Below are 260,559 nucleotides of genomic sequence, written 5' to 3'. Positions count from 1 at the left end.
CGCAAGGGCTTGTCAATCTGTTATAATTAGATAAAAACATTGGCTACGTATAAATGTCGTTTATATGTTAAAGGAATCATAGCAATATTAAATTATTAACAGATGTCAAATTCTTTTCGTATACCGTTAGAATATTCCTCGGAGGTCCATTTTTGTAACTCGCTTTGACTAAGGTACCTTTTTCGATGATTTAACAAAATTGCATAAATTTAATTTCCAAGTCAATTTAAGAGGGCTCTTTGGGCTATTTATAACTTAGGTTCTAATCAATAATTAAGAGAATACTTTAAAGAATTTTTTAAGAAAAAAACATTTTGTCTAGTGCATCTCAATATATTTTCTATAATGTTATGTTTATATGTATAGGATTCTTAGGGAATTTTCTACAAACTTACTCTAATAGTTATAATATCAATTGTTACTTTTTTAATATTATTTACAATATAAAGAATCCATTTGAAAGCTCATAATGCGGAAAGAATGTTTACCCTTCGTGTATGCTTTAACATTAATACACAAAACAAATAATGAATCCATAAAAGTAATTGACTCCTAGTCTATAATGTAGACACACATAAATCGGTATCATGTTAATAATGTATAGTCGGGATGTCGGCATAGATGAGGAATGACCATGTGTCAGTTAAATATTGATGAATTTAAACTGTCAATACTTTTTGGGAATCGCGATCAAATGCTTTTTGTTGAAATTGAATGTTTACTGCGTATATCTTATATCTTTAAACGAGCAATTCTTGTATATATATATATATATATATATATATATATATATATATAATCTGAATCTCGGAAACGGCTCCAACGATTTTCATAAAATTAAGTATGCAGGGGATTTTGGGGGTGATAAATCGATCTAGCTAGGTTTCAATTTAAAAAAAAATGGTTTTATCCTTGTTTGAATGAGAAACAGCTACAATAACATTAGAATACAAAGGTAAATTTCGCCACTATATACAAGACTATTATAGCTCAGATGGGACATTGGGCGATCCGGAAAGCAGAAGACCCCGGTTCGAATCCAGATGTTCTATTAGTTTTTTTTTTGTTCAAGTTTTGTACATTCTTAAAAATCCGAGCAAGGCTCGGTCGTCCGGATATTAAAATGTAATATTTAGTATTTTGGTGCATATTATGTTCTACGAAAATAAACATCACGAATGTAGTATTGTGAAATGTTTCTTTAGTTGGAATTTTGCTATATGTAACGACATAATCTAGTACAAATCACGACTCCATTATATTTTTTAATTAATATCCATTAAAACACAGAACAATAACTATAAAAACACTAATATTAAAATGCGATCGAATTTGACAGGAGACTAATGGGCACTAAATTGTTTCAAAACCTCAGCGGGTTTTTTTTTATAAAAATATGGATTACAATGTAATATCGTACAATAAACATTTATAATTAAAGAGCCTGAAGGTGTCCGCTTCATTTCCAGTCATTTAGAAAATCAATTATGTTATAATAACCTTTCTCACACAAATGTTTTTTTAACAATTCTTTTAAATTTTGCAACACATTTGTTTTGTACTTTTTCTGGGATCATATTGTAAAAGCATATAAATCGCCCAATAACAGACTTACTAACTCTACGAAACCGAGAAGTAGGCATAACAAATTTATGTGTATTCCTCGTGTTAACATTATGATTGTCCAAGTTTTTAGCAAATAATATTGATGTTACTACAGCAATTAAGAATTTTCATTCATTCATTCTTTATAATTTTGATCGCATTGCAATACTTAAAAAACTACTAACTACTTAATAAAACTAAATGGTTTTAATATTTATAATTTAAATTAATTAAGGTGTAATGAAAATTAAAAATCTACGTTAATATTCAGTCATATATAGCGTTATACTCCCTTAAAAAGGTCATAAAACATTTTTTCTATTAAAATGTGTGAAATTGATCAGAAAATATTAAGTATATTTTACAAAGAGCTCTGTAATAGATTTTCCGCTTGCTTATGTTTACCACCGATCTCAATCTGGCTTTAATTATAATAATGAGAAACGTCAATGAAGAAACGAACTATTCAATAGGTATTTTAATACCTAAAACTTCTTTCACAGACGCTTCGGAAAGTGGGTGGTACTCTAATAGCCTAAGCACTAAGGTTTTCAAGGAGCTTTCTTCCACGTACTACAAAGCTGTGGAATGAGCTTCCTTGTGCGGTGTTTCCGGGACGATACGATATGGGTACCTTCAAAATAAGCGCGTACACCTTCCTTAAAGGCCGGCAACGCTTCTGTGATTCCTCTGGTGTTGCAAGAGATTGTGGGCGGCGGTGATCACTTAACAACAGGTGACCCGTATGCTCGTTTGTCCTCCTATTCCATAAAAAAAAGCACATGATCGGATTTGGTACGGTCCAACCATCGGACGCGGTCTGGTACCGGACCATATTCGATGGAATGTCGCATTATTACTACTGTCCTACAACATTATTATTATTACTGTCTGGACCGAGACGAGTACGACGCTGTACCATTTTTTCGGTCGTTTCGCGCTGCCTCGCTTCTGTAGTGCATCTGACATATACACGCAAGGGCAAGTCGATGGTTTCCATGACATCATCCGACAGGAATCTCAGGATCTGTAGAGCGCAGGCAAGCTAGGAGCTCTATCCTGAAAACTATAGCAGGGAGGTACGATTCTTTCATTATGATTTTTTTTATTCAAAGATGTCTGTCAAAGAACTTGTCTATTAATACTAGGATTTACTAACATACATTTGAAGATCTTTATTTCTACTTACATACGCTGGATGATACGGTCTGCTCATCTAAAATAAACTTTTTTTTATTTAGTTACTATAACGGTGTTATTAAGAAAAATTTAAAACATGGCTTAGACACGTGTTTTGGTAGACAGTGATCTAACTATAACAACGTCAATGACCTAACAATAACGACGTGTAAAATGGAGTTTATCTTTATCTATTAGAAAACAGTGTTTAGCTTGTGTTTAACTAAAAAGTCGTTAAGCACAACATAAACTGAGGTGTACACGAATAATTAAAGGAACGGAACTCAATTTTTGACAGCTGTCATAATATACTTCTCATCATATAATCTTAATCTTCCTTAAAAATCTGTTCTATCAGTTAGACACACCTTAGATAAGTTGGATAATGGACTCGTGTCCCTTAAATATAAGGAATGTCTAATGAATGTTGAACGCTAAACAACGGAAAGACACAGATTTGTATTAGAACTTTTTTAAAACAAGTGTTCAACACATGTTTAGCATCGCGGGCCTTCAGCGTGGAGACCGAAGCAAGAAATTCCGTAACGAAAATAACCTAACACTTTTAACTAGATCTATATAGATATTTCGCAACGCTCATTACAGTTGCGGTGGAACGTGTGCAGAAGGTCCCAGGTTCGTCTTGATTTTTTATTTAATTTTTTTATTTTTTTATCACTTTTTTTTAATTTTTATTATTATGACAAGCATTTTTATTTAGTTTCACCTGTCCCGTTGTCTGTCTGTAATCAAATCTTGCAAGTTAAATTTTACTCACTACCCGTTTTCTTTTTTTTTTTTATTAATTTTATCAAAACAAAAATACTGCATAAATAAAATAAATAAGTAATTATAATTGCATAAGTTGTTAAAAAATGCTATGCAATAGCTTTACCGCGGCAGTCCCCGAGTGCCACACGTCTTTTTGTAATAACACAGATAGTGTTTTGACCTTATCTTAATTCTAAATTCATTATAATCTATTTTGTATAGTTCTCTATTTAATCGTCACACTGAAACTTCATGCGTAATTAATGAAAGTTACATAAACGGTTCACAAGGTTTTTAATTAGCGCGCGCCGCTCTCAGCTGGTCGTCATTAGAAGCTGATGCTTCACGATTAAGTTAGACTCGACCCCCTCAATATGGTTTAAAACGCGTTAAAAGTTAACAGAGATGGAATTAGCTTCGTCTTATTATTTTTATAAATGTTTATTCTATTCTATTCTTCCTGTGGCTTCTGTGGAAGACACACCACAAGAGAAGCTTTGAGTATGTGTCTTCTAAGTTTAACGGTAACGATCGGTTGATAGTAATATGCCATAATTGCCCATTTCATGTCGGGAAATCATCTAATGTCAAATGATATTTATTTATTTTTCTGGTTGCAATAATAGACATTTGCATTAGACATTGCTGCGAAACATAGTAGTTAGTAGTGTATATTACTAGCTGACCCGACAGACGTTGTTCTGTAGATAATTAAATAAAATCTGTTAAATTTATAGAAATTTGCCAATAATATTTCAAAACATAAAGAATTATTTCGTAAGAAATGCTCCCTGTTGTTACAATGAAATTGTTTCACAGCAGAACTGTCAAACCGTGCGTCACTAAATTCTCTCACAGAGAATATGAACATACAAAACAAATATTGGAAATAAAAATAATTATGGGTCCCAAATAGAAATAAATAGTATCCTATCTCTCAAGTTGGACTAATTTGCACTTAATGAAGTAATCCCCATTTAAATCCGTTCATTAGTTTAGGAGTCCATCGCGGACAAACAACGTGTCACGTAATTTATATATATTAGATAAGCATTAACTCTAAATTTGAGTCCGATCTAAAAACCAAAAATAAAACTAATGGCTTGATATTTCTTTTTTCTTTTTTTCTTTCTGCCTATTCTGTACTACATCGAGAAGAAAGTTTTAATTTCTAAAAATGTTTAATTAAGCTATGTAATCATGTGAATTAACCCGCGTTATCCTGTTTATATAAAAAAAACGGTATAACACGAATCAAAATTGGATAATGCTTACTTATGACGGTATTTACAAAAAAATATTTATGAAAAGGCTTGACTTTAGGATACTTTTAAAATGAAAATGCCACATTAAATACTGGTATTTTTTATTTATATTTTAGAAGTGTTCACAAGAGTACGGCCCTGTACTTGCGAATGTCACGGTCAACATGGAACGAGTTAAAAGTTCTCGCTTTGAAATGAACACCAAAATGAGTTTTAATTACTACAAGTATTGTATTACATCATTACTGTTGTTATAAGTTTGGGTCCAAAATTCGATGTTCGGGGGACTTTGCAGAGATTAAACACAATTAGGAAGTTAGTATGATCAACTTTATAATTAAATATAATGGGCTCGGTGGTAAAGTGGTACAGACTTCTATGGAGCTATCATACAAGATGTCTTCGATGGTATAGCTACCGTCCTGGGCATGGGAATGCATTTATTTTCCGGTGATAAAATCAATATCAAAGTAATTAGCTTAAGTTCTAATTGAAATAGGTTTATTAAAAAAAAAATTCAAATTATTTTTTTATCATTACCCATTCTTCTTCTTCCTCTTGTATCTCTCCACTACTGGAGGTTGGCCGTCAGCTCAACGAAATTTTCGCGGTCTTGCACCAAGCGAAATAGTATTTCTACGCTGGCGATCTTCGTCTATTCCCGGATGTTACGCCACCAGGACTTTTTTCTTCTTCCAGAATTACCGATTCGGAGGACGTCAAATATTAATGCTGGAAATGCTGTAGTTAATTTTTTAATTAAATTCTACAAGTTGGGCGATTATTTTGACAGGTTATTGATTACAAACTATAGGATTTTTATTATGGAAAGTAACGAGATGAATGTCAGGTGAACGTCTTGTTAACCTGATGCCGAAAGTCTTCTTAAAAGTACGAAAATATTGAGTGGCATCCCAACGGTGTCTGTCATATGTATAGTCTCAATGGCCCAGTAATCTCACTAGCTACCTTGGAAACCAAAATACTAGAATGGTGTCACATTATATATTTACGATAAAATGCTTTTACAAGATGATCCCAGAAAATATACAAAATATTGTGTTACGAAGTTCAAAAGAATCGACTAACTAATCGAATAACAAAAATGACTTTCTTAATGATACCACAGATTGGAAATGGAGCGACCGCCCTAAGGCTATGAAATAATACATTTTATTATACGATAACAATATTTTATGAAAAAAAAAGGAAGCCCGATAAGTATCTTGCGCCCGTTCTTCTCAGGTCTGGGGAATACTTTAAAGAATGGGTGGTAGTTTTTTGACGTTCAATAATTGATTTTAGGTCCTATTTTGAGTTTTTTTTTTCTATTCCAATAGGAGGACAAACTAGCGTACGGGTCACCTAGTGTTAAGTGATCACCGCCAGCCACATTCTCTTGCAACACCAGAGGAATCACAGGAGCGTTGCCGGACTTTAAGGAAGTTGTACGCACTTTTTTGAAGGTACCCATGTTGTATCGTCCTGGAGACACCGCACAAGGAAGCTCATTTCACAGCTTTGTAGTACGTGGAAGAAAGCTTCTTGAAAACCTTAGTGGCTAGGCTATTAGAGCACCACCCACTTTCCGAAGCGTCTGTGAAAGAAGTTTTAGGTATTAAAATACCTATTAAATAGTTCGTTTCTTCATTGACGTTTCTCATTATTATAATTAAAGCCAGATTGAGAGGACTACCGTACTATGGAGGACCGCCACACATCCAGATAGTGGAGATGATATCCTAACTTGTGGGGTGTCGTGCGAAGGTGGAATTCGGCGGCAGGAATCAGGTTAAACAGCTCTTCGGAACACTCCCCGTGATAAATGCGATAGAAGACACACAATGAAGCGACGTCTCTACGCAACGCCAAGTAATCTAGCCGTTCACAGAGCACTGGGTCACCGACAATTCGAGCTGATCTGCGTTGCGGTTAAATGGATCGAGCTGATACTGGGGTGCGCCAGACCAGAGATGACAGCAATACTCCATGTGTGGCCGGACCGGCGCTTTGTAGAGCGCTAGAATGTGGGCCGGCTTGAAGTATTGCCGTGCTCTATTAATGACGGCCAGATTCTTCGAAGCCTATTTGGCTTTGCCCTCCAGATGGCCACGGAATTGGCAATCGAGACCCAGTATTCCGATACTAGGCGAGGCTTTTAGGGAAGTGTTGTCGAAGAGCGGTGATTCGACAAATGGGGTTTTTATTGGTAAACGCGCAAAACTTGAGTCTTCTGGGGGTTAAATTGGACAAGGTTCAATTTACCCAATTCCGCGACCTTCTCAAGGGAGGACTCGATAGACACAAATTTCTCTCGGCACTGGTCGACGATTTCCCGAGAGAGAGAGCTGCATGCCTCGTGTATACGGCATCGCCAGTGCTGTCGTATGCATAGCAATGTATGTTGGAGGTGTCCAAAATATCAACTTGGTGACTCAACCAATTGGGATAGACCATATGCCAATGCAAAATTATGCACAGATCGCCCTACGTAGTCTGTGGTACGTGACCCAAACCATTCGGCATTTTGCCCGTTGAAATAACCCAAGACTACGATTTTAGCGGAGGGGATCTGTGCAAGCACGTCGGCAATTGCCGCTTGAACGCACCCCATAAGATGATCCGTTTCTGCGTTACCACTATGGGACCTGTAGACACACGCATAGATTCGGACGCGGTCCTCTAAATCTACGCGGAGCCAGAGAGTAGACAGGTCCCTACCCTCAAAATTGCCGAGACGGTCCTGGACACTAACCTATGCGAAACATGGCGGTACTGGGCCACTATTTCACGCCGGTATTCTGTGCGAGTGTGGCAAGTAGCCCGGACGAGTCTGGCCCGATTGTGCTGACGTCATAAGACGGCAGCGTGACTTTCCAAGCCCTTAGTCGCCTCTTACGACACCCTTGGGCCTGGGACTACCATATCTTTTTACACCCCGGGGAAGCACAGGGTAAAAATAAGACGAGTAAAAATATTTCAATTTTGAAAAAGGTGTCGCTTTTTTCACCCACAGCACTCTGAGCAAAAAAGCTTGTGTTAGCCGTTAAAACGGAAAAGGAAAGATTAATTACACGACACTGGAAACGTAGTGAAAAGTTTATTAATAACAAATACCATCTAAGCAAAGGTCAAGGAAGTCGCACTGAACAATCGAAATCCAATAAGAAATAGTCTATTTAAGTGTTAGAACTCCGAGCTGATGCTAACACCACACTGCGAGATTAAATTTCCTGTTTCCAATTTATTAAAAGATTTCTACGTTTTATTTCAATTTAATTATTCTATTTATTTACCCGTATAACCCAAGTGATTATAGCACACACACAAATTAGGCATGTTTTTGTGTGTATTAGGTAGGTAGTTAGGTGTCACATAAAGTAAAAAAAAGAAGAGTTTAAATTTATTTGGTCTTTAAAACATAGATGACGACCGATTCTCAGACCTACCAAATATATCGTACATAGAATGTATCGTACTACACTAATTATTGTATTCGATTGCCATATTGCAACTCTATTGCGGATCTATGGATGGAACAGAATAATATAAAAATCGCGGTACAAAAATAGGTATTGATCGTAGATAGGATAAAATTTTAAGTTGTATGTATTTTTTAATGCTGAATCATAATAAAATAATTATAAAAAAAAATTCAGCCTTATCATTTAGGGGTATGAAAAATAGATATTGGCCGATTCTCAAACCTACCCGATATGAACACAAAATTCCATACAAATTTCCATACAGAGTTTGGTAACAAACGCCGGGACACGATAATTTTATATATTAGATATACATGTTTGTTTTTAATACAATTATAGCACACCTATGTTGAAGTTAGCTTTTTCTAAATTAATTACTAAGGCTAAATAAAAGTACACACGCAAGAAGAATATAAGTAAATTGTTGAGCGTGACAAAAACCGTTTTACTAATGAAAATGTAAGGTGGGGTTTCAGTTTATCCATTATAATTTTCCTCATACTAGATATCTACCACTATCTACACATCTGATAGTAAAGTTAATTAATTAATGGATCAAGAATAAAAAATCAAAAAACAAATATAACCTTTTAATAAAGTGTCGACTTTGAAAATAAAAAGAAAACTACTTTTGGTAGCGGATTATTTTTTCATAAACGAAAGACAACATGAAGATGTTGATTTTGGTTGCTCTTGAGTCTATCTCAGTCACACGTGAGTAAGATCTGTTTAGCGGATTTGAACTCATGCGGTGTGGAGGAGGATGGGTGAAACTAAATATACTACAATGGGGATATCTGTGGTGGGGTACATTGACCGACACGTACATTCCTGGATCTAATCAGGAACGTAAAGAAAATGGGATAGGGTAAAATTACCTAGAATATTACCAAGCATGAAGAATTGTTGAGAATTGAAGAGATGTTGAAGGAGGTTAGAAAATGTCTGATCTGAACAGAAGATACAGATTTAAGATTCTTTATATAATAAGGTGTGCATTGTATCCATGAACCTATCCATATCCATTTATAAAACATGTATAATAATTTAAGTAAAAATTCTTAATATGGCTGGCTGACCATCGTTTTCACCAAATTTTTGTAAATAAGTAGTCGGGAATAGATTAGTCTAAAGCCATCGGAAATTAATGATTTTATAATATGTAGCAATAAACTGATACGGATTTATATAGTATACTTTTTGTGTAAGCATCTTATACATTACCCCTTTATAATTGCAAATTTTTATAGCATTAAAATGGATGTAGTATATTATCATAAGAGATATATGCCATCGCAGATTTTCTGTAGACCTTTATAAGTTACATAATTCCACCATACATTAATTTGTTATATCTCAAAGGGTTTATACTGCGTTTTCGTTGAAAGCCCCCAGACGGCTTATTTTTTTCCGACACCTCCAAAAAAATATCGTTAATGTATTCAAAAATATGTACATAAACTTGACAAATTATAAACATAAACCTGCCCCGAGAACCACGCTATCCAGTGGTGAAATCAGCATGAAAATCGGTGCTGTAGTTTTTGAGTTAATCGCAAACAGACGGACAGACCCGGCGGAGGACTTTGTATTATAACAGGTAGCGAAATATGTAAAGCAACTGTTAACCCCGAAATTTCAAGAGGGGCTGCTGAAAACCAGTAGTGCTGGTGTCTTAAGCACGAACTAAACTAAATACTGAGCCAGCTTCTTTTAGCAATGAATCACTTAATTTTTTTACTTATTTTCAATATAATAGTACAATTTTTTGAACTATTACTCTTTCTTTGTATTTTAAGATGTTTTTTCTATTGATAAAATTATACGGGGTATTATATTATATTGCTAATAAAGTTATTTATATGTTATCAAATTGCGAACGTAGATATGTAATTTTAAAGTTGATACACAATATTTTGTAACCGAGCTATCTCCTAACAGTTACTCATCGATAAAAACTAGATCTTCTACGAACATCAATCACTAGAAGTAAACACAAGAGATTGACAGCATCGCTTTATTCTAAGAGTTACGATGTGCACTGATGATGGATGTAAACAGGATAACGGAAGTATGACGAAAGTATGTCTAAGTAATGACAATGTGTCGTGTTTAATATTAAATTCATATTCATTGCTTTCCTGTTTCATTCGATATTGGACTTCAAAAGATTTAATACAATATTTTATATATCTCATTATTTTTGTATAATATTGCATGCTGAATCTGTGAAACAACTGTTGCAAAAAATGAAAATAATTCAAATTGTGTCACAAATGACGGAATTCTGAGATTAAAATAATCTTAAATAAATACCGATCAAAGACCTTTTTAACAGAGACAGTACTGGCTGTGGCAATTTTTTTATTTTCATGTGTATTTCAAAATGGCGACTCCGTTCAGGTCTCACCGTATCTTCTCTCGTTCCATAGCACGGCAGTTGCCTTTACCGCCGTTGTCTCTCAGTCTCTAGTCATTCTATTCCCGAAAGAAACCATAATAAGTTTGTCGGTTCAGTGAATAAACTCAAATGCCTTTCGATGAGCCTGAGCTAGTCGAATAGTTAATCACCGTAGGGATAAGTTTAAGTAAATTTTCGAACAAGTGTAGAATATAAGCTATTCTAACGAGGGTGTAGTTTGTAAGTACGAGGCGCAACCGAGGGCCTCATTTTAAACGTGTAGTAAATCATTTTTGATAGTTATTTTGTTGACAAACTGAACACAATTAGACTTTTTAATAGACTTTACGAGAGCATTTTTATAAAAAGACTAAAGGCTGGCACATATATTTCAAAAAACAAAAATGAAGGAAGAACACTTTAAAAATAGATTTTTTCTTAAATTTTCCCGCCAGCTACTTAGCTTAGCCCGACAGTAATGGATTTTCATACAGATTTTCTGCCCGCACATTTGTTTGTAATAAATAAGCAGTTTTGGCCCAGTTGTCACATCAATATTACGGCACTTTCCCAGAAGTCTGAAGTATGAAGAAAATGGCCTTTGTTTGAGGCTCAATCAGGCCTAAACCACTCATCGTATCGACGTTAAACTACCACCATTCGATGCGAAATTTATCCTAGATAGTTTATGGCTACCTATTTTTTGAAATTCTTTGTGCGGTGTTTCCGGGACGATACGACATGGGTACCTTCAAAAAAAGCGCGTACACCTTCCGTGCAAGAGATTGTGGGCGGCGGTGATCACTTAACAACAGGTACGCTCGTTTGTCCTCCTATTCCATAAAAAAAAAGAATTCCAACGTTCCTTCATTAATTTATTTCAATTTAAAATTCGCAGCGAAGCGGGCTGGAACGGCTATACTTTTTGGAAAATACATCCTTACACGTCTTTTCATTTCAAAATACTAATTTAGAAACCCTTTCATGTTTATTTTATCAACTTTACATTATGTCAAAATATTAATATACAATACGTTGTGCTCGATGTTTGCTTTAATCCCGTTCCTACATTGGCCTTCAATGCGAGCAAATAACGCCGCTCTCATTTGTATAACCCCGAAGGAAATCAAACAAGCGCACTTTAATTTTATGTGAATATTGGACAGTATCGGTTCTTCTGTCATTACAATGTAATATTTCAAGTGCATGTACAAGTCACATATTCATGTCACTTAAATACATGTTTTAATAAAATTATCAAATCAATGTTCATATATATATATATATATATAAGCATTTATGTATACAAGAGACTGATCCTACAGACAAACTGGTGAAACAGTTTATATAGGACTATATATATTAGTTTAAGATTCTTTTTGTAAATGATTAATAGTATTAATAAATAAAATAATAATTACCTAATCCCTTTTACCTCAATATTAGGCAAAAGACATAGCAAGAGATGACAAGTTTTTTTTATGAAAATAAGGGACGAGACGAGTAGGACGTTCAGCTGATGGTAATTGATGCGCCTTGCCAATTACAAAGCAGTGCCGCTCAGGATTCTTGAAAAACCCCAAAAATTCTGAGCGGCACTACAACTGCGCTCGTCTACTTGAGACATAAGATGTTAAGTCTCATTTTCCCAGTAATTACACTAGCTACGGTGCCCTTCAGACCGAAACACAGTAAGGCTTACATATTACTACTTCACGGCAAAAATAGGCGCCGCTGTGGTACCCATAATCTAGTAGAGTGCTGAAAAGCAACTATCATAACCGCCATTGAACGTTTATTCAGTTTGTGATTAAATAAATCAATTGAGTTATGATATTTTCCAGTACAATATTACAGAATTAGAAAACACACCGTAGTTTTAGCTTCCTAATTACGTTATTTAATTATAGTTGTAGTTACAAAGGTATCGCAAAGGCCTTTTTTGTTGTTTTTTTTTTCTATCAAGTGAATTTATTTTAATCGCTTCGAATCTTAAATATATTCAATTATTATATTATTTTATAATAATAATACATGATAAAGAATTGAGAGCAAAATGGCATTTTCTTTCAATATTAACAAAAATGTAATGTTAAGCAATTTGAAATTTCGAAATATTCTTAAGGGAAATCATTCAAGTTTGCATCACTGACGTGAGGGGAAAAAGGTGAGGTGGATGGTCGGTGGGGCAGAAAAGTCGTCGTAAGTGCGACCATGTACCGGAAGACGCAGTGTTGGCAGGCCCCCCACAAGATGGACCTACGGTCTGGTCAAGATCGCCGGAATACACTGGATTAGAGGAGCGCAGGACCGATCGCCATGGCGATCTTTATGAGAGGCCTTTGTCCAATAGTGGATGTATTTCGGCTGATGATGATGATTATGCAATTGTAATAAAAGTAGACTTTTAGATAAATCGATTTATGCACGTAATATTTTATGCAATTTTTCAATCATTAACAATATTTTTTTGATAATTTCATCGAGAATTATGACCTCAGAATCATCGGTTCGACAAAGAATTCACTGAAACGTTATTGAAATGATGAAAGTTCACAATTCAAATGAATTTTTCGAATCCTCTTATTTCAAATCGATGCTATGAAATTTGCATTCATTTTTTAAGGACTTTTATTCTACGAGTAGTTATAACGACGCGTTTTATCCTTCAAAAAGCATATATATGTATAATAATCTATAAGCCAAAATAGAAAATAATAAGATATATGTCTGCTTATACCAAACAGCCTTCTAAAAATTAAAAATTATTACCTTCAAACGTGAACGAAAACAAATTTACTTAAATTTAATTAAAACTGAAATTGAAAACAAGTCTTATAAAAAATAACTTTCAGTACTGTCTTCTACAGTGTACAATGAGCTAATTCAGCTCTTGTTTGTGTAACAATTTTACAAAAGATATGTGTAATCTTTCATGCATTAGATACTTCCTTTGTACCTACCTACAAATTTGCTGTTCTTATTGTGTACTAGATATTTATCTTAGGTGCTTTATCCCCTGTTGATCACATAATGTTAAGTGATCACTACCGCTCACGTTCTCAAGCAACACAAAAGGTTGTTTTCGACATAAACACATTAATTTAAATCAAATGTCCTCTTTTCTTTGGAAAAGATAACATTTTCTCACTACCAGTTTTGCATTTAGGATATTAGCACAGGTTGTTTACATCCTGTAAGCCCCTGAGAACTGTCCAGGAACAAGGATTGCCAAAGTCAAGGATTCCAATATTAATATTTTGCTTCATTAATTTATTTAATTATTATTGTGCGAAGGGAACGATGGCTGGTCCATGCGTCAACTTGTGAACGGCTGCTGCTTGTGATACCTAGTCGACCTGTTATAATTAATAAATCATTGTATTTGTTGGATGCGATTGCCGATTATGTCAGTAGGTACCACAACCATCATGTTCACAAAGCCTATTTCTGCCGTGAAGCAGTAATGTGTAAACAGGACTGTGTTTCGTTCTAAAGGGCGCCGTAGCTAGTGAAATTACTGGGCAAATGAGACTTAACATCTTATGTCTCAAGGAGACGAGCGCAATCGTAGTGCCGCTCAGAATTTTTGGGTTTTTCAAGAATCCTGAGCGGCGCTGCATTGTAATGGGCAGGGTGTATCAATCACCATCAGCTAAACATCCTGCTCGTCTCGTCCCTTATTTTCATAAAAAAAAACCTTACATGAATGAATTCAAGCTCTAAAGGTTGTTGCATCCAATGTTTAATAATTTATATGAATACAGTTTATTTTTATACTATTTATGAAATATTCAATACTTAAAACTCTTTTAACTTCGAAAAAAATTCATAAATTTGACGCAGGATCTTACAAACTAATTTCTTATGTTATGAAAGCTATTTTAAAATATTCTTATTAATAAAGAGTGACCGTTGAGTTCCTTGTATTTTCTTTTCACGAGCTGTACTTTTCCCGAACATAAAATGGTAGATTCAGTAATTATATAAAATATTTATAGTGACGATTTAAAAGAGCTTAGTTTAAGCCTAATTAAATAAAGTTTATTTGGCTTTGAATAGCTGTTGCAATAAAAGGCATTACAATATCAAGACATGTAAATGTAATAATTAGGTGCCGCGGTTTTCCAGATCCGATACGACTCAGCTTAGAGTTGTCGCGTACCAACGCTTCGACGTATATGATGAGAGTTGTCAAACGTCATATCGTGCAGCAACGTACATAACGAGAGATGTCAAACTTCAAGACATTGATAATTTCAACAGCTCCGTCAGCAATACTCGTAGCTTTAGCGTAAAAGTGTTTACTTTAGACGCTGTAGACCCGGGTTCGATACACCTACCAGTGTTATGGTATTTGTTGGGTTTTGTAAAGTTAATGGAAATTTCTAGTAAGTTTCAGGATCAAATCGAACAGAAAAAAAGGGATGGAAAATGTAATGTGTGTAAGCAAGGATAAAAATAGTTAAAAGAATTTTCTAGTACAATTTAAATTTAATGGTGGAATGGGAGAATCATATTGAAAATAGAACAGATCCGGGGGTATATAAACCGTACTATGCGTGGCCTACGGTAGTTCTAGTTCTGACTCGAAAGTGTAAAGAAGAAGAAGAAGAAAAGAAGAAGTAGTGAAAAGTGGAAGTGTTCCAAGAAAAAGAAGATAGAAGAGACTTGTTCAAAGAGAGAGTGTTCGGTGCGGTGTGACGCGTTGAAGGTACCGCCGCCCACAAGAGGAACAGCGGCAGACTCGTTCATATAAGCGGAGTATTATTTCCAATCCCTGACCCACTCTCGTGTCAGAGTATACTCCCAACTTAAAGACCGCCAACGCGTCTCTTGATCCTGGTTTGGTGGATATTCATGAGAAGTTGCCTCACTACATCCCAGTAAGTCAGCCCGAGTGCCTTCTCTTAAAAAAAGGGTTAAATTGCTAGCTCAAACGGCAGCATTTTACTAATGCTGTAATGGTCGGAGTGACCACCTTTTATCAAGAGTTTCATCAAGGGGTTCACTTGTACTCATCTGGCGATGACTAATAGCAAGCTTTATAATATGTAAATGAATGTTCAACAAGTTGTGTAAATATGTCAAAATAATGCTCATGAATAATTCGATGTGATGGTTAAATCCATAGACTAACATATAGACCCTATTATAAGTCTATGGTTATCTATGGTTAAGTCGTACATTTTGTCAATATGTTTGTTATTTAATACAAAACCAAGCACAGTAGTGGTAATGAGTATTTAAAATATATCGTAAACTTTGCCTTCATTTACAAGTTCAAACAAACATTTCTAAAATGAAATGTTTCTACTTTCAAACATGGAAATAATATTTGTGTAATAACATTATGTTAGTGAAAATATATTCATTAATTTCATATGGGAAGAACCACAAGTTAATTTCATTCAAAGTTTTTAGCTTCAAATGAGCTGACGAATGAGGCACGCTGTTACGTATAATCAAAAGTTAATTCAAATATTCAATTAGTCTTTTGCAATAATTACTTTTTACGGAATCTTACTTTTAATAACATAAGACACATAATAGCTTTATGGGTACACTTATGGGCACACAAATGTATACACTTCTATAATAAAGTCCCAGCCACTGTTCAGGCATTATCTATAAATAAATTTAAATGTTTTATAAAAAAAATGGCTCTGTCGTAAATCCTATTACTCCATAGCTGAATATCTAAATGATCGGACAGCCTGGTATTAGATTGTGATTATTTTATAGCGTTAGAAATGACTGTACAATATTGTATATTTTTATTGAAAAGAGCGCAAAAAAAGAATGCTGAGTTTCTTGTGCCGCTTCTTCGCTCTCAGAGCGCCATTTGTTTCCGAAGCGGTAGTAGTATCTAGTAGTTATTAGAAATGACATCAAAAATAATTTTAAAGGAATTAATTTTGAGAAAATAAATGCCTTTTATGCCTTTTAAGGCTGAGGGCTTTGAGGAATATAGGGAAGCTAGATAACCTCTTTCGTAAAGTTTTAATTCAGAATTAGAAGCAGTTTTAATTTATTACAAATATAATACAATTTTATTTACAAAACTAACAAAACTATGTCACGTTAAATAGTATTGGTGTACAATTAATAAATTTTCGAACAATTTAAATCTGGATTGAATGATTAGCATGACTCCAACTGTGAAAGATACTTTGGTGATTGATTTTCGTAATGAAAAATGAATTTTCTTCTCAAATTCTATAGACACAATATTTTTGTGTATAAATGAAAGCCCTATATAAACCGTTAAGGAATGATTTCAATATAATTTAAGTACTATATAAAATAATAATTTCATATATAGCGATAGCGGCCAAAAGAAAAATCGTACGTGATGTAATTCTATAGTTGAATACTCTTGTAATCATTTGCCAATGCGGCTTTAATTTTGTGTTGTTATAGTAACAATTATAATAAGCACTGTGTCGATTTCAACTGTTGTGCTGTCTTGAACTTTTGTGGTTTATAAGATGTAGACCGCTGAGAAGTAGACGGACTGACGGACAAACGAACAAAGAGAAACAGCGGTGAATCCTAAAAAAAGCAATTTTGTGGTTTTGTGAAACCACGATGCAAGTAAAAGATTATTTCAAAAAATAACATAATTATAGCGAATAAAAAAAAAAGAAATTGATGTAATTATTATGTTATGCCACACTCATTCGAAAATAAAAAATTTAAGTAATAAAAAAGCCTTTCAAGTGTGGGGTTCCAACCCAAGCTCAATAGGTAGATTCAATAAGATTTTTTTTTTTTTGACATTCATAAGTGTCATTTCCGTGACCTACGTGAATCAACTGATTTTGATTTGATTTGATTTGCTCCATATCGGGAAAGAGCTTAATTTGGCCTTAGTTTACTCGGCCAACCTGACTTCAAAGCAGTAGTTGAAATATTGTAATTTGTTCTTAATATGTATATCCGGGTTTTTTTTGTGCATCTTTTAGGGCTCAATATCGGTTCCATCCTATATTTATTCTAATGTTTATTTGTTTATATTAAGGTGTGTACGAGGCTTAATTTTACGTAAATTAGAAAGTACTTCTTCTGCATATTCCAATTCAGTTGCGTTCTTAGGGTTAAATAGGAACTTGACGTAATTAGTAAAATAATTCATCATATCGTCATCTTTGTTTTCCCTGTATTCATGGATAGTCCAACCTGTTCATTTACTAGTTCTTCTATCATATTCTGTAGGGTTTACACGTGAAGATTACAAACGAGTAAATAAAAAATAAATATTTATTTTAGATTAACAGCAGTAGGCAACATGTCCCGTGAAGCGTTATATAATTGCCTGATATTATATTAGGTGTATTTGTTTTATTCTGACTAAAGAGTGAAGGATTTTCAGTTCAGACACTAAAACAATCACTTTTGGCCTCGTGTGAATTAAAATCAAGTATGTTAGCATCAATTTATTAAAGTACATTAAACACCTTCATTTCAATGCTTTATTATGTTAATGTTGAAGGGTTAATGAACATTATACCTTTTATTTAACATGTAATAACTTTGATTTAGCTGGCGTTTTGAAAAGGAGAAAAGTTGGGAATAAGATATTAATTTTTTTTAATGCTGCCTGCGAATCCGCGTGGACGGTTTAAAACAATAAATACTAAACCTGCATGTAGGGTGACTATATTCATGCAAAATTTTAATTAAATCTATAAACTACTTTTTGGCTTCGGTATTGATCCCCCATGTCACGGGCTGTCCTAGTTCCCCCATGTCACGGGCTGTCCTAGTTTGGGGGTCGAGGGTAATTTTAAGCAAAATTGTATTTTTTCTTTGCAACAAATAAAGATTTATTATTATTATTATTATTTCGGCAAAAATATTTAATGTTAATTAGTTACTGTTTATAACAAAGATTCTGATGGTCGAGTAGCTGCAATATTTTTTTAAAATATTTTTCATAAGAAGATGATCTTGGTCGATATCCAGGATACACTCCACATATAAAACCTCTCCATCAGTCAACAATACAGATATGAAATATCTTGTACATTCATCAACCCACGTGAGGTGGGCATCAAACGAAAGGATTTACTGAAAATAACACAAAAAATATTCAATATTTAAAAAATATAAGCTTGTTAATAAATTTTGATTTTTCATAGTCTTATAAATTACCAAAAAGTGTATCTGAATTATCAATAAATAAATTTTAATCTTTTATTATACGTAGACTTATGTCGAAGGCTTATTACAGTATTTTTCAAATTATTACAGTATTGAAGATTACGTAAACGATATTACAATATGGAATTGAATAGTATTATCGTTGTTTTTTTTTTTTTGGATTTTATGGTTCAGCCTTGTCTTGTTTTACTGGATTCCATTATTTTAAAAATATGTTTAAGCTTTTGTGTAATTAACATGTATCTGAATTGTATTTTTAGTGATTGAAGCTGACGAGCAATCTTTTGATTTTATGTCAATAAAATATTATTAACATTGCATTTTTTTTGGTAATATATTTAACAGTCGCGAGATCCCGGGAAAATGTTCCCGAAACACGACGCATTGTTATCTAGCTGGGGTAACGTGCAGTCAAGTGTAGATAACATGATTTAAATACGGGATTGGTGCCAATCATCTTCAGGATAATCTTCATATAATATTTCGCTGGGTGATAGTGGTAATAAACCTCCCAACGGAGATATTATGCTAGGTTTAACAAGTGCTTTAAAGTAGACATTGAAGACTTGGTAGGTACTGATTGAATATATTTTCGTATTCCATCCCCCTACGTAAGAAAAATTTGTGAATACATAAGATAACTTCACTAGATATAAATAAATAAGTTTAGATATAGTTGAGGTACACAATATTTATTTGGTCTCCGCTGCAAATAGATACCTCACTAACTGAGAACAATAGCTTTTTTTATTACGGCAACTATTAGATGCTTGTGGGCGTGGCATCTTGACACTCAGTGGCATCTGTCAAATTGTGTAACATCTGCTTCGTGTTATTTTACATTGAAATTAATAAAATACAAAATACAAGAAAGACCGAGTCTCGCGCCAGATTTTGGCGAGACAACACGTCCTGAGGATGCCTCGTGTAGAGGCGAAACACGTGTCGAATTGTTTTTAAAAACAAATATTGGCGGAATTAACACTAAAGAAAACTTAAATCATTTGTATAACTATGGATTTCCGCAAAGTAACGCTTAATTCAATAAATTTTCAAAATACAAAATACTTACTGATAATATGTGATCCCAATGTCTTTATTATTTCTTGTATTATTATTTTTATATTTTACTACGCAACCCGACATTTAAGTTTCAATTATTAGCAAAATTTAACAGAACATGTGGCACGTCAACGTCACACATCGAGATTAGCTCGAGTACGCCCGCTTGGGCGTAGTATTAGTTGCCGCACTTTGCGAGTACGCCTGCGATTTTTAGTTGGAGCGCAGCGGAGACCAATCCTAAATCTAAAGTTGGCTACTATGCGATTCGATTAATATTTAGGGTGTAATGTTGGGTCTCTAACCGTCCGGTGATACCTACCTGATATTAAATAATAATAACTTTATTTCACCAAAACAGAGGTCAACAATCATTACATATCTATACTAATATTATAAAGCTGCAGTGTTTGTTTGTTTGTTTGAACGCGTTAATCTCTGGTACTACTGGTCCGATTTGAATGATTCTTTCAGTGTTGGGTAGTCCATTTATCGAGGAAGGCTATAGGCTATGTTATTTTTTTTAAATTTAGGGATCCGTAATAAAATTGCTATTTTGTAACACAAGGTGTAAAATCGAAAACCTATTTTTGCGTGCGCTGCAAAAACTATTGACAATAGAACAAAATGATGTACAGGCTATAATATAGGCAATATTTTATTACTTATAAAACTATCGCGTAAATTATACTTTATATGGCAAAACAACGTTTGCCGCGTCAGCTAGTAATTAATATTGTTTCATTGAAAATCTGATAGTCTTGGTTAACTCAAACTTGTGTTATTAAAATGACTAAATTTACTATCTATACCAATTAAAATTTTTACTATTCAATTCATTTTGTACGCGAGTACGTAAGATTAATTAAATATAATTAAATCTATTCAAATTTGCGAAGTTAATGAGCGATATTTTATAATAATATAAGCCTGCGTTTCTGTGAATGTAATTAAATTTATAAACATGAGTTTCCTAGAATAAAGAGATTCAATAATGTAAATTTATTAGACTTTGTGAATGAAATACTCGGAACTGAAATTACTTGAAATTAATATTAGATAGACATGTTATTCATTGTATCATATAAGAAAGAGACACATGATAATTTGTTATGTTTTAAAGTGAATACCCTCACTTCTTTTGGGAGAGCACTCGCATAGAACGCGAGTGGTCATTAAAATTTGTTTTCAAATTTTATTTGGTATACATGATAATGTCTTGGTATTATGAAGTGTTCCCGCTTCACTCGTTAAACATTTACGAAGCAAAGAATGTTTATCCAGAAAAAACTGTAATTTCATTTTGAGTTTAAGAATTAGTTTTACCATCGGGAGGCTCCTTTGCACAGGATGCCGGCTAGATTATGGGTATCACAATGACGCATATTTTTACCGTGAAGCAGTAATGTGTTAGCATTACTGTGTTTCGATCTGAAGGGCGCTGTAGCTAGTGAAATTACTGGGCAAATGAGACTTAACATCTTATGTCTCAAGGTGACGAGCGCAGTTGTAGTGCCGCTCAGAATTTTTGGGTGTTTCAAGAATCCTGAGCACCCTGAGTAATTACCATCAGCTGAACGTTCTGCTCGTCTCGACCCTTTTTGTCATAAAAAAAAAGTTAAGACACCATACTGAGGACGTTTGGGTATGTAGAAAGGTTATGAAAATAGATATGAGATTAATTAATACTATATTGTGGACGAAGAGGATAAACACGTCACCTGGTGTTAAGTCATCACCGCCACCTGCAACACCAGATGAATATTTCAGAAAGAAGAAAATTTACTTAAAGATGCAACAAAACTTTTATATAAAAATACAATAGTGTATAACTATTAATTACAAAGAGAATTCTGAATTCTAGTTCAGTGTTTTTAGTAGTAGTTTTTCTAGTGTCTCAATAAAACTACTGGAAACCTAAGCCAATGGACCAGCAAAACTATCCAACGCAAAAATGCTGCAAGTATTATTGGTAGACTTCCTTGTTTTCACTACTTACAATCATAATATTAAAAAAAATATGATAATTTAAATAAATAATGTAGAAAAGGTGTTGGTAATTTAAATGCACATAATAAAACAGTAATTATATCTGTATTTTATATTTTCCACTTAGAATTATAGTAATCACTGACAATTACTTTACGAAGCAATAGCTTGGAAAGTGTCTGACTATGCATATCATAATGTAATATTGTCAAAGATTTTAACGTCTTTGATAATGAGTTGTGATTGTTGAGTCGTGCTCAACGCAAGTCACTGCACTAAATTATAGAGCAAATGTGGAATATTAATAATTATAATATACCCTGTTAGTTGTTATTTAAAAACTTAAATAAATCTAAAAACGAAGTATATCCTTTTTTATGAAAATAAGGGACGAGCCGAGCAGGATGTTCAGCTGATGGTAATTGATGCGCCCTGCCCATTACAATGCAGTTCCGTTTAAAATTCTCGAAAAATACAAAAATTCTGAGCGGCACTACAATTGCACTCGTCACCTTGAGACAAGATGCTAAGTCTCATTTGCCCAGTAATTTTACTAGCTACGGCACCCTTCAGACCGAAACACAGGAATGCTTACTCATTACTGCTTCACGGCAGAAATATCACTTGGCGTTGCGTAGAAACGTCGCTTCATTGTGTGTCTTCTACCGCATTTATCACGGGGAGTGTTCCGAAGAGCTGTTTAACCTAATTCCTACCGCCGAATTCCACCTTCGCACGACACGCCACAAGTTATATCATCCCCACCATGGATGTGTGGCGGTCCTCCACAGTGCGGTTTTCAAGGAGCTTTCTTCCGCGTACTACAACGCTGTGGAATGAGCTTCCTTGTGCGGTGTTTCCGGGACGATACGACATGGGTACCTTCAAAAAAAGCGCGTACACCTTCCTTAAAGGCCGGCAACGCTCTTGTGATTCCTCTGGTGTTGCAAAGAATGTGGGCGGCGGTGATCACTTAACACCAGGTGACCCGTACGCTCGTTTGTCCTCCTATTCCATAAAATAAAATAAAATAAAAATAGGCGCCGTTGTGGTACCCATAATCTAGCCAGCATCCTGTGCAAAGGAGCCTCCCACTGGTAAATATAGCGACACACAACGGAAAGTGTCTCTATTTTGTACTATGTAGTGATTATGGTTATGTTCAATTATTTACCAAACGTGTTACAAATACATCGACTGACCGTCGGCTGAAACTCTTCTCTTTGTTATTTATGATGAGAGATCATGAATCAAGAAGAAATCAATAAGAGTGGAAGACATTTCATGATGACCTTTGCTAACTACTCTAGGTGATCAAATGTTGCTTTTCATACATTTCAAGTATTTGACATAATAATTATTAAGGCAAAAAGGCTATTTATCAAAGGGGTTATCAAAAAAATCTCAGCTTCGGAAATAAATGGCGCATTGAGAGTGAAGAAACGCCTTAGGAAACCTATCCAGCACTCTTTTTTTTTTTAATAAAAAAAATACCTCTGAATTTTATTATAATAGTTTTCTATTATGTACCTATTGGGACCTTCTATAATTAGTGATAAAAATCTTATTTCTAGTTCTTGCAATATCCTGAAGAAAAATTTCCAGGTTGAAACTCGTATCATTAAACTTTAACTGTTTATTTTACGGCATTTGATTTAAAGGGGGCTTGGGCGGCAATGACCTTCAGATGACCTTGCATTTCATGAACATACAACGGCGTCATCAACATGAACCGTACCCACAACTGAAGTGAGGCAAGCTGGGTGTTACATCTGAATATCTATATATGGGAGTCAAGGTTAGGTACATTGCGCAATACATTATATTGGGCAGTGATCTAGTGATGACGAATAAACAAACAAACCATTATTTAACGATTGTTTCATAATTGTGTTTAGTTGGAAAATATATTGCGATGAAATGATCTGTTACATGTAATCAAAAGTATTCTAATCGACAATCGAATTACGAACAAAATAAATTCTGGTTTCTAGATGATTTGGGCTTTCTTCGACCTGATGCGTAAAAATTCAAAATCAATACATATAATAAAATCGAAACTGGTGGCTGTCTGTACATAGAAGAATAATAAGAAATACGTTTATAGAGGGACTTTGTGAACACAATAGAACCCAAAACAATGATTTTTAGAATTCTTGTTTGTTTGTTTGTACGTTTATGCACGCTAATCTCAATAATAGTTTTAGCGATTTGAATGCAGTTTCACTGATGCATTGCGGTTTGCTCCAGATAAGATTTAGTGTTTGTTTCATTTCAAACTAGTGAAATTACTGGGCAAATGAGACTTAACATCTTATATCTCAAGGTGACGAGTGCAATTGTAGTGCCGTTCAGAATTTTTGGTTTTTCAATAATCCTGAGTGGCACTGCATTGTAATGGGTAGGGTGTATCAATTACCATCAGCTGAATGTCCTGCTCGTCTCGTCTCTTATTTTCATTAAAAAAAATGCTTCACTGCGGAAAAGGGAACAGCTGTTGTACCCACCCGACCTACATGCAAAGAATCCTCCCACTCATAAAACTATACACATGTACCTAAGCATATAAGATATATTACATAAATAAAATATATACTCAAACCTTGATTTTAACCAACGTTTACCTGTTTATTTTCCATGCCGAAGCAATTCTGTATTAGCTCTGTAAGCAATAGCAAACAGTGTGAAAATATTGTCGTACATCGTGTGTATTTCTTGCATTAAACCTATAGACCATTGCTTAATAAATATGTAGACAGAGCGTTGTGAAAACAATATATTATTTAGATTTTTGAAGTTATTCTTAGAAGAACTTCTTTAGGCGCGTTATAAAAAAATGATGAGAGTGAAATTTTAAGATGCGCGCGCATCGCTTTAACACAAAATTAAACAGGTTGCAGTTTGTTCCTAAAATTTTCTGACGTTTGCGTCATTCGTTATTTTGTTGTTTTCATTGTCCATAATTAGGACAGGCAAAGGGTTCAAGTATATTTAATAATTAATTGTCAAAGACATCTTTGCAAGATTTTTACAATATTGTTCTTTCTACAAACGTTGAATAGCAGGAGGAATAAATAATTTTCAGAATTTTTGCTTCGTTACGCCAAAAAAGTATAACTTCTTTCGTGCATACTTAACGTGCGTACACATACACACTTTTTTTTATAATAATATGTTGGAATTACCCCCAAACTACTTACGATTTCTAATTTCATAATTTTTTTGGATTTGTGTGCTAGAATAATATATAATTCCTTTTCTAACCGTCGAAGATAGTCTATGTAAATTAAATTGTAATTATATAATATTTCAATACTATTTCCAAAAATAAATTCAATACGCAATTTATTTTGCGTTTGTATGCGACCATTAATTAATATAATTTATGCACATAACTAAGATAAATAATTTGATTGTTGTTTAGAGCTAGAAAGTCATAAAAGTAGTTTATTTTCTTCTCATGATTGGTTTATTTAAAATTATTTTTGATTTCATTTAAATTACTGTCACAGTTTCGAAAAAGAGTAGAGAGAGAAGAAAAGAGGCGAAAAGCTCTCCGAATTTTCTATTTTGCATTCTTCTAACAGTCAATCTTAAATATTACATTGCGGCTATTGGATTTGTAGCCCGACCTTAACATAAATAAATAAAAAACTGAAAAAATAAATCTATAGCCTATCTTCAAAGATGATATGATGAGAGGTTATTTATTGATATTATTTATTGAATCATTGTTAGGGTGAAGGGTAGAAGTGGGAGAGTCACGCTGCCGTCTTATGACGTCAGCACAATCGGGCCAGACTCGTCCGGGTTAATTACCACACTCGCACAGAACCGGCGTGAAGTAGCGGCCTAGTGCCGCTATGTTTCGCATAGGTTAGTGTCGAGGACCGGAGGCCATCCCTTAACCCCACCCCCTCCCCCCAACAAAATATGAGAGCGGTCCATAAAGAGATATTACCCCAGGAGGGTACCGGCTCTACCAGAGCCGGAGAATCCCTCCCCGAGCACTCTCGCTCGGGCTGCCCTTCGTATTCTGGGGTGGGCACAGAACTGCGCATGACCGAGGACAAACGAGGCAGAAACACTACGGCACCCCGCTCCATGCTCAACGTGGACTTTTGCAATATCAGGGGAATTCACTCCAATTTAAACGCCGTCCACCACCACCTTGAGACGGCGCAGCCGGCCTTGTGTTTCCTTACGGAGACGCAGATATCTCGACCTAGCGATACGTCATATTTAACGTACCCCGGGTACAAAATTGAGCACATTTTTTGCCTCATGCCGGGGTATGTGTGTACGTTAGGGAGGATATCTGCTGTCGCCGCCTCGGCAATTTTGAGGGTAGGGACCTGTCTACTCTCTGGCTCCGCGTAGATTTAGAGGACCGCGTCCGTATCTATGCGTGTGTCTACAGGTCCCATAGTGGTAACGCAGAAACCGATCATCTCATGGGCTGCGTTCAAGCGGCAATTGACGTCGTGCTTGCACAGATCCCCTACGCTGAAATAGTAGTCTTGGGTGATTTCAACGGGCACAATGCCGAATGGCTTGGATCACGTACCACAGACTACGCAGGGCGATCTGTGCATAATTTTGCATTGGCGTATGGTCTGTCCCAATTGGTTGAGTCGCCAACGCGGCTCCCGGATGTGGATAGCCACATGCCGTCCTTATTAGATCTTCTGCTGTCTACACATCCCGATGGTTACCAGGTCTTTGTCGACGTCCCTCTCGGAACGTCCGACCATTGCCTGGTCAGGAGTGTAGTGCCTATCCGACGCCAACGTCGCAGACCACCAGCGACCCACCGCGTTTGGCACTACAAGTCAGCAGATTGGGATAGGATGCGTTCCTTTTTTGCATCCTACCCTTGGGGCAAGGTTTGTTTCCCTTCGGATGATCCTAGTGCCTGCGCCGTTGCAGTAGCCGATGTGATACTGCAGGGCATGGATATTTTTATACCAAGCTCTGTAGTACCGATCGGTGGCAGATCACAGCCCTGGTTCGATGCGTCAGTTAAAGCAGCATCTGACTGCAAAAAAACAGGCGTATCGAACTTGGGTTGCGGCGCTGGGCACAAAGGATCCGAATTGCAAAGTTCTTAAGAGGAAATATAATCGTGCCTCCAGATTTTTTAAGCGGCAAATCGCCCGTGCGAAGTCTAAGCTCGTTGTCAAAATCGGCGAGCAGCTTTCCAGTTACCCGACCGGAACACGCAAGTTCTGGTCGTTGTCGAAAGCTGCTCTTGGTAACTTCAACCAGCCGTCCATGCCGCCGTTGCACATGAGGAATGACACCCTGGCCCATACGGCAAAAGAGAAAGCCGAGCTCCTGTGCGCTCTTTTCGCCTCCAACTCGACTCTTGACGACAACGGAAAAACACCGCCGACCATCCCGCGGTGTCAGAGCTCTATGCCTGAAGTACAGTTCAGACAGAAAACTGTCAGGAGAGCTCTGTTTTCGTTGGACGTCAGGAAGTCGAGCAGGCCGGATGGCATTTCTCCAATTGTGCTTAGAACGTGTGCCCCTAAGTTGACGCCGGTGCTAACGCGTTTATTCCGGCACTCTTATTCCAAAGGCGTAGTCCCTGACTCATGGAAGTCAGCCCTTGTCCATCGGATCCAAAAAAAAGGAGACAGTTCGGATCCGGCGAACTACAGGCCTATTGCTATCACCTCCCTGCTCTCTCATGGAGAGCATAATTAGCCGCCAGCTTTTAGTATACCTAGAGGGTCACCAGTTGATCAACGACCGACAGTACGGCTTTCGCCATGGACGGTCGGCAGGTGATCTTCAGGTATAGCTAACACATAGATGGGCGGCGGCTATTGAAAGCAAAGGGGAAGGCCTGGCAGTTAGCCTGGATATAGCGAAGGCCTTTGATCGTGTATGGCACAAGGCACTCCTCTCAAAACTTCCATCATTTGGGCTTCCCGAGAGTTTGTGCAAGTGGACCTCCAGCTTCCTCACTGGGCGTAGCATACAGGTCGTTGTCGACGGATATTGCTCGAACCCGAAGCCCGTGAATACTGGAGTGCCCCAAGGCTGTGTGCTATCTCCTACGCTGTTTCTTCTACATATCAATAATATGTTGGACACCTCCAACATACATTGCTATGCGGACGACAGCACTGGTGATGCCGTATATACGGGCCATGCAGGTCTCTCTCGGGAAATCGTCGACCAGTGCCGGGAGAAACTTTTGTCTTCTATCGAGTCCTCTCTCGAGAAGGTCGCGGAATGGGGTAAATTGAACCTTGTGCAATTTAACCCCCAGAAGACTCAAGTTTGCGCGTTTACCACTAAAAAAACCCCATTTGTCGTATCACCGCTCTTCGAGAATACTTCTCTTAAAGCCGCGCCAAGTATCGGAATACTGGGTCTCGAAATCTCGAGCGATTGCCAATTCCGTGGCCATCTGGAGGGCATAGCCAAATTGGCTTCGAAGAAGCTGGGCGTCATCAATAGAGCACGGCAATACTTCAAGCCGGCCCACATTGTAGCGCTCTACAAAGCGCAGGTCCGGCCACACATGGAGTATTGCTGTCATCTCTGGTCTGGCGCACCCCAGTATCTGCTCGATCCATTTGACCGCGTGCAACGTAGAGCAGCTCGAATTGTCGGGGACTCAGTGCTCTGTGAACGGCTGGATCTCTTGGCGTTGCGTAGAGACGTCGCTTCATTGTGTGTCTTCTACCGCATTTATCACGAGGAGTGTTCCGAAGAGCTGTTTAACCTGATTCCTGCCGCCGAATTCCACCTTCGCACGACACGCCACAAGTTAGGATTTCATCCCCACCATCTGGATGTGTGGCGGTCCTCCACAGTGCGGTTTTCAAGGAGCTTTCTCCCTCGTACTACAAAGCTATGGAATGAGCTTCCTTGTGCGGTGTTTCCGGGACAATACGACATGGGTACCTTCAAAAAAAGCGCGTACACCTTCCTTAAAGGCCGGCAACGCTCTTGTGATTCCTCTGGTGTTGCAAGAGAAAGTGGGCGGCGGTGATCACTTAACACCAGGTGACCCGTACGCTCGTTAGTCCTCCTATTCCATAAAAAAAAAAAGTGTTCCAAACGAATGTTCCTTAAATCTTAATATTGGGAAATGGATTGGGAATGGAGCGACCGGTAATTTAAAAATACATTTTATCATACGATATTACTACTTGTCAGGTTTAAGGTGCATTTTTCGAATGGGTGATAGTTATTGATGTTGCATGTGTTATTATTTGAATAAAAATATTAGAATTCGAAAAAAAAATATTTTGATACTAAGCAGGAACCCTATTACTGCGTCTGATCAACAGTCCGACTAGTCTAGTCCGTATTACCGGGTTATAAAACCACAATAGTTAAATGGCTGTTATTTTAAGCTAAGCTAGAGATCCTGGGTTCAAATCCCGGTAGGTGCAAGCATAATAATTATATGATGAATATGGATGTTTGTTTCCGAGTCATGGATGTTTATATGTATTTATGTATGTTTAAGTATGTATATTGTATTAAATATATCGTTGTCTTGTACCCATAGTACAGGCTATGCCTAGTTTGGGGCAAGATAATTTGTGTAAAAGTGTGTCAATATTATTATTATTATTATTTTGACACAGCGTGTATTAATATTGCCGCTACAATAGAGATGGCGACGTTCAACTTAGTCAAAATGTTTCTTTTACAAAAGTATTTGAAAAGGACAAAGTGATAGTCTTGTACGTCTGATGTAACAGAAACCGTCGGGTGTGACTCCAGCTCGCTGGTTTGTGAAGTGACCTTTATGGCACGGTGGGCACTTATGGTATTGGAACTTTGCATTGCATGGCTATATGTATGTATGTCTTGCCGTCACGCGTTTGAATGCTTTTAGTGCTTAAGATTTTAGTTTCGACGGGAATTTTAAAATTCAATCAAAACAAATGTTGAATATTTCCAATCAAGTCTAATATCTAAGTATCAGTTTATGTGTTATCAATATGATAACGTGAAAATTATTGTAATTATTTATTTCTTTTTTTGTTCATGTTTAGGAGACAAACAGTATTACGATATTAAATATTAACAGAATTTAAAAATTTATTGTTTGGGGTTATACTGCAATGGATTAAAGCTCTAAAGGTTGATGCATCCGATATACGATAATTTATATTTATAAAGTTAATTCTTTATTACTTTTTATGAAATATTTAACATTATTTAAACACGATTCATATATTGGATGCAGCACCTTACAAACTAATTAGTTTTGTATATTACTGCTATTATAGCCTCTATTTGATTGAAAGTGGCTGTTGAGATTCTTGTATGTACTCCTCACAAGCTTCTTCCGAACATAATAAACATAGCATATTAGATTCATTAATTTAAAAGTGATGAAAATATTTATAGTGATGATTTAACAGAGCTAAGCTTAAGCGTAATTGATTAAATTTTATTTGACTTTGACTTTGACATGTATCGCATAGAACGCGCGCCGTCTATATATTCATAGTCTATTGAACTAGACTATTGTAAAGTTACTAGTTTGCCGCGGAATGCTGATTGAACACATTTATTGCTTTCATTTAATGGTTTCTACCTCCACATTATTTATGCATTTTCTCTTCGCTTGCAAACAATAGTTGGTTAGCTTTTACTCCATTATTTCATCAAAGAGCTGTTTTTCAACGTTATTATTGTTTTAAACTTAATAACAATACATCTTTTGACTCAGGTCGGGGCTTTGAATTGTGATGATGCTCATAGTATCGAGTTTTGAAAGAATCCTTCAAATATAAAGTAATTGGCGGGGCTTATCACTGACCGTCTTGTTAGTCTCGTCCGTGTTAAAGTCGTAGGTACATAATATTCAAATTCGAAGGATTTTTAAAAGATATTGTGAAATACAAAATTATCTAAAAAACCGACTAACTTTCATTTGTGTTCAGACTTTTCGTAGCAATAGATTTAAGATACAACTGTTATTACCAGCAGTAGTTACGCATCTATTTTCGAAAATATTTGATATTTAAAATAAAATTTCGAAAGATGCAGAGAGATCTTTTATTAGAATGGCAACAAATTAGGGAATTACACAATGGAAGTGAAAACCACTACCACTCACTGTGGTGAGTATAATATTATGAGTATGACATAATGCGATATATCGTCGATCATTTTGCAAAACAACAGTAACTCATTCTGCAGATTTGCAAAAATTAAAATATTAATGTTCAACATAGCGATTGTAATCGTTATCCAATCAAAACGCTAAGTTATTTTTACTCACTGCTAAGAACAAACAAAAAAATTTTATATGTTACTTAAAATTGTTCATGTAAAATATTAGGCGAAACTAGTACAATCATACTAATGGATATATTATGATGTCCTTATTAATTTTTATTATTTAACGACACTTTCTACCTAAGATTTGGCATTTATTTATTTTCTGAAAATAGTATCGCGATACTTCTACAACAAGATCATTAAACAGTTATATATAAAAAAAATATTGATATGTTAAATTATATAATACTCATTAAATTATTAGGTTATTTATTATTTAGCTCTCTTTTTGTCATCTGCCATAACTTCAATTGAAAAATATACAACCGCTACTCGATGATAGATGGCAGCACTTATGTAGTTGTTCGACGCAACTACTAGCAGTCTGTACCGTGATTAATAGATGGCGCTGCATAGTAAATTATTTTAACATAATTGTCTACAACATGTCTTGGTGAAATCTAATTTTAATGTTTATGTATTTATACAATAGATGCATTTAGGATTATAAGAATGAATAAAGGTTAAAAAAGAAGGCAGGTATGCAGGAAGAGCTGGAATAGGAATAGTGGAAGTGTGAGTCGCGATGCATATAGGTATATTGGTACTCGGTACCCTAACGCTACAATTTATTTTAATTGAAGGGTGAATTCGTGTAACAAAATAACAAGGGTGTACATTTATCAGGCAATTTGACCCAAGGGTGTTACAATTTGTCGACTCATTTGCAATGAACACATTTTAGCACTGTTTGCATGATCGTAAACGCAGTCACACCCTCACTGGCTACGTTCGTATGGTGCGGCACTGTCCAGCCTGCCGTGAGCTCTCATTTATAGCAATGACGCATTTGTTTGTAAATATCAAGAGTTCTAAGTCGACTGGTTATGTGGAAATTTATCCAACCATTGACAGGTGATCCCATCACGTCATACCTACATTCAATAGAAACAGTGATATTCTGCACTAGTTCTGTGTAGACTACGTTACGTACAACTCGATTTTAAATCTTACAGATGATAAACAAAAATAAAAAATAAATTTATTAAAATATAGCAAGTAATAAATTAAGTGAAGACAACATGTATAATTTGAAACGTAGACGGGAATCTGTTGCAACTGTTTATAAAAAGACAACTAAATTTCTAACATCAAACACAATTAATTTATTGAAAAAAATGCCGAATACTAGAAAATATTGTTTTCTAGCCAAAATCGTTGATGAGTATGAAGGCGAAATTAAGAACAGAAAAAAAGAAGATGATTCGGAAAATGGAGAATCAGACGACGGAGAGAGAGAATTAGATTATTATCTAGGTGTAAGAGCGAAAGAAGTTTACTGGAGAGATCCCGCAAGACAAGAACAGATTAGAAGAGATTATTTAATATATCACTGCGGTGTTTCCGAAGAAGACTATGATAAAATATATAAAAGAACAATCATCAAGCCATCTTACATTGTTCAACCGAGATTTAAGCAAGTACCGTTTAAAATATATAAGAAAAGAGAAAAAAATCTACGTGAAGGTGCTACGGAATCTTGGTGCGAGAAGAAAGGAATATTCAAGTTATTTGGCAACAGAAAAGAGAGTGATACAACGTCTGAGAGTTACAGTGAGTGTGATAATTCAGATGAAGATATCACGGATGCCAGGAAATGTTTCGATCAGATTAAAATATTTGATAGTTCCGATAACATATCTTCAGAGGTATTACTATGTTTTATATCTCACGTATACAATATAATACAACTTAAGTCTACGTACAGGAAGACTCAGTGTTGGTAGCCCCCCACAAGATGGACCGACAATCTGGTCAAGATCGCTGGAAACGTTACGTTACTCGTGAAGATCTTTGGGGGAGGCCTTTGTCCAGCTGTAGACTTCTTCCGGCTGATGATGATATCTCACGTTGAATGACTAGTCAGAGATTGTTGGTGCTACCATTAGATAACTTATGAATGAATAAGATGAATCTGCTGACTATTTGACTCAAAAATTGGATAGGCAACTACCTCATTATGCTGAAATGTAATCCTACAAGTTATTAGAAGTTTTTAATTTTAATTAATGACTTAATATTATATTGTTTCAGGGCGTCAGGATAAAGGAAGTGTCAGAAGGCAGACCGTGCGATAACTGTCCAGAGTTATGTCCCGGCTTCGTCACACACCCTTGGAGGTTAGTACCGTTAACATAAAAGTTTTCTTATTTGTAGAATGAAAAGAATTCAACCTCAAACCGAAAAAAAATTTTATTCATGTAGGACAAGAAAAGATAAATTTATAAATGAGATAGAACATTCAATTGGCTCATAATCATTTTGTTTTGTTAAGTTTTCAACTCGAGCTCTAGCTAAAAAACGAGTATTCCTATTAAGTAAGCAAGACATCAACATTATGATAAGAATAAAAATTAATTTTAAATTCAACAAAAAGAAGTAGAGTTCTCGATAAAAGTATCATCTAGCCACCACAAGTAGCGTCCGTTCAGGAGCATTACGCATATACTAAGCCTTCGCCTCCCACAACCATATTTTAGGTAAAGGAACGACCCACACGGTCATACCAAGCATTTTGCCATGTGTAATCACTATTGTGTTTCGGTCTGAAGGGCGCCTTAGCTAGTGAAATTACTGGGCAAATGTCTGAAGGTGACGAGCGCAATTGTAGTGCCGCTCAGAATTATTGGATTTTTCAAGAATCTCGAGCGGCACTGCATTGTAATGGGCAGGCCGTATCAATTACCATCTGCTGAACTTCCTACTCGTATCTCGTTCCTATTCCGCCATACCTCATATGAACTTAAACTGCGACGCATAATGAGCCAAAAAGTAATTGTTGGAGCTCATTAAAATAATGATATATTTTCGCCGCATAAATCTTAGTTAATTGGCATTTATTTTGTTGTTAAAGCTATTAAAATCACTGTCTCCTCGAAGCTCGATAACAAAGACAAACAAATAAATTATAGCTTTTAAACAATACATTAACTCGATAAGATAATAGCTCTCATTACAAATACGCATACAAATAAGGACAGACTGCCTCTTAATCAATGTTTATCACGCTGTACTACATTGATATTTGATACATTCAGTCATTTCTCACGAGCCACAACACATGAACGTGTCATAAATTATTATCAGAAGGAAAAATTTAAAATTGTAAGCCTTGGTCGGTTGAGGTCGGTAGTTGTCGTCGAATACGTAAGCGATCTTTCAATGTTGATCATTGATCACCGAATGACAATTAACATTATCAACTGAGTCTCTGCGGAGTAAACGCGTGTCATGTGTCTGTCGCTTAAGCAACTGGAGTGGGCGGATATACGGCGCCGGATCATTGGCACCAGGGAAACAGGACCAGATATCCCGGAGAGGAAAATACAAAAGTTTCCATCACGCGAACGCAATTTTGCAGTCCGGAGAAAGAATAACAACAGTATTCGGTCCCATATTAATTGCGAGGCGAGCGCAAGAGTTGCTGACGAACAAAGATGAAGCTTGAAGCGAAAACAGTTACAAGTATGGTTATTGTTGGTGTGGAACTAATGACGGTGATCGGCATAATTGAAGTTGTAGTGAACATTGGAATTGTGCTATAAATAGTATGTTGTTTACATGACAATTACAAAGGTAATTTGTATTTTATGCAGCTATCAATATTAAATTGGACTTACACATGTAAAATGAGTATATTTTTGTGTTTTTTAATTCTTTTATTATACGTTATTATTACTTATTATACAAAACATATAAAAACCTATCAATATGTTACGAAATTATCATAATATATTTGAATTCAATTAACTTTTTCTTAATTAACTCGATCAATGCATGTTAATATGGGGTTGTATTCACTAATAGCATTGTTCTCTATATAAATAAGGGCTATTTGTTTTGAAAAAATAACTTTCTTCATATCTAGCGCTGATTTTATCAAAGCCGCTATTGATATAGTTATGTATAATAAGATAAATCTTTATCTGCATAGATATTCTCATGGGTGAATAGGAACTTTGCTAATCTTACAAACCTTGATTCGAAGGATAGGGAACTATTTATTGATTCGGAGTACGAGCGTAGGTGTCACCTGATGATAAGTGATCACCGCCGCCCATAGTAAAGCTGCACCAGAGGAAAGAAAGAAAAATTGCCGCCACTAAGTACGGCAAGTTTGCAGCATTATTTAAATTCCTCTGTGATTTCTTAGCCTCGGGTGATTAAACAAAATCATTTTAATTGATGATTATAATATCATTTAAGATACAATTTGTTTTTATTTTAACTACTTTATCAATAAAATCGTTTCAAATTATAATAATTCATGAGTTTGTTATTGATTTCATGATATGGTTTGGAAATATCTCCCTTCTGACGAGTAATATAACATATGTTAGTATATTACGCAACTAGGGTGGGAAGGTATGTTATTTCAAAGATGGCCTTTTTACCCTTCCGTGTTGCGAATACGATTTTAAAAACACCTCTGCAGAACGGTAGAAATTTACCTTGTTTATCGGGAGAAAAGTGGCAATTCTCCGCCCTAAGAATATGTTGATATTAATAAAGATTCATTAAATATTGAGATACTGTAATAGAATTTCAAAGCGGATCCTACACATTGATAATGCGTGCTCAATAATTACTATCAGATGACCGCAATAAGTACAAACCATATCCAATATTATCTACATTGTAATTGAGTACCATATTATTTATATAATACATTATGTGTTCATTATTGTCGTCTTATTCGTGCTGTTTATATACATAGTTACATACAGCATATGTTATTACATTAAACCAAATAAATTTATTTCAAAAAAAGGTTTTTTTTTATTTCGATTATTCAATCATATAATTTACAATTACTTGACCTGACTGATTCATGGAGGCATAGCTCCCTCCAGGATGTAAGTGAACACTGAGATATTTTTTTTGGAAATTTGACCCCTGCGGGGTAGATATTTGAGTGTTGGTTCCATTAAAGTCCACAGTAAGAAGCACAAAATTTCATATACTTGTTAATGTAATTTTGCACCTTTTAATGCATAAAAAGTGGTTCATAGAATTAATATATAATTAATTATATTAATATATAAGGTACCCATATATATTATAATTCACTAATTTCGAAGTAGGTAAGTAAGTCTTCCTTTTTTAAGTCGATTGAAAATATATTAATGTATAGTAATTAGTAACCATATGTTTGCATTATTTACTACACAGACGTTGAAGATTGACTTTATGTAATCATTAGTGTGTGTGTGTGTTTGTGTGTGTGTATGGATGTATGCAAACCTCTTATATTTTTTGAACGGCTCGACCGATTTCATCGCAGTCGGTGCCATTCGAATGGGCTTGACCAAACTTAGATTTTGAATTTAGATATTAAGAAATCTCAAAAAACTACGATAAAAAAGTTACTCATATATATTTTTAATGGAATAAGTTATAAACTACTTTACCGATCGATTCCAAAAACACATCAGCTCTAAACAACAAAAAGCCATCGATCGCACCAAGCCGGTCACAATCGGTAGATTCGTTCGTGAGTTCACGAAAGAAAACCAAAAAACCGAAAGACCGGAATAATTTTGAAATTCCGAGTTTGATCGATTGAAGCTCAAATTCTTAATGATTCTCAAACTGTGCCGCCAATTGCGTGAAAATCTGTTCATTCATTCAAAAGTAATTAGTGTTTTATTACACTTTTACCAGACATTTGCGCTCGAAGAGCTCAAAAACATAGAACAGCTATCTCTTTCAGACAACAGAGCTCAAAACAACTCAATTTATATTTTAGAGCTTGAAGAGTTCATAATCGTCATAAGTACAATTTGAAACTTTAAGGTATCTAATTAACGGGAAATTACAGGTATGGGTTTCCTTTAGGGTCAACCGTTTTCTTATATTTTAAAGGCATTTAGAATGATGATTAGCAATATTTTATTTTGTGTATAACAAGTCACAGCCGTTGTATATGAACAGGTTACAAGAACGTTAACAATTGCAAACAAGTGACATTTACAAGGTATCACAGACGTATAGTAACCTAGTGACAATTATTTATACTTATTTACACCGCAAATCTCTAAAAGCTAATCTTTTTCAGCTTTTCAGTAGCAAGAGATGGAGTTCGCCAGTTAGGTTATCTGCTAGATTATGGGTACCACAACGGCGCCTATTTATGCCGTGAAGCAGTTATGTGTAAACATTACTGTGTTTCGGTCTGAAGGGCGCCGTAGCTAGTGAAATTACTGGGCAAACGAGACTTAACATCTTATGTCTCAAGGTGACGAGCGCAATTGTAGTACCGCTCAGAATTTTTGGGTTTTTCAAGAATAATGGGCGGCACTGCATTGTAATGGGTAGGGCGTATCAATTACCCTCAGCTGAACGTCCTGCTCGTCTCGTCCCTTATTTTCATAAAAAAAAGAGAGATGTGAACAATTTTATAAACCAAATAAGTCGAGTGTCATTTGCTTGAAGCTGATTTATACATCACCACTAAAGGATTTAATGGTTTAAAAATTAATGCCCATAAAGTATGATAAAACATTATCAAAATTAAAAGTATTGAATTTTCTTTAGAAAGCCAATATATACACATAAGTCCAATTTGCCACATTTATAATTTGACAAAAGCTGTCAAACATACAAAGATATGTTGAAATCCGCTCACACTACAAAAGCCCAAAAAGATTACCCTGGAAAAGATGTCTGAGTCTCAAAGACAAAATTAGACATATTAAATTTATTTCAAGGAACATAACATTTTGAATAACGAATTATTTTATGTAAATAAAAATATTATATTTTAGTGTTTTTCTCTCTCATTGTAGGTTACCTTAAATTATTAGATCCAAACACATTTAGAGCGTTAAGGAGTAACGAATATACGCACAAACCAATAAATAAACATTGAAACTTTTGCCTTTATAAAATGAGTGATTTTTGATTAAAAACGTAAAAAAACTTACGACTGAACAGATTGTGATCAGAAAATAGGGACAGACTGACAAACATAAAACTTATAGCAAAAAAAAATACATAACTACTCTACTGATGTCTCTGTCCAAATCGGGTTCTAAATTCAAAAAACGCAGCTTAAACTGAAAAAATGTTTACATTGCTGCCTATTGACCAATAACATCTTAAACAACTAGAGTAAACGCAGAAATGTATAGATATGGCAATGGAAGCTTATTATAGTGTCATTTGTGGCATGTGCTTTATTTCGGTTATGTTTTGTATGACGTGAATTGTCCATATGAATTGAACGTCATTGAATATTAATGATAGCATTGTGAAATTTGACATATTTCAGTATAACAGTAGTGCGTTGATATATATACAGACAACTCTATAACATATTTCCAACTTCGCACGACACGCCACAAGTAAGGATATCATCCCCACCATCTGGATGTGTGGCGGTCCTCCACAGTGCGGTTAACAAAGAGCTTTCTTCAACGTACTACTAAGCTGTGGAATGAACTTCCTTGTGCGGTATTTCCGGGACGATACGACATGGGTACCTTCAAAAAAAGCGCGTACACCTTCCTTAAAGGCCGGCAACGCTCCTATGATTCCTCTGGTGTTGCAAGAGATTGTGGGCGGCGGTGATCACTTAACAACAGGTGACCCGTACGCTCGTTTGTCCTACTTTTCCATAAAAAAAAACACACACTTTCTGGAATACGGACTTACTCAGGTCATTAATAATAAAATTTAAGATAATAGGGATTACATATAATTGAAAAATGTTGTTACAAGCTAGAGCTTCATTGTGTAAGTAAATAATATCCGGACGACCGAGCCTTGCTCGGATTTTTAAGAATGTACAAAACATGAACAAAAAAATAAACTAATAGGACATCTGGATTCGAACCGGGGTCTTCTGCTTTCCGGATCACCCAATGTCCCATCTGAGCTATAATAGTCTTGTATATAGTGGCGAAATTTACCTTTGTATTCTAATGTTATTGTTGCTGTTTCTCATTCAAACATGGATAAAACCATTTTTTTTAAATTGAAACCTAGCTAGATCGATTTATCACCCCCGAAATCCCCTGCATACTTAATTTTATGAAAATCGTTGGAGCCGTTTCCGAGATTCAGATTATATATATATATATATATATATATATATATATATATATATATATATATATATATATATATATATATACAAGAATTGCTCGTTTAAAGATATAAGAATTAGTGGGATTCGTAAATAGAATAGTAGTTTTAAACTACATTGAGCCGTCACACAGATTTTATTATGACACACTTGCACATTTCAAGAGAGACTTATACCAAGACGGTTAACCCTTGGAAAGAGTCAAAGATGAGAATCTCAAATATTAAATGTTGCTGTTTTCAATCATTTCAACTCTTCGAATTTTTTACACTACAAAACTATGGAAATATGTTTGTCAGATCTGTGAGTACGATGTTAATATAACTAATCTTTGAGCAAGGAATAACTGATATGTCCTTGGAATTTGATCTAATCAAACATGTCTCGTGCAGCTCATAATATAATACAATTGTATGCGTTTATAACTGCAATATGAATTTGAATTTAGCTTTTGAGTCATACATAGTATAGGGCTATATTTCATTAACGGAGGCTTCCCCCCATTTAACAAGTTTAGAGTGTCTGTCCGCGTGTGTGTCCGATTTTGATGCAGTTTTTTTATGAATTGGATTTTGAAATCGGCGGGTCAACTCCTGGAGATGTCTCGTCATGATGTGAAACACACATTGTTAAAGACAAATTTTAGCGAAATTAACATTTGGCTTATTATAGATCTCCCCGAAATTACGCCTAATTCAATTAATTTTCTGCGGTTTTTGTTTTAAAGCTGAAGAGCAGAAGATGGTTTTGAGCCAGTCAAATCAAATAAAAAAAAATATTTCATAGGTAGATAAATCACATTACACTTTAATATGGAATTTTTTATTATACAGCTCATTCGGATGGTAGATTTCCTTAGATAAGAACGAGCAAGAATCTCTAAGGGTGCTCTATTCAAAACAGATTAGGTATTACAAGTTCTTATTTTTAATGCAATTTACAAATCATTTCAATAACATATATGTAATCATTTCAATTACATATATGTAAATGTGCAAAGTGCTGCAATAAAAATACTGAAACGTCAAATACTTACTTACACGAGTAAGCAAAAAAAAATTAAGCTGTTCTATTACTATACTCTTTATTATAATATTTCCTACATTTGTATATTTAACATATTTAAAAAAAAACACAATATTACAAATATAAATATAAAAAATAGAGTCCCGCCGGCGTTGGTTCACGACAATTCCGCCGGTGGTTAGGGCGACAGACTGAGGAACTTCCGCACGATGCGTGCCGTTCCCAAAACAGCTGCTTTCTGTATCTGACCCTTAATCCAGTTTATTAAGCGGGAGCCTATTGTGATGATGGTCGAGGCTCTTTGCTATAAGACCGTTTACGGAAACGACTTATGAGACAATTATTGTTGAATCAACATCCCACATATAACCTCGTGTGCCAGGTCTAGGTACTTCGACAATTTGTCTATTTCAGCTTTCACAAGGTTATCATTTATTAGTATTATGATAAACATATTATTTCCATTGAAGATCCTGGGATTATTTTAGTGTTTTAAGAAAGTTTTATGCGGCGGTATCAGGTAATGCACCATAATATTATAATATACCGACTCCTAGATTCAATATTGGGTTTCGCGCGCCTCTTCACAGAATATGTTCATCATCGCACTCCTCTACTGCTTCATTTAAGAATAAGTTAAAACAACAATTACTGTCCTTACCTTAAACCTTGTATCTTTATTCATTATTATATCCACTGGTATGTCTGTCTGTGTCTTGATTTATATAATACTGTGTATTCGCCTAAATATTCTATTGTTTACTTATCTTAACTTTCTGTTGTCATGTCTGTATAATTGTATTCTTTTGTGTTCTCAGTGAAACTAAATATCCAATATTGTAATTTTTATATTTTATTTAACTTCATTTTGTACTATAGTGATGTATCTGTTTGTTTCCTTAATAAATAAATAAATCTCATCTGTTATATCTCTTTCAATATGTCTCTGGTTGTAGACGCCATTTGATAACATTATTACATACATGTATATAAAATGTGACCCGAAATGATAAAAACCGGACATTGTTAAAATTTTATCGGACGATAATGTTGACACATTAGTTGATAGACCTTGCAAACATTAATTTATGTTTAAATATAATTGGCATTTGTTTTATATTTTTGAATGATTGATCCACTTTCTATGAGACATAATAAAATTCCTAAAATCAATATGCAATAAATATATGAGTTACTTGTTGGGCCCCAAAACTAATGAATAAATCTGTCAAGTAATGTCTATGAAAGGAAAACGTCATGTCATTACAAAAGTTAAATATTAACTTACTTGAGAAAAAGAAATTAGAGGTTGAAGAAACATAATTATTTCTTCAATATTTAAACTATCGAAGGAAACATAGGTTCTGGATAATAAACCATATTAAACGCTTACACGCATCTCCGATCTTCCGCGCCGCTTGATCAAAATTCTATATAAAGATGAGACATCTCCTCTCCTCTGCTTCAGATCCATTTCCACCGAAGATAAGCGGAGAAGAGATGTGAAAATAACGAAATATGATTGGTTGTCAAAATACATCTCCTCTCCTCTCCTCTTTGGTGGACACCGAGCCATAGAGAAACGAGCATTGAATATTTAATATTTTGATACATTTTTAAGTAATTCATCGCGTTCTCGCAATATTTTACAAAAAACAAATGATTGTAACGTCCAAACACTTTACATAAGATACTACTACACTAGTAAAGTATTTTTTAATTACTTACGTAATATTCGTGAAGTCACATTAACTATAAATGATTGTTTCATAAACAGAACCCCACATAATATAACATGCTTCACAAGTCAACCCACACAAAAGTTTCGTTTTAGAATCATCTCTCTATTTCGATGTATATAAAAAATATAATTTATTTAATAATTATATAAATTGTAATTAATTAAATATAAGAACACTGGACGTGTTGTATTAATTAACTGAACATAAAAGGTATAACTACATGTACATATATAGCCGACGACCTGTATAGCCGAGTGGTTTGCGATCCTACCTACTAAGCTAGAGGTCCCGGGTTCTAATCCCGGTGCAAGCATCTATATGATGAATATAGATGTTTGTTTCCGAGTCATGGATGTTTAAATGTATTTATGTATGTTTATATGAATTTATGTATGTTTAAGTAAGTATATTGTATTAAATATATCATTGTCTTGTAACCCATTACACAGGCTATAGATGCTTAACTTGGGACAAGATAATTTGTGTAAAAAGTGTGTCAATATTATTATTATTATTATATATTTTATTTGACCCTTGAACCCATAGTGATACCTACAATTTAAATTAATTATACATTTATGTGTATAATTTGGTTTATAGGGTAATTTGTATATACAAACTTCAACTTTTTTAATTCTATTGCTGTATTTTACCGAATTATATTCTATAATTTCAATAAGAATTGTTTATATTGGTAACATTAGAAATCGAACATAGTATGTGTGATTGATTACGAGTTTATAGTGTGGTAACGTTTCCATATTATGTTATATAATGGTTACAGTAACAGTACCGGTGATATTGACGAAGCTTGCGTCATTATATTTTAACTGCCAATAAGTAGATGGTTAGCAATGACGTTCTATACTTATAGACAATGCACCTCATACAAAATCAAAGCCGAAATATGGCAGATGCCACAAATGACACCATAATAACCTTCGGCTGCTATGTCTATACATTTCTGCGTTTACTCCAGTTTTAAAAAATTTATTAGTCAATAGGCAGCAATGTAAACACTATTTCGGTTTCAGCTGCGTTTTTTGAATTTAGAACCCGATTTGGACAGTGACAACAGTGGAGTAGCAGTTAGGTATTTTTTTTAAACCAGACGAAAAAGAGGGTTCCTATAAGTTTAACATTCGTCAGTCTGTCCTTTAACACGTCTGCTTGTCACACGCTTCGTTCGTCTATAGGCTAGTGTATTGTATGTCCATGGGTTCGACAACACTAAACACAAATATAAATATAATTAACGACAAGTAACTGGTCCAATGTCAAAATTGTTAGAAATACTGTGACAGTGCTAACTGCGCTGAAGATAATCACCCATATTCATAATGGTCCGCTAACTTTAAACAGCCGCTTAGGAGTGTTTTTTCTCATTGTGACTTAGGTCAATAGAAGAAGACAGAGTGAGAATTAGCAATGCTTTAAGATATCGGACTATTATGAGTAAGGAATATTAAGAATATCTTCAACTGAGCGCTAAATCGAAAAGACGAGCTTGCTTGCTCCATCTCGATTGTTATAAACTTCTGGAAGGAGCTAGGCTGGTTGGATATACTGGCCAATATTGCACGCAAAATGGACGCACTAATAAAATCCAATAGCGGAAATAAGAGCCCCCTACCCCCTGGCCACAAATTGGCCAAATGGCTTACCTTACTTTTTTTTTATCACAACAGAACCAGTAGTGACCCCCTTAAGCCCGCAAATGACTGTATACCTCAAGCCAAAACAATGAGTGTACATAATTATTCAACACATGCCGATTATTTTAGTTACTCATATTATTATTGTTTAATTCTGAAGAAATTTCTCAAAGCTCTTTATCGTTGACACCGTTGGTGAGTAAGTGTCGAACAAAGCGAAGCGTGAATCACAGATAATCGAAACAATGACTGCATATTTTTTTATAAGAATAACTGACAAGACGAAGAAGGCGCCTGTTCTAGCCGGATCCCCGTGCTGAGGTCCCCTTACTGATACCTACTACAATCACAAATATACTACTAAACTATAATAAAAAATAAATTCGAATAATTTCATCCAATAAAAAAACACATCTTTACATTAAATATGGGAATGAGCAGATAGTACTTACTGGAAGCCCAAGCACATTTAGCATTTATTTCAGAGTCGCTATGCCTATTTGATAGTATTTATTATGCTGTTGTAAATACCAAAATTGTTACATTATTCCGTCTAGAATTGAGATTTTTAATGCGACAGAAACTGGGAGAGTACCATTCGACTAAAAAAGTAGGTAGGTGTCGATTCTTATGTGAGCTACTTCTAAAACCAACATGAAATTCACACGGAGTGAAGTCTAATATAAAGAGCTAATATATTATGTAGTGTGAGTTGACATTTACTATTTACAAAAAACGTCTAACGTCAACGTGTGAGCTCTTCTACACATGGGATCGTAGAACAATGAAACGTTATGTTCTTTCTCCTATATTTTATTCAATGATAATTACACAGAATTTCTATTCTATACTGTATTAAATATTAATTTAAGAACTCACCGATCTTACTGCCCTTTTGTTTGCACAGAATAAATTATTAATGGGATAAAACAAAGATTACTTTTATCTTTATTATCGATATAGCGCCACCTGTTGTCGAGTAGAAGAAGTTGCAAGTTGAGAATTGAAACCTATGGTTTCTTGCAATGAAACTTAGTCCCATTATTCAATTAACATTATATTTTATTCGCTCAAAATAATTTTCAGTGATTATACTTTCAAAAAAGTAATTGGTATGCCATATTTAATTCCTTCATTATTTCTTTGCTTAATTAGCGAATCTTAGTTAGTTTGTGTGTGGTACACTAGATGGCGGCTACAGTCTGCTTCTAATCAAGATGATCATTGGTACAATGTAAGCCCAGATGTACTGAAAGCATATTAATTATATATTTAATTTTAGTAGGTCACATTAATTAAAACTATAGTTGTAAGAAAAAATTTTAGTGAAAGGTTAAGGTTTGTATTTTTCAATAAGTTTATTTGCACCATGCAAATGAATTGACTACGCATTGAAAAACTGGTCTCGATCAAAATCTATCAGAAACTTTGCTGGTCCAACTATTGAAATAAATTCTACAATCGACATAATATTAAGTATTAAAAGAGTGAAGCGACTTTCCCCTGTTTCAAGAAACGTTGCTATTTAAAGGACAAACAGTTATGAGGGATTATACCTACAAGTCAACGAAAAATACACAATATGAACTGTTAAATAATCATTTTTATATTTCCGCCACTAATACGATTATTAACATTATATTAGTACCAAAAGTATAGTCTATACTGGGGTCTAAGCTATGCATACATAAGCAGCGTTAACATCCATTGGGTACTTAAAAACAGTAACCCGAATTTTTTTTAATGTAATACGTGATTTCAATTATGTAAAACAAGAAGAAGTTTTGGTTAATACTTGGCATCCCGTTTCCTTTCTTCCTGCCCATAAAAATAACCCTTAAAAATGTTATAATTTCATGTTAGGTGATAATTTTTTATTCTCTGAAACGGTGCATTACCTTGTAATAAGAGCGAGTATTATTATAATCGAGTGCTAAAACTCTATCAACTACAATATGTCTTACCTCCTAATTCGTGCTACGGGAAACTCAGTCCAACACAAAGTTTTAAACATTATTAGTAATTAAACGTAAAACCTTCCGTATATTGGAACGAACAACTCCCTACACGTGGCATCAGCCAACACACTATTGGCCTGTTTTTTTTTTAAATTTTGAAGCCGGCATAAAAGGCTGTTGTCGTTTATTAAATCCAGATATTTTTTTTAATATTTTGCCTGTAACCATTTTGGCATATATGAAGATACCCGCTGACACACAGAAGGACGGTTGAACTAAAAACGTAGTTTTAATAATCGTGAAAATCCCTCCAAATGACCCAAGAGTTTAATTCGTTGGTGAAATTGTATGAGTGACAGAGAAATACCAAACTTATCGAAAGATAACCCCTATTTCTAATAATGCCGATAGCCGATTAGATAACAATAACCTAATTTTCCGGTACATTTTGTTGGTACACTAATAATGGAATAAGAAAATGCATCAACATGACAGAATGTTTATTGAAAATTACAATAAGGCTATTGTAAGTCGGATCTGCAAAGACATGATGAAATGGGCATGAGTCTGTGACGTCGACCATATCTTATATGAACACACAATATTTTATTTTCAAGGGCATATTAATAATAATCCCCCACAAGACGGACCGACGATCTGGTCAAGATCGGCGGAATAGATTGGATGAGGGCAGCACAGGACCCATCGTCAAATCCCTGGCGATCTTGGGGGGAGGCCGTTGTCCAGCTGTGGACGTCTCCCGGGTGATGATGATTAATAATAATAATTTTAACAGTGCAATGTAAATGCAAAATGTTGCAATAATTTTAACAATTATTGCATTTTATGGATCTGCAAAGGAATTTATAGTAATGATAATGATGATTCTCTGTGTTACTAAAAGTAAGAAGCAAGACTCATTTATTGTGTATTCTGATAATAAAAATTCAGAAATCTCTAAAAAAAAATTGTTAAAGTTACTACAACACCAATTTGTGTTCCCCGATTGTATACAATTGAAGCAAATTTAAAAACGTGTTCACGTCAAAAAATAACTGGACAATTGAGTATATTTTGCTATCAATATTATTTAGGCGCTTAAGTCTGGGTTAAAACACTCCAATATTTGTAATAAGTTGAATGAAAAATAAGATTTTTTTGGGAAAAGTAACAAACAGGAACTATCATTGATCATAATCTATTAATATTGCCGCTTTAGCAAAAAGTAATAAAATCCAAGATGGCGAATATTTAAAATGGCCGTCCCTCTAACATTGAAAATCGAATAAAAATACTTTTATTATTATGAGGAGGGGATTTAGATGCACTGAAATCCTACGATCTATTGTGCCGCCTACTTATTAACATGACAGATACTTAATGATACCTAGTTTTTTAGTTTTTAGTATTTATATCTTTTACGATGTTACGAAAACCGTTATACTCATACCTACTCGCGCTTGACTGATTTCTAAGTACATTATCAATTATTTTTTATCATATTCTGTCATAGTATTGGTAACCTCGGTAACTATTAACCAAATAGGTATGTCTCTAGTCTAAAACTTCATTGTTACTCTTATCTCCCTCGAGCTACGTTTATCAATGACAATGTATTCCGAATGACATCATCATAGGTGTTCCAGCCATTATCGTACTTTACTACCGAGCGCAAAAGTAAGTCCAGTACTTGTGACACTTCCAGTTTATTATCTAAATAAGCGGAACGACAACACGGGAGGTCAAGTCTTTTTGGCCACGAATCACGTTGATTCCTTGAACTTGCGCGCGCGAATTCTGTTAGACCGTCTCTGTAGATAGTAGATACTCTATGTCTATACTCTGTAGGTAAACAACGCGTCGCGTCGGCAACCCGTTGACGCGCATTTGTCATTTAGAAGTCGGGAAGTGAACGTGTTTGGCGCGCTAACCGCGCTCGCGGTATATCAAACGATATCACATTCGAAATTCAAACTTTTTTTTTTATGTGTGCCAGTGCTGTGTTGTGTATCTAACGTCCATGAAGGAATTGTAAAATGATCTTAAACAGTATGATTGCTTGGAAAAAATTTAAAACAAATTAGATATTATCATCAACAATTTCAATGAAGTAAGTAAATATAAACAATATTTTTGATTTAATATTGATTATTATTTCAAAATTAATACTTTCAAATAAATGCATACAATATTTTATTGATTATCTTACAAAATACTTAAGTACTTACTTATTATTACAAAACCCAACTAGAATTTATGTAGGTATCTCGGCTGCTAACGTATTTATCGTAGGAACACAATATCTAACAATTACATACAATAATACCATATGATATCGAAATATATTTAATGCTGCAAAAACGGCTTATTACAAAAAAAAATATAAAATTTATTAAAAATATTGCGACAAAACTTTTAACAAAGTTATTCTGCACTTATATGTAGGCTGTGGAACCTTTTGTATTGCAGAGTTAAACCATAACTTAGATTATAGAAATCTTTTTAAGTATTTACTAGGTAATCTTATATTACTTACTTACTCTATTAAATGATTTTTCGGTTAGCTACCTCTTTATATCATTTACCTACTCCAAAAAAATGCGCGCTGAGTGTCTTGCGCCCGCTCTCGTCAGGTCAGCCATCGAGGCATGGAAGAAAAACCCAGGTCCCAGTGGCAATAAGTTTCATGCCACTTCTAATTTTATCGGAGTAGTGGTAAAATGTTACTTTTAAAATTCGTAAGCGTCATTTTTGACCAGTAGTCATACCTAAATATGGTTTGAGTTTGAGATTGACTTTCATTTAGTCATTTAAAAATCTAAATTAAATGAATTTCAAATTCTCTAGCCTTTTTAGTAGGTATAACAGCTGTAGTAGAACATATTGAGATATATTTAATGCTATGTATAGACTATGACAACAATATTGTAACGAGTTGATAGGTAAAGTAGGTATCTATGTTACAATTTAGTAAGTATTTACCTCAACACAAACTTTCCTCAAAACAAATGATCACTAATATTAATTAACAGTTAGGTATTTCCTTTATTATTCCTGTACGAATAACTTATTCGTAATAATTTTGAATTAAATAAATAAATTCTAAGTTACCTACTCCGTGTTCTTGATATTATCATTAGGTATTATCAAGTAGGTACGTACCAACAAGTATACCTTTAAGAACCTACTAACTTGTTATTAGAAAAATCTTGTTTAAATAAAACTGGATTGTATCTATGAAATATATCAAGTAATAGGTAACTACCTATCCTACCGATCCATTTGACCGCGTGCAACGGAGAGCAGCAACGCGAATTGTCGGGGACCCAGTGCTCTGTGAACGGCTGGATCACTTGGCGTTGCGTAGAGACGTCGCTTTATTGTGTGTCTTCTACCGCATTTATCACGGGGAGTGTTCCGAAGAGCTGTTTAACCTATTCCTGCCGCCGAATTCCACCTTCGCACGACACGCCACAAATTAGGACATCATCCCCACCATCTGGATGTGTGGCGCTCCTCCACAGTCCGATTTTCAAGCAGCTTTCTTCCTCGTACTACTAAGCTGTGGAATGATCATTCTTGTGCGGTGTTTCCGGGACGATACGACATGGATACCTTCAAAAAAAGCGCGTACACCTTCCTTAAAGGCCGACAACGGTCTTGTGATTCCTCTAGTGTTGCAAGAGAATGTGAGCGGCGGTGATCACTTAACACCAGGTGACCCGTACGCTCGTTTGTCCTCCTATTCCATAAAAAAAACCTAATTAATATATTTTTTTTAATTATGATGGATATTATAGAAGAACCTTCTCAGTTTGAACCTCAATGTACCGCAAATCTCTAGGTTGGTTCCTACTTTTTACATTACTTGCCTACTCAGTTTTTGCTTTCTTCTCTTTACACCCTAGAACCTCCGTTACTGAAAATGTAAACCCTGTTTAAGTTAAAATACGACCACAATATTCATAAAACTACTTAGGTTATAATTAGGATTTTTGTTGATCAACAGCAGAGAAAATTGACTTCTTTAATCGGAATTACGGAATTGTCTTCAAAGGCGAAAACTTTAATTTGGTAGTTACTCATAAGACGAGTTACACTACATCGCATGTAACAGAAAAATGGACCCTACACCAACTTGTACTATAAATAAATATTCTTCGGTGATGCCGGCGTGTTAAAGACGTAAATATGCAGTGGTGGATGACCTACGTCCAGTGATCCCTGCTAGTTTAGTGATAATAATAATATTAATAATAATAATATTGAAACCCTTTTTACACAAATTATCTTACCCCAAGTTAAGCATATATAGTCTGTGTTATAGGTAACAAGACAATGATATATTTAATACAATATACTTATAAACATACATAAATACATTTAAACATCCATGACTCGGAAACAAACATCTATATTCATCATATAAATGCTTGCACCTACCGGGATTCGAACCCGGGACCTCTAGCTTAGTAGGTAGGATCGCTAACCACTCGGCTATACAGTGACAAATGATCTGCATTTAAAAAATCGAATACTTATGACATTGCACACAGCTTTCTAGTATCCTATTTCCTGCTTCCTTCATATACGATTTAGGCCGGGTCTACATGTACACCTTAGATCATATATACGTCTAGATAGACTATGACAGCTGTGAAAACGTCGATAAAATAGACTTTAGAGCTAACCTCTAATTTGAGCACACTAACACAAGTCATACAAATCGCGAGTGTAACACTTAGCTTGTCACGCACACTAAACTATTATTCCTGGCCTGTTTTTATCGCTTGTCTAACAGCATGAGACTATGTATACGTATAAATTATCTAAGATATACACCGTTATTTTATAATTAGCATAAAATGTCAGCTACCCAATTATAGGTTCTATAAAACGTCATTGCAGCTACCATATACATATTTTATGAGAAAAAAATAAAAACACCCACAAATATACAATTACTTACTTTAAAGTTGGCAATACTGAACACATTTATAAGAAAACAATAAAAAACATCCATCAATATTACTCGAGGTAGGTACACAATTATATTAAAATTACCAGTGGGAGGGGTTTTTCTTTTGATCTTAAGTTTTTTACTCATATTCATAACATTTTTAACTATCAATAGAAATAACAACATATAATCGCAAAATAATTTAGTCAATGACATTTCATCACATATGACAATAATTATTCATCTATACTAATATATAAAGCTGCAGTGTTTGTTTGTTTGTTTGAACGCGCTAATCTCTGGTACTACTGGTCCGATTTGAATGATTCTTTCAGTGTTGGGTAGTCCATTTATCGAGGAAGGCTATAGGCTATGTTTTTTTTTCAAAATTATGGATCCGTAATAAAATTGCTATTTTGTAACACAAGGTGTAAAATCGAAAACCTATTTTTGCGTGCGCTGCAAAAACTATTCACAATAGAACAAAATGATGTACAGGCTATAATATAGGCAATATTTTATTACTTATAAAACTATCGCGTGAATTATACTTTATATGGCAAAACAACGTTTGCCGCGTCAGCTAGTATACAATAAGCGGGCGCGGGGTAGGTACTCGTCATATGGCAAAACAAAGAGTTTGCCTGGCACCAACACTTGCTAATACATAAATTAAAAATATAAAATTTTGTGTGTGTCAGTCATTAACGGCTTCATAAGACATTTCAGCTCATTACATCACAATTTGAAAAGATAGTATAGCATGTGCCACCCGGGGATAGAGTAGCTTCCCAACAGTAAAAGAATTTTTCAAATCGGTTCAGTAGTTTCGGAGCCTATTCAATACAAACAATCAAATCTTTCCACTTTATTATAGTATAAAAGTATTGATCATTTGTGAATTTCTAAAGACCTAATTTCTAATTCGGACGCGCCTTGCGCATCATTATAATTGTTGGGTCGCTGACAACCAATAAATTAAAAGAGCAGTTAAATTCAGGTTGAAAATGATTCAATCAGTAACGGACCAACATTAACATTTCCATGTTGCACCCATTCATCGTTTCTGTATATACAATTTTCATTTTGTTTTGTATTTAACTATAAAGTGACTCCGTTAGAAATAAGTCACTCATTTGACGAAACGTAGACCCCTATGCTGCGCTGGGGAGTTTCACTTGGGTTCGTTGCCCCTTCGGAATTCGTAAAAAGCTGTTCTGTCATGCAGAGCTGTCAACATTGAAATAATATTAAAATAAACAGTCGCGTGTAAAACAATGGTCAGAATCGGGATTGGACCCGCGACTTTGAGCTCTTGCGTCACCAATCAATCTATTGCGCTTATTTTGAAGATACCCATATCGTGTATGTTCACACCGCACAAGGAAGTCATTCCAAAGTTTGGTATCACTTGGTAGAAATTGGAAACTGCCCTTTGGGAAGACAAAATATAATGTAAACCACAGGCCCAATAGGATTGGTAATTTATAATATATGCAATCATTTTAAATAGGTATAGATTAAGTGTTAAATAAAATGTTTAAACTAAGAAATTAACATAAAATATACAAATACACTGGGAGATTTTCGAAAAATATTACTGAGATATTTGAACCAATTTTTTCTAAAACCGTTCAATTTTATCGGTAAAAAAATTGTTTGACTGAGTTGTATACGTAAGTAAGCATTACTTCCGTCAGAAAAAAATATCTGAGTTACCCTCAAGTTGCACCTAAAGAAGTTTTACTTCAAAATATAATCACCTAATTAAATAGAAAGTTTAATAAATCGTTTTCTTATGATAAAAGAATCTGGTAGTACAAAGCCAATTGGCTTATTTGGTTTTTAGGTAGTCTCTAGTAGATATTTATAACGGGGAATTATTTGTTCTGTCTGTTAAATAACATAGATTATAGACATAACATCCGCAAAACCGTGCATTCTGGGTCATATCATCTCTTTGATAACAAAGTACGTCGATTGGAATAGTTCCAAATTAGTAATAATTCTGCCAAAATGTCCCCCATACATTATGATTTACTGAAGCATAATTTTAGTAACGACCATAAATATTTACAGGAGCTAGACGTTGTTCAAAACAATCTAAATATTTATTATATATGTCGCAGGTATATTGTCAAAGCCCTAATATTACAATTTCACTAGTGATATTATGCAATAATGTACTATTAAGGCAATAATATTTTGACAATTTTGACTGTTACTGTTAACTTATTAAAACATATTAAGTATGACTGTTAATCACAACGCACAAGCCGATCGTAGCGTGCCGCGGCAGCCGCCGGCGAGTGTCAAAACCGAATCCGCCCTTGTTCACTTCTATTTCGTCAATCATTTCAGTCGGAAAATTGCATACATGCTCCAAAGTTTACTATCGTTATTTTTCAAGTAAATATATATTTATCGTTATTTTTAAAGTTTATAACAAAAATTGACCAATCAGAACGCTTGACATCTCACACTGCTAACTTTATTTGTAATATACCTAGATTTATTATAATATCACTATAGTGTACTCGTCACATTGCAGTGTCACTAAAACCAGGCCGTTAAATTGTAAGAAATAAAGTAGATTGACAAGCTACCGTTAAATAATAATATCACTAGTCAAATTGTAATATAACGGCTTTGACAATATACCTACGACATATACATAATTAATGGGACGAAGTTGCGAGCTACATTAAGTATAATATATATTATAGTCTAGCCATGAATACTGTAACAATAAAAAATGCGTATGCGACAGGTTTCAACCTATCATTAGTGAGTAAGTACCCTTGCCTTTGACGATGGCTGCATGGATCTGCCTTTGCCTTCGTCATTTAAGAAAAGAATAAATAAGCCATAAATACTGTAAATATAAAAAAATGCGTAAGCGACAGGTTTCAACCTATCATTACTGAGTAAGTACCCTTGCCTTTGACGATGGCTGCATGGATCTGCCTTTGCCTTCGTCATTTAAGAAAGAATAAATAAGCCATAAATACTGTAAATATAAAAAAATGCGTATGCGACAGGTTCCAACCTATCATTAGTGAGTATGTACCCTTGCCTTTGACGATGGCTGCATGGATCTGCCTTTGCCTTCGTCATTTAAGAAAAGAATAAATAAGCCATAAATACTGTAAATATAAAAAAATGCGTATGCGACAGGTTTCAACCTATCATTACTGAGTAAGTACCCTTGCCTTTGACGATGGCTGCATGGATCTGCCTTTGCCTTCGTCATTTAAGAAAGAATAAATAAGCCATAAATACTGTAAATATAAAAAAATGCGTATGCGACAGGTTTCAACCTATCATTACTGAGTAAGTACCCTTGCCTTTGACGATGGCTGCATGGATCTGCCTTTGCCTTCGTCATTTAAGAAAGAATAAATAAGCCATAAATACTGTAAATATAAAAAAATGCGTATGCGACAGGTTTCAACCTATCATTACTGAGTAAGTACCCTTGCCTTTGACGATGGCTGCATGGATCTGCCTTTGCCTTCGTCATTTAAGAAAAGAATAAATAAGCTGATGGTTTTGTTAATAACGATCTAAAACAATTATAACGCTCTTAATAAATAAAATAAGAAGTAGCTTCAGATATACACAGAATCACTGTGGCAGCTACACTATTACTATTTTTGAAATTCTTCAATCGCATCTTTAATTATCAAGGCCCAATGACAATGCCATAATGTTAATAGTCTGCCCAATTATACTTACCAGAATCTTCAGGTTTCGTGTATTTTTTATATCCATTAGTAGTGTCATTCTGACATAGACCACACACCAATAATTCGTTGCTACGAAATTATCATCGTGTTCATCAAAGAGTAAAAAAGCAGAAATATAAACAGTAAGCACCTCACAAAGTATATTGTTTGTTGGAAGATTATGGATGCTTAGTATTCTGAATATACAAGAAAACTATTGAAACCAACTATAAAATGCATCCAATTAATCCAATTAAACAAACCAATTATCTAATAATAGTTTATAATGCGACGTTACCACGTTTGACGGTGCCTTTGTTTCAATATTGAATTTAAAAAGTAAACACGCAGTATGTTTCTTGTTAATTAGCTTCAAATTAATTGTTCTGGGAAGCGATTAAAACATTACTTTTACAATACATTACTGTTGAATAGACATTCGCTATATGTAATGTATTCTACACTATTGATTGGCATGCAAATGTATTTTGTGAGAACCACAGCTGATTAAGAAGTCGTGATTTTCTTGTATCTTCTATAGATCCTTATGTACAGGGCTGCTAAGTTTTAGTGAAAACATTAATACATTCGTCATTTGCTAAATCTTTACATTTGGCTTATCATTTAAGAGAAACTTCTTTGCGCGCAGGAGGTTTGTCCAAGAAAAGGGAGAGAGCGATTGAGACTAATTGAGAGAGAAAGGCGAACGTACCATGAACTACATAGCCATCGAGCGAGAGTAGGGAGTGAGCGAGCAAGTGAGAGAGAGAGAGAGAAATGGAGAACGACAAAATATACACGTTATTGGTTGATGTATTCGTATAGTAGAGATAATGTGTTTTATACGCATATTTTTTTATTTAACTCTTGATTTCATTACCTTTGCATGATCACATTTTCAGGGGGACTGTGGTTGACAGGAGCTAACTTAATTTAAAATTTACACATGTTTCGTTCCTTTAAAAAGTATTTATTTAAATAAATTAAATAATATGTTACACTCGCGTTAATCAAAAAAATATCAAATTGATTATTTATATTTTCTGCTCAAATAATATATAATAATATAAGGCATATCTCTTAAATACAGGACCTGAATTATTTGTTGGTGGTTGATATGGTAGACATGGTTCTGTTCAAGCTCGTATGTGCCTACTTTTTGAAGGAAAAAATATTAACTATGTTGACTATGTCGTGGTCTTCCAACGAATATTTTACTATCTGCAATGAATGTAGGTTTGATAACGGAAGAATATTGATTTAAAATTACGATTACATACCTATTTATATTATAGATAACTATTATTATAAGATGACCTTATAATAGATAGGTACAGTTTTATGTAAAGAAGACAACCCTAACGTCGCCAGAAAAGGTAAGAGTCACGTATAGAAAGAGAGGGAACTTCTAGGTGAACAAAAATGTAGGTTGATAACGCTGTGCGATGTGAAAGACTGAATTGCACCTTATTGTATGGCCGAAAAATGTACCTATTTCTTTAATTGATGACCTGTATAGCGACCCTGACTACTAAGCTAGAGGTCCCGGGTTCGAATCCCGGTAGATGCAATCATTAATATCATGAATATGGATGTTTGTTTCCGAGTCATGGATGTTAATATGTATTTATGTATGTTTAAGTATGTATATTGTATTAAATGTAGCGTTGTCTTGTACCCATAGTACAGGCTATGCCTAGTTTGGGGCAAGATAATTTGTGCAGAAGTGTGTCAATATTAAAAAAAAATATTTTGCGGAGTGAGCCTTCTGTACTTCTTACTATAGCATAAACGATTTTCATAATGACACCACGGACTGGGAATGAAGCGAACACCCTCAGGCTCTTTAATTATAAATGTTTATTGTAGGATATCACATTGTAATCCATATTTTATATTAAATAAAAAAAGCCCGCTGAGTTTCTTGCGCCCATTCTTCTCAGGTCTGAGGCAGTCTCTTTTGAATGGGTGGTAGTTTTTGACGTTCAATAAGTGATTTTAAATCCTAATTTGAATAAAAATATTTGAATTTGTACTGGTACTATGTATAACATATTCTTTGGTAGCAAGGGACTTAGGTTTATCACTAATCAGGTGAATTGTTTTTGAATTGGATACCTTAATAAAGGTATTTAAGCTTGGACGAGCCTAAAATTAGTAGTAGGTACTTACTTCCAGACCTTTATAATACCATGACTTATATCTTTCAGCGGATTACAATTTATTTATTCAACAGCATCCGGGGAAATATTTACGTAATGGTGTAAAGATACGTGTGTCCATTCATACTCCGCGGCCTTGATCGTAACACTGCCGCTACGTTCATTGTTATTTATAATTTAATGAAGATTTTTGTTTTTATGGAATAGGAGGACAAACGAGCGTACGGGTCACCTGATGTTAAGTGATTACCGCCGCTTACATTCTCTTGGAACACCAGAGGAATCACAAGAGCGTTGCCGGCCTTTAAGGAAGGTGTACGCGCTTTTTTTGAAGGTACCCATGTCGGATCGTCCCGGAAACAACGCACAAGGAAGCTCGTTCCACAGCTTTGTAGTACGTGGAAGAAAGCTCATTGAAAAACCTAAACAGATGCTCTAAATGTATAAATAATTATTGATTAAATGTTTTGGAAAGCGTATAAACAGTACCTATGTTTTACTAATTTAAAATGCTAGATAATTAATAGAAATATATACCTAATTGACTCTTTATAATTATTTGTAAAATTCCTCTAGCACAAATGAATTTTGAGTAATTTTGAAAAGCAAAGCAGACAATCTATCTTTGGAATTGTTATTTGTACTTAAACTAATTATACATTTTGCAATTTTTTATGTACAGATTTTAAATTTTTCCACTATTTGAGCTATCAGACGTATTTTAGTAGTTCACAGTAACAAGAATTAACATGGTATTAACTGGTTGACTAGACCACAGAGGGGGCTATTGTTTATGTGCAGGTTTGAAGGTTGAATTTTCTAGATGTCCTAACTAAATACGAGTTCAACTAGCTATCGCAGGTATTTAAATTCGCAGTAACAAGAATTAACACTTTTTTTAATCGACTTCAAAAACGGAGGAGGTTCTCAATTCGTCGGTACGTTTTTTTTTATGTTTGTTACCTCAAAACTTTGGACTGCGTATACCGATTTTGATAATTCTTTTTTTATTTTGAAGCTGGTGCTTTCCGTGTGGTCCCATATATCCCAGTTCAATTTGGTCCAGATCTGACACTGGCAACCATGAGAAAACCATAATAGTCTTTAATTTGCTATAAGAATGTGCGCGACAAATTATTGACAAAGTTTGTAACTACATACATAGTTATAGGTGTGATGTGCTTGAGTCGCACGCGCGAAGTGAGGAGGTGAGAATGGGGCCGCGGCAGGAGGACACCGATCTCAAAAATAACAATAATTGTTACTAGAATTAGATTAATTAATTAGATTCTATAAAAATACGCAATTATTTTCATCGTATTTAGTGCATATTATATCTGTTGTTTTGGAATAGTGTTTTTGAAGTCGATTGTTTTTTTGTTAAAATTTTAACTGGTCGATTAGCGTCTAGACTGTAGAGAGGGTTACTAAATATGAAATTAATAATAATAAATTTAATAAGTAAGAGTGTGTTACTACGGATAACATAATTGGATAGTTCCAATTGAATTTTTATTATTTATTAAATGGTTTATATTTAAAGCTTGTATTAACAGATAAGTACTTAGATAAATATATTTCAAATAATATCGTAATACCTTTGAATACAGTTTTTTAATAAGCAAAGTAACAATCCTTGAAATTCCAAACTTAAGGCGAAGAGTAAGCAGAAAACCCGCAAATATGATGTTTTTAGACAAGTTTTGTGGTGAAAGTATTGCATTTCGAGCTATGAACACTACTTAATCCTGTTACACATATCCTTAAGTCTTATTTGTAGGTTGCTAATGCTTGCTGTTGGTTATAGTTAACACTGCCGAGCCTTTTTGAACTACCACTTTTCTTTGAAGTTAAACAAGTTTTTTGGCATGGCGTAACACATTTTTTTGCTACTTCTCTCAGAAAAGTTATTCTTATATCTTGTACTTTTTTGTGTAGGTTCATTTATTCAGATTAGTAGTGAATAACGATGATTGTAAGAATATAAACTGTTTTCCACGCAAGAATTTTGCTTTGTTACATAGATGGCGGGCCGGCAGCATTGAACTCATATCGCTCAAGGTAGCTGGCATTTAGTGTCGCCTTAAAGTACTCAGCTAATACGAAGAACTAAATAGGAATTTGGGCTTTAAATTTTTTCATACATCATTTTAGATTAGAAAAGTCAGCCTCGACGATATCTGAGAACCGTATATCTATATTTAGTATCTGTTACAGACCATTTGTATAATCCGACATTCTATAAAATACCTAGGTGATGTATGAAATTTATTTTGTTTCTGCTTTATAATTTATTTTTAGGTTTTCAATACAATACCGAATAAGCAGCATTTGTTTGACATCACATGATATTTATTTTAGTGGAAACATTATTGGTGTATGTACTAATCTTTTATGTATATGTTTTAAATACTGTTTGTTTCCCAAAAATAAATGAATTATTATTTTAATATTCCAAAAACTGTAAGCAGAATGAATGTATGTGAACTCATTAATGATTGCTCTCTTTCTCCAAGGCATAAAATTATTTCAGTTACTTGACATTTTATTCCGTTTAAAAAATTATAAAAAATCAAAAACTAAGAGGAATGAGCATTACTTAGCTGTAATGGCACTTTCTTTAAATTAGAGTTAGAGACAGAGAAATATAATTATCTTCTTATCTTTAACGCCGACTAAAGCAACAGTACCTTCTTTTGTCTATTCTAGTTAGTTAAAAATTAAACGATTTCTCTACGCAATATGTTATGTTTTTTTTAAAGTGATAACCCCTCACTTCTAGGATTATTAAATAAATAAAATTTGAAAACAAAATTTTATGAACGATGCAACGATGAGAGTTGAACAAAGCAAACAGAATTTTGTAACGAGGCGGTACTCGAACGGTTAGCTCAGTCGGTTAGAGCACCGGCACGGAACGCCGGAGGTCGTGGGTTCGAATCCCGCATCGTTCATAAATAAAACTTTGTTTTCAAATTTTATTTGTGTGATTTCTCTACGCATTGCCATTGGGCCAGTTGGTAGTCTGTACAGTACTTAAGAATTTTATTCATCACCTAGGTGCCATGCTAAGTACAATAAAGTTTATAATTTTTCATACATTATCCGGGAATTGTATAATATACCGGATTTTTCATATTGCCAGTAACATATATGTATTTAAACATAAACAGTTATCCAAATGATGCTTAGTTTTTTCTTCGACATCGACTCAAAGGCCATGTCAAAACTCGAAACATCTATTGTCCTGTCATGTACTGCAAATAGCATGTTGGTTTAAAGTATTGTTAAAGATACGCACTAACACTAAAACAATGCCCAGTTATTTTTCTAATTATTGCCAATTACTTCGTGAAATCGATTATATATATATTTTTTTTAATGAAAATAAGCGACGAGACGAGCCTGACATTCAGCTGATGGTAATTGATGCGCCCTGCCCATTACGCTCAGGATTTGAATATTTTCTTGAAATACCCAAAAATTCCGAGCGTCACTACAACTGCGCTCGTCACCTTGAGACATAAGTTGTTAAGTCTCATTTGCCCTGTAATTTCTTTAGCTACGGCGCCCTTCAGACCGACACACAATAATGCTGACACATTACTGCTTCACGGCAGAAATAGGCGCCGTTGTGGTACCCATAATCTAGCCGGCACCCTGTGCAAAGGAGCCTCCCACTGGTATTTATACGCTGATGAATAAATCGCTCAATTAGTTATTTGGATGGAATATTATATAGGGACCTTCATGATTAGATCATACTCCCAACTTTAAGGCCGGCAACACACCTCTTAACCCATGGTTTTGTTGATGTCCATGGGCGGTTGACTCACAACTTCCTATCACGTGAGAACTTATCCATTTGCCCCTCTCTTTATATGATTTAAAATGTACTTGGAATAAAATTATATAAATTCTGCAAAGTCAGAAAACAGTCTGCATAGCTTTTTACAATGATTTTTCAACATTTATGCATATACTGAAGTATTTATAAATTATAACACCATTATTTCTTAAGGTAATTTATATAAGCCATTTAACACAAATATATGTCATGATTAAGTTATCATACTTACTTAAATGTGCTTATGTTACCAATTTAGCTGGGAAGACGTACTTCAAAAAGTAACACTTGATTGGCAAAAGTTGTACACAATACCATAGACTATACCTTCGAGATGCCACCTGATCTGTACATGTTCTGAAAGGAAAACCGAAGGAAATCATTTCTATATATTTGTAGTGTAATACATATTGTTTATAATACTCATAACACATAAAATATAGGCCTTGTTAAAATATAGTCGTACAAATGATTTGAGTTTTTTTTAGTGTTAATTCCGGCAATATTTGTCTTTAAAAAATTCGACACGTGCTCGCTAAAATCTGGCACAAGACTCAAGTCGAGTCTCGTGCCAAGTGAGATTTTGGCGAGACAACACGTCCTGAAGATGCCTCGTTTAGAGGCGAAACACGTGTCGAATTGTTTAAAGACAAATATTGGCGGAATTAACACTAAAGAAAACTCAAATCATTTGTATAATTATGGATTTCCGCAAAGTAACGCCTACTTCAATTAAAAAATATCGTCGAACATTTTTAAATAATAAATCAAATAAAAATTCCATCAGGAAAGTAATTGAAATTCAGATTTATAACATAACACGGAAAACGCTTAGCTTAATTAACCACTGACAGGAGACTGTCACGTTATAGTGAACAATTAAATAATAAAGCATACTTCATACAGACCGGAGGCGTGGCGGCAAGCGGCCTTGAGTGCCAACATACTCTGTAAATTATTTATATAATTCAATCATTATCTTTGTGACGATCATATTTATTGAAGATGGTTGAAAACATGTAAAACGAATGTTACAAAATCATAGCAGATATATCATATCGAAAGACAAATTAATTTCGTTATTGTTGTTGATAGTAGCTTATATACAAGATATATACAATATTTATACTTGAAGCTGATAATATATCAATCATATCGGTAGAAGTGCGTTGGAGGGGTGAAGCTCTTGACTAGCAGGGGTGTGCATATAATATAGGCAATTAGGCAGTGCCTACCTCGTTGTAAACCTAAATAAATATAGCACTAGTGTTAAAGTTGATTTAGTTAGATTTGGTTCCGTTATTTTATTACCAAACTTCTATTGAACACCCACTCATTAAATTTTTCCTTACGCTAGATACTAGACACCTACGGTAAGCAATCTTTGCATATTTCAAAGTTCAACTAAGACTAGTTAGTTCCCCGGTGCCTACCTTGCTAGGAAACCAATGCACGCCCCTGTTGACTAGCAGACACTTATGAAACCAAATATTATATACAGCGGCTAAAACATAAACGCGGGTTCTCGTTGCATTCAAAAATCAACATCATCATTATGATTTGTCAAGCATGCAAAGCTATATTATATGAAAGAGTTCCGACAGTTGTCATTATTGGCTCTTGCCTGGCAAAGAAATAAAACTTAAAAATTAAGTATTTCGAAAACTTGTAGGTACTAACTTAGAGATAGCGAATGATTGCCCGACCTCCGATCGTTAAACTCGTAAAATCAATTTACTGTTTCTTTAAATTATAAATAAAACTACTATTATGTTATTGTACCTACGTACTAAAACGTATATTAATGCATATAAACACGTATCACTCGAAAACAGACATTCATATCTCTCAATTAAACATCAATATACTGTTAATAGTTGAACTACCACATATCTTTGAAGTTAAACAAGTTTTTTGGCATGGCGTGACGCATTTTTTTAGTACTTCTCTCAGAAAAGTTATTCTTATAGCTTGTACTTTTTTGTGTAGGTTCATTTATTCAGATTAGTAGTGATAATGAGGATTGTAAGCATATAAACTGTTTTCCACGCAAGATTTTTGAAAATATTGGCTTTGTTACATTGATGGCGGGCCGGCAGCCGTGAACTCATATCGCTCAAGGTCGCTGGCATTTAGTGTCGCCTTAAGTCTTCTAAGTTTTACTCCTTAGGCACTTGGCCCTTATCTATTTATTATATATTAAAAATTAATGCGATATCTTCATTTTATATAAAGTTTTTAAAGTCTTAAGAAACAAACACTACGTACTCAGTCATGTGTCTCCGCGGACGAGGTCGCATGTATGAACAAGTAAATTAATATTAGCGTACCTAATTAATACCTAATTAATTTTTATTTAATGTTCAAATCCGAAAGGTAAACAATAGCATTCAAATTCATATTGATCTCAATATAAATCTTACAAATCATTCTATTAGCTAATTTTAAACAGTTCTATTTGAAAAATACCTGAAATCCCTTTGATAATTTGTAATTTCGTGATTCTAGTTTAAGCCTCGCGTAGTTCGTGTCCTCGTGGTTGATTTTAAGGTTGTTTGCTGTCTGTCTGTTAGTCACGGGATTGTTTTATGTTTGTGTGTTTTATATATATTGAACGTTGCAGTATTGGTATTAGTAAGTAGTTCAGATTACTGGCACTATATTCATTTATAATGTAAATTTCCTTATGTTGTGAATATATCTGAACTAAAACTATTACGGATAAATCATTTATAGTATTTTATGTTTCGAATTACGGTTATTTATTAAATAAATTTATTTTGATAGTGACATTACAACAAACCTCTCACTCATTATTACATTATATCTCACTTTTTATTATATTATTGAAGTTAAATATTCTATAATTCTTGGTAGGAACATGGCTTTATTTCTCATATTTATAATATAACTAGCTGACCTGGCAAACGTTGTTTTGTCATATAAAGTATAATTCACGCGATAGTTTTATAAGTAATAAAATATTGCCTATATTATAGCCTGTACATCATTTTGTTCTATTGTCAATAGTTTTTGCAGCGCACGCAGAAATAGGTTTTCGATTTTACACCTTGTGTTACAAAATAGCAATTTTATTACGGATCCCTAAATTTGAAAAAAAAAACATAGCCTATAGCCTTCCTCGATAAATGGACTACCCAACACTGAAATAATCATTCAAATCGGACTACTGGTCAACCATAGATGACATACCAGAGATTAGCGCGTTCAAACAAACAAACACTGCAGCTTTATAATATTAGTATAGATATCTTATAGTGGGAATTTTCTAAATAATAAAAATTACATAATAATAGGACTTAAGAACGTAAGAAACTTTATTAAACATCCACAATTAACATTATTTTACGCTACATGTTAAAGATAAATGTCAATTTAAATATTTGACCTCCACAACGTGTAAGTTTACATTATTTTGCTACGATGAAGTCAGATTTGAACGGTATATGTTTTATCTCATCTGCAAATAAACCTTGCAAACTAACGCTGTTGTCCATATTTAGTTAGCTGCGTGGTTCGTTCAAAGTCGTCTTATCATCATTTTAAAATTCATCTTTCGTAGTTTAGAATTGTCTTTATAGAAAATGTTAACGTTATAGTTAGGCCAAAACAATTTAGCTGTAGATCATATCATTCATATCATTAAGGAATATTTACAGACGTTATTTTCAAGATACCTGTTATAATTACTTATTGTATCCTGTATTGTATTTAGGGTTGTCTGGAAGAGATCGCTTCAAGCGATAAGACTGCCCATTGCGTCCCAATATACCCGATAAGTCATTGTTATCGCCTTATATTGGAACGCGTGAATTGACATTTCCATACAAACTAACCACCCATTGACAGAAAGCGAGTAGGTACGGACTTATATCGATAAGTTTATTGGGACGGAAAAGTCAACGATAGTTACGATTTTTATCTCAAGTAAGAGATAGACTGAATATTGGAAACGGCCGTAAGGCGATATGAATGACTTATCGGATATATTGGGACAGCTTCAGATTATTGACTGCTAATTACTGACAGTAGAAGGTAGTAATTTATCTGTAGCTGTAGATAGTATATTGGGAACGGCCGTAAGAAAGCCATTCTATTCGGCTTAATTGAAATTAAACAGATATGTGTAGCTTTGCAGGAAATAAACTGATTAAAATATTATTCTTTCGTATTCCATATTCATTACTGAGGACATGTTAATTAATATTTAAATAACGTTCACATGTTTGGCTCTACGTTTTTATTGTATGTACCTATGACTGTAATTAGCTTAAGATCTTTTTTTATTATATAAATTTTCCTGTATGGTATGCAATAAAGTGTCTATCTACCTATCTATCATTCATTTCCGCAAAGTTAGTGGATAAAGAAATATGATTATAACATAAGTATTAAAACGAACTAAGAATAGGCTCATGGTTTTTATTGATAAAATGGCGTTACCACGTGATTACACAAATAAAATTTTATGAACGTTTCGGAACTCGAACCCGCGACCTCTCGCGTTCCGTGCGAGCGCTCTTACCAATTTAGCTAACCGTTCGAGTGACGTATTGTTGATAAATCTTGTATGCTTTGTTCAACTCTCAGGTTGTGGCTTCATCTACAGAATCTACTTTACAGTTATTAACCTGCTCAACCCCAATATTTGCATCGACCGATCGTGGTGGAAATCTTTGGGGGAGGCCTTTGTCCAGTAGTGGACGTCTTCCGGCTGATGATGATGATGAGAGGAAAGGTAAAAATTAATATCGAGCGCTCAAACCAAAATAAAATAATTCAGTATATAAATATATCACTCATATATTTTCAAATTATGTAAAATAATTCATTAAGTACACTAATTTCGATGAATGTACTAGTTTTGAAAGCAAACAGAAATAACCAAACATTATGTTTGAAACACGTCGGATTCGTTTACATTCTCCTCCGATGACTTGAATGATGAGAAATAGTTTATACATTTTCATTCAAGGCTTTAATGATTAACTCGCACCAGCTAACTGCTTTAGTTCTCGACCTAGATGAAACCCCGCATCTAAGACATGCATATAATCCACTTTGCAATGTCTTACGACTAATATATAGCCTCTATTTATTCTCATAAGGGTGACCTGCTTCATAATAATTTATGACTTTCCCAATATTATATCAAAAAAATATCGGGTATTTTATATTAAAGTGAAACTTTTATTACATCGTCTCTAACTTTTTCGTCTGTGGGTTGCATGTCACGTGACGGTCGGGCGGCGCCTATAGTTGTCATATTGGATGCAATTGCGTTCGGGTGGAAGAGTAGGTTCGAACCCCACAAACTTGATAAAGGTTTTTTTATTTTATGAAAATGTAAAACATAATATATACATTTCTTTTTTTTCTACGCTGCTATTAATACCTATGCTATTTTGTGAAAAAAAGTTTCACTTGCATCGTGGTTTCATAAAACCACACAATTGCTTTTTTATTATTCACATCAAAAATGAGACATGCTTAAATATATAGATATACTAGCTGACCCGGCAAACGTTGTTTTGCCATATAAAGTATAATTCACGCGATAGTTTTGTAAGTAATAAAATATTGCCTATATTATAGCCAGTACATCATTTTGTTCTATTGTCAATAGTTTTTGCAGCGCACGCAAAAATAGGTTTTCGATTTTACACCTTGTGTTACAAAATAGCAATTTTATTACGGATCCCTAATTTTGAAAAAAAAATACATAGCCTGCCTCGATAAATGGACTACCCAACACTGAAAGAATCATTGAAATCGGACCAGTAGTACCAGAGATTAGCGCGTTCAAACAAACAAACAAACACTGCAGCTTTATAATATTAGTATAGATTTATTTACCTTTTAATACATTTTTATCAATTATTAACAAAACGAAATGGCTACCAAAATCGTAGAGAGGTAACAGACACGAAACAATTGATAACGTAACAATAAATAAATGCAATAGAGTACAAGTATTAAAAAAAAAATAAGAAAGCCAATTGAAATTAAACAGATATGTGTAGCTTTGCAGGAAATAAACTGATTAAAATATTATTCTTACGTATTCCATATTCATTACTGAGGACATGTAAATTATTATTTTAATAACAATCACATATTTGGCTCTTCGTTTTTATTGTATTGTTATTCATATTGTCATTGTTTGTTTATAAATATATATCACACAAGTATATGTCCACAACTTCGTCTGCGTGGAATTTAAAAGTTAGATTCATCTTCTGGTTTATACCGTATCTCCAGCCTAACGGCCGTTCCCAATATTCAGTCTATCTCTTACTTGAGATCAAAATCGTAACTATCGCTGACTTTTCTGTCCCAATCAATGACGTTCTATATAGAACGTCATTGGTCCCAATAAACTAATCAACGGTAACTCCGTACTCGCTTTCTGTCAATAGGTGGTTAGTTTGTATGGAAATTTAAATTTACGCGTCCTAATATAAGGCGATAAGAATGACTTATCGGGTATATTGGGACAGCTTCAGAATATTGACAGCTAATTACTGACAGTAGAAGGTAGTATTATTATATTTATGTCTATCTGTAGATAGTATATTGGGAACGGCCGTAAGCTGAACACTATTTAAATGAACGTTAATCCCCTTTTAAGCTTACTTAATATGGAGTGACACAATGAGTGTGTGTGGTATAACTTATATATAAAATTATCGTGTCCTGGTGTTTGTTACCGAAGTGCTCCCAAACGGCTAAACCAATTTGTTTGCAAATTTGTTTATACATATATATATATCGGGTAGGTCTGAGAATCGGCCAACATCTTATTCTCATACCCCAATGATACGGGTCACCCACCCCAAATATTTTTTTTGCGTTTTTTTTATTTTATTTTGAATCAGCATTAAATATAGCAGCAAAAATACATACAACTTCAAATTTTCACCTGTCTACGAACAACACCTATTTTTGTATCGCGATTTTAATGTTATTTTATTCCATACACAGAAACGCAATAGGGTTGCAAGATGGCAATTGCATACAATAATTATTGTTTTACGATTAATTTTACGTACCTACGATATATTTGGTATGTCTGGGAATCAGCCATCATTTTTTTTAATATCATCATTTTATTTAATATAAATATATAAAAACAAATAGACCTAGAGTTCCACATTTTGTAACAGAAATTTTAAATTGTGTAGTGCTCAAAAAAAAAAACTAAAATACTTATATTAGACCGATTTACATAAACCGAAAAATGTGCATATCAAGTTTACATAATTTACCGATACAATCGATTAACTTGTGAAGGGTATTATTACACGAAAGGATATATCATCTATTTTTCGTATCCCAAAAATTTTAATTTTTTTTTTATTACTTTATTTGACAATACAACGTTTGCTGGGTCAGCTGGTATATGTATATAATTTCACCAAAGTCAATCAAGCTGTACTGAGTTAAAAAGCTATATTATGCTTGCACACTCACACTCAGAAAAGAAATGGTTAGTAGAATATGTGTCAGTGCGTCGTATACATACATTTATACATGTGTGTACTTCCTACGTAACGTAAGTATATATAAACGGTCGTGACTCACACATGTTTATATTCAATATACAGATGTTTACATCTACAGGTATTTGAAACCGGGCTCCTAGCTATGTAATTATGGTCACTAATGACTAGACTCTGGATAATAATTTACAAGCCGTACTGTAGGCAACGCGCCTTTTAACTCACCGATTACTCATGCTTACATGGTCCATGGAGTATTTGATATTAGTATAAACAATATGTTATCTTATATCTTTAAACGAGCAATTCTTGTATATATATAATCTGAATCTCGGAAACGGCTCCCACGATTTTCATAAAATTAAGTATGCAGGGGATTTCGGGGGTGATAAATCGATCTAGCTAGGTTTCAATTTAAAAAAATGGTTTTATCCATGTTTGAATGAGAAACAGCTACAATAACATTAGAATACAAAGGTAAATTTCGCCACTATATACAAGACTATTATGGCTCAGATGGGACATTGGGTGATCCGGAAAGCAGAAGACCCCGGTTCGAATCCAGATGTCCTATTAGTTTTTTTTTGTTCAAGTTTTGTACATTCTTAAAAATCCGAGCAAGGCTCGGTCGTCCGGATATTGTTTTTAAAGTGACAACCCTCACTTCTAGGATTAATACACAAATAAAATTTGAAAAACATAATTTTATGAACGATGTCACAACCTGAGAGTTGAACAAAGCAAACAGAATTTTGTAGCGAGGCGGTACTCGAACGGTTGGCTCAGTTGGTTAGAGCACCGGCACGGAACGCCAGAGGTCGTGGGTTCGAGTTCATAAAATTTTGTTTTTAAATTTTATTTGTGTGTATTAGTATAAATATTATGAAAATTGACTTATTATTCCTTTATTTTTTTATGACTGTAGGGGCGAGACGAGCTGGACGTTCAGCTGGTATTAATTGATACGCCCTGCCCATTAAAATGCAGTACCGCTCAGGATTCTTGAAAAACCCAATAACTCTGAGTGGCACTATAAATGCACTCGTCACCTGGAGACATGAGATGTTAAGTCTCTTTTGCCCAGTAATTTCACTAGCTACAGCGCCATTCAAACCGAAATACAATAATGCTTACACATTACTGCTTCACGACAGAAATAGGCGCCGTTGTGGTACCAATAATCTAGCCGGCATCCTGTGCAAATGAGCATCCCACTGATACCGTTTGAGATAGTTTCTGTAACTGTAAAACAAATTTTAATGGTTTTCATTCTTTAAAAATTATCAATTTTATCACAATTATCTGTACATTAAGCGTATATTGTTTTATGGTCGCATAATTCATTAATAATATCATTAAAGTCAGTCTCTACCTTACTATATCGATGTTCAGTTATTCATGCGTGTCGTGCGAAGGTGGAATTCGGCGGCAGGAATTAGGTAAAACAGCTCTTCGGAACACTCCCCGAGATAAATGCGGTAGAAGACACACAATGAAGCGACGTCTCTACGCAACGCCAAAAGTGATCCAGCCGATCACAGAGTACTGGGTCGCCGACAATTCGAGCTGCTCTGCGTTGCACGCGGTCAAATGGATCGAGCTGATACTGGGGTGCGCCAGACCAGAGATGACAGCAATACTCCATGTGTGGCCGGACCTGCGCTTTGTACAGCGCTAGAATGTGGGCCGGCTTGAAGTATTGCCGTGCTCTATTAATGACGCCCAGTTTCTTTGAAGCCAATTTGGCTTTGCCCTCCAGATGGCCACGGAATTGGCAATCTCCTCCAACTCCTGTCAACCCTTGTGGTAGCCAGAGATGACGGATCTCATCCCCATCATACCCCTTTTAAAGAAGCCTTTACTGTTATTAAAAAGTTCAGTATTGTTGAATTGCTTATTATAGATTTCATTTTTCATGAATTTTCATAATAATTAGTGTGACTCAGCGGGACTTGGAATAGAGACGTGTGTCTAGTGCGAACTGACGGCACTGGTAATTGTATGAATAGTTCAGTTGGCTCTGTACTGTCGATCCTACCACGAACTATGTTATGAAGGAAAGCGAGATCCAGAATCTTGCAAATAAAAAAAAAACTTCCCTTGATGACAAATGTACTATTATCTATCTATTTGCATGACCGGTGTGGTCATCTCAATCTTTCTTTCAAACTAAATTTACACGACCGATAGTAAGAATGCTAAATTTAACAACGCGACAGTCACGGTCAGATTTACGATTCTAAAAAAGAATGATGACAGTGTCATTTAAATATTGCTTCACATTATTTAAATCTGATGTGATTAAGTGGACGTGACGCGTGAAGCGTCGTGTAATCTGTATGAAGACGCCTTTACTAATGTTTTCCGGTGTGCGATGACAACGTAATTAATAAATTTAGTTTTAATAGGTTTATTGACTTATTATCTTTTATCGATTTAAATTATACGTCTGAGTTACGACTAAATTAAGGCCGGCAAAGCTCCTGTGATTCCTCTTTATTTTCGCTTTGCTTAATCCTTAGTTATTTAGCAATTTGCTCCCTTTTGTTACAAAATTAGTTTATCACCCGGATAAATGTACCAAATTATGAAATATCTTAGTTGTAACGATTTCAATTCGGTGTAGCAATTTCAAAAAAAAGTGAGTGCAAGGTATGCATTTATAGGAACATAGGTTTAAGTATTTCGATATTTTTGTCATGTTCAAAAATTAAAAGAATCTCCAAAAAATAATAAAAAAAATTGTGAATTTCGATAACAGAGAAAGTAAGACTTTATTTAAATCTAAAACACGGAAAGACCCACCAAAACATATAAAATTTAATCAATGCCGTTTAGGAGGAGACATTCGCAAACACGGTTATTACGTAAATAATTTATTTTTATAAATATTCTTATAAACACTTATATTTCTTCTAATTAATAAGAAACTGTTACTGATCCTAGGACACAGACTACAGACTGTTACCAAATAATTTAAAAAATGTCAATTGACCAAAATTCAATAATAAAAACCCCAGATTCTTTTTTTGACAAATTGGTCACATCACTATATATGTATATGTTTCTATTTTTATAACTAACTAGGTGACCCGGCAGACTTCATACTGTCTCAATGCCTCAATAAAAGACCTAAATTTTTGTATAAAATAAACAAACAAAAGGAATCTTTTTTAAGTGATTACCCGTGTTTTAAGGAATTTTATTTTTTACCTCCTCAGAAAGTTATAAAAAATCTAATTAGTTATTCATTTTAAACTATTATTTTTATTTGATTTCTGAACGACGCACGGGGGACACATTAAAGGAAATCAAAATTGTTGTTTTTATTTAATTCTCTCTTCTCTGGACTTCCACAATTAGCCAAATCGGTCCAGCGGTTCTCGAGTTTTAGCGAGACTAACGAACAGCAATTCATTTTTATATATATAAATTATAGACTCAACAGAATACGAATAATTTATTTTATGCTAAGTGTAGATACTCGATTCCACCTAAATCATAATGTTATGTTGCTCAAGTAAGATCCAATTAAATACCTTACACGCATATTAAACACAAGGTCGAGATTCCTTCATCTAGATGCTTTAAATTTGAATTACCATAACGGCTTTTCGAATCTAATTGGCATTTGCAATTGGGTATGGAATCAAGAATTTAACATAATTAAACTTCATTGTGCATAATCGATTAAGAATGCCTTTTATAGAGATTAATACTTAGATGTTTACCAGTGGGAGGCTCCTTTGCACAGGACGCCAGATTATGGCTACCACAATGGCGCTTATTTCTGCAGTGAACCAGTAATTCGTAAAAATTACTGTGTTTCGGTTTGAAGGGCGCCGTAGCTAAAGAAATTACTGGGCAAATGAGACTTAACATCTTATGTCTCTAAGTGACGAGCACAATTGTAGTGCCACTCAGAATTTTTGGGCTTCTCAAGAATCCTGAGCGGCACTGCATTGTAATGGGCAGGGCGTATCAATTACCATCATCTGAACGTCCTGCTCGTCTCGTCCCTTATTTTTATAAAAAAATGCATGGAAAATTGATTGTACTACTCATTTCGCAACTGATGATATATATTGATTAATGTAAGTACCATAATTTAATTTACACAAGACTTAAATAATCCACATTATATTAAATCATCTATTTAATTAGTTAAATTAAATAATAACAAATTCTTTCACTGCTGTTGCAAATTAAAATGCCGAAATCACTTTCTTCCATGTGCAACCAAACTCCTTCGACAGTGTTTGCAAGACGAAATGACAGGTGTAAGGTATCTTCGCAAAGACTAGAACATTCTCCAAGAGGAATTCTATGGTCTCTTACCTGCAATTTGATGGTTATTAAAAAAAAAACAAGTCGCACGTTTGTTTAGATATAGGTAAATTGTTTCTATTCGTTTTTAAATAAGTGACTTAAAATCGTTAATTTACTATCGTTAATTTACGACTATTAGGAGATTATTTTTCTATTTTCAAACATGACTAGTTCTAGAAGCTAAAAAATAATACAAGCACATTAACCTCTTTGCTTAAATGTCTCACTTTCATTACGACCATAGATTAGTTTAGAATTGTTACATTGAAGTCCCTTCAGTAAATTGTTTAAATTAAAACTTCCTTCAACGAGTTCACTTATCTTATTGTACTCAGAGTGTAGTGACACAAATCTCCGTAATATTATAACTGCAACATTTCCTGTACACTTTTGTTATGAATTGTATTATTGTGAAGAGCCTATTAGCAATAAGTTTCGTAGAGCTTCATTGCCAATGCATTAAAACCACACCTTAATAATCTTAAATCTACATCTGTGGTCCTACCGTTCACATAGCAACACAGATGATAGCGATTTTAGCGTATTTGAAAGAAAGACGATGAATCAATCAATTTTTGATCGAAAAGTAGGAAAAACGAGCGTACGGATCTGATGATGAGTGATGCGTATTGTAAAACCAGGGGATTGCTGTACATTGTCCAGAAATTATGATACAAAAAACTTCAGTTCATAGTTTGGTAGGCCGTAGGAGAAATTTCCTTTAAAACCCCACCATAGTGGAGTGCCACACTGCACACATCTACATCCTAAAGATTAGCCATATTTTTTTGTTCGGTAATGCTGCGAAAACTATTGATCCGAAGGGAATAATACCTACAACATAAGATGCAGTGTGTTTCGAAGGTTTTGTTTTCTTAGAAGTGCCTTTAAATATTCACTTATTTTCATAAAAAAAAATTCACATACAAATAATTCAGTCATGCAACTGACATGAGCGGGCGCAGGGTTCTAAATTTATGTGGCAAAACAACGTTGTTAGGTCAGCTAGCATTTTTTATTTTGTCTTTTAGGGAAATACAACATAATTTTAAAATTATATAATTTGGTTTTCCGCACCATTTTCCTTCATGGACGTTCCATAGTAACACTGTGATAAAATACCAAAGAAACTAGTCATATATTAAATGCCTCCAACGGAGACTTACGACGGCATGCTGTGCCTGTCGCGACATGAGAACTGCCCCTGGGAGCAAGCCCTGAAGTCTGCGGATGTGTCATGGACGGGACTGCAGTATACCTGTCTCAAGATTCTGCACCTCTATTGCAAAGTGTTTGACAGGGAAGATGTCCTGGAGATGGTCATAAGGTGAGTTTTATACGTTTTCTTCGTCTTGACGACAACCGTTATAGTGTTTTATTTTTTAATAGCGCATCCATTTCCTTATGTTTCGGTTTCGTTTTGTTTCATGGCATACTATGTATGTATATAAGCTGGAAGATAAAATTTAAATTTTTATAATATATTTACTAAATGTAGCGTCTAACTTTCAAAAATTTGATGATTTGATGGGTTTGATTTTGTAATTACCACTTTCTTTTTTTGCGTTTCTCCATATAAAAACTACCAAATTCAACTATTCACATGTTTTTACTGTTTTACCGTTAATCCGTGGTTTAGTAAACCACAGATTAACAGAAATAGAATTGAATGAATAGTTTAAAATGTAACTAATGAGAATCTTTGTATCTTTCTTTCTCAGGAGATAAAAACCAAACTTAATTTTAGCTACCTATAGTTGGTAGATTAACTACAGTTGTTAACTATGATGGCAAATTAACGTTTGCTGGGTCAGCTAGTCAGAAATAAAAATAAGTACTTAACTCTATTACTTCTTACTTATCCTTATTTCCTGGTATTTTGACAATTTTTATATAAGAGGCAACGTTTTCTTTCCCAGATTCCAGTAATGACACTGATCAAAGTTAACCATACCAATAAAACGATCAGCAACATTTATGGCAGCAATCTGGTGATGGGCTGATGGCGTCTCACGGCCTCTAAATCAAACAGCACGCGCTCATTAGCAGTCATTAACAATGTTACGAGCAAGCGATTCTTTTTAATGTCCACAAAATGATTAGTGCTGCCATTATTGAATCGATAAAGATGAAGGAAAGAATCGTGTTACTTATTTATTATATTATTATGTAACGTATCAGTTACGGTAAGGTAGAGTTAAAACACTTGTTTGAATTTGGATTCGTAATGTTATAGGGAAAATATATTGATTTATTTATAAATGAAAATGGAGCTTACTATTATATTATAAAGGATAAGTACTACGGATTCAACGACTAAATCTTTTTAAAGTACATGATGGTGGTGCGCAGTTTAAAAAATATACCTACCAATTATCCTAATCATCGACCAAAAATCTTATGGTGCTAACCAATGATATTATAGTATTAAAAGAGGTGCTAACTCGATTATAGGGTCGGTAATACGCAGGAATGTATTTTCGGTTGAACTTGCGATTATATTAGTTATGGAACAGCGCTTTGTCTCGATGCGGAAAAAAGCCACTGAGAGTTGCGGCACTTTTCTTCCTACAAGATTTCATCGCACAATGCCTTCGATGATTTTATCATGCTTTTTAAATCTAGAAGAGAGGAGATACACATGTATAAGGCCAACCTACGATTTTATTTATGTGGCAATAAAAACCTGTATAATTTTTACAGAAAAATAGAGTTGAACTGTTGTGTTCTGGTTAGAAACTTCTGGTTGCCGGTGTGATGAGGTAAAGTCCGTCTTAGTTTCGGGGTGACGGAGTAATCAGGGTGCTGTCGTGATGCGAAAAATCAAGTGCAAAAGATCTTTTTGTAGTGCGTTATACTTGTACCGAAATTATTGCTTAAAATGTCTCGGTGGCAATCACTCTTCATGCAAATTTCTCTTCTGTTCAGGTTTTCCGCAAACCATTTTTTCTTCAATAGCCTGTTTAAATGTTTGTCTTAATTTTTCAATCCGTATTTTCAGTATTGTTTTGAGGTTGTTCCAAGTACAATTTACCAAAAAGTTTTGTGATACGCCGTTATTAGTCAATACATTATTACACAAATAAAATTTGAAAATCAAATATTTTATGAACGATACGGGACTCGAACCCACGGTCTCTGGCGTTTTGTACCAGTGCTCTAACCAACTAAGCTAACCGTTCGAGTGACGTATCGTCATAAAATCTTGTATGCTTTGTTCAACTCTCAGGTTGTGGCTTCATGTTTCAAGTTTCAAATTTTATGTGTGAATTAATCCTAGAAGTGAGGGTTATCACTTTAAATACATAACAAATTGTTTACACTCTTCTGTAACTTCAAGCAGGCTGAATGTTTTTCTCGTCTATGTTTTAAATATTTAAGAGCTCAATTTAGTATTATCATTATCTACAGAGACCTTCTAGACAACCGGCCTTTAATTACCCCACATCAATGTGTGTATAAAATCATGAATAATTACCTAAAATCTAGTAAACCATATGTAATTCTTCGAGAATACGGGTGCACTAATAAAAGAGTGGCGTTAAACACGAAAATAATAGAATTAATCACTCGCGCACATTGCTGAGGCTCGGACATTACTCATTTCCCACTATAGATGACCGCACGAAAACAATTGCCAGACATCAAAATTATTTTTTGATAGTATAGTTTGTACTTGCTCAACTTTATCAGCTTTTATAATACTACGTTCAACTCTGGCTTCGGTGGGGATTTATTTGAAAGGCAAAAATTACTGATTATAGATAGGTATATGCAAATCTTCATTTATAGTAAAATTAATCCAACAGTGGCTTCCGATAAGCCAACTATCTGATACCATTATTCATCAATATTGGTATTTTTGTTCAACTCTTCAGTTGTGGCTTTATCTATAGGATTAGTTGTTACAGTAGTAGTCTTAGCAGTATCTTAGTATATACTAGCGTATACGCTAGTTGTAGTTAGTCGTCTATAGACCATCTGACAGCGATGCGTGACCAATTTTTATTTGTCAATTTGTGCGTTAGCTGGTGGTTTAATATTCAAAATACTGATAATGCCAAAATGGCTGATTGTTTACGAACTGTCAATCATGATTGTTTACAGTACCGCTTACCTTTTCTATCTTCTTCTTCTTCGGATTACTGTTGACAGAGCAATCGTGGTCACGTCGAACGACGAACGATTCTACGCCAGTTATTCCTGGCAGTTGCTTCTCTAGCACATGTATTGAGGGGAGTATTGGTTAGGGCTTAGATCTGGTCTGTCCAGCGCATAGGAGAGCGTCCTCTTGACCTACTACTTTCTATTTTAGTGTATCTCTGATTTTTATAGTGATGAATTTGTTGTAATAAAGTATTTATTACCTACGTATTATCAACAAACTGTGTGACAAGACGAGAGTAGAATGTATAAAAATAACCTAAACGTGGAAAATAATGAAACAAAAGGAATATTATGGAATTATGTTTATTAGAATCACAGTCAGGAAAGGAAAACAAAGATATAGACGATGAACAAAAGCTGTTACTATGAAGTAGGATGCTATACGACGGTATTGGATATGATAATATTATTGAAATGTCGACCAACCGCTTGCTCCCGCCGTGATTTAATATTGTTTGCTTTACATGTAATGCGAAGTAAATGGAGTCATGGGCTTGGCCATTCGTTCCATTAGAGAACAGTGCCAAAGGTTAAAGAGTTATAGCTTATGGAATTGACAGGGTTAACCTTTAAACTTCAAGGTTACCGAAGGGAGGGTCTCTATCGAGTTTGTTGTGAGCAAGCGTGCTATTTATTTTACTATCACAGTATGATTGTATTAATAAGTGTTCTATGTTATGCCGATTATGGTCCCTTGGTAAATCGTAACAAAATTATTAAATTTCTACAGTTAATACAGTTTTTTAAACTAACAAAGAGTTTTTATGCGGATTTATAAAAAAAGTACTTATACACATTTTCTTGAAATGAATAATTGTAGGGTTTAGAATTTCTTATGATTTCAATTTTTATGATAATATTTTCATTCACAATCTTGCTTTAAGTTGCATAAACGTATACGCTATTGCGAGAAATGCCTTCTTTCACAAACTTCTGTTATTTTTGTTGCAAGTTGGAATATTTTCAAAAAAAAAAAAATCAACAAGTGTGTTTAAAAATGTATGAAACGTGATAGTCTCGGTTCCTTTTTCGGGTTAATATTGCTATTTGCATAAAAATAAGACATGATACTCATAATATTTACAAAATAACGTGAAACGTTCGGAATTATTTAAAGAATTGTTTTTATTTATTCGTTTTCTATCATCCCATATTTATGACATTTAAAAATTATAACTAATTCATAGATCGCCAATAAAATCCGTTTGGGGGAGGCTTTTGTCCATCAGTAGACGTCTTCTGGCCAATATGATGAATGTAATCCATATGATACATATTGCAAATTTTAACTTCTGCGAATTTTTTAATTAGATATTTACGACGAAACCTTCCTTAAACCGTCGACGTTATACCGGGCATCATCACTTAAGAACATATGAGTCTCTTGACAGTCTGAAGACAGCAAATGTCAATCAGGAAGTGACGGTGCATATTATAATAATATAATCCGCCTGGTATTCTCTTCCCACGATGGCCTAAGACTAATTAACAATATAATATTGTCATACTGACAGCTCGCCATTTCATCAGCTTTAGTCGTGCCGTTATAGGTGTGCTATAGCAAGTCTATAGCGTTCTTTCACTCGAACATAGTTTGAGAACAGACATCGAAACTAATGACGTATTCTTATACAATCACGTGATCCAGCTGTCGCTGAGGAAGAGAATACCAGGTGGAGCATATTATCTAATATATAAAATTCTCGTGTCATGGTGTTAAACTTTGAACTCCTCCGAAACGGCTTGACCGATTCTCATGAAATATTGAGTGCATATTGGGTAGGTCTGAGAATCGGACAACATCTATTTTTCATCCCCCTAAATGTTAAGGGTGGTCCACACGATTTTTTTTTTTTAATTTTTTTGACATTTTTTTTTAATTGTTTGAATTTGAGTCAGCATTAAAAAATACATACAACTTCAAATTTTCACCCATCTACTACGACCTACAGTTACTTTTGTATCACGATTTTAATATCGGCAATACAACGTTTGCTGGGTCAGCTAGTATTATATAATATTATAGCATGTGAAGGTGTAAGTAAAACGAAATGTTCTCGTCAGTGTTTGGTACCAAAGAGGATGTAAATACTTCGTAATTCTTATTAGTGGACTGCCTAAGTAAAAATTGAATGTTAGTTTAGTATGAAACGTACAGCCATTTGATGTAAGTTTGAAATAGCAGTAAGTACAGTATGGCGATTGGCGACGAAATGTAATCCAATCTAAGCTTAGTGGATTTTTGCTATCTCCGATTTTAACAACATTATAGCGGTCATCTATCAATGACTGCACGTTTCATACAGTCGAGTGAATCGCTTTTTTTCTTAGAGAGTTTTGCTAGGCTGTTTGGTACGAGCATTCGACCGTGGTGGCCCAGAACGTACATCTGCCATAATGTGCAGATAATTATTTTCATATTTATAAAATGTCTCATCCAGTAATCTATGCAGCAGTTGGAGTGTTTGTGAGCACCTGCGATATTATTGCTATCGGAAGCTAATGCGTTCGCTTTTAAATAAATTTTCATTCATAACATTCAATTATATTCCCACCTGCTACTTCAATCGTAATGCGTTACCTTCACTGATGTAAAATGTCTGAAATCGTCACTATAAATAGATTCATGGTTTCAAACATAAGCCACACGGAAGTCGTTAGATATCTCTTTTCCAGTTCATGAGGTGGTTTGAAAAACTAGTTTCTCATTCGACTGACTGAAATTCGTATTCTCATATTATAGTAGGTTATTAGTGGGCCCTTTTTGTGAGAGACAATTGATAATTAAAAATTATGTTTAGTTTTTAACCGACTTCAAAAAGGAGGAGGTTATCAATTCGATCGGTATTTTTTTTTTATGTATGTAGACCGATTACTCTGAGATTTATAATCCGATTTACGTAATTCTTCTTTTGTTTGATGTGAAATAGATGCCATTTGGTCCCATTAAACATTTTTACATAGTTTCTCCCAGTAGTTTTCATTTTATGAACATTTATATGAAAATTTTCGTCTACCTGGATGACATAATTGTTTTCTGTGTAAGGCTTTTTTTGGAGTTTTCATTCAGGTTGATTATATATTATTATTAACTGGCACTAAAACGTTAAAAATAAAAAAATAAACTACGTTTAAAAAAACCGACTTCAAAAACTGAAAAGCATCAAATAACTAAAAATTTTATTTAATACACCTCTCATGCAAACCTTTACCTTTAATATTAATAAAATACTATTATTTGTATGTGCTACATATTGATAGCTATGAAGTCGGTGCCAATCCAAATGTAATAAAGGTACCTACACTCGCCACGCGTGACTTTGAGCGGGATAAGTTCGTCTAGAACAGAAAAAGAACCCCCGCGGACAGACACGCGTGGCCAGACAACCTAAATAATTACAGTAAGTAAGCTGTTTATAATATTAAGTTTTATTTTGTTTAGGGCTTGGCACTGACTTATAACCTATCAATAGGTAGCACATATAAATAATAGTACATATTTTATTAATATTAAAGGTGAAGGTTTGCTTAAGAGTGTATTAAATAAATTTTTTAGTTATTTGATACTTTTCAGTTTTTGAAGTCGGTTTTTTTAAACGTAGTTTATTGTTTTCTGTAATGTACTTCACCAAAAGTATACCAGAAGTAAGAGAAATTTTTCCCCAGAGATTAAACCTAGATAGCTTTTTCTCTCCTAAAAACCTCCTTGTCAAAAGTTTGATCCAAATCCTTTGAGCCTTTATTATTTTTATTATTACTAAAGATTTTTTTTCGGGAAAATTAAGAGACCGTGCTTTTGGACCGTACCGTATTTGTTGTCTTGTCAACTTGGAAACGTTTTCTAAATCTCTAGTGATATTTTATTCATATAGGTATATATATACCTGTATAGCCGTGATCCTACCTACTAAGGTAGAGGTCCCGGGTTCGAATCCCGGTTGGTGCGAGCATTTATATGATGAATATGGATGTTTGTTTCCGAGTCATGGATGTTTATATGTATGCTTAAGTAAGTATATAGTATTAAATATATCGTTGTCTTGGACCCATAACACAGGCTATATACGAGTTTGCCTAATTTGGGGCAAGATAATTTGTTTAAAAAAAAACACTGTGTCAATATCCATATATGTATTGTAAGTATAGATGATATATATTCAGTATCATCATTGCTTCCATTTTGTCGTTTCTTAAGATTTCCTTTACAGAAGATATCATCTTCTCTACGTAAAAACACGGGGTTGTTGATGTTGATGTTCAAACTGTCTTCTTTCTATCAGTATTCATAAATCCAAGACCCTAATTTCCAGTAAACCATAGAACAATACAGAACGAAGAAGATATTTTTTTTTATGAGAATAAGGGATGAGACGAGCGGGACGTTCAGCTGATGGTAATTGATACGACGCTCGTGCCGCTCAGGATTCTTGAAAAACCCAAAATTTCTGAGCGGCACTACAATTGCGCTCGTCACCTAGAGACATACGATGTTAAGCCTCATTTGCCTAGTAATTTCACTAGCTACGGCGCCCTTCAGACCGAAACACATTACTGCTTCACGGCAGAAATAGTCGCTGTTGTGGTACCCATAATCTAGCCGGCTTCCTGTGCAAAGGAGCCTCCCACTGGTAAATTATTATTATTTATTAGCTGTATGTGTTATTTTATGTATACAGCTAATCCGCGTCTAGTTTCTGTTACATAAGATGATAGTCTAATAACAGAAGCCACGGGTTTCAGACAATGTTTATTGCAGACATAATGGCGACCTTAGCTGTCAATTTATTTTATCTATTGCCAAAACATAATATTGCGACAGCGAAAATATAAAATATAATAGAATTGAGTTAATTACAAGAATATGTTGTTGGATCGCAGTTACGTTAAACGATGCTGTTAATATACTGGCTTTTTAACCTTTTCTCGTTTTGTCACGAAAGTTATTTTTAGTACTGTTGTTATAAATTATTGCTTCACATAACTTTCAATGTTAAACTCAAGTCAATGATTATCAAATCATTATCGTCAAGTCAAAACATCCAAAATTTACAAACATGTTTCATTGAAACTATTGTTGGTTTTGTTTAATTACAAACAAAGCATCTATGTGAAAACATTCGATTGTGTACTTGCTAACTGAATTTTGTTGGCTATGTATACGTATGACTCAATTCTAAATTTTATAATTATCATAAATACATTAGATTCCATTAATATCAAGAAACGAGAGAGAAACTTGCCGTCACACAGAGATCAATGGAGAGGAGTATGGCCGGTTATAAACTGCAGGATAAGGTAAGAAACACTGACCTAAGGAAAATTACGAAACTTACCGACGTACTCAAACGAATCGACCAACAAAAGTGGAGATGGGCAGGGCACATGATGCGAGAAAAAGTGGGGAAATGGAGCAACTGACTTACCGAATGGTACCGAAGAGATGGCAAAAGAAAACGAGGAAGACAGCCCACAAGGTGGGAAGATGAAATAAAATTGACAGCAGGACGTAGATGGAGAAGAGTTGCCCAAAACAGAAAAGAGTGGAAATCGTTGGAGGAGGCCTTTGCCGAACGGCACGCCGAACTAAGAGAGATTTTATAGTTTATACTTTATAGCTTAAGATTATTGATTATTCAAATGTTAAATGTTTTTTTAGTTCGGAATAAAATGGCTTTATTATTAATATAATATCAAGAAACCATTAATCGGATCCTATTTTTATTGGAATGGAAGTAAGACTCTGTACCTGGTCACATTAAGATTACTCAAGCTTGGCTGGAAGTCATCATTCCGTATTTTTCTTTATAAATATAAAAGCTGCAGACTGAGCCTTGTTTAGTCCAGATCTAAACCTCAAGGACTACAAATTATGCTCTGTTATAGAAAACATGGAATGGCCTATAGGTACGACACGCTGTCATCGAGTTGTTTAGACTTTTTCAACAAGCACTGACTCAAACAATATTATAATCCATAGATTCGTGGTCAGACATATTAAAGGCCTGCGTTAAAGCCAAAGGTATTCATTTAGAATTGATATCATTTTATTTACTGCTGAGACTTCAACAAATAATATTAAAGTTTTTTTATAATTTTACATAACGTCATAAAACGTATGCATTTGTAAGTGTAAAATAACTTTGGATTCAGATTAGGTAGTTAAGATGAACGCATTCAAACCAAATTTTTGTCAGTATTTTTATCGACGAAAAAAGTAGAAGATTCGTAATAAGACTATTTTTGTTTGTTAACTCGAAAATCAAAACAGAGTTTAAATTTTTCTTATCACATATCTTCTTGCATATAGTTACCATTCTAACTGGTTGGGTTATTACAGTACTCTTTCAGCTTGCCTCCTGTATTAAAATGGCATTCTGAAGAAAGAATCTATGAGGAGTTGGAGAAACTTTATAAATAATTTTAGCATTTTCAACATAAATTATGTATGTATTTGAGTTTGAGACCTCATTTTATGTTCTGTTTCTGAAAACAATTTAACTGTGAAGCCTATTGTGGGTTCTGTAAGTCGTACTGTCTTATCTTTATTATCAATACCATCGATAGGCACATCATTGGTTTAATTTGGAGGGTTTTTGAGTTAAATACTCCTCCTCCGTTGATCCTGAACATAAAAAAAATATGCCCAAGAACCTAGTATTTCCCTACTTTCCATTTATTCTTTAAATCTTTTCATTTAAATTCCTTTTTTATATATCGCGCTCTTTAAAACAAAAAAAAAAAACGATAAATTTGCGTACAGTTTTCAAACTTAATATTAGAGTTTTGTAACACCTACCTCCATAAATATATCATACGAATACATTGAACCGCGTACAACATTGTAACTGTCATCAGTGACTTAACAAATGTACTCTTTATTTATACGAGAGCCAAGAATTTTTCTATTTTATTACTGCTCGTTGTCAAATTTACAATATTAAGAACAGCTAATATTAACACAGAAATTCAAAAGTTCACTAATATTTCATGTAATATAGATATCCTCTTCGTTTTATATAGTAATATCACCCTTGTAAAAGTTTAGTTTTAATAATATTTACTACAGCAAGTGATTGTACACGCAATGAGTATTTGTCTATCATTTAAGTTGAGAATTATTTTAAATTATTTGATACAGAATATGATTAGGAAAGAAAGGAAAAGTCCTATGGATTTTAATATTGATTTACAACATGCGTCGGATAAGATTTATCTTCTTACTACTAAACGAACAATTTTTGTAAGTATACTAAATATTTAATATACATCAATAATAGCTCGAATTTGTTACAATTTACATTGGATTGGTGGGGGGGAGTGTAACCCAACTTGTGTCATCACTAGAAAAGAGTTTCCACGCTCATTCTCTTCCAGATATCTCTCCCTCTTTTTGCACATGAAAGTTCATATCTCACTGTTTAGGTACGAAGCAATTCACTATTTAGTAGTACACAAACCTAATTTAAACTGACGTAATATATCTATGGAAATATTCCACCGGTTTTCGTGTAATTTATTAATCTTTGCTCGTAATTATTATCCAGATTAATAGACAGATTATTCATAGCGAACGACCTTAAACCAGACAGTGAGCTGTCAAAGAAGACCTGCTTATCGTCCTGCACGTACCAAGCTATTTTGGGAGAAATTTTGTCATAACAAGAGATTAATTTATAGATCGTATTATTTTCACGATGATCTCTCATGGTGATAGTAACGACTGTTTTATTTGACTGTAATAATGCTGCTTAGCATGTGATTATGATAATATTTAAGCTGAAGTGAAATTGATTGATAATGTATTTTTTAAATATGTGTTACAAGAATCCTTTTTGATATGTCGTTCAGAGCACTTCCTCGCTTCCCTTGATTCAGTTATCAATAAAACAATGGAAAATAAATAAGTCTTTGGTTAGTGGATAGTACATTGTTGATTTTTGTTGCAAAATCTTCTTTAATATAAATACAGTATTGCAGGCTGTGGTAGCTGCTAAAATATTTTTTTCTTAGGCTTTATATAAAAGCTTTACATTAGCTTTACCTTTATCTGTATAATTTACTTGATTTTTTTATTATTTTGGTCTAATATTCTCATCTGGGTAAAAATATCGACAAATTTTAGGTCTAATGATGGAACCGTATTAGAAATTGAGGGAACTCTTCAATTTTACAGACAAACTAAGTGTTTTTTCGACACAAGCATTTGTATACGGAAAGCATCATTTGGTGGAATTGATGATGAAGATCACAATTTCACCGAACATTTTGTAAAGGTCAGTGTTTCACGTGTGCTGACAAGTTAATGACGGGACTAGAACCAAATTCAAAATAAATTAAAATCGAACATACTTCGAACTGATCTGGTGATGAAGGCGGAAGATGGGCATTTAACACCTTTATGAAACCATGTCAACCACAGATGCCTTTGGGTTTATTAGATTTGTCATGACTCCTTCCAATAACTATCCTTTTGTGAATTTTCTCTCTTCAATCTCCCTCTACTTTTTCGAGTTACTTGTAGATACTTGTATACAAATATTTATATTAATATACAAATAATAATACAAAAAAAAATCGGCTTCAAATATGCATATGCTATTAAACAAGCTAACTAAAAATTAAAAAACATTTTGTAGTTTGTGGTAATTACTAATGACTACCTGAAGCCAAATTATTTCGTATTGTCATATTTTAGGTATTATATAATATGAGAATTGACTGTCGTAAATTTAATTTTAACCACAAAATGTTTTTGAGAAAATTAATTTACCTTGTTTATTTTTATTACTTACAAATAGGTAGATACTTTCTTTTTAATAATTTTTTAACTTATATAATATCAGACGCTTGGCTATCTGCAGATAAGATAGCCAAGGTGATAACCTTTTAAAATAGACAATAATAATAAAGCTTATACTTTTCAATCTTCAAATGAATTGTATAATATCCCTCATTTATCTGACAGATAGTGTGTGCTGTGCCTAAATTAATTCATTCCAAGACAAACATCGTAAATCTATTCATAATTCACAATTTTCATTTATTCCGAACGCCGAACGGTTCTGTGAAAATATCTGCGTTTTTGTTTATTTATTTAAATGATCATAGAATTTTTGACAGTTCAATAAAGATGTTATCGGCAGTCTGTATAATTAGTTCTTTTATAGGTTAGATAGAATGAAAAAAAAATATATGTATCGTGTAACTGTAAAGTAGACCTGTAGATGAACCCACAACCTGAGATTTGAACAAACCATACAAGATTTTATGACGATAGGTCACTCGAACGGTTAGCTGAGTTGGCAGAGCCGAGTGCTCTGGAACGCGAGAGGTCGTGGGTTCGAGTCCCGCATCGTTCATTAAATTTTGTTTTCAAATTTTATTTGTGTATTAATCCTAGGAGTGAGGGTTATCACTTTAAAAACAACAAATTATTAAGTTTATATGGAACCTATAAGACATTACACGAAAATACTAAACGCCAGCGCTGGACTCTCGTTAGTCCATTTGGTTTAATATATATAATAATATAATATAAATGAATCTTATGTATAACCAAAGTACATTTAAGTAAGCCTGTTATGGTGTGGTATATATTTATTTCCTCTAAACTTATTATAACCTATCACAACAATTTTGTTTGTAGGTAGAAAGGGGCTTTAGTAAAAGTAGAAAGTAGTAGTCTAAGGGCCAAGTATCTAAGGAATAAAAAAACATTAACTAATAAACAACGGACTTCAAACACACTATTCCAAAATAATAGATAGGTATAATATGCACTAAAAAGTATAAAAATACATGCGTATTTTATACAATCTAATTAATTAATCAAATTCTGACGATTATTGTTATTTTTGGAATTGGTGTCAGCCAAGGTAGGTTTGTCACTACATTCAAAGTTCTTTCACGGAGAGAAACAGCTTTCAAATAAAAAAAGAATTATCAAAATCGGTTCATCCTGTTCTGAGGTAATAAATATAAAAAAAATACTGACGAATTGAGAACCTCCTCCTTTTTTGAAGTCGGTTAAAAACTTAAAAGACTTTGAAATATATCCAGTAGTTTTTCCGTAATGCGAGCACAAATGAAAACCTCTCTCATTTTATTTATTTAGAGATATTCTCCGCCTGATATTGTTTCGGAAACTTAAAAAGTGATTGTATAATAATTATGTAGACTATTTTCGACCCTTTGCCTAAAACTATAATCATTAATGGTCTTAGATAATAAATTTCATGAAATTCGAATGGACCGCTAAGCCTCGAAGCAGTAACAGACAGGCGATACTACTTTGACATGTGTAATAAGGGCTTATTCATAATGTTAAAAAGACACTCACCGAAGTCAATCGTAAGAGCTGTCTCTGATAAGTGGGAGTTCGATCCACTAAGTTGCCATGTTACCAAGCCTTCGCTTCAGTACCATTAATTATCACTTAACAGGTCACACCTCAAGCCGCACATAAAATCAATGTCTTCCATGAACAAACTCCAATCGATATTGCATCACTATATTAAGTAACATTCATGAGAAGGCCTTTACTATACTGAAACCTATACTGACATTAACGTTCCAAAAAGTTTACGTAAACAAATTGTTATTTTTAAAGTGATATTCCTCACTTCACTCTCAAGTTATGAGAGTTGAAGACAACAGATACGAAGATTTACGAACCATACGTCACTCGAACGGATGGCTCAGTTGGCAGAGTGCTCGGGTGGAGCCCCATAGGTCGCGGGTTCGAGGCCCTCATCGTTAAAAAATTTTGGTTACAAATTTAACTTAATTAATCCCAGAAGTGATTGATGTCATTTTAAAAATAACAAACGTATAACTAACGAAATTCTAATCTGTTTCGTGTTATAAATACTCGATTACGAGTCTGTTAGTCGAAAACTTATAATGGGTGAATTTTTACACGAGAACTACATACGGAACCTAAGAAACAAAAGCTACCAGTATATTAACTGTAGTAAATCGTAACGTGCTTTGGACTTACGTTTTATGTTAGTTATATTGGAATATTTTATTACAGCTTTACGATAACTACCATCTCTTTGCCTTGAAACTATGAGTGTTCTTAAACTATGTTTTATGACAATGTCGGCAGCCTTAATATATATAAATTACGTGACACGTTGTTTGTCCGCGATGGACTCCTAAACTAATGAACGGATTTTAATGGGTATTCCTTTACGGAATGCAGTTTGGTCCAACTTGAGAGATAGGATAGTTTTTATTTCGATTTGGGACCCATAATTATTTTTATTTTCAATATGTGTTTTGTATGGACATATTTTCTATGAGAGAATTTTGTGACACACGGTTTGACAGTTCCGCTGTAAAATAATTTCAGTATCAATAGCAGGGAGCATTTTTTACGAAATAATTCTTGATGTTTTGGAATATTATTGGCAAATTCCTGTAAAACAGTATTTTTTTTATTATCTACAGAACAACGTCTGTCGGGTCAGCTAGTTATATGTATATGTCGCAAATATATTGTAAAAGCCGTGATAATATAATTTCACTATTATAATTAACTGGTAAATTGTCAATAGACTTCATTTCTTACAATTTAACGGCCTGGTTTTAGTGACATTATAATTTCACGGGTACACTATAGAGATATTGTAAGACACTAATTTTTATTTTACAATTTTACTGGTCGTCAGTTTATGAATCCGTCTCTGATTGGTCTGTTTCTTGTATTTATTTTATAGTCATTATTTTTTAGTTATGCATTAGTGTAATCAACTAATTGTTATCTAATTGAATCACTTGTTCACTAGTAGGTCCCAAAAACAAATTAATACTGTAAATCACAACGCACGAGCTGAGCGTAGCGTGCCGCGGCAGCGGCCGGCGAATGCTAAAACCGAATCGCCACTTGTTCACTAGTGGGACCCAAATTTACAAAAACAAATTTACACTGTTAATCACAACGAAGAACCCTGACTTAAAATCTACAAATATTAAATATACAAATAATAGTATTTTATAATTATTAAATTTTTTGAAGTTATTTTATACTTTTTAGTTTTTGAAGTCGGTTTTGTAAACTTTTTCATTTCAATACGTGATTGAAATTTACATACTTTAAATTCGTAACTATATCCCGTTCTAATTTGCGCTACAAAGAAAAGCTTGTTTTAAAAAGTTTCCTTATTTTTTTGAGGAAACCTTTTCATTTGATATTTTCATCATTGTTTACTATAATATGTGTAGAATAAATAAATTAACTGCAACAGCAAGCTAAATAAACATTTGTAAAAAGATAAATAGCAAAAACAGAAGTAGTATCGAATACCGGATGACAGAAGTGAAAACTCTACAAAGTGAGGTTATTAATACCAAATACAACTATGCTTAAATGACCCTTAATCGAGTGAGTCTCCCTCCCATAGGCGACTCAAATTGACTACCCGAACGAGCGAAATATAAACGAGACAATTCAGTCTCATTCAATACGCATTCAAAAAAGTGTTCGAAAGAAGTTTACACGTCAAAAATATTTGAATTTAGAATTTAGCGCACTGTGTAAACCATGAATTGCACTTAAGAGAGCCTTCACGGAGCAGTCTCCCTCTCATAGGCGACTCAAGTCGAGCGACTTCCGAACGGGCGAAATATAAGCGCAACGATTCAGTCTCATTCAATACGCATTCAAAAAAGTGTTCGAAAGAAGTTTACACGTCAAAAATATTTGAATTTAGAATTTAGCGCAGTGTGTAAACCATGAATTGCACTTAAGAGAGCCTTCACGGAGCAGTCTCCCTCTCATAGGCGACTCAAGTCGAGCGACTTCCGAACGGGCGAAATATAAGCGCAACGATTCAGTCTCATTCAATACGCATTCAAAAAAGTGTTCGAAAGAAGTTTACACGTCAAAAATATTTGAATTTAGAATTTAGCGCAGTGTGTAAACCGTGAATTGCAAAGCTGATGTTAGAACAAAGCCGACTTAAAATAAATGCACATAAACTGAATAATGAGATGTCAGGAGTGGAGACTGGAGCTAATAACTGGAACGGAATGACTAATGCTCGAAACTGTTCTGTGCGGGTATTGACATAACAATGCATATCCCATCTGCCAATTTATATTCCACGGAACATACGGCAGCACGTGTAGGTTAACAGGAGAAATATAAACTTTTATAAGCTAGCCTTAGATCTTTTTATAAATAACTAGCTGATGTCCGCGACTTCGTCCGCGTAGATAAATGGTTTTTAAAAATGATAAGCAAGTTTGAAATTGAAGATTATCTCATGTCCTATTCTAGCTCCGGTTCCCGTTTCCGCTCCCGTTCCCAACGTATTAAATGAATCTTATTACGAGGAAGATTGCTATAACAAACTAAACCTACTATTAGTATAGTTATAGATCATCGACGTGAATTTCAGTTTTTTACAAATCCCGCAGGAACCATGGATTTTTCCGGGATAAGATGTAGCCTATGCCTTTTCCCAATCTCTAGTCTATCGCTATACCAAATAAACCAAACATTAACAAACAAACTAACATTCACATTTATAATATTAGTAAGGATGTATGTATGTTTGCAAAGTATCGACAATCATAGCGCACAATGTAGGCAAGTGACGGAAGCACATCCCTAGTGCGCTGAGTGAGTGACAATCAAAAAAGTAATTAATCTTGTTGACACATTTCTCCATCACTTATTCCTTATTTTAGTCTTTTGATGTCGAATAACGATATTTATAGCGTCTAAATTGCGTCTGTACAATGTTTTAGCAATTGAAGTAAATTTGCAAGAACGGGAGTTATATTAATTCGCACAACAATAATTGTGATAACAATATTTTATTAAGTATATTTTTTGCAGCTCAATGAAAATAAATTTTGTACGTCTGTCAATCATTTTAGTCTCTATTTATTTATCAGATGTTTGACATGCCTACTATGATATATTTTTAATAACAAAAATAAAATTTGAAAATAAAATTTATGAACGACGCAGGACTCGAACCCGTGACCTCTCGCGTTCCGTGCAAGCGCTCTTCCAACTGAGCCAACCGTTCGAGTGACGTATCGTTAATAAATCTTGTATGTCTTATTGAACTCTCAGGTTGTGGCTTCATCTACAGGATCTACTTTACAGATAACCTAATCAACCCCAATATTTGCATATTAGGAAATTGACTTGATATCTCGCTCTTTCAAATCTAAACAATTTGTTATTTTTTAAAGTGATAACCCTAACTTCTGGGATTAATTACAGTAATTATCTCGACATTCTACGCGAGAGGTCGCGGGTTCGAGCCCCGCATCTTTCATAAATTTTGTTTTCAAATTTTGCTTGTGTATTTAATCCCAGAAGTGAGGGTTATCACTTTAAAACTAAATAACAAGTTGTTTATATTCTTAATATCTTTAAAATATAGAATAACTAGATACGGCCCGCTCGTCTCTCGCGTTTTCAATGTAAAACTATAGGAAAGGTTTTGATCTGGATAGCTTTTGATCCTGACCACCTAGAAATCCAAACGCTACGATTTTAACCTTTTCTTGTCAAAATTGTTCACTTACTACTGATTATAAATCACGCATACCCATTTGCAGAATAGTCCGTTTTTGATAATTATTTTAATCAATAGACACCGATTGTTATGTAGTTTAACTATCAATATGATTATTAATAATTTTACATACTCATTGATAATAAATTTTCTCAAAATTTATAGATTTTTATGTTAAAATTGCTCGTAATCGGAGTGTGTATTCGAATTTGCCGGCACGTACTGGTGGAGCGCGAGCTTTTGAAAATAATCATGTGAAATACATGGGTTAAATACCTGCATTTACAAAATATAAATTTAATATGTATGTTTCTATTCAAACACTGGTAAAAAAATATTAAAGTGAATCGATTTTTTATATTTTTAATATCTATCTTTCAATATATGGCCATATTTTCGTTATTGGGTAGTACACTTTAAGGCTATGTTCCGCCGGACAACCGCATTAAATAAAACATACTTCTGTTTAAAAAACTGTAATTAAAAATTATATTTTTACTCTGTAGTGCACTAAATGATTACTACAACATTCTAAAATCATAATAATTATCGAATAATCTGCTAATATCATTCCGATACAGGAGGTCTACTCGCAAAATTCGGAACGATACGATAATACTCCGAATATATCGCAACTACCCTACTCTAACAAATGTTCGAATTCCTTATCGTTTATCGTTACCATAGACTAATATGTTGATTTTTTTACGATGTTAGTGTGAATGAAATATGTTCAAACCTAAACATTATCTGTGCTATGTCGCTGTGAAGTGTCAAAAGTCAAAACACAGTTTAGGCGCTAAGGACCATGCCAGACATGACAGCCATGTAAATGTTAAAAAAATATGTAATGAATATAATATGACCATTTAAAATTGAATAAATAATACAAAACTCGCGGATAATAAAATGTAAAAAAAAAGTTACTCAACCCTTCTCGTCGACTTCCTATTTCTCAGGCGGCCATTTGCATTATTTCAACGCATAAAAAAATCTTGTTGAATAGTAAATCACATAGAATTATTTCAATAATATTTATTAAGTATGAATATTGTATGGCAAATATATCTATACAACTTGACACGATAATAGCATAGACAGCCTAGAAGGTGTCGTTGAGATTATCGTAAAAGTGACGTTCGATTATTTGTGAAATTCGAATATTCGTCTCTGACATTTTCAACTAAGAGTAGGGTTAGGACCGATAATATCGAATAATGTTTCGTTCGTTCAATCATCGTTTCGACATTGAATACGATGTAACTAAGAGTAGGATTCGACACGACTACTGCCACGATTTATCGAATATCGATTTTAGGAGTAGGCCCCCAGGTCTGGAAAAATTTAAATACAAGAAGATCGTCGCAACACGAATACGCACTCTTAAGACGTGGAGTACATGTTGAATGTAGCATTAGCAAAACCTCGCTTGCAGAGATTAACAGGAGAGATTTGCGATTACATCTCTGAGACTAGAGATTAAAAGACTCGCACAAATAGTATGTAAACAAGTTCGTCCATTAACCCCTGGTCGAGTCGCGACAGAATGGCGCACGCGCTGTCATTTTAATACATTCCATAGCTGTACTTATGACATGGAACAACTGTGATATGTAATGGTCAAATACTTCGCTAATCCTTTGAATACAACCAATAATCCGATTAACTATATGAGACGTCAATATTGTTAAGCTTTCGTGTGCTTAAAACAAAAATAGGACTATTATCCCCTTATTCATAAGTCCGCTAACTTAAAACAGCCGCTAAGGAATGTTTTTTCTCATTCTGACTTAGGTCAATAGAAGAAGACAGAGTGAGAATTAGCAATGCTTTAAGTTAGCAGACTATTATGAATAAAGGGGTAACAAATAACATATCGAAGTTACACTTCTTTAGGTGCGTTATGAAAAAATTATGAGAGTGAAATTTTAAGATGCGCGCGCATCACTGTAACACAAAATTAAATAGGTTGAACTTGAGTCCTAAAATTTTCTGACGTTTGCGTCATTCGTTATTTTTTTTTGGCTTCTTCGTCCATACTTAGGACAGGCAAAGGGTTCAATCCCACACAGCCGTATTCATTATTTAATAATAAATTGTCAAAGCCATCTTTCCAAGGTTTTTACAAAATTGTTCTTTCTGAAAACGTAGAATAGCACGAGGAATAAATCATTTTAATGATTTTTGCTTCGTTAGGCCAAAGAAGTAGGTATAACTTCTTGCGTGTATAATACATAAGTACACACACACTTTTTTTAATATAATAAAGCACACCACATCATATACAAAACAATTTTCTTAATCTTTCTTATGGTACAATTAGTAGTTCTAAAATATAGGACAATTATGGTGAACATAAAAATTACAAAAAATACTCCCTAATTACTTCTGAAAAATAGAACTGATACTATCTCTACAATAAAAACAAAATAAGAAGTAAAAGTACATATTATTATAAATTAAAAATTTTACTTATTAATTGAAATAATGGAGTAGATAAAAAGAAAAACTACTTATTTGACAAATGCGGATTGAGTACCAGCTTTTCACAATACTTTCTTTAAACCTGACTAGTCCACAACGGAATATATTCTGAATTGGTATCGTTTAACTTATTGTGCTCGCGAAGAATTCGAGCGAGAGATGCCTGAACTCCCAGGTTGGTTTTTACAGGAGGAACTTGGAAGATTCTCTTGATTTTGAACCTTGGGAATGAATATGGGACAGCAAGGTTAATATTCTGTAAAAGGTTACTACATAACTAATTGATTCATAAAATACCGTAGCACTAGTGCACCTATTATTGAAAACGTTTAGTGTATTGATACTAATAAGCTCATCCACGCCTTATATACGCCTAGTTACTATTCTACTAACGGCCGCTGTCAATAACGTATCTCTAGTTACGGATACATTGCTGTCACCGTTTAAGGCGACACTAAATGCCGGCGACCTTGAGCGATATTAGTTCACGGCTCCTATGTAACAAAGCCAATATTTTCAATAGTCTTGGGTCGAAAATGTAACATTTTAACAGGCGCAAACTGCTTAATTAACTGAATAAATGTACCTACATAAAAAAGTAAAATCTATAAGAACAACTTTTATGGTAGTAGTATACTAAACAATATGCATGATGCCGAGAAAAAACTTGTTTAACTGCAAAGAAAACTGGTAACAATAAGCATTAGCAACCTACAAGTAAGACTTAAGGGTATGTGTAACAGGATAAAGTAGTTTTCATAGCTCCAAATCCTATATTTTCACCACAAAACTTGTCTTAAAACACCATGTTTGCATGTTTTCTGTTTACCTTTCGCCTTAAGACAAGATCTCATCTATCCATATATATGTCCAGTATAGTCCAATGCTTTAGGTCGTTAGGTTATTGAAATGTAAGTAAGCGTAAAAGGATAGTATTGTCTTACCTCTAGTAAGTTAAACTAAGGATAGATAGGTTTTTGAAAACGGCTGTAAACCGACAAACGAGCCTTACATGAGAGGTTTTTTCGAGACGCTGGAAATCGATGCAATGTTATTATTACAGCCATTGTAAAATACTTATTGATTTAAAAAATTAAAAAATCAGACAATGAATTCAAGCTCTAAAGGTTAATGCATCGAATATAGGATAATATTTTATAAGTATACAGTTCATTCTTTTTATGAAATATTTGGTATTTTAAACGCTTTTAAGTAACAAAATTTGATATATTGGATGCAGCACCTTACAAACTAATTTGTTTTGTATATGACAGCCATTGTAAAATACTCTATTGATTGAAAAGAGTGGCCTTGGAGATCTTGTATGTTCTTCTCATGAGCACCTTCTTCGATCATATTGTAGAATCAGTACATAATTTAAATGAAATATTCATAATAACGTTTATTTGACTTTGATTTGACATGTTTAGCTTTTGTACCTGAATGGTAATCCATGGATAACCTATTAGTATGGGTCTGATGTTGGTCTGTCTGTCCTTCAGTCAGCGGACTGTGTCTCATAAACTGCAATAGCTAGACGATTGAAACTTAAAATGTATTACTATCCCCGCTCAAACATCAAAAGCTAAAGTTTCAAGTCAAAAATGGCAAAAACATGTTTCCTTTAATTTTTTTATGAAAGTAAGGGACGAGACGATCAGGACGTTCAGCTGATGGTAATAGATACGCCCATTACAATGCAGTGCCGCTCAGGATTCTTGTTTTTACAAGAATTTATGGGTTTTCCCATAAATTCTGAGCGGCACTACAATTGCGCTCGTACCTTGAGACACAAGATGTTAAGTCTCATTTGCCCAGTGATTTCACTAGCTACGGCGCCCTTCAGACCGAAACACAGTATAAACTGCCGTGAAGCAGTAATGTGTAAACATTACTGCTTCACCGACAGAAATAGGCGCCGTTGTGGTACCCATAATCTAGCCGGCATCCTGTGCAAAGAGCCTCCCACTGGTTTCATTCATAGTGTATTTGTAAGATTATAAGGAACCGTTCATGTGTGAATATAACTGGGCCAGCTTTAAATAATGAGCTAATAATCTATCAATAGCGGTCGAAGTTGATGATACGTCTATATTAAATAGAAACCACGTAATACCCCGACGTGGCTTACCATTGTCCACAAGGCACATTGAAGGTCAATGGAGATAAAACAGTTTTATGGGATGCTATCACCACTATTACTGTCTTCCAATAATATATTAAAGTAAAAGCTATTTTCGGTGCCAGGGCTCGTATGCAGGGCCGGATTAAGCAATCGCGGGGCCCGTAGCAAATTTTTTCAGAGAGAGAGCCTTTGGTATATATTGGAAATAATCTGTTACCGAGTGTCTGACGTGGATTGTCTAATGGCCGTTCTCAATATTCAGTCTATCTCTTACTTGAGATAAAAATAGTTGACTTTTCTGTCCCAATAAACTTATCTACGGTAACACACCTTATCCGTACACGCTGTCTGTCAATGGGACGACGTATAGCTTACCAGCGATAGAAGTTTGTATGGAAATTGCAATTCGCGCGTCCCAATATAAGGCGATAAGATTATTGGGTATATTGGGACAGCTTTAGATTATTGACAGCTAATTACTGACAGTAGAACGTAGTAATTTATCTCTATCTGTTGATAGTATATTAGATTCATTTTGTGACTTCAAGTAAATTCAATAAACCACATCTTAATAAGTCTCATTCAAAAATTACGCTCAAGCAGAGATGTGTTAGAGAGAGATGGTTTAAATATGCGGGGCCCCCTTTCGCGCGGGGCCCGTAACAATTGCTACTTTGACTACGAGGCTAATCCGGTTCTGCTCGTATGCATGCTATGTATATTATGACCGGTTGAATGCGATCTTGATCTAATTATGCTTTCTTAGCATATGCATAATTAAGTTTTTCTATTCTTCTATTAATTTTATTTATCATTACGAACTCAACTCGTGTTTGCAATCCGGACAATATATTAATGTAAATTAGTAACGTTTTAAATAAATATATTTCAAAAAAATGTATGAAGGTTTCTCCCTGCATTGTATTTAAAAAGTGTATTTCTTTTTTCTGATCTACCCTCTTTTTTTGAAAGTATCACAAATAAAAAATCTATTGATGTCTATGAATCTTATCACTCATCTCCATTTAACTTAATTCAAATCAAATCAAAATCACTTTATTCATGTAGGTCAAGGAAATGATGTCAAAAATGTCATGAATGTCAAAAAAAAAATTTTTTTCTTATTGAATCTACCGCTACTTCGTAAAGGGTTGAGCTAATGAGAAGAAGAAGCAAGAAACTCATTGCCACTCTTTTAAATCCAGATTTACATTTTCATTGATTTACAAATCATTTCAATTACACAATAATATGTAAAGTGATGCAACAAACATACTCAAACGTCAAATAGTCAATGCCTAACACGAGTAAGTCAAAAAAGTAAATGTAAATTAATACAAAACAAAGTTATTGAGTGCAGTAGCTGCATCATCCACACACACCGTAAATAAATAAAGGTATTCTGTGAGCATTTTATAAGGGATTATACATAAAAAAATTATATTATATAATAACTTTTAAGAATCTGAAGCAGAGCCCTCGGCAACAGGATCATCCTGCCACCACAAGCAGCGCCCGTTCACGAGCAGCACGCATGAGCCAGCCATCGCCTCCCTCAAATATATTTTAGAGAAGGGGACGACCCGTCCCATGTCGCCGCCACAAGCAGTGACATTAAAGTCAGCATGACGAAGCAAGTTACGAGAACTCAAGCAAACAACAAAAAAAGAATCTTAATCTACATATCACTAAATCAACAAATACCTCTAATAATGTTGTATATAATTAATATTATATTTTTACAAACAGTTATCAAAAGCTCAATCCTTTAGGATGGAAATGACTTCTTTTTACATCCACCGCCTTTGAGGGTTGAGCTTTAATAAGACAGAGAAGTGGCAAGAAACTTATTGTGACAATCACTCAAACTACAAATACTCAAAAAAGAAATGTAATATAATACGTAAAAACAAGAGTTTATTGAGTACAGTAGAGATGGCCGACCACTACTGTATCAACAATAATAGTAGGCCATGGTACAGTAGCTGCATCAATCCACACACACCAACACACCAATTCTAAACGGTTATTAGATTAATATGCATTTTTCCCTGTATTGTATGTAAATAATTAATAAGTAATATAATATAGAAACATTTGTAACTTGTAATACTATTATTGATTATTGTAATGTTTGGGAAATAAAGTTATTATTATTTGTATCACCCCGTTTGTCGAAAATCGAGTTTTCATCTGATCTCGACGTTTTAAGATCCTAGGAAGCTTCCCTGACTATACCCGCGATGGTCTCCGTACGTCTGTATATATGGTCATGTGTGTGTGTGTGTGTGTGTAAACCTCTTATAAATTTTGAACGGCTCGACCGATTTCATCACGGATGGCGCCATTCGAAAGGGCTTGACCTAACTTAGATTTTGAATACAATTCGTACTCGTTCAGACTGGTAGATTTAAAGAAATCTCTAAACTACGATAAAAAAAAATTAAACTACTTTACCAATCGACTCCAAAAAACTGATCAGGTCTTATCATCGAATGCCGCCAACCGCGTGAAAATCGGTTCATTCATTCAACAGTTATTGATGTTTGAAAATTTATAAAATAATGTTTTATTAAACTTTTACCAGACTTGTGAGCTCGAAGAGCTCAAAAATATTGAACAGCTAACTCTTAACATGATTACGACTTGTTTACTGAAGCTGGTTATAAAATGAATGAAATATGGAAATATTAAGACAAGTACACTCTTAATAAGATTAAGTAGTTTCAACTTTCCAACTGTTTACAATTTACATTAGCCACGGTTTGTTGCGCACTTATGCCTCATCTCCACTATCGGCGATGATCGTTACTTGTATGATCGTCTATCATGGGCAAGTTAATCATTGCTAATCTGGTAAATATCTACACGATCGTCCGTGACTATTTATTGAGCGGCAGTACTTCAAGGTGGACGTGGAGTTTATTGATACCAATCCTTCATTAAACTGAAGCGCCATATAGCAAACTGTTAAGATTCCAAACCATATACCGTAGTTTACCTAGTTTTAATGCTAAATTAAAGAAATTTATTTTTGAGCACCAAAAAAAGAGGAACTGTTAACTATAGACCAGTGCAATCTAGTTTGCTTGTTAAAGTTTTTGTATGTATAATATCTGGAATTATAGTTACATGAGGTAAGGTTAACGAAGAACCTGCTACCTAAGATATAACGTGTAAGAAGTGTAATAAGAAAGGCGTGCGCTACTTATGGCATTCGTGTGTGGCGTCATTTAGAGTTCCCACTGGAAGATCAGCGCTGGTTGCGACAGTAAACAGCATTATGCTGAAGTGTGACCAATTTGTGACAAACACACCAATATCTAATTGGTTTTGTGTAAATGTTTTTCTATTATATTATGTAAATATTGTGTTTGTTACAAATAAATATATTTCTTCTTCTTTCTATATGTACTGATTGTAAAGATCGCCCCAATCCCTATTTTGCTATCACTTCAAATGTTCGTTCAAAAGTACGGTGTTCAATAGGACTGTTGCTCCTTAAAAAATTACTGAGAAGCTCACAGTAAGTTATTTATTGGATATCTAAATTTAAAAATTAATAATTTTGGTAAAATTGGACACATTAGGATTTACGAAATTTATATACAATTATATCAAAATATTAAAATACTTATCACCAAACCTGCGGATAACAATACGAGCGCGCTTGAGAAAGGAATTATGAAATGGTTTGAACACTTGAAGCGAATGTGTGAAGAAATAATGGCGAATCAAACAAATAAGGCAAGTGAGCCTACCCCGACGAGAAACAGGCGTGAGTATATGTGTGTAGAAATATATGATAAAATTGATACGCGACACTAATGCCGCAGGTGTGTACATTTGACATAGCGGCTAAAGACATACATACACAAGGTGCAATTATCACGCATAGATTGCGCAAACACTACTAATGAGATTTTCGGGTATTGCGCAAAATTCTTATTTTTACACTCAAATTATATCCCGGGTCACATACAAAGTTATACTATTTTAAAAGTATAAATAATGTAACTTTCCATCGATAAATTCTAAATAACCAACGAAAAAAATAAAAAATAAACTGATTCTCGTCTAGACGATAGCGCTAAGTCGGACAGAGTAAATAGCTCGCGAACTTAATGAATATAAATAGACAAAAGAAGTTCGACAAAACAAGAAGTGTTGTTACCCTACATGTCGTGTGTAGTCGAGTGAGTCACAATTTGTGACGTTCGCGTTGGGATGTCAGACTTACCGGCCGCACCAGGTATGCTTGGCACTTATGGCCGGCTTACACTTTGTACAACAAATAGACAAGTTCAACATATTCATTTAGACAAGTTTTTCATTTGAGAGGAATATAATGAAAAATAATTATCATTACTTTTACAAAATTATATATATATCAAGTGTTCTTACAAACCTTCAACACCATACAACCTTTGATTGTTAGAGCGTGGGACTGGTCCTGGTCCTGGTCCTCTTTTGTAAGTTATAAGGGCTTGCATAGCTAATACCTACTTTATTATTTTTTTATTTTCCGCTTAACATACCCGCGTGCTTGTTTTGCGTTCTATTCCATAAAAACCCGTGTTCACTTCAAATACTATATGAAATAACGATAGGCAATAAAGTGTTTTTATACGCATTTGTATGTTTGGAACCGACTTCTTTGGGCGCGATTTTGACCCACTTTAAACAGCTAGATTTCTTTAAAACTTTGTATATTTATCGAGGACCGATGACATTACACTAATTTGATAAAGTTATTCAATTTTTCAATTTGCAAAATATGATTTTTGTTCATTTATATAATTTTCATCTATAGTCGATAAGGCAGGAATTGATGTTAATGTACCTACTTAATAGTTTTAAAAATACGCTTTTATAGAAAATTTAACTAAATAATGAAAAATAAATAATAGTTAAAAAAAACTAAAAAGCACGCTTTATATAAAATTCAACTAAAAATAGAAAATAAATTAAATTGCAAATAGTGTAAAAAACATATTTTATTGTAAAAAAAAGCGTGCTTTTTAGTTTTTTTTAACTATTATTTATTTACTTTAAAAAATCTTTGTCTTGCGGTGTGTAACAGCTTTAACAACGTCACTAAACTCGCCCACTGCGCACTATTTTATAATTATAGACACATTTCACACCAAGCTACTTGAATTCTAGTCATTTTAAATATTACAACACTGATTTACTAATTTAGAATAACTTGTAAATCATGTTTGTTTTTAATTATAATAATTGAATCAAGTCGAAATTCAAATTCTGTCTCTACAATAACCTGGAAATTTTCAAAAGCTTTCTATGAGTTCGAAAATTTTTAAAATAGGTCCAGAAATGGCCGAGAAACAATTTAACACAGAAATCAATTATTGGAGTCACCCGGTGGGAGCTCCGCTCAGCTTCGCTCAATTAATACAACATGTGCTTATTTGGTTACATAAATGTCGCAGATTTTTTTAAATTAAATAAGGTTTATTTCAGATAACATTATCATCCATTTAGTAGAAACAAATATTTTATAACAATGTTAGGAGTTAGAGACAAGTTTGTTGCCAGTTATGCACCTTTGAATGATACTATTCATAATCAGAGAATCTGTATATTATAAGAGCTATATCTAGATTCGAATTGCATCCAAGAAGGATATATTTACATACATATTATTTGTAATTCTTCAATTTCTTTCACAAATATTTAGGGTAAATAAAATTTATTTCAATAACAATTATTCCCTATATTTACAATACTACGACTATCATTACGTGGAAGCGTACCAAGAATACTGGCAGCATTACCGCGTTGGATAGCAAGGCTGACCCGTTGACTGAAATAGCTGCCAGCGCTTGGGTTTCCAGTAGCCTTATTGAGGCGCGAAGATAGTATTTTGAATATTCTCCGCGCCTCTGGGCCCCACGGGCCAAGTGTCTCGACACCAAACGGCACAAAGATGTATGACTCACTGAGGCCAACATATTTGCGACGCTTGCTGTCTTCGGCAGTCGAAGCAGCAGCCCCAGCACCAACTGACGTAACTTGGACATGAGAAGGAGCCAAAGTGTCGACGCAAGTAGCGTCCCACACCAGCGCCCTTCCCCGTGCCCAAGCCACCAGTGTCATTCCATCACGACGCTTGCCATCGCGGCGGGTAATACCATTTGGCTCTAAAACAGCTGGTATATTAAGAGCGGCAAGCGCCCTGCGGATGACTTCATTAATGCTGGCGTGACGACTGATACGGCCTGCCGATTTTAGGCAGGATAACCCGTGACATCCAAGAACATCTACCTGAACGCGACATCTACAATGATGTGGTTCATTCAGTTTTATACCTAGCCGGAGTGATACGCATATTGACAAGGTCATATTGTCAAGTAACGTTCCAATCGGCGCAGAAGGCAAGGCTTGTAACCAAAAGCCCGACTCATTTTGTGTCACGGCCAAAAGACGAGCACGAAAAAAAATAATATTTAGGGTCAACTTTCAGGGTGATGCTTATTTTTTCACGAAAATCTAGTTTGCAACGGAATATTTCCAAGTTGCTTTGACATAAATACCTACCTATGCTCTTCTGATTTCTCTGGTGATGCAGGAGAGTTTGGGTTACAGTGATTAATTACCTACTACTGATCTGGCTGTTGCTTTGTCCACTATTTCTTTAAAAATAGTCGTCATTTTGTCATCACAATAGATTCTGGCAGCTCCAATAAGGCGGCCTGCTAGATTACAGAAATAAAACTATAATTTCTATTTGCAACACTAAAATAACAACTTTTTACTATTTGCAACTATTGTTAATATGGTTTTAAACTTAGGTTTTAATGTTTTTGTTTGTCTATTCCGAATACTCTTTAAAACGGCTGCGATAATCACAGATTTGTCTCTCTGTAGGATTTTTGGAGTTGTGTCATATAATATACAAAAAAATATTTTAACAAAAAAACAACCGACTTCAAAAACACTATTCCAAAACAATAGATATAATATGCACTAAAAAGTATAAAAATAATTGCGTATTTTTATACAATATAATTAACTTATATAAATAATCTAATTCTAGTAACGATTATTGTTATTTTTGGAATCGGTATCCTTCCGCCGCGACCCGCTCTCGCCTCTCGCCTCCTCACGACTCAAGCACATCTCACCTATAACTATATAGTTATGTTATATATGATATGTGTCCAAGATAAGTTTGTAACTATTTATGTATGTGTGTAATGACACCGACTCCATAAATTACAATAATCGTTACTAGAATTAGATAACTTATTTAGATTGTATAAAAATTTGCAATTCTTTTTATACTTTTTAGTGCATATTATATCTATTGTTTTGGATTAGTGTTTTTGAAGTCGGTTGTTTTTTTGTTGAAATATTTTTGATTTTTTGATTTTTAGTAAATATTAAGTACACTTACTAACAATTTATCTAAATATGTGTAGATATTTAAAAAAAAATCAATGCAGCAATGAACGTAAGCGCTTTGCAATTTGATTACAGACAGTTAGATATTCTGCCACAGATCGCACCCTTACTGTAAGTCGTTAAGGAGTCCCATTGATCATCATATTCGACTACGACAATTACTTGACCATAAATATGTTATGGTAGATGTCTTAAATATCCGGATAGCATAAAAAGATTCGGCCGAGTATCGTTAATTTGCTCCTAAGAATTGAAGAATTCCGTTACTTTGTCATGGATGCCGTAATCCGAACCTAACCAAACTCTCACCAAACTATCTTCGAAGTATTTCCTTATCCTTTCCAATAAAAAACAATCATCAAAATCGGTTGGCGCGATATTGAGTTATTTGTACATTTATCATCCACTTTGCTCTACGTATGTATTGGAAATTTAAGACTTTTATGGTTTTCTCATGGATGCCATTGTTAGATCTGGACCAAATTACAATGGGACCACACGGGAAGCACCAGCTTTCAAATAAAAAGAATTATCAAAATCGGTTCACCCAGTCGAAAGTATTGAGGTAACAAACATAAAAAAAAACATACCGACGAATTGAGAACCTCCTCCTTTTTTAAAGTCGGTTAAAATAGTTGAAATTAAATAATAATAATAAAAGTAATATTGAGTGTAAAGACGTAACCAGTGATTCACCTTCTAAACCTCCTTTTTTACATTCTCAATTTGCAGTGTTATAAAACTAGCAGCTGACATGTAGATCTTTTTTTTTAATCTTTAGAGCTTAGGTAAGTCGTTGAATACAAAGAAAAGTAATTTAGATTTTCTTGTTTTATTGCATCTTGGTTTAAGCTGGTTAAATAAAAAAAATGTGAGAAAAATGGCGGCATTAACCTATATTTATAAAAATTGTGTTCAAATAATATCTAAAGGGGGTTTTTCTTGTAATTGTCATGATATCAAGTAAAAAAAATCGAGGAAAAAAAAGCCAAGTCTCGCAACTCAGTTCTTCTACCGTGAAAAGTTGTGAGATCCATGTAATGACCAACGCGGTCAATGTTTCAATAGATAAATAGATTCAATAGATTAACTTGGCCATCGTACAAAATAATCTAATTTAATATAATACGTATTACTCGTGAGGTACGTACGTTTTAATAAAATTAAAAAAAATACATTGTGTCATGTTTTTTGATGGCATCAATTTTTTTTTGAAGATAGTCATAATTTTTTCCTTTCCCGTACCTTCTACCGCTTGAATACAAACAACAAATTTTCTGAAAGGTTTTATTATAGTTCTTAATAAAAAAATATCGTTATTCGCTAATGGAAAATTAAATATAAGCCTGTTTTTTTATTAAATAAATCAAAGGGTATTTTATTATTTTGGCGATCTCCAACAACCAAAAATTAAGTACTTAAGGAATATTACATATTATATATTTATATGATGAATATGGATGTTTGTCTCCGAGTCATAGATGTTTATTTGTATTTATGTATGTTTAAGTAATTATATTATATATCATAGTACAGGCTATGCCTAGTTTGGGGCAAGATAATTTGTGTAAAAGTGTGTCAATATTATATTATTACTAAATACTAGCTGACCAGACAGACGTTGTTCTTTACATAATAAATAAAATACTGATTTTGATGAATTTGTCAATAATTTTTCATAACATCAAGAATTATTTCGTAGCACATGGTCCTTGTTGTTATAATGAAATTGTTTCACAGCAGAACTGTCAAACCTTCTCACTGAAAATATGTCCATACAAAACAAATATTGGAAATAAAAATAAAAATGGGTCCCAAATCGAAATAAAAACTATCCTATCTCTCAAGTTGGACTAAACTGCACTCCATGAAGTAATCCCCATTTAAATCCGTTCATTAGCTTAGGATTCCATCGCGGACAAACAACGTGTCACGTAATTTATATATATTAAGATTATTACACCGACATTGTTTGAACAACAAATGTGCCACGACAACACAATCGTCGGTGGCGAGAAAGTTATCACTTATCAATGTTGAAACAACATAGTTTCCTGCGGGTTTTATCAGGGCATTACTCATCTAACTGTAATTATGTTAATGTAAACATCGGACCGAACAAACGAATATGGTTATATACAACTCCTTATCAAACGGAATCGTTTATTTAAATTTTCTTAGTTCACAGTTCCAATACAAATGCATTGGCCAAAATACTTATATAAAAGAACTTTTGAAGTTATACTTCTTTAGGTGCGTTATGAAAAAATGATGAGTGAAATTTTTAGATGCGCGCGCATCACTGTTACACAAAAGTAACAGGGTGAGGTTGGTTCCTAAAATTTTCTGACGTATGCGACATCGTTTTCTTTTTGGTTTCTTCGTCCATTATAAGGACAGGCAAAGGATTCAAGCCCATACAGACGTATTCGCTGTTTAATAATTAATTGTCCAAGCCATCTTTGCAAGATTTTGTTCTTTCGACAAACGTAGAAATTTTTTTTAATGAAAATAAGGGACGAGACGAGTAGGACGTTCAGCTGATGGTAATTGATGCGCCCTGCCCATTACAATGCAGTGCCGCTCGGGATTCTTGATAAACCCCAAAAATTCTGAGTGGCACTACAACTGCGCTCGTCACCTTGAGACATAGGATGTTAAGTCTCATTTACCCAGTAATTTCACTAGCTACGGCGCCCTTCAGACCGAAACACAGTAATGCTTACACTGGTACCCATAATTTAGCCGGGATCCTATGAAAAGGAGGAATAAATAATTTTAAGGATTTGGAAGAAGTATTCCTACAATTGCATTTTCACGCTCTTCAAATTATTTATTTTTTCACTCCTGTGATTCCTCTGTTCAGCGCAATAGAATGTGGGCGGAGGTGATCACTTACCCCTTTAATCCTTTATCCTACTCTTCCATAACCAAATATGAAGTATTTTTTAAGAAATAATATATAAATTTAACAACTAAAGCAGTTATTTATGATAGGTATCGACCAAGAGACCCAGTGACTTACTTGTGAAAAACCTTACATCAAAATTTAATAAGATTATTTTTTTGTCCACAGAAAGACCTGCAAGTCATGTGGGTGTGATCGGCTGAAGCACTCGGTGTACCACGAGGAGCTGGGGTCGGTGAGGGACCGGCTGGGACTGCGAGAGTCGCGACACATCAGCTATGACAATAGTCCGCCCGGACTTACTGCCAAACAGGTCCGTTAGTTCGAAATCCAAAACATTCTAATAGCCTTTACACATTTATTTATTTATTAAGAAGCCAACGTGCATACAACTATCTTAATCTATAGATACATTTGAAAAATTCTTTTATAATGTTGTATACTCCACTTACAGGCTAACTCGACATGCTTAATAGTATAATATACATTCTTTGTTAAACTAAAACTTTTGAAAACAATTTTTGAAAAAAATTAACAAATTAAAGCCACAAGCAAAATGCTGATAAAAAAAATAACTATGTTCTTACTTAATAACCAAGAAAAACTAAAGAATAAAACAATAACTACGAACAATGACTAACCATCTTGCAGTACTTTCATAATTTTTTTGACTTCTTTTTTAAAACATGGGGCAGAGTGCTGAAAAATATCTATACCAGCTCTTTTAACCAAGTTGTTGTAGGTGACAACTATTCTACACATGGGGGTGGATCTGCCTAGATTCGATCTAGTTAATCTAGGCCTGAACGTTAGTTTTTTGATACCATGTGACCTAGCATTACGCTTTGGTACCGCCAGTTGAACCCTACTCAACAGATTTGGGCAATCGACCCCTCCATCTATAATATTTTTTAGGAAAGAGAGATCAATTAAGTCCCTGCGATTGACATGATTGGATTTGGTACCGCTGAACCCTCGAACGCGGTCTGGTAGCCATATTCAATGGTATATCGCATTGTCTATCGCATAAAATTATTATTATTACCATCGGGACCCTACCGAGTACGACTTGGTCCGGACCAATTGGTGCGAGACTACCACCGGACCGTCCGATAGTAAGACTGTCCCAAATCCGACCATGTGTTTAGGCTTTTACTATCGCAATTTCCGCAACCTACGTAAGTATTAAAAAATTATTGCAACACCCTGTATACAAATTATTTACGACGACTTGAAGTGCACTAAGAGCTGCATGATAGGGTGTGCTTCTAGAACGATCCCGAAAAGAATTATAAAAGTTAACTAGCGGACCCGACAGACGTTGTTAATACACACGTGTTAAAATTGCAAAATCTATCCAGATGTTAGGAGGAGATAACTAACATACGGAGAATTATATGTCGACTGTATTGAGTAGTAAACCAATCTCAAATTCACTGGAGAAATCATCAAAATCGGTCCAGCCATTTAGGAGGTATTTCAATTGTTAATATAAACAGAAACGAATCCACTTAACGAACACAGAAAATTTCATTCGAATCGGTCCAGCCGTTTAGGAGGAGTTCACTGTCAACACAACAACAGAAGAATTATATATACAGTATATGGAACTTGCATATATTAAATAAATGTACATACTTGTTAGCATATTTGCTGACAACATACCAAAAATTAACGAAATCCGTGCATTGATTTTGTTTGTCAAAAAATTGGCTTTTCATTTTGAGCAAATTTAAACGTCCTGTAAGATTTGGGTAACTGGGTCAATGATTCAATGAACTTGAATATTTCAATATCATTAAGCGGCGTTGCCGCTTTGCCGTGCAAAAGTTGAATAGCAGCGCTAGAAAAGCTGCCTTTGAATCGCGCCGCCCGCGGCCGTCAACAAGATACCGCCGGCACGTGTATTTTCATTCTTTTTTATTTATGGAAAAGGAGGACAATCGAGCGTACACCTGGTGTTAAGTGATCACCGCCGCCTACATTCTCTTGCAACATCACTGGAATCACAGGAGCGTTATTATTTACCACCACTTCGGAAAAGGTAAAGCTTTAATGAGAAGAAGTGGGAAGAGCTTCATCGTTTTAAAAATTATTGTTATTATGTAAAGTGATGCAAGAATAATACTAAAACGTCAAATAATAAATGCCTTACTACAGTAAGAATCAATCACACACACCGTAAATAAATAAAGGTATATTATGCGAGCATTGTATTACAGAATTACAGATTATAAAAAAATATAATAAATTTAATTTTAGAAACATGAACAAGACCATCCTGCCACAATGACGCATGGATCAGCCATCGCCTCCCTCGACCATATTTTAGGGATAGGAACGACCCGCCCCACGGCACCGCCACAAGCACAAGCAAGGCCCTATTTATCGGCATACTGTATAAAGAAGCTGCTGATTCTATTGTTTTGCGACATTGCATTCGTTCCCAGTAACCAAGTGAACGAAATTCTTTCCATTTATTTATGTATTACTAGCTGACCCGGCAAACGTTGTTTTGCCATATAAAGTATAATTCACGCGATAGTTTTATAAGTAATAAAATATTGCCTATATTATAGCCTGTACATCATTTTCTTCTATTGTCAATAGTTTTTGCAGCGCACGCAAAAATAGGTTTTCGATTTTACACCTTGTGTTACAAAATAGCAATTTTATTACGGATCCCTAATTTTGAAAAAAAAAAATATACATAGCCTATAGCCTTCCTCGATAAATGGACTACCCAACACTAAAAGAATCATTCAAATCGGACCAGTAGTACCAGAGATTAGCGCGTTCAAACAAACAAACAAACACTGCAGCTTTATATATTAGTATAGATTTCATCTACACATAACCGTTACTCACACTGAATGACACATGAACTGCTGAGTGACTTAATTTTTACGTCAACGAATGAGTTTTGTTGTTCTGAATCTTGCGGAAGTTTCAATACACACTTCACTACCCACTAAATTCATAAACGTTAGTTCGTATTCCTAAAATGCCTAAAGTACTTATTTATTTATTACTTCAAAATATAATTCTATCAGATATGAATTAAATTATTACCAACTCCTCAGACGCCGCTCTGAGGGAGCAAAACAGCGAACGAAAACGTCCCAGTATTATTTGCGCATTTTGAAAAATATCATCATATATATTATATATATATATATATATATATATATATATATATATATCGGTATAGCTAGTATATATATATATATATATATATATATATATATATATATATATACTAGCTGACCCGACAGACGTTGTTCTGTACGTAAAGAATAAAATACCGTTTTTTATAAATTTGTCAGTAATATTTCATAACATCAAGAGTTATTTCGTAAAATATGCTCCCTGTTGTTATAATGAAATTGTTTCACAGCAGAACTGTCAAACCGTGCGTCAATAAATTCTCTCATAGAAAATATGTCCATATAAAACAAATATTGTAAATAGAAATATGTAATTATGGGGCCTAAATCGAAATAAAAACTATACTATCTCTCAAGTGGGACTAAACTGCATTCCATGAAGTAATTCCAATTAAAATCCGTTTATTAGTTTAGAAGACACACGTAATTTATATATATTAAGATAAGATATATAATATTTTTCAAAGAACGCAAAATGTACATAAGTAAATGCTAAAGACAAACAGATATGTGATTAAGAAGTTACAAACATATATTACATAACAGATTATTTTTAACATTTCAAGTAGAGTTCCTGTTAAATTCTAAAATCTTCCAAAAAAAATTTTTGTGAAGGAGGAACTTAATCTGTATTAGTTGTTCTAAAGAAAATACAATTCATACGTCTTTCATTTTACAAACTTGTAATTAACTATGAAATTGTATTCTGTCAATTTTTTCTCTAGTGAGTTCTCGTTTTGACGTTTTATATTATTGTCCTTGTAATATCTTAGAATAAAAAGCTATAAGCATCTTTGAATAATTGCGTTAGAAGCTTATTAATGAATTAAAGAAAGAAAAATCATTTATTCACTATTATTAATAATAATAATAATCAGAGACTAACTTTTTGCCAAATACCAAATTATATTTGACAGATTTAAAACCTTAGTAAAATTATCTTATTGCCTCAGTGATAAGATATATGTATACAATCGAACAGCTCCTGAAGGCGCCTCGTGTAGAGGCGAAACACGTGCCGAAGTGATTTGTAAAAAACATAGCGGAAACAACACTGAAACTCGTCATTTATAACATTTTGAATAACAATGTATTCCCGCAAATTATAACTTAATTCTGTTAATTTTTTCAGTTTATTTCTATAAATAAATTAAGTTTAAGTTAAATTACCTACGTTAAATGACTGATTTTATTATTCCAGACCGAATTGTACTGGTCGTCTCTTTCGGAACGTGCGCCATCTATCGGGGGTGCCACGGGAACAGCGGCGTGGCGCGCTTGGCGGACCAGAGCCCTGGCGACCCAGCTGCCGCCACAGGATCTATCTCTGGCGCACTGTAAAAATATTGATGAAGTTCACCGTAAACAGTTCGAGGATTTCATTGCTGCACGAAATGAAATAGCTCTGGATATAGGTACGTGCAGCGCCATCTGTTGTTGAATAGTCCGAAAGTTTACCCGCAATGAAGCATCTAATTACGCAAAATTAGTTACAATAATGACCAAGTGAATAAATTGTAATGAAAACTGGTTTTTGACACGGTATAGTAAAACCCTTGACGTTTATATAAATGAATTTTACCAATATTGTATTTGATGTTTTACCAAAATGGTACTTTTCCAGGTTTCGCTAGTCAGCATCATGGTACACCCATAGAGTGTATGGGATGCTTAAAACCTATACGCAGTGGTAGTATTCTTATTCAAGCACCGAGGATAGGAGAAGAGGTAACTTTTAGATGTAGTACTTGTAGTTTGCATGATTTAGGCTTGTTAAAACTATTAACATAATGATAATCTCAAAGTTATAGTGATAACTATTCAATCAATTAACCACGTAATATTGCTACTCAGTACTAGATGGCGCTGTGGTGTAGTTTTATATTCCTTTTTATGCAATATTTTGTCTCGACTTCTTTTAAAAGCAGACCTTGTGTTTTATATCTTAATACAATGTTAACAGGCCTCATTCCACGCGGCCTGCTTCACCTGCTCGGAATGCGACGAACTGCTGGTAGAGTTGGCGTACTGCTCGCTCGACGGTCGTCTCTTCTGCGTCCGACATTACGACGAGAGGCTCAAGCCGCGGTGTCATGCCTGTGATGAGGTTCGTATCTCATAGTTAAAATTTTAAATTTGTCTGTTAAACAGAAAAAAATTACATTAAAAAATATATAAACCATTTGACCCGCCTATTTGAAAATAATTTATATTGAATAAGTAGGCAGATTGAAACAAAATTATTTTATTATTCAAATATTATAATTTGACAACTCAGAACTGCTTACCTCCTCTGCTCACCCGGCGATCATTACGCGAGTGCGTGCAGTGTAGTCCGCCCCCACCCTGTCCCAATAGTGTCGTCTATGAATCGCGAAGATGAAGGCAAATGAGACTTAACATCTTATGTCTCAAGATGACAAGCGCAATTGTAGTGAAGCTCATCGTGAATTTTTCAAGAATCCTGAGCGGCAGTGTGTTGTAATGAGCAGGGCTTATGCATTACCATAAGCTGAACGTCTTGTTCTTCTCGTCCCTTATTGACATAAAAATGTGTTCAATGAAGTTTTTTGGTATCACCTGCTGAAAGGTAAAATCTACCAAGAAATTCTGCCTTGACAAGAACGGGCGTAAGAAACCCGTTCCACGCCGTGCCAGAAAATGCTTACATCTTACCATGTGCCAGTTCTCCCTTCCAAGATTACCTTTTCTAGTAAATAAATCGATGAATAAAAGCTAATATATTAATTGACCTGAAGGTTTGGCGAGTGTCATTAAAATAAGATTGAGTAATAAAGGCCAGTGCTTGCCAAATTTTAATGAGTAATTTCTATTTATAGTGCTTTATAAATATAGGGAATGTTATCTACTTGCAACGTTTTAAACAATTCAGATCTTGTGTTCTTTGTAAGTACTTAATAATATATTTTGAAAACATTTAATAAAACCGTAATATGGCAATATGTACAAATAGTAATGATTACCTTATTTTGATTACCTTTGAGAGGTAGTGTTTTAAATATTTCATTAGAATGATATATATACCTTCTGGTCGCAAATAACCATTTTTTTTTATTATGAAATGGTTACTGTGTCAACCATAAAAGAGAGAGATACGTTATTGTAGAGATTTCTTTAGGACTTACGACGAACTAAAAGTCTTTAACATCATTTTGGTGTAACTCAGATTGAGCCTACTTCAGCATTAAAAGTTTATTTACTTGGTTGTCAGTCTGATTAAAGTTTTAGTTATTAAATATTCTCCATACTCAAAGTATCAAACCGGGGTTATTTTTAATTTGTTTAAATATAAGTTTTTATATATTATGTGGGCCAATCCCGGCGGCACTGCAATGCCGGGCCGACCCGTGACAGGAGTGGAGCGAGCCCCTAACACCCCGTCATTTTACAAAAATCAGTTTAATATACTGGTCCCGCTATGCGGGAACTTTCAGATATTAAGCTGAAAAGAACAGATACTACACTTTGATCTTAGCCAAAAGGCCGAGAAGCGATAACTGTACAAACGTAAATGTAAAGAGTCACTAGTTTACAATAAATTGTAATAGCACGTCGTAAGATTAAGCTAACAATGGGATACTGCCATCTGTGGGCGTTCATATAAACTAACGAGAAGTCTAACAAGAATCATATAATATGTTGAGGGCTCACATAGTGATTATATTCTCCTTGGGGCTCTTATGACCTATCAACTACCAACCTCTACACTCGTTGAACTTTTGATAAAACAAAAACAAAGATTGTATTTTAATATGCATTATATTTGTTTTTGTAATTGTCTTCATGTGAAAAATGCACTTTGCATTTTAAATAATAAATAAATACATAATAAATAAAATTAAACAGTTAAATTAAAATTTTAAGAAAATTATAGGTAATTTATAATAATAGTGATAGAAAGAAATTGGCACAATGCTGTAATGTCGACATAGCCGGGTGTTTTTTTTTACATAAATCCACCCTTATATATCAAAGTATGCATGTTAAATACAACCTTACTTTTTAATTTATTTAATGTTCAACGAGTGTAGAGCTTGATAGTTGATAGGACATAAGAGCCCTCAACATTAAACTTTAGGTAGGTCAAATGAGTTGGTGAACTCAAGATTCTTATTTATCCTCCATGAATATCTTTCGGGTAGTGCATAGAAAATTTCGCATACACGTTGTCAGAGTACAGGAAATCACATCACAGTACCCCAAATTCACGATATTAAATGAGCACATGTGTAGAGCTACTTAAACGTTATCTAAAATCTAGAAATGGAAGTTAATTATTGAAATTTTGAAACAAAAAAAAAATTATACATTTAGAAAACGAAATTTTAATCATCCTTACGTTGCGTTGGCGCTATTCACCTACGAGTTTCGACGGCTACGGCGCGGCGTGGAAGAAGAATGTGTTAGTGCCTACGCTAGCTCGCGGCTACTAGATTAAGTACAGCATGTTCGGAAATTATGTTATGGAAAATTGGTTAATTTACGTGAATTATGTATTTTTGTTTTAATTTATTTTTTGTGATTAAAGTTAAGTAGCTCTTCCCGTTTGTTCGTTTAATGTCGCTATTGTAGCGCCACGCATCAACATTAATACAATTTTCAACAGTATCGATCGGATATATCTATATGTTTATATAATACCCTACAACAAAAAAATGCGGTGCAAATTCAAGATAAATATGCTCTGTAATAAATTTATATTATGTAGTACCATAGAGTAGGGATGGATACTTATGTATTAAGTTATTCTTATTATTTGTTACTTTCAAGCAGTCCACTAGATGTCGCTTGTAGGAGCGCTAAACAATTACCAATTTGTCATGCCAGGATTAGGAGGCTTGACAGTCTTGTTAGTTTATATGAACGCTCACAGATGGCAGTATTCCATTGTTAGCTTAATCTTACGACGTGCTATTACAATTTATTGTAAACTAGTGACTCTCTACATTTACGTTTGTACGGTTATCGCTTCTCGGCCTTTTGGCTAAGATCAAAGTGTAGTATCTGTTCTTTTCAGCTTAATATCTGAAAGTTCCCGCATAGCGGGACCAGTATATTAAACTGATTTTTGTAAAATGACGGGGTGTTAGGGGCTCGCTCCACTCCTGTCACGGGTCGGCCCGGCATTGCAGTGCCGCCGGGATTGGCCCATATAATTTAATAAAATAATGTAAATATAATTAAGTAGTATGTACTTAATATATTGCCACAGTTTGATAAGTTTGAATGTCTATTATTAACTATAGCTTCAATCTGAGTTACACCAAAATGATGTTATAGAGACTTATAGTTCGTCTAAAACCCTAGAGAACACCCTAAAATAACATACCTCTCTTTTATGGTTGCAACCACTTCCTAATTAAAAAAATGGTTATTTGCGAACAAGAAGGTCATTCTATTGAAATGTTTATAACATGACATCAAAATTAGTAAAATAATAATATTCTGGTGAAGAATGCAAGAGCTGAATTGTTTCAAACGTTGCCAGTAGTTTGTGATTAAATTCACAGTGGCTGCGTCAGAGACGTAGTAAATACGGTTTTATAATACAATAATTAGAAGTATATTGGTATAAAACCGTATTGCACTGGTCTACAAGAAGGTCGCAAAATGCAGTCGGGTTTCTCGAGTCGTGACGGTTTAAAGTAGCTGAAAAGCTGTATCCAGCACGTTCTCTTGAGCGACCAGATGAATACGCGTGTCCAGACGTTTTGGCTCAAAAAAGGCGTATCGACGTCGTCGCACTTCAAGGGGACGAGATAATAACAGAAAGCCAACTACGCGAATCGCGAAGATTTTTTACAGATAAATTTGATACACTTTTTCAAAACTATGTTTGTGAAGTTTTGTTAAGTAAGAAAACTTAATAAATAATTATAAATAATTTACAGTAAATTCTCAACGTTACGGTTTCTTAGATTCTTCACGAAAATTATATAAATAAATGGTGGATGATTGATATGTATCTACACCAAATATATCCTCCATTTTGGTATCATGATATTTCTGAGCTGCCTCCCACTACTGAAGAGAATTTAAATTCGTATTCACGTGAAAATCAAAAATTTGCGCGACAAAGGAGTTATCATATAGCTGATTAATATTATTTATGTTCGCCCGATACCAAAACGATAAATACTTTGTTTGATTACACGTATTACTCTTTCTCTCTCCTGCAGAGGGAGAGATATAACCACTAACGCGTTTTCGTGACGTAGGTACGCTTTTTGTCGTAACGTCCCAAAAGGAACTTTGTTCCAATAAGGCTAAGGGTCTATTTAAATAAATATTTGCAGGCTGAGTCTTAAGAGTCCTGATACAAACTCCTGATACTAAATATGTACAAATGAAGTGAAAACTTGTTTAGTATCCTTGTGATTTAATTGTCGATGAAATGAAAAAGCGACAGTAAAAAGAGACAGACACATAAATTTATAAGATTTAACGTGGCAGAAAATTAGTTAAGAAAGCATTATACAGTGTTTTGGTACCAGGCGATCATAGTTGAAGAAGAGTGTCTTATGTATGACGCGAGTATACCTTAATTAATATATTCTGACGTCATGCGCACGACGTATTACTAATTGGCACCAGGAGAACATATATATGGTAGCGGTGAGAGTAATGTATTTCATAGTGGTTGAAATCATAAGTCGTCCTAGCAACATGTACCAGGACATCATATAAATTATCTTAATAAATTCTTGTCGATTTAACACGCTTGCTATGTCTTTTACCTGGTATTGCAGCATAACGTGGTCAAACTGTTTTTAATGTATGTATAATTTAAAAAACAAAATACTAAACTGCTCAGTGTTAAATCTCATGACTTAGCGTAACTTGTACAAACTAACACTAGTTATAATTAATTTGTGCGGTGAGAACGAAAATAAACTCTTATACACTAACAGTACTGTGCAGAATTGTTCACACCTCATCACAGCCGTTGACTCAGTTGCTGTTAACCCAGCGGGTTATTTGCGCGCCTTTTTTGACCGAACCGCCATTTTGAATTTGGTTGCTTCTTAAGACGCTCTGCTTAGCCACAGTTTTGTGAAAACAGATTATGTGAGTTCATTTAAATTTAACTAAGGCATGTTTTCAAATTACGTTAATACTGGCTCGATTTGAAAAGAAATTTTAATTGTTAGGTACTGAGTGTATACCTTCACCGGCTACTAAATCTTCACCGCTGCTTTAATTACTAATATTTATATTATAAGTACCTATTTTATATACTCATGGAACATTACTATGTTAAAAGTTTAATTGGTTACGGATTCATTATAAAGGCTTTTTAAAAAGCATTGTCAAATAAGTTTTACCGATTAGTAGCTACAGCCCATAAAGCATTCATTTTTTCCCACGGATTGTTTACGAGAGCTTCACAAACTTAGTGTCATATGATGTCAATCATACATTACTTTATCATATTTTAGTAAATTGTAAATACTTTATGATTATCTATAATAACCGCTGAAATCCACCTTCGCACGACACGCCACAAGTTAGGATATCATCCCCACCATCTGGATATGTGGCGGTCTTCCACAGTGCGGTTTTCAAGGAGCTTTCTACCACGTACTACAAAGCTGTGGAATGAACTTCCTTGTGCGGTGTTTCCGGGACGATACGACATTGGTACCTTCAAAAAAAGCGCGTACACCTTCCTTAAAGGCCGGTAACGCTCCTGTGATTCCTCTGGTGTTGCAAGAGATTGTGGCCGGCGGTGATCACTTAACAACAGGTGAAAAAAATCTTTACTAGTAAGAAGCTTACGAGATTAAGGTTTAAATTGACTGAGAATATCGAAAATACAATCTAGTTATAACCGTTTCTATGTAAATTTATAAAACTAACAGTTCTAAAAATTTAAATACAATAGTGTTAGCCTAAGATCCCACCGCTTGATTCTGCAAGTACATATTTTTTTAAAAAACTAATTTTAAATGGACGTTTAGGGAGTATGCAATGTATTAGTAATAGGTGGCCTATCAGTGGGAGGCTCCTTTGCACAGGATGCCGGCTAGATTATGGGTACCACTACGGCGCCTATTTGTGCCGTGAAGCATTACTGTGTTTCAGTCTGAAGGGCGCCGTAGCTAGTGAAATTACTGGGCAAATGAGACTTAACATCTTAAGTCTCAAGGTGACGAGCGCAATTGTGGTGCCGCTCAGAATTTTAGATTTTTCTCAAGAATCCTGAGCGGCACTGCATTGAAATGGGCAGGGCGTATCAATTACTATCAGCTGAACGTCCTGCTCGTCTCGTCCCTTATTATCATCATCAAAAAAAAAGAATTGGCCGCAAGTACCTGCAATTAATTTTCTGATGTAAATTGCACCATTCATTCGTCGTCATTTTAAAGGAAACTAGCTGACTTGACAGACGTTGTTCTGTAGATTGTAAAAAAAAATAGTGTTTTATAGGAATTTGCCAATAATATTTCAAAACATCAAGAATTATTTCGTAAAAAATGCTCCCTGTTGTTATTATAAAATTCTTTCACAGCGGCCAACTGTCAAACCATGCGTCACTAAATTCTCTCATAGAAAAAATGTCCATACAAAACAAATATTGAAAATAAAAATAATTTTGGGTCCCAAATCGAAATAAAAATTATTCTATCTCTCAAGTTGGACCAAACTGCACTCCATGAAGTAATCCCCATTAAAATCCGTTCATTAGTGTAGGAGTCCATCGCGGACAAACAACGTGTCACGTAATTTATATATATATAAAGATTATGTGAAGAATTATTGAAAAAAATATGGTTGCCAGCTCTCGGTCAGCCGCAACTTAAGGGCTGCCAGGTACATTTTTTTTGATAATTTACAGTCATCTGTTTTTTTTTTAATTTCAATACAAAATTGAAATTTTCTATTTACGATGAACCATGGTTGCTAGTTAAATAATAGCCGCAAGCAGAGGTTGCCATGATTTCAATAATCGATTCTCATTCCAGGTAGGTGAAAAAGTGACCCTGTAAAGGTTAAGATAAAAAACGTTGGGTTAAATAAATTTCCATTTTTTCCCAAAAACCTTATGTAAAAATATAGCTACAATAATAAGAAAATAGAAAAACACAATTATGAAGGCAAGTGACAAGAAGAGTAACTCTTGTTACTACGGTATACGGATTGAGACGACTTACGGCCGTTCCCAATATTCAGTCTATCTCTATTTATACTATGAAATTCATAGGCGAGAGCGACATGTTATAATTTAGAGTTAAAATTAAGTTATTTTAATATAAACAAATCAAATACTTAAACAGTTTTGTTTAGTTACATTCTATTTCAGATTCGTAAACAGAATTCCATCTCACAATGATTTAAACTACCAAGAATAATAATTATTAGATCGTTTGTGCTGACCACAGATAATATATAGCTGTAGAGAGAGATGCGGTAGTCGGTAATGCATCTGTAGTGCCTCAGATATAGGCCACTACTTGAGAGTACACATGTAATGAATTTCTATTATTGGCTATGACTAATCATTGTTTAAGATACATTGGTTCTTGGCGACTTAGATTTAATAACTCTGTTTATCTATTCAATATGCGAAAGATTAATATGTATCATTGAATACGTAAGCATCCATCTCTACTCTATGGTATCAGTAATTTAAGTTCTGTTATTGTTCCATAACGGCCGTTCTCAATACACTATCTACAGATAGAGATAAATTACTACCTTCTACTCTCAGTAATTAGCTGTCAATAATCTTAAGCTGTCCCAATATACCCGATAAGTCATTCTTATCGCCATATATTTGGACGCGTGAATTGAAATTTCCATATAAAATTCTAACGCTGGTAAGCTATACGGCGTCCCATTGGCAGACAACGTGTAGGGATAAGGTGAATTACCGTCGGCAAGTTTATTGGGACAAAAAAGTCAACGATAGTTACGATTTTTATCTCAAGTAAGAGATAGACAGAATATAGGGAACGGCCGTTAAAAGATGTGCTGGGATTTTCTTATCAGTTCTTCTCCCCATGTCGAAGCGCCTTTACAAACTGATGTATTACAATATTTTTTTTTAATGAGAATAAGGGACGAGACGAGCAGGACTTTCAGCTGACGGTAGTTCATATGCCCTGCCCATTACAATGCAGTGCCGCCCAGTATTCTTGAAAAAGCCAAAAATTCCGAGCGGTACTACAATTTCGCTCATCACCTTGAGACATAAGATGTTAAGTCTCATTTGCACATTAATCTCACTAGCTACGGCGCCCTTCAGACCGAAACACAATAATGCATATAAATTACAATATGTTATGTGCATAACATTATGTTATTGTCACTCCCTATGGTGAATAAATATATTTATATATCTGAACTTTTACTCTCTATTAAACTGATATGCAAAAGAAGGTTTGTTGTTATGAGACCAGAAACCATTAAAGTCCACAAATGACATACTTAGCATGAGCATTTTTGTGTGCCCCAGCAAGTACCTACTATGTACAGAGAGAGTATTTATTTTTAAAAGGCAGCGTGAGGTTGCAATCTTGGCTCCTATTCATGAAATTTCTCCACTTTCCCCAATATTCAAAATGATTATAGAATCCATTGCCATAATAGACATAATTATTATTTATATCTATTATGCTTATAGATACGAGTCTTACAATTATCACTTGACGACTGATATGAAAAAATAATTCATTTTGGTTTTTATATATGTATTATGACGTCGTTTGAAAGTTACCTCACTTACTGTCATATAAACGCTGTGTAAAGTTACTCCAAGTTTAACTTTTCGCCTTTATCTTACGTTTGTCACTACAGAATTACATGACAGGGAGAATTAAGACAGCTAGAGTTGTTTTAAAATATTATATTGTTTTCAAAAAAAAATCTATAGTGACTTCAGTTCAAATAAATTTTAATATAACAATTATATACTCTGTTCAACAAAACATAATTAATGGAAAGGCCTTCCGCTTTAGCTGGTATGTTTTTATTCGTGGAAAGATTTCGATAAAAGTTAATCGTTGAGTGACATATGCCGTAGCGAGCAAGACAGCGCAGTAAGTCCATCCGAGCATCGATCCTTTAAATAGAGTTCGATCTCTTTGAAGTATGTCGCACTGTTTATAGTCTAGTCCCATGTAATAAATATAATTATACACACGGAACACTTCGTCCGCTAGTTCAATACTCAATCGACGATAAACGAGGACGTACTCGTTGTTACTGGCCGATTTTCGAAAAATTAAGTGATCCTACGAAGTTCCATTTTTGAATTGCGCGGGAAGTGACGTTATTGTTCTTTGGAAATATTATAATTGTAAGTCATTATTATACATTTTTTAAACATACCATACTACATAATATCGATCAAGAGTTACCAAAGTTTTATCACCGTCATAAATTTGCGATTATAAAATTATTTCTCTTAAAAACTTATAGTTTTGCGCTTATTTCGTCTACTCAATACTAGATGGCGCCAGACAAATGGATTTATGAAAAGATTACCAAAATATTTATGATATACATATTTCGAGTTTCGTCGTTCAAATACATTCCTACCAACTTCTAAAAATTATTTTTAAAGGAATAAACATAATTAACAACTTGTACAATTTCCGTTATCGCTTATGTGTTACATAAGGATATCTCTATCACTATGCCCTACTTTTTCTCCTAAACGACTATAACTATTAAATTAAGAATTGATAATATTTGAGTAAAAAATCTGTAAAAATAATTTGATTATTGAAATAAAACTTTATTTTTAATTTCTTTAAAATATGTTTTTTATGTATTTATTATTACATTTTTTTATTTTGTCATTTATTTATTTGCTATTTTTTACATTTTTCAATGCATATTTTTAGGAACAATAATAATTTTATGAAGAACGTATGCCCATGAAATTTTCCATGGAAATACCATGAAAAATTTGGTCACTCCATGTTGCACCTCTAGAGGTTGAAATTTTTTATCACCAAAAAGTTCCATAAATCGATTATGGTAAAGTCAGAAGGAAATGGACTAGAATGTTACCCCTGTCTTCTAGGCAAATTATCCATATATATCCCTAATCCGTCTTACATAAAAGATTTTTTATATGTGCCCAGTGTGAAGACTATCGCCGTAACCCATACTTAATAAGATTCAACGAGTATTATAACAAACTCAATTTATGGCTGCTATCCCAATAAATCGCCAAAATAGCGCATTATTGAAACCATTTCTTGACGGTTTATGTAAAGCTTATATTTTTTATATATATCTACACAATATGGGCCGAAAATTCAATTTTCTTTACATTTCTATTTTTCATTGACAGTACGAAAAATTCACCAAACTACCCCAACCTATACAGTTGCAGCCATGCTTATCATTCAATCTAGATTTAAATTGTAGGAAAATATATTAATTCTTCACCAATAATATTTAACATGACATAGTTTTGTTAGTTTTGTAAAGAAAATTCCAGAATGTTTGTAATAAACTTCTCCGCTCCGCTCGACTGCTGAACCATTGGCTTGTTCCCCAGTCTTAAGTATAGAGATATATTTTTTACCAACACTGTTTCGATCAACATTTGCAGATAGTTTTTTTAATTGTTCATCTGCGAACATAATATTTTATATACCTAAATATTGCACTTTAAACAAACATTTAATAGATTTATGATTTAGATTTTAGATCGTTGTTGCCGGTTAGCAATAATCCTTGCGGATTGCTTACTTGAACGCGTTATTGGCTTCTTTGTTTTAGTTTTTATTAGAATTTTAAAGCTGTGAGTTCTTCTTGACAACATGCCTAGTCTTGCCATAAATACTGAAACAGTGAAAAAATTTCAGTGTGTTACTTTAATACATACATATAAAACAATTTAAACATAAATAGTTTATTCGTAATCGTCTTCATTGGCTGCAATTCAGTCCTTTAAACGTTGAGGCCAGTTATCAATGGAAGTACGCACTCTTTCCATGGGAAAATTCTTCACTGCCAATCGTACGGATTGTTTTAGGTTCTCCAAATTATCATAGCGTTTAGAGAAAGCTGTACTATCTAAAACTGACCAAAAATCATAATCCAGGGGATTAAGATCGGGACTAGACAACGGTCAGTCGTCAGCTCTGATGAAGCCCGAAACGTTTGTTTCCAACCAAAACTGTGTAGACCGAGCTTTATGAACCGGCGCCGAGTCTTGCTGGAAGGACCATTCTTGGTTATTGAACATGGGGTTTCACTACCTTCTCAAGAATGGAACCTTGATACACTTGTGACGATGTTTTGATACTTTCATTCACAAAAGTATAGCTCAGTCACTTCTTCATAGTTAATACCGCACCAAACTATCACTGATGTCGGATAGTGCCCACGTTGAACTCTGAAGAATAACTTACAGCTTTGAAAATAAAATATTAATCTAGGATAGCTTATTTAGGATTGCGATTAAATTTAGAAGTCAGCCCTAAGTCAGTAATTTGCTAGCTATCGGTAGCTATCCGCTTAATTAAATTGAATGATTCAGTATTGTATGGCATTGTTGAGCTAGATATAATGCAAATTTTTTTATCTCGAGAGCTGCGTGTCAGAGACTGGAGGGACTGAAGAGCAACCTTTGCACGGCTTTGATCCGTATGGCAATCACGGAAAGTGATACGAATACTGATGCTCAAGATTTTTCGGTCCAACGTGAAGGCCGTATTGCAGTGTGGGTGTGAGACGTGGAAGGTCACCAAGACCATCTCTCACAAACTTCAGGTTTACGTTAACCGATGCCTTCGCAATATACTCGGTATTCACTGGCCCGTCAAAATTTCCAATGATCATCTTTGGCAACGCTGTCATGAAGTCCCAATCTACCAACAGATTAAATGCCGCAGATGGAGCTGGATAAACCACTCCGGATGGATCCCAACCATATACCGATGCAAGTCCTAGACGTGAACCCTCAAGGAAAATGCAAACGTGGCCGTCCAAAGCAAACCTGGCGGCGCCATAGCGCCAAGCGAAATACATTGGAAAGACCTGGAGTGAAATCAAGAGAGATGCTCAGGGCCGATCGCGATGGAGACGCACTCTGTCCCAACTAGAGGATACAGGAACTAAAATAAAATGAGAGCTAGCTGTAAGAAAACAGACGAAAATAATTTGCAAACAAAATGGAGAATCCATGATCTCATTACTAAGGTAGTAAGGAAACCAGCAGGAATCCTACTACTACGGCACCGCAGTCCGTCGGTCTTGCATAGACCTACAATATATTAGCGTATAGACTAACAAAGTGTGGGAGAGAGAAGAATATCTCTATAAAAAATGAAAGCGAATCCATCGTTACTGTAACCGGTTTTGATTGGCAAGTCGTAAACAGTCAGCCACACTTGACATTAGCTCCTTAGTATTTTGATTACAAATTATGGGGCTGTCCGGTCGTCTACACGCTAGTATATTCTTAGTTACCGGTGGGAGGCTCCATTGCACAGGATGCCGGCTAGATTATGGGTACCACAACGGCGCTTATTTCTGCCGTGAAGCAGTAATGTGTAAACATGACGAGCGCAATTGTATTGACGCTCAGAGTTTTTGGATTTATCAACAATCCTGAAATGAGTCAAGAAAAAAATTTTTTTTCAAAATTATATCATAAGTACTTGTCGGTCGACGGTACAGAACTCGCTTGATAGGTTTTTTTATTATAATACTTAACGGAACGAGCAGATGATCCATCTTATTTTTAGTTATATCTATAATGATAACTGTCTCATATCGTCGATGCATCTCAAAACCGTTAAAACCGTAGCGTATTGCGATACGTCCCAAAATGTAAACCGTAACACAACAGCATTGCTTATCTTTGCAGTGTTCAATTCAAAACTGAATGCAAACGTTTGTTTATAATAAACATAAAATGAGATAAAACCAATCATCGCTTCCGCAAACTATTTAAAAAAAAGTATTCTAAGTTGCCAAAACTCGAACGAAAATATGAATGAAAAATCGTGAATTTCTTGGCAGATACAACCTGAAAGCGTCCGTTTGTCTGTACTCTATAATATCCTTGAAAGCCGCCGTTCAATAACCTTCCGGGCTATTTTCGCGCAACGAATAACGACTAACGAATTCTTGGCCGTTACATTACTCTTCAGCCGTTACTACACACCGTTTATAAACACAATTTGTGAATGAAATACAACTAAACTCTTAGTACCGCCGCTTGACACGAGTAGATATAATAATGGTTTGTTTTAAAATACTTACTGTGGCTTTTTTTATGAAAATAAGGGACGAGACGAGCAGGACGTTCAGCTGATGATAATTGATACGCTCTGCCTATTACAATACAGTGCCGATCAGGATTCTTGAAATACCCAAAAATTCTGAGAGGCACTACAATTGCGCTCGTCTCCTCGAGACATAAGATGTTAAGTCTCATTTGCCCAGTAATTTCACTAGCTACGGCGCCCTTCAGACTGAAACACAGAAATTTTTGCACATTACTGCTTCACGGCAGAAATAGGCACCGTTGTGGTACCCATGATCTATCCGGCATCCTATGCAAAGGAGCCGTGGCTTATTTATTTGAAATAGGCGTATGGCATTTTATCAATCTTGTCAGAGTGGTGGTGGTTGCCAAGATGATGCAATATTAGTCGTCGTTGGTCTCCCCAATTATGGGTCGCACTGCCTCCCTCGCGATGCTCCTCCACTTTAGACGGTTTGCAGCATTGCGGGAGCACTCCACAACCTGTGGGTAAGCGAACTCTCGCTCTTTTCTTCTCTCCAAAATGCCCTGCACTATCAACCGCTCAATCGATCCTTCATTTCTGGAGATGTGACCAAAGAACCTCAGTATTCGTAGTTGCACAGTCGACGATAGCCTTTCTTTTATTTCCAGTTCTTTTAAGATGGAATTATTGGTCCGGAAAGCCGTCCAAGGGATCTTCAGGAGTCGTCTCCAACACCACCTCTCTAAGACATCAATTTTGCGGCGGTCTTGAAGTCTAGGGGGACCAGGTTTCAGCCCCGTAGAGGAATATTGGAAACACAAGGCACCTCATAAGTCGAACCTTGGTGGTTTTGGTGATCCTTCTGTCCTTCCAGATCTTATTAAGCTTCTCTTCCGCAGACCCCGGTATTGGAGATAGTAGAACCAAGATAGCGTATGGCATAGTGGACTTTTATATAGATCTTCTATAGATCAAATTCTTTTTAAACACTGTATTAAGGCATCACCGATAAGCTTCATAAGAAACATAATATCTTTAAGGGTTGTACACACTTTTATAATCAAGTCCCAGCCACTGTTCAGGCATTATTTATAAATAAATTTAGATGATCTGTTAAAAATGGCTCCGTCGTAAATCCAACTACTCCACAGCTGAATATCTAAGTGAACGGACAGCCTGGGACAAGATTATGATTATTTTATTGCAATAACAATGACAGTACAATATTGTATATTTTATTAAAAAGAGCGCAAACAAAAACGCTAGGAGAGTTTCTTGCGCCGCTTCATCTCTCTCAGAGCGCCATTTGTTTCCGAAACGCTAGTAGTGTTAGAATTCACTTCAAAAAGAAATTTAAAGAAGTCAGTTTTGAGAAAATAAATGCCTTTATTGCCAACGCACCCGGAAATGCAATTCGGGAGGGCTTTAATTCACCAAAATCAATATTCCAGCCTGGCTGAAAGGTTAAGCCTCACAATAGCCTAGTTTCTCATGCTCATTAATCCAGCTATCATAGTATATAAAAATTAATTTTTCGACTGGTGGATGTTAATGCGTTCAAACAAACTAAAAAGTGTTTAAAATAGGTAGTATAATCAAAGAGTACAGATAGATAGTTACTTACGTATTCAGTCTGCGTATATTTTTTGTCTCAATACCCGAAAAGTCCAAACGACTTGAAATTTCGACGCGACGCATTCACTTTTTCAAGGTTTTTACCTACCACCACTGCATTCTGTACCGATTAGGGATATATACCCGTTGAGTTTTGCGACCGTTCTTCTCAGGTCTGAGGCATACTTTTTCCTTCCTGTAATTACAATAATCGATCAATGGAACCATTTGATCATATCATTTTTCAACCTCTAGTGGTGCAACACGCAGTGACCAATTTCACGCGGCCCGTAGTCTCTTATAACAACGGAGTAATCAAAAGACCTTATAAAAAGTCGAATAAAGCTATATATTAATTCGAAAACCAAAAACATAAAATACAATGGTACGTGGCGGGCGAGGATCGAACCGGGAATTCCGCGGTGACAGTCAACGGTTCAACCAATTGCGTCATCAATGCTTTTTTAACGCGTGTTTTGTTATTAAGTACTAAAAGGGAAAATATTAGTCGAATTAGTGCGAAGAAGAAATGCTAATCACATATACACATAATTTACCAATAAACTGTAATACTATCTACCTATTGTATTAAATAGATATTTTCAGATATGTTATCTAATATATAAAATTCTCGTGTCATGGTGTTAAACGGCTTGACCGATTCTCATGAAATTTTGAGCGCTAATTGGGTAGGTCTGAGAATCGGACAACATCTATTTTTCATCCCCCTAAATGTTAAAGGTGGTCCGGTCCACACGATTTTTTTTTTTCATTTTTATATTTTTTATTTTTTTTGACATTTTTTTTATATTTGTTTGATTATGAGTCAGCATTAAAAAATACATACAACTTCAAATTTTCACCCATCTACGATCAACAGTTACTTTTGTATCGCGATTTTAATATCGGCAATACAACGTTTGCTGGGTCAGCTAGTTTTTTTATAAAATACTTTGCAATTGCTCAATCTTATAATATTTTTTATTGCTTGGAATTAATAAAGAAATGACAGGCATCACGTGATATCTGTTATAAGTTATACAAACAAAACAAATCTTATTACTACATTTACAATACTATGGTTACATTAAATTAAAACTCTCAGTACGGGGAAGCGATACTGGCAGATTATATAAAAAAAATATTTCAAATTACCTTACTTACATAAAAGAATAAACGTAGGAAGTGTATGGAGGGTAGTGTAAAATATGAGTGTAGCAGAATTCGAAATTCAAACTAATTGTTTTCTGTTATGGAATGATTCAGTGTATTTGCGATCCAGCGTTGCGCACGGCCCGCGCCTGTGACGTCATAGCATATCGTGTTTCGCGCGCCGAACGCCGACCGCCTGATTACTTTCACTGAAAGGCAAGGTCATTTGAAATACTTTTAGACATTTCACTGCGCCGATAAATACGTTTTATAAAGTGGATGTGCAATCTGGTGGTTTTGATAAATTAAAGAAAAATTAACGGCATATTGATAATCTTAATATATATAAATCCAGTGTCCTGATGTTTGTTTCCAGTGAACTCATAAAGTAATGAACGGATTTTAATGGGGAATACTTTCTTGGAGTGTAGTTTAGTCCAATTTGAGAGATAAGATTTTATTTCGATTTACGACCCATAATTATTTTTATTTCCAATATTTGTTGGGTATCGACATATTTTCTATAACTGTATTTATTAACGCACGGTTTGACAGTTCTGCTGTGAAACAATTTCAATATAAAAACAGGGAGCATATTTTGACAACCTGTACAGCCGAGTGGTTAGCGATCCTACCTACTAAGCTAGAGGTCCCGGGTTTGAATCCCGTTAGGTGCAAGCATTTATATGATGAATATAGATGTTTGTTTTCGAGCCATGGATGTTTAAATGTATTTATGTATGTTTATATGAATATATGTATGTTTAAGTAAGTATATTGTATTAAATATATCATTGTCTTGTAACCCATAACACAGGCTATATATGCTTAACTTGGGGCAAGATAATTTGTGTAAAAAGTGTGTCAATATTATATATATTTTACGAAATAATTCTTAACGATATTAAATATTATTGGCAAATTCTTAAAAAAGCTTGATATAATATTATACATTTTTAATATCTAGGATGCACATATTTCTATAGATTCAAACGATTCGGCATTTTATTAGTTCTTCTTCTTCTTCTTCATACGGGCGCTTTCCGCAACTCGACGTCATATGCGCCTATTTTGCGTGCGAGGGTGGTAGAGGCTACTCCAAGCCTCCAGCCAAGCTCCTCCAAGAAGTCCCCCAACTTCTCACCGTCTCGGAAGACTTCCCGAAGAGCGCCTGGTGACCCCAGGTGCTTCGCCCTGTAGTTTGCCACCTCACTGCATTCCAGCAGAACGTGAGCGGCTGTTTCCTCTGCCCCCAGGCAACCTCTGCATAGAGGGCTGTCCGTGACACCTATATTAGTTAAGGCAAATCAAACAGAAACTTTATAACTTCTTCTTTACATACAAAGTCTTAGGGTAGAAATGGCTTCATTACGGATTGTTTAACTGATTCGGGCAGCCGGGGCAAGAAAGATTGGTACTATCTTTATCTTACCTAAGGAAAGAATTATTAACCTGTCCATTTAAATTGAAAGAAAGAAATAATAATGTTTATTTTGAAACGTATAGTAGGTAAATACAAAAGATTTAAAATAAACTTCTGGTAGAGACAAATAATACCAAAACAGTAAACAAAAACTGAAACAGTCTTCCGTTGGGCCATTTTTTTATGATAATAAGGGATGAGACGAGCAGGACGTTCAGCTGATGGTAATTGATACGCCCTGCCCATTGTAATGAAGTGCTGCTTAGGATTCTTGAAAAACCCAAAATTTCTGAGCGGCACTATAATTACGCTCGTCACCGTGAGACATAAGATGTTAAGTCTTATTTGCCCTGTAATTTCACTAGCTACGGCGCCCTTCAGAACGAAACAGTAATGGCATAATAGCCACCGTTGTGGTACCCATAATCTAGCCGGCATCCTGTGCAAAGGAGCCTCCCACTTGTTTGATTTGATGACGTCACGATAAATATGTTATTTTATAAAGCAAAACTTTTTTAAGGTAGCAAACTAATAAGTAGGTAACGTGAAATAAACACTAAATCTTATAAACTTAAGTCTTAACTAATTTAATTTAATTTCTTTAGTGTATCGATGGTCAATGAGTTATAACTGGATAATGTACTGTTATAGGTACTTACTACTTATTAGCGCTGCCAGTTAGCACCTCGCTTGATAAAATTAGATAAGAGAAGAAACTATTTTTTCATTCTGTATGTGTGTTCAATTTCTTTAATATTTTACACAAAGCATAACAGTTTTTGAAGTTATACTTCTTCAGGCGCGTTATGAAAAAATGACAAGAGTGAAATGTTAAGATGCGCGCGCATCACTATAACACAAAAGTAACAGAGTTCCTAAAATTTTCTGACGTTTGCGACATGCGTTTTTTTTTTTTTGGTTACTTCGTCCATTATTAGGCAAAGGGGTTCAAGTCCGTACAGCCGTATTCGTTGTTTAATAATTTATTCTCAAAGCCATCGTTGTAAGATCTTTTACAATATTGTTATTTCTACAAACGTAGAATTAATAATTTTAAGGATTTTTGCTTTGATAGGCCAAAGAAGTATAAATTCTTGCGTGCATATATAAGTACACACACACTTTTTTTTTTATTATAAAGAGTTCTACTGAGGGGTCCTCGCTATGTCAAAGTCTGATATCATCACGAGATGGAAACATAGAAGGGAAGTCACAAAATTGAGTGAATAAGTTTTTATCTTTTCTTAAGACCTAGCTTTCAGTTAGACAACAGTCTTACGTACGAGTAATAGCTAATTTAACATAATAATATAAAAAAAATATTCTAATTTATTATCATTGTCACTTGTCACCTATATATGTATATATATATATATCCATGCGAGCAAACACCGACTTAACCCCTATCAATAGGTAGCACATACAAATAATAGTATTTTAAAATTAATTTTAAAGGTATAAAAAAAATATTAATATAAAAGATTCGCATAAGAGGTGTATTAAACTAAAACTCCAAAGTTATTTTATACTTTTGAGTTTTTGAAGTCGGTTTTTTTAAACGTATTTTTTTTATCTAACTACTCGAGAAACTGTCTTGCGTTCAGATGTCAATTTAAATTAAAAATACTAACAAGTGCTTTCCTGTAAGAACACAATATTCCAAAACGATTCAAAAATTACTAAATTCGGAGGAATTTTTTTATGTTAGATATAACATAAAAAAACTCTCAAATTGAAAACCACCTCCTTAAAAATCGGTTGATTAAATCATTAATAAGAAATCAATATAAAAATGAGTTACTAAAAAGGCATTTATTTTCTCAAAATTGATTCCTTTAGAATTCTTTTTGATGTCATTTCTAATAACTACTAGATACTACTACCGCTTCGGAAACAAATGGCGCTCTGCTCTCAGAAGAAGCGGCGCAAGAAACTCACAGCATTCTTTTTTGCGCTCTTTTCAATAAAAATATACAATATTGTACAGTAATTTCTATAAAATAATCACAATCTAGTCCCAGGCTGTCCGATCATTTAGATATTCAGCAGTGGAGTAATAGGATTCACGACAGAGCCATTTTTTTATAAAACATTTAAATTTATTTGTAGATTATGCCCGAACAGTGGCAGGGACTTTATTATAGAAGTGTATACATTTACCCTTAAAGCTATTATGTATCTTATGAAGCCTACTAGATATAGTTACAAGCAATCCCTTATTTCTAGTGTTATAATAATGAAAATCACTACTAAGAGCAAAAAGGTGACTACATCGGAATACCTGTTTAATACCGAAATTCAATAAAATATTATATATTGTCTAACCATATTTGAACCAAAACTAATAATTAAATCATGCGTTAGCAACAGTTTGATTATCTGGACAATCCCTAATCTTCGCCCACGCCGAGTTCACACGGACCTCTCCTCGTCACTGTGACGTCATAAGCCATGATTAGAACTTCGAAACTGAAATTCAATGCACGTTATTGTGTGTCTATTTATAATGCCTAAACTTACAATTGGCATCATACACAACCGATGAGAACATATCCTGAATGATTATTTGGTATTTGGAAACCACTTGATAAGATAATCAACTAATCACATCGTCATATTGCGGAAAATACTCAAGTATTGGGGAGATTCGCAAACACCAGAGGGAGGCTCCTTTGCACAGGATGCCGGCTAGATTATCGGTACCACAACGGCGCCTATTTCTGCCGTGAAGCAGTAATATGTAAACATTACGGTGTTTCGGTCTGAAAGGCGTCGTAGTTAGTGAAATTACTGGGCAAATGAGACTTAACATCTTATGTCTCAAAGTGACGAGCGCAATTGTAGTGCCGCTCAGATTTTTTTGAATGTAGTGCGCTTTTCAAGAATCCGGAGCGACACTGCATTGTAATGGGCAGGGCGTAACAATTACCATCACCTGAACGTCCTGTTCGTCTCGTCCCGTATTGTTATATAAAAAAAAACACACACAATCTATTCTGAGAGTAAATTTATTATTTATACTCTTAAAAATAACTCTTATGTGGTAATATCGAATATTATTTCCTCATGATACTGCAGATTTAGATAGAAACAATAATTAACAGGGTTATTTTATTGTTTACAACAACTCAAATTTGACCAAAACATAGATTGTCTTTTAAAGTATTTAATTTTTAGATTGACGAAAAATAAATCTAGCTATTATAAAAAATATCAAATTAGCATTTATTTTACAAAAACAGCGACAAACTAGAATATTCTTTGATAGTAAAAACAAGTGTTTGAAAGTAGTTTGTATGTAATATAAATTTTATGACTCTGTTGCTTTTGTCAAAGTCTTTAAAATTCCAACTATCTGTGTATCTATCTATCTTCTATGTCTAATAAATAATAATCTTGAACATAGGCCAAATAAATAAATCCTACTGAAAATATCTGTACAATATCCAGTTCTAGAAAGAGATCGTCAATGTAGTTTGTATTATTTTGATGTGTTTAAATTAAGCTTAATAATTGTGAAAATATTGATCCATCCAAACGCTTGCATTCTTGAATTTGTCCTCCAGAAGGTTAAAGACTCTATGTATTTTCGATTTTCAATCTATTTTCGGTCAAGGCAATTGCTGTGACGACTTGTGCCCGTTCCCAATATACTATCTACAGATAGAGATAAATTACTACTTTCTACTGTCAGTAATTAATTGTCAATAATCTGAAGCTGTCCCAATATACCCGATAAGTCATTCTTATCGCCTTATATTGGGACGCGTGAATTGCAATTTCCATACAAACTTCTATCGCTGGTAAGCTATACGTCCTCCCATTGACAGACAGCGTGTACGGATAAGATGAGTTATCGTCGATAAGTTTATTAGAACAGAAAAGTCAACGATAGTTACGATTTTTATTTCAAGTAGGAGATAAACTAAATATTGGGAACGGCCTTTAGATACGTACACGTAAAATATTTTAAGCATTTATATACCGAATACATAAATTCTTTCAAATAAATCAATTCGACGAAAAATCTGTCTAACACACACAGATGTTTATAATTGTATGGATATGGGATACATAAAAGAACTGAATAAATAAGTTTTATTTTATTCAATGAGTTCATCTGTCACGCAAAACGAATCTAATCAATATCATATGAAGGATTATCACTGCCATGTCTAATAACAATGCCAAGCTCAATTCTAAATGTGGCATCAATATTTGGCAAGTGCTATAATTTAATTTCAGTTGTTCATATCTTGCCCAGGAGTTCACTGCATCTGATTCCTGCCCCATCAAGCCTTCCTCATCATAGCCTAGTGAATCATGGGACTTTTGTTATCAGTTATAATTACTTATGCTGGGGTAAATGATGCTATAGAATGCATTAAACATATTATCAGCGGAATCGTCCCAAATACGGATCCTGATTTTCAAGATTTAGTTGAACATTACGCAAGGCTACTTCGAGGTTCCGTTGAGTTTAATAATGAATGTGGAAATGGCTACCTTGTCGTAGCTAGTGATGAAAATGGAACAATAAAATCAGCTTCAGTAAAATTTTACGGCGGAAACCCACATTCTACTGCTTTATTGTTTTCTACAAAAATATCAAGCTTTGGTGAAGATTCTTTTGAAGATAATTCTCGTGCCAACGGTGACTACAGAATTGAAAGATCTACGAAACCAAAAGCAATAACATCGGAATCTTCTGGATCATTTAGTGTTGGGAAAAATATTTCGAATTCTAACGATTCATACCAGAATGAACAATCTGTCAAAAAAGAGCGTCTCTCGTGGGAATATATTCCAAAAGCTCCTTCCCCACAGCCATTGCCGGAATTTAGTTTTCAATCGTACGAAGATGACAGAATTGGAGATATTGCTTTCAGTGACAAGTTTCTAAGGTTAATATTATATGTTTATTCAGCACGTCTCATTCATCTATCACATAGACTCAATATCGTAAGCTTTACTCAACATTCATATTCATCTCCAATTGTAGAAAAACTCATTAATGTTCACTGTATTATCATTAATGTTAAATCTGTTTAAGATCACTAGACGGGATAAATCGAAATGATCCAAGTTTTAGACGGAAGACATTTCGTAAGCGAAAATCATCATCTTCAAATTCATCCAGAGATTCACGCGCTTCCCGCGAGGAGGAACTTAAGATGTTCACGTCTCTCGAAGAAGCTGAATTCAAAAGCATGAATAATGAGAACAATTACAGTGGTTTTGGGAGCGCTCCTAACTTAGCGGCACGTTCTTATTCCAGAAGTCGATCACGGGAACGCTCTAATGAGAGAAAAAATGTCAGTTTCAATGATCACGCCACAGCGGATGATGAAAGGTTAAATTTAAGACAGAACAGTGTGCCGCGATTGGGATCGTTTGAGGAGAAAGATGAAGCCAAAGAGAATGAGGTAAAACAGACGGAAGATGTTGATTTCTGGTCTAATATTGCAGAATAGTCTCGCTAATGTCACAGCAGCACGAACGCTATCAAGCTTATGGGCATGACTGATTGAAATTAAATTATATGTACAACTTCCAAAGTTTTTGTTTTATAAAACCCTTTGCATTAGTATTAAACATCCCATAAGACGGAGAGTGTTAACAAATATTATAGTCGCGGCTTTAACGATTGGCTTTATACTTTAATTGTTTTCCAAGACTTATAATACATTTTAAAATTAAAAACTGAAGTAATTAATAGTATTAGGTTTGTGACTAAATGAAAATAGTTGCACAATGATCCAAAAATATTCTTGAAATAGTATGGAGGACCTCGACCTACTTATCCAGACGATGTTCTAACCTTCGATGGGACGTTAACACAAGCCCATGCTTCAACGATAATCTTATGTATACATGTCTTAAGCTTAACGAAGCTTAATATGTTACACGTAAATCTCAAAAATTGTGAATTGCTTCATTTCTATGTTAGTGTTTAATTTTGTTGATTTTTTTTTAGTATTTTTCATAATTAGTCAATTTAGTACAAACGTTTTTTTAATAATATTTAAATATTTCTTCGGAACTAAATTCTGAATTAATTGATTATCTTATGACAGTAATATTCATTTGTTATTGGGAAGAGTTGAGGCAAAGGATTCGATATTTAGGTCTTGAATATAATTTTATTCTACTGGTTGGTACGTACGATTAATGATATTATGAATCATAAATACAATAGTAAATTATTGACATTTATTCGTTCATAACTCATGTTTGTTTGCTAGCCAGACGCGGTTAGATTCGTGGTATATTATTGAGTTACTGCGGTTGAAACAAACACTTCAAGAGCAAATTTAATTGTTAAACATAACAATACTGCAGCTCCAATAAAGTTTTACATTACATCATCGCCTGTAAGTTTTGAGACTAAAACATCACCGAACTTTTCACAGTAATGAATTTTTTCAAGTCCTTTGGTATGTCAGCCTTTTGAACGAACATACGGATGTTCCACGCATGCATTTTTTTTATAAAATAAGAGGATCAAGGTCCCTTTAATGATAGGTGTGAACCACTGCTTATTAAGGAATCACAAGAGCATTGCCAGGCTTTGAAGTACACCAGTGGGTGGCTCCTTTACACAGGATACCGGCTAGATTATAGGTACCTCAACGGCGCCGATTGCTGCCGTCAAGCAGTAATGTGTAAGCATTATTCTGTTTCGGTCTGAAGGGCGCCGTAGCTAGTGAAAATACTGGGCAAATAAGATTTAACATCTTATGTCTCAAGGTGACGAGCACAATTGTAGTGTCGCTCAGAATTTTTGCGGTTTTAAAGAATCCGGAGCGGCACTGCATTGTAATGGGCAGGGCTTATCAATTACTATCAGTTGATGTCCTGCTCGTCTTGTCCCGTATTGGCATAAAAAAATGGCATATCCAATTGAAAACAAAAGACAAGTTGCATTCCAGTTGGGTAAACGGGGGATGTTTATCAAGGAATGTGAAGATGTACTCTTGGCTTCGCGCCGTTAATACTATACAAGAATAATGTGGCAGGAATAATTCCAACCAGCTCGTCGGAATCCTGTACAAAATCAATTTACTTGCAATATTCAAATTCCAAAAGTCGATCTGGTCAACATCGCCGGAATACGTTGGATGAGGGCAGCGCTCGTCGTGGAAATCTTTGGGGGAGGCCTTTGTCCAGCAGTGGACGTATTCCGGCTGATGATGATGATGATGAAACAAATTCAAAAATGGTTATTTGCTGTTAAATGGATGGATGACTCTACTATCAATGCGGTTGCTCAGAAATACGTTTAAGGCGCGGTCATAATAGCCACAAGAATTGGTTTCTTAGAGAGTCGATTACAACATAACGTTGAAAATATTCCGACGCGAAAAATACATTACAAAAAGAAGGAATTAAAGAAAAAATTGAACCGAACAGAATATATTTTATATGTATATAATTTGTAATATCCAATAAAAAATTTGGAAGTTGCTTCCCAAAAATAAACTTTTGAGTTATTTTTCTCTGAATTTTCAGCGATAACAACATTTTTTTTTTAAAGAATTTAATAGATTTAGTATTTTTCGAAAACTTAAACTGAACAATTATTCAATTTAATATGTATATTTTGAATAAACAAAAGAAAACCAGTAAAATAACTGCCAATTAGCAGCTTAGCCACATGATCGACATAAATATTGTACTATTGGTGGTAGCGTTTACAATCCTAGCCAGTCCTCGCCTTAAGATAAAACCCGAATTTTGCCACGTGTGATATATTTCATCCAAATATTTCTAGAATTGATCATTTAATAGCAAGTGATTATTAAGATAAGTTGGTTAAGACATGAACAAAACTCAGTCTTAGCGCCTTCACAGTATTGATGGCAAATGCCAAAAAAATATTTTATTTCAGACAGAATAAACCGTCCATAACCAATTTTGTATTTAAGTAGGTATATAGCATTACTTAATTAATTAGATAACATTAATTAAATATTAAAATGTATAAATTCAAAATTGAAAATTAAAAATAACATTATTATATATGCCGTATTAAGGTAATGTTGTACCGTTTTCAATATACAATTAATCTAATATATAAAATTCTCGTGTCACGGTGTGCGGGACCGAACTCCTCCGAAACGGCTTGACCGATTCTCATGAAATTTTGAGTGCATATTAGTAGGTCTGAGAATCGGACAACATCTATTATTCATCCCCCTAAATGTTAAGGATGGTCCACACGATTTTTTTTTTGACATTTTATTTTTTAAATTCGATTATGAGTCAGCATTAAAAAATACATACAACTTCAAATTTTCACCCATATACGATCAACAGTTACTTTTGTATCGCGATTTTAATATCGGCAATACAACGTTTGCTGGGTCAGCTAGTATTATTATATATTCTCGTCAGGAATCCCGCTCTAGCCCTACGCATTACAACATAAAAATCATCAACCCTGTGCATCAGCAAAAATACCCGACGCGCTACTCCTCCATGGCAACCCCAGTAAAGCTCGAAACGCATTGTTATATTCACTCTGAGAGCTTCAAAAGTGGCTTTAGTGTAGTTGTACCAGAGCTGAGAGGTGTAGAGCGCCTGGCAGTAGGCTTTGAACAGGGTGACCTTTACTTGTCGGGAACTTATTACTTTAAGCAGCCAAAGACCGTCTCTGTCTCTTTAGGTCCTCATTATCGTGTCGCTTAATACATGCACTAGATATTTAAATTTAGTAACATATTGCAGTTCTGAGCCACATTGTTTTATAGGCACGGTTAATTACTTTTCTCTATTATGTCGTTTAATTAAATTTCTGTTATTTCTTCAGTTAGAAACCCGTGTGGGTTTTACAAGTGTGACTTTCACTCGCGCGCTGGGAGTCTTTCGTATCCTAAGGATGACAAATAGGAACACTTAAGACCCTTACTTACCTACTGCACCTAGGTCCTAGATGCATACATACCTGTAAAGCTATTATGAATTATTATAAAGTACTTTGTCCGGCAATGATGTTCATCAACCATCAGATGGCAAACTTACTTGTCCCCCAACCATTTCATACAACCAGTAACAATAATTCTTGCCAAGTCAAACATATCACTAAAAAGTTTGTGTATATCGGGTTATTTTAATACAACACTGTACAGAAAGATTTAAAAGTTCATTGGCTCAGGACTAAACCCACTTTCTTGGCTGATTTTCCAAATCACTCGTCGGAGCATCTGAAAATAAATTGCGATTTTAATTTTTACAGCGCAGTTAGAATTCTAAATGTCAGTATTATGTCATTCTTTAGTGGTGTAAACAAACTTCACAGAAATTAAATTTTCTATATATTTAGTAGTTACTAGATAGAATGAGTTTAAACGGATATTCTACAACTTTTTCACCTGAATAACTGTACGAAGGCACTAAGCGAAAGATGAAGTATTAACTTTTTATCTATGACCATTTATACGTCTAGACAGACTGTGACAGCTGTGAAAACGTCAGGTTGACATTTAACCTCTATTTTGAGCAATGCCCGTACACTTACAATGTGACATACAAATCGCTAGTGTAAGACGTAGCTTGTCACACAAAACTTAACACCGGGCCTGTTTTCATCGGTTGTCTAGCAGCAAGAGGCTCTATCTAGATGTATAAATTATCTTTTTTTTTATGGAATAGGAGGACAAACGAACGTACGGGTCACCTTATGTTAAGTTATCACTGCCGCCCAAATTCTCTTGCAACGGAATCACAGGAGCGTTGCCGGTCTTTAAGGACAGTGTACGCACTTTTTTTGAAGATACCAATGTCGTATCATCCCGGAAAAACCGCACAAGGAAGCTCATTCCTCAGCTTTGTAGTACGTGGAAGAAAGCTCCTTGAACACCGCACTGTGGAGGACCGCCACACATCCAGATGGTGGGGATGATATCCTAACTGGTGGCGAAGGTAGAATTCGGCGGCAGGAATCAGGTGAAGCAGCTGTTCGGAACACTCCCCGTGATAAATGCGGTAGAAGCCACACAATGAAGTGACGTCTCTACGCAACGCCAAGTGATCCAGCCATTCACAGAGCACTGGGTCTGGTCTAGTCTGGTCACTGGTCTATCTAAGCTATATATACATATTATAACATGAGAACTGATTAGTTATACGAATCTCAAACTTGATAACAAACGTCTACACGTAAATAATTAAAGTATAAGTAAATCACATCTGTCAGCTGTGATCTAACTGGTGACACCTAAAGGCTTCATTTAATTCATTTGCTTTCTTAGCTGAAGGCCCTTAGAAAGAAGTAGATTAAACCTTATTAGCTTCTGAACAAAATTAATAGATGTAGTTTTTTGTATCCTTGTTTGTGTGAGATAAACTTTAAATTACTTATCAGATTTTCTTCACAGAATCATTTCACTTGTAGCGTAGCTATTATCGGCCAGTAGCGTGTGCTGTATTTTAATTTTTGTTTGGGTTCCGTACGATAATTGCAATTATATCAGATGTAGTATGAAGCAAAGTAAATTGTAGCAGGGTTAAGCACGTATTATATTTCAAAGTGGCGTTTTATGCAAAAACACTTGAGGGCATGCATTTATAATAGATTGAGGCGCTAAAGGCGTGGCTTAGCGGCATGGTAGGGGATGGTGGGGAAGACGGGGACCTTAAGATATTTCCTGAATAAAACCCATGTTTTTAATTGCCCTTACCCCACCTATAGGGTAAGACGGGGTACCCTCTTGGGTAAAATGGGGGTATAGAATATTTAGACGTCGTCATCTTCACAAATTATCTTCCATCCCTGCACAGCCACAATGCGCCCACTTAACGCAAGTTTGGCAAGTGACCCATCCTTCAGTAGAGTTCAGAATAAAGCCATGGCAGAATAGACATTTTGTATCTTCTTCTTCTGATGTCCGAGCTTCACCGTTAGATTTCGTGGTTTTTGAGATCTCTTAATTGTTATTTTCTCTTTGTTTTTTCCATTTGGTTACGGTTTCTTTCTATTTTGTCTTTCCTCTAATTCTGTTTTATATGAAGAAGCAGTGATAATAGCTGCTTTCCTCTTTCTCGAACTTGTCTTGGTCATTTTTCGGCCTTTCGTGGATAAGGCATTAATTTCCCCGTTTTAATTCGCTAAACCGTCTTACCCCACCTTCACCTACCTTTCATTTCAACATCGGGTAAAAGAGATAATTTTTTAAAGGTGTATTAACTTATAAATTTATTGACACTAAATAGTAAACTAAAAATTTTTCCAAATTGAATTTAAATTTCAAAGAATTCGGTGCTGAATATACAGGGTTTAATCGTTAAGTGTGACTAGACGATTAATTAGTTATTACAAATATCAAAAAACTTTTAACCGAGATTGAAATTAAGTTACCTCAACAGTATAATGACATTAATTATCATCATTATGACACACTTCTCATTTGATTTTTAAAAAATTCAGCCAGTTTAAGTTTTTTTGATATCTGTAATGGAACGGAACGAAAAATTAACGATTAGACTCTAGAGCGTATACATACGCTAATAACCGTCTTGAAAAATCACCATTTTGCTGTAAATATTTAGTTTCTGATAAAGTAGCCTTTTCCATGTTTGTTTAGCTTTGGGAAAGTAATTATTTTCGCTAGTGGTTTTTATTTTCATCCTGCATGTAATATATCCAAAAACTCAAAAACTTTTCTTAATTTTTTTTATGAAAGGAATATTTTATATTATATAGTTACGTATAGTGTAAATAAATAAATAGCGTATCTAAAATTATTGTGAATTAAGATAAATTAGTAACTGAACTGAATGTATGCAATAAAACACAGCTAAATCCACTAAAAAGACTACCTACTCCTCAAAATTAAAGCTCTTTATATAATGCAAATATTTTTTTACAATAGAATAAAAAACTCTTAATTATTTTATTATATTAAGTACAACGCCTCCAACATGTTAAGAAAACCTACGCCATCTAACTATAAAAAAAACACAATACTTGAAGTTAAAACGCTATGAATCATCTGAATTTTATACTGTGATCAGTTGAACGCTTGTATTATTTTAACACATTGTCGAAGATTAAAGGTCTCGGCATTCATTAATCACTCGTCATAAACCATTTATATCTGATACTACCGCGAAAAACCGACAACCTTTGATAATTGCCAAAATCAATCAGCAAGTTGAATCCTGACCTCATGTCAATCGGTTTCCCAAACATTTCCTATTGAATGTCAATCGTAAATCATCAATCGTTACAAGTACTGATCAGTATTAGTTGAATGCGCGCCAAACGATAAGCGATTACGATGCAATACGCTTTGAATCATTACGGCCTACATTTGTTGAGTGCGACGGGTCTGCGCGAACAGAGAAATGCTAACTGCCAGTGTTGGCTCTTGAGTCGGTCGATGGGTGGAAACTGATCGCGGCTCTTCTCTAAGGAAACGCGTGATTCCCCGGACGTTCGGAGATCCGCCCGCGCACCTGCCCTCTCCGTCACTCATCCAAAATTAAATCCCAAACTCCCCACCGTCGCGGTCGCTATACATTCTGGAATAATTCCTGCGATTCGGCTACTGGTTCTCGCCATTCGAATTCGGGTCGCGACCGCGTTCAGTGAACATATCCTTCTAGTAAACAGGCAGCGCCGACTTTAACCATGGCTGATGTAGATGTACAAGTCCAGTATACTACTACGGAAAGGAAGACCAGGAAGGTCAAGAAGACCTCGAAGCGTAGGGAGTCGAAGGATGGGGACGTCTCGATCACCGAAGTCGAGCAGACCAACACCACCACCACCAACGACGATGGGTATGTGTAGTGGTGGCCATCGTCTCTGAGCCTCATGCATCAGTGCTAAGTGGTGATAGTGTTCAACAATCCAGTGATAATAATATACTTTATTATACACTTTTGACGAGTGTCATACTTATATTTTTGCGATGGATATTGGATTGTTTATTCCACATCATTACTGGCCACCCTCACATACCCAAACTAATTTAAGGTACATATTATAAAAAGCAAAAACGTGAAATATAAAAAATAACTGTTTGCAATAAATTCATAATGTAAACATGAGCTGGCCCTGATCTTGAATCTGCGTAGATTCTATTTCCGTAGCAGCTTGCGCAGATGCACATAATTACAATAGTTTTATATGTTTTGTTTCTTTTCAGCTGATTTTCAGTGGCGAATATACGAAGGCGATGAACAAGGATTGGCACAGCGGTCACTTCTGCTGCTGGCAGTGCGACGAGTCGCTGACCGGCCAACGCTATGTCCTGAGGGATGAGAACCCTTACTGCATCAAGTGTTACGAGAACGCCTTCGCTAACGGCTGCGAAGAATGCAACAAGACCATTGGCATCGATTCTAAGGTAACAATAAGAAAAACCACTATTTTCACTATTATAAATGTCGTCTCCAACTTTAGGAGAAATGAAGCAATGTAACGGTGCAAAAATTCTGATGAAATTGATTGATTTTGAATGAAGTACTTTTTAGTATTTGACAACTACGTGAATATATGTTCCATTTAAAATGTTATGCAATAAGATATCCACTGCAATGACGCCACTTAAGGTATTAAGACCTGTATACCAAGCGTTCAGAATAGCTTCGAGTTAGTAGCAAGCTTTGTTACACCGATCAAATTTAGTTTTGTCACTCCAGTCGGCCCAGTTTCTTGAGGCGTACCTCTGCACACGGCCCCAGGCGAACCGCTGCCAAGCCGACATAAAGAATACACGGCTACGCCAAACACTGCATCTATATCTGAGCTACAGATGAATGACTTTTACTGTCAGACACTATAGATAAACAAATCTATTGTTATGGATATGTTTGTACATCAAACACAGGGTTCTCTCTGTTTGAAATAGAAAAGTATCAAACTTCAGGCAAGCATACATTTGAATTTATTAGTCTTGCAATTTGTATATTATAATTTTATTGGTAAGTGTTAATAAATATTTACATAAACATTGCCAACAATGTTAGGTATTGCGAAATTAGAAAACATATTCTTGCAGCAACAGTTATTTTTGGGTTGGAAACAAAATAATTCTGGTGTCTTCTCTGTTCAACCTTGAAAAGTAACAGATTCATAAAGCGATTCTTATAGATTTTTACGATTCAATTTAGGCTATTTCGTAACCAGCCAAAATAAACAGCCATATATTATTGGCATTACGACATTTAGTTTTAAATGTGAAGCGAGTCTTGACACTAATAATAGAAACAGTAGGGGGAGTTTATTTTGAAACTGAACTCATAAATGATGTTGTTGTTTGTGTGGATCTGTTCACAGAAATCTAATCTTAATACCAAGCCACATCTGATTCGGAATTATAAGTTTTGTTTTTATTTTTCCAAATTTGATGTGCAACAATAAATATTTTCAGTTCATTTATAACTAGGTGATTTGTTATACAAAATGAATGAAAAGTGCGGCTTTTAATTATTGTTACTTTTTGATATTATCTTATATCTTTAAATGAGCAATTCTTGTATATATATATATATATAATTTAAATGTTGGAACCGACTCCCAACGATTTTCATAAAATTTAGTATTAAGGGGATTTTGGGAGCGATAAATCGATATAGCTAGGTTTCAATTTAAAAAAATGTAGTTTTATCCTTGTTTTAATGAGAAACAGCTACAATAACATTAGAAGACAAAGGTAAATTTCGCCACTAAATATAATACTGTAATGGCTCAGGTGGGACATTGGGTGATCCGGAAAGCAGAAGACCCCGGTTCGAATCAAGATGTCCTATTAGTTTTTTTTTTGGTTAAGTTTTGTAAATTCCTAAAAATCCGAGCAAGGCCGTCTGGATATTTATAATTTAATAATCCTAGCTACTATCACATACCTATAATCAGTGCAAAACTGTCAAATATAGCACAAATTTCGAAAATGATATTGAGGAAAAATGAAAATAGCACAGACAGAGTTGCTTGATCGATCCATCTCGAATTAGCAATTTGTTTAAACGATGATTTAAAGTCTTATCAACTCAAACTTCACGGCAGGATATATCAAGTGTATTTTAAACTTCGTAATAACAATAAAAAATAAAAAAGTCTTTATTTCTGTAAGTAATAATGTTTACAGTTCAATATCTGTAACTAATCGCTAAGGATCGTTGTTCTTGCCTTGTTGAACAGCTTCTCCTTCGACATCACCAGTGGGAGGCTCCTTTGCACAGGATGCCGGCTACATTATGGGTACCACAACGGCGCCTATTTCTGCCGTGAAGCAGTAATGTGAAAGCATTACTGTGTTTCGGTTTGAAGGGCGCCGTAGCTAGTGAGATTACTGGGCAAATGAGACTTAACATCATAATTATGTCTCAAGGTGTCTAGCGCAATTGTGGTGCCGTTCAGAATTTTTGGGTTTTTCAAGAATCCTGAGCGGCACCGCATTGTAATGGGCATGGCGTATCAGTTACCATTAGCTGAACGTCCTGCTCGTCTCATTCCTTATTTTCATAAAAAAAAACATTGGTCTTTTAAATATTTCCATCTTACTCTCTGTATCACAATTCTAACTAAACACAATAAGAAATATACGTTTAAATTTACTGCCAGAATCATTTGGATTGCTTTGTCTGATGTTTTCTTAGTATAATCAAATCGTAGGTGGAAAGCTATTGATGTTAAGAAGGTACTTACTAGACATTATGGTTGTTATTTGTTCGTGATTCGCCCACGGTTGTTTTTGTACTTTTGTGCTACTAACGATGGCTATTTCCATTTATTATATCAATGCCACTGTTCTTCGCGAAAATTTAACGGTCACATACGCTACAATACGGTCTCGCAAAATATTATTGGGATAGACTTTAATATAGGGAATTTGATTTCTTAACAAGGAATTGCCGATTCAAGTTCATTTCTGTATTTATTTTCGTTGATTTAATATTATCATTCATATAAGTGGTTCTGAATCAGTGAGTGAGTATTACTAAAAGAGGTTTCGTTAATCGAAAATATATAAGACGAAAATTGTATAAAATAATATTATTTTGATCTTGCAAGTGATGAGAGGTTTTTCTGTCCAATGTTTTGACAATTTTTTTCTAACCGACTTCAAAAAAGGGATAGGTTAGCAAATCGACAGTCGATTTGCTAACCTATCTATATATATCTTAGTCTTCCGTATTTGATGATGTAATCCATGAGTTAGGTACTTATTTAGTAACAAATATTTGAAATACGGATGTGATGTTTTTTTATTTTTTTCTTCTTTTGACTTAAGTGTGTTGTAACGTTTGAATATTTTATTGCATAGACTGTAATAAAAATAATTTGTAAAATGATAAAGCTATAAATAATAATTTAATGATACTGGGTCAATTGCTACTTCTCAATAAATATCAACTTTTCCGAAGTGGTAATGGTAAAAAATATAACGTGACTTATTTATCGACCAAAGTTGAAAGGGTTGTAATAAAAATAGTACCATCGAACGTATCTGAATATGGACCAGGCATACAAGTTTCTTAATGAAACAATGTGCCCTAGCCAAGTTTTGCTTTATTGTAATTGTTTTCAGACGCACTACCCTTAATGGAAATAAAAATAAGTAAATATTTTAAAGTTAGCCCTTGAAACTTCTAGTGTAGCCAATATCGATGTAAAGAAATGTTGTGGTTGAAAGGATTTGTGATTTTAAAGTGATCTAAAATTTTCACATCCATTTTTTTAAAACTACCAATGCAGAATGAACTACATGCCAATGTGTAAGAAAACCTTTGAACTCCATATATTGGTCCGACAATTTGGCCCAATTTGTGCAACTGGATTTATATAGTTTGTTGTTTCTCCGCCAGGATCTGTCATACAAGGACAAGCATTGGCACGAGGCATGCTTCCTGTGCGCCAAGTGCCGCGTGTCTCTCGTGGACAAGCAGTTCGGCTCCAAACACGACAAGATCTACTGCGGAAACTGCTACGATGCTCAGTTCGCCAGCAGGTGCGATGGCTGCGGCGAGGTCTTCCGTGCTGGTGAGTCAACACTTTATGAATAGCACCAACGAGTGCATAACTTTGAAAGACATTTAAAGAGCATAGATTGACAATACAAACTATGACTTGAAGTTCGCGTCAACCAATTTTGCGGGGGTATGGGCGTGGCGTCCGGGACATATATCGTGTCGTGTTAACTAATCACATCGCCTCCCGCCAAAAGCGGTATGATAAAACTGTTTATTATAAGACTGAGTTCTTTAACATTATTAGAATTATACACAATAAAGTATTACGTCTTAATATTTATATTTATTAAGACTTAAGTAAGACGTGGCACGTTCTGTGTTTGAATGCCGACTGAACGCGATTCAAACGTCTTTTTGTTAGTAGAGGGCATTTGACCGCTGCGTGGTTCAAGGGGTTAGCTTAGCGGACGTTATTGTTGGTCTATTCTCTTTAAATATCTTTTAGTTTGATTATTAAAACCTTCGTTCCAAACTATCCAAGATTAAAAGTAGAAACTGGGGCACTAACTTAACGTGGTATTTGTTTTATTATGTTAGAACCAACATGCGGATGCACTAGTGTTTATTTAAATGCGGTAAAAATCACCCTTCTAGTACACAAAATTGGTTAGATTTCTATATTCGGACTTCATATATAGTAATTTTTTTCACTGTGTTCGAATTGCGGCTTTTTCGACCAAAATATTTTATTAGGTACGAATAATACTTTTGGCATAATTCGTAAACAGTGCGAATTCAAATGAGACTTGTTTTATGTACTTATAGTAACTATAAAACTTGCTCGAAAAATTTTAGTTGCTTGTTTAGATTGCTTTGTCAGCAGAATTGAAGAAGATTGTTTTTGTTTTGCATTAATAAGCTGAAATAATTTTAATTATTTCACATAATATTAACAATTGAGCAAAGTTTAAGTGTTTCTTATGTATTGCTTGGTTTTATGTATCAATGATTAAAATACACAATCTTTTGTATATCCAGCAGGTCTGTAAGGACAAGAGTCGTGATGTATTGAACATATTATATGTTTTCCATAAACTAGGTATAGTATTTCTTTGATTAAGGAGAGTATCACTTGGGCTAAAGTCTCAAATACCATGCAGGCTCAGAAGCGTGCGAATCATTGGAATAACTATTTACGGCCTTGCAAATAAAATTGGCATAAAGTTATACCTGAGAATAAACAAATGAAAGAATATGCTAAATGATTACAAATAGACATTTTGCTTACGATTGGTTTATTCGGACGTATAACGTCTCCCGTGTTTATTTGCAAGACTTGACATTCGGAAAACATCAAAATTACCTAATTAATTTATATTGTTTATTTGATTAAAAAGAGCGCAAAAAAATGCTGGGAGAGTTTCTTGCGCCGCTTCTTCTCTCTCAGAGCGCCATTTGTTTCCGAAGCGGTAGTAGTGTCTAGTATATTAGAAATGACATCAAAAGGAACTCTAAACGAATCAATTTTGAGAAAATAAATGCCTTTTATGCCTCTATGCCTTTTCACAATTGTATTGACGGTCGCGGTGTTATGAGCATTATACTCAATATTTTGCATATTCTTTGTTTATACTCAGGTATAACTCTATGCCAAGCTTATTTCTAAGGCCGAAAATGTTCTACTCTGTAAATAAAATATCCCATAATGACACGTATTTTAATAACAAACTAAATGTAGCTAGTTTTAATCCTTTTACAGATTCCGCATCCAGAGAAATTATGAATTTTAATTTTGCGAAATATTTAATGTAGTATAATTAATTTCGTTACAATTACACACGTTTTTATGGCTTTGTAAATTATCTTACTTACGTTTGATCTTTATACTTAATCGTATTATTTCTTTAATCTACACTAATGCTTTAAATCCTCTATTAAAGATTCTAAAACAGTTAGCTTATTGCAAACATTACAACACCTAATAAACATTACAACACTCGTTAGGATGATCTAACGAGTGTTGTAATGAAATTCAATACAACATTATATCATCCGTTTTCATAATAACACCCCCTTGGGTGATATTATGGTTACTAAGACTGGCTTTTTTAATGTTAGCAGTAAGCTAACTGTTTCAGAATCTTTCATAGAGGATTCATATTATGGGTGTAGATAAAGTCTTTTATGCAACTGCTGATGATTAGATATTAAAACATGAATGTGATAATAGTATCACATGAGTGACACCCTTAAGTTTTTTATGCAACTGTTGTGTAAAAAATACACAACAGTTGCATAAAAAACTATTTCACATTCTCTAAGTATTACAGATACCAAACTTAAAATGAAGCTTTATTGTGCGAGAGCTCTCTAAGGATTAAATTAAAACGTTTGCATTGAGCAGTGAAGTATTTTGCAGAACTGGCTGCACTGTTGCAACTTTCATTAGCTTTCAAATCTCTCCTGGGGAGAGGTACTTCAAACTATTTTGTTCCCGTACTACTATTATGTAGATAGAGCGGTAGTCAGGCACAGTATTAACTAAAAACAATTATTATATAAGAGTTGTGAAGGCTAGTTCACCGTTTTAGCTTCAGCTTGTTGAACTACTCAAGCTTAGTATATTCTTAGTTTTTATACGATTTATTAAAACCTTGACTGTTTAATTAATAAACGCAATGTAAAGTTACTCCAAGTTTAAAATTACTTCTCTCTGTCATTTAATTCTGTAGTGACAAAAGTAAGATAAAGACAATAAGTTATAAATTTACTTCGCGTTAATTAATAATACAGGTTTAAATTTAAGTCGGCCATTACAATAATAATGGTAAAATGTAGTTTTTTTAGTATTAGTTCAGTAGAGAGAGATATTTCTCACCTAACATAGCTTTCATTTACAGTATAACAGGAACACGACTTCATCTTTTGTCCCAGAGTGAAGTCGCAGTGTGTTGAAGAAGTTTGTTTCGCATACGATACCTCTTCGGCAGTATTGTGATGTGTTTACAACTCAGAGCATACTGTACCTTAAGTATCGGGTTGTTCTACTGCTCGTTCCGATAAGCTCTTATACAGAAAGTATGCCAGTCATGGACTGGACTCATGTAGATGATATCCATCTATTGATAATAATAATAACTTCGTGGGAAATTATTAAATCACATTGCACTCACCTGATGATCAAGACTGACCTGACCTTGATCAGTTGGATCAACATTTAGCTCGTCTCGTCTTTTTATCTCATAAAAAAATCTTATAATAATATTCTTAACCTAGCGCTATTCGAAATAACGTGCGCGCCTTCTATATACATTTAGTAGACTTTGTCTAACCTATTCAGCTTAACTTTGAAGAGTCGGCAATTACGTACGCAGTTTCCAACGTGAATTTAATGAAAGCCTACATTGAAATACGGTAACGAATCATTGAAAAAAGAAAAATAGTGTATTTTCATGACGACTAATAGTATGACATAGTCTTGCGATATGAATATGTATGTTGTAGTAAAAATTGTTTTGGGTGTGAAGCAACCATAGAAATCGTAATAAAAAGTTAGTAGGTAAGTGCCAATTCCTTTTTTTATGAAAATAAGGGACGAGACGAGCACGACGTGCAGCTGATGGTAATTGCCCTGCCCATTACAATGCAGTGCCGCTCAGGATTATTGAAAGAACCCAAAAATTCTGAGTGGCACTACAACTGCGCTCGTCACCTTGAGACATATGTTGTCAAGTCACATTTGCCCAGCAATTTTTATTATAATACTTCACGGTTTCCTTGTGGAGCGATTGTCGGCTATGTATACATAACTACATAAGTTGGCTATGATTACAACGTTTCGGATATTGCGAGACTTGCGTAGCAACAGTGTATAAAAATACTGCAATACGATAAAATTAAGAATTTTATAGTGACAGACGATCGCAGTTTAATAACATTTCTATAGAAGCAACTGTATGTTATTCAAATTCAAATGTTTTGATTTAAAATATGTTATGAAGTCACTTATTGGACGTCAAAAAATTAATTCTGCCTTGAATTTATTGGTTCGATTTTGTCTTAACTTTTTGTAAATACGAAAGTCCAAATCAAATATCATCTGTTTAGTTAGTTATAGATTAACAGTAAACCTTTATTATTAAGGTAATATAAAAAAATCTCAATGATAATACTTAAAAAATAAAGGTTTAAGTAACGACATAATAAAGATTACTTAAATCACATCATTAAGAAAAACTGTAACTTGTAAATCACTATTTTTGTATATTTAAAATATACAAAGTACAAATCCAAATAGAACTCAAACAATATATGTATTAATTATAATACATTATGACGAATTTGTAAAAAATATACGATGAGTCATTATAGAAACACATGGTGAGTTATGACCCAACAAAAAAGCTATTAAGGATCTGATATCACAATGATGATATAAGGAAACTAATTACATAGCGACAACTTGAATTTATTGTTATGCTAACTGTACCTACATATAGTTTTATATTTGGATTAGACTTGTCGTCAAACCAGGGCTGCTAAGCACCATTCCATGCGAGCCCGCTTCTGCTCCGCTGTCAGTTTATGAGGGAAAATTTATTGAAGTAGGCGTTACCTTGCGGAAATCCATAATTATACAAATGATTTAAGTTTTCTTTAGTGTTAATTCCGCCAATATTTGTTTTTAAACAATTCGACACGTGTTTCGCCTCTACACGAGGCATCCTCAGGACGTGTTGTCTCGCCAAAATCTGGCGACAACTATTGGCGGAATTAACACGAAAGAAAACTTAAATCATTTGTATAGTTTATGAGGGATCCAACGTCAACTAAATTCCGAACTTTCATTCAATTCTCTATCAATTCTTCGTGTAAAATTTTCTGAATTTGGCTCATACCAATCCCCAATAGTCCTCGAATTGTCTCATAGGTAATCCGCGGGTTTTCTTTAATTAGCCGCTTAACAGTAGGCACATTATTTTCGTTGACGGCAGTTGAAGGCCGCCCTTCACGAAATTCGTCATGTAAAGAAACCCGACCTCACTCAAGTTCAGCAAACCATCGCCTCGCGGTGCTCAAGCAAGGTGCTTTTCTCCCAAAAGCATTTTGAAGATGAGCGGCACAGTCTTGCGGAGAGAGAAAACTTTTAAAATCATAAGAAATCATCGCTCTAAAATCTTTTCGACTGAATTCCATTTTTGTGCGTACTTAGAACTTTGACGTCTGATAAAATACAATTGATAAATGATTTCCCGCCAATTGCTTTTTTTATTACTAAGAAGGTTGCAACGTTTCAAAAAATATAACATTCGAAATTCAAATAGTTTCGATTAGCTAGTAGAAGTGCAAAACTTTTAGTGTGTCCATGTATAATGTATTTATTTATGTTGTGTTAATGAAAAAATATTATTTTAGCATACTCGATTAGTGTTATACAACATACCTGAAAGAGACTATAATACTATATTTAAGAGTATGGTTGACGACTTTAGGTTAAACCCAACCATGCTTTTAATGTTTTACAAGCCAACTTTTCCGTGAAACCTCTAATGTTTTAAAGAGAGAGTAAGTACACCATTACATACATCAGGTAAACATGGACTCTTCTCAAAATAACTCAAAAAATATGACTTAGAATCAGCCTATTAACGATATTTCATCAGCCCTTTTTAGTCAGACGACGAAACGTTGTATTATGCCCAATGAAGCATAAATTGAAATATTGACTCTTCGACATTTAATTTAATGAGTCAACATGACCTCTGTTGTCGTAACATAATTTACAATATCTTTTCAGCAGTCAACAAACCTAGATCCTGTTTTACAAATATAGACTCTATTCTGTATAAATATAGAGTAGGTATATTGTTTAAAACCGAGTCTAGTTGTCCAATCTTCGATGCGGATTCCTGATTGAACAAATTCCATTTAAGGGCGCACATTCACCCTGGCTGGACCGCTTATGGTGTTAAGGTGACTTCATAAAAACTGATTGTCATTGTAGTAGCACTCGGCAGCCTCGCTGCGCATGCGCACTTGTTTCGACATCACCTTATTGCCTACTTCTGGTTTACATTAGCGGTAATTTTGACTTTATTTGTATTAATGCCGTTATCATGTTCATTTAAAATATTATTAGTATTTTTTTCTGTTTTAAATGTCTTGTTTTTTCACCGGGCAAGAGATAGAAAACATGATAATTTGTAGTTCAGAAAATAAATAATATCCCTATCTTTTTGTAATTTTTTTAATAACCAAAGGACTGCGTCAGCCGTTTCGTAAAGAAGCTAGGCTGTTCGTTATAAATACGGCTAATTAGCCGGCTAATGAATTAATCTGATCTTTCGCCGGGCAAGTCAAGGAAAATAAATTATGTCCCGAATAGTTTTTATATTTTATTTAATCAGCCGACTGCGTCAGCCGTTTTGTAAAAAAAGCAAGGCATATATAAATACCGCCCATTAGTCGGCTAGTTAGTTGTGACTTGTGACATGGGTCCACAAATGGATGACTCAAAACCCTCGTCTGTTTCATCGAGTCCTGGCATAACGGAATTTTGATAAACAAATGCAGACACCTGCGAATAAGTGTATCACAATCCTTAGTATCAATAATGGTTCGAACGTGTTTTATTTCTGCAACCGCTGCTATAGAGATGACACAGAAGCGAGATAGAGCACATACAACATACGTCATGTTCTTTTAAACATAACTTATTCTGGAAACTTCTTTAATAATCTTATGCTCTTCGATATATTCTCTTCGTAAACGTGGAGGAGGAGTGATAAAAAATTATATATTTCAATTCATATTTATTTAATTTGAGGAATTTTGATATTTAAAAGCCTTAAAGGCCGGCAACGCTCTTGTGATTCCTCTGGTGTTGCAAGAGAGCGTGGGTGGCGGTGATCACTTAACACCAGGTGACCCGTACGCTCGTTTGTCCTCCTATTCCATAAAAAAAAATTAACAACAGTTTTACAATAATAACTGAGCTTTTACCTTTTTACAAAATGATCAATGAATCTTAAAACTGCATGTCATCAAAACACGGAATGAGTGAAAATTTTAAACCAAATTTAAGAATAATTTATTCTCTTACCCCCTTATTCATAATAGTCTTGTAGTGAATATGTAGCGTGTATGATGTATCGATGACGTAATCAACGTGAAAAAATATGATCTCTAAAGAACAATAGTGATAGTGCAGATGAAGAGAGTGACTCCTACAGTCTGCTAACTTAAAGCATTGCTAATCCTCACTCTGTCTTCTTCTATTGACCTAAGTCAGAATAAATAAAAAAAACACTCCTTAGCGGCTGTTTTAAGTAAGCGGACCGTTATGAATAAGTGGGTAAGTCAAAAAATAAAACTACACGCGTTTACTATTTACTACCACTTCCTATGTTGAGGCTTAATGAGAAAACGTGACAAAATACCTGACTTATTACCACTCATTTAAATCAATATATACAGATTCAGCATTTTACATATTATTTATACAATCTGTGCAACAATATGCAAAGTAAATAATGTTTTTGTTTAAAAGAGTTAGGAATACACATAATATATGTGTATACAGTTTCCCTCTTATTCATAATAGTCTGCTAACTTAAAGCATTGCTAATTCTCACTCTGTCTCCTTCTATTGACCTAAGTCAGAATGAGAAAAAACACTCCTAAGCGGCTGTTTAAAGTTAGCGGACCATTATAAATAAGGGGGTGAATGTGTAGGGATAGACACCGCAATTAAGTAAGGTAGGCATCTAGAATGTTAGCATTTTACCAACATTTTCATCTTTATATTACTACTTCGCCACTATATACTAGCTCAGATGGGACATTGGGTGATCCGAAAAGCAGAAGACCCCGGTTCGAATCCAGATGTCCTATTAGTTTTTTTTTGTTAAAGCTTTGTACCTTCTTAAAAATCAGAACAAGGCTCGGACGTCCGGGTACTTAAAATAATTTGTAAAATATTGAACCTGTAAAACCATAAGACATATTTATGATTCACCAGTATGATGTAACCTCTCCAATAATTAATTGAGTCCCAGTGTTCTTATCTCGAGAACATCTGTGTCGTTAAATCAGTGAAGTTAAGATAACTTTTGACACATTGAATTTATCAAATATCTCTCGCCAACGCCTATCTTATCTCATTTATTAGAACCGTTTGTAGCTAATTATGTAGTTTATATAAGCGGACAGACTCACATACATTTGATGTAATATTGATCTATGCTTATTAAGAAAATTGCAAGGAAAACAAAGAGTCGTGCTCAAGGCATAAGATTATAACACATAATCGATGCGGAGCGATCAATGACGTGTAATACATATGGACATATCATTTGCAGTTTGATAACAGATCGGAAAAAGTGTGCTTAAAGACAATCTAAGCACACTCTTCTCCTTTGTGGTCTGTCAACTGTCACTGTCTTAATCGAACCTAAACTGAATAATGTTCTACATTGCTGCTTATTGACTTAGAATATTTTAAACAACTGGAGTAAATACGGCAATAAATATAGCTGCATTGGAAGCTTCCAAGCTACGACACGCATTGTCTATTTATGTATAGAATGTCATTGGCAGCGATAATAAATAAAGTTGGTATACGTTGTACGTTTACACCGCTAAAAAGTCTCCTTTTGTCGTATCCCTTTGCTCATAGATCATCTCTAACTGCCACAACTGGTGGATGGATCCACGTAAACATCAATATTCATAAAATTAAAACTCAACCAAACTACGCGGAATTGTTATCGGACCAAATGGCATCTATTCCGCATCAAACTAAACGAGAATCACGTAAATCGGTTCATAAATCTCGGCGTAATCGGTGTACATACATAAAAAACCAATCGAATTAAGAACCTCCTTCTTTTTCAAATCGGTTAAAAATCACTTCGACAAGTGTTTCGCTTCGCACGAGGCATCTTCAGGATCTGTTCACTCGCCAAACGTTAGGACAAGGGTCATTCTCGTTTCGAAAGTTTATTTTAAAACTTACCACATGAAGTACATATTTTAGGCCTTTATAAGGCCTTTAAAAACTCCTCATCTCAAGGCCGCCCGTATCGTCAAATCTTCTGACACTACATTTATCCAGCATCTCGCCAACGCCTATCAAAGACCATTAATTAGAACGAAGTTGTTAGTGCTTTACAAAATGTTTCCTGTTATGTCCTATCTAGAATCTAACCATGAAAGGAACGGCCAGGTTCGTGTCTGACTTTGTACGGAACCATAGGCATTTATTAATGATGCTTTTAACAAGACATGTTGTTAATACGAAAAATATATAAGTAACACGTTTACTTGACTATAATATTATATATTTCCTGTTATGACTCATTTTGTATTTTGTTTTATAACATTCTTGTGTTGAACATTATTTTTATCAACGAAGTTTTTTCCAACATGTTTTATTTTGATGAACATACATTTTATAACATAGTTTTCAAAGTTCAAACGTACTATCATAATGTATATAATTTTAAAATAATTTTCAAAATTTTGTGTTTTTTTTTTATTAGATAAACATGTTAAACACATTACAAAAGTGTGTTATTTCCGCTACAAAAAAAATTGGAGAAAAATATTTATTGACAAAAACGTAATCCTAATAATTTATTTTAACTAATTTAAGTTACAAGGGCGTGTATTTTATACTTTAATGAATAAAATATATGATAGAATAATGTCCTAAAATTAAATCCGCGCACGTTTCGGTACCAATAATATTAACAAGGACTCCGTTATTTCCCGTCGCGGTACTCAATATGTTTTATCGTATTCCACCAATTAAGCTCAATCAACAGCCTGCAACGGACAACCGTCGCTTCCCAAACTCTATCTACGATCAGTAGCGCGTCGTAACTCGCGAAGCCTGCACACAACCCGCGCGCAACTTAACTAACTTACTCAGGAAAATATAAGTGTCGTTATTCCGCGGGAAACGTACATTCTTTTGTGCTTGGTAAACATGTCTGCGGACGTTTTAAGTGATGATTTTAAATCTCGGCTTCATTTGACGACGAAAACAACAGGACAGGATCGGATACGAAGGGCGCGGGAAAATAAGGAAGATGTTGCTATATTGTCCATGTTTCTGCCGAATGCGACAGCTGAGCGGGAAAATAAAAAGTTTTGTTGTGCCCTAAGAGATGAATGCCTACTGGGGGACGCCAGAAAAACAATAGCGGGTATGGTTCTAATGAATTTATCAACGACATGTTTGTTATTCATAGTTAAGACAATATATATGACATCATAGAAGTCAGTAATGTTTTAGTTAATTGTATAATAAACATGTTACTTAATTAACGTGTTTGTATATTTATTTGAATACTAGTTGACTCGACAGACGTTGCTCTGTATATAATAAATAAAATAATGTGTTTTATTAATTTGTCAATAATATTTCATATCATCAAGAATTATTTCGTAAAATATGCACCCTGTTGTTGTAATGAAATTGTTTCACAGCAGAACTGTCAAACCGTGCGTCAATAAATTCTCTCATAGAAATTATGTATGGACACATCAAAAGAAAAACAAATTTTTTGTTTTTATTTAATTTAGCAGCATTTTCCTATTTATTCACCTTTTAAACCTTTTCTGGACTTCCACAAACAATTCAAGACCAAAATTAGCCAAAATCGGTCCAGCCGTTCTCGAGTTTTAGCGAGACTAACGAACAGCAATTCATTTATATATATATAGATTACAAATAGGTATACTTTTTTAGACAATCAGGTAACAATGAAGTTTTATAGATCATATCTCGAACAAATACTGTGTTTTATAATAAAACGTTCTCATTATAAAAAGGTTTTACGATATTTTTTATTTTATCCTCTTTGTAATTCCTGTTCAAAGGTCAAATAGGACATTCAAAATCTACTAGGTATATACTAAAATCTAGCTGTATTTTTGCTTAACCAATACAAATAACAGAAAATTGTCGATTCTAAACTAGTATTGTTTTAACGAACAGATATATTATGGTATATACCTGAAATTACATTTCAATTTAATCTTGTAAGCGGATGGAAACATAGATAAGAAAACAATTGCAAACACTTTTACCTTAAAAACTCACAAAGACATAAGCACACAGACACACACACACACACACAATATAGTCGAGTACGTACTACGTCAGCTTTTCATTAAAGCCACCCGCCCCATAAATTAATTTGGACATAATTGGTTGAATCCTTTCATTCGAAGCACCTCATGTAACGGACTATGGCTATTCGATTTCACTACGCTATAAAGATAACTTGAGACACTGTTTCTTTATCTGTTTTTATTGATATTATTACAGATCAAAGATTTAGACATTGTTTATTTTATTGTTGTTGTTTCAAGCGGTATTTGTTAAGGAAAATCAGTAAAATGAACTCGGAAGTACCTATATGAAAATCTGTTGCTTATGTGGTCCACGTCTGGTGAATTTATCTCACCTTTTTTACATTTTTACTTTAATCACCGTCATTTAGTCACCGCTATGAGGGTTTTTAAGTTGAAAGGTAGTAATGGAAGTTATAAACTGAATTCGGAAGGGACATTAATTTACCTTTTATATTAAAAAAAAATATATATTATTAGTAGATTTTTTTTATTATTGAAAAATGCTACACTTTTATACAGTATCTCGCGTATTCTATTTAATAATATTAATAATCATGCAAAGATTTAAGTCTTAACCTGTGTATTGCACCTTTTAACTTCAGTTTCTCAATATTATTAATGTTTTTATGAGCGGGGAGATACAAGAATGCCCATTTGACTCCATATAGCCCAGTGGTTCGTGGCCCTGCCTACTGAGCTAGAGTTCCGGGTCCGAATCTCGGTAGGTGCAAACATTTACATGATGAATATGATTTTTTTATGGAAATAAGGGACGAGACGAGCTGGACGTTCAGCTGATGGTAATTGATACGCCCTGCCCATAACAATGCAGTGCCGCTCAGGATTCTTGAAAAACCCCAAAAATTCTGAGCGGCACTACAACTGCGCTCGTCACCTTGAGACATAAGATGTTAAGTCTCATTTGCCCAGTAATTTCACTAGCTACGGCGCCCTTCAGACCGAAACACAGTAATGCTTATTCATCACTGCTTCACGGCAGAATTAGGCGTTGTGGTACCTACCCATAATCTAGCCGGAATCCTGTACAAAGGAGCCTCCCACTGGTGAATGTTTGTTGCCGAGTTATGGATGCTTAAAAGTATTCATGTATGTTTAAGTAAGTATATTGTATTAAATATATCGTTGTCTTGTACCCATAGTGTACTATGCATATGCTATGCCCACTTTGGGGCAAGATAATTTGTGTAAAAGTGTGTCAATATTGTATGTATGTATCAGACACACATATTTAGTAGCCAACGCCGTGATTCGTAACCGTGTTATGACAATATGCGTCTGTTTGAATCAATATTGATACAAGAATAATCAATATTTTAACAGATTTATAAACTGTTAATTAGTAACTGTCGTACGACCTTCACTCGATTTCTATATCGAAATTTTTATTAATTGCATTAATTTTAAGTTTATCATAGTAAGGTACCTATGTACTTACTTATAACATTCTAACTGATATTTTAAGGACTTTTCTGGGGCTAAAAAAGAAGCTTTTTGATATAATAGAGAATTCTTATTAGTTGAGAGGAAGATCCTCAATGCTGAGCCTTGAAATGATCTCTCTCATAAATATAAAAAAATATAAGAATATAGAACTAACCTCTATTTTAAGCAAGTCACGCACACTAACACAAAGTGTCATACAAATGTCAACTAATATTCCTGGCCTATTTTTATCGGTTGTCCAACAGCAAGAGTCTATCTAGACGTATAAATTAACTTAGCAAATTATCGAAAATTTTTATATTGGTGGCTTCATTTATAATAAATAGCTTTCAAGCCACTCTGCCTCCAGTACATATTTCCTAGCTTTGATAATTCGATCGTGTCGCTGCCTTTTTTCCGGAGCCAATAAGTTTTCTAAACTTTCCGCTAAATCTCGCATGGAAAACTAAATATGCTTATTGAGTGAAATTTTACTTAATGCATAGTCAGTCCATTATGTATAAAAATAATTTATAACTCAAGGAACCGAACGATAAAGAAGATATGCTTAGAAGTAGGAGATAAATCAAACATCTTAATAGCTGATCCAACAGTAAGTGTAGTAAAATGGTCGTAAAATACATCAAACAATATTTATAACAGGCCTCACGTGTTTAACTTGTACTATTGATAGCACTATTTCAGTTGCTTACGGATAACGTACAAACTACTTACATATATATATTTTATGAAAATACTAGCTGACCCAGCAAACGTATAAAATTGCCGATATTAAAATCGAGATACAAAAGTAACTGTTGATCGTAGATGGGTGAAAATTTTAAGTTGTATGTAAATTTTAATGCTGACTCATAATCAATCAAATTTAAAAAAAAATCGTGTGGACCACCCTTAACATTTAGGGGGATGAAAAATAGATGTCCGGTTCTCAAACCTACCCAATATGCACTCAAAATTTCATAAGAATCGGTCAAGCCGTTTCGGTGGAGTTCAATTTTTAACACTATTACGAGAATTTTATGTATTAGAAGACGTTCAGCTGATGGTAATTGATACGCCCTCCCCATAACAGTGCAGTGCCGCTCAGGATTCCTGAAAACCCCCAAAAATTTTGAGCGGCACTCAACTGCGCTGCTTGAGACATAAGATGTTAAGTCTCATTTGCTCAGTAATTCCACTAGCTACGGCGCTCTTCAGACTGACACAGTAATGCTTACACATTACTGCTTCACGGAAGAAATAGGTCACGTTAATCCATAATCTAGCCGGCATCTTGTGTAAAGGAGCGTCCCACTGGTGGTGCTGGGTACTTATATATTGCCTATAGAGAACTAATGATTTAAAACGTTATAACTAATATTTTAAACTTAATCAGTTATATTATTTGGTTTGTTAGATAACGTTTATCCGGACATAAAAGCCCTCTTTTCAAGGAAGGGTTCAGGTTTGTCTAAGTTTGGGAGAGGAACACTATACTTGTCTACACTAATATTAAAAAAATTGTGTTATTAACGAATAAACTCAAAAAATACTTGGCATATTCTGAAAATTCTTTACGATATATTATCACTAAGGAGTTCTCTGTGTACAAAAATATGTAAACACCGTAGACATTACTAGAAAGTTGTTCAGAACTTGTGTTCAGTGATGAACCCGTTTCTTGATAATTGAAATATTACAAGATTGTTTGTATTTAATGTATAATACTAATATCTATTTAAAATCTTAACATTCGTCTTAAAAAAATAACAAAAAAGAATGGGTTTAATTTGTATAATATAATAATAATAATATTGACACACTTTTTACACAAATTATCTTGCCCCAAGTTAAGCACATATAGCCTGTGTTATGGGTTACAACACAATTATATATTTAATACAATATACTTACTTAAACATACATAAATTCATATAAACATCCATCACTCGGAAACAAACATCCATATTCATCATATAAATGCTTGCACCTACCGGGATTCGAACCCGGGACCTCTAGCTTAGTAGGTAGGATCGCTAACCACTCGGCTATACAGGTACTCGACTATAATGAAATCTGTATTGTTACACATCACGCCGTACGTACGGCAATGCTCACTTGCCTTCTGATCCATAAAAAAAAAACAAAAATATAATGTATTCAGTTGCTATTTCTATTAAACATCACGAGTACTATAGTTATTGAGGAGAAAAATACATTCCCCCTTATTCATAATGGTCCGCTAACTTTAAACAGCCGCTTAGGAGTGTTTTTTCTCATTCTGACTTAGGTCAATAGAAGAAGACAGAGTGAGAATTAGCAATGCTTTAAGTTAGCAGACTATTATGAATAAGGGGGATTATGAATAAGGAAAATAAACAGATTGTAACGTAACGCCGCGTCAAATCGCTTAGAAGTAATGTTATAATAATCGTAAACTTCAGTGCAAACGTTCTGTTAAATAATTCTTTTGTTCTGAGTTGCATTTTATTGCTATTTTCCATTTTTATTATACAAAGTTTACTTTAGAAGCAGTTTTCGTTGACATCTTTATGTTAATTCTTTTGTTACGTATCATCTTGACCTGATGTAAGAATTGAGAAGGATGAACCTGATGTAGCTTGAACATTTTTAGTAACATCCCTACTAATATTATAAATGTGAATGTTTGTTTACGCTTTTACGCCGGCGCTAGTGAACCGATTTTGATGAAATTTATTACAGCGAGAGACTAAAGCTTGGGGAAAGGACATAGGCTCCATTATTTATCCCGGAAAAATTCATGGTTCCCGCGGGACTTATAGACCCAATTATCATGGCATCCAATACCAGAACGTATAGTGCATTCAAATTCCAAACTATTTATTGGTTGTTTTCAAATTTAATTTGTGTAATTACTTTATACTTTACTTTAAAAAAAACAAATTGTTTAGATTTGAAAGAGCGACATCTTAAGTCAATTTCCAAATATGCAAATTTGGCTATGAAGCCGCAACCTGAGAGTTCAACAACACATACAAAATTATTCGTCACTCGAACGATTGGCTCAGTGGAAGAGCGCTCGCACGGAAGGCGAGAACTCGGGTCCCGCATCGTTCATAAATCTTGTTATCAAATGTAATTTGTGTAATTATTATTTATAACGTACTTTCGTTTTTTACATACGCAAAACGTGCTTTTTATATTATGTTCTACGAAAAAATCAGTAAAAATATTCTCAAAAAGTCATAAATTACTCTTTGATACTTATTAAGTAGTCTTTTAAGCATTAATACCTTTTCTATTTATTTATTAAAGAAACAAACAGATCACATCACTATATAGTAAAAAAATGAATTTAAATCTATATATATATAAAAATGAATTGCTGTTCGTTAGTCTCGCTAAAACTCGAGAACGGCTGGACCGATTTGGCTAATTTTGGTCTTGAATTATTTGTGGAAGTCCAGAGAAGGTTTAAAAGGTGAATAAATAGGAAAATGCTGCTAAATTAAATAAAAACAACAAATTTGTTTTTCCTTTGACGTGTCCATACATAATTTCTATGAGAGAGTTTATTGACGCACGGTTTAACAGTTCTGCTGTGAAACAATTTCATTATAACAGCAGGGAGCATATTTTACGAAATAATTCTTGATGTTATGATATATTATTGACAAATTAATAAAAAACATTATTTTATTTATTATGTACAGAACAACGTCTGTCGAGTCAACTAGTATAATATAAAAAAAATGTCGGACTTTCGGACAAATAACCCATTTGGAATTAGACATAAATAAATCACATACCTACTGTGAACATACACTTATACAATTATATGACTCAATGTAATTTGTAGCCGTCGACCCTCCAACAAAATAAATCCCCTATTCATACATTTATGCTCCCCACATTACTGGGTGATGTTAGAAACATGGCGCGTCTACTAATTTGTATTAGAGTGTGTTTCATACGGCTGCTCACATCTTGATAATAAAATATATTAAACTTGCTGACCCGACAGACGTTGTTCTGTAGATAATTAAAAAAAAAACTTTTTTATAGGAATTTGCCTATAAGATTTCAAAACATCAATTAGTTTATAAAATGTGCTCCCTCTTGTTATACTGAAATTGTTTCACAGCGGAACTGTCAAACCCCCTCCCTCCAACAAAATATGAGAGAAAGAAATTACCCCAGGAGGGTACTTGCTCTACCAGACCCGGAGAATCCCTCCCCGAGCACTCTAGCTCGGGCTGCCTTTCGTATTCTGGGGAGGGCACAGAACCGCGCATGACCTTCAAAAAAAGCGCGTACACCTTCCTTAAAGGCCGGCAACGCTCCTGTGATTCCTCTGGTGTTGCAAGAGATTGTGGGCGGCGGAGATCACTTAACAACAGGTGACCCGTACGCTCGTTTGTCCTCCTATTCCATAAAAAAAAACCGTACGTCACTAAATTCTCTCATAGAAAATATGTCCATACAAAACAAATATTGGAAATAAAAATAATTATGGGTTCCAAATCGAAATAAAAACTATCCTATCTCTCAAATTGGACCAAACTGCACTCCATGGAGTAGTTCCCATTTAAATCCGTTCATTAGTTTAGGAGTCCATCGCGGACAAACAACGTGTCACGTAATTAATATAATATATTAAGATAAGTACGAATTATTCTAAATTGACATTTGATCTGTTCAAAAAGCTTGTGATTCTAAAGGTTTTTGCTTTGATCATAACTGAAATACCGTGAAATTTACTAAACCTATTATGGAAATTATCTACAATTTTGTCATTTGTAATTGTCTATGTAGCAATATAATTTTTCATAATAATGATATAAGATGCCTTGTACATAAATTATACATATACATAAAAGACATAAGTGAAACAATATAATTAAATGTTTACTTATGTGCGTATTATTTATTTATTCAATGCATTCAATTGGACGGCAAAGTTTAGCTAAGATGACAAAACAGACATTTTTTTACATCGTTTTTCTATACTTTCTTAATTAATTAATTTAAAAGAAGATGTATTGAAGATCATAAGCAACTCTTAACACATTATCAGCTGTTATTATTTTAAAGTCTAGCAAAATGGTAGATTTTTGTTGGCTAAAATAAATAATATCCGGACAACCGGACCTTGCTCGGATTTTTAAGAATGTACAAAACTTGAACAAAAAAAAAAACTAAACGGACATCTGGATTAGAACCGGGGTCTTCTGCTTTCTAGATCACCCAATGTCCCATCTGAGCTATTATAGTATTGTATATAGTGGCGAAATTTACCTTTGTATTGTAATGTTATTGTAGCTGTTTCTCATTAAAACACGGATTTAACTACATTTTTGAAATCCCCCGTATACTAAATTTTATCAAAATCGCTGAAGCCGTTTCCGAGATATATATATATATATATATATATATATATACAAGAATTGCTCGTTTATAGATATTAGATATCTTTGACGTAGAATACGTTGTCATATATCTTAAATAAACTATAGGACCCTATTCAATTATTATTACGATTCTGCCATATTTCTGGTTACCATATATGGAGTGTCAATAAATGTAAAGACCATAATCGTACAGACAATTCTATTAGTCATTCGAAGCGTTTTGTATTTATTTATCAGCCTTGTATCGCAAAAGTGGAAGTTGAAGGCGATATGGCGGAATTTCAGTTCAATGTTGTTTAATTAAATTGGTAAATAATAACGAATTAAATGTAATTATATTTGTTCTGCGAATTGTTCACAAAGGATAGCGACTTACTTCTTTTGGAGTTAAATATTTTAATTAATACAATACTTAAAAATGTAATTAATGAACGTCCTACTCGAACAAATAAACTTTACACATTACTTAGCACGACACAGCGATTTGTTCTCTTTTTTAATTGATCTTATTATGGAAAAGGAGGACAAATGAGCGTACAGGTCATCTGATGTTAAGTGATCACCGCCAACCACACTCTCTTGTAACACCAGATGAATCACAGGAGCGTTGCCGGCCTTTACGGAAGGTGTCCGCGCTTTTTATGTTGTATCAATTAAAAACCGCAGTAAAGGTACTGCACATCCAGACGGTGGGGATGATAATGATATCCTAACTTGTGGCGTGTCGTGCGAAGGTGGAATTCGGCGGCAGGAAACAGGTAACTAAAGCCTGACTTACAAATGAAACGAAAACGCTATGGGTATTATAGTTTCTAAGTTTCTACGGATTAAGATATTGCAAAATCCAAATGTATACTGCTCTACAAATGTTTTCGTTAATAAAAAGGAAATGAAACTCCTAAAAATGTAGATAAGAGTGCGCGTTCTTTATAGTTCGACTTCCTAAAACGATCAAGAAGCTGGCACGGTCGACGACGCCTGCCATATGGCGCGTGTAGTTAGCCTTAACCTTCCATGTCTTACTTATCACTGGCCTGCCCTTGGCCTTGCTGCACTGTCGTATTGTGGAGAAGTTTCTTCCTTTATTATTCCGTTAACAAAAGACTGGTTTCCATATTATTGCTGACTGCCTGACTCACAAAGCTTGCCAATTTACAGGATGTTTCTAATTCAGTTATTTATGTTACTGTAATAAATACATTTTAGCATTACGTATATACGTACAGCGATTAAAATGCTATGATTAAATTGATTAATGACATATATATGTCATAAATAACATATAACTGTGCGATGAAATTTTATCAATCAAATACATATATCCTCGGGGAGACAAAAGGGTAATTAACATATTAGCGAACGCAATGCTTTTTCCCATCTATTTATTTATCTATACTACTTAAAGATGCTGACGTGGAAAACTTTAACCATTTGATAATTAACACGTACGGACTATAAAACCATCCGCCGGGAAATACAAATAGTAAGTAATAAGTTAAGAGCAGCATGCTATTCGGGTCTCAACTTATCGCGACAGCGATAATGCAATCATGAAAAACAAAACAATCGCTAATCTTAATTATGTTCGAGAATGTGAGTCTTTATGAAGCACATTACCACAAGAAAAGCTGTTATCAAACGTTGGAATTCTAATAGCTCTGAAACTAATCAATTCCATTCGCATTTTGCGTTTGTAAGTTTCATATACAGGCTTGATTTAACAACTATTTTCTATATCGGTTCTTAATCAGGTTCTTCTATCGTAATAATATTTTTATGACATCGAAAACTATTTATTGATTTCGATGTACAAACAATAGCTCAAGCACACGACTTCATGAACCATACTGTATACTAGCCTTCTCAAATCGACAGTGCCCCAGGGCACTACATTTTTCAGATACCTACACCAAAACCAAGTGTGCCGTACGGCACACTATTCCCTCACCAAGTTCTGACCCTTATTTTGTTTATAAGATAGTTTATTTGCATGGTCTTATAGCTTGTTTCAATAGCTTTCTGATACATTCACTCAAATCCTAATTATAAGCAATCTATTGCTATATGTACGCATTGACAGAACGCTGCGCGAGCGCCAAAATTACGCCGATCTGAGGCATACCTCGCGATCAGTTTCCCGGAACGGAAAGGCTAGGAATATTAAGCTAAAATGTGTAATACTTTGCAATTATTAGTATCTGTTATTCAATCATTTACAATTTTAATATAAATAAATATATTATTATTTTTCGGTTCAAAAGCTGCCTAAGTCTCAATCCGTATCATCGCGATCAATGACGGTCTATTGATCGCGATCATCAAAATAAGTAATAAAACAAAAACTCTTTCGACAGTCAATTCTGTTTCTTATCGATAAAAGACTTCTGTCAATTAAATGAAGCGAGAGTTCTTAAAATATTATTTATGACTGCCCCATGTTAACATGTCTACAGAACGATACGATATGGGTACAGCCTTTAACAAGTTTACTAGAAAATTTATTAAATAAGCATTATTAATAATGATTATTATATATTATTATTATGATTTATTTAATTTATTCATTTTTATTTAGTTTTTGTTCAGGTATCTGTCCTCTTTTGCATAAAAAAATTTGGCGTTAGGTTTGCGGAAATCTATAATGATAAGCAAAGACTCAAAGTTAAGTCTCGTGCCAGAATTTGGCGAGTCAACATCCCCTGAGGCTGCCTCGTATAGAGGCGAAACACGTGTGTCGAATTAATTAATTACATAAATTTGCGGAATTTACACTTAATCAAAATCACAACATTTGGATAAGTTTACTAGAAGTCAGATACGAAGGGTTCTCTTGAAATTTGTGTTTTCTCTCTCGTCTTTTATTTCGAGCGTTGGCTCTTATAACCGCTCCCTAGCCTTACAAATACCTGTCTTATTTATTGTAAGACTTCCCACTCACTTCGTGATCTCACCACATCCCACCACAGTAACGCCTCTAATGACCTACTCAATCAAATCACAATTCAGCATATTTAAGCCCGTCATGTTTTATTCATTCGGTACGAGAGTACTTAATGAATTATTCAATAATATAAAAGGCAAAATTCCTAAATAAACTGATTCTTATGTGTTACATGGGTAAAAATGGAATACCATTGAAATAAAGCTTTAAATAAAATTTCCATTAGAAATGTGTAATAATTATCTAGCTGTTAAATATTATTCTGAGGTTCTAAACGTATAGTAATATTACGTTTAGAAACTCGCTCTTCATGTTACTTAGTTAAAAAAAAGGTGTATGTAAGCGGTAATAGAAACTCTCTTACTAAAAAAAGTGTGTGACAAAACTATTCTTTTTTTTCTGTTCTGCTGTGTTTTATTTCTGCTGTTGTAAGCTAGCTTCGTGTCATTTTTAATAGCTCAACTAGGAATAGCTCCTCCATGTACCCTAACGGGTCACACATCTCTGAACAAGCACCTATTTACAATCGGCGTTACGGACAGTCCTAGGTGCAGAGGCTGTCTAACCGAAGATGAAACGGTCACTCATGTAATCCTGGAATGTGCTGGGATGGCCAACCAACGGGCACAAACCTTAGTAAATACAAGGTCGCTCCAGGAAGTCTGCGAACACCCCAGGAGTGTTCTGAACTTCTGGAAGGAGAGCTGGGCTGGTTGGAATGACTGGCCAACACTGCATGCAAAATTGACCCAATTAAGCGGTCTAATTGCGGAAACAGGAGCCCTTTACCAATAGCTCCTCCATGTATTCCTATATTTAGATATTAAAGTATATAGTATAGTATCTCTACGTTTTCCTGCAAAAATAGTATTTTTATCACAACATCAAATGATCACTTCGATCCTATTACAATTCTTTAATACGTTTGTGGTTTCATTGCTAAAAAGCTTTAACTGAATATCGTTTGCATATATGCAAAGCTACGTTAATATCATATCGATAGGAATAATGAATGAGTTTCGTTTGCAATGGCCGATTTTTACCAACACAATAAATACTTTACTTACTTCATTTTCATATTTTTACTTAGGAATCAAAAGGTTACATCGCTAACTTAATGTTGCGGTAGGTACTAATTAAGCCTCTATATTTAAGTTTTTTTATGAAAATAAGTGACGAAACGAGCAGGACGTTCAACTGATGGTAATTGATACGTCCTGCCCATTAAAATGCAGTGCCGCTCAGGATTCTTGAAAAAACCCAAAAAAGAGCGGAACTACAATCGCGCGCTCTCTCCGTTAAGTCACATTTGCCCAGTAACTTCACTAGCTACGGCGCCCTTCAGACCGAAACACGGTAATGCTTACACATTACTGATTCACGGCAGAAATAGGCGCCGTTGTGGTACCCATAATCTAGCCCGCATCCGGTGCAAAGGATCTTCCCACTGGTAGGCATCAAACGAATCACATTTGATTTTTGATATTTGCCATATTATAATAGTTAGAAATTATGAACGCTGTCCGACCAATTATGGAGTATTTTTACTAGCTAGAACCATTTGACCGCGTGCAATGCCGCTGTAGGAATCGTCAAAGATTAATTAATATGTGAACGGTTCGATCACTTGGCGTTGAGTAGAGACGTATCTTGTACTTTCATCACCACTTAAGTCTTATATATTGTATCATAATAACAATGAATACTACACAATAAATTAAATATAAACCTGCATCAAATAGAAATTGTGAATTTCTACAGCTGTGGCACTAAATTAGAATTGACAGATGTGGTTTGAGATAGTTTTATCAGACGTCTAGAGTTTCCTGTACTACCCGAGTAGAGCACGGTCTAGATTTGGTGACTTTCACTTCGTTTAGATCTACTTATCCCGACGTTATTATAAATGAGAAAGTGTTCGCCCTTCTCTGATTTCAAATATTGATACGTGATAAACTTGCCTTATTTTTATTGGTTCTTCAGTGAAACCAAAATTCTGAGCGGCATCATAACTGCGCTCGTAACTTGGAGAAACAAGTCGTATCATTAGCCCAGTAATTATATATTCTAAGTATTATTTTATAAACTAGACCTATCAGCAGGTGGTCTGCCAATAAAATAAAATAATTTGACGATCTTTAAGAGGCCGCCATCTTAAACTACTTTTTTTATTTTTTTTAGAATACAACGATATATAAATTCTACTAGTCCCACTTTTTTTGTATGAGAGTGTAGGCGAGACGAGCAGGACGTTCAGCTGATGGTAATTGATACGCCCTGCCCATTACAGTGCTGTGCCGCTCAGGATTCTTGAGAAACCCAAAAATTGCGCTCGTCACCTTGAGACATAAGATGTTAAGTCTCATTTGCCGAGTAATTTCACTAGCTACGGCGCCCTTCAGACCGAAACACATTACTTCTTCACGGTACAAAAAGCTAAGCTAAATCTAGCCGGCATCCTGTGCAAAGGAGCCTGCCACTGGTAAATAATACATAATAGCAGTTATATCAATGTACAATTTGTGTATTCCAATTTCCGTGTATTATTATTAACTATATATTATTTATTATCATTTTGAAACAATATTTTCATTATTCTCGTATAAATCTTTGTTCATTTAATTTCTATAAATATAAAGAAATAAAATATATCTAGAAGTTAGAACAATAGCTACTTATAATTATAAATACAATACTATGATTAAATGAAATTAAAACTATCATTACGGGGAAGCGTACCAAGAATACTGGCAGTATTTCCAAGTTGGATAGCTAGACTGATCCGTTGACCAAAATAGCTGACAGCGCTTGGATTCCCAGTAGCCCTATTGAGGCGAGAAGATAGTACTTTGAAGATAGTATTATATAGCTACTAAATTTAATTACAACTTTAATATCCATACATTTCTTGGGCTTATCTAAGTTGTAAGGCCAACTTGAACACACTTGCTTGACTTAAATACATGTAATGCTGACTTAGCTATCTGTATTAGGTATGTATCGAGGTTGCAAACAAACTGTGCGTCTTTGAACAAGTCGCGTAGGTTTTCTAAACATTGACCTATTTACAAGTACCTAGTAGCTATGATATTTTGATATAGTTAAGCGAACATTGATATGTTACTTTTTATGACTACTTTAGTCTTGAAATTATGTTCTTCCTAGATTACCTCTCAATTTGTGTGTGTAGCTTTGTCAAAATGGCGGCGTCCTAAATAAATCGAATATAATTAATGCAAAATAAATCGCTTAAAATTGTTTCTTTGTTGTTGTTTCTTGTTCATGAGAATATTTTCTGTTATAAATGATTTAGACATTATATTTGTTTTTGAAATTATTCACTAAAGTCTGTTGAAAAATCGAATTTGAATTTAAAAAGAAAATGATTTGACTTTAATTTTGAGCGTTAGCGACAGTGATATACCTTCAGATGACATCATGCGCAGCCTTGGAGGTTAGCCTACTTAAGAGAAAAATTATTGGTAATAAATTCTACATAGTGTTTGCTTAGTTAGCCCAGTGGATAGTCACACTGTCTATACTGACCTGAAGGTCCCGGGGTTAAATCTCAGTAGATGCAGACATTAATATGATGGAGATGGATTTTTGTTTCGGAGAGAATTCATGGACGAGGCGAGACTCGAACCCGCGCCTCTCGGTTTCCGTCCGAGGGCTCTTACCAACTGAGCCAACCATATACAATGCCTAGTTTGTAGCAATATAATTTGTGTAAAAGTGTGTCAATACATTCTAAATTTCTTTCTAAAATTTCGTTTGGAACTCGTTGAAGTCACGATTTTTTTATTGTCTGTAATTTTTTCTAATATCTTTATAAAAAAATGACGGTAGATTTAGAATCTAAATTCACATGCTCACGATATTTTTTGGGGTTTCGGCACCAAGTTTCGTAAATGATGCTCAGTCGAGTGAATATCACCTATGTAGGTGGGCGTGGGGCTCAGAATACATCAACACACGAAATAGGTAAGTACACATTTAAAACAACACGGCGCTGTGAGCCTAATACGAACATTACGTCATCGTTTATTCTAAGTTATTGATCAATGATGACCTTTGTAGGATATAAAATAGTTTCTATTTCATTTTTAAAAAGAGTACAAACGATCGTATGGCTCACTTAAAGTGATCTACATTCTCTTGCACACCATAGGAATCACAGGGGCGTTACGGTCCTTTAAAGTGTACGCGCCTTAAGAAAGCTGATTCTAGTCAATGTATAATAAGACGTCTTATTGCTGAAATATACTACATATATTAGATAATGTTTACGTCTAAATAGTCTCTTGCTGTTATAGGTTGTCTACCTATAAAAACGAGCCAGGGCCATATTAGTTTTGTGTGCGTGACAAGCTACATCTTACAATCGCGATTTGTATGACACTTTGTGTTAGTGCGCGTGAATTGCTCAAAATAGACGTTAGTTCTGAAGTCTATTTTTTTTCGACGTTTTCACAGCTGCCATAGTCTATCCAGACGTATAAATGATCTAAGCTACATATTGTTAATTGTTCGTGTCGTTTCGCTTGCTTTACAGTCCGCATTGTTAATAGAATCAGTAAATACTAGTAAATTTACTGATTCTATGTTAATATGTCATGCTAATTGTACCGTTATGTTTTATTAGTATAGGTTGCATATAACTGTTTCTTTGTTTTAAACGACCATTAGACGCTAGGGTCCCGGGTTCGAAGAGTGACTAACGTTTGTATTATGAATATCTATCTTCTATCTAAATACCTAGGTAACACTGAAAATGTTTAGAAAATGATAAACGGCTTAATGTAGAAAGTTGCCAATACTTTTATTGTTTTTCAAAGTAATCTCCGTTCCTCTCTACACATTGTCGCATTCGATGGAACCACTGATAAAAGCAGTGGGCCCATTCTTCCTTAGGGGTCTCTTCTATGGCATTTTCGTACGCTTTCACCGCATCTTCTGTTTTAAAATTGAAAATAAAAAAAAAGTTTTCATTAGCAATGTTTTCTAACTAGCCAGTTCTAAACATTTTTAGTGTTACCCACGTATATATATAAAATGAAAATGGTCTTTGTTTGAGGCTCTTTCACGCCTAAACCACTTATCGTATCGACATGAAACTGCCACCATTCGATGCGAAATTTATCCTAGATGGATTATGGCTATTTTTTTATTGTATTTGTACTATAAGATGAATAAAATTTAATTTATTTCCTTTTAAAATTCGCCTACAGAAGCGGGCGGGAACGGCTAGTTAACGTATATATGTATAGTTCGGACAGAAGTATATTTAAGAATACATATATATATTATGGCAATAAACAGATCGTTGTCTGGCGTCCATAGTATGAGGCTATTGCTAGTTTGATAAATAAATCATAAAACTTATGTCGAACAGGGGTTAACAACCTTAACAACACAACTTTTGCTTAATAGAATACCGGCATGCATTTGTTACCAAGCTTTGTTAAATCGATTCCCAACAAAAATATGCATTACTCAGGGTGTTATCTAAAATAGTGGTTATTAATAATTTAAATATTTTTGAAAACATAATAAAAATGCGTCTCTATACTTTTTTCGTCGAATCATTGCGTGTGTATTCCTTCAATCTTTTTTTGTATCAAATTAAATGACTCCGTAGAAACCTCTAGTAAAATTTTGATTATTAGAAATTAAAACACAAAAGTGTTATTCTAGTTTTTTTTACTACCCTAACCTCCAAAAACCATGGTGTGATAAATTTTTGTATATACATAAAGAATACAATACTGCGGAGGGTGGAGTAGATATATAGATTTAAATTTGTGTAATTATGTATACATTTATTGTAATGATTGTGAAGTTAAATTTTATACTATTTCGAGCTTTATATACATTAAAAAACTATGAAATAAAATAAAATTAAAAAAAAAATAAACTGATATACTAAAATTTCAAGAAAGTTTTTTAAATGTTCCGTAAATGGCACGGAACGCTTCGTGTTCGAGGTAACTCGCACTTGATTGGATTTTTTCTTTGTAGACGTTTCGGAGATATCATGTCTACCAGCCATAAATGATTATAAATATTAAATTGTATGTGTAATGTCAAAAAAGAACTTTTATTGAACATACGGTACGTATGTATATATATTATATATCTCTATACTACTCTACTTTACGCGGGTCAATACCAAAAATCCAAATCATTAAATATTTTTCCGCCTGTCTACGTTTCTTCCGGCCAATTTCTGAAAAGGGTTGACCGATTTTGGAAAAAGTGTTTTAGCCCTGGAAGAGTATTTTAGGATTGGACAAAACCCCGTATCGTCTTTTTACTAAACGCAATGTGAAGTTACAAAAAAGATAAATACAAAAAGTTTTAAATTTGGAATAACTTTATGTCGCGTTTATTAATAACAGCCGTAAAGTTTTTAAGAATTAAAATGATTTATATCGGGCGTGCTCGGTATGTACTTTGTAATAATTTTATTGCTACTTCGTATAATATTCTTATATTTCGAAATTCAAACCATTATAAATCACGCTTTAACGTTTTTCAATATCATCGTAAAATTGACGGTACGAAAAACTTTCGCCGGCGAACGTTCCAACTTTTAATGGAAACAGTTTTGTTGAGAAACTTAGCCAGACAGTAATTTTTCAATAAAACTACGATAACGGCTTTTACACTGTTCACATATATCGCCTTGGAGTAAGTATCACACTGGAAATGGCCTTTTCGTGGGTTTCTTTATGAATTAACAGAAAAGCATTTTTTAATTTTTACACAAAGAAGTGGAAGCGTTCACTTCGGTAGTCAGCTGAAAGGGATGTTTTGAAAGACGAGAAAGTACATCAGGTCACCGCCTGTCAGGTCATCTATAAGACACAAGTTTGGTCTGGTGTGGAGTAGTGCTCTGACATTTGAACGAACATTCCCTATACTACCAGTTCCTACCCATACGACGAATTGTTTAATATAGGCTTTGACTCTTTGGCATTCCGTTAAAATGCGGGCTCTCTCTGCATATGCTGACTCGCATTTGGCCAATTTTTAACTGGTGTGCCGTGAAACTTTGATGAACAAAGAGTGTGCCGTTTAAACCAATAGGTTGACAACGCCTGATCTAGAAACTCAACAGGCTTCATCTTTTTCTCAATAAAACTGTATATACCTTTTACAATTTTAGCCTTGTTTTGTACATTTTCTAGGACCAAGCTGTAAAAGTATATACATATATCGCCCAACAAAAGACTTACTAACTCGACTTAACCGAATGTAGGGATAATAAGTTTAGGATATTATGTTTGTTCCTAGTGTTAGCATTACGTTCACAGTTTCTAGAATCTTTGCCATTGAGATGTACCTACATACATTATGTTGTCAAGAATTTATCGAGAGGCAACAGTTAACATGTTTATTTCTACAAAAAAATCTCTCAATGGATAGATTTAATATATCTAGATTACTACTAGAGACTAGATTTCTGGACTGTATGCTTCCGATCCCACTAGGGTTCATTACCTCCCTAGTAACGGTGTCGTCAAAATCTAGAATCATAAAGAGTCGATCGACTGCATTCAAAATCAAAAGCGGACGGGCCTTGAAATTCATGCACGTCAATATTTACAATAGATTGACATGCAACGATGTAAGTGTTATTCTCTGTTCAAGGACAACAATCCAAATACCATCCACACGCCAACAATTCTCTTTACGATGTTCGTTTGTTTTCGTGACTTGAGATTATAATCTGTACATATATTTACATAAATATTATTGAAGTGTTTGTAATACCAATATAGCAGCATTTTACTAAACTCATACACGTTGTACACGGTTTTCATACCAGAATACCATTTCTGTTTGTTGAGACTTATCCTCAAAATGATTAATTGTACTATTTTGACGGGACTTATACTGCCTTGGTAATCGAGAGGGCAGTAAGTCAGAAAAGGCGGTTTCGAGAAAACAGCGCGCAAAGTATTTGTCACAATTTAAGCGTTTGTGACAAAATTATACACTCGATTTTTATGTTATACATGTCAAAAGAAAGGAAAAAATGTGTTCTTTACAGAAGAAAAACATTGTTTTAACATTTTTAATAGGGTTATTCTAAAACATCACAAATCGTGTCTTCATTACCATATTCTTAACTTATTTTAATCAATATGTAGGTAAGAGGGCAGTAACTGCCATAGATACTGCACTCTTGCTTAGTATTATTTCATACTGCTATATTGCTTAAAGAATCCAAAATAATAAATTTAAATTACTACTTAAAACAGCAGTAAAGAAGCATTATACTGCCCTTTACCTTAGATTTTTAATTATATTTTGACCATTTCACTATGGAGTATAGAACGTTACTGCTTTTTAGAGTATTATAAGTAAGGTCTTTTCAGAATTTCTTAAGCAGTATGTCTGTAAATAGTAGGGAAAATAAAAAAATCATTATTAAAAATATTATTCATCACTTTATAAGTTACTGTGTTTCATTTTCTCCGACTTCGTCTTCCTCGATTGCCAAGTTTTCAACATTATTTACAAACAAATTTTCCCAAAAAAATCTACGATTAACAGGCATTAACGGACACAAGTTTTGAATTATCTGCTTTTTCCTTTCGTCAGCAATTCCTCTTTCAATAATTCTGTGATCATTATAAGGTATTTCTTTTAATTTAAGAACTTTCACCTGTAAAAAGGTTAATGATCGGAATGTTTCATCTTTATGGTTGGTTAATCTTGTAATGAATATCTAAACTCCCTCTGATAACTTGTACAGCAACTATGTCTTTCAAGTATACCCTGGGCTGAGTATTACGGAGCCCATGCTGAGATGATTTATCTTGAAACTGGAAGAAGTCGGTGACATTCATTTTTTTAACAGTTACATTTTTCGTACAAGTTGCGACACAATTGACATAATCATTAAAATCATAAACCTTCCTTTGCTTTTGTAGAGATTTTTTAACCAAATGATGATATCGGCTGACACATGGCAGAGGCAATATCTTCTTATTTTCGTCCCGATATCACTTCATTCCACAAAACAGCGACCGGTTTCTGTTTATCTGTGAATTTGCTTAAAGGCACAAAGCTCTCGTTGAAGCATATAATACGAGTGGTAAACAAGACAATTTTGAACATATCTTTACGTTGAAGCAGCACTACCTTATAAAGATCCGCTGAAAAATAAGTAATTCTAGTTCTTCATTACTTTCCTGGTTTTTCATATCATTTTGATATTCCTCTCTGCTGTTAATGTAGCTTTCGTTATGTTTCAGATGGGCATTGCAATTTACACGATCTGAACATATATCTTCCTCACTGTGCTTAGTTTCTTCTTTATGCATTTTATACCCTGTACAAATTTCGCATTCTTAGTTAGAAAGAGTTACAAATGAAATATTCATTTGTTTTGTAACAAATTCGTATGAAATTTTATGGTCTGGATACTTGGCTTTGTAATCCTCGTAGATAATCTTAAGAGTCACATCGCTCGACAAATACCTTCTTCTCGGAGCATGTTCTCTTCGATAGTGTGATATGACTGGGTTATACTGAAGAACGTGGTTTCTAAATTTTCTTACTGTGTTTATTTTTTGTCTAATGTTATGTTAAATATTTTTAATTACCTTTTGTCATTTTTTTATTATATCCTAACGTGGTCAGAAAAAACGTTATATACACTTCGATTTTCTCATTATCAGATGTCAGAAAAAAATATTTGTACATTTTATTGCGCTTATAAGTGTTGCTTTCATTGACGTTTTTTCTTGATTGAACCTTCCTTGACTTCGGATGTAAGGTTCTTTATCATTACTCCTTGTGCTTCCCAACCAAGGTTCAAATAATTATCGTGTATCTTCCAACCGCATCATGAGTGAATTTATCGTTACATTTTTTTGGGTATAAACGGTACAAATATAAAGTATTATTATTCAAAACGGAATAGTAATTAGCTTTATTTTCCATTTAAGTAAGTTGTTTATTTCACATAACAAAGCATATTAAATAAAAGGATTCCTTACAATATTTAAAATAAACAATAATTACTCACCTTATACCTACTTGGCGCCAAAACTACGCGTCACGAAAAGGCGTAAACAAAATAAAATCAGACGACCATCACTCAACCGCGCTACTTGAAGCGAAATGACCGAATATTTTGATCATTAATACGTAGCTAGTAGAGCAGTAACAACCACTTACTGCTCTACTGATTTACAAAACTATTAAATTATTTCATCTTTTGCTATGTTATAAAAGCAGTGAGTGATGATACTGTGTTTATATTAATGTGTATTATGAGTCATTCATTATAAAATTACTATCTTAAAGCGCAGTACAGCTCCATACTGTAGATTAAACTAGTAAAATTCATTTGGTACTTTAGTTAATACTAACGTAAAGAGCAGTATGTCAGAAATTTACTGCTCTTTTGTTAAGAAATATGTGAATACTAATGAAAAGGGCAGTATATCAATGAAATACTGCTCTTTTACCTAGTTAACTAAATTATTTTACCGGTCTTACTGCTATTCATCAAAAAAGAAAATGCATTTCTAATATACGTAGATGTATGAAACCTAGATAGGAAGAAAGCTCGTTTGATGTACATTCCAAATCAGTAATAAAAAAAAATGGCCACTTTTGACTTACTGCCCTTTCGATTACCATGGCAGTATACTGATAAATAGGTCATATTATTTCTAGGTTTTTCCTGAGGAAATTACTGTTTCGAGCCAAAAAAACGTATTGCGGGACCACCTGACAGCTGAAGTGATAACTTCAACCACATGATGTTATAAATACGATATGATGTTCTTTATTCATAAACTATTCACAATTACAATCCAACTTTAGCCGAAAGTGCGTTACATGTCCGACCGTGACAACTTAATTTCATTCAAAATAAAATTGTTTACAAAATCCGATTCAATCCAATATTACATGCCCTAGACACCGCCATTACAGACAGACGTACACCCATGACAACTGAGTAATAACTTTCTAAATTCTTTTTTAGTAATAAGCTCTAAAGGTTGATGTATCCAATATTCGATAATTTTATACAGTTAATTCTTTATTACTTTTTATGAAATAATTTATTTTATTCAAACAAAACTCATAATATATCAGATGCAGCACCTTACCATATAATTTATGTCGGTATACTATAGCCTATCTAAAATACTCTATTTTATTAAAAAGAGTGGCCGTTGAGATTCTTGTATGTTCTTCTCACGAGCTCAACTTTTTACGAACATATCGTAAAAAGTTGAGCTCGTAAATTCAGTAATTTTATTGAAATAATTGTACCGACTATTCAAAAGCGATTAATTTAAGCCTAATAAGTTTATTTGACTTAGACTTTCATAAAACGGAATATTACTGGTTTGAATAGGCAGATATGATTGGGAGTCTATATGAAACATATTTTCTTTAATAATGCAAAGCCATTTAATTACGTCATCTACAGATTTTTGTGAAGGCTAACCAAGTTTTTACTTGAAAGGTTATTTTTTTTATAAACTATAAAACCATAAAAGTATAATTGCAGCCTTGACCGCAACGTTATAGGCATTTAAATAAACTTGTGTCTTTCGAATCAACATTTTACACGAATGTCCATGATTACGTCATCCGGTCGCGACATAAAGTCTGCGGCGCGGAGAAAAATACATTGCGCTTTTTCATCCATATTATATTATGTCGTTCGTACTAGTGCAGTGGTTTTATGAAATATCGATATCGATTGCGCAGACGATTCCGCTAATCTTTCTAGAATTAGAGACAATGATATGAGACGTAACGCATCACATAACTTATTCTTTCTCTTTTTTACTACAAGCCACCTGCAACTACATACGGCGTAAATTCGACCTCACATGGAGTACTATTCTCACCTCTGTGCGGGCACTCCCCAGTATCACCTTCATAAATCTGACTGCATCGATCATCATGTCATCTCCGATCGGCTTGATACTTTGGCGTTGCATAGAGATGTAGATTCTCTCTGCATCTTCTACAGCATTTATCACGGGGAGTGCTCAGAGTTATTCGGGTTGATATCACCAGCCTAATTGCACCACTGGACATTTATACGTTAAAATGCTAAATTCCATCCGAATCACGTTGACGTCTGGTATTCTATAACCGCGCGTTTTGCATGAAACTTTTTGCCTTGCAACTTTGTGCAATCTATTACCAACTGCTTTGCGTTTTTTCCCGAACCGATACGACTTAGGGACCTTCAAGAATAGAGCATCTCTCATATCATACGGCCGGCAACGCATCTCTTGTCCCCTGATGTTGAGAATATTCATGGCCGGTACCCTCACCATTCCCCATCTCGTGATGCTCTTGCCGTTTGCCCCCTCTTCCATAAAAAATGTATTGTAGCACATTATTTTCTTATACTTACAATATAATTATTTAATCGTTTCACTTTATCTAGTTTTAAGATGAGATGTTATTTTTTCCCTCTTTATTATATACTTAAATAATTTTCAAAAATTTCAGGAACCAAGAAGATGGAATACAAAACACGTCAGTGGCATGAGAAGTGCTTCTGTTGCGTGGTTTGCAAGAACCCCATCGGTACCAAGAGCTTCATCCCGCGTGAACAGGAGATCTACTGCGCTGGGTGCTACGAGGACAAGTTCGCCACTCGGTGCATCAAGTGTAACAAGGTATGTTAACTTCTTTCATTAAAAAGTTTATGATGTTTGTTCTCGAAACTTCACGAAATTAACCGTAGTTGAGTCTGCTTTTAGTATATAGTGTATTATCTATGGTCTGTTTGTTGTGTGGCAGCATAATAGTAGTGAAGTTAATTCAGTTCATACTTGTACTATTATATTTTCCTTGCTGCAACAAATTTGGATGGGTTAAATAAGCTGTTCTGAATAATTTCATATTACTGCACATAAATGTCTCATAAGTTTAATGATACTAAGGACATTATAATTATTATTTTTCCTTGTCGTGCGTAGTTTTTGATTCAAAATCTCGCCTTCCAGATCATAACGCAAGGAGGCGTGACATACAAGAACGAGCCGTGGCATCGCGAATGCTTCACTTGCACCAACTGCGACACCTCGCTGGCAGGACAACGGTTCACTTCGCGCGACGAGAAGCCCTACTGCGCCGAGTGCTTCGGGGAATTGTTCGCTAAGAGATGCATAGCCTGTACCAAGCCCATTACTGGTTAGTTACTAATTACTTAGTACTTTGTGCATAAATATTTGGAATGAAGAATACTGTCCTCAGGATTGTAATAAATCGTTTGATAGATTACAGAATACTAATGACAGTTCACATTGTAGTTTGTTAATTCCTTAATATCCAAACATTGGTACATTATTATAACTTTACAGTTGTATCATCCAAAATAATATCTTCCTTTTTCCTTCCGAAATAGATATAATGATGTTTCATTATATCATTATTGTATATTATATAATTATACTGTTTTTATTATTAACTGAATTGTTAATGTTATAGGTATCGGTGGCACTCGATTCATTTCCTTCGAAGACCGACACTGGCACAACGACTGCTTCATCTGCAAGTCGTGCAAGACCTCGCTCGTCAACAAGGGCTTCATCGCCGATGGCCCCGACATCATCTGCTCCGAATGCGCCAAGGAGAAACTCAAGTAAATCCACTCTCACGCTTCCAATCTCGCTCTAATGCACAAGCAACGACCTTTCCAGCATTTGCAAGACACAATTGATGGCCAACTGTTACACCGTAGAGTTATTGGAGAAATTAGAAAACATAATTTAGCATAATTTAAGGTCACTTAGTACTCCCATGTGTCACATGTCATAATAATTGCTCTGGCTACGTCATTTCGCTTACATATTTATATATAATACATTTATTACTCATGTGTTAACATTTATTTTGTGCTTGTGCAGCGACAAAATAGTTCTGCCTCTAGTCGCTAAAGCGCGAGACTGGTGTGCTTTCAAAACGCAAGAAATGCCCAGCGACAATCTGTTCGATCTTGTGGGCAAAACTCGCTTCCGCAAGGTCATCCCTAAGACGAAAGTCGCGAAGTAATGATATTTTTATACAAAACATTAAAAAAAAACACAAAAAAAAGTGAATGCACAAAACGAACAGTAAATTTCGCTCTTCTATTGAATGTTAAGATGTTTATATATATTTTGGTTGTTTACTAATTACATCGATATCGATATATAGTCGTGTGTATTTACTGAACATCCCTATTCGCTACGTAAGCTGTACGGTATTCACTAATCGCCATATTATTTCGCTTTGGTTGTTGTATTTAGTCCCTAGACTCGGTTTGTATTATATCTAGTGCAATTCACATGATGCCTTATTAACATATCTAAGTCAATTTTGAGAGTACCTGTGTTGTATCATAGAGTTAGATCATCGACAACACATGATACGTCTCGTTCTTAACTTACTTTTTGAATTATATTGTTAGGTATCATTTAGTTGTCATTGTTATATCATAGTAACATAGAGATAAGTGTATGAGTTATTGACGGATTATTGTACTCTTATGTTAAGTATTTATTTACCGTAGAGAACGATAGTACGATATGTTGACAGATGCCAACAGAGATTTACTAACCTGTGTTGCCATACTCGTCAAACAAGCTTCCTAACACATTGTTATATTATATTTAGTTCTTACTAATATAAATAATTAAAAAGATTATTGTTCTCGAATAAGAAAGTGTTACAATAATGTAAATGTATCTATTTTTACCTAATAATGATTATTTTTTTAGTGTAGTGTGATAAGGTGAATAACATCTGAATGATAGACCATTATGTTGTGGGAACATATTTTAAAAGGGTAATTAAGCTTAAATTATAAAATGTTAAAAGTTATATATATAATGTGTAAACATTAAAAATGCTTAGCTGTGTGATCTGATCTAATATTCTTGTATGTATCTATCTACCCATAGATTGTATTATATTATAAAACTAAATTAAATTATCGAAATAACTTCATTGTTTGTTTTTATTTCATACTCCATTAAAATTGAATGTCAGGGTAATGTGTAATTGTATCACATAAGAAGTTATACCAAATAAATAGTTAATAGAAATGCTATAATATTCCTTGCGGGACTGCCTCCTTGCTAGTACGCTTACAACGCTCCGGATATTGAAAGACTTGACACTAATGGTGTGCAAAATGACAGCGATACGAATAATTTAGGAACCTAAAACCCTAAAATCATTTGCGTTTCACTATCTACAAATAGTGTTATCTTTCAGGTAAGCGCCATTTAAATTATAGGATGTATGTAGTAGTATATCATAATTATCTGATGGATCGCCTAACAGACTGACAAGCATTTGCCAAAATGATGTCAATTTATGTAATGGTGGGAGCCCAAAAGCTAAATTGAGGTTTACTCGAGCGTCGTAGGCATTGGATTGTGAGGATTAGGTGTCAGAGAGAAAAAAAGTTTATATGATGTCCCTGTCACTGGGGGTAGTGTGTATAATAATGTAAAAAAATAGTCACAAAAAATACTCAAACGCTTCAGATATTATTAGTGTATGCGTCCCACGTGTTTCTGATAGCGGAAAAATATTAAACTGCCTGTTAGCATGGTGGGGGTGGTCATACGAAGGGGTAGGAAATTGTAAAAAAATCTTATATATAAAGAATCTTATGTATCTCCTAATTTCAAAAGATTGACGATTTGGACGTGACCAGTGATGTTATGAAACAGATTTTTGAAAATGCAAAAAAAACGTGACCATGAAACCATAATCTGACAATTATTAAGAGGAATATGAAATTTCACATTAATTTGTGAAAGTACCTAAACATAATATTTAAATGTAGAAAATAAAATTTTATGTTTTTTCTGTTATTAAAGATCTCAGCGAGAATAATATGATATTCATATTAATGTTAAGTTTCTGTTTTAAGTTTACATTTTCAAAGTAAAACACAATAAAATATAAACTAAATAAAAAATAACATATTAATTAAACCTACTTCAAAATTGGTACCTTGAATATATACCACAACAATATAAGCAAATTGTTGGAGATACTTTATCTCTTCTGATTAATTAATTTTATGGAAGAGAGGATACCTAAACGAGCATACGGGTCATCTGATGTTAAGTGATCGCCGCCGCCCACATTCTCCTGCAATACCAGAGGAATCACAAGAGCGTCGCCGGCCCTTTAAAAAAGTGAACGCCCTTTTTTAAAGGTACCCAATAGCCATGTCGTATTGTACTGGTAACACCGCACAAGGAACCTCCTTCCACAGCTTTGTTGTACGTGGAAGAAAGTTCCTCGAAAACCGCACTGTAGAGGAAAGCCAGACGAATGTGCCACAATCAAACAGCTCTTTGGAATACCAGGAATATGCGGTAGAATACAAACTATGAAGCGACGTCCCTGCGCAACGCCAAAGGATCTAGCGGTTCACAGAGCACTGGGTCCCCGACAATTCAAGCAGCTCAGTTCTGCGTTGCACGCGGTCAAATGGTTACTGTTTAAACCACTTTTCTCGGATAGTTGAGTCTCTTGGGAACTAGCAAAAATACTTTATCTAGTGCATTTTTCGAATCATTTTTATACTCGCATAGGCACCAGAAAATACTTTTAAGTAAGTTTTTAATTATTGTGTTTTTTTATGACAATAAGGGATGGTAATTGATACTCCCTGCCCATTACAATGCAGTCCCGCTCAGGATTCTTGAAAGACCCAAACATTATGAGCGGCACCACAACTGCTCTCGTCACCTTGAAACAAAATGTTAAGTCTCATTTGCCCAGTGATTTCACTAGTTACGCGCCTAATAATAAGGGCACCTTAGTATTATTAATAATTATTATATAAATCACAAACTGTTATTATTTTTAATATATTTCACCAGAATTAATACAGTTTATTCCAGACAAGTGATGACCCGGCTATACCCCGCGCCCATTCATTTTATGAATTATTATAACAATATGTAATGAAATGTCTAACTACAAAAAATTATATCTTCCAGATAAGTAATCACCAACATATAACTAAAACGTTCTCCGAAACACGCTGCATCTAATGTTATAAGAATTACTGCGATCGTTTTTTTTTACTAATCTGATTGGCTGCTGTAGACGTTCGACCCTTACTGTTATACAGGGCTCAGGTATGTTGGGAGAAGGGAGCAAGTTTGTCCCTCGTATGTTATTCTGACGCACTCGAATAAATCCCAAAATCTCTGCTTGGGCTTCTCTGTCTCTCCTCTCTCGCATGTTTTGTACATGGTACATGGTTGACTTATGGACAATAATGAAAGGCTCATAACAATTGATTAGTGGACATTCTCAAATTTCGTTACACGAAAGCGAAATACAATTATTATGTGATGATTGATTTTACCGTGAAAATAATAAGTAGAATAGTCCAGTCATTTAAGCTTAAATTAGGTAAGAATCTCGGAATTCGAGATACCCAGCTGTAAGTCTGTAAATACTTGTATATTGACACCCTAAAAGTTGTCTCAAAACCTACATATGGTAAAAATAAATTGACAAATATTTATAATCATTGATTTATCGATAGTTCATCAACTATATATGGCGCGTTTTCGACCGGAGGCACCGGTTGACCTGAAGTGATGCTGTGACCGCGCGCTCTCCGCCCTCTATCTCAAAAACGGATCACCGTATAAAAAAAATTTTGAAACAAATTTTGTATTCTACAATATTGATAATAAATACAAATAGCAAAAAACCCATAGGAAATGAGATATTTCCAAAAAAAGCGCAACAAAACGATTTTTGTGACCTTTGACCTTGAAATTTAATAGTTGCTTACACCCTACCCTATGTAGGTTTTGAGACAACTTTTAGGGTGTCAATATACAAGTATTTACAGACTTACAGCGGGGTATCTCGAATTCCGAGGTGAACTTACTATAATGACTGGACTAGAAGTGCTATTTAGAAATATGTATCCTCACTCAGACTTATTAAAGGATGCCGTCGTCTTTGGATTCATATTTATACAAAAGATAATGAATAATTTTGAAAACTATCAGCACATTTTTAATATTTTCATGCGCAGAATTAATATTAAATAGTGATATAACAAATAAAAGACAAGTAAAACAACAGGAAATATATTACTTGCATTTATAATAATTATCTCTTTAGTATATCGACAACTTATGCAATTATTGTAATTAAGTATCATAACGCATTAATTTTATTAATATGTTTAAAATGTATTTATCAGCCTAATCATGGATCACATATAAAAAGAGATCATATTCAATGAAAGATGCCATAATAACAGAGATCATATTTTTATAACGGCTACAAATTATATAGGAACTTATAACTTTATAGAAAGTATGTAAAATCACAGAGTAGGCATGGATACTTACGTATTAGTTATTTGGAAAACCCTACTACATACTTTATATAATAATTTCATACTTCAATTTTATAATACAGTAAGTTCATTAGTTGCAATATAGATGGCGCTATACTTTACTAGAAAAAGAAAAGCTATAATATAATTTCATGCTTTTCTTGTCCTCATATGATAAATAATATTCGAAATTTGCAGCATAAGCCACTTCTGGTAAATATCTCCTCATTAGTAAGAAGTTCTACAGAACTGTTTACTTTCCCGTACAACCAAACTGTGGAATGAGCTTCATTATTTTGCTGCCACGACGATTTTGGAACCTCCTTAAAAAGCGCATACACCTTCCTAAAAGACCGGGAACGCTCCTGTTACGCCATGAGTGTTACAGGAGAGTGTGAGCGGCGGTGATCACTTAAAAGGTAAAAAAATGGACAAAAAGTTTATTTATCATTTATTCCTTTCCGAATGTCAAGCAGCCTTGCAAATAAACGAGGGAAATATTATACGTACGTTCGAACAAACCCATCTTAAGCAAAATGTCTATTTCTAAACATTTTGCATGTTCTTAGATAGTTCTCAAATATAACTTTATATCAAGTTTATTTGTAAGGCCGATTGTTTAAGGAACCTTTACCATAAAATAAAAAGGATTGTGTGGTTTTTTGATACCACGGTAAAAGTGAAACTTTTTTTCACATTATAGACATTTAACTAAAAATTTTTGTAGTAATATTCCATAAAGGGTATATAACAATCGCTTTATCAATCTTAATTTTATACTTGGAAAATTAGAATGATAATGGGAAATAATAAAAGTAGACTAAGTCTCCAACTAATATTTTTATTGCACTCTGTGTCTTAGCCCTGGTTTAAAACAAACAAAATAGCGTGGAGCACTGGCACAAATGAGTAATAGTGTATACACTACACGGTCAGCTGCTGGGAACTATAGGCGCCGCCCGACCGTCACGCGACATGCAACACACAGATGAAAACGTTTGAGACGATGTAATAAAAGTTTCACTTTAAAAATACAAATTCAAAAATCTTTATTTACAAAAAGGAAAATCATCATACTATGATGGTTTACAATGGACCCCGTACTTGACATGATTGCACCGAGGAACTGTTGAGTATATGTATGTTTATGGGTATGTTTATTATAAAATTACAAATTTTTATAAATATAAATAAAATTAAGACATAATTTAAATTGAAAAAAGTTATATAATATTAAAAAGTTATTGATTACTTTTAAAACTAAAATGCGATATGAATTTGTGTGTGTGTGTGTGTGTGTGTTGTGTTTGTGAGTTTTATAATTTATATTGATGAGATGTGATTGATTCGGTGCTGTTTGTTATAATCGAGAGTTTGCAAGAGGGATGTTAAATTATATTTGGCTTCATTTGAGTTCATTTGCTATAGGACAAGCACGATTTATAGCTTTATATAAGTGCGGAAAAGCAAAATCAAAGCGACGAGCGAAATTTGTAGTTGTTTGTGAAATTACAATTATTAATCTGCGGGAGTTATGACACGATGTAAGTCTACCTGTGTTAAAAAAGTATTAATGGTATGCTATTACAGATCGAAGGATATATAACTGCCTTACGCTAAGAACTTTAGCCTCTTTGTATAAGCTATGCGTTGGATGTCGAAATTTTTTTGTAAGCATTACCTTTAAGACTGCTCTCTGTGGACAAATGGACTTGGAGCAGCCCCAATGGTGCCACCAAAAATGAGATCGACTTCATTATGTCGACCAAAAGACATATACCAATTCAATGATGTCTCCGTGATCAACTCAGTGAAAGCTGGGAGTGATCACCGCATAGTAAGAGGCACATTGAATATAAATCCAAAACTGGAGCGGTCTCGACTGGTGAAGTCTACGCTCCAACCTACGCACCCATCCAGATCCAAAACCCCGAAAACTTTCAACTCGAATTGCAAAACCGCTTCGAATGCCTCGGTGACTGCGTAGACGAGGACGAGTATAATAACTGGTTCGCGGCAGCTGTCCAAACGGCTGGGTCTAAGTTCTTCAAGGCCAGCCGTTCAAAAAGAAGAATTTAGATGACTTACGACTTGCAGCCTATAAGAGACGTACTGGTAATTTCTCAACTGATAATTTTAAAAATAATAGGGTGGAAAAATCGAAACAACTACTGAAGCGGAACGCAAAGGGTTTTTGTTTACGAGCGGGAAAACTTTTACGATTGAGCAACATTTTCACAAACAAAATGACCGTATTTATGCTCAAAGCTCTAAGGAAGTTTCCCAATTAGTTGACAGAGTGCAACGTGGGCACTATCTGACTTCAATGATGGTTTGGTGAGGTATTAGCTATGAAGGAGTGACTGAGCCATACTTTTGTGAAAAAAGTATCAAAACTTCGTCCTAAGTGTATCAAGATAACATTCTTGAGAAGGTAATGAAGCCCCTTAACAACACCATGTTCAATAATCAAGAATGGTCCTTCCAGCAGGACTCGGCGCCGGGTGATAAAGCTCGGTATACTCATTCTTGGTTGGAAACTTAAACGAACGTTTCTGACTTCATACAAATGATTTAAGTTTTCTTTAGTGTTAATACCGCCAATATTTGTCTTTAAAACAATTCGACACATGTTTCTATATATCTATCTATATAAAATCTTGGCGAGACAACACGTCCTGAGGATGCCTCCTGTAGAGGCGAAACACGTGACGAATTGTTTTAAAGACAAATATTGGCGGAATTAACACTAAAGAAAACTTAAATCATTTGTATAATTATGGATTTCCGCAAAGTAACGCCTAATTCAATAAAGTTTCTGACTTCATCAGAGCTGAAGACTGGCCGTCATCAAGACCCGATTTAAATCCGCTGGATTATGATTTACGGTCAGTTTTAGAGAGTACGGCTTGCTCACATTACTGTCTCACGGCAGAAATAGGCGCCGTTGTGGTACCCATAATCTGTCCGGCATCCGGTACAAAGGACCCTCCCACTGGTAAAATGTTAGCCGATAATTAATCATAATACGTTTACATTACCTTCTGGTAACATTATCACATTTTCTTAACATTTCGCTGTTATACATTATCAATAATATTAAGGCAACAGCTAAAATATTATGTTAATTTCTAATAGAAGCACATAAATTTCATATAATATTTCATATAATCCTATAATCCATCTCATTAAAATGATTTACCTCCTTTTTTCATAAAACACTAATAGTATCTAGTAAAAAATAATTCGGGATAACAAAAAACCAATAAATAAACCTACAGTATATTGGAATTGTGATATTTATGTGTGAGTGAGATTATTGATCGAACATTTATCGCTGTTCAAACATTTTGAAGAACACAAAAAGATCTTGCAATATGTTGTTGAGAGATACAATTTATATTACTTAAAATTACTTCCGTCAAATAATCAGCATAGCTAACTGCAATAACAATAGTAGACACAAATCATAGTTAGTACCTGAAAATGATATTGATCAACAAATTACACCAAATGTACTGATAATAATGAAAACTCAAACTTATTTATAGGCTCTACTCCACAGCATACAAAAAAAAAGAAAATAATACCCGTCGATTCTGAGTCTGAGGCATTCATTTTGAGATGGGTGGTAGATTTTTTGACTTTCAATAATGGAGATAACATCCTATTTTGAATAAAAATATTTGAATTTGGTTTCCCGAAAGATATATAAATAAATTAAACAACCCACAATCAGATTTAGTACTACATACATCGAGTACTTACGTAATGTCTATAAAAGTAGGTATATAATAATCTGCCAAACAAAATTCGAAGCATAGATAACGAAAATGAATTTATTAAAATACTAAAAAACTTTTTAATAGAAAAGTGCTACTATGCCATAAATGATTTCCTAAACGACTCAAACGAAAATAAATTAAAATATGGGTCTCCCTCCTATGGTCTGCTGTTCAGACGAAATTGCGACACCCAAACTGGGTATCTATAATAGTGCCTTGTCAATTATATAGTCTTTACTCCAAATGTTATATTTAAGGATTGTATTTATGGAATTGCAATAAATTTAAATAAACTATACTAACTCTTATCTACAGACAATGATTATTACAACTAACTAACAGGATAATATTCTATACATATAAATACAATTAGAGTGTCTGTTTGTAATATTGATATAACCGTTTTTTACTATATATATATATATAAGATACATACACCAAAATAACATTTTTCACAATTTTTGTCTGTCTGTCTGTTTTTTCCAGCTAATCTCTGAAATGGCTGGACCGTTTTTTATAGGCAGATAGCTGATTTAATAAGGAGGAACTTAGGCTACGTTTATTTAAAAATAAAAATAATATATTTTTGAATAATAAAGTTATGTTGCAATGTCCATGAAACGATCTAACTTTAAAAATCATTTATATGGCAAAATAACGTTTGCTGGGTCAGCTATATAGTTATAAAATAAAAGACGAAAAGTATCACCGGGTCTTTGAATTGATTACATACTCACGAGGTAGCAAAATCAATAGCTTGTTGTTATTGTAACAACCGAACAGATTGCTATGAAACGTTATTAGTAATTAACATATTGTCTAGCTCCATAAAGTAGTTATAACCCTTATAAAATACACTTATATGCAACAAATCAAAATAAGCTGTACAGAATTTAAGTAAAATTAATTATTTTTAGAACAAAATTAATTAAGTAAAAGTACTTACTTTTACTAAAGATCTGAATGTTATGTGCTATTTCAGTTATTAATATACATTTCTATTTATATTATTTCCTTATACAATCAGATTATTAACAGAAATTATTAGTAGTAGTTATATGATCTCAATTGAATGTTGGTACAGTTGTGGAAATTGAAGGTTCATTAATGGCTGTTCCCAATATACTATCTTCAGATAGAGATAAATTACTACCTTCTACTGTCAGTAATTAGCTGTCAATAATCTGAAGCTATCCCAATATACCCGATAAGTCATTCTTATCGCCTTATATTGGGACACGTGAATTGCAATTTCCATCCGAACGTCCCACTGAAAGAAAGTGTGTACGGATAAAGTGAGTTACATTGATAAGTATATTGGGACAGATAAGTCAACGATAGTTACGATTTTTATCTCAAGTAAGAGATAGACTGAATATTGGGAACTGCTGTTAGTCACTACTCATTGACATGCTCTTTAAGCTAAATTGATAATTATATAAAACACCATTACATACTAACAAAGTAATAACGATAGCAGTTATATAAATGATTAATTGGGATATCTTGAGTGAATCCCATACTGTACAACTAACCAGTTACTAATCAGTAGTTGGTTCCTCTGGAAGTCATAGATTTACTTAAATAGTAAAAAGATGGCATATCAATCCGTCCCAAAGTATTTCTGACCGAAATGGTTTGGAGCTACTGGGTGCAGTTCGGATGTTAGTATCTTCATCTTTGGTGCATAGTCAACTACTGCCTGTGCAGCCGCTGGTGTGCAAAACAAATTGGATAGTATTATTCGTTCCTCCTTTACCCCATGTTGTGTAAGAACATTTACTGCCTGAAATTATAGTTTTTATAATTAACTGATAAAATAAGAATTGACTGGAATAATAAAATTGAGATAGATTCATTGATATTAAAATATTTAAGCTTTAAATTAAAAATTAATAAAAAACTATAATCTTAAGTGTATAATTAATGAACATGACATGATGCACGAAGATGAGGTCAAAATTTATTTAAATTACTACTTTTTTAGTTTATTTAAATAAATATGTATCACTCGCATGTCAATTATGTTTTAAATCACAAAATGTACTTAAATTTAATTTGTTTAACCAGAATTATTACAAATTTGTTTATACAAGACAGTGACCGGAAAATAGCCCGCGCCCGCTCATTAAATTATGAGTTATCATATGAAATGTCATTGACGGAATTAGTTGTATTGCGAGTTTATGGGTATTTCTAAGTCAAAAAAATATAGGTTCTGGATAAGTAATCACCAACAGATAAGTAAGTAAGAAATAATTATAAACTTATACTAAAACCTCCGAAACACGCTGCATCTTATAGTACAAGTATTGTTCCAATCGGTTCAGTAGTTTTCACAGTATAACCGAAGGAAAAAATCAGCCATGTATTTATTAGTACAATATAGATTGTTGATATAGACTCTGATGTCACAGAAAACCCGCGCCAAATGGCGAGTTTGTATAGCCAAAATATACTACCCGAAAAGAATACTTATTTTTTAATTCAATAAGAATGTTTTTTACTATAATTTGATGTGTTAGGTAACTTTTAGGATGTAAATAATAAAATTTAAATATTTTTTTTTTTAAATCATGTGTATACCCTTTGACTCCTTATGGTAGTAATAACGACCATCATGATGAAACAATGAATTCCAGCTCTAAAGGTTAAAGGTCAAGCTGCAATATACAATAATTTATATTTATACAGTTTATTATTTATTAATTCTTATGAAATAATTTATATTATTTAAGCAAGATATATTGGATGCAGCCCCTTAACTTGTTTTTTGTATTACAGCCATTGTAAAATACTCTATTTGATTGGAAAGGGTGGCCATTGGGTTTCTTGTATGTTGTTCTACGAGCTCTTTTCCAAACATATGGTAGAATCAGTAATTTAAAAGAAATATTTAGTGACCTGTGATTTTGAAAAAATAATCAAAATTCAATAACATCCCAAAACATGGGACACCATGTGCCTGTTTCTTAGATAGAAACACACTAGGACCAGACCACAATAGGAGAAAAATATGCAATAATTCATATTGCAAAGAGGAGGGCTAAAAAGGAGGGCCGCCAACACTGATATTTTGATGGATTTCATTAATCAACTATAGAACAATTAGGATTTTGTATACATGTGACAGATAATTGTTTTCAATATTATATAGATTTGGAAATGAAAATTCACATGAATATTCAGGATTGAATGACTGATGACAATATGAAATATGGATTCTAAATTATCTTATAGTAGGGCATATGCTGCAAAGAGTCAATTATTTGTAACAAAACCAACCTGCTTGACGGTGTTCCCTGTAGACATTATTGGATACATAACCAGTACCTGTCTCCTTGCAATATCTTCTGGAAACTTAGCATACACTACATGTGCTTCATGGGTATCATTATCACTTTCTACCAGAATCTTTCCGATTCTTATTGATCTGCAGCAATCACGGAGGCCCTGGAGTTAATTTGAAATATTTATTACATTGTTAACTTTTATTAATTTACTGTACATCTTGGCCCAGGAGGCCTACCATTTCATTAAAAATGAAAAAAGAGCTCTATTTTCATGAAAGTTTATTTAAAGGTGGATAATTGATTACATTTAGATGAACAAATTGTATAGTTCAAAAAAGCATTTTAAACTCTTGCTTACAAAAGACTTGTTTAATCTATTATATGGAAAAATTACAAAATGTATTATAAAAATAAAATTGTTATTTCTTGAACTTCAAAATAAACATAAAAAACTATATGATATGTGACCTTAGTCAATGAACAGGGTTATGAGGAAAATATAACGGTGGGAGTGGGTATTATTTTCCTGGGAGGAGAACAAACAGGCCATGTTATCTAAGTCTAAGCCCATCTCCGCCTGTACAACACCAGAGAAGTCACAATAATGTTGCTATTTGTACAACAGAAAGTTTGTCCCGAAGTTCTGTTGTATTTTTATAAATAAATGAAAGACATCCAGATGGCAGTGAGTTCCAAGAGAAATATATTTTAAGCGTCTATTATCTCCAAATGTCATTTCAATTTTCGATTTACCTGTTCCATTGCCTCTCCAGACCTAACAATTGATACTCCACAGTTCCCTGATCCATATTTCAAGCCTTTATACAAGGCCCCTGTTGGTGTTATTACTTCACAGTCTGTAAACGGCAGCTTATTCAAACTTTCTTCAATCACTAAGCGAATCAAACGATCCGCAAAGAATTTAAAATCATTACGAGAAGTATTCCTAAAATATTTTCAATATTTATTATTTCATAATTGTTTCGAAAATATTTCTATATAATCTAAAGAAAGATTAATCGAATTAGATGAAACTTCAATATAAAATAACCTTACTTAGCACGAAGGATGGTTTGCAATTCTTTAATGTTGTCGTTGGATGGCAGTAATGTTAGGTTATCACCAAATTGTGCTCTTACTTCGTTCACGTCCCATGGTCTAATATCATTATCAATGATATCCATTTTTTAGTTAGAAATAGTGTCGAATTTACAAAAAGCATATAAAATTTCAAAACAAAGTTTGTAAATCGTATTTAATTTTTTTAAATAGATAGCAGATTCTTCATTGACATTGTTAAAAATTTATAAATAGAGGGATGTCAAATGAAAAGTGTCAGCTGAAGTCACAACTCGCCGTCAACTCGCCAATCAGTGACATTGACATTTTATATGTGCGTATTCCAAAGGCTGTCTGAAAACGTTACCAAAGAATACAATATATTATAAGTACAACACGCTGCGATTTAACAACAAAATTCACGTACCTATGTAATTCGATCAACATTCAACGCTAAGAAGTTTATATTTTGTTACTTTACTTCTCTTGCCGTTTTTAAGTTTTTGATCGAAGGTCAGAAATCAGCACCATAATAACTGTTGTCTAAGAGTAATTTCACTCATCTGGCCTTATTTATACATCCAAATGTTTTGCTTGAGTGTTCATTCCACCGATATTCAAACAATTCGACACGTATGCCTCTATACGAGGCATCCTCAGGAGATGTTGACTCGCCAAACTCTGGCACGAGACTAATTAGCTAAAGACTTTAGTCTCGTGTCAGAGATACTTACCAGTACTAATTATGGATTTCCGCAAAATAACGCCTATTTCAATATTTTTTTTTATACACATCCGCATTTTTACAATTCTTCATAGCCTTTTTAATGGCATTGGCGCCTCTAAAGAAGGCATTATAATAGCGTATTATATTAATAATCTGACTCAATTTGTATATTTTAAGGTATGATACTCCTTGACTTTTTATGGGAGTATGATGTTGAGCACATGATGTGAAAGTAATTATCTGGCTGTAGCAATGACAAAAATATGATCACCGATCTGTGAGGCGCTCTAATAGAAGAAATAATATTATAGCCCATAGAATATGCTTCTAATTTAGTTTCATACTCTTAGGTCAGCCACTACCCTACTGGCACGGAGCAGTTGAATTGGTGGTCACTCAATTCGTGTGTGATCCTGGTTGGCACGTGAATTCTCTTGATAGCTTTTGTACTTCATGTAAAGATGACAGGCTGCGATCTTGAAGAGTTAGAAAATACAATCACAATTTTTTATGGTTTTTACTTTTTACCTTAGATAATATATACGTGTAGATAGACTGCGACAGATGTTAACACGTCGAAAAAAATATCGGTAAAATGTTAAACTCTATTTTAACATACATATCGCGAGAGTAAGACGTAGCTTGTCATGCACACTAAAGTAATAAGCCACAATTGTCATGTGTTGCGTAACAAAAAGAGCCTCTATCTATACGTATAAATTATCTAAGATTTTTACGTAAAATAGACCAATATTAAAAATTCATTCGTTCTTTTCTGGTGATTTATCGGATAAGCCATGTACGAAAAAAATTAATATATATTTATAGGTATACTAGACAGATTCACACCTAAACGAAAATTCTAAATTCGAATATCAAGTTTAAATTTTTTTATGAATATTGAAATAAATTTATTCATGTTGCTATTGAAAATAATAAGTGATAAGATGTCGAAATTGCTAATAAAAATACCATAACGCATTAATTCTTTATTTTCCCAGAAAATACAAATTAAATGTGGCATATGATTCCAGTCCTCAACTCCAAATAAAATATGGTTAAGGTATTTTACATTTCACATATTTTTTATTGGAATACTGCAATGCAACAGAAAACTGTACACAATATTAGTACATCCAACACAAAAAGTAGTATTTTAAATACAGATTTGCAATTTTCACTAAATAAATCTAGTCAAGCTGATGAATTGTAAAAATATAAATGCCACATAAATGTGCCAAGGACAATGCTTGCGCAGCTAACCAAGTACATAATAACTCTTCGTAGGTAGATATGAGGACATGCCTACGATATTCATATAATAAAAAAACATATACAGATGACAGGTATGACCACTGACATTTCAAGAAGGTCCCTGTTCCAGTACAAAAATAGTAGTTCCATTTATATCCGCAGTTTTATTTTAAAAGCGTATTCTAGTAATTGGCACATGTACTTGCTATTTTTTTTACGCCCGCAAGTAATTAAGATATATAAATTAGCTATGAAAGCACTGTCCAAAATATTGTAAACAGAATAAATAAGTATTTATGTACAGCGTGTATGTAGTCACTCTGGGAAATATTTACAAATTGGGAGTCTTACAGAATTTATACAAAGCGTGTAATAAATACAATATTAGTGAGTGATACACGAACAATAAATAATTAACCACCCAACAAATTTAAAAATTCATAAAAAAAAAACAAAAGTATTTTACAAATAATACATAGACGTAGGCAGGAAATATATTGTGTGAGCTGACTATTTAAATAATAGGAGAGGTTTTGCGTCAGAGTAATTTCGAATACAGGGTAAGCCTGGAAAAATTCAGTTCTTTTTAATTTGTGTCACAACACACAAAACCAGCGCAACCTATATATAGACGAGCATTAAAACAAATGGGCAAATAAAATAGTGTTCTGAACTATGTTACCTGTAAGAATAAATACCCGCAGCTTAAGAAGTTAGTTGAATTATCCGGAATAATCCTGAATCACAACATAACCTGTTGCATTCACCTTACTTTGGAATCCAATTACTTATGTCATATTAATAGCATTCTTATAATCTACCGTTTTCCATTAACTGGCGTTAATTCATTAACCCTATTCCACCAAAAATAATATTAACATTTGTCACTTTTTAATGGGAAATCTCAAATCGTCAGTTTTCATAATATGATGCCAATAAATGATAAATTCACATGAAATACAAATTTATACATAGTCTGTTCTAGTATACATTTACATATACCTAATTATATCACTGTTACTAATTTTTTTTTTTATATTATGGTAACAATAAATGTTATCTTTTCAAGATTTGCGTTGGTGTCAAATTTGGTATAGACATTTTGAAACTAAGGTCTAACTAACTGTTAACCAACCAACACTAATTTATTACTTGTTCTAGCCGAATTTTCGGGAAGTCTACAGCTCTTACAACCTAGAAAACAATTGTCTATGATACTAACTATTTTCTAATCATCAAATTGACATGTACATAAACTTTATTTTACACAAACAGAGACTGTTACAAGCATTATATAAACTTCTTTTATAATAAGTCTAACAACTTGAATAAATCCTCTATTAAAGTTTGCATAAAATTCATCATTTATTTAGTACTTTCTCTATGGCATTTAACATGTACTTTTGTTATTTTATTTCTATTTCGTATTGTATTTGGCAATACCTTTGCTTCTATAGTATTTTATAAACCTAAATATTTAAAATCGTCATATTATACTAAATAATGAATAACTATGGAGTTATTATGTTTTAGTATCTACTAAATTGTACAATCATCTCAATATTCATAGATTTTCGTAACTAGATTTCTACAAAATTATTTCCAAATAAGGGCATGTAATAAGGCTATGTCCACACTTTTAGCGCTGCCTAAGCTAAAGTATGAGCCCCAAAGCAAAGTAAATGTACCGAAAACCAAACACTACAAAACGTTTTAATTTGCAAGCATTTTCTGAAATTTATATTACATAATATATACATAAAAACATGTGTGATATATTAATCTCATAGATGTAAGTGTGGTTACTTTGTTAGGCTGGAAGCACATTGGCAAGCAAACACTATAATGACACTGCTAACCTTCTTGAACTTAGGTTTTAATAACATATTGTATTTATACCTGACATTATAATTGAACAATTATATAAACATCATCAAACTTACCGTTGTCTGTGAATAGTTAAAAGTAATTGATTTGCAATTGATTTGCTACCAACCTCACATACAACACAAGCTTTTTAAAAACTCTCTATACACTTTCCAGTCTCAGAGCACTCTTCTGATTTCTGTGGAGTTGACAAATAAATATAATTGATTTATTTGTCCCTATAAGAACCACTGTGAGCTGACATGGTTTTTAGGATAACAAACCGGTTCTTACCAAGTGACCTATTTAGAAGCACTGACTAAACGATATACCCTTAGTCCGCTAGTTGTGCTACCACCTAAATTCTAACCCTAACTAACATTGATGATTGTAGACTACTGGCATAGTTAACCATCACCTTGAGGTCATTGGGTTTAATTATTTTTGTCATAGCAATACAACTGGTCTATTTCTATTTATTTATTTTTTGTTTTTAAATTAATTTATGGTTGGACAACCATGTAAAGCTGACTCCACACTTAACAGCACATTTTTTTTAAGCTATACCTATGACCAAAGGCATATTCGTAATGTAGTATCTGTAATCAGGGGAAATATATTGGTTTTACTAGCAACATTATCTAGAACATATAGGATGCTTGTTTGACAAGCTCTTAATATAAACTACCCCTACCTTTCCTTTAAATTATATTGATAAATGAGAAACTATTCACAGTTAAAAATGCACCACATTTACAATAAATTATGCAGATATAGAAATGCTTGTACTGGCATGGTCCTAGAAATGCCTACAAAACCACATTACTTTTTTAGACCTGAAATTATAAAGGTTTAGTTAAACAAATATATATTATGAAAATCATAAGCTATTTTACAGCCAAACCTTAGCATTTTTGTACAGCCAGAAGCTTCCTGAGCTGAGGTCTTTTAAGTTATTGAAAACTATTAGTACATATAATTTTTAAATCAGGACTCCTAGATAAGTTAACAACGGACTTGTAAGAGTAAGAGCTGATTTCAACAACACAATAACTATATAAACTACTTACATTTAAATCACTCATTTAATTAATAAATACGTTAACAAACATCGAACGCTTCTACATCAGAATGAACAATGACATTGACAATACTGTTACCAAGCAACTCAAATGGCAAAAATTTCTTATATTAAATGCGTCCATTTTTAGTTTTTCAGTTCTTTAGGTTACAACTCCATGACGACAACTGTTCATTAATTGATACAGTGAATTTAAATAAATTGATTATGTGTGTTCAGTTCAATGTTTAAACATATTATGCACATAAATTGTACATAAAATCATATGTTATTGCAATTTCAATATTGAACTTAAATTTTGTTAATCACTATAGGATATTGTTATTTTCTATGCGATGTAGAAGCGTCCCATGACCAAGAGTGCAGTCGCAAGCAATCGAAAAAAGCCTTAAAGACTCCGTGATGAGTTGTGGAATGTTTGACTTTCACTCTTGGCATACTCTCACACCGATTGGATCATTTCAACTAGCGCTATAGACTCATTATTCTGGGTTCATGATAAAAACAAAATGCTGATTAACTTAAACCCAAGTGTTTATAAAACCTAGTGTAACAATATATTCTAAAAATGCAATCTAAGTAGTTATAGGGCATCGCTTGTGGTATTTTATAATTTGAAGTTTAATATCTTGCAGCTATAAGTAATGATTTAGTAATGTATTTTGTATATTTGCACATCATAAATATGGTAAACACGTTCTTTATAATAATTATGTAACATCAATCTAACATGTTTATGCAAATAAAAACTTATGACTTTTGACGTTTTAATTATATTATTAAAGTTTTCTTCTAGAAGCCATATTAATACATTACTCTAATAATCGAATGGTTTGTACTATTTTGCACCAGCCTGGAATAACTGCACATGTGATAAGCTTACTGAGGTCATATTATCAGGCCGCTTATCTACAACTTGACTCATTCGATAGTCACGTTACTTTCACGATATCTGTTACATAACAACGACTATGTTGGCTGGGTAATAAATACCCGTGAGTTAAAAACAGTGAGAGATAAATTTGCTTATTTTTTTTAAGATACACGTCTATCTCGCACGAGGGGTCGACACTGTCTAACAAAGAGGATGTAAATACTACGTAATAAGAAGCGGAACTGCCTGAGTAAAAATTGAAATTTAATTTAGTATGAAACCTGCAGTCATTTGATATAAGTCTGAAATAGTCGTAATTACAGGATGGCGATTGGCCACGAAGTATAATCCGTCTAAGTTTGAAAGCGAACAGTTTCCTAAAACGCAGTGGATTTCGGATATCTAGTTTTTTACAAGATAATAGCCGTCATCTGTCAATCTGTCACTGACTGTACGTTTCATACAATCGAGTAAATCGTTTTTTGCTTCGAGAGTTTCGCTAGGCTGCTGTCTTAAACAACTTAATGTTCTGTTCTACGAAAGTCACGCGCAGATCGCAATGTCGGTATGTATAAGTACCTAAGCTGTATCGTAGAATAATAGGTCTTTAATTAAATTAAAAAAATAAATGCCAGTCTGAAATGAAACAATCGGCGCGAACACACCTGTACAAATAATATCACAGTCTTAGACTAGTGAACGACGCCATTCCTTTGTCTCGGGTAACCGTTAACTTCCGTTGGTCTCTTGGTCGGTGGCATGGGTTCGGGGAGGGGTTCAGATTTTGCCTTCTTGCCCGGTTTGGAAGAGAGGTAAGCCTTGTAGAAGAACCGGGCGAAGAGTACGAAGTAAGAGAAGTACATGGCCATGGAGAGCTTGATGTTGATGTTGCTGATGTGACAGGTGTGCGGAGGCGCGGTGGCCATGTAGTTGTGTGCCCAGATGTTGATGGCGCAGCCGACCACCATCTGGGTGAGCTGCAGCACGGTGATGGTCATGGCGAGGAAGCGGGGCGGGTAGCGGCCCATGCTCACCAGCGCGAAGTACGAGTACATCACACTGAAACCAAAACATTATTAATTAAAGCAGAAGCACAAACCCGGTGCCTTAAAATATTTATCATGTTCAAACATCGACCCTATAACACAGTTTATCAGTGGGATGCCTTTTTCTGCCATGAAGCAGTTATGTGTAAGTATTATTGTGTTTCGGTCTGAATGGCGCCGTAGCTAGTGAAATTACTGGGCAAACGATACTTAACATCTTATGTCTCAAGGTGACGAGCGCAATTGTAATGCCGCTCATAATTTTTGACTTTTCTCTTAAAAGGCATCCTGAGCGGCATTGCAGTGTAATGAGCATATTCCGCGGTGCGAGTCATACATGCCGGAGATAAAACTTCGGCATGGCGCCATGCTCAAGGCGCTTCTCAACTTAGACATTCACAAATCGAGCGGGCCCGATGGCATTCCCCCGATAGTGCTGGGGACATCTGCTCCGGAACTGGCGCCGGTCCTTACCCGTCTTTTCCGGCTCTCCTACTCATCAGGCGTAGTCCCGAAATTATGGAAGGCGGCTTTAGTGCACCTGATCCATTAGAAAGGTGAACGCTCGAATTCGTTCAACTACCGCCCCATTGCCATTACTTCCATTTTCTCCAAAGTAATGGCGTCGATCATCAACCGCCAGCTCTTGGGATACATAGAGGAGCACCAGCTGCGACTGCCAGTATGGTTTTTGTCAGAGTCGCTAAGCTGGTGATCTTCTTGCATACCTCACCCATAAATGGGCGCAAGCGGTTGAGTTGAAGGGAGAGTCGTTGGGGGTGAGTTTGGACATAGCGAAGGCCTTCGATCGGGTGTGGCATAAAGCGCTTATAGTGAAACTGCCATCCTATGGGCTGCCCAAGAAGTTGTGCAAATTGGTCACCAGCTTTTTGGCCGATCGGAGCATCAAGTTTGTTATCAACGGTGCATGCTCCGACTTAAAACCCAAAAACGCTTGTGTCCCGCTAGGCTGCGTGATCCACTGACAGTATACTATACAGGCTATACTGTTCCTTCTGCATATCAATGATATGCTGCAAATCAGCAGCTTTCATTGCTATGCAGACGACAGCACAGGGTACGCTTCTTACACCGGCCGTGCCAACATGTCCCGGGATAGTGTCGACTAGAACCGGAACAAACTTATGTCTGAAATCGAGACTATGCTTTCAAAGTCTTGTAATGGGGCCGACAAAATTTAATCCAATTCAACCCCAAGAAGACACAAGTTTGTGCGTTCACCACTAAAATTCTCCCTTTGTCGTATTCCCTCAATTCGATATCACTCCTCTAACTGCCACAGCCTGTATTGGCATACTTGGCGTCCATATATCGAGCGACGTTAGTTCCGTGGTCACTTGGAAGAGAAGGCCAAACTGGCCTCTAAAAAGCTTGGTGTACTCAGTAAGGCGAGACCGTACTTCACTTTAAGCCACCGCCTGCTAATTCGGCCTCACATGAAGTACTGTTATCACTTCTGGGCGGGTGCTCCCCAGTACAAGCTTCTTCCATTTGACCGCATACAACGAAGAGCGGATCGAATGATCGACGATCAAGTCATCTCCGATCAGCTTGATTTGGCGAGCTAAATACAAATTGCAAAAAGATTTTTTGCTTTTCTACAAAAACAGTAATAAAGAGCTTATTAACATTTAAAGCAGAACGTAAAATAATACAACGTTATTTATCATACAGAACGTTGTAATTACAGACCCGATAAATCTTTTAAATGTATGTAATTTTAAGTTAAATTATTTGAACATATTATGTAGTTATTTATATTATCTACGTTTAAAGTAATTAGTTTTGTTTTTGGTTAAAGTATTTGAAATTTTACTATGGTACATTTGTTTAATATCTTATGGCTCCGCGTGATATGGCAAGAAAAACAATTTAATGATAATATTGATTAGTATGCAAGTAATAAAGAAACTCAATTAACCTTATTATTAACGTTGTTATATAAACTCATTATGCTGGAAGTTATATAAGTTGTTTAGCCAGAATGTTGTAAATACTGATTTGTTTCAATTCGTTACTCCTATTTAACTTGGAAATATTGTTGCATATAGACTAATATATATTTGTTGTTGGGTTGGGCATAAAGGACTATTAATTAAAATTAAATGTACCTTCCACACTCCTACTACCTACTGATGGAGTCTTATATAAGTGACAGAAAGTTTCAAGTAAAGCTGCGTGACGCTAGATCTTTCCTATTTAGCTGCAGGGCCGGAGTACCCCAAGGCTCCGTACTTGGTCCAGTCCTCTATAACATATTTACTAGTGACCTACCCCAATCACCAGAAGTATCTGTAGCAATCTTTGCCGATGATGCGGCGTTCCTCAGTGGTAACAGTGACCCCAATGAAGCGACCAGACATTTGCAAACTCAGCTCGATGTCACTTATGCTTGGCTGACCAAGTGGCGCATATAAGCAAGCGCCCCGAAGTCTCACCACATCACATTTACCCTAAGACGGAAAACTTGTCCACCGGTCAATCTAGGCTCTGACACTCTGCCGCAATCAACCTGCGTTAAATACCTCGGACTTTATCTGGACCGCAGGATGGTATGGAAAGACCATATAAAAACGAAGCGCAACGAAATCAACTTTAGATTCAAAAACCTACTCTGGCTTCTCGGTAGACAGTCTGCCTTATCCCTATCTAACAAACTTAGGGTATACTGATCCATAATAAAACCGATTTGGACATATGGAATCCAACCGTGGTCGACAGCCAGCAAATCTAACATTATGTGCCTCCAGAGAGCTCAAAACAGTATACTAAGTGTACTTTCATCGGCGCCTTGGTACGCTCGAAACTCGGAAATCCATGAGTATCTGGAAATCCCAACCATATTTGATGAAGTAAAACGATACTCAATCAACTATAAGGCTCATTTGACAACTCACCCAAACCCGCTATCCAGTATGCTCTTGCAGCAAAATCTTTCTAATCAGATTTAGTTAGTTAGTTAGTTTGAGTTAATTTAATTAGATTAACTCAAGAGAGCCAATGTCTTACTTAACTAAGGGGAGATGGGGCAGTGGCTCTACCTCGCCAAACCTCAACCTCTTGCAACTCACCTGATTATAGTCTTGAGGACTGATCGCAGGTCTAAATAAGGGAAAAAAAAACATATTTGTTGTAGAAATGTCGTTTTAAAAAACCCATATTGTTGTTCAGTAATAACATTATACAGCACTTGATATAAGAGATTGTGATTTAGCCTTTCAAAGACTTTTGATACAGTAGGTAAGAGTGATTTTAACATCAAACTTAGAGCCTCCTTTATGATCTGGAACAATACGTGCAAACTTTCATAATTTAGGGAATACTCCGTTTAAGCATTTCTCTTACTGAAAAGTTTAGTATCTTATGTGATTACTTTATGATTAGGCCACAATAGATTCAATAATATCAAAGCAAAAATACGTGTTGTAAAGTGTCCATGAGGCGTGAGTTTATTTCTCATTGCCGATATAATATTTGTTTAATATAAAATGGCACAGCATATCAACAGTTGCTACGCGAATGTGTGCATATTGATACTAAAATTAAGGCCGGTGTTATTTTCGCCCTTTATCTTTTAATAATTTAAGATCTTTATCATTGGACACTAAAGATAAAAACAGTAAGGTAGTTTTGATTAACTTCTAGATCAATTGATTTGTATGTTTATAAGTCATTGTATAAGCCCGAAAATGAAAAACATGAGTATCAATAAGTTATCTTGCGCGCCTCACAACGAAAATAATAAATTGTTTAGATTTGAAAGTGCGACACCTAAAACCAATTGTTAATATGTAATTATTTGGGTTGAGCAGAAACACATTTGAGTCACATCCGTTATACCTAGTCAAACAGTTTACGCAACAATCCAAAATGGATTCATGAAAGTAGTACGCTTCCCTTCATCTACTTATACGTCCGTAGCATGGCGTTAATAATAAACAAACTGATAAACATGTAATAATAGTCTATAATAATATGTATTTCACTGATGTCCCAATAATCGGAATAAAATTCCATGTCCTTTAGAAATAATGGGCATAAAAGAGCAGATTTTCCCTATTTTTTAACCAGTTTTTGTTATTGTGGTTAATTTTGGTTATTTATGTCCATTTCAATCTTGTCATCATAACACTAAATAACATATCTAATCTCTAATCTAATTATAATGATAATACAATTTTTCCCCAAATTTTCTTAGAAATAACATATATTGCCGAACTATAAATCCAACATTTTCAAAATACCAGACAGAGCCTGCTTAAAAAAAATACCTTGGCAAGTGCCATCAAAAGATGGCGCATTCCACTTACAACACTTTAGTTATCTGCCGCTTTTAATAAAATACCAATTAATACTTTACGTGAACATTAATACTTAATAAAATAGTATTATCTACAGCAATAAATATGAAGTATGAACAATTACTGTACCATTTTATTAATTACAGATAGTGTATAGATGTTTATTGTATTTTTATTTTCTAATTATCCTTCCACGATTTAAAATTATATTGAAATAAAATAAGTTATTGCAAATAATTAAAATAACTTATATTCAACGAATGATTACTTTTAATCTCGGGGTCGTGACTCGAATGAATGTCGTTTTTTTTGCTGTATGACGGGATTTGCTTAGTGGAAGCGTTCATTTTAATATTTTACAGAGGAAAAGCGGTCACGTGTCTCACCTGATGGGAAATATGGGGGTAAGTTCCCACTTAGCATACTCCCGTATGCTCTAAGCTGGATTTTTTAATGATAATAAGGGACGAGACGAGGAGGACCTTCAGCTGATGGTGGTAATCGATACGCCCTGCCCATTACAATGCTGTGCCACTCAGGATTCTTGAAAAACCCAAAAATTCTAAGCGGCACTACAATTGCGCTCGTCACCTTGATATGTCTCAAGTCTCATTTGCCCAGTAATTTCACTAGCTACGGCGCCCTTCTAACGGAAACACAGTAATGTTTACACATTACTGCTTCACGGTAGAAATAGGCGCCGTTGTGGTACCCATAATGTAGCAGGCATCCTGTGCAAAGGATTCTCCCGCTGACTGGATGAAGCATCAGTGGCACAAAATAACATCCGTTGCCTCACACCATGACGCTCCCGGTTCGTTCCGATGTGTTTTCGGTTTTAGATTTCATATGAACGTTAATTCGACGATTTCTTAGATCTCTGGATAAAATGTATGGGGCCGCAGTAATCACATACTATAAGGCTCAAGACGTATGTATGCTCGTTTGTCGTGGCTTCCAATAAAAAAGAGTTTAAAACCGAAAGAATATCAACAATGTAGACCCAAATACCAATATAACGAAGAACTCTATAGGAGTCTTCTCAGGTCTTGTTTACATACATCCTTCTTCTTCTCTTCCACTTGCCTCGTTTTAACATTCTCTGTGGTTCAGCAACATTCTTTCGATGACCTTCATTATAATATGTGGACCCGACCAATGACCAGAGCGCGTTTGCAACTCTTTAATTAAAGTTAAAATTATCACCACGATCCATCACATGTTGGGATTGAAAATATATACGACGACTCATATAGCGGAATGGTTAGTGACCCTGACTACTAAGCTAGATGTCTCGGGTTCGAATACCGGTAGGTGCAATCTTATATTTTTTTATGTGATATGGGAGGACAAACAAGCGTACGGGTCACCTGTTGTTAAGTGATCACCGCCGCCCACATTCTCTTGCAACACCAGAGGAATCACAAGAGCGTTGCCGGCCTTTAAGGAAGGCGTGCGCGCTTTTTTTGAAAGTACCCATGTCGTATTGTCCGGAAACACCGCACAAGCAAGCTCATCATCAGCTGTGGAAGCTTAGTAGTACGAGGAAGGAAGCTCCTTGAAAACCGCACTGTGGACCGCCACACATCCAGATGGTGGGGATGATATCCTAATTTCTGGCGTGTCGTGCGAAGGTGGAATGGAATATTATAAATATGCTTGTTTGTTTCCGAGTCATGGATTATGTATATATGTATGCTTAAGTAAGTAGGTATATTGTATTAAATGCTATGCCTAGATTGGGGCTTTAGACAATTTTTGTAAGAGTGTGTCAATAATATATTATTATTATACTATCTATAGGTGGCTAAAATTTAAAAACAATGTAAATCTAACATTCTTAACTTAAGCTAATAATAAGCCCATAACGCTAGGTCGTACGTACCTGTGCACGCAGTAGTTCATAACCACGAACCACCTCGCCGAGGACGTGTACTCGGTGAACGAGAACCATGTGTAGAGCAGCACGGTGATGTGGTGGTACCAGTGCAGGAAGATGAGCGGCTTCTTGCGTAGCACGATGAACACCGTGTCGCCGAGCTCGGGCACCTTCGACAACACGAACATGGTCGTCCAGAAGCCCGACACCTTGTCAGCCTCGATGAAACTGGAGCAAAAATTACTTTATTAACTCCAATTAGATCCAAAGAAACAACTATTTACTAGCTGAGCGATAGAGGGTGTTCTTTCAATAGAAAGAAAAATATGTAAGTATTCGGGAATAATGTAAATATAGTACCTATATTATCCGTATTGAGATAGACATATTCCATTGCGGACTTTTCTGTAGACCTAAATAAAATAAAAGCGTTTTCCTTGACAGCTTTCAGACGGCTTATTTTTTCCGACATCTCCAACAAATATCATAAATGTATACAAAAACTTCACAAATCATAATTATGTTAAAACCTCCACGCTATCCATTGGTGAAAACAGCACGAAAATCGGCGCAACAGTTTTCGAGTTTATTCGAGAACAGACAGACGCGCGCTTTGTTTTATATATTTTACTAGCTGATCCGACAGACGTTGTTCTGTAATAAATAATATAATGTTTTTATAATATCATTGGTTTTTATATGTATTTGTCAATAATATATCATAACATCAAAAATTACTTCGTAAAATATGCACCCTGTCGTAATGAAATTGTTTCACAGCAGAACTGTCAAACCGTGCGACAATAAATTCTCTCATAGAAATTATGTATGGACACATCAAAGGAAAAACAAATTTGTTGTTTTTATTTAATTTAGCTGCATTTTCCTATTTATTCACCTTTTAAATCTTCTCTGGACTACCACAAATAATTCTAGACCAAAATTAGCCAAATCGGTCCAGCCGTTCTCGAGTTTTCGCGAGACTAACGAACAGCAATTCATTTTTATATATACAGATAGATAGAAGATAGATTATATGTAGTGATGACAAGGAATGACGGAAGGCGTTCACATCGTGGTAAGTGATTCAACCTACCCATTACAATGTGGTGCTCAGAATTATTGTAATGCCCAAATTGAAATCTCTATCACCTTGGGACATAAAAGGTCAAGACTCAAGTTGCTCAGTATAGAACTAGCTTTCGCAGCCTTCAAACGGAGATCACGGTAGCGGGAGGCGGGGTATGGTACACCGTGTGGTAATAGTTGGTTATCCCCCGGCACGTGGGGGTTTCCACACACATAAAAAAAGGAAGTACTGTTCGACTGCAGACAAGCCAATTACACTACTATTGCTGACCTTTAAGGAAAGAGTAAGCGCCTTCGCCATTATTGGAAGAACCCATATCAAATCATACCAGGAAACGCATTATACTGTTAATATGATGTAAATATCAGACCTTCAAACCTCTTCAAGGAATCCTTCAGGCGTGGGCAATTATTATCACCAACCCTCAGGCAAACTTTACCTATTCGGAGATATTGAACTATCATAATTAAAATATTAGTAATGTAAAACGTAACTAGGTAACTTACTTATATCCTCATAATAGTTAGATATGTAAAAAATTAAAAATTTAAACGCCGTCACTCAATAACTAAATTTAACGTAAAAAAAAAGTCATTAGGAGGTTATACCTCACTCGCTGCCACTGGATTAATCCAGAAATAAGGCTGCTAATATAAGCCGCACTGCACGATCGTATGGTTTAGTTATAATGTAGTCTAATGCCTCCTTTCCACTATCGGCGATGATCGTTACTTGTATTATCGTCCGTCATCGACAAGTTGATTATTCTGTAAGCATACACACGTTCGTCCGTAATCGTATCATACTCGCGCTATGTAAATAAAAGGAAAAGAAAACAACGCCACGACGACGACGCGAAGTACGTACGGCTTCACTAACTGTCCACTATCCTTCAGTGAATGAATGACCGGTGTTCGTGGGAGCACGCCCACGCAACTACACGCGAATTTCCTTTGATGCGTGCCCGAAAAACCTACAAGTCACCGATCGCTGCGATCACTGTCAATGACGATTATAGACGATGAACGGCGACTATAAGCGGATAAGCCCTACACACGATCGTGCTCGCGTGTAATCGCCTTTAACCGCCGATTGTGAAGAGGCGCCATTTAGTATCGACACAGTACAAAATTCGGTCGATCAAATTGTATAATTTCATTATAATTAAGTTTAATCTAAACACCTACACAATCGGATTTTAAGTGTTCCGGATATTATCCTAGTACCCTACTTACACAAAATATCAATTTTCGTATACCAACAGAAAGGTCTTTAAAATTTAACTATTAATTGTCAATTATAAAAGAAACCGTGGTTATGGAAGTTTTTGTCTGTCTAATATCATGTCCTATGATGTTTAATTATGACATTACGAATTTTTATTCATGTGATCAAATGTGATATATTGCCGTTGTTGTCATTCATTCTACATTAGATCTTTAGTGATCTTCTTTCCTTCCAGCCTAGTGAGCAGGCGGTCCGAGGTTCGAGCCTCCTTCCGAGACGCCCCGCGCCTGTGAGCTAGATTTTCGGCCTCCAAGGCTGCCGCCCGGCTTCGTTGTAAAAGCCTTTAGGCTATCAGCACAGAGGAGGTTTTTAGTCGGTAGGGGGTGTTTACGCCCGAGCCCGACATTCTTCAATACATAAATGTATTTTCCTCCTCTCGAAAAAAAAATCATTCTACGCAACTGCGAGGAAAATAAACTGAACTGAATAAAATAAAATGAACTAATTGAAAATTATGAATATAGTGAATAAGGTGTAAATTAGAGTTTTGTTTAATTAATACAACTTGTGTAAATTAATTAAGCAGTCAAAATCGTCTATTCATGAATTTGGAATCTATTACAAATTATTTATTAAAATGTGTTTAATCAAATACAATACATGTTCTTTAGTTTTAATTACACAGTGATTATTACTCGTATTAGTTATATAACCACTATGACTTTAAATTGACGAGTGAACTCATAAAATATTACTAGACTGTTTTACATCCGTCTACTGTGTCGCTCGGAGAGCCGGGCTGGGCTTGTCGACTCTAGAAAACTACTACTGACAAGAAAGGGGAATGCTGGCTTCTACTACCCTTAATAATGACTTTATTAGCATCCAAATTCACCGCCAAACTCTGGCAATTGATTTGGCGAGTCAACATCTCAATATAGGCGGAATTAACACTCAATAAAACTCACAACGTTTGGATAATTATGGGCTTCCGCAAAGTAATGCCTACTTCAATAAATTGACTTTATTAATTACTACTAGCTGCTGGCCGCGACGTCTTCCACGCGTGGAGGATTTATTAAAGCAAACAAACAGACAAAAATACTATCCCTGCATCTATCGTGTTTATTTGTAGCCCATAATATGTTATATATAGGTTGGTTCTATTCATACAAATTAAGAATTAAATCGATTTAGAAGTTTTTGCGTTTTGCCCAGACACAGCTACATAGGGACAAACAGAAAAAATCTATAACGCACTTTCTTTGAATTCGATCCTTTTTTTTATGAGAATATGGGACGAGACGAGCAGGACGTTCAGCTGATGATAATTGATACACTCTGCACATAATAATGCAATGCCGCTCAGGATTCATGGAAAAACCCAAAAATTCCGAGCGGCACTACAATAATTGTGCTCGTCACCTTGAGACAAACTACTTGCAGGCAGTTAGCAAGTATTCTTTGAAACATTATTCAATGTACAGTTTTTACTTTGATACGATTTTATTATATGTCTATACATTAACTTTATTTCAATTTACCTAATTTAACAAGACTTTCGTTCATTGGTACTTTTTTCTGTGCATTAATGATGCGAACACGGGCAGCATTCCGAAGAGCTGTTTGAACTGTTTCCTGACGCCCTTATATGTGGGCCTATTTCACCTCCGCACGACACGCCACAAACTAAGATATCATCCTCATCATCCGAATGTGTGGCGTTCCACAACAGTGTGGTTTTCATTGTACTTTCTTCCGCGTTCAACCCAAATGGAGCAACCCAACTCCGGTGCCAGTTTTTCCGGGATTATAAGAAGCTATAAAGTTAAAATAATAAGATGGTAACGTTATCCGTTCCGTGACCAATTTACATAATTGAAGAAACTACTTATTTACTGTGATAAGATACAAAATACATTTTCATACGTATGACGGAGGAACGTGACACGCGATAGAAAACTTATAATAAAATTCTAGTATAACTGTTGGTATTATAAAGTATACGTAACCACGAAAGTTTTTAAGTTTTTAATATCCTTCCTTATGGATTGACAAAGGGTTCGTCAATCTGAGGTAGGGCTTCCAATCTCGCGGCCTGTATTCAATCTCGGCATTTGCGGGACTACCAATTTTCAATCCCGCGGGATCTCGATATTTGCGGGATCCCGCATATTGAAAATATGCACATTTTAAAACAATGATTTTATCAACCCCACAGTTATTTACGTACATATTACTATTAAAATGAGATCAATCATATTATACTGTTTTTTTCACAAAAAAAAAACAATAACAAATTCAAGATCCCGCAATACCGAGATCCCGCAGGCATTGGAAGCCCTAATCTGAGGCCCGTTGGCAGAATGGGGTGAAGTGCGTTTTATGTATGAATTATTTTAACCAGTGTAAGTTCCCAGTGATGACCCACTGAACACTAACTTGCTCGCTCTCTATGGACTTTATGAGAAAGCTTATAAGATTGCTCAGAGAGCAATGGAGAGCTATGCAAGGAGTTTCCCTGCGATATCGAATCAAAAATGCTGAGATCCGTAGGAGAACCAAAGACACCGACATAGCGCGAATGATTGCGAAACTGAACTGGCAGTGGGCAGGACACATAGCACGAAGGACACAGCCGTTGGAACAGTAACGAATGGCAATCACGTAAATACTGGAAGAATCAGTATTGGTAGACCCTCAGACATGATGGACCGATAATCCGGTCAAGATCGCAACGGCGATCTTTGAGTGAGGACTTTGTACAGCAGTGGGACGCCTTTTTTTCCACTAGTTAACAAAGGTTAATAAATAAATTGCAACGGGGCAACGAACAATAGTAGTTACTCAACATGAACTCGCACAAGCACTATTCAGTTGAGCGCTGATTCAAAGGGCATATTCAAATTCAAACTCATCACTTATTGAACGTCAAAAACTACCACCCATTCAAAAGAGACTGCCTCAGACCTGAGAAGAATGGGCGCAAGAAACTCAGCGGGCTATTTTTTTAATATAAAATATGGATTACAATGTGATTTATAAATAAAGAGCCTTAGGGTGTTCGCTTTATTCCCAGTCCGTGGTGTCATTAAGAAAATCGTTTATGCTATAATAACCTTTCCCACACAAACGTTTTTTAAAAGTTCTTTTAAATTTCGTAACACATTTGTTTTGTAATGTACAAATTCTGTACATGTTCTGGGATCATATTGTAGAAGCATATACATCGCCCAACAAAAGACTTACTAACTCGACCCAACCAAGTAGTAGGCATAACAAGTTTATGTTTGTTCCTCGTGTTAACATTATGAATGTCACATTTCACAGTCATGTCATATAAAAGACATAACAGAAATTCTATGACGCAACCTCTGAGATACACTTTAGGGTACATCAAGTATCTATCACATAATGTATACATGGCCCTATTGACCGAGCGACACACGTTAGAAAGTGGAGACACTTGTTGCATAATGTGAATGTTTTACTGCTTTTGCTACTTCATTCAACTATAATTTGATGGAGTGTCTCTATCTATACATATAAATAAAATTGGAGTGTCTCTATCTATACATATAAATAAAATTGGAGTGTCTGTTTGTCATATTGAAATATTTTTTCTACATGTATCTGAATATATACAGGTAATCGGTCCATTCGTACCAATCCAAGTAGGAAAACATTCATTTTACGTTGTTCCTTTCTTTTAAAATACTATGTACTTAAGAAGAGTTATTAGTTTTTGGCCATTCTTTCGATCGGCATCATAAGAGTAGGGGTGTTTTTTTTTTACATTTAAGTCGGTTCGATTCCCAGACGAGGCAAGTAATTTTTAGAAAATCTTTGAATGCAGAAGTACTAACTTTTAAAAATAACATAGTCTTCTTTCAGTAAAATAGCCTATCTTCGATATTTAAGGTACTTTCCCTTCATGTCCCATAACTTTGGGACACCCTGTATACGGCACCTACACCAAAATAACATTTTTTTACAATTTTTGTCTGTTTGTTCCGGCTAATCACTGAAATGGCTGGACCGATTTTGGCGAGGCAGGTAGCAGATGTAATAAGGAGTGACTTAGGCAACGTTTATTTTAGAAAAATTCTTTTATTAATAAAGTCTTGTCCAAGAAACGGTCAAACTCTAAAAATATTTTTTATGGCAAAACAACGTTTGCCGGGCCAGCTAGTTTAATAATAATAAACTTTATTAGCAACACTGCAGGACATAGGTCAAACTTTATAACATAAAAAAGGAACCTTTAACAAAATAAGTAATTTCAACAAAATATGTAACATTAGTAAAAAGTAATTAATACAGACCTAGTGGAATTTAAAAAGAAATATGCGAACAATAACATTGAGGAGCAGTGCAATCACTTTAGTGTTGCCAATCGGAGGCCCACTCAGTATACGTCGGGCCGTCTGAGGCTCAATGCTGATTTTCAGTGGGCACCGTGTTTTATTTTTATGAAAATAAGGGACGAGACGAGCAGGACGCACAGCTGATGGTAATGGATACGCCCTGCCCATTACAAATCAGTGCCGCTCAGGATTCTTGAAAAACCCCGAAAATTCTGAGCGGCACTACAACTGCGCTCGTCACCTTAAGACATAAGATGTTAGGTCTCATTGGCCCAGTAATTTCACTAGCTACAGCCCCTTTCAGACCGAAACACAGTAAAGCTAACACATTACTGCTTCACGGTAGAAATAGGCGCCGTTGCGGTATCCATAATCTAGCCGGCATCCTGTGCAAAGGAGCCTCCCACTTGTTTTGCAGCACGGACAGCGACCACGACATACAAACACATTTACAGTTTAAAATACTTACATAATATTACTATACTATAATTAAATTAATAAAATATAATATGTAACACTACTATGATGTTAATAATTGTTAAAACATTATAGTTTCAGACAGTGATTTATTGTTGAAAGTTGTATATAACTTACACACATACTTCACTTCTTTTAGTATAGGAAATGCTCTTGCAACACCACGGGAATCACATGAGTGTTGCTGGCCTTTAAGGAAAGTGTACGATCATTTTTCGAAGGTACCCATGTCGTATCGTCACTGAAACACCGCACAAGAAAGCTCATTCCACAGCTTTGTAGTACGAGAAAGAATTCCTTGAAAATCGCACTGTGAAGTGTGGCGGACGATGATATCCTAATTTTCGGCGTATCGTGCGAAGGTGGAATTCGGCGGCAGGAATCAGGTGAAACATCTTTGGAACATATCCCATGATAAATGTGGTAGGAGATGCACACTAAAGTGTCGTTTCTACTCAACGCCAACTTCCAGCTGTTCAGACCTGGGCGGTGATTTTTAGGTGATTTTTTTTTAAATCTATACATGGTCGATTTACGTAAAATTACGGTAAGCTTTTCGCACTCAAACAACAGTTTCATTTACGAAAAAACTCACGCGTAATTTAAAGGCTCTTTTTCAACAGCAAAACCGAGCGCCATTATACTACTTTTCCCGCAAGAGTATTACGAAATATTAAAACGCACGCACCAGGACGAATATCTGAGAGAAGACTAAAGAGTTGAAACTTTCACAGAAAATTCACATAAAAATGCTACAATCCATATAATCCACATTTGCGGAAGTTGTAAGCAGCTCGCTTATACTAACAAAATCCATGAGTGTGTAATAGGTAATATAAACTTAAGGTTAATGGCACTATTATTATTTGAGTGATAAACATTTGTAGGAAACATTAACATGTATATAATTATAATTTATACTAATAATATGACCACAACAACCACTAATAAAAAAAGCCGCTTATCGTGGGATTCAATTAAGGTAATTTTAAGACAAACAGCCTTAATTACTTCGTTTTGTTAAAGATACGATACGACATGGGTACCTTCAAAAAAAGCGCGTACACCTTCCTTAAAGGCCGGCAACGCTCCTGTGATTCATCTGGTGTTGCAAGAGATTGTGGGCGGCGGTGATCACTTAACAACAGGTGACCCGTACGCTCGTTTGTCCTCCTATTCCATAAAAAATAAAAAATAATATGTCAACAATGGATGAGACGAGGTGGACGTTCATCTGATGGTAAATGATACGCTCTGCCCATTAAAATGAAGTGCCGCTCAGGATTCTTGAAAAATCAATTGCGCTGGTCACTTTGAGACAGATGTAAAGTCTCATTTGCCCAGTAATTTCACTAGCTACGGCGCCCTACTAGCTATATTTACGCATGAAATGTGCGCATATTTAAATTAGTAATATATTAATTAGTTCAATGTTATTCAAGGTAGTCAGATTGTAAATTAATTATTTAAATTAAAAAACGACATTTCAAGCCTTCGCCTTCAGATTAAAAGATGCAGATAAGGGTTAGATATGCGACCCACTCAGGGTCAAAATTGTATGGAAATCAAATCAACTCAAAGCCAAACCACTTATTAGTATTGGTCCAAAAATGACAATGTTTACATTAAACATTTGAACTTGAATCGGATTTTAAATAAGCCAAGTATTTATTCATTTTGCCATATGGTTCAATATTTTACGAGATCATTATAAATGTTTAACCCTCTTTGGAATTTCTATTAAATTAATTTTTTAAGGTATTTAAAGCCAAAGTTCAATAGTATAGTCCTTAACACAGTTCTACGTTGAGTACATATGAATTAAAACACGCACTTTCTCCACGGAAAATTTTTTCACTGTCAATCATGTTTTAAGGACTTCAGATTCTCGTGGCGTTTAGAGAATGCTATACTCTCTCAAATTGCCAATAAATCATAATCCAATGTAGATGACCGCCAGTCTTCTATGACTATCGCTATGAAGATAAGAAACATTTGCTTCCAAACAGTCTTCTGCGAGACCAGACCTAGTGCTTCAGTCTTGCTAAAATCAACTATTGATACGTGTTGTTTTTATAAGGCTTAACCACCTTTTCAAGGATCGTACCTTTATACATTACTGTGCCGGTGATTGGACAATCTTTATTGCTCGGATAAGGGTCTCGTTGTACTCGTCTGACTAATTGAAAAGTTAGCTTTGAATATAAAATCGACCATTCTGTTTGTTAAAATGTTGCTTGATAGTAAATAAATATACCAGTGGACTAATGATATAAAAAAAAAAATCTTCAATACATATTTAATAACAAAATGCAAAAAAAAACTATTTTAGATTCATTTTATAATAATTAACCTTGATATGCAATGTATGTTATAAATTAACACAATTCAGTATTTTTTTTATTATTACATATATTTAATGTTTATTTATATTACATTTATATACAATAAGTACCTAATGAACCTATAATATAGATATTTTATACAATTTTTAATATGATTTTATATTAATTACAATTGTTTATTTATAATTATATCAACTCTATACATTTCCAACATAAGACGATATCAACATAATATGATATTAATTCATTCCCTTTGACAAAAAAATTAAATATAAATTGAAGGTGTGTTTTTATTGCTAATAAAGTTTTTCTATTCTATTTACATGTTTGTTATTTTTTACTTCTAATTTTTTTGTACATTATTAATTAGAAATCGGAACATTCATTGTTTCACCTTTTTCACACACAGCGTAATATATTTTTTTAAGAGTTCCCGAGGTCGATTTTCGAGTAAAGTCGCTGGAAAAAGCTAGTCATAATATAGGACACACATATAGGTACATACTTACCTACTAACCTTTAACCGATAACTATTACGGAGACTAAGGAATAAGAAGATATTTGCAAGTGTATACATGAACATTATACTTTAAAGTTTAATGTTTAAGTATAAGTACTTCACTAGGCTCTGTAAGTAACTGTAGTAAACTGATTTTGTTTTGCTGATCGCTCGTAGAACGGAGTATCCGCAAGTATTATTCGTATTCTTAAGAGACAGAGAACAGACATTCCCGTGTGAGTAATGAGTAAATACATAATTTATACACGCTACAAAATTAGTTCTATGAATATTCAATATACTCCATTCCCAGACATAATATACCTAGTTTAATAGACAGGTGTTATCACAAACAGACAATGTTTCTAATTAGGTACAATGAACTTGACAAATTTATTCAGTATAATAAACACAACAGCACAAACTCCAGAGATGCTCATGGATTTTAGTAGTCTCCTTGTTGACATAAAATGTTTGTAAGTGTTCCGAAGAGCTGTTTAACCTGATTCCTGCCGCCGAATTCCACCTTCGCACGACACGCCACAAGTTAGGATATCATCCCCACCATCTGGATGTGTGGCGGTCTTCCACAGTGCGGTTTACAAGGAGCTTTCTTCCACGTACTACAAAGCTGTGGAATGAACTTCCTTGTGCGGTGTTTCCGGGACGATACGACATGGGTACCTTCAAAAAAAAGCGCGTACACCTTCCTTAAGGGCAGGCAACGCTTCTGTGATTCCTCTGGTGTTGCAAGAGATTACGGCGGCGGTGATCACTTAACAACAGGTGACCCGTACGCTCGTTTGTCTTCCTATTCCATAAAAAAAACTTAAATTGAAAATCTGGAAATGATTCCTCTCATAACTCTCTCTCCTGTCACCATTCAAGATATTCTATACTACAAAAAAGCGGTACATTCTAGTATATTGATAAATCATTTGTTTCAGTTCTGAACAAGTTCACATGCTTCGTATCTCCGTTCTTCTAATTGGTAAAAGCGGTCTTCACAGACCTTGCGCCATCAAAAGAAATATCAAAACACCCTCAATTGCGTAACACAGAAAAACATCATTCATTCACGATGCAATATATAGACAAAGTTGGACGCCATGCATCCAGTAACTCGTCCGCATACATACATAAGCAGCGTCTGACGTAAAAAGAATGCGATAAAAATGAATTCATTTATCTCTAAGATCCATATAAATAATATATAGAAAAAGAATGTTAGTCTCGCACGAGGAAATACTACGTGATTCGGCCTTGTACGTGTTAGTTACCTACAGTATCATTTTTCCATTTTAGTTATAATGTATGCGTTTCATGCCTTATATATTACATAGAGTTTTAATAATAGGGTTACAAGCCATTGTTATGAGCCATTCTTGGAAAACATGAGAAGCTAGAAGCAATTTTTCGCATGTCTGAAATCATTTACTACTAACACAATGAAACAGCAATTTTTACAAATTCGTTAATAGTTCTGGTATTATAAATATAACAATCTGTTGAAGAGTGCTAGTAATGTGTATCACTCCATGATCATTAGCGAAAGATAATTTTCATTTACCAATATTGACCAGTAACGGAAATATATTTTGAACTTGATCATTTGATAATTAGCTACATGTCTACTCACTCTAATTGACGATAAAACACAAACTAATATGGAAAAAGAGAGTTAAGGCGACACTAAATGCCAGCGACCTTGAGCGATATGAGTTCACCGCTGCCGGCCCGCCATCTATGTAGCAAAGCCCATATATTAAAAATTCTTGCGTGGAAAACAGTTTATACGCTTACAATCCTCGTTATTCACTACTAATCTGAATAAATGAACCTACACAAAAAAGTACAAGCTATAAGAATAACTTTTATGACAGAAGTACCAAAAAAATGCGTCACGCCATGCCAAAAAACTTGTTTAACTTCAAAGAAAAGTGGTAGTTCAAAAAGGCCCGGCAGTGTTAACTTTAACCAACAGCAAGCATTAGCAACCTACAAATAAGACTTAAGGATATGTGTAACAGGATTAAGTAGTTTTCATAGCTCGAAATGCTATACTTTCACCACAAAACTTGTCTAAAAACACCATGTTTACGTGTTTTCTGCTTGCTCTTCGCCTTAAGGATGAGATTTTCAATACACAGCATTCGTTGAGCACAATTTTTTTAACTGTATGCGTTATTACACCTAATCATTTATTAGACTAGCTAATACCCCGCGATGTCGTCCGCGTACATTTTTAACACCATGGGTTATATTATTGGACTTTTAGTAAGGATACCTAATTTATTTGAAAATGTTATATAGTCTATGTCACCCGGCGATATTGTAGCTTCCGAACAGTAAAAATTTTTCAAATCAGTTCAGTACTTTCCGAGCCTATTCAATGCAAACAAACAATCAAATCTTTCCGCTTTGTAATATTGGTATAGATGAGGATTCTTTGAAGGAGACGCATTTCTTATTGCCAAATTATTCGTAACAGTAGACGATCTGACCACTATTGAGCTTTTGAACACATTCGTCAGTTGCTTCAAAAAATTACGTCAAAAGTCACACAAAGATGTGTCAATATGATCCGTAGACTACTTACAGAGATAAATAAATAAAACTAAAAAAAACTAAAAAGCACGCTTTATATAAATATAATTCAACTAAAAAATAGAAAATAAATGTAAAAAAAGCGTGGGGTGCTTTTTAAGATATTACTAAAATAATAATTTTTCTACACCCCACGCTTTTTTTTTACAATAAAATATATTTTTTTACAGTATTTTCAATTTAAATTTATTTTCTATTTTTTAGTTGAATTTTATATAAAGCGTGCTTTTTAGTTTTTTTTTAACTATTATTTATTTTTCATTTTTTAGTCAAATTAGTGTAATGTCATCGGTCCTCGATAACCCTACAAAGTTTGAACGAAATCTAGCCGTTTAAAGTGGGTCAAAATCGCGCCCAAAGAAGTCGGTTACAAACATACAGGCGAAGCTAATATAAAGCGTATAAAAATAGGTCAGGTTGATCAATGGAGATTGTTTGCAAGACTCGCTGATTCCAGATTGTGGCTCTCGGCGACTCGTGTCTGTGACCGCAATATTATACAATAAGTATTTAGCATGCTGGTTGCGTATAAAGATCCTATGTGTCAACTAAATTAACCCGAGGTCGATCCAGTTTAAAGTGCTCCTCCTACACGAATACATTTCCATTTTAAACTAGCGACGCGCCGATACGCTCAATACTAATAATCGTCACAGTTCGTGATAATAGTGAGTTTTAATATTATTATCAATAAGGAAAAATCTGGAGGGACTAAAGTTCATCGATTCGTATGAATTTTTTGTATTTTTAACACCAGTACTCTTTTTACTATGATGATCAGGGACGAGACGAGCAGGACAGGAGCTGAAAGTGACTGATACTCTGTACCCATTACAATGAAGTGCCGCTCAGGATTCTTGAAAAAATCAAAAATTCAGAGCGGCATAACAACTGGTGGCAAGGTGACGAACGACCTTGAGACATGAAATGTTAAGTCTCATTTGCCCAGTAATTTCACTAGCTTGGGTGCCCTTCAGACCAAAACACAATAATGTATACACATTACTAATGCACGGCAGATAATAGGCCCATAATCTAGCCGGCATTCTGCGAACAGGAGCCTCCCATTGGTAAGGTACTTCTTTGCCAATTTATATCAAGTATACAATTTTGCAATAAACAAGAATATAGTATAAAGTTTATTCATGTCAAATTTATATGTTTTTTTTTTTACTTTTAAAACGTTCGCTTTTTAGAGAAATAAAATAGCTATTCTCTCTTGTTATTAGTTAGAGCGATAAAAATATCACCAGTAGTTTAGAAGCAGCAGCAAATTTAAAGTTGATGACAGCATTTCAATACATTTTTATTACATAGTATTTTAAGTTTTACAAAATTTTTAAACCTTCGGATTAGAGATTACATATCAGTACCTAACATATATATTTTTAAATATAATAATTCACGATACCAGGCGCCTTAAGCCTTTAGTGCAGTATTATAATTTAAGTTCATCCATACTAATACAAATGATTTAAGTTTTCTTTAGTGTTAATTCCGCCAATATTTGTTTTTAAACAATTCGACACGTGTTTCGCCTCTAAAGACTCTTAAGTCTCGTGCCAGATTTTGGCGAGACAACACGTCCTAAGGATGCGTTGTCTCGTGGACGTGTAGAGGCGAATCACGTGTCAAATTGTTTAAAAACAAATATTGGCGGAATTAACACTAAAGAAAACTTAAATCATTTGTATATTGATAGTAATGTACAATTTTTCTAAAAGCCCAAGGAACCAGGGTGTGTTATTGAAAGGGTTGATACAATTTTGTAAGAAAAGGATTTCAATTTCTTTTATTTTCAGATTCAACATGTCAACACCACAGACATAGATCCAAGTAGATAACGCAAATCCCTCCGTCTGTATGAAAACCAAGCGTGCCCTTTTTTTGTACCTACTGAGACGTCGTTAAAAATGCCAGCGCATCGAGCCTAACGTTTAGCCACTCACCTCATCATTAACGACGTTTTCAGTACATATCAATAGTCGGTATTGCTTATAACAAAAATCGGCAATGTATTATAAGTCATAATAAAAAATAAAATAAAAGCGTCAAAGGAAAAGCATTGCAATTGAAAGTACATACACTCGCGGTATCTATTTGGATCCATGTCTGTGGTCAACACCCTATTTCCAGCTTAGCGTTGGATTTTTGGACACATTGAATAAATTATAGATAAGATAAGATAATAATTGCAAGTATGACAATATTGCTGTATTATACATCGCGTTTTGTGTCGGACCCTTATCACAGTAACGTGTGCATGACGTCAGTTTGCAAAGGGTTAAAGATTACCACCAATTAAAAGATTTGTAATTTTTTAAATGTACCTACGCTTTGACCTGACATCACTAATCCCTATCTCAACGCGCGGGTCCATAATTATAATGCAAAAGTTGCACAAAATTAATATACGGTTTAATACTGCCGCTTTTTATGGAAGAGGAGAACAAAGGAGCGTACTGGTCACCTGATATTAAGTGATCACCGCCGCCCACATTTTCTCAGAGGAATCACAGAAGAGATTCGGCCTTATACGCCTTTATATGTCCCGTACAAATATCGGCATGTGTTTATCTATCAAAATCGGACAGAGCACCTTGTGAATGAGTATTCAAATTCCTAGTGCGGGATTTGAGCGAACATATTGGGCGCACAAGGTTACATAAGAGCTATAAATCAATACGTTCTTCAAACAGCTTCAAAGTGCAGCGCGAGAGTACGACATTGGCCGTGACCGGATCGCTCGCCAGCCTCCAAGCTCCCGGCCAAACAAGATATTGGACCGTGACCTAAATGAGGCAGCGGAAATGGCCACCACATTGAAACGATGTAATTGAAGAGAAATTTCAATAAATTCGAAATGGCACCGGTTACATTACGATATTTTTATATTTTACTAGATGATACCCGCGACTTCGTCCGCGTACACACATGACTAAGCACGTAGTAGTTATTCATTTTAAACTATTCGTTCAATTTGATTTCTGAACGCCGGTTACCTACACATCAAAGGAAAAATAAAATTGTTGTTCTTATTCAATTCCGAGCATTTTCCTATTTATTTACCTTTTAAACCTTCTCTGGACTTCCACAAATAATTCAAGACCAAAATTAGCCAAATCGGTCCAGCCGTTCTCTAGTTTTAGCGAGACTAACGAACAGCAATTCATTTTTATATATATAGATATCTATATAGGTTACGGAAATACCGTAAAAGATAAGAACTAGACAAAAAATTATGTGAAATTTATGCTTGGCCGTTACGACTTTAGTTTGAATGTGAACATTACAGACAATTTTTTTTTAGATTTAGCTGCTCATTTCAAAATGGCGCCCTATTGATTGCGCCCTGATTCTAACAAACCTCGCGACCTAACCTTGCGACGTAAGATGTTCTTATTGGGTCAGTAGGCAGTATCTTCATTACCTACTACACTACGCTTCAATCAAATCAATTTTTTTTTCTTTCCTTTAGGGAACATAATAATATAGTTAATATAATATTGCCCCACTTGCATTACAATCTAGCCTTAACTTAGACTAATAAGTAATTCTACTTTAACTTAAACTGCTAGATAGATGTGTCCATTAACACATTTCCTAATGTCTCTATTAAGGTGAAGTCACTTTGTTCATGTGTCTTTTATATCAAATCCAAATAAAATCAAATCTTATAAGTATTTAAAAATATTATAAACTTGTACGTCGTTTTATTTGTGTAAAATATAGCCAAGCCCTTAGACCCATAAATATACTAATGTATAAACAGCTAAATAGAAAAAAAATAACATTTCAGTTTTTGAAGTCGGTTTTTTTAAACGTAGTTTATTTTTTACGTTTTAGTGTCACTTAATAATAATATATAATTAACTTGAATGAAAACTCCAAAAAGAAGCCGTACACAGAAAACAATTATGACATTCAGATAGAGGAAAATTTTCATATAAATGTTCATAAAATGAAAACTACTGGGCCAAACTACATAAAATTTTTATAGGACCAAATGGCATCTATTTCGTATCAAACAAAAGAATTACGTAAATCGGATCATAACTCTCAGAGAAATCGATGTACATACATAAAAAAAATTACCGATCGTATTGATAACCTCCTCCTTTTGGAAGTCGGTTAAAAAGGTAGTTTCACGAACTATTGTTTTTGTAACCGATTTCTATTAACAAGTCGTAAACAGTCAGCCACGTTCGACATTAGCTCCATAGTATTTTGAATGTTAAACCACTAGCTAACGCGCACAATGACAAATCAAAATTGGTCAAGAATTTTCGGGCTGTCAGGTCGTGTATACGTTAGTATATTCGCAGTCTATGGTGCAACCACAGCAAACTCGCGAAAATAATCACCGCAACAGTATGACTTCAGAATATCAGTTTCTTGTTTACAAATACTTCAAAATGATTATTAACCTATATAGGTAGGTATTTGACTATTGTTATCTATCTATAAACATAAGCTCAACAAAACTAAAACGCTTATCAATCAATTAACAACCCAATTATTGTTGGATGAGATTGATAGTGTCTATTCATAATTGATTGTCTGATCTCGATATCAGGGGTTAAAAAAGTTGATGATAAGATTCGAAACTATTACATATTAGCCGTTCACACTATTCCAGTTGCACTGGAATGAGCTGTAATGAAAAATAGACCATATGTAAGGTTTTTAAAGTGATAACCCTCACTTCTAGGATTAATACACAAATAAAATTTGAAAAACAAAATTTTATGAACGATGCGGAATTCGAACCCACGACCTCCGGCGTTCCGTGCCGGTGCTCTAACCAACTGAGCTAACTGTTCGAGTACCGCCTCGTTATAAAATTCTGTTTGCTTTGTTCAACTCTCACGTTGTGGCTTCATCTACAGGATCTACTTTACAGTTGATAGCCTGCTCAACCCTAATATTTGCAAATTAGGAAATTGACTTGAGATGTCGCTCTTGTAAATCTAAACAATATGTTATATTTTTAAAGTGATAACCCTCACTTCTAGGATTAATACACAAATAAAATTTGAAAAACAAAATTTTATGAACGCTGCGGGATTCGAACCCACGACCTCCGGCGTTTCGTGCCGATGCTCTAACCAACTGAGCTAACCGTTCGAATCCCGCATCGTTCATAAAATATGTTTTTCAAAAAAAATAGACCGTCAGTGGAATGGTATATTCCAGTGCAGGTTGGCATTATTCCAGAAGCATTCCAGCGCTCGACTGGAATAATGTGAACCGATCGTTATTAACATGACCTCTGTTTGCATTTCGGCAGACTAATGTGGCTAGGTCTGTAGGTAACCAGAATCGATAATTTTTTAAACCAAAAAAAAAATTGTAGATTGAAACCCATTGGAAATGGACGAGAATAATATAACAAAAATTAAAGGAAAAATAAATTAAGGGTGAACTGAGGGCGGGAAGTAGAAAATATATTAGATCTTTTTATTACCTCTAACTTTGCCATTTAACTTGTAGTTTTGCCGGAAATCGAGATAATAATATTGACACACTTTTTACACAAATTATCTTGCCCCAAGTTAAGCATATATAGCCTGTGTTATGGGTTACAAGACAACGATATATTTAATACAATATACTTACTTAAACATACATAAATTCATATAAACATACATAAATACGTTTAAACATCCATGGCTCGGAAACAAAACATCCATATTCATCACATAAATGCTTGCACCTACCGGGATTCGAACCCGGGACCTCTGGCTTAGTAGGTAGGATCCCTAACCACTCGGCTATACAGGTCGAGATAAACCGTTTTTTTACCATAAAACACCCCCCTTTCTCACTTCCCGACCTCAGATCGCCCGTAATTTCTATTTCCTTTCATTTTTGTTATATTCTCTTCCTTTCCCAATAAGTTTCATCCTACTATTATTTTTCGTCACTTTTTATCAAAGACTTCTAACTGATATTCCGTGAATGAGCGCCATGCGAAAATCATGTTACGCTCTGAAGCTCTGACATTGTATTAATGCAAAATTCGCTCACAGCTCAAGGTAAAATAAAAGTTCAACGCACACGTTAGTCAAACTATCATAAAGGTAACATTTAACTAGGTGTGCCAAGATAAGTGTCTCAACGTGCAACATTTATACTATCAGGAAGTCGCTCTTAGACTTAAATATTGATATTAAAGCAAGATGGACTTCGCTCTTAATAATAAAGGTGTTTTCCTCATTCGTTTTTTCCATTATAAATAGAGCAGCCCTCAATAACATGTTTGCCTTGGTAAGTTTAACACGCTCACGCATCACTAGCTCTACGTAACCTCCCTCCATTTCTGAAGCCAAGATTATCTGAGAAAATGTGACGACACCAGTAAGAAGTTCATATTGTGATCGTCAGTGATGCGCCCTGCCCCAGTGGCGTGCACACCATATAGGCAATTAGGCAGTGCCTACCTGGTTAAAAACCTAAATAAATATAGAACTAGTGTAAAAGTTGATTTAGTTTAGTTTGGTTCCGCAATTTATTACCAAACGTGTATTGAACACACACTCCTCCTTTTTTCCTTAGGCTGCTAGATCCTAAATACCTACGGTAGGCAGTCTCCAGATTCGATACATCTTCAATATTTATACCTCAAAACCTAGTACTGTCAAACTAATGCGCAACTACGACTAGTAAAATCTAGAGTGCCTACCTTGCTAAAAAACCAATGCACGCCCCTGCCCTGCCCATTACAATACAGTGCCGCTCAGCATTCGTAATTGAACGCAAAATTCTGAGCGGCATCACAATTGCGCTCGTCACTTTGGGACATAATACGTTTGGTTTCATTAATCCCAGTAATTTCCCAAATAACGTAGCCCTTCAAACCGCAACATTGCATCCCATTATAAAAAGCCTTCAATTGATGATAAAGTGTTTTAGATATTGAAAATTTGTAATTTCTGGTTATTGTGTTACAAATGTTAGAAGAAATAAATAACGGACTATAACGCATGAGACTATAGTTACATTAAATTAAGCAGCAAGTACGCAGTGCACTTCCCCAGCCACATCAAAATAGTGAGCTGACTATCATCATCTCAGCCGGAAGACGTCCACTACTGGACAAAGACCTCCCCCAAAGATCGCCAAAAGGATCGGTCGTGCGCTGCCCTCATCCAACCAACCTTCTCCGGCGATATTGACCAGGTCTTCCGGTACATGGTCGCCATTCGCGGAATTTAGGATTTTACTGCCCCACCGGCCATCTGTCCGTCGAACTAAGTGCCCTGCCCACTGCAACTTTAGTTTCGCAAACGTATGTCGGTGACTTTGGTTCTCCTACGGATGTCCTCATTTAAGATTAGATCTCGCAGACTTAAATATTATAAGCTTAATAATGACACTAGAATTACGATATTCAGATAAACCATTTTGTAATTATTAATAATTAAGAGGTAAGACGATAATTACACTTGCTGGTCCGTGTATGTTTTAGTTTCGATGTGATTTCACATAAAACAAAAACGAATAATATAACTACCAGTTTATACACAAAATTGAACTAAAAATAACCTTTAATTAACGAAAAGTAAAATTAATTATTTAAATTTAAACAAAAACCTAAAAGCAATAAATGTATTTTTAACTCCGAAAATGCCAGCAAAAATAATCTACATAAAGATCAATTTGTACAACGTTCCTCAGGTTAATTATATGTTTGTATATAAACATCGCAAGTGCATTTTTCATCATAAAATTGCAATTACCAATTGTAGGTGTCCGCAACGAACCGGACATAGATATAAATAAATATTATGTCAAACAACAGTTAAATGTAGTGTCATAACAAATAGTAATAAAATAACCATCAAGTTAATCTTACATTCATAACTTAATATTTGCACAGAAGTTCGTGCTGATGCAGCTGTCAACGCCTTGTGTGTTATTTTGCGATCAAATTGATTAAAAACCCTTTGATTTCTTAATAGTACACACCAGCATGAACGCTTATCTGATGGTAAATTATCATCATCACCACGAAATACAAATGAATTTTATAATTATTATTTAAGTAAAACTAACTAAAAGTGAACAATGAAAATAGAAGGGAGAGCCTATGGCAATGAGAGAGGGCTTTATTCTCGAGACACGTAAAAAAACTAACGTCATCGACATACTCGTAGCCCGTATGATAGCAAAAATGTAGTAGCAGTGGGTAGAGAACACACTAAAGTAATAAACCTGGTCTGTTTTCATCGGTTGTCTAGCAGCTCTATCTAGGCGTATAAATTACGTAAGGGACAGTAAAAATCCGTAGGGACAGCAATAATCTCGAATGGCGACCATGTACTGGAAAACGCAGAAGATCGCCGGAATTTTGTGGGAGGCCATTGTCCAGCTGTGGACGTCTTTCAACCGATGAGAATAATATACGTTGTCATTTAAGCTATAGCTTTACGAGGACGTCCATAAAAATAAATATAAAATAAGCCTTTATTGCCGTTATTCTGAACTTAATTAACATAACATATTAAAAGTTTAATATGGGTAACAAAATATCATTAACTTAAACTATCAATCTATTGTTAGCATTCGGTTGTTCTCTCCTTGTCTCCAACAGCCTGTCTTTCGACAAAGGCCTCCTCTAAGGCTTTGCACTTGTCTCTATCTTTTTCTATACGTAACCATTCTGGGCCCGCTGCTTTCTTAAAATCATCTTCCCATCTCTTTGTCTGTCTTCCTCTGCTTCGTGTGCTTTCTAGAGAAACCAAGGAAAAATTGAAAAATGGTACCCTAGAGGGTACCATTCGGTTATAATTTTGGTCCATCAATTAAACAGAAATATATAATACATAGTCACATAAACAACACTTAAACATGTCTTTTTGTTACGTCACACAATGTTTGCTATGCGTACGTGTTAATAACATAAGCAATTAAAGCGCCATTTAAAAGAACCTTCCAGATAAACCGGTCACTGTGGATCAATAAAAAAATATTTTCGTGATAACGTCAATATTTGCCATCTCCGGCTACCTCTTGTTTATTTGGTTAATGACTTGCGCGTGCGTCAATCTTTTTCCACTTAGTAAACCGAAACAAGCGCACGTCATCTATTTATTGATCAACGACCGCTTTCGACATGAGATCTCCTAATCTATGTCTATTTACAAACCAGATTTAATATCATCCATCATTCGATCCTGAATCCGTACATCAATATGTCAAACCTGCATTAGGTTTAACTGTAACAAGTACAAATATAAATCTAAAATAATCAATCCCATTGATTCAAGCAAAAGATCAAAAAGCGTTCTGTTAATCGCTTATTGAAATGCCAAAAGCAGGAAATGTATTATAAATAGATCGCGTATCACGTAACCCGGTGATTCCTCCAGAGGAACCCAGAGTTTCAGGAGATCTAGAGCGACGCTGCCTACTGCAAGCTTCAATAATTCTCGATTTAAAACTAGTTTAAAAATATTATAAACGTCTTTTCTATCATATGATATTAAGGCGACACTAAATGCCAGCGACCTTGAGCGATATGAGTTCACCGCTGCCGGCCCGCCATCTATGTAGCAAAGCCCATATATTAAAAATTCTTGCGTGGAAAACAGTTTATATGCTTACAATCCTCGTTATTCACTACTAATCTGAATAAATGAACCTACACAAAAAAGTACAAGCTATAAGAATTATTTTTCTGAGAGAAGTACCAAAAAAATGCGTCACGCCATGCCAAAAAACTTGTTTAACTTCAAAGGAAAGTGGTAGTTTAAAAATGCTCGGCAGTGTTAACTATAACCAACAGCAAGCATTAGCAACCTACAAATCAGACTTAAGGATATTATGTGTAACAGGATTAGTAGTGTTCAAAGCTCGAAATGCTATACTTTCACCACAAAACTTGTCTAAAAACACCATGTTTGCGTGTTTTCTGCTTACTCTTTGCCTTAAAATACAATAAACGTAATCCGTACGTTGCGTTTTCCTTAGTGTAAAAAGAAAATGAATTTTCATCTTATATTCTGTAGATAAATAATTATTTTTATATTGGCCCTTTTTTGGCGATTTCTTGGGACAGCGTCCATAAAACTTATTCAGTTATTCAAAATGCGTCAACAGACTATGGAATTTACAACCGAAAAATTAATTTAGTTTCAAGTCAAGCCCAAAAAAGTTGCACGCTAAAAACACTTGACATTATCTTTGTTTTATTACCGATGTGTCTCGCTACCAATGTTTTTCCTCAATCCTGATATTAATGATGCTGTATCTTTCCGAGCAACTGAACTGAATAACACATTACCGAGCACCAGTCACACTTATTATTGTACTGCTACTTAAGTAGGTATGTAATGCATGTATTGTTTCATAGGACTCAACCTATTTTATCGGTAACAGATAAACAATACATAATAAAAATGTACATATATATACGTTTTTCTGTAATTAGGTTGACATAGGATATAAAACTTTCATATTAGACTATAAGTTTTTTTAAAATTGAAACTTATATTATATCGCCTCAATATTTTTTTACCCATCTATGTCGCATTAATAGGGGTGAAGTTGTATCATTAATGTCAACTACTGCTTTCAAGTCAGTTTGGCCACGTCTCTTAAGTCCCCATATTTAAGCTCTGGCTCCTGAGAAGTAGAGTAGGTTCGACCGCCACACCTCTGAGACCAAGGATTTTTTTATCACAATATAATATTTAAATTTTTATAAAGAAGTATTCGTTTTTTTTTCTTTCGGCCATTATGCTGAAATATATTATGAAAGTTATGCTGTGAAACAAAGTTTCACTTGCATCGTGGTTTCATAATACCACACAATTGCTTTTTTGTTATCTTCGATTTTTGTGGTTTATACATCCCTAGCTACGTGGGTAACACTGAAAATATTTAGAACTGCCCAGTTAGAAACATTGCTAATGAAAGCTTTTTTTGAATTTCAATTTAAGAACTCTTTGGTAACTTAATGTAGTGTATTGCATTCATTTGTCAATTGTTTTTGTGAATTGGCGGCAAATCTAAAACTCTTGTTTCACGTGAAAATTAACCTAACGCGAGAAAATTTTCGGTCAATGATTTATTATGATTTTCGTTCTGGGCTTACTCAACAACAAAGGTATGATAGGCTGCGATTAGCATTTCTTAATGAAGCTCCATCTCGTGCCACTATTTACAATTGATTTAATGAGTTTAAGCGTGGACGCAATCGCATAACGCAAAGATCTCAATGATGATCCGCGTGAGGGACGTCCTTTAACAGCGACTACTGAAGATAACATCAGTGCTGTGCGACGCATGATAGAGGAAGATAAGAGAGTGGCCTATCAGCAGATACGGGCAAGCCTAGGCATTGGTATGAGTCAAGTTAAAAATATATTACACGAACATTTAGGCGACAGGAAGCTTTGTACCAGATGGATACCAGTACTTTAACCGACTACCAGAAACACCTTCGCATGGACTGGTGTCACCAAATGTTAGATAAGTTCAACGGCAGTGACTCAAATGCAGCATTTGACATCGTCAAAGGTGATGAAAAAGACAATCAGCTCAGTGGGTGTTTCCTTTCGAGAATCGGCCAACTAAGGTAAAGAAAGGAATGATTGCCTCATTCTTTGGTCGAAAAGGTCATTTCGTGACAGTTGTGCTAGAAGATGAAAGGACAGTTACTGCAGACTGGTATGTCAATCGCTGTTTGCCTGTTGTCTTACAAAAGAATTCGACAGCAGCGCCCTCGAAGCAGGATCCTCCTTCATCACGACAATGCTTCAGCGCACTCCGCAAAACGGACTGTTGAATATTTGACTACGGCAGGTGTCGAGATAATGAGTCATCCGCCATACAGTCCTGACCTGGCGCCCTGCGACTTTTATTTATTCCCAAGAACTAAAGATAAAATTCGAGGTATTCGCTTTACGAGCCCTGAAGATGCGATGAAAGCGTACGAAAATGCCATAGAACAGACCCCTAAGGAAGAATGGGCCCACTACTTTTCTCAGTGGTTCCATCGAATGCGATGATGTGTAGAAAGGAACGGAGATTACTATAATTATATTATTGAAAAACAATAAAAGTATTGGCAACTTTCTACATTAAGCCATTTTTCATTTTGTAAACATTTTCAGTGTTACCTAGGTATCAGGTTACTTTTTAAAGTACACTTTATTATTTAATACGACCTCGGCGTAGACAAAATACGACATCTGCCAAAAGAGTTCGTTTTAGTCAAAGTAACGAAAATGATGAGATTATTTTACATAATATTATGTTTAAATACTACTAGCTGCTGCCACGTCGTCCACGTGGACGCAAAAAGCAGCAATGGTATTATGCATAGAAATATTGCGAGACAATATTATGTACTCTATATTATTATTTTGTCCCGACCCCTTGTTAATTCTTCAGGATTATACATGAATATAATAATATTTAAGCAGAGATTGATGATCACTTATTTACGCAAAAAACAATTAAAAGTTAAATAAACTTTACTCAGTGCTTATAATATTTAAGTGTGTGTGTGCGCATTTGTAAATAGCAGGATGTGTGTGTGAGTGTTGTGTAAAATGAATGCAAATAAGTTAGCTAGCAAAGATTTATACAATTTTCTTTATTATTCAAGATTTTATTTAAGATTAATTAAACACTAATTTGCGTATGTTTATTTATTTAGAACTATATATATTAATTATGTAGTGACATAATGTGTCATAGAACATTATTATGTTCTATCTCAAACAAATGAATGAATATATTATACTAAGATATTTGTTATACATCAGTATTCAGTGCTAAATAAATCAAACGGCGGAGGGAATCATTAATTACCTCATACTTACATGTATTATAAACAGTTAGTGTTTACAGAATTTTCAGTTTTTTGTTTAAAACTCCTTTGCAAAACGGGCATTTTTAATTTATTCGAGTACTTTTCGTATTAACAGTGTTGTAAAAGCGATTTGATACAACAAAATAGAATAAACATTAATTAGTGATGTGAAAACACTTTTGTAATTAATTTTCACCAAAATTCTTAAAAACTTGATTATTTGAATTTTTCACATAAATTTTGAGGTAAATAAATTCCGTAATTCATAAATTTCGAGAAAAGAGTGAAAAACTACCCTTAGGGAAAACTACCCTTAGGGAAACCCCCCCCCCCCCCCCCCCCCCTCCCTTCAGTGGAAAGAAGCCGGGAGGTGTCTCGACCTCAGATCACCCGTTTCTCATTTTTTCTTTCTGTTTTGTTATGTTCTCCACCTTTTCCAATGGGTTTCATTCTACTATATTTACCGTTATACTATATTGTATTTCAAAAATATAAGTAGACCTACTAGTTTATAATCTGTTCAGGCGATTGACAAGTTTTATTTCACCGAGATAGCAACAATGCAAAAAAAATACGATGCGTAAGTATGCAATACTCATAACCGGTTCGAATATCTTTTCAGTTTCCAAGCCTTCACTTAATGGCCTGACAGTCGTCCCACTCCACTCGTACTGACTGACCCTTCAAGTGGCGAGACGTGACATAACTACATTATGACACGCTTGAATACGAACTTTAATACGTCTTTTATATCATATTCCATTACAATTCAAATAACGTAATATTTTTTTTATTTTATTGTAATTGGAAAACTTACAGCTAAATCCAATAATAGTTAGGAAAATATTTACATAAAAGGCTATTTACAAGTTTTCGCAGATATTTACTAGCTAATTACATAATTAATAGGTACTAGATTCATATAAAAAAAATCGCGGATAAGAAAATCTGATCTGGCGACATGGTAAGAAACATTCGTTAGTTTATTTAAGAATGCTATCTATTATACATAAACGGACGGGGATCTACATGCACGTGTTCAATAAAGGCTGCCATTTATTGAATACTATTTTGCTTAGTCATATATGATTCAAATGACTGCATGTTGCCGTTATATTTAGTATTAACTCCAAATTTTTTTTATGATAATAAGGGGCGAGACGAGTAGGACGTTCAGCTGATGGCAATTGATACGTCCTGCCCAATACAATGCAGTGCCATTCGGGATTCTTGAAAAACTCAAGAATTCTGAGCGGCACTACAACTGCGCTCGTCACCTTGAGACATAAGATGTTAAGTCTCATTTGTGCAGTAATTTCACTAGCTACGGCGCCCTTCAGACCGAAACACAATAATGTTTACACATTACTCTTTCACGGCAGAAATAGGCGCCGTTGTGGTACACATAATTTAGCCGCCATCCTGTGCAAAGGAGCCTCCCACTCGTAAAAAAATACAATCTCAACAACTCTCCAATAGCTATTGCTCTACATTGAGTTAGCCTTAGCCTATGATGATGATAAAAATTTTTTTTTATTATGGAAAAGGACGACAAACGAGCTTACGGGTCACCTGGTGTTAAGTGATCACCGCCGCCCACATTCTCTTGCAACACCAGAGGAATCACAGGAGCGTTGCCGGCCTTTAAGGATAACATAAAAATAAACCGTTTGTTGTTTCTGATTATGTAAGCATACTTTCACTTATATCAGATTTTGACGAGTTTTTACAAATATACGAAATATCCTATCGGAGAGAAATTTAAATAATATGTATTTTTAAACATTTTTCTATCCGTTGCCAAAACTGAAAACACGATTGGAAAAATAATTGTTTGATATCGAGAACGATGCTTACTTTAAAGAATATGGTAATTTGCTTGAGAAACACATCATCAATAAAAGCGAAATAAATTAGAAAATACACTTAGTAATTCGTTACCAAAGGCAAATTTACGTACCGTGCTCCCAAATTAATAATGCGCATACAAATCTTCGCCACTTTTCGGCAACGGTTGTATTTCCCGACTGTAGGGAGACGATATCTATATAGAGTGGTAAAATGCTAATGCATTTTACCACTCTATATAGATATCGTCTCATAATTTGTAGTCTCATAAGTTGCATAATTTAGTAGAATTATATTACAATAATAATGAGAAGAGGGGTGTGTATAGGAGCTCTATATAATTCCTTATTATTAATTTGGGAGCACTGTAAATTCTTTGATGAAGAAACCAAATTGCCTGCTTAGATACTTCAAAATGCTTTATTTGCTAGAAACATTTACAGCTGAAGTTGTTATTATTTAAAGACTAGGCGCATGTTTGGTCTTGGACAGACATGCAAATATTCCAGTGGTCACGTTTTATAATAATTATTATAGACTAACATAAATCAATAATTATTTGTACATTCAAGTTCAAAGACGCTACAATATACAATTAAAATAATTAGTAAAATGTTAAAAGATAATGTAGTAAAAATAATCACTAAAAATTATATTATTAAGAATAGGATTGGTGCCAGTTATCTTTTCGTTTGATAATATTCGTGTATTGAGTAAGAACAATATTTTTTAATAATTTATAACTTAAATTTAAATCTATTTAACACTGTCTCCTCTCTTATTTATTTAATTTATTATATATTTTTGCACATATCTTTTGGTACAAGGTGGTTCTAACGTGAGGTACTCGAAGTCTAGTAGGATCACGAGATGGAAACAAAGAACAGAAACCTTCCATAGAAACAATAACAACTTCGCCAATTCGAATATATTATTTCTTCGCGATTCATTGCCTACTTTATTTGCCTAATAAGTTACCTCGGTATAATATTTACGTTTGGTTTGTTTGTCTATTTTATTTATGCGTCTCCATGTTTGTGAAGACTTCTATTCCGCGATCAAATAAAGAAAAAAGAGGAAAATATGTAGCTATGACTCAGGACTGCATAGGCTCGGCTGTGAATCATTTCATGTCTAGTAGTGTCTACCTCGTTCTCGAGGATCCCGCTCACTCATAGGTAATTTTTCGTATCTGAAGTGAGAAGTGTGACACACGCCTGAGAAGGCGACGATTATTCCGTCAGCGTATCGACGATCACGGACTAGTAAAAAAATAAGGACTCCGTGTCACCTTACATCACTGACTAACCTGTAAATACATTACCCCACGCACACAAATTCAAAAATACTTTATTTATGTAGGTCACGGAAATTACACTTATGAATGTCAAAAAAAAATAAAAATATTGTTTCTTATTGAATTTACCGCTACTTCGTAAAGGGTTGAGCTAATGAGAAGAAGTAGCAAGAAACTCATTGCCACTCTTTTAAGTCAAGATTTACATTTTAATTGTTTTACAAATCATTTCAATTACAATATTTATGCAAAGTGACCCAACAAAAATACTCAAATGTCAAAAACTTAAAGGCTTACACGAGTAAGTCAAAAAAGAAAAAAAAAAAGGAAATTAATACTTATAAACACAAGAGTTATTGAGTATAGTAGATGCATCAATCCACACATACCTTAAATAAATAGGGGCATTATGTGAGCATTTCATAAAATAAAATGTTAAAAAAAAATAATAATAATAAGAAAAACATCAAGCAGAGCTCCCGGTAACAAGACCATCCAGCCACATTTACACTACTACAGGTCGATAGGCGGCCATTATGAGAATTGTCATCGTCTGTGACAGATCAGTTTGGGTTTCAATAAAATATTTTAAAAATTCCGTCGTGCGTTGTGAAAAAGTGTAAAAACGATACTATATAAGTATTTGTAGCCATATATGATTATTTAAGGCAGAAAAATTGTGTAACTAGTATCCCCCGTAACCCCACACACACTATTATAACGGTGCTTCACTTGCTAATATCACGGCGCGGAGTCCTTCTTTTTTTACTCGTCCGTGTCGACGATATACGCTTTGAAATCTCCTGTCACGTCACGTTCTGCAAGGAAGACGCATGTGGAGGACATGACGTTGATGTGTGCTTCCATCCAGCGACTCGTATGGCCGTGATAAATATCACCGTGTGGAGGCACGCCCTATGTGAGAGACGATAATATCGCAAGATGGTGGAGTAGGCGTCTTACAAAGCGTTTATGGCGAGAGTTATGTCACACTCGGACGGTTAGAAATATACTTTCGCTATGAGTCGACAGGTAGGAAATACGAGGTTGGAATATCTACGTGATGTTTAATTAGAGCCATGACGGCGTTTCTTCACTTATACATAACTCGAATCATGCATATAAAAAAAAATTGATTCACATACAAAAGAAATAATAGACAAAATACCAGTGGGAGGCTCCATTGCACAGGATGCCGGCTAGATTATGGGTACCACAACGGCGCCTATTTCTGCCGTGAAGCAGTAATGTGTAAACATTACTGTGTTTTGGTCTAAAGGGCGCCGTAGCTAGTGAAATTACTGGGCAATTGAGACTTAACATCTTATGTCTCAATTTGATGAGCGCAATTGTAGTGCCGCTCAGAATTTTAGGGTTTTCCGATAATACCGAGCTGCATTGCATTGTAATGGGCATCATGTATCAATTACCATCAGCTGAACGCCTCGCTCGTCTCGTCCCTTATTTTCATAAAAAAAAAAAATACAAACGAAACAAAAAGAAGGAAACGTTAATTCCTCATTCTCCTTTTGTTACGAGTATTATCCGGGCTCTCAATTTCTTTTAGATTTAAAAAAAGAATACGGTTGTAGGTACTTACGAATCTATTGTTTACTGAAACCAAAGCAGTTCTGTTGTTTTTCAAGAACTACAGTGTTAAGTGCATTGCGGAAAATTCTCGGGAACATTTTAAAAGGTTAAGAGATGAAGTACATACTTATGTGAACCTGTTCAATAAAACTTCTGTGAGAATTATATTGCTCTGAAAGCAAATACCCGCAGTAACAAACTCTAGTGAGTTATTAGTATAGGGAAAAAAAAGGTAATTACAATTAAGAAATCGTCCGTAGTTGTTATGAAAAAGTGAAAGTGCCCATTCGATGAGATAAGAACGCGCCTACAGTCTTCTTATGCAATATTTTGTTGAGAAAAATTCTTACAAGGGCACACATCAATTAACATTGCAAACAAGAATTTTATTTACACGGAAATTGCCAAATACAGCAAAGGGTCCATTTTCCGCATCGGGAAATTACAAAAGTGGTCCTTTCTTCGCACTCCCCAAGTTTTTTTTAAAACCAACTTTCACAGTGAAGACATGTTTGTAGTTTAGTTAGCTAGTAACGTAGATGGTGTAAGTATATAATATGTAAGTGCATATGAGAAATTGAATATTAAAGTTTTATTTTTAACCGACTTAAAAAAAGGAGGAGGTTCTCAATTCGATTGGTATATTTTTTTATGTATGTAGATTTCGCTTAGATTTATGATCCCACTTACGTGAATCTTCTTTAGTTTGATGCGAAATAGTTGTCATTTGTTCCCATAAATTTTTAAATTGTTTGGCCCAGTAGTTTTCATTTTATGAAAATTTTTCTGTTCGTGGACTATGTTATTTTAGTGTGTGTACGGCTTTTTAAGGAGTTTAGCTTTTTTAGCTTTTTCATTCAGGTTGATTATATATTATTATAAACTTTTGTTCTGATAAGTGGGTCTTAAATTAGCTATCATTCAAAGTTAATAACTAACGTTGGCACCGACGTAACACCTATCAATTGGTATATAGTACATATAAAGAATAGTACTTTTTTAATATTTAATGTATGCAAACTTTGCAGAAGAGGTGTATTAAATTAAATATCTATTGTGTTATTTTTAAATGTATTTTTTTAAAGTTCACCAGTTTTTTGCGAAATCGTGGTGGTGACAGTAACTGACACAAGAATAGACTTACGTAGGAGTGCGATGAAAAAGTCCTTATACCAAGGGAACATATTTCAGCGGAGAATGCTAACTGTATTATTGTTTTTTAATGGGGATTAGGACATTGGCGTTATTATGATAACTCCACCCCATGCACGTTCGCGCGTGTGGTTCGACATTTATTAGGAATTTTGGAGCTTTAAATACCTTGGCACACAGATGGAGTGATACAGTCCATAATTTCGTAGCACATGGACGAACTCCGGTAGCGTTCGACACGCCCCCATGATGCTGAAAGCTGCCAATGCGCTGTTCCATACTATCAGCGTCCGCCGAAGTTCAAAACTGCAATAGAATAAATCAATTATTAAAATTCAAGCGACTTTTGTAATCCTATGATGATGCGAGGACATTTCCTATTTCCTCACCGTTTATCACTCCGAGGAAATGTCCTATTTTGATAAATATTCGAAAAAAGAAAAACCGTCAACATTACGCACCCGATATTCAGTTATGTTCGGTCAATAATATATCCAAAATCAATTGCTTGCATGTAGTCGTAGATGATCTGAACTGCACGTTGAAATGAAGTGAAATTATTTATTTTTCTTTGGAATAGGGTATGGTCCAGATCTTAAATATGTCCTTTATCCAGCTTAAAATAAAAGCATGCAAAACCTTAACACTTATTTAAATATTAATATTATTGAAAGTTTAGACTTTTTTAACTCCAATATTTTTCCAGGTCATGTTAATTCTTCTGTCTAGTTGGTCTGTCTCAATTGTGTTCTTGATTTTCTTGATTTATATTCCAAGTGATATAGAGTTCTGTACGTATTCAATGGGTTTCTATTTTTTAGTTGTATTTTATATAAAGCGTGGTTTTTAGTTTTTTTTAACTATTATTTATTTTTCATTTTTTAGTCAAATTAGTGTAATGTCATCTGTCCTCGATAACCCTACAAAGTTTGAACGAAATCTAGCCGTTTAAAGTGGGTCAAAATCGCGCCCAAAGAAGTCGGTTACAAACATACAGGTGAAGCTTATATAAAGCGTATAAAAATATATTCAACCAGCCATTTGAAGAGTCTTCGTATAAACATTTTATTTGACAGTATTTTCAAGTCCGTTATTAGTAAGTAAATTTTGTTGTCCATCTTTTCTCACAAATCCATAAAAATGACGTAACTTTTATGTTGCATATTCAAGCAATTATGAGCTATTATGAGTTTAACAAATTATGTGTAACCCCTGTTTTGTTTAACCAAGAAACTTCATAAGTTCATTATAGTGTAATAATAACGACATACTAGTTATAATTATGACAAATAGGCAAGCTATCATAATATAATATTACTTAATAAGCACTTACAGCAATGACTCAACACATCATCCGATATCACCCGACACAGGATAAGTATATCCTCTACAAGGTGACTTAGGCTAGGGTTACTATGGATGCGAGTTCTGACGAAAATTTGTTCTGACGATTTCTGACGGATTCGTCAGAAGAAACAAACGCCTGGTATCCAATGACAGTGTTTACACTGGCAACGACGAACGCGTCAGAACATGCACGACGTCGTCAGAACCACTCGAGCGTTCAAACGAGTCTGATTTTGTCGCACGACCTGCGTCTGCGAATTTCGAGTGATTTGGTTTCCACCATGGATAGCGATAAATCGATCAGTCTCGTGTACGAGAACAGGTGTTTGTGGGATATGAGAGACAAAAATTATCACAACAGATAATATATTTCTCGGCAAAAGTGGGAGAAAGTTGCTACAGAACTCAACACTCTACATTTGGAACTCTCCTTTGTCGTCTCTTATAGAAAATAACTCTTTGACATGCTCTGTCTTTCCACCATTTAACAATAATAATTTAAATAATGGACTTTCAAGAAAATCAAATTCGTCCATCTTCGCTGGACGGCAGAAACGAACTGCCTATCAGAATAACAGAAAACGTGTACAGTGTAAACGCCTTGTTCTGACGAGGAGTTCGGACGTACTCGTCAGAACAAATTTTCGTCAGAACTCGCATCCATAGTAACCCTAGCCTTAGGGTCATACATTGCAGTTCAAATTCGCTCGCTATAATTAAACATTGCCCGATATGTTATCTTTGTGCTTGATTGATTCTATCTTATTAAATACAATATCGAAAAAATTCTACAATGTTATTGTCGTCTTTCTTATGACATAAGAAACCCCGCGCCAAAGATGGGAGGACGACCTGGCCAAATTCGCAAGTGACTTGGAGCCGGGTTGCCAAAGACAAAAAGAAGTGGAAAATATTGGAGTAGGCCTATGCCAAATGGCAATCAGCTGAAGACTACCTCGATTTTATATAAGTTAGATATAAAAAATTGTATTCTTTTAAGTTGAATAAAAGGCTTTACTATTATTATTACTGTCGTCTTTATTTAAGAACTTTTATGTGTATAATCACCATAATATGCTTGCATTCCTTTTCCAATATTTTGATCTCAAGGATTTGAGGTCAAGAGGTGCGGTACCAGGTTTTTGGTGGAAGAATGTTCTAAGCTAGAAGATCCTTTAATCGTATCGGTTCGGAACTAACTCGGGTATACAGCTGCAGTAGATGCGGTAGATGATTCCACAAAGTGGACGTGCGACTGTGCGAGGCAAATTTTTTTTGTTGCCGCTGTGAAGTTCTAGACATCATATGATGCGGAGTAACTGTCTCAGTTTTCGTGATGTTGACGTGATATCTCTACGCAATGCCAGAGTCAATGTCAATGAATAAAAAAAATGAATTTATCGTTCTGTGCATGTCATAATGGAAATATTTTTTTGCACCTCCATGAAGCTCGATTTTAGTCCCTGCTACGAGGGACAAAATTGGCCGATTCTCTGCCGGCAAGAAGACTTTTGTCCCTCGTACCAGGAACTAAAAGCGAGCTTTTCATCCAGGTGGGAAAAAAATCGTATACGCACCACGTGAGATAGGTAGGACATTGCCACTATTCCGCGGGTGAGTATGACCTACTTTTCTCCCTAGGCGCGTAATACACTATTATAGGAAGTGACAATAATATATCATACCTGTTGCAACAACACTTTGTAAACGTCATGAAGCTTTATCATTTCGTTAAGGGGCTCTAACATATGGAGAAAAACTTTTAAATCATAATATAACTTTTTTAACGTTTATAAGTATCTTTTCCTGAACCCGTAAAAAAAACACCCCTACTTTTATGATGCCAATCGAAAGAATGGCCAATAACTAATAACTCTTCTTAAGTAACATAGTATTTTAAAAGAAAGGAACAACGTAAAATGAATGTTTTCCTACTTTGATTGGTACGAATGAACCGATTAGATGGCCGGCCAGATCCCCAGACCTTACACCATTAGATTTCTTCTTTTGGGGATATGTGAAAGATATGCTATACAAAAAGCGATACGAGAACGTGAGCGACTTACAAACAGAATTGTGCCATAGCATATCGAGTATTCACCATAAAATGATAAAAAAGTCAACAGGCAGCGGACTCATTAAAAGATTGGCGATTTGCGTAAGACAAGAGAGATCACATTTTGAGCATTTAATTAATTAATTTACAAAAAAATACCCACTTAATTGACTAATTTCTTTTAAAATACTATGTTACTTAAGAAGAGTTATTAGTTTTTGGCCATTCTTTCGATTGGCATCATAAAAGGGTGTTTTTTTTTTAATTTAAGTCGGTTCGATTACCAGACGAGGCAAATAATTTTTAGAAAATCTTTGAATGCAGAAATATTAACTTTTAAAAATAACATAAAGTCTTCTTTCAGTAAAATAGCCTATCTTCGATATTTAAGGTACTTTCCCTTCATGTCCCATAACTTTGGGACACCTGTATATGCCTGCTTTATTACAACTCTGTGTTTCCGTCTGAAGGGCGCCGTAGCTAGTATAATTACAGGGCAAATGAGACTTAACATCTTATGTCTCAGGGTGACGAGCGTAATTGTAGTGCCGCTCAGAGTTTTTGGGTTTTTCAAGAATCCTGATAGGCACTGCATTGTAAAGGGCAGGGTGTACAAATACTATCAGTTGGACGTCCTGCTCGTCTCGTTCCGTATTAGCATAAAAAAAATATACTAATAATAATAGGTAACATCAGCTTCAATGACATATTGTTCCAATACAGGCTGCCAATGAATAAGAGTCGCGACGAACAATGGAGGAACTTCCAACTAGCCGTCACCTAACAAACACTTCTTAGAACAGCTATTTAGATCACAGCGGTCTCCATTTCCCGCAAGTGAGGCGATACGGTAATAAGGAAGTTGACGTGAAGGTATTATGTGCGTAATGTGATTATATTAATTATCATGATTGACTTCACAGATCAAGGTGAGATTTTATACATAAGTGTTGCTATGGAGCTCCTTTTGAGGGTTCCGTAGCCAAATTTTAGCTTTATTTGTATTTATTTGTCAATAATTTTTCATAACATCAAGAATTTTTTCGTAACATATGCTCCTTGTTGTTATAATGAAATTGTTTCACAGCAAAACTGTCAAACCGTGCGTCAATAAATTCTCTCATAGACATATGTCCATACAAAACAAATATGGGAAATAAAATTAATTATGGGTACCAAATCGAAATAAAAACTATCCTATCTCTCAAATTGGACTAAACTGCACTCCACGAAGTAATCGCGGACAAACAACGTGACACGTAAGCTATACATATAAATAAAATTGGAGTGTCTGTTTGTAATGTTGAAATAACCGTTTTATACTACATGTATTTGAATAAATATACGGTACATATACCAAAATAACATTTTTTGGTAGGTACATAGAAATATTACGTAATACGAAGTACATACTACATGACATACGTACTTTTTTCATTTTTAAGTCATTAGACTATCGTCATTAATTGCGACTACCACTCGTGTTTTTTGAACCTCTTAATTCAACTGATGCGTAAAATACTATAATATTGGCTAACTTGTCTTGCTTATGATGAAGTGGAAAATCTTCTTATCAGGCTGACATGACAAGCACACGCATTCATAGATGGACCCATTTAAAGGTCCAAACTCAAACCCACACGGACACACACACATACGGACACACACACATACACACACACACACATACACACTGTTTTCAGACTTGTTTTCACTGTCCGATAATTGTAAAATTTGGTTTTTATTCATTTCTGTTATTTCTATATTGTTTACTAAATAAAATGTATCTGCTAAGGAAGTTGCGAGATTACAAGTGGCCTAAGACAACTTACTGGGAAGTCTCAACCACTAAAAATGTACCTATATGTAATCTTTGAAATAAACGAAATTTATTATTTTATTTATTTAATATTCTCGAACCAAATATGTGAAGCTATACTTAGTTGGTTGTAGTTTTAAACGTAAAAGTTTTAGTTTGTGGAAAGTCATCAAAACACTAATTCCATATTTTCTTACATTGTTCTCGATTGTTTTTTTTTTAAATCTCATCGCATCATCACATTTAAATATTGAGCTCAACTATTTTTGTTACATGATAAGGAATCCACTGTAACTACTACATTATAAAGTGTTTTCCTCAATTAATTTAGTAAATAAACATTTCAAAATTATATATGATGTTATGCCCTGATTACCTGTGCACAATTTTAAATATTGTTAGATCATCTATGTAAATTACAAACTTTACAGGCATATAAAAATGTTGCTTTAGATATAATCTGTGTTGACAATATTATAGATATACAGTCGTTTTCAATAACCTATCTATCCTTAGTTTAACTTACTAGAGGTAGACAAATCTATCCTTTGACGCTTACTTACATTTAAATAACCTATCGACATAAAGCATTGGACTATAACTATATTGGACATAAGTATGGATAGATAAGATCTTGTCATTAAACGGTTACACCAATGCATCCGTAAGTTAAACTAAGGATAGATAGGTTATTGAAAACGGCCGTATAACTATATTGGACATAACTATGGATAGATAAGATCTTGTCATGAAACGGTGACAGCAATGTATCCGTAACTAGAGATACGTTATCGAAAACGGCCGTTAGACAGTGTCAGCTTCTAGATTTTAGCACGTTCGTAATGCCGGGACATAATGTCACTCAGTCACTCCGTCACAGGACTGCGGTTCTATTTTCGAAACTTGGAACATTGCTATTGGACGACTCACACGTAAGGAAACTAGGCAATGTATGGGAGACACCAGGTTCTATAATAATTTGATAGAGATACCAGCGTAGTGTAGTAGTATGCTAGGTAAATAAATATTCATGATATATCGCCATGTAATATAGGCACATGAGCGACTTTCCTAGCGGCACTGCATTGTAATGGGCAGGGCGTAGGAATCAATTAACATCAGCTGAACGTCCTTCTCGTCTCGTCCCTTATTGTCATAAAAAAGACTGTGAGAATCATAATGTCGGTACTTAAACGCCATAATCTATTAATTAACATTATTTTAATTTTAAACTTATTAGTATCGTAACTACGACATAAATCATTTGATATTTATTAAGGTTTTCCGCTTCCCATACAAACAAAGCGAACCACTAATTATATAAGTTACCCAGAATATATAATTTGTGTTATGATAATAATAATATACATGTGGGTATTTGGAAAACCGAGGCAATTAAATCTGATAAACCAGTTAAATAACGCGTATTTGACGCGTGTATTTAAATCATTCTAGAATCGTATTGGATCCTGTATTATATTATGTAAATAAATCGCAATAATTAAACGGGTTTGAATGATCGATGCTATGTCAAGGTTATGTTATAGGCTAAGATATTCCACCTCTATACCGCTAACTATAGACATCCCATCGCAAATACATTGCATACTCCCTAAACTTTCATTTAAAATAAATTTAATCAAAAAAACACATTTGTGAAGAAACGAGCGGTGGGATCTTGAAATATTAGGTAAAGCCATCAAGTACTAAAAGACTATTTATCAGTCACATGACCAAAGACGACTAAATATTGTAATTCCTCTTAGATTGAATTTCATCCGTCTACGTCATCCAGGATAGGTCGAGCGCGGCGTTCATGTGTCTATGTGATCCTAGAGTGAGGTGATCACTCATCATTTTCCAAGCCCCGGTCGGTTCATAAACTGGGCCGTATCATCCTATAGCAGCCGATCACCAACCCATTTCATCAATTTACAATTTCTAGCACATTAAGTATCTACTAATAGATAATCTCTTATTGCAAATAGCCCCAAGTACTTTTGGATAGTTGATTGGCTCAAACTATTCACAGAGTAGAAATTGTTGTAGACTTAATCTATCCCGACACCGAAAATCTTACAAAAAAAATTATCAATTGACTCTGTTCGAGAACGATGGTCTCACCGAGAAACGAGTCAGTGAATAAGATGATCAAAATAGTTTTAAGAAAACATGTGCAATAAACACAAAAATTTTTAAATCCCTCAATCCTGCCGGCGAGCAGTAATTAAAAGTAGGTAGGTGCTCCAATTATGTAGCAGGTATAACCGGACGACGGTTGTTGGTAGGCCCCCCACAAGATGGACCAACGATCTCTGGTCAAGATCGCCGGAATAGGTTGGATGAGGGCAGCGCAAGACCGATCGTCATGGCGATCTTTGAGCCCTTTGTCCAGCAGTGGACGTCTTCCGGCAGAAAAGATGATGACTCCCATTATGCTGTTGAGAAAGTTAATGCCCCCCAGTTATCATGCTGTAGTAAGTGATCACCCCCGCATATTACAAACATTTATAAGTTTGAGCTCTGCCGAGATCATACACTGGGCCGTGTAACCTTATAATAAGTATACAAATGATTTAAGTTTTCTTTAGTGTTAATTCCGCCAATATTTGTTTTTTAAAACAATTCGCCACGTGTTTCGCCTCTACAGGTCAGTCTCGTGCCAGATTTTGGCGAGACAACACGTCCTGAGTATGCCTCGTGTAGAGGCGAAACACGTGTCGAATTGTTTTAAAAAACAAATATTGGCGGAATTAACACTAAAGAAAACTTAAATCATTTGTACAATTATGGTTTTCCGCAAAGTAACGCCTAATTCAATAAATTTTCTTATAATAAGTGATAATTCCCTCACAATACATTAATTTATAAGTTCCAACGCTGCTGATATCTCATAATCTGGGCCTTGTCATTATTTTCATTTATAAGTTCGACTTTTGTTCCGATCTAACACTTAACCTTTTTTTCACGGCCTTTACATATTTAGTGCACACTAATTCGCTGCCCATTTTGAATTTAATTGCAACTTTCTAACTGCAGACGTTGGGAGGAGGAGGAGGTAACCAATCGATATACATACACACACGCCCCACACAAGTTTGAGAAAGTTTCAAGTTATGATACCCAATTGTGAAGATGTTCTGAATGTTTTAAATACGAGAATTTAAAAGATTCAGAACATGTGCCAACAATCTTATATATAAAATTCTCGTGTCACAATGTTCGTTCCCGTACTCCTCCGAAATGGCTTGACCGATTCCCATGAAATTTTGTGAGCATATTGAGTAGGTCTGAGAATCGGCCAACATCTATTTTTCATACCCCTAAATGTTAAGGGTGGTCCACACGATTTTTTTTTTTAATTTTTTTGGCATTTTTTTTTAAAAAATTTCAAAAAAATTTTCACCCATCTACGACCAACAGTTACTTTTGTATCGCGATTTTAATATCGGCAATACCACGTTTGCTGGGTCAGCTAGTTTTTATATATTACTAGCTGACTCGACAGACATTATGTACATAATAAATGAAATACTGTTTTTTATGCAATGTCACTAATATTTCATAACATCAAGAATAATTTCGTAAAATATGCTCCCTGTTGTTATAATGAAATTGTTTCACGGCAGAACTGTCAAACCGTGCGTCAATAAATTTTCTCGTAGAAAATACGTCCATACAAAACAAATATTGAAAATAAAAATAATTATGGGTCCCAAATCGAAATAAAAACTATCCTATCTCTCAAGTTGGACTAAACTGCACTCCATGAAGTAATCCCCATTGAAATCCGTTCATTAGTTTAGGAGTCCATCGCGGACAAACAACTTGTCACGTAATTTATATATATTAAGATAATATATATGTCATAAGTAACTACCTATTATTGAGCTGTAACCGGCATGCGCTGCATTGGCACGTTATGTATAAAGAAATATAGGCAAATGAAGAGTAGGAAAAATATTTCATTTAAATAATATGTACTTATATGCACAGAGTTTTTAGGCAAGGAAATACCGCGCCGCGGACTCATATATCTGAACACAGGAAACAAACATTGAAACATTGATTTTTATATTTATACTAGCTGACCTGCAAACGTTGTATTGCCGATATTAAAATCGCGATACAAAAGTAACTGTTGATCGTAGATGCTGGCTCATAATCAAATTTAAAAAAAATGTCAAAAAAATAAATTCGTGTGGACCACCCTTAACACTTAAGGGGATGAAAATTCTAAATTCCGATTATCAGACCTACCCAATATGCACTCAAAATTTCATGACAATCGGTCAAGCCGTTTCGAAGGAGTTTAACTACAAACACCGCGACATGAGAATTTTATATATTAGATATAGGTAATATTACGCACTCTCTGTGATGTCCATATTCGTATTCGTTAACAAAATATAGGGTGTACATTTTGTCTTTATTTTCTAGGAGATATGAACTCAATGGCTCCGCCTTACACAAAAGGCAACTTCAAAACTCATTCTATTCAGCAGAACAATATTGTGACTCAAAAGAATAAAGGATTTTGACATTGCATTCAAGATAATTCTTGTCTTGACCTTAATATTTTTTTTATAATTTATCAAATTATATTTTTTTTAAATATACATTTTTGCATGCTACCGGTAATGGCTATATAGGAGATGCTTTAACCTACAATAAGACCAAATTTGTACCTGCCTATCTAAAGGCTAAGAAATGAATATAAATTTGAATGAAGCAAGCTCAAATTATAGATAGACTAACGGCCGTTCTCAATATACTATCTACAGATAGAGATAAATTACTAACTTCTACTGTCAGTAATCTGAAGCTGTCCCAATATACCCGATTCTTATCGCCATATATTGGGACGCGTGAATTGCAATTTTCTTACAAACTTCTATCGCTGGTAAGCTATACGTCCTCCTATTGACAGACAGCGTGTACAGATAAGGCGAATTACCGTCGATAAGTTTATTGGGGCAGAAAAGTCAGCGATAGTTACGATTTTTATCTCAAGTAGACCACAACCGGAGATAAAAATTGGGAACGGCTGTAATAAGATAAGCGTACAGCTCAGCTAGGGTTGCCGACCGTACTATAAAATAGAGTATGCTAAAATACTCAATATTACGCAATGTTTAGTATACTAGTGCCGGTTTTGTTAAATTATGCAAACCCATTATCAAAACCAAAAGTTGACTATTAACTGTTAATATGATGGTATCCCCAATTCCAATCTAATGGTTTAGCGCTAATAACCTATTGTTAAATAGCAAGTTAACGAAATATATACAATTTACCGTACCAAATGTCAAAAATGTTGATGCAAGTGTTTTGTTAAACTGAGAGGTGATAGAACCAGTGGAATCTGATATATTTCTTGGCATTACTCTGGATTCCAAATTTCAATGGGGCCATATTGAAGGACTGGCGAAAAGACTTAGTTATATTCTTGATAATGTAATGTATGTTCATAGGCACATAAGTGAATTTGCTAGAAACTGTCATAACCATAATGTTAACACCAGGAACAGACATAAGCTTATAATGCCTACTACTCGGCCAAGTCGAGTTAGTAAGTCTTTTGTGGGGCATTGTACCTATATGCTTTTACAAGAAGATCCCAGAAAATGTTCAAAACAAAAGTATTGCGTTATTCAAAAGAATTGTTAAGAAACGTTTGTGTGGTAAAGGTTACTATAACATAAACGACTTCCTTAATGATACCACAGATTGGGAAAGGAGCGACCGCCCTCAGGCTATTATATAATAAGTAAACATATTTTTTGATGAAAAAAAAAGCCCGCTGACATTTTTGCGCCTATTATTCTCAGGCCTGAGGCATTCATTTTGTTATTATTAATCACTTATTGAAAGTCAAAAAAAACTACCACTCACTCCAAAAATGAATGCCTCAGGCCTGAGAAGAATGGGCGCAACAAATTCAGCGGGCTTTTTTTTTAAATCAAAAATATGTTTTACAATTAAAGTAACATTTACAAAGTAACATTGTACAATTAAACTTATTATTTAATAGCCTGAGGGCGGTCGCTCCATTCCCAATCTGTGGTATCATTAAGAAAGTCATCTATGTTATAGTAACCTTTACCACACAAACGTTTTTTAACAATTCTTTTAAATAACGTAATACTTTTGTTTTGTAATGTATGCGATTATTAGAGTAATAATCAACAAGTAAATCCTGCATCATCCGAGGCAGACTAAAACACACATTTCAGTACAGACATTAAGTTTTCCGTTCATACATTAATAAAACAGTTTAAATGGTCAGCTCGCGTCTCGTTTCCTACACCTACAAGGTTTTCAGGAAAACGTAATGACATAATAGAGTTAATGTAAGCTCGTTTGTTGATGTTATGTCACATTAGTCGTCGAGGACGCCAGGGGCCGTTCAACTGTGCTCGCCACTACCGAATCGACTAGCTATTTTTTACACAATTTTGTCTCACATCTTAATATATATAAATTACGTGACACGTTGTTTGTCCGCGATGGACTCCTACACTAATGAACGGATTGAAATGGGCATTACTTCATCGAGTGCAGTTTAGTCCAACTTGAGAGATAGGATAGTTTTTATTTCGATTTGGGACCCATATTTTTTTTTTCAATATTTGTTTTGTATGGACATATATTCTATGAGACAATTTATTGACGCACGGTTTGACAGTTCAGCTGTGAAACAATTTCATTATAACAACAGGGAGCCAAATTGCAAAATTGCCAAATTCATAAAAACAAGCATTTTATTTAAAATGTATAGAACAACATCTGTCGGGTCAGCTAGTATTTATATATGTACATAACACATTAAAAAAAATATAATAATAATATTGACACACTCTTACACAAATTATCTTGCCCCAAACTAGGCATAGCCTAGGCTATGGGTACAAGACAACGATATATTGAATACAATATACTTACTTTAACCCACATAAATACATATAAACATCCATGACTCGGAAACAAACATTCACATTCATCATATAAATGTCTGCACCTACCGGGATTCGAACCCGGGACCAATGAGTTATAGGGTCAAAGGTAAAAAACTTCTATAATGATAAGTTATAATACAATCAATAATACCATCTGATCCTGTTGATATTATTGTTTTCCTGTAAGTCAATTATATGCCGTTTCTACTTCCTTCAACTATAACTTCAAATTCGCGCACCGTTCCTAAAATTCCAAATTCCTTAAGGCGACACTAAATGCCGGCGAACTTGAGCGATATGTGTTCACGGCTCCTATGTAACAAAGCCAATATTTTCAAAATTCTTGCGTCGAAAATTTAACATTTTAACAGGCGCAAACAGTTTAATTGCTTACAATCCTCATTATTGATTACTAATCTTAATAAATGTACCAACACAAAAAAGTAAAAGCTATAAGAACAACTTTTATGAGAGTAGTACACTAAACAAATGCATCATGCCGAGAAAAAACTTGTTTAACTGCAAACAAAACTGGTGATTCATAATAGCTCTGGAGTGTTAAGTTTAACTAACAGCAAGCATTAGCAACCTACAAGTAAGACTTAAGGGTATGTGTAACAGGATAAAGTAGTGTTTATAGCTCCAAATGCTACATTTTCACCACAAAACTCGTCTAAAAAACCCTGCCTTCGCCTTAAGGTATAATAAGTTGAGTTTTAATTGAGTGTATGATGTTACCCTAAATAGATTCTTATTTATAGTGTAGTAGATACAGAGGTCGAACTCGTAATTAAACAGGTCAAATACGTGTCGTGTCGAACTAAGTTATTTCTCTTTTGTTTCTGGAATGGGAGGTCAGACACGCTTGCAGATCAGAAGCGACTGGCAATGCACACCAAGATAATGGCAGTTATTCCACAAAAAACTGGCGGCTGTCAAAGTGCTTTTGTGCCAGTTTGACATTCGCCATTTTGGCGCTGTTGGCCATGTAGCGAGAGTCTGCGGTACTAACACTAGTGATGACAACCAATTAACTAATAACTTATTACTGCTAAACAAACATTGATAGGAAAACTATTTACAAAAAATAAATGTGTACTTTACTACGTTGATTCCTGAAGTATAATTAAGACTGTAAACGACTGAAATTAATTCAAAATGCATAAATAATACTTCAGATTACTATACGCTTCTCTCGCAACCATTTGTATTATACGTCAGAATTAGTTGTCTGGACGCTCGCAAGTGGCGCTTCAAATAGGCACAAAAAAATTGCTGTCAAACATATGGAACAGCTTGCCCAGTGGTATTTATATACAGGTCAGTAACTGCAATGCTATGCTTGTCAAAAAGGTAAAATTTTGACATATCGGTATTCCGCTAAGCAGGCCTGTTGCAGATATTTTGCAGGAACGTTGCGGTGCAGGAATAGCTATTCCACTAATAAAACTGCACTGCAACTGCACGCTTACTGCAAAATCATCGTATTCTTTATTTAAAATTATTTGAACAGTAATGACAGCAATTTTCTTGCTGTTATTTTGCAGGCAAGTAACTTTTGCATTGTAATTTTGGGAAGTTTTAAATCATCAGATCAGATAAATGTTTGAATTACTGATATGCCGATAGATAATACACTAATTTTAATTATGTAACATATCATCATCAGCCGTAAGACGTCCACTGCTGGACAAAGGCCTCCCACAAAGATTTCCACGACGATCCGTCCTGCGTTGCCTTCATCCAAAGTATTCCGGCGATCTTTATCGTCGGTCCATCTTGTCAGGTCTACCAACACTGCGTCTTCCGGTACGTGGTCGCCATTTTAAATTAGACTTAACATCTTATGTCTCAAGGTGACGAGCGCAATTGTACTGCCACTCAGAAATTTTGAGTTTTTCAAGAATCCTGAGCGGCAAATGTAATGGGTAGGGCGTTTCAATTACCATCAGCTGAACGTCCTGCTCGTCTCGTCCCTTATTTTCATTTAAAAAAAAATTCGAGGACTTTACTGCCCCAACGGCCATCCGTCCGTCGAACTATGTGCCCTGCCCACTGCCACTTCAGTTTCGCAATCATTTAATCATTGTTAATGTAATATCCCAACATACGTTAGTTGTTCATAAATTCTAGAGCAAGCAAATGGCGCTTATCTCCAAAATAGGTGTTATTTAAACAGATTTTATTCCGTCTTACTAAGCTATACGTCTTCCTATAGACAGACAGCGTGTACGGATAAGGTGAGTTACCGTCGATAAGTTTATTGGGACAGAAAGTTACGATTTTTATCTCAAGTAGGCCACAAACGGAGATAGACTGAATATTGGGAACGGTCGTAAATGCACGTCTAGTAGGTACTTTTTATGTTACTTATTGTACTGTTGTGTTTCTGTTTGAAGAGTATAGGTCCCACTGCCAGTATAATTGCATCCATAACACATTCTATCTTTAGTGTTACGTTATCACGTTACACTACGTAACATGTTACTAATAACGCAAGATAAAAGTTTTATCATGTATGAGTCAGATCATATCGATCCAATCGCTGTATCGTATCAAGTCCCGGATCTATTTCGTTATATGGACTGATATCAATTTGAAACGTGTTTCGCCTCTACACGAGGCATTCTCAGGGGATGTTGATGTGCCAAATTCTGGCACGAGACTGATACCATTCATTAAAGACACATCATAGCGGAATTTACACTTAAGAAAACTCAAACATTTGGATACATCGATATTCGACAAATAATTGTGAGTGACGAGAAGGTGCCCTCCAAGCAAACAACGGAGAATCGGACGGCACTCGACGATCGTTGGTCGGGCTGATTACTTATGGAAGTAGGCAAGAATACATTCACTCAGGTACCGGATACCCAAAAGCAGGACTTGATAAAGCTTACTATAGCCTCAACGCTGGGGAAATTTCCAAACTGTAGATGAAACCAGCTTTCCGCACTTCGTGTATAACAACTACAAGTTTGTGAATGAAGGTTGGCGGTTATTTTGTAATGTATACTGAAATAATGATACAAATGTACAGACATGAACCGAGGATTTAACCTGTTTACGCTACATAGAGGACAAATAATAATATAAAACATACGATTTAGAATATACTAGAATAGAGACGAGCTGACAGTCCGATAATGACATTTTTATTATGACATTAAGGGACGAGACGAGCAGGGCATTCAGCTGATGGTAATTGATACGCCCTTCCCATACATTGCAGTGCCGCTCAGGATTCTTGAAAAACCCAAAAAATCTGAGCGGCATTACAATAATTGCGCTGGTCACTTTGAGACAACATGTTAAGTCTCATTTGCCCAGTAATTTCAGTAGCTGCGGCACCCTTCCGACCGAAACACAATAATGCTTACACATTACTGCTTCACGGTCGAAATAGGCGCCGATGTGGAACCCATAATCTAGCCGGCATCCTGTGTAAAGGAAACTCCCACTGGCGACATTGATTTAAACCATGTCTGCTAGTGATTTATTATTCAAAATACTTAGCATGTCACTTGACATAAATTGTTAATATGTCAGTTGACTTTGTAAATCAAAATCGGTTACATTAACAATATATTCCTTTTCTATACATACGGTATTTTACTAGCATGACCCCATGCTGCTGAAATTGATATAGTGTTTGCTCTGCAAAAGAGAGCTGTTCGTGCTATATATCAGCTTGGTTATAGACAGTCTCTCAAAGTAAATTTAAACAAATAAATATTATGACTGTTCATTGTCAGTACATTTATGAAAATTTAATATACGTTCACAAAAAGCGTCACCTTTTTGCTCTTAATAGTGATTTTCATTATTATAACACTAGAAATAAGAGATTGCTTGTAACTAATTCTAGTAGGCTTCATAAGATACATAATAGCTTTAAGGGTAAATGTATACACTTCTATAATGTGTGGCTGGGACGCCACTGTTCAGGCATTATCTATAAATAAATTTAAATGTTTTATAAAAAACAATGGCTCTGTCGTAAATCCTATTACTCCACAGCTGAATATCTAAATGATCGGACAGCCTGGGACTAGATTGTGATTACTTTATAACGATAGAAATGACTGTACAATATTGTATATTTTTATTGAAAAGAGCGCAAAAAAAGAATGCTGGGAGAGTTTCTTGCGTTGATTCTTCTCTCTCAGAGCGCCATTTGTTTCCGAAGCGGTAGTAGTATCTAGTAGTATTAGAAATGACATCAAATAGAATTTTAAAGGATTCAATTTTGAGAAAATAAATGCCTTTTATGCCTTTATCTTGCTGTATCTCCGTTAAAGTGTACATCCCTCTCGCACGCCTTGTTTATCAATACGCTATATTGTAAGTACGATCTAATCAATCATCGGATCATTAATCATAATTTCTTATTAGTGTTGCCCCGACCTCTATCTCCGACACGAACATTGATAAGAGTCAATAATGGCCCAGTATTGTTATCAGTCATTTATTATTCAATACTAAGGTTACCGCGATGATATAACACATCGGGGGAAAGGCGTTTTCGCATGTAGTATGTATAAACTTGTAATAAAAACTCTTTGGCTGTACTGTATGCATCTAATATATAAAATTCTCGTGTCATGGTGTTTAACTTTGAACTTCTCCGAAACGGCTTGACCGATTCTCATAAAATTTTGAGTGCATATTGGGTAGGTCTGAGAATCGGACAATGTCTATTTTTCATCCCCCTAAATGTTAAGGGTGGTCCCGTCTTTTTTTTTTATTATTATTTTGACATTTTTTTAAATTTGTTTGATTATGAGTTAGCATTGAAAAATACATACAACTTCAAATTTTCACCCATCTACAATCAACAGTTACTTTTGTATCGCGATTTTAATATCGGCAATACAACGTTTGCTGGGTCAGCTAGTTTAAGTATATAAATGTAGAGAATTTACTCGTATACTACAAAAAAAATCTATTTTAAACTAATCTTAATATATATAAATCTGGTGTCCTCATGGGAAACAAATTTCCCGTGAACTCCTAACCTAATGGAGTGCAGTTTAGTCCAACATGAGAGATTCGGTCATTCGCTTGAGTCGACAACGTCGCACGAGTTGCGCATACTATTTTTTATTAGAAATGAGACGATTTATGTATTATTACCGACTCCATTTTCGATTTTTAAACGTTTGTAACTTAAATTATAATATAATAGGTATTAGTGTTCTTCATACATGTTGTAAGCACATATAATTATTAGCTTTTTTTGCAAAATTTTTGCTAATTAGCATAAATTAATATTACAAATATATATATATATAACAAAAATAAGATTAGCTAATCTAGAGGTCCAATCTAGAGGAACTTCCACTTTAAAGACTTTCAATATATAAGTATGTAGTTTAATATAAGCAATTTTATTAAAATGAACACATGCATGCACATGCAAAATGACCCGACAGACGCTCTTCTGTCAATAGGGAAAAAAATTACGTGTGAAGTGTTTGGAAATAATATAGTCCATCTGAAATGTGTAATCTTAATTAATTAATAAAAAATGAAATAAAACGTATTTCTTAATGATAATACCCTTCAACTACCGTTCCTTGTTTGTAGTAGGCATGAGTAGGAGTTTGTAGTAGGTAGAAGATGCGGGAGGGAGGGCCATATCGCATCAAGCAATTAAATGGTGAAAAAGAGAAAAATATCCAATTTATTTAAAATGATAAGGAATAATATGGTATTTGTGGAAACAGCTTTTACATTACCGCTTTATAATGCCAAAATTTAAAGTATTAACATGGACATTGTATGTTATCCTTAAGAGATAGACATGCTTCCCTGACTTTTCTGTAGACCTATATATCTCAAATTCAAATATTTTTATTCAAAATAGGATTTAAAATCACTTATTGAACGTCAAAAACTACCACCCATTCAAAAGAGACTGCCTCAGACCTGAGACGAATGGGCGCAAGAAACTCAGCGGGCTTTTTTTCTTTAATATAAAATATGGATTACAATGTAATATCGTACAATAAACATTTGTAATTAAGAGCCTGAGGGTGTTCGCTTCATTCCCAGTCCGTGGTGTCATTAAGAAAATCGTTTATGCTATAATAACCTTTCCAACCTTTTTAACGGTTTAACAGCGTTTTCGTTGAAAGCTCCCAGGCGGCTCATTTTTTCTGACTTCTCCAACAAATATCGCTAATATATCTAAAAAATTAAGAAATTATATAACAAGAGATCCTTCCTCGAGAGCCATCCATTGTTGAAAACAGTATGAAAATCGATGCCGTAGTTTTTAGAGTTTATCGCGAACAGACATACAGACAGACGCGGCGAAGGACTTCATTTAATAATATATAATGATATAGCCAGGTTGTATATTATTCATAATATTATAACTGACAAATTTCGTTCAAATTACAATTTATTTCAGTTAAATTTATTTATAAATCGATTACCCCGCCACCAGTAAGCTTCATACATTGATACATTATCATTATGTTCATAATTTTAGTAGATAATAATATTCTATTATAAAACACCAAAAAATTAACGCTTTCCCGCAATAATTAGTGAAGTAGTGAGCGGCGGCTTTGACGCAAAATTGAAATAAACATAAAAAAAATGTAATCTCCTTATAATATTAGTAGTAATTAGACTTCACATACAAATTGCCTACGTATTTGCCCATAACTGAGGGTTGTAGCATGCAAATGTCAGCAGACACAAAGATTTAAGTAGATACAGGATTTAGGTTCTACGTATTTCGATACAATATGTAGGAAAAAATTGTTTTTTTTTTTACTAATTGCAAATGCAGTTTGGCTTTCTGTATTAGCACGAAATATTTAATTTATTTTATGTTTAAATAAATAATGGACAGTTTCTGTGAATGCACTTTTTTTTGCAAAATGTATGTTATTCTCCTTGATGTTATCACTAACGTGCCGACACGACAGACATACCCCCCTTATTCATAATAGTCTGCTAACTTAAGGCATTGCTAATTCTCACTCTTTCTTCTTCTATTGACCTAAGTCAGAATGAGAAAAAACACTCCTTGGCCGCTGTTTTAAGTTAGCGGACCATTATGAATAAGGGGGTAAGTGAAAAACACTATGTTATCTAGGTATAGGAATTTAAACAGGGGCGAAGCTACCGCCGTATCGATTACACGGGGCCCCCGGGCCACGGGGTCCTCCGACGCGCGTAAGTAAAAATTAAAAAAATCTTTTGCTACTTGCCGAAAAAAAGGCAAGAAGAATGTATACTTAATTTAATAAATAATAATAATTCTATATTTGCATAATGTATGTATTAAAGTTAACAATAAAATCCTATATACGAATCAACACATTAGCCATTATATAATATATAAAATTCTCATGTCGCGGTGTTTGTAGTTAAACTCCTCCGAAACGGCTTGACCGATTCTCATGAAATTTTGAGTGCATATTGGGTAGGTCTGAGAATCGGACAACATCTATTTTTCATCCCCCTAAATGTTAAGGGTGGTCCACACGAATTTTTTTATCATTTTTTTTTAAATTTGTTTGATTATGAGTCAGCATTAAAAAATACATACAACTTCAAATTTTCACCCATCTACGATCAACAGTTACTTTTGTAATATTTCATTGTTGTGTTATATTAGCATCTACACAAAATATACATGTCATATACATAATATGTAGTCAAAGTTGAACACAAAATTATAAAAAAGAAAATCAAAAATGTAAAAAGTCAGTGCTGTATGCTTTGTATGTAAGTTGCGTGTAAAAAAATTGGAAAAAGTGATTAATATTTCTTTAAATTTTATGAATGTTTTTGTTCTGTGAGAAACCCTTCATAAGGGCCAAAGTAAATTTATATAAACGTTTTTGAATTTATCCAGTTTAAAAGTATTTACATATAAATAAATTATTCCAATGATTTAGTAGTCACACTCCTAATAAGCATTTTATACCTATTATCTCTACATGTTGCGCATTTGACTGAAGATCGGTCCCGATCTGGTAATAATAATATTTTTTGATGGACACCGAATATGGTCCGCTACCACAAACATTCAAGAGCGAGTTGGAGTCACAAAGTGTCCCCGCACCATGGTTCAAGATATACCCATGTATAAGTATATGTACTTGATAAATGTATGTTATTGATTTTTCTATATTCCAAATAGGATTTTAAATCACTTATTGAAATTTAAAAACCATTCGAAAATATATCCCTTAGACCTGAGAAGAATGTGCACAAAAAACTAAATAAAAGTTTATTTTGTCAGAACAAAATAAATTAGCTGTTAAGCTAATAGATGTAATACTACGAATAGAACACGAAACAAAACACAAAAAGTTCCATCTTTGGGTGCCGCAAGAGCTCATTGAAAGAAACCGAATAAACTGGATACTAATTTATGATTCTTTATTGAGACATAATTAAACCAAAGCGTTTTCAAAGAGATTGATATCAACTGGCAATGGTAAGTGGATCACATACAACCCTTTATACTTCAGCATGTAAAAGGTAAAGGGAGCCAAAGTACAGCCTATAGTTAAATTAGATTTTTTTTTCTGTTCATCCTTCAGTACAAAAAACTTAATTTTCAACTGCCATTTCACATTATTTAGATTTTCATTGTTTTTTATTTAATTAATAACTTAAGTTGTGACATATTATTAACTAATTATTAGCATTAATTGTAACCTATGTGGGTTTTTTAGATGTCAAGTTGACCTAGTTTTGTGTATACATAAATGGTAATATGATAAATAAAACAAAAAAAGATAATTCCTTTATTTAGGGCTCATATTCATATCTTATTATGTATAACAAGCAAAACTTCATATCAGAAATACTCATAACTCCTGACTTCAATTATGGCTACACATCAAGAATAAATAATAAATTGCACTTTACAGAATTTTTGGGTTTTGATTACAGCCTTGTTTTACAGTGGCACAATGGCCCAATCAAGAGGCTAAGTGTGTAAACAGCCCAGCTAAGCTAACTAACTAACAGCTGTCTTTACCAACAAGAATTATTTAGTCCGGGGTGGAATTTTAGGGCAAAACTATCAATGTACGTTAAAATAATTATGAACAAATGTGGCTTTTGGGTTAGCTGTTGAGGATGATAAGGTTGATGTTTAGGCCTGGGCTTAAGATAAACATTTATTTTATGAGATATACTGATATAATAAATTCATCATTACTTATATAAAGGAAAAGTTGACTATAAATAATAATAGAGCCAACTTTAAATTTACGATCCAATATAATACCAAGATTTAGATAGGAATACTTTTTAGTGTGTGATAGACGAAAAACAATGAAGCAATGTCCCTATGCCACACTTAGTAATTGAGCAGTTTATATCTACTAATGGATCCCCAACAATTAGGTGTTTGATCTCTGTGTTGCACACAGTTAAGATGTGTGCACCAAACTAGAGAAGAGTGCAAGACTCCATATGAAGTGGCCAGCTAGAAGTGCTTTGCATTAATTATGATGACTTTCTTCAAGGCTAAATTGGCTTTGCATTTGAATTGGTGCTTGACACTACTCATGTGAAACCTCTATGTCACCCCTGTTTTCTATGCGGCAAGAGGATATCTTTTTTTACCTTTTATAACATGAAAAACACAGTAATTAAGCAAGTCTATCCAGTCTATTTTAAAAGACAAATATGTTAAATAGTTGGGATGGTTTTTAAATCATCTAATCTGTCTCTGTAGTATGAAATCAAATAACCCAATTCTAGGTATCTACCGAAAGCAGTCAATGAGAGTGGTGTCACAGTGAGGGACACTTCGCTGAGAACAGGGATAATTATTAATAAAAATTGTAATAGCTCTACAGATAATTATTTGATAACAACAAAACTTTTAATTAACAATATAGTAAGATAAGAAATTTGATGTATTAAAAAATGTATTGATATCACCAAGTTTTGCATGTCACTAAAAAGTTTATTATTAATTAAAATTTAATAACATTTAATGACAATTTTAATTAATATCGCATAAAACATTTTAATAGCTTATTCCTTTCAGGTGCTGCAGGTTTATGAAAAATTGAAGACAAAGTAAAGCAAATAGTAAGATTGTTATAGTGTTATCACATGTCACGTAGGTCAAAATAATACCGGGATCACGCTATCGAATCTGTTACTAATCCATCATGTTCGGCGAATCCGGAATTTACATAGTTCGACACGTTTTACATAATCATGACATCACGTACCCATTCATCTCAGATCTTGGGAGATTCACTATTACTTCTGATTAATTTATATTGTAATGCAGCACTTTCACCATTAATATTAAATTATGGAAGCCAATTAGCAAAGTATACATACCCCGGACGGTTCTGCATGTAGTATTGACCACCAAAAATAAATGCCATATAAATCCCGACATAATAAAACGCGACCGTCCAATTCTCGGTCATCCATTTTTTATAATCATGATGTATAAAATCATTTTCAAATTCGAAAATATAAGAGTAGTTGGGCGTTACATCTAGGTTATAAGTCATCGATGACTCCATGTTTCGGGTGAAAGTCTTTCTTCGTGGCACTTAAACTTTATGAGCACAGTCGAGGTAATTTAACACAAATAAGACCGGTAAAAATTAATATTTATTGTCCATTGATTACTTCAGAAATTATTTGAAATGGGCGGTAAGGTTTAACGCCTTATGTGCACTGTAGGCCTATTGGTTATTACAGATATTAAATACGCGGAGACAATACGTCTGTTTTATGACGCTTAAAGAAAGAATTCCCGTCGTCACCACACAACGGAAGAGAAAACTATAAATGTAAAATGAACAACCATTTGTTCGAAACGGAAAAGACTTCCCACTCCCTTGACCGACACTGACCGCCCAATACTGTGGTCCAACTCGAACTCGAGTTCGAGATGAACGATCAACGTTTCTTAAACAATCATGAATCAACATTTGAACACTGACTGATCTGTCAATGTCAATCATATTTGATGACAGTTCTTGCCACTCCTGTCAAGGAATTTTTGGCTCGCACGTTCCGTGCATACGCCCCTTTCAAGTTTCCTTGACTTTAATTCAGCAGAGAGGATTTCTTGTACGTTTAACTCAATTAAAGTGTTTTTATTTTTAATAT

General features: G+C 34.6%; 4 protein-coding genes, 1 long non-coding RNA gene and 4 other non-coding genes across 12 annotated transcripts; 3 read left to right on the top strand and 6 right to left on the bottom strand.

Moving 5' to 3' along the window:
- The first annotated feature begins 32,272 nt into the window (after positions 1–32,272).
- On the top strand, positions 32,273–181,343 carry LOC126972956 (four and a half LIM domains protein 2-like). Of its 3 annotated transcripts, XM_050820053.1 has the most exons (11): positions 32,273–32,946; positions 33,293–33,370; positions 106,093–106,237; positions 110,293–110,506; positions 110,716–110,819; positions 111,055–111,198; positions 141,659–141,859; positions 145,323–145,497; positions 178,860–179,029; positions 179,360–179,546; positions 179,844–181,343. In XM_050820053.1, the coding sequence occupies exons 1-11, from the start codon at positions 32,273–32,275 to the stop codon at positions 179,999–180,001; spliced, it is 2,250 nt and encodes a 749-aa protein (XP_050676010.1). In that variant the 3' UTR covers positions 180,002–181,343. The 3 variants fall into 3 exon arrangements, with proteins under 3 accessions (XP_050676010.1, XP_050676011.1, XP_050676012.1); XM_050820054.1 differs by lacking the exons at positions 32,273–32,946; positions 33,293–33,370; positions 106,093–106,237; ... (1 more) ...; positions 110,716–110,819; positions 111,055–111,198 and adding an exon at positions 141,003–141,290 and having other exon boundaries at positions 141,670–141,859; XM_050820055.1 differs by lacking the exons at positions 32,273–32,946; positions 33,293–33,370; positions 106,093–106,237; ... (3 more) ...; positions 141,659–141,859; positions 145,323–145,497 and adding an exon at positions 155,404–155,638.
- On the bottom strand, positions 75,378–75,451 carry Trnaf-aaa (transfer RNA phenylalanine (anticodon AAA)). Its single transcript has one exon. It is a non-coding gene; the product is annotated as a tRNA-Phe (tRNA).
- Positions 112,415–112,607, bottom strand: LOC126973198 (U2 spliceosomal RNA). Its single transcript, XR_007731288.1, has one exon. It is a non-coding gene; the product is annotated as a U2 spliceosomal RNA (small nuclear RNA).
- Positions 114,077–114,269, top strand: LOC126973199 (U2 spliceosomal RNA). Its single transcript, XR_007731289.1, has one exon. It is a non-coding gene; the product is annotated as a U2 spliceosomal RNA (small nuclear RNA).
- LOC126973040 (uncharacterized) lies at positions 125,945–129,238 on the bottom strand. The gene is made up of 3 exons (XR_007731253.1): positions 129,164–129,238; positions 127,094–128,369; positions 125,945–126,125 (listed from the first exon to the last, which is right to left on the bottom strand). It is a non-coding gene; the product is annotated as an uncharacterized LOC126973040 (long non-coding RNA).
- LOC126973001 (uncharacterized) lies at positions 132,681–134,062 on the top strand. The gene is made up of 2 exons (XM_050820126.1): positions 132,681–133,408; positions 133,558–134,062. The coding sequence occupies exons 1-2, from the start codon at positions 132,828–132,830 to the stop codon at positions 133,976–133,978; spliced, it is 1,002 nt and encodes a 333-aa protein (XP_050676083.1). The 5' UTR covers positions 132,681–132,827; the 3' UTR covers positions 133,979–134,062.
- Positions 181,344–185,555: 4,212 nt separating the features above from the next.
- On the bottom strand, positions 185,556–193,108 carry LOC126973018 (uracil phosphoribosyltransferase homolog). Of its 2 annotated transcripts, XR_007731245.1 has the most exons (5): positions 192,869–193,108; positions 192,566–192,758; positions 191,805–191,972; positions 190,055–190,305; positions 185,556–185,680 (listed from the first exon to the last, which is right to left on the bottom strand). XR_007731245.1 is itself a non-coding variant. In XM_050820145.1 (4 exons), exons 1-4 carry the CDS (start codon positions 192,994–192,996, stop codon positions 190,123–190,125), a joined length of 672 nt encoding a protein of 223 aa, XP_050676102.1. In that variant the 5' UTR covers positions 192,997–193,108; the 3' UTR covers positions 185,556–190,122. The 2 variants fall into 2 exon arrangements, 1 of the variants encoding a protein (XP_050676102.1); XM_050820145.1 differs by having other exon boundaries at positions 185,556–190,305.
- Positions 193,109–194,574: 1,466 nt separating this feature from the next.
- Positions 194,575–260,356, bottom strand: LOC126973008 (elongation of very long chain fatty acids protein 6). Its single transcript, XM_050820133.1, has 4 exons — positions 259,774–260,356; positions 237,414–237,551; positions 205,927–206,148; positions 194,575–199,732 (listed from the first exon to the last, which is right to left on the bottom strand). The coding sequence occupies exons 1-4, from the start codon at positions 259,962–259,964 to the stop codon at positions 199,366–199,368; spliced, it is 918 nt and encodes a 305-aa protein (XP_050676090.1). The 5' UTR covers positions 259,965–260,356; the 3' UTR covers positions 194,575–199,365.
- Positions 223,586–223,659, bottom strand: Trnaf-gaa (transfer RNA phenylalanine (anticodon GAA)). The gene has a single exon. It is a non-coding gene; the product is annotated as a tRNA-Phe (tRNA).
- Positions 260,357–260,559: the final 203 nt, after the last annotated feature.

This window comes from Leptidea sinapis, chromosome 28 (genome assembly GCF_905404315.1).
Source record: "Leptidea sinapis chromosome 28, ilLepSina1.1, whole genome shotgun sequence".
Taxonomy (NCBI): domain Eukaryota; kingdom Metazoa; phylum Arthropoda; class Insecta; order Lepidoptera; family Pieridae; genus Leptidea; species Leptidea sinapis.
This window is presented reverse-complemented; position numbering and strand designations above follow the sequence as displayed.

Coding starts and splice junctions, on each gene's coding strand:
- LOC126973018 (XM_050820145.1), bottom strand. CDS start 192,996: ATGGATATCATTGATAATGATATTAGACCATGGGACGTGAACGAAGTA. Junction 191,973..192,565: donor CTGGAGAGGCAATGGAACAG/GTAAATCGAAAA, acceptor AATTAACTCCAG/GGCCTCCGTGATTGCTGCAG. Junction 190,306..191,804: donor CAGGGAACACCGTCAAGCAG/GTTGGTTTTGTT, acceptor CTATAATTTCAG/GCAGTAAATGTTCTTACACA.
- LOC126972956 (XM_050820053.1), top strand. CDS start 32,273: ATGTATAATTTGAAACGTAGACGGGAATCTGTTGCAACTGTTTATAAA. Junction 110,507..110,715: donor TGAAATAGCTCTGGATATAG/GTACGTGCAGCG, acceptor GTACTTTTCCAG/GTTTCGCTAGTCAGCATCAT. Junction 110,820..111,054: donor CACCGAGGATAGGAGAAGAG/GTAACTTTTAGA, acceptor CAATGTTAACAG/GCCTCATTCCACGCGGCCTG.
- LOC126973008 (XM_050820133.1), bottom strand. CDS start 259,964: ATGGAGTCATCGATGACTTATAACCTAGATGTAACGCCCAACTACTCT. Junction 237,552..259,773: donor TACATGCAGAACCGTCCGGG/GTATGTATACTT, acceptor ATTCTATTGCAG/TTTTGAACTTCGGCGGACGC. Junction 199,733..205,926: donor ATGAACTACTGCGTGCACAG/GTACGTACGACC, acceptor TTTTGGTTTCAG/TGTGATGTACTCGTACTTCG.
- LOC126973001 (XM_050820126.1), top strand. CDS start 132,828: ATGGGACTTTTGTTATCAGTTATAATTACTTATGCTGGGGTAAATGAT. Junction 133,409..133,557: donor TTCAGTGACAAGTTTCTAAG/GTTAATATTATA, acceptor AATCTGTTTAAG/ATCACTAGACGGGATAAATC.